Here is a 220,891-nt window from a genome sequence, read left to right on the forward strand (position 1 = left end):
AAGATCTGCATAAATAAGAAATGAATCTGTTCACATTTTTGCCTTCCTTCAACATAAGTTCGGGAAATGTAAATCAGATTGAAGAAAAGCAAATAATTCTTTCCAATTCGGACCATATTACTTTCGTGGCTACTAATAGACGTAAAAAAAGAGTGTTGTAGAAAAGTGGATCAAATCTGAATAAATAAATGGATAAATATGATGGATAAATAATAAATAAATATTATGATAGAAATAAATTAGAGATTCAAGCGAAAGCGTTCTCAATGGCAGTGTGGTTGTCGGCTATAAAAGACGAGAGATATCTGTTGTGTTTAGTGCCTCAGCAGATAAGCCATTGTTTTGCTGATTCTGTCACGATATGACGATGACCACGACTGGGCAGTAATGGAATCGACAACGAACGAAACGGACGTGGGCGCTGGACGATTCGATTTGACGTCTCCATCTCTGAGAAGGAACAAAAAACAACGATGGTTCTAAATTAAACTGAAGGCGGACGATGTGTTACGTCACGTGAATTTCATGCCAGAAATAATCAGGTTTGGGAATGGGAAACGGAGAAAATAGGGAATTCCAGGGTGGTGTTCTCCGAGCTAAGATGGACACCATCGGTGGAAGTGCTACAACTCGAACAAATTTGTGAGAAGAATCGTCAAGGCCACGCCCCATCGAGGAGAACCGGACCTGGTGAAGGTAACTAAATACTGCATCCTGTGAAATTACTAGTAATTTATGGCATTATTTATTGTGAAAAAATTGCAGGATTACTGTATTTGACATCAAAAATCAAAGTTATCCGATTTGGAAGGAGAATCATTGCAGAGTATAATTCAAAGTACCGGAGGAAGTCGGAAAAAGATAGGAAGAGAAGGAGGAAATCACGACGTTGTTGATGATGTTCGGGTCTCACTACGAAAAGATGGAGGCGAGGGTGTAATTTACGAGTATAAGCATCATTCGGCCATTTCTCCTTGGTAATCCTGAAAAAAGCTTTTGAAATCGCCCTCTGTGATCAAGTCTCCCCAATGTTGCTATTACGCGACAGAACTCAGGCAACTCCGTCGCCGTGCCGTCTCCCTGCCGTCCACCCAATATGACTCCGATGAGCAGCAGAAGCACCCCACCTGCACAGCCGACGACGTGACGGCGTCAAGCACATCCCTTAGAAAGTTATGGATGAACCCGTACAATCAATTTGACGATCTCCGACCTTTGAGAACGGGAAAAATCATTGACACTTTCGATGAAAGGAAGTCTTGCTGGGGAAAATTTACTGTCTCACATGTCCCATTTATTTCATCTGAATCGTCAGTGAAAACACCACAGCAGAACGTAAAAAAAAACAAGGAGAAGATGGAAAATGGGAGATCGTGAATAACAAAACAACGAAACGGTCACGCGTCGATAAACTTTTGATTTAAATTCCGAACTAACTTTAACTATTATAAAATTAAATTGAAATTTGAATTGATTAAGGGTGTCAGGCGTCAATCAATCCGCTTGGGATGCGCCCCCACGTTCACCTCAATTCAGAATCGTTTGAGGTTCACGAACGTGTAACTGGGCCACACAATGACTTGCGGTGGCTGGTCGATGTGTCAAGTCAGTGCTTTTATCCTCCCAGGCAAGTCTGGTACCAATTTATCGAGCCGTAGAGATGAAAGGCCTGGTGAGCACTAGGGCGGATTCGAACCTCCGATCGATAGGGTGTGCGGCGGAACCTCTTACCAACAGCGCTATCCGCCTCAAAACTAACTTTTAGCTTTTATCAATGTTCAAAATACATTAGAGTGGCGTAGTCTTTCAAAAATAGCACATATCCTGAAAAACTTCTGTCAAATCCCAGACCACCACCAGTAATCAAAACAAGTAATTTGTTGTTTTTATTAGTGACAGACGGATACAGTAATCGAATAACGATGAACGGCACAAACACTAATCGAATTAGAACGTGGTTGACAGTTATGCACTACAAGAACATCGGAAATTCACCGCAAATCAAAATTTTTTGTGTACCGTAACAAGATCATAAGATCAAAGATAACTTTTGCTATGATTCTACAGTACAAGCGAAAGAATCGTCCAGATATATTTTCGTCGATAGTGTATGATGCCGGATCTGAACTCTGAAGCAGAGCGATTAACGGTTAGTGAGATTCGAGCACCGTACCTGGATGGTGATGATCACGGGTTCATAAGTTTGGATTATGAAGGGGATTCTATCCAAAACACTTTAATTATCAAATAGCTTTTAAAGACAAAATTGAAATAAAATCACCGATGCGTACGACGGTTATAGTTGCGCCATCCAAGCATCGAATTAGAACGGTTCGGAAAAGTACGTGAGGGAATAAATAATAAACTGTTTCTGAGCTGCTATAGTCGAGTTAAAACGACATGAGGTTCGGTGCATGCCTGCGTTGCGCACGACGCGGCGCGCACCGCAGCGCATCCACTTACCAAGCAGCAGTGAGCTTCATGCCGTTCTAAACCGATAATAAAGCGTTCGAAATCAACCAGACAAAAGTTTGCGAGCACCAAAAATGTGAAGAGTGCAATTTCTCCATACCCGAAATTGGAATGCGTTCGAATAAGTGGGACATTCGAACAATCAAATCCTTTAAATTAAACAGTGTGTGGAATTATTGCAAACATAAATAATTACTCCTAATTGCCAAATTTCTATCATTCCACTAAGCTATTAGAAAGCACTGATATGGTCCAAGAATTAAAAAAACATGAGGTGAGGAGCGAGCGGTCGCTCGTCCCCGGTAGGTCAAAAAAGTGTTCGAGTCTGCATGGTGTTAGTGTTTTGTGGGATTCTGAGATACCTCCTCTACGACATCGTGCATGCCTTAACTAGCTTAAATTAGTTTCTTCAATCCGTCCCTGAATCATGTTCACCTTACCGTGTGTAAAGAGGTCTTTTAATTCTCTGGGACAAACGTCACTTTTATAACTTGTTATGTGCAGAGGTTACAGTAACGAGGAAAACCCTCACGAAATAGCGTAACTATCAAAATGAGAAGATGTTGAACACGAAAAGTGACATCATTGCTTGGCTCAGTCATCTCAGCGAAACAATGACACCAAAAATAGCTGCCGATCGATCGATTACGTTTGCTGCGCGAATCGGAAGCGTGAACCGTTCGAAGGATGATCTCATTCATTGATAATAACCACGATCAAAGTTCTATTATGATAGGCTGTGCTACTTATTGATTGATCCTAACGGAAACTAATCACGTGGTAATTGAAGCGACACTTTTTTGGTGGAACACGTAGATGTTGAGTGATTTTGGTAGATGGTCAAACATTCTCGAACATTCTTCAAATCATACCTTGCTAATTTTAGCGTTACTTCAATGGAGGAGACATTCACGAATCACTACAAAACATTCCAAAACGTATGTATTTGATAAATTATCGTCATATTTATTTACCTACTTATTTAGCTACTTATTCACATACATAAATGGTGCACCAAAAAAGGAAGAAAAATATTAGCTGGGAGTTCCTAATTCAAACAAATCTGAATACTTATGTGTCTATAGTCGGGTCAAAACGACATGAATCACGAGTGTAATTGTGGTGCATTTGCGTACGAGCTCGAAACGGCGCGGTGAAGGCAGCAGTTGAACCGAGGCGAGAAGGCAAGACCGTCGCAAACTGCAGCAACGGGTGGTGCCAGCAAGAGTTTCACCACGCTTCACCGAAGCGCCTCGAGAGAAGCCGCGTACGCAATTGCGTACGCGGCTTCATGCTGTTTTGACCCTACTATACTAGCCTATCAAAAAAGGAGTAGAGTTACAGACTTAATGTTGCTATCGTATCCTGGTGTGTAAAATATCTCGGTGCAGGGAATTAGTCAGATTTGTTAGTGATAATCACCTTTTAATTCTGAGTGCTGGTTCGGATTCGCATACAATTTTGGCGTTTGGTGCAATATTACGTATTCATTGTATATCATCATGTATTTTCTCTGGGGAAAATGTTCTCAGAAACCTGAGTTCAAAACTGACAATTCCCATTGTTTTTCAACCAGGAGAAAAAGATGTGAATTAGAAGAGATTCAGAAATTTCTTCAAAACAAGCGAACACAAAAAGAAGTATTATCAATAATATACGGTATGTGTAGTAGTGCACATCTCAGAAAATGACAATTCTCACTGTTTTCCAGCAATTTTCAGGAAATTTACTTATAGCAATTCATCATAGAAAACTGTAGTATGGGAGCTATTCGTGTTGTTTCCTTTATGCATCGTCCATGTTTACCTTCGTCAACACTCAATCATTTCATGCGTGAAGAAGCGAACGTGAAACCGGTTCCAACGCATGGAGATTTTTTTCTTGTATGTCAATGACTTACAGGGGTCCACTCAGGGGAATTTCTAAGAGACAAAGTGTCATAAATGTTTTTCTTTCTGTTATTGGGGGGAGGGAGGGACAAAAGTGTGCTGTTTTCACACTGGAATGTCAGACGGAGGTTGAAAAACTACCAACTGAGAAATTTGAAAGAAAAGTACGCTCTCCACAATTTTGACGTTTGCGAAGGATAATAGTGATGGATAAAGTTTTTGGGATTAGCCAATTCTTCTTGGGATGCACTAACGCAGTTAACGCACCGAGATGAATTCAGAATCGTTTGATGCTTATGGTCGCGCTTGTGCCCTATACGATGACTTGCTGGAGCCAAGGTTTATCAAGTCAGAGTTTTTACCCACACAAAAAGCTCCTGGCACCAATTCCTCGACTCTGAAGGGATCATGAGTTTGGTTGGCTTCAGGACGGCTCTGAATCTATCATCTATTAATCGCGGCACAAGCTTTTAGATCTGCTCTATAGGGGGCCCTTGACTTAAAGGCATCACCCCACGAATCTGGAATGGTACGGATTTCCGGTGGAGTATTCGTATACAGGGTTGTAGATTATGGAGAGTAGGGTGATTCCGTTTATTTCTTCCTAATTGAGGTAGAAAACGTCCCGAAAGATACGGCTTCGAGAGTTCCGGCGCACTATTTCCCACAAGGAGTTCGATTAGAGCGCGCCAGCCTTGTGCAGCGCCGCATCTTCCGGGCCGTTTTTTTTACGGAAATTAGGAAGAAATGGACGGAATCACCCCAGTCTCCATAATCTCCGCTCCGTATACGAATACTCCACCTGAAATCCGTACCACCTCAGATTCGTGGGGTGATGCCTGTAAATAATACATATAATACATATTCCAAGCTAGCATCAAAATATTATTTATTGTTATTAGTATTATCATTGTTTATTTATTATTATAATATTGTAGATATTTCATCGGAATAAACGAATAAACAATGAAAAGGGGAATTGCTCTTTGTTCAGTGAAGGAATAAAATACATCCTGCTTGGACTAAGCTGGGGATCGTACCCCGATTATTTGATGTGCGTTGTTTAGAATTGAGAACAAGGGAAAAATGTTTCAAACGCTTATAGGCATATTTGCTTAACGAAAGTGAGGAGACTTTCGAAATTCCTCATAGCTTTCACTAATGGACACTTTCTGAAGAATTTGTTTGATTATTACACGAAAAATGAATGAGAATGAATTTTGACAAATTTTTAAGAAATTATCGACTCTGCAAAACATTCCACTCATTATCCCCTCGAGCAGAAATGGATATATAGTATTCATGGTCAGCACCTCCAAGCAATTAATAATTAATAGATTTGTCAGAAGGCATTTTTTTTTAGGGTGGATGACCAAGTTCTTACTTTATTCCACGCAAGGTAGGGAGTTGGAGCTATAAATACCATGAAATATTGCATAGTTGCTCTTAGCAGAATTTTTTGGACAGAGTATAGGAAGTTGAGTCAAAACAGCAGAAGCCGGCGCAGTTGTGTAAGCGGCTGCGTTCGAAGCGGCTGTCCGACGGAGCGCAGGGATTGGAATCGAGGGGGACCCTTACCACTCATCGTTACAGTTTCCGAGAGTCCCACGTCGCTCTCAGCCACTCGATTCATCATGCCGCTCTGAGCGCATGCAACTGCACTGAGAATCCTGTCGTTCTGACCCGACCATAAACCCTCGCAGGCAAGATCCTGCTGTGCATGGACTTCAAGAATCCTTCATATGCATGATGTACAGCAATGAAATAACAGCGTGCATGTAAGATATGTGCGAGTGATACATTATCATCTAGAAGAAAGACAATTAAGAGGCATTGTAACGCGAAGTCTATACGGATTTATGCCCACATGATATCTCTCTGGTGTAGCCGTTTTTCCCTCTGTGCTCTGGATCCCTCAACCAATGAACCGATGAACTGGTTATCACTGACTTTTCTAAAGCTTTCCAAAATTCTTGTCACATTAACGCGCCTTCATTGGGTTATTGTCTATTACTATCTTCACTTAGAGGGCAGTTTGTGAGACGTTTCTTCGTAACTGCACGATCGATCGATAGTCCACCCTAGTGCCAATCAAGCCTTTCATTCAAAAACACTGATTTGATACATCGACTAGCTCCGGCAAGTTATATAGGCTAGACACACGGTTTCAAAAAAACAGTTCGCGGTTAAAGTGAACGCCCTTCTACACTTTTCCCTTTAATCCTTTATTTCAACTTCAATTGATTGCATCGCCATTTCTCCCTGAAATGTACTGAGCTGAGCACACCGAGTAAAACTAGTAACTGCCGCTGAGTTTCACTAACAGCTATGCATGCATCCTATTACAAATGCTGAGTCGGAGATCTGGGATCTTTAGCGGCTTTCACATACTTGATTGAATCGATAGTTACATAAATGACCTAATGGACGAACTTGTTCCATTTTTGGCTTATATCTAAATTTTTATACTTATTTACACATTATACTTATATTTACTTTTTCAATTTATTGGCCGAAATAATTAAAGGCAGCATACTACGAATCAGGTGGTGCGGATTTCAGGTGGAGTATCCGTATACGGGGTCGTGGATTATGTAGACGGGGGTAGTTCCGCTCATCTCTCGCTGCATCACTGCAAACAACCGCCTCCAGAATGCTGTTTTGTACGACGCCATCTACTGCAACGCTCCACCCCTTGCGCCGCCTCTGCCCTCCGATTTGTCGAAAATCAATTCGAACTGCCCCGTAGGCAGTAAGGGACGCTACGTGTGCAAGGGTGGCGCGCTGCTACAGAAGGCATCGTACAAAACAGCATTCAAGGGCCGGCTGCTTGCAGTGAGGGAGAGATGAGCGGAATCACCCCGGTCTCCATAATCTATGACTCCGTATACGGATACTTTACCTGAAATCTGTACCACCCCAGATTAGTGGTATGCTGCCTTTGAATTACAACCAAACCGATGTGTAGATATGTAGATCTCATTTGCGTAATCACTGTAGAGGAATATGAACGCGGTTGTAGCATAAAATGAGTTCTGGGTTCCCGACGATGCATTAGATGCATTTATCTTTCTAGAAAAGTACGGTATCAATTTAGCGACCTCGGAGGGATAAAATGTTAGGTATTCTGTAGTGCGTTTTTTTTCAGGCAATAAGGTGTGTTAATTCAGTCTAGTTGCTTTCGTTACCAGATTTGCTTTGTGTTACCAGTTTTATTAAATGAGCCTGGCCGATGTGTCGTTCTTTGAATTTATCTGTCGTTTGAATGCTTTCTGTAGGGTGATTACGTGCTTGAAAGGATAAGTCACTGTCTTTGATTTTTTGTGTGATGTTCCGTTTGCCGTGGAAGTGTTGGTTTTGTTAGTGTAACTGCGTTACGCGTATGAAGACTCTGAAGCTCTTCTGCTCATAATTTCTTAGACAGAACCACAATAAGCTGCTTATTTTTAGCAAAGTTAAACAGAAAGCAAAAACCTCAACAATCTAGTTTTCTCAACCAGCAGCGTCTGCATGTTAAGTTCACAAGAGAGAAACTGATAGACAACTAGTTGGCTTTTTTGAAAGTGCACATTTACTTCTGGAATGGGACATGGAAGACTAAGCTGCGCCGAAGACCCAGTAGTAAAAACATCTTAATCCACTATCTATCAGCGCATCCAAGCACAATGAAAAATCCATTATAGGACGGCGGTAAGAGTGGTAACAAGCAGCCAGGAGAAAGCATTCATTTTAAATGTGGCTCATAAAGTGGCAATATCCAATGGGTACCCAACCAGAGACTGTGTCCGATAAGCACGACATCCCTCTCGAAGATCCTACGCAGTAGATGGCCTAGAAAAGACTTTGTTGTGTCTACCTTACATATCTGATTATAAGCAGCTTTGTAGCGGAAAGAAGCAAGCATTATAGCAGCAAGAAGCTGTTTACGCCAAGCGGTTGTGCAGACTGACGTGAGTGTTGTGGAAATACTACTAGCAAACCTTAAAGGCATCACCCCACGAATCTGGGGTAGTGTGAGGTTCAGGTGGATTATGCCTAAATGAGATTATGAGAAGGAGGGTGATTTTATTTCTTTTTTTTCATTTTTCAATTTTCGATTTTCATTTCTTCCTAATTGCCGTGAAAAATCGCTCTGAAGATGCGGCTTCGAGCGTTCCGGGGTTCCATTTTCTCCAACGAGTTCGACTGGAGCGCGCCAGCCTTGTGCACGCGCTGCATATTCCGGGCCATTTTTCACGGCAATTGGGAAGAAACGGACGGAGTTGGCCTTCTTCCCATGATCTACGACCTCGTATAGGCAAAACTCACCTGAAACTCGCACCTCCCCAGATTCGTGGAGTGATGCCTTCAAGTCTTAGTTCGTACATAACCGTACATACGACCGACTCTGCCTGCAGAACTCCCAGCTGCGTGGTTCGCCCATATAGAATGTAGGACGATTGTATGGCATCAGCAGGGATGTATCGTCCAGGTTATCCAGGTCGTGTAGTGGCGATTATATAGGGAAAACGGGACGACCGCTATGTATTGGAGAGCTTCTAGATCGGCTCGCAATATATAAACTCTCCATCCCACTCGGACCAAACCGTAGAATACGTCATCAAAATGCCGAAATATAGGTAGAAGTTACTAGATCGTACACAGCGCGCGGGACACTAGAAGCATTTTGGATAATCGCCAAAAGCACAAAACCGAAAACCTTTGTGACTCATACTTGTGATCTGTTGTGTTACCAGATTCAGCAAATGAGGTAAGCACTAGCCGATGTGTTGTCCCTGAAGTTTGCCTATCATTCGAATGATTTCTGTAAGGTGGTAAGCGCTTGAGAGGATAAATCACCGGCCTTGATTTTCCAGCCTCTGACGAGGGCGATAAAGTCGAAATGTTAGCTGCCAACGAAGAAAGATCAACATCAATCTTGGTTACAGTTCAACTAAATCGAGAAAAAGCTACATATTCAACATGCCGAGACGGAAATGAGACTTCAAATGCGTCGTCTGTGGCCTGTCGCAGAGAGCCCGCGCTCGCCACTTCCCTATATTTCATCATACGACGAGATGCGGCAAAACTATGAAAACTGCTTGAGTCACCTATTTGTTATAAATCTGCAGCTCCCATGATGAACACTATTCTCATTTTGGCGAAAAGGTAGTTAGCGTGGTGCACTCCAAACTCCAAACTAATTGAACTCACCATAGAGAGCAGAAATCGTTATTAAAGCGTAGAGCTCGTTCTTTACTGTGAAATGGCTTTCACATTTGAAAAGGCGATATTTCATCAATGGAAAATTCATCACTGGAAGTGAATAGCTGAGTCAGTCAAAGCTGCTGAGAACCTAATCACTAGTCTTCGATCCATAACATGTAGGCTAAGGCTACTAAGTGAAAAGGGGAAGGTAAAGCTGGAACTACTACTTTCGAGCACTGTAGGGACGATTTTGTGCTCTGAGGGCAGTTCAGTTACAGCGGTCTTGACTGCCTCCCCCATTTACCTGTCCGCCCATTTAAATTCTGGCAAGAGATCTTCTTTTCGTGTAGTAAACAAACCGATGGGATATATACAAGCCTATATTCACTTTTTATTTTACGGAAATAATTAGCAGTTGAAGAATTACATTTGTTGAGAACTTAAAATAAAGCAAAGAGTGTAGTTGTTCCCTGAAATTTAGAGAGAAGAAGGGATGGATAACGAATTAAAGCGTAGCAAACGTTTTCTTTTTCTGCCATCGCAAATTATTGAGATAGTATTTCGTGGCAAAACGTCGGCGTTTGAAAACATTTGATGCGTTTCCGGTAATGAGATAGGAGAGCAGAAATGGAAAAAAATTTAAAAAAAAACAGTCAATTAGCTGCGTGAATTTCCACATTCTCATTCCTGAAAATTTTCCGCAAGAAACATTTACTGTTGCGTTAAAATCGCCTTCTCACAAATTCATGGACTCAACTAACTGTACATTAGGAGCAAATATTCTTCGCAGGAACTAATCAGAAACGACCATCGTCAACAAACAAAAGTGCGCATTTGACCAGCGTCTGGGAAACAATATCTGATTTGATTGGTGTGGGAATTAGAGAAGTACTGAGTTGATGCATAATTTCCTCGTCACGACTCTTTTCGAGGATATTTTGAAAATGAACCGTTCTGGAGATCTGACGTATGCGTCATCTCCGTCTATCACTCACGCTCGAGCAGCTTGTCGATTCCCTCCCCCAGAGAACCGCGAAAGTGATCAAAGATGTATGGGAAATTTTCTCACATTTTTAAAAAATTTTACTTTTGTTTCAAAATAATAACGCTGTGGTACAGATTTCGTGGCTTTCGGTCCGAGAAGAGCGTTCTTTGAATTCCCAGGATGGATTCCCGCAGCAGTGAGCGTCGAATGTTGTGGGCGTGGCCGGCCATCGTATGCGGTTCCTATCGAATCAAGTGCCAAAGGGATTTTTCAAACGAAATTCGATCGTTCGTTGTTCGTTTTTCTGCGTCCGAACAGGGTTCGTTCGCTGTCACGTGGTGGAGTGCATTGCGTGTGTGCGTTTGCGCATTGCCCTTCAATCGGTTTGGTAAACTTTCCAGAATTCCTTCATGTCTCTATGCTTTACGTTGTTAGATTTCCAGAAGACCCTCAGCTGAACAAATCGGACTTGGGGCATGTCATAGAGGTCATCCTAGCAATCCTTATGTGTTAGGGCACCGATCTTAGTGGTACCTTCACGCCATACCTCAATATTGCTTTAGCCCGTACTTTAGTATGTTCCGCATTTTTACAAAAGGGCTGATTCCCAAGCTCCCCCCACCCTCTCCCTAGGCGAACATTGCGCTCTCAGGAGATTTTTGCGCAAGAGCGTGGATTTTTTGCTGTAGTCATTCTTGACAACATGTTTCGTGAGTATAAATGCCCCACGTGATGGTGTGGGCGTGACCATTGCCCTTTACTCTTGTGTCCTTAAATATGCACACTTTCGTTTCGCCTCTTCAACATCAGCTGTTCTCTGAGTAAATTTCCGGATAAGGTATTTCGGTATGGATGAATGATGCATTAAATGACTTTCGTTTCATTTAAATGTTGTGGTGTGTTGTTTGTTGTTTGTTCAAATGGTCCAATTCCTCTCCCTTCTCCACTCTCTGCAGTATAAACAATGTATTTTAGGACCCGTCATTTTCAAGCACGTCGTTCTGTAGAGATTCGGTTTGTAAAAGTCGCTAGCATCGGAACAGTAAACATGAGCAGGATTTCCATACAGTTTTTCTTCCTGCTAGATATTTCCACGTTCACCGCTTTCCGGAATGTTTTCTGGAACTCGTGTGCGCGGCACTCACTTTTCTCTATCCATTAATTGCTTCACTGATGGCATTAGATTTTGCAACAGTAGCTGCTCTCGCTCGTTAAATGCACCATATCCGAGCTAGGATGGAAACTAGGATCATCTTTTTTCTCTGTCTAATTCTCGGAAATCTGCCGGAAACTGTGGGAGTTTGTTTTGGGATGACAAAGATCCGCTTAAGCTTTCCCAAATATATTTTCGTCAGGGGTTGTACGTATATTATGCATTTTCGTTTGCCAACGTGTTCTTTTCGTCCGTGATTTCTACGACATTTTTATATTTTTTTAATTTTCTATTTCCTATCTTCTCTCTTCTTTCCTAATCAACTCGTTTCTCTCCGAACTGTCCTTTGTTTTTCTTTCTGGATTCTACTGGCGCAAGGCTATCTGAGACTTCACATTCCATAATCATTCTTTTTGTTTTGTCGTTGGTTGTGCAAACGTTATGGTTGTTCAAAAAAAAAAAAAGAAGTAGGTCTTGCTTTACGCAAAAAGAACAATCGATCGGCAATCAATAACGGTCATTGCCACAGTCCGTACTGTGAAGAATAAAAGCGCTGTTTTAAGAGTAAAGGCAGCGATGGAATTGACGTAGTGGAAAAACCTGATGTAAAGCATAGAATTTGGGGTGTAGATTGCGAATATGAGCGTGGGGCTGCTCAATTGCCCTAATCTTCATGAAAAATGGAGTGGAAATGACGTTTGCCCCTATGAGTTATGTAAAAAACGCCCCACTCTTGTGCAAGCGCCGCGAGCGAGCGGTCGAGATTAATGATGCTCTTCATTCTCCTATTCAAGTAAATTCAATTAGTAAGCTACTGATGGGTCCGAAGCATGAGCAAAGGGTGCGTTCCAACGTACCTCGTAAGGACAAAACGCCGTTCCCACGCTGTTTTTAGGACGATTAAGGAGAATTGAGAGTGAGCACGCTCATAAGCGTAATCTACACACCGAACTCTATATCTTCCATCAGGTTTCCACACTACATGAATTTCGTGATACATTGCATTTAAGCCTGTGGAGAGAATTCCAAATGAATGATTGAGCTAGCGTCGTTTTTTTCTTTATCATCAGCTTCTATTCCATTTATACGATGCTATTCAACAGAAAATCAGATTCTTTGAAGCAGACCGGTACACGTTTGGGTTTTGGAAGCAACGGTTCCAGATTTATGGCCAGCGTAACTAATTTTTTTTTACTTGGAAGCATGGATTCGTTTCTGTTTCCACGCCATATTTCAGTATCCAAATCAAGAAAAAGTGCATCAACTGGGGAAAGAAAACATTCCCTGTCAGGCGCACATTAGTTGCGTGATGTGATATAAAAAGGCATTTTGAGTAAACATTGCCCTTTACAAAGGCGAATCTCTCATTTTTACACTTCGTTATTGATTAGACTCTAAATCTTGGATCTAGTTTTCCACATATTTGTTCTATGTTTTGAGCAGACCCTAATTGTACTGTAAATCACTTTTAGAAAAATTGCAACCAGGTTTTCACTTCGCCTAAATGGTTCAGCTCTACCCTAACACTTCATAATTAGAGATTTATTGGAGTGTTTTTGTTTGTTTACCGCACATTTGATCCTTTTTCATCTATCATAGGACTGCGAAACCGGTACGGATCGAACCGAACTAAGTGTTAGTGGTGTAAGAGGGTCGGTCAACAACAACGGTGTATCGTTCTAAATCGCCGAACAATGTCACAGAGGTAAATCCTTAGGAATTTTAACCTCTAGTTGTAGCTCTTTGCTTCACTATGTGCCTCCCAGTGCGATATTTCCAGCGCAGTTCGCGTAGCGACCGGCCTCCAGCAACATCTGACAAAGGAGTGTTTGCAAAAGGCAGCGGAATGCTTCAGACTTAAACCCAGACATTTGTTATTCTATCATCCGATCAAATTCGAAATTCGCCACACATTTCCGTCCTCGAAATTATCACTGTATTCAGAAGAGATCAACGGAACCACGTATTGGTTAGGGCATCTTCGGAACAAGCTCTCCAAGTGGGTCCTTGCCAAATTTTTAATGCTTGCCTAGTTTGTTCAGTAGCCTAGCGCAAGATTTTTCTGATACTAGGAATACCCGAATAGCACTTTACTTCAGCACAAATTAAATATTTTCTAATCGTGCGAGTCCTATTATCCTTATTATACCATACGTTATTATACTATTTGTAGTATTATATTCATTATTGTTATTCTTCTATTACATTTAACCAGTATATCAACAGCCTGAACAGATGCTAGAGTAGTTTTTTTCTTTTCCGTCATCAGAATTCTCACTATCTTTGAATAATTTTGCATTCGCGATGCAAATTATTACTTATTTATTCAATTAAAGCCGCTTATTTCATATCGAGTACAAAATAAGGCAATGAAAACTACACTCTCTCATTATTTATTCATAGGAAGAGATTAATCATATCCAAAATTCATTTTTAATATATTCGTACTGCCACGGCAAAGGTGACAAAATAAGATAAGCTACGATTCGAGTAAATCTACATGTTTGCTTTGCTCCCGAAACATTGTAAAAATATGTCGCATTCTAAGTTTTAATTCCTTCAGCTTTTTTACGTCCTTCACTTAAATCACTTTTTTACGCTGTTCAACAAATTTTCAGGGATTTTTAAAGACCCTGGTATTCACTCGTCAATTTTGGTTCCCCTATTAAGGAAAATTAAAATTCACAAGTGAATGTTGAAATGTTTGTTCACAAACGCAAAAAAAAATCTGGCGATATTCCAGGGACACGCCCATTTTCACATACGAAGGCACTTACAATGAAGCGGATTTTCTCAAAGCATTCGAAGAATTCGAGAACATTCACGATTTGTTCGCACGTTCTCGGTTACCTTTGATAGTGGCCGAAGAAAAGATCACCACGTCGGTAAGTCGCTAATTGGGTTCACCTTCACCCCCCTATGTCTCTGTAAAAAGTCAAAAGACAATAGAATTGTGTTCTTCTTTTATTACATTCAGAAAAAAATCAAAGTTTAAACAAAACCGTTCTCCATGGTAAGGGAACCGGTCAACAATAATCAAATCAAATCGGAAAGGACGGGATGTTTTCAGTGACAAACGTACGAAACCTCTCCTAAAGTGCACGCACATGACATGTGAGAATGTCGTAGGAAGATGTTGATCGATTGTTGGACAGTGTTTTCTTCTCAAAAACTGGAACCATGGAGACCTTTTTAAACAAAAGTAGAATTCCACGATCTTTCATAGCGTATCTAGTTCTCATACCACTATTGTTTTGAAAAACTACTTTCAATACTAGCTGAGGATCCATCTAAACTGAGTTAGCTATATCTATAACTCATTTCGGGTAGATAATCAATTGAATGAGTTTGAAGACTGATCACCTAGAAATTTTTATTTCGAAATATCACTATAACATTTCTCTTGCTATAGACATAGTTGAAGCGTAATTAAAAGAACAAAGCGATATCATAGAAGTAAAAGATCCTGTAGTTCGTAGAGCAAATTTATCCTTCCAGCAGAACAATCCATGTTTCAATGTGGATTTTAATTGAAGACTGAGAAGTTGGCCCAGTACAGGTGTACGAGTGGCCTTATATGGTCGGATCAAAACGACGTGAAACTCGGCGCCGTCGCGTAAGCTGCTGCGTCGGAGCGAAAGAGCGAGTGGTTGGGATGGAGGTGGGACCTTTGCTAGCACCACCCATCGCCGCATTTCGCGATGGTCCCACCTCGATCCCGAACACTTGCCCATCCGCGTGGCTCTGAGTTCAGCCGTTTACGGAGCTGCACCGATTTTAATGTTACTTTGATCCAACCATACCTACGTAGCAGTAATGACTTAAAGTATTCCAGTGTTTAGATCTTTTCTTATCTGTCGAGGATTGACAGCGAAATCGATAAACGTAACTATCCATGCTACCTTTTCTACATGACCGATGAGCAAATGAAAAATCTCATTCAAAAACGATTGCAGCTACCTGAAGGCTATACGATTGGTGAGTTTAAAGGCACCACCCCACGAATCTGGGATGCGACGATTGCACAAGGCTGGCGCACTCCAATCGAACTCGTTGTAGAAAATAGCGCACCGGAACGCTCGAAGTCGTGTCTTCCGGGCCGTTTTTTTACAGCAATTAGGAAGAAATAGACGAAATCACCCTTCTTTCCATAATCTACGACTCCGTATGGGCATAACCCACCTGTAACTCGCACCACCCCAGATTCGTGGGGTGATGCTTTTAAGGATATGTCAGACACGCAGAGTGCATTTTATGCTTCTCGCTCAGTTGCCTACGCTTTTCTTTAGGTACACCTAATTTGGAGGAGGAAGCACGTTGTATGACTGGCACGTGGAGATATGGCGCTGATGGTGGTCTCGAATTGACAAGGTTCTCTCTTTGAGCACGCATTTATTTCTAGTAGTACTTGGCGATAAGGAACGAGTACAAGCGTAAAGCGATAGCGGAGAGGAACGACAAGATTTGGGTGTAAGTGTCACCTATATACATATGAGCACAGTAATATGTCGTAAATGGACCTCACTTGCGCATTCGCTACGCATTACAATAGAAATAGTTCAAAGAAACTAAGCAGTACGCAATATACGCTCGCAATATCATTTCGCTAGTATTCGTCAGATTTTACTCCCTTGAATGGAACTTTCTCAATTCTCAAGTTCACAGTGCTGATTAAAAGGGGAACATAACTTATTGTGTGTTGTAAACGTACTTTTGCATACGGCTTACGATTAAAGGCATCACCCCACGAATCTGAGGTGGTACGGATTTCAGGTGGAGTATTCGTATACAGGATAGTAGATTATGGAGAGGGGGGTGATTCCGTCCATTTCTTCCTAATTGCCGTAAAAAACGGCCCGGAAGATACGGCTTCGGGCGTTCCGGCGCGCTATTTTCTACAACGAGTTCGATTGGAGCGCGCCAGTCTTGTGCACGCGCAGCATCTTCCGGGCCGTTTTTACGGCAATCAGGAAGAAATAGACGGAATCACCCTCCTTTCCATAATCTACCATTCTGTATAAGAATACTCCACCTGAAATCCGTACCACCTCAGATTCGTGGGGTGATGCCTTTAAAGAGATGAAAAAAAGTCTAAGCCCATTTTTCTACCTTGATTAAAACAACTTCAGCGATTTTTGGTCATTCATTCGTGAATTTTCGATTAAAGAACCCAGATATCCACTATGTAAAAAACAAAACATCCAAACCGCATAAATGGGCGAGTGAGAGTGACTTTTACAAAACATTGGCAGTAATTGGATGGAAGATCAATGTTTTAATGTGTAACTATGGTGAGTCAGCGACAACGGAAGAACTCTTCTCGTAAGACTGCGCGGATATCATATGAAGAAGAAACAGGATATAAGTGTTTGTGCAATGAAGCGTTTAATTTCTGCAAAGCAGGGATCTAAAAAGTAGGAATGTGGACGATATGAAGATTCAATGCCAGTAGCAAGTGCACAGATGCAAAAAGTGAGAGAAAAACTAGAAATGCCGATGAAATCAAACACACTCAGAAGGTGCAATGGAATTTGAACTTCGATAGAGACTATGAGTAATCTATAGGTGTTTTTCAACCAAATACCATAGTTATAGGGAAAAAATCCGCCGCTTTCCCTCCGTATGCGTTCGAAAAGATGGCCGAATGGTCGGTTTTTATATGTTGGAACCGCTCGGCTGGTTGAATCATCACTTTGTGTTCGAAGAGCACCGTGGAAAAGGCATTGGTACACTGCTGGAGTTAGCACACAGTCAAAATTGCATACGGTACGAAGTGATGCCTATAGTTTCAAAAAATTCAAAAATTTCCGTCGAATTTTGTGTCACCGATTTTCAGTGCCGGTATGAGAGTATGTAAACTTGTCGAACTATGTAATCAAACAGCCATTGAATCCACAAAACGTTCGAAATATTGGACACTGGCCAAAGGTGATAGCGGTGAAGAACTTGTTATTGATTACTTGGATATTTACAAATAAAATGTACATATCTTAAACATCAACATCACATTCCAATCAACATTAAGTGGGCTGTACGAGCGACTCTTTGAGGACAACGTTGGCGCAAAATGTCACTGAAAGATGTGCAGTAGGAGGAGAAAAAGTCGGTCCTCAGGCAAAATATCAACCAAACTTACTTGCTCACACAGGAATTACACGATCTACGGCAATTCTCCAACATCCATTTGTTCTTAAAACATTCACCTAATCGAGACCATTTGTAGCAATCGTTGTGATAATCAGCGCAATCTAAAAGTTGCAACTGCTGAACAGCTAGTACTGAGAAATTAATTGGATACAGTCAGCCACCTCCATAGCGGTAGTTCGGTTGGCACTGCTGACAACTGACGCGGCACTGACAAAGCATGAATCCAGGATTTGTTCTACAGTTACCCTAGAATAAGAATAAAGGTCAGACTCTCCTTGCGTGCTTCAGAACTGACAGCAAAACATCTCTTCTATTTACACAAAGGTATATGGAGAAAGTTCAATCAGAGGTTTTTGAGGAGAGATATACGGCACAAATAGTTGTTGTTATTACTCATTACATAACTTTCATTACATTACAATTATCATTAGAGTTCGAACGAAGAATCGAAATAAAAGGGGATCTTCAGAAGTTCACTAGTGACTGACGGTAAAACGAAAGGTAAAAAGAAGATGAAGAGTGAAAAAGACATTATTTTCTTTCAATTCTTTCGAAAACAAGTTCGAGTTATTCGAATTACTTCTGTAATATTGTCTTATTCAGCTTGTTTGGAATTCTCTGTCAATTCTGCACAGAATATGAGTTTAAGTTTATCTCTTCATATTCGCTTACCAGAAAAGCCCAATACGGACAACACTGATTCTCGTTGTAGCACATGGGAGAGTTGCAGTTCGATTGTGGACCTAATTCAGGAAAAAAACTATCATTACAAGAGTTAAATGTTAGTGACAGAAACAGAAATTGCAAACCCATAAATGTCCCTAACCAGTCCGTGGCAGAACAGCTTACTTTTTTTGCTATTAAGAAATATAGCAAGGCATAAAATGCTTCAAACTTACCACCCATATTTTGAAGTGGACGTTGTGTAGGTGCTTGAGTAGTTTGCACTAAAAGGAAAGAGAACAATTGAGAAAGAAACTTTTGGGATCACTGAACAAACCTTGTATCCCCTGATTCCCTCCGCCTCCCCCAGCACAAATCACAGATCTGGCTATCCCGCATTTGCCACAGGCACTTCGGCAGTTTTCTGACATCCAGAGCGGATTTTTGTTGCATTCGCCGCTTCTCGCCCAAGTGGCACAGTTAGCGTGACGATCTAAGCACTCTGAAGAAGTAAAGTGTTTTAGTTTTTTCGAGCGTGCCGACTGCGATGCGCTGTGGTGGCCTTTGTTGTTGAAAACCATTGTTTTTGGGAGAAAACACAGAATTGTGTGAAGTAAATGTTCAGCTTTGTTCACTCACCATTATTCAAGTCATAATTTGGCTGGCATACTTTACATGAGGCTTTGCACCATCCGCTCATGTAGATATAGTTCTTTGGACATTCTCCGATACTCGCCCAGTATGAACAGCATTCATGTTCATTGAAGCATGTTTGCTTGAAAGAAGTATTACGTAAAATGTCTTTGTGTCGATCTTGCTCATTCGATGAAAACTAATCTTTCTAGCATAACGCACACATCAACAACACATCGACATGCAAACTAATATTGTCAAAAAGTTTTTCAAAGACCAGTGCAAATTAACTGACGGTTCTGGACGAACCAACCTGAATGACTACCACCGGCTTCGAGGGAGTGATTGGTGGTGGAGGTGTGGCTTGATTGTCCCCGGCGACACAACGTTCACCTACACATTTCCCGTTGTAACACGCATTTTCCCCTGAGAATAAAATTTCTGATCATGTATATTAGTTCAGGACATTTATATCTGATTCCCACTGCAGAGGAAGAAGAGATTTTCACAAAAAGGTGAACATTTTAAGAAACCGTTAGTAAGTCCTGCGCAGCTGCCCCCTGGCCTGATTTTTGAAGCACATCTCGGCTGACCATGTGATCGATCGCAATACAAATATCTAGAAATATTTTGTACTGGTTCTATTTGTTATAAGGTAGTAGAAATCACGATGATCAACTTCGATCCACAGTCATTCCCCATCGAACAGCTAGGCCTTGGCGAGTACGAGTACATGTTGTCTGCAACGATGCGAATCCAACACAAAATCGCATCACGTGATTTTAAGTTCCTCACCTGTATACATATTCGACAATCCATCCGCATTTCTCATTGGTGGAAATGGACGCATGAAAGCGTTACTGAAGTGATGTTGACTAGAGCATTGCTCATTATCCACAGGCCATGCACGTTCACGATCCGCTCGAGACTGGAACCTCATCAATCAACGAACTCCATGAACTGCTAGTTATTTTCAAAAAATTTGGAAAGAGAAATAGTAATAAAGTCTTGAAAAGACAGTATTCACTGGTCGTATGAGTTATGCAAGAAAGTCAATAAATTATAGGACAATGTGACACAGTTTATCGGAACCTTTGGTTCTTTTTTGAACTTTTGGAACCTGTTTATTCTGCCTCCACATTTCCCAGATATAGTCGACGAACGAATGATGCATGTAGAAGATAGGATCGTTCCCAGCAGTTGCTTGATCGTACATTTCACCACCAACGTAGATATGTGGATTTCCATGAGTGTATTCAATAACATTGAAGTTTGGTTGAAACGGGCATGTCTTAAATAAATAAACATAAGAAACATCCATTGAATAAATGAGAAAGACGCAAAAAATTGATAAGGGAGCAAAACATTCCTGCAACTTGTTGCTTAGCCCGTTTTCAGAAAACTTTTATATAGCAGCTCCACGTGAATCGATGGCTACTTTTGCATCCGAACATTTCTTATTTCTCGAGAGAAACACGACAAATAATGACTGCGCTTAATAAGGAATCCTAAACTGTGCGCTCTAATCATGTAATAAATGCACTGTACGCTCGTTCTAAGTGGAAACCTATGAATATAGAACTCAAGGTAAGTAACAGTGAAGACTACGATTCTAGTATTTGGTGTTCTAAGAAATAAACTTTGCTGAGGAAGTAAAACCCTAACACATAAAACCAGAAGCCTATAGCTGGACCTGAAACTCAATGTTTTTTTAGCCGCGCTCGAAGCCCCGCAGTGAAGCTAACGGTTGGGACGGTGATGAGACCCTAGCTAGTTCCGCTCATCTATGCAGTCCGAATCGCCCACAACCGCGCTGCTTCAAACGCGGCCGCTTACGCAACTGCACCCAGCTTCAAGTCATCTTAAAGGCATCACCCCACGAATCTGAGGCGGTGCAGATTTCAGGTGGAGTATTCGTATAAAGGATGGGAGACTACGAAGAGGAGGGTGATTCCGTCCATTTCTTCCTAATTGCCGTAAAAATCGGCTCGGAAGATACGGCTTCATTCGTTTTGGCGCACCATTTTGTACAAGAGGTTCGATTGGAACGCGCCAGTCTTGTGCGGCGCCGCATCTTCCGGGCCGTTTTTTACGGCAATTAGCAATAAATGGACGGAATCACCTCCCTCTCCGTAGTCTCCCATCCCGTATACGAATACTCCACCTGAAATCTGCACCACCTCAGATTCGTGGGGTGATGCCTTTAACCCTACTATAGAAATCGATGGGCTGGTAAGTCAATCATTAGTGAAAGAAACATTACGTAATGGCTTTCTTACTCACATTTATTTTTGTTATGACAAAATTCCTCTGAATCAATAGGGTATGAGCCTTTTTACGATCATGAAGCTTCTTTGCTGTTGTAACCTCTACAGATTCTAAACAACAAAAGTAAACCTGTTTAGGTGACGTAAAGGAGAGTACTTGACTGATGTCTGTTTGACCCATCAGAAACTGAATCTCATCCTCCGAGAAACATTTCCCTTTCCCACCAACATCACGTCGAATTTCCGGACGACCCTAGAAGACGAACAGAAATTTATTACAAACAGTTCTCTGCAAATTCGTTTCACCTCCAACGTTCTCCAGTTTCTGAATGGTCCACCTGATACGCTTCCGCCTGCCGTTTCTCCCATAAATTCATTCGTCCAAATAACTGAATCTTTCGAATTCGGCATGTTCTCGTCCAGAGTAGAGTCCCAATACGGCAGCGCTAGTTCGGGGTCCACTTGACGCAGGGCTATTTCGACCCTAAAACTCGGGTTCGCCAGTAGAAAAAAGTATTTAGGATGGGACTCAGATGTGCATATAAGGAAGATCCACGCAGTCACAACGACTTTTAGTTCGAAATCAGTTCCCAAATCAATGCCACAAGAAGTGTTGACAGCTGCGTACCTTTTCATGTACTCTCTGTGCCATGGTAGAAACGCTGGTCCCGAATGAGCACCACCGCTGCTCGCGAACTGCGCGTGGATTGTGGCTAGTCGGTCGTATTCGCCACTAAAAAATCCATGTGTCAAATAACCTGAACCGGGAAAAATCTATAGTCGAGTGGGTTGACACTAGATAATCGCTGCTATTAACTGCCTGCCGTGGCTCATAGCATGACAGCAGCAAAGAAGGCAAAAAAAAAAGAAAGTTTCATAGAACCACAAGCATAGTCGGGTCAAAACGACATGAATCACGAGTTGCGGTGCATTTGCGTCCGCGCTCGAAACGCTGCGGTGGATGAAGCAGTTGGAACAGAGGTGGGACCGTAAACTGCAGCGATGGGCGGTGCCGGAGCAAGGGTCCCACCACGCTCTACCGAAGCGCCTTGAGAGACGCTGCGTACGCGATTGAAAGTACTCACGCAAACAGGGATAGCAAATGTTTGCTGCAAAGCACGGACAGCTGCGCATGCGGCTGCGCTCGAAGCGGTGCGGTGGAGACAGCGGTTGGAATCGGGGTGGCTGGACAGAGGTGGGACCGTAGCCAACTGCAGAGATGGGTGGCGGTAGCGAGGGTCCTTACACGACCCTAACCGCTACGCTCCACCGCGCCGCTTCAGCCGCTTATGCAACTGTCTCTGCTTCATGCCGTTTTGACCTAGCTATTTGAGAGAATGAAGTGAAATAGCGGGAAGCGGTGCCGACGCAGCGCCCCAGGACCGCCTTTCTCTCCACGTGGGTCGTGATTAACCTGCCATAAAGACTCATAAAAAAGAAGTGCAAAGAACCATTGTGATGCATAGCTGGACAGAGTGTTGGATCGCACCGACAACCACACGCGGCGATCATGCATCGCCCGGACCAAGCTGGCTTAGTTTAGTAGATTTAGTTGGCGCTGAATACCCTCAACTAGGTGACCGCGACGTGTCCGCCACAAAGCTTGCGCTTTCTCCGCATTCTCGTTCTCCCTTCTCTCTGGCTTAATCAGAGACGCATCGCCACCTTCTCCTCGATCATATTTGATGCCGACTATACTTGGAATCCACTTTATTTATAACATCATGCAAATTAAAGAATTCCAATAAAAAAACTATACATTGCTGAAATTTTGACCATTCAAGATAAATACCTGTTTTTGATGGCTCTGAAAGCAGCATTGACCCGGTTGCGTTCATCGTCGCTCAACTGTCGATACTCCTTGCGCAACGCTTTCCGTAGAGCACGACCTTGTACTGTGCAGGAATTACCGCCGGTACCTGAATCAGGGATCACTTTTTTGACACCTCTGAACAATGTTAATTCTTCGTTTACCTCTGAAAAACACGCATAAACAAGCGATATCCATGCATTGGTACATGTTACTGGCTATCGGCGCAAAATCGGCGGCAAGCTGAATTTTCCCGCCAATTGAGGGCGGTTTCACCGACGTCGGTGCTGGCGTTTTCTACAACGTTTCCAAACCCGTGATGATTTTTTGGGTAACTTTTAGAATTTACACGAGAAAATTCGTTCACCCTTGCCCCATCATCCCATCGTTGCAGCTGCTGACACACGGTACGTAACGCTTCACTTGGAGCTTTGCTGCAGTCAACGGATGTTACTACTGTAATCCAAGAGAGCACTGTAGTCGAAAAAAGAAGAAGGTTCGTTTTTGACACCATTAGGACACCGATGCCTTCTTCTGAGAGGCTTTTCCTGAAGCAACAAATGTTTCCGGACAGAAAAAAGTGCACAAGCATCTCATATGAAGCGTGATTGTTCAAAGAGTTCAGAGAGTTCTTGTAAACGCAGAAGTGTTGGATATTTGACCAAAGCAATCAATAACGAAATTTCTAACTATACACTACCAGGGAATTGTAAATGTTGACCAAGAGAAAGCAACTGTGCTGTTTTGAAACAAACAACACCCTGACTGGTTGTTATTGTAATGCTATTTAGTAGTTGTATAGGTCTATCATTAGTAGTGAAATATAAATGGCCAATCAGAGTTGATCAATAAATGTCAAGGAAAACAAATAACAAAATATAAAAATGAAATAAAAGCTAATGGATGACAAGTTTCTGACCTCCAACTCCAATGCCGAGAAAGTGGAAACAAAGAAGCGAAGAAATCTTCTTTCCTCTAAATAGCTGACATATCTCCGAAATATTCTTTAAAATATGCTTTAAAATATGGAGCGCTGACTTTTCTTATTCTTAGTGTTGTTTTGAAAATTTCAGCTCCGTTGCCAACTCTTATCATTTTTCCTATGTTCCTTAGCGGTTGAGTTACGGTAAGCAAGATAAAGGGGAAGTTTGAGGTTAGGTAATAATTACTTTAGCGCTGAGGGAAACAACTTTTTGACGTTCCGTTTCGGACAATTGTACAATCCGACAATTGGTTTCGAGGAACCAAAGGTTATGGCAGAAGCATCAACTAAATCTGATTATGCTTCGTACGTCCTAGTTAAAACATTAAAAAAATCGCGAGGATACCGAACTGGCTGGATTGAACATCGAAATAAATAAACAATAGAAATAAATATACCAAAAAGAGAATTGTTAGCAATCTTTCAGAAGCGTGAAAGTTCGACCTTCCTTCAATCTCGGGATAATGACTGCAACTTGTCGATTGTCAATCTGAAGCGTGAGCCAGAACTGTAAACAGTCTCTATTACGGCTAACATTGTTAGCAATCGTTGCTATCAATGGAAATCCTGGATTTCCATTTCCTGAATAGCTATCAAATTAAAAATTAAATTAAAAAATAAATTAAAAATTAAAATGATTTTGCACACAATTCCATCCAAGTTGTTCCTTACCATTTTTCTCTTCCTTTCTTTCGCTTCAACTGTTTATTTCTAAGTCGAGTTTCTCAACGTAAACATTTATTCCTTAAGGAATGGAAAAAAATCTCTTTGATCCAGCATAAACTGGAGGAGAATGGCTAGTTCGAGTTGTTACGGAAGTACAATTCTCCAATCCTAGGAAATTATGTCAAACTCTTCGCGTGATTTTCTATATAGTGCCTCAAAACTTCTTGATATAATCACCACAACTTTCAATGGATTTTTCCAATCACTGCAACAAACAAAATAATTTTCGGCCAAATAAACGATAAATCGTTAAATTCCATTGCAATGTAACAATATTCGTACATTATTATATTATAATTAATATCTGAAGATTCCAGAGAATCTTATTACATAACCTCGTTCATTCTTTCTCTTTTTTCTTTTCACTTTTGATTTCAGCTACTTTTTTCGCTTAAGAGGTAAATTTCTATTACGCAGAATTTCTCGTGTTCTGTAGATGACAAAACAGGTGAGTAGGAAGCGTGCGGTTGAAGAGACGCAGAGAAACACTTCCGGGTTTGCGGTTCTTTGGCATTAGATTTTTTTCTAGATTATTTCACTATAGATATCCACGTTGTATGTTCCATTTAACATTTTTATAGATGTTTTTCAACTTACAAAATATATTTTTTCAATCTACGACTGTATTCGGAAGCTTAACATTTTTTCCCGAATCTTGTCGCTAACAACTTTTCTCTCTGGAAAGGAAATCATGTGAAGGAATACTAGGAGGCACTCGTGAAAACATGAAAATAAGATTTTTGGCAGTAATTTCTTTCCAAGCCATGGCATTAAAATCATAAAGAGTCCGGTTGCTTCTTCTACTCTTTTTCCTGGCCATTGTTGCAACATTTCCCGACCAACGGCAACCGCAAACCACCGAGCAACCGACATGACACGACATTTGTTGTGAGTGTAATCGTTGGATCTGGAGGAGATACTACTAATCATTATGTCGGCAGTGGTTTTCTGTCACAAAACCGCTACGAGTATTGTTTTCCGCTTGTTTACGTAATGTGCACAGTTAGTGCCATGAAGGTTAACTTTTTAGACTTTACAATTACTATACTGTAGCGACCATAATGCCCTGCAAAGTGCTTAGTGAGGTCAAAGTGCTGTAATTTTTCGGCGGAGCATCAGTCAATGGAACTTCCGAAACATTCACATTGCCATTAAGAAGTGTGAGAGATCCCATTCTCGCCTGAGGACGAGCTGGTCCAGCTCCACACTTCGAGCTCTCATTCGGCGAAGATTAATGATCGGTTGTAACTACACAGCGTTGTTGCACATCTTATCCGCAACCGCCATCACCGCACTATCTGTCTCAGTTGTCCCAGCCAATCACCTGAGATCCACAGGAACCCACAAATTTTCCCGCTGAAATGAATGGTTCATCTATTTTCTCTTGATTCCCCACGATCCGTAAAGTTATTCGCGGGTAACGAGCACTTTCAGTTTTCCTCGCCTTCAATACAAAGACTCATTTATCAAAATGACAAGAACGCGTGTTTTACGAGACTATGACCATGTTCTTTCTGTGGATTTTTTGAATTTGTCCTTAGAGTGGGAGTTTGAGACAAAGAGAAGGGTCCTTTCCAAGTACATCCTCTTGTTTGTAAGCAGCTTTTTTTTTTTGTGAACGTTGAACTCTTATCCTAAGCATCCATGGGAATTTTTTTTTCACTGTCGCTAATTCGTTTCCTAACAGTTATTTATTGAGAACGGTTTGTTCACACCTTTCCTCCCATTCTTCTGTTTTTTAAATTAATTTTGTCGGACTGCTAATTGGTAACAGCTGTTCTCGATCTCTTGTGGTTGGTCGATACATGCTCTTTTATTTTTTTAGAGATTTTTTTCTCATCACTTTTTAATAATCAATTCAACAATTACATGAGTATATGTGCAACAATTATATGAGCTGCAAATTGGTATTACAGTATTTGCAAAAATTTTTGTGTTTATCCTGCGAGTAAGCTATTTTTTGCAGTTCTCTATGACCCAAACTATACAATATGGGAACGATGTTTACTTCAATATTATCGCCAACATTCTTTCTTTTTCTTGGGAAATATCTCGATCTCCGTGGAACCAGTTTCGGAAAGACAGATTTTTTCCAAATATTTCCTTTTATCATTGAATGCCTTCCATTTTCACGAAAAAAAAGTAAACATTTTGTTCTCACATTTTGCTTGCAATGTGCTTTCGTCACAGCTTACTTTTTCTATTTTTATTTATTACGGAAGAAAATTATTGAAGTGCTTTTCGTGTTTTTTTTTGACATTAGCGAAATTTTTTAAGTCTATACATTGTAATTCAATAATTTTATCCCGAACATCCGGTCTTTCATATTTGACTTGCGATTGGTTTTATCTTTCTTGCTTCAAATGCTAAATTCAATTCATAGTTCTATTTCCTATTGGCGACACTCCTATTACGGGCTTAGGATGTATGGAAGGAAAGCGCGCAACGCCTCATTGGCTCAGGGGCAGAGCGTCTGTCTAGTAAACAGAAGGTCGCTGGTTCGATTCCAGCATGAGGCATTCGTTTTCATGTTGTAGAAAATAATGTGGTTATTTCCTGTTGCTTTCAATTCGTAATGCAGTACTTTTCATTACGTCACCCTCTACAATACTAATCATCAGTGTTATTTCCGTCTATTCTTTTTCTCTTTACCTCTTTCTGGTTCTCAATTATTAGGATTCTATTTGATATTTTTCCCTTGAAAATGATATATTCTAGCCGACGATTTCAAACTAATTCACGGCTAACTTGAGAGTTACTGTAATTTTACTGTAAAAGTAATGCCCGTCTAGACATTATCCACTAAAGTAATAACTCTAAGGACAATCGCCGTCGGCGCAGCTTTGATTACTCATAAACTAAGCGCTATTGGTGGCAAAGTGTTTTTTACCCCTCCACACCACAAATTCTTCTCATAACTCGTGAAAGTAGAACTTTGACAGTAGAATAAAACCTCTAAATGAAAGATAAAGCTTGAGATAAAGTTTCAGTCTCTGGAAAACTTTGAAGTATGAAACTGTCTAGATTTTCGGATCGGAACAACAAGATCGGGTCACTCGTTTTTTACCCCTCTTTACTAACTGTTCACTGAAATCATTATGGGTCACCAAATTATGAAGGTGGTCAAGCTTTGTTCGCGACCGAGGTGATGATAAGACTGCTGATAAGAGGATTCGTCGCGCTTGCGCCCAACGGTCTCACTTTGCCGATGTTTGGATGTCACTCGCTTGACAAAGGTAAACATGCATAGGTCGCTAGACAAATATTTCAAATAATGTCAGCAAACTTGTGCCGTTTGATGTAGATCTCGGCTAGAGGAACCAGGATTTTGGGATTTACGAAAAATAAAAGAAGCCAAACGTTTCCCTTCACTAACTTTTTTTATTTTCTTTGATCAACCTGATCGAATTCACAATGGTAGAAAACTAAATGAAATTTTAGCACCGAAAAGATTTGCCTCATACTGGACTCGAACCAGTGGCCTTCTGTTTACAAGACAGACGCCCTGTCCCCTGGGCCAATGAGGCATCTGCACGTCGCTATAGCGAAAACTGCTCACAAGTGACTCATTCCCCCTCTCCTCCACTTCAAAAATTGAGCGTTTTAGTGAAATGGAGTCACTGAAGCCCTCTTTGCGACAATGCAGAGTCTCACCGCTCAGGAACGTCCTCTGTGGTAAAGTATACAACGCTTCTAACAGTGAGGACGTCACAGCGAAGCGCGAAGACGTGAGGACCGCACGCGACGTCTCCAAGCGGCGCGGCGACCAGCCTTGTCAAAACCCTTTCAGGTTTTAAAAATATTCTGGCTTCTTCCGCATATTCGTTTAGTGTAAAGTACGATTTATGTCACAGCAATGGCTGTTGTGTTTTATTTTTGAGAATATATCATTGTTCCCAGATCAGTGCATCCACATCATTTGCAGTTATGACTCAAGAATCGTTGAAAAGTCGCTGAACTGGGAAAAACACTCCACAGTCATTGGAAAATGTCCCTCGAGTGGTTGGGTGAAGTTGGTTCCGTTCCAAGAGAAAGAGAATAGTGAACAGAAAATAAGTAAATATTAACTTAATATTTTTGAAGTTTGAACTAGATGCCACTCACAAATCGCTAGATGCTCTCCACTTCCCGTTTCGTGATGATAAATAGTCTGTCGCCTCACTCCTAAAATCATTTGCAGTTATTACCCAAGGATCATTGAAAAGACGCTGAACTAGGCAAAACACTCCACACTCCACAGTGGAAAGTGCTGTCCTTCGAGTGGCTGGGTGAAGTTGGCTCTGTTTCGGGAGAAAAAGAACACTGAACAAAGCATTTCTGAGCGACATATCGGTCTCAATGACAAGTAACGTAAATGATGTGAACATAGTCACGATTAAATATGTACGGATGCTCACAGTAATCGATAATTGCATTAGTAACGTCTATCGTTGCTCACAAACGACCAATTTGGAGCGGTTTTTATTTATCTAGAATGATCTTCACAATATGGTGTTGAGCTCGTTTTGAGCTAGGCTCAGGCTTTCTAGCTATTTGGAAAAAAACCTGGTTGCTTTTTTTCCAAACGGCTAAGAAGTACCGCTGGTAATTCATACCACAATCCATAACAACCAATAACAATAACAAAAATAAGCAACCATAAATATTCAGTGAAGCAATCCTGAGATTCATAAGAAAAGTCTTGAGAAATGGAAGCGTTTACAGTCCATTGAAAATTATGTTCCGGATTGGTTTCGAAACGAAGAACACCGATAAACGTTTCTTTCTCTGTGCTAAATGCGTCGATAACGCAATTTTTTCCTGATCAAAGATCGCAGCTGATCGATAATTGGTGGGAACATGTTGATCGTGCAGATGTTCAGCATGTGCATCTTCCTACACGTTGTAGTTACTGAGAAAAGTACAGGAAACAAGCAAAGGTAACCTTTATCGATTTAGAATGTTTTGTTTTAGAAGAGAAACGAGCAGCGCTTCATAAGAGATCATAAAAAGAAAAAAGAAAAATGAAAAAGGAATATAATGTTTTATTTTAAAAAAAACACAGAAATATATCATAAAAAAGCTATTTTAATAAACAAACAACTTTTTCGTAGAACAGCAACACTCACTGATAAAAATTTTTGTTTTAAGGGTAGGAAATGAAGAAGTCGGCGCCTAACAATGCATTAATATTGCAGAAATATATCATAAAAAAGCTATTTTAATAAACAAACAACTTTTTCGTAGAACAGCTTATAATATTTTTATTATAATAATAGGCACTATAGAAAGTTTTAAGAAGTATAAATATAAATTGTAATAGTATATAGTATGAAAATTGTCGATAGCCGCGCGACTGTTTATATAGATCAATCCGTCTGCAATGCTACAGATCTAATTCTACAGATCTATCGATTGATTGACAGACATTTTAGAAGTGATCGATGTGCGGGTGGTTAGGGTGTTTTGGTGCGGGTTTCTCCAAAATCTCCGAACTTCAAATTTCTACGTTGCTCTACAGCAAATAAGTAAATAGTCCGATCCTTTATCTTTTTCAATGCTTAGCTAACTTATTTTTTTTAATGCAAAAACGAGGATGCATTCTCGGATGGGTTGAAGAGACAAGAAAAAAAAACGGAGACAAATTCAAAAGTTACATTCAACCGAGTCGGTACATCTCGGTTTTGGTTCTTTTTTTTTTATCAATTGAGCTTCCATGTATAAGTAGAAGATCGAAGGAGCCCTAAATTCGGTAGCAGCAGGTAGTGGTTTTTGTATTTTACGTTACAGTACTGTTACCATTTACGTAACGTGTTTACATTTCAGTCTGTGACTGGGCGGATCTCTTTGATTGCCTCAGGTTATCTACGGACAAGTGAATCATTTTCAGATTGTCTGATGGTGCATATTTCTTAGCCGGCCAGAATCGCATACAGTATTACGTCTTCTAACGCTTGCGATCCATCTTTTTCCGTTAAAAAGTAGCCGTTTCAAACCTATACTCCAGAAAAAAGAAACTGTTAGAAGCTCACTTCCTGGTCAGATAAAATATGACTACCCAAATGTCGTGACGTTGTCATCACCGAATATTGCCGTTGCGGCGAACTGCTTATCAGGAACTAAGCAGCACTCAAAGTGATCTGCGGAGCACCGATTTTTTTTATCGCCTCGTCTTTTACGACTGTTCCATGCACACACACCGGGCATGCACGGGCGCACTCGCGGTTACTAACTGCGTACACCGATCCAACGAACGTACACTTCGCTAATAGCAGAACATATTAATGAAGCGACCCGTGTTGATGGATTGAATGCGATCTTCATCTAGTGTGTTGAGCCGTTCAACATCGCCTGCGCGGACGATGGTTATCAAACCGCAGTCCTTGAGTCGGGTCCAGTCTTTTTTTAGGGGGTGACTGAAGGGATTTTTTGGATAGATCTGGGTTATAGGCGGATGATTCCTTAGCTGAGTATGAGGGTCCCCTATTCTCAGTGTTTGTGTGTGTGTTTTTTTTTCATCGCAAAGCTTCGGCGGTTTGCTTCCTAAACTTAAAGTGCATAAGTTCTGGATTATTTGTGAAGATGATATTCAACGCAAACCATGTCCGAGCAACCGCATCAATCCAGGAGATCCCTGCATATCTACGACTTCGCGGCGATGCGGTGAAGAAGATGATTATCTCAGCGGACGGGGTGGTGGTTGTAGTATGTACAATCAACACGACGTATCTCTAGCCGCCACTGTGTTCTACCGCATCGAACGCGCTCTGCGGTTGCTTTTGAGGTCGCCACCTAGGCATTCGTTTGTGGAGAAAGAAATTCGTTCAGAATAACTCTCGACGCTCTTTTCTGATATCCTTGCCAGATGTTTCTAGATTTTACAGCTTTCTTAGAGGTCTTCTCAAAATTTTCTTTTTTAGAGTTCTTCTCAGAATTTTTTGAAGACCACAACATTAATACATTAAAAACCACCAGAAGGGCATCAGACAGATCTATTTACAGCTAAGAATTCTACCGGAAATTTAGATACTCCAAATAGAAGTAGCTGAATTGGTTGTCCATAACTCATATCTGTATTATTTCCTTGATTACTGTACTGGATCACTGTGTGTTTTGAGTATTTAAACAGTAATCCCTTCGTAAGTCTTCCGCTTTTTTTTCCAGCTTACTCAAACTCACTATCAATGCAAAATCCACGCTTTTCGTCGTAACTTCCCACAAATTTTCATTTCACTCTGTGCAGCAGCGTTTGGAGAGTTCTAGTTTTGAAATTTGCTCGAGTTACTTCGCTTGATTGCTATTTCGAACCGCTACATCCCAGCAATGTTGGCTGTTTGATTTCTACCACATACTTACCGCAAATTTCAAGAGCATTCAAAACCAACAATTGGTAATTTTCCATTTCCTAGTCAAATAATGGCTGATTTTCCGTACACTTCCAATCAACATCCTCTTTCCCAAGCTTACATCTGTAAGCTGATCAGGACACTAACGCAACGCTCATTGATCGATATCGATTGTTTCAACGGTACGTGGTTGTGTCTCCATTTTCGCCTGTGGATGTTTGACTCGTTCCAGCACTCGTTACACCCAACCAATGCATGACATCATCACGAGGTTCTCCTCATCGTCGCTGACCGTTTAAATGCTGTCGTTACCGTAGTTTTGTGGCCGATCACATTGCAGGAGCAGACCTCATCGTCAATCAATGGTATTGATTCTATTAGGATCTCATTGAATTGACTTCAGCTCATTTGATCCCCTTTGCTTCCGAAGTCGTTTGAAAGATTTCGACATCGCCGCGATTGTTTTGTTCGCTGACGTCGTCAGCGAAGTAAGCGAACAACGCGATAACGCCGTTCAACAATCGGCGGCGGCTGCAAAACGCTTATTCGTGGTTTTTCTATCATCCAGCAATGAGCCCAACATTCAGATACGCTCGACCAACTGAGTCGTCGCTCTGCTGCCGAGCGTATTTACAGCCTAACCGCGATAAAGCGTCGCCGTGATACGGTAGGTAGGTGCCCGGACACGGCGACATGGTGTGGTGTGGTGGCGATAAGCCGAGCGGCACTTCTCCAAGCGGCCGCCGTTCCGAACGGTTTCTTGGAACAGCGCCTAACGTTTGTCTTGAATATTTTTGAGGAACTCTGAACCTCTTTCTCGGAACCTCCTCGAGCATCCATTGAGGTCAGTGAGGCGGTATCGCCCCGATATTTCTTCATATTCTTTCTGTTTTCCGGTCTCGTCTCATAAAAGATTGAGTAAAGCACAGCTCCGTCAATTTGAAGAAAACCCCTTAATTTTCTTCTCGTTAGAATTTACAAACCGCTCTAATTCTGGAGAATATGTTTGTGGATTTTGTCTACTGCTTTTCTTTTTCTCCTGATCTGCCATAAACGCCACAATTTTGTACTCCTAGCCCCTTTCTTCTTTTCTGTCATTCCTTATTTTTATATTATAGAACTCGTGCTGAAATTCGTCTCATACCTCCAAGAACAATTATTTATTTTCTCTGTAACCTCTGAGTTCAGAAATTACACACGTGAAAGATAAGCGAATTTTAAACCGAGTTTGAAATGTCGTGAACTGCTTGATCCAGTAGAATTCTCAATCCGTGTAGCTACACTCTTTTTATACTGGCTCTTCTCGAATAGCTCTGGTTTGCTTCAAAAGATCAGAATTTATATGAACATAAAATATAATAAAATAACATATGTATGTAGTTGCTCTCTTTTCCCCCGTTCTCAACTTTTCTTCTCAATACTTTGAGCAACTTATCAAGAATTATCTTGGCCATGCCATATAACCAATACTCACTACTTTTCCTTAAAATCAGAATCATAGTAGCTAACTTTTGATTCACCTCTGGTTAAAATAATACTGTGAATGAAGAGATTTTGCGGCTTTTCGTACAGCTTCCCTCCGTGCTAATCTCCTAAAATTTCTTGAGAAATTTGTGGAGTTTTTGTTTTTTTTCTTGCAGAAATTTCGATTACACAACCATTCTACTCACTCCTACAAGTCATTCTGTACAGCCACCGAGGGCTTCGTCGGAAATTTTCTGCGAGAAATGCGACTAATACCTATAGAAAAGTTCCATTTCCAGAAAGTGAGGCCGAAAACTGGCATGAGTGTGTACAATAACGTGCACACATTCCTACAATCCAACAAAACTCCTCTTATGGTACGTGCTCTCACTTTCACTTATTCGCACTAGATCTCCGATTACCGTAATCATCTCGGTCATCAACACCTTCACATGGGCGGAGCTCGTGCAATTACAGAAATCGAGCAGCCCGAACATTTTCTACACGAAACTCCCGGAACATCATCGCTCAAACAAGTCACTACCGTCACCGTTCACCGTGTTAATTACATCACCAGTACCGGATGGAACGATAGGTATCAGCGTTTATCGATTTATTGATCATTTTGTCGAGGCCGATTTTTGCACGTCTCCACCACGCCGTGACTGGATTCGCTCGCTTATCGTGGTGTTCATCAGAAATTCTCGTTATGTGTGTTTCGTGCTTGTCGGCTAAAAGTGCGGTAAGGGTATGTACAGAGTTGGTGCATTTTCCTATGGTTGATAATTTTGCATCTCTTAAAACGGGCATAGGTACCGGGACCCGGTGAATGGGGGTAGTCACTTTCTTGTCGTTTAAATATAACTTTTAATTTTTCTCCTAATTTTTTCTTATTTAAATGGGTGAAATTCCCGAAGTTGAGCAGCAAATGGTTATAGCAAGTGGTTGTTATTTGTTGCTTCATTGCCCATCATGCAGTCTCGCTATTAACTACGTTCTTTTTTTGTAGAGGAGCGATACGATTCGCTCACTCGATTTAAACCCCGTTTTCTGACTCCAAAAAGTCTTTTTGTCATGAGTCATGTGTTATCTTTCAAAACTTGAAGAAGTCTAGACAATTATATTAGCAATCAACAACTGGGTGGTAACACTTTTCGCTCCGCTATGACAATAGCGTCAACTTCAACGGAACCAATTGTGGGATTTGTTTGGGATTCCGAACGTTCGTTCTGTGTAGGGGGAGTGGAGCATATTCTGTGAGCCACCTTTTCGCCCGGTTCAGCTGCTAGCGATAGGTGCTCACCGACAAAAAGGTGATACATTGACTAATTGATTCTGTTTCCCTTTTGGTTTCTAGTTTTTTTTGTCAATTCGCTGTTCGAATCACAGTAGCAATTCTAGCGGTCCACGACAGATAGGATCTAGCTATAACCCGGGAACGAGTAGCACATTCTAGACAGCCGGCAGAGCACATTCGGAAGGCCATCACATTCGCGGCTGACGACCACTGTAAACCGCTTAACCGTGCACATCGACGTGTGGAGCTCATTCGACAAGATGTTCGACACGACACACCTGCAGCAGGTGGTCGCATTGCGGCTGGGCGGACCTTATCCGGACGACTATCTCAGTTGATCTGAACCGCTGCTGCTGCTGCTGCGTACGTACGCATGTCGTCATATGGTCTGTCCGCTAACACCAGTAGATCGTCCAGATTAGGGCACCACACGAATTATAACGATACGCCGACTGAGAAACCTGCTCCACAGCAAATGGCGATGTGATCACTTTAGGCGCATTAGCGGTGTTTTGTGGACACACTACGGTTACGGTAATGGGTACAAAGGAATTCTTGCTATTTTAGTAACGGTGGCAGCCGGAAACGATGAGACTCCATCTGGTGAGGTGCGACACGATACGGCAAAAGTGATCGGACAAGTAGCTCGTTTCAGTGATCTGCGATTCGTCGGAAAAAGTGGACGAGGTTGGTGACGACTTATTCATTTGTTTTTTAGACTCCGAAATGTGTAGCTTCGAGGTTTCTCTTTTCTGAAACTATTTCTTTTTCTTGCTTTATCTCTATGTTCCTACATATGGCGTTGTTTTAAGTCGCGCTGTAATTCTCTGCGCCCTCCACCGTGCGCACAGTCCTACGTTCCTTCTCCGTTACCGTAATCAGAGAAGTAAACAGCGTTTTTGCTTGTACGAATAATGTTCGCTGGTAATAGATAATGATCTCCGCGGCGTGTGCACGGCACAACCACCATCGCCACTGGCGGCCCCATATAGAGTTAGTTGGGATGTACGAGAATAGATAAGTTCGTTTCAGCCATTTTTTCGCTAATAGCGCAACAATTGAGAATGTCAAGAGTCTCTTTCGCTCTAATAATCCTCTAGACCAGAAATATAAGTTAAAATTTTGTTGGTGATGTTATCATAAGGTGCCATTTCAGAAAAATCCAGAAGTTTTTAAGACACTTCGACCCCGAGTAAAAAACTGCTCATGGTAATTCGATCATTTTCTTGCGTACAATGTTGATTTCAGAGAAATAATCACAAACCGCGATGAAATTTGCATCTATTGATTGTAAAAGACAGTAGCGTATGTAGTTTGACATTTTCATTACATGATGCATATCTAGAAACACTGTCGGGTATCCTCTACCTTGAACTTTCAACGTCACTTATGGCTTTCAGATTGCTTCGAACTTCGAAAGTAAAGAATAGTAGAACAGCGGCTTTTAACGCCTTCAAATAAGTAGCACGACTTTAACTGAATAAGTTCGACGCTTTGAGAATATGTAGGTCCTAAGGAGAATTCATATGACATTCAAAATTTTCCTTTCTATTCTCGACTTACACCAAGGATAGCACAGCCATTTTATCGATTGAACGCTAGAGTTTCCGCATGGGATTTCCAAAAGCTAATGTTAACTTTAACGATTGGTAGTAAATAGGAACAAAATGCTTCTCTATGTCCTTTCCGCCAAGAAAAACGTCATTTGTACAGGTAGTTCCAAAAAACGCGTCAGCCTCACATCTAGTATTAACCTTGTCATGACGACGATTCGAACAACATGTATGCGGCGATTTGTGGGCGACATGAAGAGATGAATGCGATCTTATCTACACTGGCCCGACTGTGTCGACACGCGGCGATGCCAATCTGTCCGCAGGCTATCCGCACACAGATGAGCGAGATAACTTCGCCAGCCGCCACCGAAAACCGCATCTTTACTGTCGAGGACTCGTGTGTTTGTGGAGTAGAGTGATCAGAACAGAAAAGCATAAACCACCTTAGAAAAGTATTTTGCGTTTTCATTTGTGAAACTCACCATGCCCGTTTTCTCAACCGCAGGATTTCAATCCATTTTTTCAGGCAAAAATTTCCATCTTACCATATGTGTACATACAAAACCGATGATGGTAGCGATGGTGGCGCGAGCGATCAAGGTAAGCTTCCTTTCCAGAGCTTCCTTCACTCAATCGTTGACTAGTAGTGCTTAACCCAACAAATAGTAGTGTTTCTTAAAAACTATTCCATTCAGCGTTTCATTTGTTTTAGTGTCATTCGGGATGTTGACTTCTGTTGTAGAAAATTTACATGCATACGCAGCTCTCCCTCTGCGTTCATTGGTCTTTTATCGTTCCTCTTGGAGGCGAATGTTTTCTTGATTCAGTGGATTTTTTTTCTCAACAGTACATAGCATCCACATATGAGCACGTTTATCAGCGTTTTTGGTGTCTGAGCAAGTACCAACTTTTCACGAGATCTGTGTATATGTGTCGTTGTATTCATAACGATAAAAATAACTTTTTATTATTTTCTAAATTTTTCCGAATCTATCCGGCTATCTTAAAATTTTCTTCATCTCTTACATCGTTAATGGACTGTGTATTTATAGGTTACCGTAGACGGTCCCCGTGAAGCTCGAACTCCAAACGCGGCACTAACACATCGGCGACGACCGTGTGCCACCTTTGCCAGCCCGGTGCCACCGTTTTTCCCAACTTATCCACCTCTGTTATGGTTCACTACACCGGAGTTAGTCAATCCTTATAGTCTTCTCTCTTTTAATGATTTATTAACACGTTTCCAGCTTCCGTACCATACCTGCGCTGCTCACTCGGCCTGCTCCAAACGACACGTCACCGGAAAGTGGTAGGAATGTCTGTCAACCGGTTAGCCAAGAACCACCTAGGAAACGAGCGCGAAAACAATCCTCATCCAATTCACCAACGTCATCACCGCCAGTTTGGCGGCCTTGTCCATTTGATTAACGATCTTTTCATGCTTTCATATAGATTCTTTGAGGAGAACGAGGTTGAACAGTGAATGCGCACTGTGCTGGTCAGTTACTGTATAGTCCTTTGTGTCAATAGTATACAACTGCCAAGCGCATGGGAAGAATTTCTTCGAGAGAAAGCTTCTCATAATAATTTTGACCTTACTGACCACAGAAGCTGGTTTCGCGATTACGATTTTGCATCAAACAGAAGGACTCCTGGGAACAAGCTTTGGCTGTCCTACAGTAATTTAGCGCTAGTAATTTCCCTTATTAAATTCCGTCCACCGAACTGCGTTTCTTCTTTTTTCAAAACCAATTCTTCCTAGTCTTGAGCATAAAAAATTTTTTAAGTTCCAGTTGAATGTTCAAGGGAACAGAAAGATTTCCAAACTCTGGAAGTTCTGTTCATTTTTAGAGAAACTTAGCTTATCTTTATTGATTTGAGAGATGCAAAACACCATTCGGTTCAGTGCAGTGAGCGGAGAATTGAATCAAGTTGACAGAATTTATGAATTCTTCTTCGAAAAGGGGGTTTTGTGACAGACAAAATTTTCAATTCTAGCAGACGATTAGGTGTAAAAGACCACCTATTCCCAATTCTCAACCTCTCAAACACCTAAACCACATTTCTGATCACTGAGCCTAGTATAACCAAGTTGTGCACCCTTTATAATACAACACCGGTCACATCAACCTCGTTCAGCCTCCTCCTCGTCTCATCCACAGAACAGTGGCATTCGCCGGTGACTTCCGGCGTTATACGGGTTGTGGCGGTAACATCTTAAGCTCGCCAGCGCTTCCTATCCGCCAATTGTACACACCTACTTTTATTGCCTTGCAATAAACTCGTTCGTTCAACAACTCTTTATCGCAAAAAACCATTTACAGATGGGTATTGCGCGCACGAGTCACACGTACACTTGAGGAAATGAGGGACATGTACTTTACGAGAGAAAAATCTAAACAAAATCTGAACTCAACAAGAGTTTCACCCATAGAAACAACACTTTCTACTCAACAACACTACAAGACAACTTCTATGCGATAACAAAAAATAAATCTATACTATCTTTTAAAGCAACTCCAAAAAATCAGAAAAAAAACGAGCTATTCACAGAGGAACAGAGCTTCGACTGAGAATGAGTTCTAATGTTTCAGTCATCTGTTCGAGATGTATTTGTGATACATTTGATCAAACGGCCAACTTGATAACTCAAAAGGAAGAAACTGATGCAAAAAAAACACAACATGCAGATCTAAAAAAAAAAGGGAAAAGAAAGAACAGGATAAAACCCTTCTACATTTAAAGCGGTAAATTCAAGGAATTTGCAGTTTGCTGTTCGCTGCCGTTCACCATAAAGTCTCAGAAAATCCACATATGCAAAGAGACCTCCCTTCTTAATGATGAATAGAGAAACAATATATGGATAGAAAAACATTCTGGAAATAGATGCAATTCGTGAAAATATATGATCGCTACATGTAAAACAAACGTGCAGAATTTCAGATTTTAATGAAAAACTAGCAACTTTTGCAATATGGCAAAACTATGTAAAACCATTCCAAAATGGAAATGTAACCCTTGCAAAAGATTTTGAAAAGACCGAAATGAAAGCTATGGCAAACTGTGGATGAGCTGCGTATGAGATTGTGATGAAAGAAGATCCGTAGAAAGGTTTGAATATGAAACAAACTTCTGAGAACTTAAGTTTTTCTAGTAAAGACGCTGCTGAACATAGGTCGAAGAAGTAGTTACTGACTGAGTGGAACTGAGCCCTGTTAGGAGAGGTGTTGGTCCCACATGTGAGGTTACTCGACAAGGTGACTGCATGGTCGCCGGTGTGTATATAGCCGTGTACGACGGCGCCATCTGCATATACTGATAGGCGTGATGCTGCTGACGCGGCACGGTGCCACGAGCCACCGCGGCTACTGCTGCCATACCGCCTAGTGGTTGCACGGGGGAACTGCACGATACAGGAAGGAAACGACGTTGAGCAACACCATATGCGTCCACATGAGCGCTGAAGTCGCCATTGCGAGGTATCGGAGAGCGTGAAGTATGGCGCATTAGAGGACGATGATTTGAATTCTTCCCTCCAAGAACATGACGAGCCTGACAGAGGTTAAGGAAATCATCGCTCCCAACTGAGTAAATTCTTTCCTTTTTATGAAAACATCAGATTTCATAATTTTCGTTCGTTTGCACCTTTTTTATGATTACGTCATGTACCTGCCAACATGGCCAACAGTAATAACGAAAGCAAGTGCGATCGCGACAGAAATATGGTCCTTGAGCTTCACAACACACCATACACCAAGAATCCTCCAGGAACGGATCGATTTGCACCTTCTTAGCTGAAAAACTCTATTTTTGAAGCAGAAACCATTTTGATGTAGAGAGACGTTTCAATCACATTACTCATTTTAAAACTTAAAGGTACGAGAAACTCACTGAATTTACTGGTTCGAATTTCAAGAAATGCTGACTCGATAGCACGAAAATAAGATGAATGAGATCGGAATGTGACACGACCGCTTCCTTAGGAACAGAAGTTTCGTTTAAAAAAAGACAAAATCGATGGTGAAACTGACTAACGTATTTGATATACAGTTACCTATTGGATACTTGTACTTATCTGTGTCGATTCCAACAAAAACTACATTTCCGTAAAGTTCATTCATGATAGAAAAGAGAACATGAGCAGTGAGCATTCCATGCAGAGCACCAACGAAAACCTGAACGATTTCTCACGAAAATATAGTCGGGTCAAAACGACATGGAGTTGAGTGCAGCTGCGAAAGCGGCTGCGCTCGAAGCTGCTTTGCACTACTGAACTGAAGCAGCTGAACAGTTAGGATATCAACGTAGGGCCATCGCGAACTGCACTGATGAGTAGTGCTAGCGAATGCCCCACTTAGACCTTTCTTAACCGCTACGCTTTACCGCCTCGATTCGAGCGCAGTCGCTTACGTAACTGCCTCGAACTCGATGTCGTCTTGACCCACTAGGATGACAATAAAATAGATGCAGTTTGAGAATAACATCCATCTGTGTGTTTCCCCCAGAATACTACGAAACAAAGCTAATAAAAAAAAACACACAGTTTTCTTAGGATCCAACGGACAACTCGGATCATCATTGTAGGATGAGTCGGACACGACCCATGGTATCACTTGCACCTAAAACATACGAAATTAGGGTAATGTTGAGAGCAAATGCACTAAATCACTCACTTGACGAATCTCAAAGCTCTGATTACGACGCGCTTTAATTTTGAAGTACCACTCTCCAGCAGAGCCAAACTCTTGTGAGCAATCTTGTAATAGTGATCTCACTGACTTCTCTGTCTCGAAAACCATATACACATATCCAGTAACCTAAAACGTGCTCCTCGAAATTGTGACGTGGTCCTCAAAGTTCCACTCGTTTGCTGCTACATCTTACCTTACCACGGGTCTTTGGATTTGAACGTGAAGAACGCACCTCCTTGCAAGGCCACTCCACTCTACAATTTCCGTACGGGGAAAACGCTTCGATGAGGGCAGATTCAGTTATGTCCCAAGGCACTAACAAAATCTCACTTTTATTAACAATATCGTTTTATCCCAGGAACGGGAATGTCTACAAGCAAACCTCCACCAACAAATATTTTGCTCGAAAACGTTGGGTTACTATAATTACGTGGTGGCAGCTCTCCGCTCCAGATATAACCAGCACAAGATCGATTTTCCGAAGTAGACGATCTCTGAGAGATAATATTATCTCTCAGGGGTGAAATTGTGTGAAGCTTAAGACATACTGCATAACGTCCGCGCCAATGCTCTTGGATATTATGATATGAGCCATAACGATCCTCATAAGCCACTTTCGACAGGCAAGGCAGCGTGCGAGGAGAGTGGAATTCTACCACTCGTTTTTTGCGTTCAGAAGTCGCTGCTGGCGGTGTCATTGGATCACCTGAGCTTCCGCATTCCTCTGAGGGAGTAGTGGTCTGCAAGCAAATTCATGCGAAAATCCTCAGTAAGTTTAAGGCTGCGATTAGTGGCACAAAGAAATTGAGATTAAGACGTCAGAGATCACCTCATGCAGCTCCTCGCATGGTCTAATAATTACTGTTCGCGGAGAACGTGAACCTCTTGCGGTCGGTTCGGACTTGGAACGAGTTCTTGTGGGATTGCTCGCAGCAACAACGTCCAGCTCGAATCGGCTCATTACAGCAGTAAGTTCTGGGAAAAAAGAATAAATATTATCATTTATTGTTTATCATTATTTGTTTCTCAGTCCACTCTTTCAGTTTGGAAGGAATTTCTTAATAGACTTTTAGGGGCGATAGAAAAGACTGACATGGTCATCACCAATAGTTTTGCGTATGTTAACACTAATACCTACCAGCCAACTTCTCCAGCGATGGTTTATCAGGTTTGCTGCTTTTCTCAGCAAATTCGATCCCATGTTCAGTAGAATTAGGCAAATCGTCCTAGAATACATTGAAGTTGGTCATTTTCTCACGGTGTTGTGCACGGGCAGACTTCGAAACCTTCTATGGAATCCGACCACATAAATGTTTCCACGTAGAACTCACTCTATCCTTATGGTCATTTTCAACAAATACTGCATCACTTGGCTCCTTCTGTTCTTCAGCTAATGAGTTGAAGTTCTCGTCCATAGTAATGTGATAATGTGAGAGACGTTAAAACCAGCGTGCTGTAAAAGTGATAGGGGGCAGTAGGCTTCAATAGAGGTCACCCGTTGAAATCCCATGGTTGAACCATGAAAAACGAGAAAAAGAACACAAGTCCCTAAAATCAGATGACGTGACTCCCACCACCTGGCACTCTGCCAGCAGCTCAAATTTTCGCGCACGACGCTGGTTTCTGACACGTCTGAACTCGTCCACAAGGTCTAAAGTCATGTGATATCGATTACTACTATGCACTACAGCGTCATTCACTTCCGGTTGCGCTACTGTATCTCGTTTTTGCAGATGTTTACTCGCATCTTTTGTTGTTCTATGTTGTGTAGGGATTTTCACTGTCCACTGAGTTGTGCCATAGATAATTCTTCAATTTGAGAACTGAGGATCCACAAAGAAGCTGCATAGTCGCGCCGGGACGACTTTTCCTGCGGCGCATTCGTGTGAGGTGCGCCTCAAGCGGCGCGGTTGGGCGTAACGGTTCGGATCGATGGGAGACCCTTCGTGGCACCACTAAGGCTGCCCGCAGAGTTCACAGCCTAGCCGCTGCAGTCCGACTGGAGCTAGCAACAGTCCTGCCTCGATCCTAACCGCTGCACTCCTCGCACTTCGAGCCCAGACGCTTACGTAGTCTGGTGTTTTTTGCTCTGCTATATATAGAGGGGTTGCGCTTGCGGACTACTGCCATCGCGCCGCTGAATTAAAACAGCGGATAACGGCTATTATGTGCCTGCGTTGTTTAGGAGGAATAGACTTGAAGAAGACTGTAATTGAGTGCAGCGTGATGGTTTATGAACCTTTAAAACATATCGAGAAAGTAAATGGTAAATATTATACCAGGGAAGAAGGAAAGTAAGATGTTTGGGCCTAAGGGAAAGTTGGCGGTGGTATTAGAGTTTGGGGTTTTGATCGAATATCTGAGCAACTCGTATTTCTAGGGACTCTCTAACTACAATTTTGCTGGTATCTTTGATCCTTTTCATAATAGTCTGCTCAGAAATCATATATCTTAGTACGGGGTTGGCACTCTTTTGAGCCCAATTGATATAAGAGGACACATGCGTGCGTTGGGCGGTAATTGTGCTCCTTACATCTGAATACCACCAGCATGAATTCGGCATTAGTACATTGCGATTCCGTTAGTCCTCAATCGGTCTTATTTCAGTATAATTGAGTTCATTGCCGTTCCGCTTGATTGCTACAAGATCAGTTATATTTTGGCGTTGTTTATTATAGAAACCGTACACGCATTTTTAACCCCGCTATTATCTCTGTCGGGAGACAGGAGAAGCATCTATTCTTCGGACAAAAGAGAAAAAAGAAGAAGAAAAAAAGGAGCCACTCCAAAACTGCTTTAATTGCTACCTAAGCAGGTTTCCAGAGGTCCGAGCCACTAGACAGGCTTGGTTCTGTCATTTCATCACCTTAATTAGCATAATTGTCCTAACTGATCGATTATCTTTAAAAAAAAAAAACTCAAAACTAGAGTTTTTTTTTTGCATGCAACAACTTGCTTAGAGGCCAAGTTTAACTTAAATTAACTTATTAACTTTAATTTAAATTGGGGATGTGGATGGTCGATATCCCGAAGGTTCCAAACTTTGTGTGGCCTATGTTGTTTATGTGTGAAACTTTTGAATAATGTTGGTACTTGTGAAACAGGTGAAGGAACAGGAACGGAGGAAAGTGATAGATCTGGTCCTGTTTATGGTAAATAGGTGCTTTAAAGGCATTCCGCAAACCCGAAGTGGTGTACATCCGAAATGTCCTTGATTTTCGACCGCTCGCGCTTGGCTGCGGCGCGTCCGCAAGAGTTGCGCGTTGCCACTGGAATCCTCGTAAAAAAACGATATAAATGGACGGTTAGGGATTGATGGGCCGAACCACAGCGGATCCACTTTTTGACAATTTTTTGTATATTTCTCTAGGAGTGGTTTTCTCGATTGACATGCAGAATAAAGAAGTAAACTTATAGTTTCGCAGCTTTAATAAGAGGATGCAAAACTAAGTATCCAGCAAGCTGTTTTCTATAGTTTTGCTTGCGTAAAGCGTTCGAATATTCCGTTGATTATAACACTGTTATTGTTTCACTGACATCACATATTCTTTGCTTTACCGTTGTTCTTTCTCCTTCAGATCATCGAACAACGCAAGCGTATACTCAACTCCACATGTGTACAGCCGGCTAAACAATAGGATTCTGTTGCAACACTCACTCATTCCCTGCTTAAAGGCAGCATATCACGAATCTTGGTTGGTACGGATTTCAGGTGGAGTATCCGTATACGGGGTCGTAGATTATGGAGACCGGGGTGGTTCCGCTCATCTCTCCCTGCATCATTGCAAACAGCAGCCTCCAGAATGCTGTTTTGTATGACGCCATCTATTGCAACCCTCCACCCCTTGCATCGTCCCGCCCTGCGATTCGTCGAAAATCAATTCGGACTGCCCGATAGGCAGTAAGGGACGCTACGCGAATCAATGAATTGATGAGGGGATCTATAATGGACAATATAGAATTCAGAATGTAGGTTACGAGTGTGAGCATGGGGGTGGGGGGGGGGGGGGGGTTACGAGTGTGAGCATGGGGGGGCATGGGGGGTTACGAGTGTGAGCATGGGGGGGGGGGGGAGATTGAACGTGAACAGTATCGTACTCGCAATCAACACCATGAACTCTTTGTTGTCCATGAGAGGAGATGCCAACATAGTCAACGTCGTGATATACTGCTTTTAAAGTGGGAGCGTGCTTCGCGGGCATGAGCATACTCATGCTCAGTTCTTCCAAGCAATCCAGAAAAAAAGGAGGCAGCATAGAAATTGACTCCACTCGATCGCAGACCTGAAGGTGACTCTCGCAGACTCATACAGTGGACCTTCCTTCGTGGCACGTTATGAGAGGCCTAATAAGAAGGTGTGGTGCGACAAAGCTGTTTCGCACTCCGTTTTTCTGGATAATGGGGAATTGAGGGTGATAGCGCTCATGGTCGTGAGCTACACTCTCAATTCATTCTATAGTAGGCCACCACCGATCGCTACAATTCGCTATGGCCCCACATCGATTCCAACCGCTGTCTCCACCGCACCACTTCGAACGCACCTGCTTACGCAACTGCATCGTGCTTCATGCCGTTTTGACCAGACTATATTTGTTGTACGCTGCCTTCAATACGCATTTCCTCTTCTCACTACCGTGCCCCACTCGAAAGGCGTCCTTCGGGCTTAGAAGATCAATCCCTATCTATATAAGAAGTACAGTAATACAGCATTTCTCAGCAAACAGTAAAGCTTTTGCTCTCGAAATGGTAGAAAGTTTTCCGAGAGGAGATTTGAACTACCGTAACATGGTACATATTTGTATCTTCGATGCCACTATTCAAGAATTCACTGACAAAGGAGTGGATCTCGTGAGTACTTTGGTAAGTGTTCCACTTGTTCGATAATATATTGTTCATTTGGAATGGCTGACGTTAATCCCGTTTTTAAACAGAAAGGACTTGGTTACGAAGCATTCGTCACCAATGTGCTCGTTCCTCCTCATAACGTTTCGAACTATGGTGATGTGTGTTCTATTTCTTATACTTCGTCGAGGCACACTCGTCTGGCCTCAAGGTGGTGATTGCAGGTTAACGATGAGATCTCTTCGGAGACCACATATCTTCACGGCACAGTTGCTCGATTGAAAAGGAGAAGCAGTAGGATAGCAATAAATAACGAAGAAAAAAGCATTAAGGTTTGTTGTGTGATAATGCAAGAGTTCCAGCTACATCTGATCTGAGTTTCCCATATATCATGTGGCGTGACATGTTTCTTCAAGCTTTAAAAAATTTCTGGAATGAAACGCAGATCGCAGGAAAGTGCTAAAATAAAAATTAAAAAAATACGTATATAAGCGTGTCAGTGGCTGCACGAATGAGAGATGCGACATAAAAAGGGAGACGGCAAATTTGGGCGGATAGCTGGAATTCTGAAACTACACATTTTTCTTTGGGCATCCCTAGTTATTTGAAAAAGGGCAGTGTCAGAGGTGGGACAACTATGTAGGTTCTAAAATCGTCCAACGTTGAGAGGGCTATCATCGTAACACTGTACTTTTTCTCGGAGCTGGGGATTATGGGTAGGGTCAAGCGTGATGATTGGACACGATCCCTTCGTGCTCATCAACACTGCTCCGACAGTTCTTCGTCAGTACCAATCAAAAATATCGGAAATTTCCGTCTTTCAGAAATGCAACCTATAAAAGTGGTAAGGAACGAATGGTAAAAGGGAAATTCGGTACATGATAGAAACACGAAGAAAAACCAAGTAATTTTAGGACGTGGGAATATTTCAACAACATTTCAGAAACAAATTTTCTGAAATGTTACTTAAATATTTCCATCTCCTAAAAGTTTAAAAATATTTTTAAAGACTGATTAAAGTACATAGTGCAACAAAATAGAGAAGGGTGAGGAACATATGTTGAATTATAGAGGAACAACGAAAAGTAAAAGTGAAGATCTAACACTTTGTTTTGACAATCTAATAATCGCTCAGGTGCGACATCTGGCTGAACCAAATTTTTGCAAAAAAAAAAGAACAAACTTCTACTACACCTAAGAAATGAAGATTTCGACATTATATCGTTTTCAACAGTTTAAACATGATTTTAATAATATTTAATAGCATAAAAGTGCAGATTCTGTGCATATTATTGGGTCTGAAAGATAGCAAATAACTTTGTGGTAAGAGCAGCTTGAGAAATACTTTTAGTAGTATTCATTAGAATATGGTTAACTCTACAAAATAATCAGACTAGTGTTTTGAAAATGTCATTTTTCCTCATCTTAAATTTGGAAAAAACTCCGAAGTCGCAAGATATAAGATTTAACAGACAAAATCCTCATCTACAAAATACCGAAAGGCAAACCGCTCAACTTCATGTATGCTCTGAGCAGTTAGACTTTATCCATGCTTATAGCGCACTTTTCCGTGCTCGAACAAAAACCGGAAATTTAGCCTTTTTTCCAGTTTCAGGGAAACGAAACGGCGTTTCCAAAAAAATGTATTTTATGTGTGGAGAGAGGGTCTGGAGGAACCTTCGTGTACAGAATTTCTTCTTTCCCAGATCGTCTGATTCTCCCAAGATCTAGACGGGAATAATCCAAAAGAAGACACAAACTTCTTAATTTTCCTCATCTAAATTCCAAAGAAAAGAAAGTCACATAAAACAGTAGTATGATTCTTTTGTAGTGCAATCATTCTTCTATGGAACACTATTCAAAGTATTTTTCAGGGTACTCTTCTCAGGAAGTTATTTTCCAGACCTAACACTGCTGGCAAAATTTGTGCTTTTTTGGCCACTAAATTTTATTAAAACCACGTTCAAATTGCTGAAAACGATATAGCATTGAAACCTTGATTTTTTAGGTGTAGTTTCAAGTTTCTACCTCTTTCGCGAAAATTTGGTTCACTGAGCGGTCCCATTTTTACATTTTCAAAAAAGAATGTTTTTTAGAACCTACAATTATTTCAACACCAGTTTTCCAACAATCTTTCCTGTAAATTTGCTTCTTTTGCTGCTAGGTGTCTCTTCTTGCTTCTATCACCTACCGAATTTCAAATTTGTCATTCGTTACTTAGTAGATTTTTGGTGTTAAGTTTTCCAAGGACGCAAATTTTCGATATGTTGAATTAACAGCAGCGGAGAACTATTACAGCAACATGGAAGCTATGAAAGAGATGACACTAGCCAATTATAGTCCGCTGGTGCTTGGTACCAAATCTCATTTGGTCGTATCCAACTTTTTTTTTCTTTTTCGTGAAATTCACTTTTTTATTTCATAGATTATTACATAATGTGGAATAAGATTGTGTACGAAGCGTTCTCCAATACAGTGAGAACACACTTGACTGTACTGCAAAATGACAATTTTTTACTTCCATCTTCGTGAACTTCTTCTGAATTTCTGAATCTTCAACAACATGGCCAGAAAAACGATCAATTCTAAGCGTTTTTTCCTGATCAGAAGTCAAGAAAATTGCTGGAATCAACTAGGAACCGAATTCATCATCTGCTTGACCTAAGACGGCACTCTAATTTCTCGACAAGGTTGACGGATTGACAGAGAGGAAAAGGAGTTTAGTGAAGAAGGTCAAGAATGGTCAGGCTGCTTTGCTCAAGGCTATGTGTTCTCCTCTTCAGACTTCTAGAGCGGGTGATGTGAGCTCTTTGACTGGTTTATACGACAACACATGATAATGCATGGGGTGAACCATCGACACAATACCGATTACATCAAACTCGCTTAGAGCAACACGACATTGAAAAATGTCAATCTTGGGATGGGGCCGGTTATCACACAAATCCAGCATTTTCTGGAGCGCTTTATACAAGTATTCTACGTGTTTGTTTCAGACATCACCTGTATCACCTGTACTCCCGTTGTTCATCTATTTGCTCGAGCGGGCACCAGCACTTCCTTGACTTCGTAAAGAGGTCTGACCATCGCGTCGGCGGTCTTCCTGCGGTGCGTGTGATGTCGCGTGGTACCCAGTTGCTTACGGCTCTGGTCCAACGATTGTCGTTGAAAAGCCTCACGTGTCCGGCCCACCTAATTTTGCTTTCCTTAGCAGATAGTCTCTGATCATCGATTGGTGACATAGGAGTGACCTTCGAATCCCGTCCTTCACTTGCGTCGAGCGCGTTACTCGTAGCATTTCTTTTTTCATTTTTCTTCCAGACTTATGCTATTAATATAAACTCACTTACTGATCTCCCATCTCCGGGCAAATCCTGAACCTCTTCAACAATGGTGGCATCTGGGAGAAGAAACTTCAGAAAGGTTCACTCTAATTTTCTACAACTGTATTAATTTAAACCTACTCAAAATTTTATATTCAGTCAGAAACACCGGGTGGAAGCATGCAGGATCTCCATGTTACCATCGTACACCTAAAATGTATTTCATTCTTTCCTCATCATTATGGTGTGGTGTCCTCAATTCACCTTCTGGCCCACTCCCCTTCTACGGTGCCTTGCCCCCCTCTTACCGCCCCCTCCCTCTCCACCTCCTTCTTTACGGGTCATCGTTAGGACCCCATGATTGGAAAATTCCATCACGTGGTAATAAGTGAGTGATAGCGTATGATACGCTCAGTTAAGGTGATTAGATGATGATGTACCAAAGCGAACGAAATTTCAGGTGGTTCAAGATTATCTGCAATCGCTGCCCAAGACCGTAGACCTTCTTGAAAGGAACAGAATATTTCGCGGAGATTTCAACTTAATGAAACCATTCGTAGCTTCAATGACAACCGATAATTGACGGAAGGGGTGGATTTCACTTCTTGAGCTCTGCTCTTTAGACTTGCTGCTTGAATCAAGTCTAGAATGAGAGCTGGGCGTTGCCCCGAAAACCCTGAAAGCGCGCTCAGATCGACCATAACGCAGTTATCGTTGGAAGGATACGGGCGTCACTTTGGTCCTGGCTGTGGAACGCGCAGCCAAGATAAGCACTTCCGACTCTTAAAGTCATATCGTAGCTTCACAGTCATGGAGAACACGGAGTTTCCAAGGTGGCCATTCCACCTGGTCAACCTCTACAGCTACACCATCAAGACGCGTTCAAATATTGTCCTCGCAAAACATGATCACACACGTGCAGGTTGTACCTTAAGCATTCTCAACCAGGTATCGTTCGACTATTCCCACAATGAAAATCACTAAACTCAAAGGCATCACCTCACGAATCTGAGATGGTGTGGGTTTCAGGTGGGTTATGCCTATACGGGATTGTAAATTATGGGGAGGAGGTTGAATCCGTCAATTTCTTCCTAATTGCCGTAAAAAAACGGCCCTGAAGATGCGGCGCGTGCACAAGGCTTGCGCGCTCCAATACAACTCGTTGCAGGAAATAGCGCCGGAACGCTCGAAGCCGTATCTTCCGGGCCGTTTTTTTTATGGCAATCAGTAAGAAATGGATGGAATCACCCTCCTCCCCATAATCTACGACCCCGCATAGGCATAACCCACCTGAAACCCGCACCGCCCCATATTCATGGGGTGATACCTTTAACTTCTAAAGATCCCATTTCGTGCGTTCATGTGCAGCAGCTCACGACACTCGAAGATGCTTGGTAGATCCGTACTTAGGATTGTGAGAATCAGCACTGACGGTCGTCTGCGTTTGACACATTCAAATATTTGGTTTCTGTGGTAGCATCGAGAAAAGAAAGTTCATTCTGGTTGGGCCGTCCCTCTACTGCGGCCGTGAAATACGACAAATTATAAATAGGATCTTCTCTAGAAGGTGAATATCATATGTCTACATGTCTAATCATCGCCTGCAAGACCACGGAGTTTTAGTTTATAAATGACAAGAATACTCGTATTCAAAGTATGTTAAAACCCTTTTGACAATTTTTTATTGATTAGAGTTCGGCGGTAGATACGTTTCACTCTGACATTGGAAAGGTTATTCAAGATCTACCCTTGATGGCAAGATAACATCTTTAGTGACCACTAGGGCGGACCCAAATGGAAAACTATCGAATGGAAACACATTTAAACATAAAAGTGGGTGCACAGTACAAAACATGTACTGGAATCTAATGATTAGAGGTAAATAGACCATCGAAGTGTGAGAAAACTGAATCCTGAAAGATTTCCTGATTAGTTGAGTTGCAGCCTCGCCGCTGCGCTTAATTGTCTTTAAATTTGCCTTTTCCTTAAGGAGTTGGTTTTTTTTTTTCACAGAAATACTTTTCGCAGGGTATTCTGCAGAAAATGGATGCAGCGAAACATAAGAAAGGAAGGCGGGGAATTCGTTCTGTGGGTTTTTTTTATTTTTCTACAGAAATTTGGAGTTGTTCATGGATCCTCATCTATCAAATCCTCATCTTTATAGATGTCTTTATTTTACTTTTGCTTAAGGGTAACCGGAAGCCATCGCACAATGGTCTGCATAAAAGAAAAGAAAAACTTGGGCGTAGTGTGAGTTTTTCTTCCCGTTACTTTCAAAACATTTAAAAATGTTGCTGTTACTACTACTAACACTTCACAAAGTCATTGTGTTGTTCTTCTATTTGACACTGTAAAAAATTTAGTAGTGCGGTACACTACCAGATTTCAGTCATCAGAACTTCTACAACAGCTGAGACTGTCACTACTAAAATAATTCCTCTTTTTCAATTTTCCTCTCGTAACACTTAAACTCTTTATGATAAAAGTAACTCTAGAATCATGTTGCAGCTACTTTAATTCCCTCCATACATTTTTAGTGGCAGCTATTTCATATGCAGTGCACTCAGACCAAGTATGCGGAAGGGTCACTCCCTTAACGAACTCGTCGCAAGTGCTCGAAGTACTAGATTAGTAAAGAAGCAAACACATGTTCTGTCCTATGGTTTAGTTCAATGTGTATCGATCAGTCTTACTGTCTGTTGGTAGAGCGGTTGAGATACGAAATTTGAAAGTCGGCCTTAATGCAGGTGTTTTAAGTCTTTCTATTGGAATTTGGTCAATCAATGACAGACTACAGCAGCGAAAATGAAAGGCCAACCCTTCTCTTCCCCAAAGTGATGGTTTCAGAAAAAGACGAGAATAGGGAAAGAATAACGTTCCAAGTGTTCCTTCGGCGACTCTCCGCTTAGCCATCGCGTGAGAGCACCACTCCTTGTCGACTTTTCGTCGGCTCACTTTCCGTCGGTTTAGTTGAAGTCGATTATGCAGCGTAACGCGCCTTGGAAATCTTTATAAAATTTCGGATTTAGAAACTTCTAAATTTTAGAGTAATGGATTCGAATTCGTCACGACGAGAGAAAACGTGCCTGTTCTACCTAACAGATACGATTGTGAAAGATAGCCATTCTAAGATTTCTGGGTTGAAGTAACAACATAGATGCAGTTGAGATCTCCACTGACGCCAGAAAGATTTCAGATCATGTTGCATTATTTTATCATGTGTATGCTTGTACAACTCTGCATCCGAACCGAACACATCTCATCAGAGCAGAAAGGTGGAATGTTGTCGATTTGAAGCCCAATTGGAGGATCTTTTTCAAAACTTTGCGAACAACGAGTAGCATTTCATCGAATAGAGAGCTTGAACAGTAGTTTCATGGGGAGGCAAAGATTGTTTGAACGGATATATGATGTTGAAATCAGAAGAAAACTTACGGGAAATTGGTGATGATTCAATAGAGAGACGTATTTTTTGGAGCGCACTTGATCAGTGATGAGAGCCGTTAAATTAGCTAAAGTGCCACCAACTTCATCATTGATTGCGTTCATCCATCGGCTCAAGGCTTCAGTGCGCGAAATGTGGTGCTAGGTCACCACTATTTCAAGAACGTTCTTCTCTGCTGACCATTTCTAGTTTGACATAACTGAGACACTTGAGAACTTTGAAAAGTGCATCTAATAGCTTTGATCTGCGGCAGGGCATCAATTTCGTCTTTGTAATTGTTCTAATGATCCTTTCTGAATAAAAGAGCCTGCCGGCTTAGTCCCATACATTGTTTTCACCTTTCTTTTTGTTCAAGAAGATAATTTAGCCGAATGACCGAAAACAAGCATACTTAGCATGATGTGCATTAGATCTACATATTAACGTCAATCTAAATTCGTTTTAGGAAAACGCTACTATCAAAGATGTTGCGAAGAGAAGATCGGTCCGTCACCCGACAACTACCATTGTATGCAATTTTCCTGTGAGTTCCGCACTTCACGTTTTTGCGTTTTATTAAAATACTTTGTGTCGAACTTTCATTTTTCCGAAGTAATCCTACAACTACAGGGTTGTAAGACCATCAGATTACGTTGGAGTGGTATCAGGGATCTTAAAGATCACGTTAGAGTGCACTGGGGAAAGAGTGTGCTGAAGTGTCAACATTGTGACACAGTGCTGTTGACAACCCAAAGGGTAGCGTTTACGCAACATCCTTTATCTGTGTGGTTTACATTGAGTTGTTCCGTTTTCAGTACTACAACCACTTTAGAAAGTACCATGAAGGAGAAAGAAAGAAGAAAATGGGGTTCCTGGAGTTAGTTTATGTCTAGTTTTTCTATTCTTGTTTCATTGTCGTCAACGATTAGCTTTGTGTCTTAAGAACGGAGCAAGATCGCAATGAGCTTCGAGGTGTTTGGGAGCAATGCTTTCCAGGTTTGTCTCACTTGAAATCTATAATGATCTTTATCATAAATAAATCATTCTACTAGTTCTCCAATTGCAGCTATTTTCTTACTTTCCTTCTTGTTGTTTCCAGTACATGTTTTTCAAACTGATTTCAGGAACTAGAATCTGATATGCGCACATTGGTAGATACATACATATTGTGTTAATTTGACTGTGACAAGCAGCTGGCATTCGTTTGCCATTGGAGGTTATCCATTCGCTTGAACACACTGATGATGTTATTCGGAAGACTGCTAGTCGTGCAGTGATTTTTGAAGGAACGCTTTTCTGCTGATTCGATCGAAGCTAGATAAAGATCATGATATACCAGTCTGAATGTCCGGCTAAAGCCGGACTTCAGACTTTCGGTGGTTTTAGCTTCGCTCCCCTTCACTGATAAGTAAAAGTTAATAGTAGTGGTATCTTTTCTGTAAAATTAGATTTGTGTTTTTTTTAACAACGCTTTCCTTCTCTTCTTCATATTATAAATTAAGGCGAAAGATTACGGAGTTTTCCTTCTAAACGCGTGAATTCTACATTTGGAGAATATTCGACTATCAGCTACAAACACTCCTTCGATGCCAGAATAATAAAGATACAATTTGAAAGCATTACTCGAAGTATGGATATTCCTCCTGATTTCCCCCAGTAGTTATCACAAAATGATGTTTTAACATAAAATGACGTGAACGACATGTTCCTAGTGATAAAGATAACGTTCCACATCATATCACATAAACATCCTGCTACTATTTAAACAGCCGTTTGCATGCATGTTTCCACTTTCTGAGAACGGCATGCTACAAACTTGAAGCGAAGGAAGAAGGAAATAGGCACGCGGGGGAGTCATAAAGCTGAAGAGCAAAGCGCCCAGTGGTCACGGCAATGAAACGGCTCCAACTATTTATCTTTTGCGTCATGTACACTAAGTTATTGCGCACCAATGACCGGGTCCACCGACGCCGGTGGATCCGTCACATATAGCAATCTGGCGCCGGCGCACCAATCCGACGCCGGTGGGCCCGTTGCACCCTCTTCTATACTTATCTGGCGCCGGTGGACCCGTCGCATCTCTTTTTCTGGATATCTGGCGCCGGCGCACCAATCCGACGATGGTGGGCCCGTCGCACCGCCTCCTATGGGTATCTGGCGCCGGCGCAGCAATCTGACGCCGGTGGACCCGTCGCATCCCCTTCTACAGGTATCTGGCGCCGGCGCACTAATGCAACGCCGTTGGACCCGTCCCACCCCTTTCTATAGGTATCTGGCGCTGGTGCACCCGTCCCACCCCTTTCTATAGGTATCTGGCGCTGGTGGACCCGTCCCACCCCTTTCTTTAGGTATCTGGCGCCGGTAGACCCGTCGCACCCCAAATTATAGCTATCTGGCGCCGGCGCACCAATCCGACGCCGGTGGGCTCGTCACATCCCCTTATATAGGTATCTGGCACCGGTGGACCCGTCGCTATAAAATGGGTTGCGACGGGTCCCGCGATGTCGGATTGGCGCGCCGGCGCCAGATACCTATAGAAGAGGTGCGACGGGTCCACCGGCGCCAGATACCTATAGAAGGGGGTGCGACGGATCCAGCGGCGCCAGATACCTATAGAAGGGGGTGCGACGGATCCAGCGGCGCCAGATACCTATAGAAGTGGGTGTGACGGGTCCAATTTCGTCGAATTGGTGCACCAACACCAGATAGCGTTGAAATGAGGTGTGATGGGTCCCACGGCGTCGGATCGGTGCGCAGTAACCTTGTGCAGATGTCGCGAAAGGTAAATTGGACGTTCCATATTTATGGCCACTGCGCGTGTTGCATTGCACCTCTATGAATCCTCCACGTATCTATTTCCTTGCACGGTCGCCTCAACTTGGTGCCATGCCTTCTTCAAAAAGTAGAAACACTCACACAAACGGCTGCTTAAATAGTACCCAACAGCTTACATGATCTGATGTGGAACTTATCTTTATCAGTACAATGATGCTGTTTACGTTATTTCATGTTAAAACATCATTCTTTGATAGGTGTTGGGGAAAACAGGAAGAACACCCATACTTCGAGTAATGCTTTAGAATTGTGTCTATATTATATAGAAACCGAAGGAGTGTTTGAAGCTAAAGTTCGAATATTCTCAAAGTGTTGCTGACGACTGACGCGTTAGAAGGAAGACTATGAAATCTTTTGCCTTTATTTGTAGTAAGAAAGAAGAAAACGTTGCTAGAAGAAGAGAATTCTGATCTTACAGAAAATGTCACTACTACGAACTTCCATTGATCACTGAAAGGGAGCAAAGCTAAGATCACAGAAAGTCTGAAGTCCGGCTTTAGCCGGACATTCAGACTGGTTACCAAATAAATTGCGCTGAACTAAGGATGACCATATCCGAAGCTTACATAAAATACCTTAGCTATTCATCTTAACTGCAGGCATAACGAAACTAACGCAGTTGGGAAAACTGTGAGGAAATATGGAGTTCGTGGTGTAGATTACGAGTATGAGCGTGGGTCCACTCAACTCCTTCTAATTGTTCTGAAAGATGGCGTTTGATCCTATCAGATACGTTAGTACACGCCTCCTTGTGTACGCTCCGATCCAATCAGCAGCCTACTCATTGGTTTTACTTGAGAAGGCTAGTGAGGAGATCCAATTGATATTCAACCACTCGCTCTCGGAGGCGGAACGTGCTCAAAGGTAGAGCGTTTTTCACGTACTCTACGGAAAAAAATCCAAGTTTTTTTTTTTAGGGCGACTACAGGGAGTCTTGCAAGAAACGCTCATACTCATAATCTTCACCCAGACCTCAATTTTTTCCCACAGATTTCCACAGACTGAATCAGTTTCATGAAACGCTGTCTTTAACATTTGCGACCAACTTATCGGCTGCTATAGCTATATGCAGAGTGCTACCAGCGCTGGTGAAACCCGTATACCCGAGTAAGAATCGTTGTGAGCGCTAAAAGTAAAGCAATACAATAATAATACATAATAATAATGATGCATTTGGAAAGTTCGACTTTCAATGAACCAGTTTCAAACAATGATGTAATAACCTTCATGTGATAAGCTAGGAGTACCAGAAAGGTCCCTATGTTCGCCAATTCCTGCTCCGCCGTCCTTCGTTACTGTATCTGTAGGCTGTGGGAAGCTGCAAAATCGTTCTTGCTTCTACCCCTAGCGTTTCACTCGCGCAGGTAAAACATGTGCGCGTGCATCCAGTGGATGATTATTGCCAGAGGAGCAATGGCTTGGCTCTTCATGGAAATCTTAACGGAGAACGATGGGGCAGTTACGAATGGAGCGACCTCTAATAGACTAGAAAGGTTAGCCTCCTTCAAACACAAGGCAACTGCATCCTTAAAAGATTTAATTGATGTGCGAAACAGATGATAGGTAGGCACTCACTCAGTGGGCTTACAAAACAGAAAACAACTTTGGACTTCCTTTATTGAAATCCGTTTCGATATTTTATTTTAGAAAATGGCTGAATAAAATCTTCTATTGATGCTAATATACAATGAGAGCATTACTGGAGCTACATACTTCCATTGGGCAGTTAACCTTTGGCTGCCTTACGGCAGTAAAGAGTCAACAACAAAAGGGCAAGTAAGTAACGCAAAATGTCCTACATTTTGAGCAAAATAGGAGATTCTTGCTCAAGATGTCCGCCCCCCGCGTGTTTTACCTGTGCTTGTAGAAATCTGCGAGCAGCTTATCCACTATTGATTAAGGGTCGAGGCGTAGTTTTTAAAGGTGCTGTTGAAGCACTTAACTACCTACAAATTCAAAGACCCCATGAGCATTCAAAGTTTCCGCTTACTCAGCATCGTATTTCTCTGCAGACATAGAATTGAGAAACTAAACTTTACAATGTAAATTAGCCGTGAAATTATACAATAAATTGATATTTTACATTGTGAGGGAAAAAGATCCCCTTTCCATTTTTTTTTTATAAATGTTTTGGGGGTAGATTTTTTTTATTAAAAAAATAAAACCATTTTTGGTTTTTTTTTTTTTTTTTTTTTGAAAAAAAAACGGGGGAGGGGTGGGGGGGTGGTGGGGGGGGGGCCCCCCCCCCCCCCCCCCCCCCCCCCCCCCCCCCCCCCCCCCCCCCAACCCCCTAACACTGGAAATTTTCCCGGTATTTTTCGTGTTTAAGTATGAATTTTTTTTTTCGTATGAAAGTGTTACAATTTTTTCAAAGAACTTTCTTTTTGCAGATGTAGCTTTCCGCTAGTTAGCCATGTGAAGGTTAGCACCAACGTCAGTAGAGATGTTTCCCTTTTCGTGAATTTCTTGGTAATTTGTCTTAGACTTCAAGTTTTTAAAAATACGTGTGCCTGTAGCTTTGATATGTATTGTTATGATTCCTAAGTTGGGAACAGTGGAATTGCTTTTTATTGTACTCTTATTTACTTTTATTTTACTGTACTGTATTCGTACTCGTAAAATCATTGGCATATGCAGATAGACACGAATGTCTTTGAAGATTCTCTTTGAGCTACAGCAGTGGTAGAAGCATAGATACTAAGGAGAAATTACCGCTAACAATCAAACAATTTATCTACATATTCAAATAGGGTGTAAGATTCGAGGATGTTATGGTAGGTGGGTTAGAAACACCTCGACAAAAATACTGGTACTGTATGGATATGGATTACTGTACGTAATCCTCAGCACAAGGAACCTGGATTATTCTCCTCAAATACCGCTTCTTTCCGCCCATCCTTTATTCTAGATATAGTATGCGACTGGATTCGAAAAATCATTGGTTTAAGCAGTTTGAAACGTTTGAAATTATGTGCCGTCTTCTTACAATCTTCTCGTCCCTTCCACGAGTTCATGGTTTTGAAATTACCTCCTTTTCTATGGTAAGAGCTCTTTCAAAATTGTGCTGAAGGAAACAGTCATACGTGTTAACAAACAAGAACAATAAAATGACAATTGACTCTCGTCTTATTGGACTAACTTGAATTACACTATTCCTCAGGGTGCATGGACTGTATGGTTGTTGTTTGTTTGGAAGGATTGTGTCTGTGTCTGTGTAATTGTAATTGGCTATCGACGACCATTGAGTTGTGTTCTATTACCCTTGCATTTTGAGAAGTTTTGTTAGCCAAAGATTTTACTAACAAACCGTTGCGATAATCCATTTCTCAAGTAACATTGAGTAATCCTAAATAATGTGGTTTTTTGTCTATCTTCTCTGAAGAGGTCACAGTGAGTTATACCCAGCTATATACTGTACGAGTGTATATTGAATTCATCCTGTGCTAGCTGATATAGAGTACGGGAAGCGCTGCTCGATTTTTGATGTTATTTTTTGGAGTGAGCGGATGTAGCGCAGTTGGTAAGAGGTTCCGTTGTGACAGCACGATCGATATTTGGTTCGAAACCTCCCTAGTGCCGGCAAAGCCTTTCATCCATGCGGGGTCGATATATTGGCACCACGCTTGCCTGGGAGAATTGAAAACTTAGGCTTGATACACTGGCTAGACACTGCAAGTTATTGTAAGGGGGCTGCGTGCATGTTCATAAACCTCAAACGATTCTTAGCTGAACGCGTTAAGCGCATCCCCATAGAGACTGACTAACGCCGTGCACTATATCCTTTACTTTTTTTCTCTTTTTTTGAAGTAAGTAGAAATGTCATGTATGCATATTCGTTTTTTTTTTTCATGTATGCATATTCGTTTTTTTTTTCAATAGAAGCAGCAAAACGATAGAAGACCAGGAAAGAAAAGATGTTCCACATCAAATGTGGCTTCGTCCGTCTTAATTTGCAGAGAATCATTGCAGAGACACGGTTTACCTGTATATGTATCGTACTCATAGTAATAATCACTAACACATTGGCAACATTTTCTTGACAGACTCATTCTCTTGCTTCCATGTGTGTGATTGCTGTTTTCTTAACATTTTTTTCTCTGTTCCATTTGTTTCCGTTATGGTTATAAGTTCGTTTTTTATGTCTTCACTTTTCGAGATATGCTATGAGCATGAATTAGTTTCTCACTTACCTTCTCACACCTTATTGTAAATGTGTAGATGTGCTTCAAATAAATTTGCTGAAGGTTTACTTTCATAACTTTGCTTGTTGTAGGATGCAAAACATCCACACTCACATGTTTGATTGCTCTTTCTCTTAGCGTTGCTCGCTATGAGCGTAAAACTCGATGTTTTTTCCAGGGATCTGCACCTATATTATTAGCACGGTAGCCATGAGAGCGCGAATATTTCCTCCCGTGAGCTCGTCCTTAGCGCGAAGCGTTTCCTCATACGTTCAGGTCAACATCTATGGAACAAATCTGAAGAAACTTCGAGCTCAAGGAGTGGATATTAAACACATCCTTGTCAGTTTGTTTGTTTGTTACCGTATCTGTCACACAATTTTCGATTGCTTTAGCAATTTGTCGGTTGTCGGTGCATCATCATGGATGTTCCTGTTTTTTCCAACGAGTTCAAAAAATCAGGAGGATGCGGTGGGAAACTGCTGAACAAAGCAATCGGAACCTCTGCACTAGGCGATCAATCTTCGTGTCCAGATGAGGTTCGGTTTCGTGTTAGATATGGTCTAACCCACAGTACTACGAATTACAATGTACACCTGCTACGAACGTGGGGTTCTCTAACCGAAGAAGTTGGCACGGTTATATTGTTTCAGTTCAACCTGAAGCCCTGTGCAGGCGGCTAGGCCGCTGGGATCGAGGTGAGACTCTTTAATTAGATTGCAACAAACTGTGGTCTCTCCTCGATCGCAACAGCGAAGCGTTGGCAAACGTTTCTGAAACAGCTAGTTGTCAGTGTTTTAGATGCCAACAGGAACCCTTATGCAGTGTTAAGTACGGAGATGTCATTTTATACTTATTTATTCCGTTCGAATGACGAGATAATTTTAAAGCTAATCAGTTGGACCGAAGAACAATGAGCGTACTTTCACCCCCTCTATCCATATCTTTAGCATTTTGACCTTATCGATACCGTTCAGTTCTGTTATGTCAAGTTTACGCATGTCTCTTATTGATGGAGTATATTTGCTGCTGAAAAGTTGTGTCGACACTGAGCGTTACGTCCTGGTCTGCAGCGGACACTACACGCTGCTCTTCTGCATTCACCGATCGATAGTTTGATAGTGCCGATGCTAACGATAAAAGCTGGTCCCCTGATCATGTAAAGATTCTATCTATGCACCTTTGCCGAGAAAAAAAAGAACGAGAAACATTTTAAAAAAAAAGCAGAAAAGACTTCCAGAAAGCCATTCTGTACCATCGCCTTAACCATTTTACAGCATAACGCATGTTGCCGACAAAATACGTTTGAGAGCAGCGGTACGTCTCTAATAATATTTTGATTTGGAACACACCTATCTGAAAAGACTTGGCCCTTTTTCTTTATCTAAAGGAATCAGGCACTTCCTAGGTAACTTCGATATTTTAGTCATGGAATAACTTTAGTCGCATTCAGTCATCTCATTTTATCGAGAATTCGAAGGGTAAAATCAAAGGAGGTTGAACATAACTCTCCATCGCAATTTTTTTTCAAACATTGAAGCCTGACTTATTATTTTATGAAGAATTTCCTTCTTTTATTTAGTTTTACACAGCCTCGTACATACAGTCTAGTCAAAGATTCGTTATCTGTGCTCCGTTGTATCGTGCTTCCGACGCATCTGCGGAAGACATGATAGAGTCAGGTCAAAAAGACATGAAGTGCAGTTGCATAAGCGGCTGCGCTGGGAGTGGTACGGAGAAGCTAGCTTCACTGCACCTCTTCGAGAGCAACCGCTTAGGCTGCCCGCAGAGTTCACAACCGCGCGAAGGCGCCGCCGGCGTACCGTTATGAACGCTCGATAAACATTGAGCGCGAAGCCGTGCGGGCGGCGCCGCCCGCACCGCTGTGAACTCCGCGGACAGTCTTACGCAACCGCAGAGAGCTTAATTTCTTTTTGACTCGACCATAGGGTCCTCTTTTCGTCCTGTGCAGTCATAAGCTGTCGCGGTCTTAGTGGAACCCTTGCCTGCTTCAACCGGGTTGCGGAGCTGAGAAAACCGCTCCACTTCGAGCGCAACCTCTTTCTCAATTCTACCAAAAATCAAGTAATTTCGACCAAAGTCAGCGTTCTCAGCGATAATAACACCGCAGCACTCAATGACACCGCTAATTGCCAACACCTGAAAACCGCGCTATCCTGTGCGCCAGCTCTTATGGGGCGTTGCACCGCAAATCAACGTTTTGATCGTATCATATTTGACGTGAGCAAGAAAGAAAATCGTTTGTTCTCTACCCTTCAAGTATTTTTAAAGTATAATGAATCTGAGTACATCATTGTCGGCCCTAATTCCACAGTGATTTACTCCGATTAAAACGACGTTAGCGTCGCTCCACTTGCGTCGCGGCTGCGCTTGAGCCGGCTCGGTGGAGGCAGCGGTTGGAATCGAAGTGAGATCACCGCGAACTGCAACGACGAGTGGTGTTATCAAGGTTTCTTCATCGATTCTAACCGCTATGCTCCGCCACATCGCTTTGAGCACAGTCGCTCATGCTGCTGTTTAGAGCTTCATGTCTTTTTTATCCGACTATATCAACACGAATTGATGAGTGAATTTAAAAGGCGGTTTTGTACATCAACTTTTGTACATCAACTAACATTAGAATGAACATATAACAGAGTCAGAAGCGGGCTGCAGATGTAATTTCAGATAGTAGGTTATTTGATTTAGCGGGTCACCACTTTGAGCATCACTGTTCTTCACAAGACAGTTACAGATGGATCCCTACTCAGAGAGCACTTCAGCTACTGTAACCGCACGAACTGCTCATGTGATTCCCTCAGAAAAACCTTGCGGTAATGAACTGCTTGAGGAGATACTTGCTGAGGTTGTTTCTAAGATGTTATACATGTATATCATATAGAACTGGCTATTTCACTTGCTCTAATGGGCTTATACCATTTTTAGGAGTTCATGGACTGCCAATCTGGGTTCAACACCACTGTGATTTCCGAGGAACACATTGGTTAGGTCATTGTTTATTAGCTACTTTAGTGGGATCGCTGGTTTTTAGTGAAGTGTAATGGAATGATTTTTTTTTGTATTTTCATTCCCTTTTCCAAGTTTCTGGTTCTGAGTGTGAATGACAAAATTTTCTCACATCGTTTAACGTATTTTCAGGTCCTCTCACTTCTACTCCTTTAGCTTTTAAAGATGTTAATTTCAGGACTAGCGTTATAATTGTAAGTCGTTTTCGAAGGAATACATATATGTATGTCGAGGTGTTATTTTAGGACGATAGTTATCTATGCCCAGGAAATGATCTGGAAGAAGCGATATCCAAAAACACGAGAAACTCGATCGGAATAGCCGAGTTCTGTCAGGAAGAATCTGTTAATGCAAGGAATGAAACATCTGAATATCACATTAATGAGGCTGGGTTGACAGAGTCGTCATTCGTGGCTTTTCGGTCTGCAGTTATGGAGGGGATGAGGGCTGATGATGACAGCAAGTGTCTATTTGCTGATATTGCTACGAAGTACGGTGACCCAGAAAAGCTGCCGAAGCCAAACATGTGTCCACCGCAGAACGACAGTCACTTAGAAATTTACCAGTCCGATAAGCAGTTCAGCGCTCTCCCAGAAGGAGTGGGTGAGACAGATGCTGCGTTTGAACCACAGAAAAAAGTAGCCGTTCACAAAAATCCTTTTCGAGCAAAGAAGGCCAAATTATCCATTCCTCAGATGAAGTTGACCCGAAAACTCAGCTCTTGCGAAGAAGTACTTGAATCTTCTTCTGAGACAGAAGAAGATACTATGAGGGATGAGCATTCAAGTTGTACAGCAAAGCAAATTGATCTAGGGCGACCACATTGTGAACGCATCAAAGAGACGGCAAGTGAGCTACTGCGAAATTGCATTCAACGTCCAACGGCTAAGCCAGAGTCACCAAAATCTAGTCGCAGCATTCAGAAGCGTCAACATGCGGGAATTTCTAAAAATCAGCAGAATTTCATAGGTGATGTTGCGGACGAGCAAAGCAACCAGGTTAGTTTATTACCAACTTCTTTGCTTGCTCCTTTTTTTCGAACTAGTTGTCCAGCGTAACTCGCCGTAATAGAGTTTAGAGAAAAAATTCGGAGCTCGAACGGTTAGATTTCAACTTAAAGGTATCACCCCACGAATCTGGGGCGGTACGGGTTTCAGCAGGGTAATGCCTATACGGTGTCGTAGATTGTGGGGAAGAGGGTGATTCCTTTCATCTCTCTCTGTATTAGTGTAAACGGACTACCCCGGAACTGTTTCCTACGACAGTTTCTGTTGCAGTGCGCAACCGTTGCGCTCGGCCCCTCCTGCGATTCGTCGGAAGCCAATTCGGACGAATCGCAAGAGGGGCGGGACCAGTTTTATTTGAGAGAAGACCTTGTCTTTTATCTCTAATTTGATAGCGTTCATTTTCATTATTGAAATCAAGTTTGTTCATGCTGTTTTTGTAAGTGAAAATTCTGTACTATCAGGTTGCTAATCAAGAGCGCACTATAAGACGTAAATCAACATCGAGGGCAAAATATAAAGGAGACGAAATAGTATTCCGATGTCATATCCCGGTTGGTTTTCCTAACTTATCCAGAATCCATGGCCTATGTCTTTTTTCTGTTGTATAGCTGTGTGAAAAAGAGTTGCTGTGGCGTCGACGCTACGGCAAAAATCGTCTGGTAGACCATGTTCGCACACACTGGGGAAAAGCAGTGAAACAGTGCAAATTGTGTGACTTTAAGGCTTCGAATTTCAGGAAGGTAATGCTACGTTGGTGACCTCATTGGGGTCCACGATTTCATTTGTCTGAATTTCATTTACTTTTTCAGGTTCATAATCATCACAGTATGGTGCACTCAGATCAGCCGTATTCAGGAGCATTATCTAATGAGTGAGTTTTGCAGCTTTATTTCATTTGTATTAACCCAGTAGTTGTTAATTTTGACTTTGGAGGACAAAGGAGGATTTGGACGAATTGCTCGAGTTATGGAAACGATGCTTCCCAGGTTCATATTTATTGTTTATATCTCTATTATATTTATTCTAACTTTGACATCCCCTCTAATGTGTGTGTTGAAAATCTTGCTGGATTTCACAGTCTGTGATGTGCCAACATTTAGGCACTTCAACTTGTGGCGTCTTTACATGGACGGTACCCTCATGCTAAGCAGGACCTAAAACCTGCTGAAATGACTAATCATAGTAAAATCCTTAACCCAGCCTTACTTAGCTTTGTGCAGATGATCGGTGCATTCTGAATTGGCTTACCAATCAACAACAGTTCAAAAGGTGAACATGATTATCAAGGTGGGAAGCGTTATTGTTGAACCTCAAAATGAGAGATGTTATTCGTGGTCAGAAAGTTGAATGTGGTTGTCTGCACATCTTCGAATGGCAATAAAAATCGCTCAACTTAGAGTTAAATTACTATTTAAAGGAGGAGACGGTTGTTGCTGTTCAAAAACCAGGGAGGGGAAAAAGCTCAGTGCCTCACTCGGTTTCCAATGAGGCTATTCAAATTCTACGTTGAAAAGAGCGTTTCACAATATCTCAAAAGCTCTGGATGTTATATAGCATTTCGTTACCGCCTAATAATTTCTTGCTTAGGTACAAACTATGTATACGAAATACTTTTGATCATGTCTCAGTTATATCTTGACAGTATGGAATGCATACAACATTGGCTAGTGGTTTTCCTTTCGTGTGGCTTTTTTTTTCTTGCATTACAACTTTCTACCTTTATACAGCCAATAGTATATACCAATACTATACAGTCGAGGATTGTTTACGGAAGGTCGCCGGCACGATCACACCTAGACTCTGCTATCTTGAAAATTTCTGACGTGATGTGTGGCAGAACGCTCACGCTTGGAATTCTTGGAAGCCGTCTCCCACTTTTCGGACCTATATGTTATTGGACTTTTTCGTAAATCTCCTATTTGAACACTTGACGCATAACTGGGTGCATAGATTATTTCAGACTGAGAAATAGCATTGTCAGTACGGTTTTCCATCAGAATCTCGGACATTCTGCGGAAGTTATGGAGCTAGGCTGAAGAGTGGTATACTACTCAAGAAATACCTCATAACTACTACTATCATCTCTTCTTGAGGCTATGCGTCGGCTGAAAATAAGGTCACTTGCCAGATATAATCCCGAAACAACAACTATCATAAGCTGTAATGCTGCAGCAGTGAAGCAATGGAAAGTAGTATTAGTTGCTGTATAGAAGCAGAATAATAAAATCAAAATTACGTTTTAATAAAGTAATAAGTTTTGCAAATGTTGCGGCATTGTCGCAGAACGTTCTTATCGAAATAACTATTAAAGATGTAATATTATCTAGATCTCAATTGGCCGCTGCAAGATGTTCAAAAGTGCGGAAAGCAGCGAATAGATCTAAGGTGAATTTTCTGTTCCTTTCCGTTGATTAGTAAATTGGATACTTTATTTCGCTAAGAGTTGTTTGCCATCACTACACCTTACGTTTGGTAATGCGATCAGCAGGAGTAACCTCAATATGATATTTTTTGCTGACTTTCAGAAGCAAACGTTCATGAGTTTCGCGATGCTCAGATTCTCGGGTGTGGTGACCCTCGTTCTCGGTACTAACCTTTCCGTGTGTTCCCCTTCGTCTTTTAATGGCGCATTTTCGACGAAATGGTTTTGTTTCTTCCGTTTTGTATTAGATGCTCCATATCAACCACATAATCTAAATGTTCATGCATTGCCTCACAGGTCTTTGGACACTTTTAAAACTGCTAAGTGATACCTTAATTTACAAAACTTAAATTTGTTCTTTCCACTGAATTGTGATCGTAACAGGTTTCCTTTCATTTGGGGGTTTATAGTGAGGGCATTCAAAGGCCTTGCTATCTTTATGTGCTGAATCCGCGAAACATTGTATTTTAGAAGTCGCCGAGAACAAGTGTCTTAGTGGTGCATTGCCAATTATAAATTGCCGTGCCTATTCCCGAAGGCGGGTTCGTTTAATCTGAAAAATGATAGCGCTGGTAAATGTACAGTTGGCTGCACGTTGATTAAAGCCAGATCGGCTAGCTAATATGTGGATTCTGTAATTGCTTGTTCTATTTTGTTACTACATTATTCCTTTAAGTCATACTGTTGACTGTTCCTGCTTCTTTTGAGCATTGTTTTTCGACAGTGTTGATTCAGAATGTTGATTGTTTTTCGACAGTATTGTTTCAGAATGTTGAGCAAATCTTTAGACTTCTAGTTTTTTTTTTACTGTAGCGTGATTATTTTCCTCTCACTTATTTCTTCTTTTTAGACTTGTAGTTCTCCACATTAGTTGGATTATTTTCTTCTGACCTGTTTCACTCGTTTTTTTCTGTTTTTGTTTGCTTTTTTATTTTGTGCTGTTGATCTCTGTGAATGTCTTTCTGTGCCATCTTGTCTCTGTTGAGATGTTCTTGTAAATACGCTGGGCATAAATGTGCAAAAATCTGCAAAATACATCTGTCTGCTGTTCTCTGCTCACTAGTATTTGCTTAATTATTGTTTTCTCATCGACATTTTAGCATCCTGCCAAACTCGGTCGACTTTGGTATGCATCATTAATTACGATAAGTGATGAGATGAGGACGTTGCCAATAGTAAGGGCTATCTACAATTGAAACTGACTGATTATACAGTTCAAGAAGATGTGTTGTGCAGTTCTTCTCATTGCTTTTTCTAATTTTTCTAAGACAATCCTATGACGCGTGTAATGTTCTGGATACGTTCGGGATAGGTTTCAGAAATAATTCTTATTTTTATGGCAATTCTTTGCTTTGATGTTGCACCCAGCTATAGTTGGTCTCTTTCAACCTTCTGGAAGCTTTCGTGTTATTTGTTTTATTGTGCTTTTATTGTGCTTTTTACTGCAAACTTTTCCTGTTGAATATATATGTCTTCTGTCACAGCTGTGTTAAATATCCGCTTTTTTCTTTTCATTTGCGCTCTTGAATGTTCTTATGTACTATTTGTATCTTCGTTTCTGTTTCGTTGGTTGTTTTGTCATTGTTACAAGAGATTATGACCATTGTAAACTCCAAGGGTTGGTCACTTGAGCAGTTTTTCACCACTGGTCCGCTATTTTTAGATTTTCTTTTATCTCACTGTGTGGATACCAAACTTTTGAAAAATCCATCAGTGAGAAGAGTTCCACAGATTTTTCAGGTGGTTTTCCTTAGATAAGCTATTAAATCAGTAATGCGGGGAAGGACTCTTCCATTGCTGAATAATACCATAAGGCAAAGCTCATCGTATGTGCAAGTGAACATCTACGACATAAGCATCAAAGGCCTTCGCAAAAAAGGGATTGACATTGAACAGTTTTTGGTAAGTGCCGTCACCTTTTGAGTTAATCCACGCTTTCATTGCAGCATCATTTTAGTTTATATTCATTGGTTACTTTGTTTTTAGCAACACGCGGGATGTCGGTCTGTAGTCATGGATGTTCCTTTCTTGGTTGGCAATTCATGGAAATGCACTAAATTAACAACTGAACGGCGGACAAAGTCGCTCGATTGTTGTGTCTCACAATCTAGTCCAGTTCAGCCTACCTATACTTAACTCAGCTTCAAGAACTCTCTATTAAGAAGAGCTCATGTTTGATCAATTTCCAGACCTTTAAGACCACTGGTGCCAAGAAAAATCTTGCTAGCATAGACGCACCATGCAGTAGTAGCGATATCCACGCGTTCGAGCAAGTTGCAGCTATAGAAGGTTTCTCCCAGGTGAGGGTGATCTCAAATGAAAACAAGTGATATTTATCTGTTGTACGCTTTCAAGGATCATGGTTCACAGGTGTCTAGTGCAGTAGACATCCTCAAATCTGAAGATTGTTCATTGCTGCCTGAATGTGATTCACTAGACATCGAAGCTATCTGTTCAGAAGAGCAATTTTCCGAATATTTTCGACATGTTGAGTGCACGGACATCAAGGAGGGTTGTATGTTTTCGGTGCTTATCTGTAATTTCTACTCGGGGAGATTCAGTTTTTTTCACCTTATTATGAGCTTCTGCAATGTGCATTTCAAATCGGTATATAGTCGAGTCAAAATGACATGAAGCATTGCATTTGCTTTGGTTAAACTGTGCCCCTAACCGCTGCGCTCCACCGCACTTTCTCGAGAGAAGCCGCGCAATTGCACCGTGCTTCATGTCGTTTTGACTCTACTAGATATAAGGAACTGTTAGCGTGTTTTTGATGCAGAGGGTTATAGTTACAGTCATCGCCAACATTGATTGTCTCCCATCATCGCCATACTTATGAATAGTCGCGTAAAACCGAACTGAGGCCAGATGCAGTTGTCCAAGCGGCTGCGCTCGAAGCGGCGCAGCGGAACAAGTATTGATATTGGGAGGAGACTTTCGCTACTTCCAGTCATCGGTGCAGTCGGAGTGAAGCTAACGATGGTCGTTTCGACTCTTCAATCCCACACTCTCCACTGCCTGCTTTGAGCGCAGCCGCTTACGCAACTGTATCGAGCTTCAAGTGTTTGGTCAGACCTTATTCACATAGATTATTCAAATCAGCATGTAAATCCAGTTTCCTTTTTTTGCGATACTCGACATTGGCTATGAAATGCCTAATGTAGTCGTTTTGAAAGGTTGCATATGTCGTTGTGTAGTTCTTATCTGCCTGCTTCATCCATTTTTGCAGCTACTAGTAGTTTTGTTGATATTCTTTCTTTTTAATTTCAGGGCTACCGCCATTATTATATTTGAACAGGTTGTTTCATTTCGACACAGTTATTGTTATCTATAGGACCTTTTAATAAGTTTCAGAAACGTTCTTGGAATGTATCCGACTATGTACTTGATTACTTCGAATATGTTCAAAATTAACATTCAAAGTTCTGGAAGTCGAATTGTTTGCTACGAAAAGAAATGGTCGTTCTTTTTGTTCAGGTACCGCAAATAAGCCGGAAGTTTTTTACGACTGCCCCGAAGAATTCGATGAAGATGATTTCATCGCACGTGATCTAGACTTTTCGAGAATGCCTATATCACAATCCGAATCTTCAAATGAACCTGTTGGGAGCACATCATCACTAAGCAGAGCAGGAATAACCTCTTCGTACCCATCAGTAGGTTGTTCAAAAACATCTGACGAGCCTCTGAATCCAGAGCATATCATTCCAATGTCAGAAGTTAGAAATGAATCGGAATCTTTGAAACAGGTCAAAAGATTTGACACCTCTGTTCAGACATCTGCAGATATGTATACTACAGTGTCAGCTACAAATGGGATTCGAGAAATCTCGAACGCGAACTACAGTGATTATGTAGAATTTGATACAAATGATACAAATGCAGAGACTGTTGAGAAACAGCCTACTCATTCGCAGAAGTTCAACAGTGCATCACTTAGGCCTTTATCCACTGTACTTGCACAAAGCTTGCAGTGTGTCATGCATGAGTATTCAACAACTTCTGATAACTCGATGCAAAGAGATTCCTGTGAGATTTCTAAAAGCGTCAATGCACAATTTTCTGAAACTGAAGAGTCGGATAATGATACTGCGATAGAATCAAACTTGTGTGAAGATGTCTTTGTCAATTCGTCATTTGCTCACCGAAGTGGTAGGTGCGGAACAGATATGAAAGAACTAAAGCCATTCCCTCACAACGCTCACATTCGAACCAGTTCTGGTGCAGATAACAATTCTAATGCAGAAAGATCTCCGACGCATTCAAGAAGGAAACGTGCTCGTAAATCATCCGCTTATTCTCAAGAGTCAATAGATGATGAGTGTAACAAAGTGCAGAAGGTTGGTATTTTATTCTCTGAGTATTGATGATCAGTCCTTGCTCAAAGGTTAATTTGTGAAAATCTCGCCCTTTTTCGAAGTAGTTGTCAGGAATTAATTTTCGTAACTTTCTTCGAATGATTAAAAAAAATATTAAGACCGTTAGTAAAATGGACGAAAACAGGAATCAGAAATCAACCGTCAGCCAACTGTTCCACTGCCAAATGCCGGTATGTGGGTTATTTGTTGTCTTGTTTTAAGGTTATTCGCTATTTCATGAGATAATTATCTGCAGTAGCTGATGTTTCTGGATTGGTGACAGGATTGCAAGCATACAATACTCTGCATGAACATTGAAAAACCGACGGTGAGTGACGGTGCGGCACCGTCGGCTACCGTCGCCCGTTCAGTACTTCCACAGAAGTGTAGATTTCTTTAAAATCAAATCCTCCTCGAAAACTGTTGTAATTGCCCCTAAATGGTTAAAATAGGTATGATTTTGGTGTTTTCAAGCATTATTCCGCATGTTTAATAGATTCGTTCTACATGGCATACATATTTGAATAGATCTCAACGAGTCGAATCCATCTGTGTAAAGATTTTAAAGAAATCTTCACTTCTGTGGAAGTACTGAACGGGCGACGGTAGCCGACGGTGCCGCACCGTCACTCACCGTCGGTTTTTCAATGTTCATGCAGAGTATTGTAGGTGCGATGGGAGGAGCTGGACCCTTTTCGGATGAAGAGGGTCTAACTCATCGGGTGCAGCTCAAATGATGAATGGGTCCCTTCGCCAACCGTGCATCAGTAAAGGGGTTCCTTTCGCCAACCGTCCAAAAGTGAAGAGTGTTGGAGCGCTGCTTCCGACTATCGGATCTATGATTTCAATTATTTTGCCAGAAGTTTATGTACTTCAACCTGGCGCACAGCTATTGGTATGCTAATTGAGTTCTTGCGACTTCATATGTGGCTAGTATTACAATTGGTGCAGAGCTCTGCTTCGATAGTTAGGGGCTCGACCGTATTCTGTTCTCAGTTACTGATGCATAGATCTAGAAAACAAGGCTCCTGCTAGCTATCTTTCTTCATAGTGTAAATTCATTACTCCGATCCTCTTTGCCTGTGAAAAGTGTGACTGTCTTGTTGGTAGTCGAATTTAAGCAACAGCCAAGATTGTTAACAAAATTTATTACGGCTAACGTTTCGGCGTTGTCGCCTTCGTCAGAGCCTGGAAAGTAAGAGCATTTGCAATATATCCTCTCAGATGCCTCATCCAGAACAAGTCATCATCCCCTAGGATATTACACCCGGAAACAAAAACCAAAAAAGCCCAAATCGTTGTGCCTACCTTAGTAGCCGCGTTGCCGTGGTGTTAGCGGATATCCGCGTGGTGCTATCGCTCCGCTGATACTAATTAGGATGCGACCCGCATATGACCCCGTAGATCAAACCCGCAAAGGTCTTGATACAGAGCCAGCTCGTTGGTCACGGCTAAGCACTCTTCCTTTCTATTCATTTTTGGACCTTTTGCATTTATCCAAAACGCTTCTAAAGTTCTGCGAGCTATAGTTTCGGGTTCGTACGATAGAATTGTGACAGCTACGCAGAAAGGAACGTTTTCATCACATTGTCTGCGGTGAACTCCGAGGGGAGTTGCTGCATTCGATTGTTTCATCCCCCTTAGATGTTCTTTAATGCGAATACAAAGGGGGCGCCCTGTTTCGCCAATGTATTGGTCCCCACATGTTTTGCACGAAATTAGATAGACTACACCAGAGACCATGCATTCCCCTTCCTTCCCGAATGGGCATATTACACAGTCTGGAGTGAGACAGAAGCGGTCGTACATTCTGTTTCGAACTAGTTGTTTTTTGAGATTTGTTGGGGGTATTTCCACAACTCTCACTTGGTCCTCGAGACCGCATTTCACCAGACTAGCCCGTATAGCTTTACTCAGGTCGTCGGTTATGAAGGGCAGGCAGAAATTGATCTTATTCGACTCAACCCGTGTGGCATATTCTTGTTGCGCACCAAGATCTGGCCTACGTGCTACATTACCAATGTAACCGTTAGAATTCGCGATGCGTTGCGCTAGGTTGATCGCATCGATCCGCTCCTGGACATCTGATGTCACCCTTACGGCTGTCCTAAACATGTTTTTAACCACAGATTTCTTAGTTTTCCAAGGGTGAGCGGAAAGACAATGAACTAAAATGTTTGTGTTTTTGTTAAAAACTAATTTCGACTACCAACAAGTTGCTATCTCTATGCCAAGATTCAAGGAAAGTCGAACTTTCGCACTTCTGGAAGGTGTGACTGTCTGCCTAGCTTTTCAGCTGCCATTGAACATTGGCTGCTCTCAGGAATTTTGAACTAGTATGCAAATAGCGGGTGTAGCGCAATCGGTCAGAGATTTGGCTGTAACTGTGCATGATCGATGGTTTGGAACTAGCAGAGCCAAACAAGTATTATTTCGTCCCTTTAAGGTCGACAAATTGGTCCCAAAGTTGTCTGAGAATTAGAAACAATTATTAGAAAATCCGGGTAGTCTCCGCAAGTGATTGTATAGACTGTGCACGCGTTCATAAACCTTGAACGATTTTGAATTAGAGTCGAACGCGCAGGCGCGTTAGCATTGATCTATGCTGCGCACTTTGTGCATTTAGTAGTGTACAAACTTGCAGAACTGCGGGAGAACTTTGTGCTATCGGAAGCATTACGGAAAGCAACGCCTGGTGAATCATGTTCGCACTCACTGGAAAAAACGTATGAAATTATGTCGATTGTGTGGTTTTAAAGATATTACCGTAAATAAGGTATGACGGTCGAAAAGATTAGCGGGCTGATCGGTATCCTGTCTCGTCTATTACAGATTTATCATCACCACCTGAAAATGCATAAAAATCAGAAATATCCAGGAGCGACTTCAACCGAGTGCGTATTTCCTTCTTTTTTTGTGATGACTGTAGTAGCTATTCATAATAGTTGAACACTCTTGTGAACGAAAAACGCAAAAGGATTTTTGTTTCTAGCACTAAGTTTAGATCAAAAGAAGACTTGAACGAACTTCTCCAGCTTTGGAACCAATGCTTTCCTGGTACGTTCTATTCGATCATCTTGTGATTCTTTCTGCTTGAATTTTTTACAGATGAAGATTTCCTATTAGATTCCCCTTATATGATTTGTGAATTACGTCTTAATATCTCTGTTTATTGCTTCCGCTGTTATTCAGAGCTCCCGCCTATCGGCATCGTAAAAGGAGTCTCCAGTACCCGATCTACTCTAAATGTTGAGTTTTATTAAAATGTACTGTCGAAAGCTGTGAAGAGGGGACTTTTAGTCCGACTGTATCCATTCTTTATTCACGTCATGATTGGTGTTGTGATGTTCTCATGTATGGGTGAAGTGGCAGGAGAGGTGAGGGTGATCAAATGTTTAGAGGAGTGTAGTGCTATTCGCGGGTTTACTGCCAGAAAGAGACGATCGCAGTCCTCTTTCTAGGGCTAGCAGCAGAGCCACCTGGGCGGTTTTTCTTGGCGATAGGGTTCCTACGAATTTGGTGACTATGGGTGGGCACTAGCCAGAAAGCGTAACCAATAGTCATCAATTCATAGAAACACTAGAAGAGACCGGCGCCGCCGCAAATTCTGTCTCCTGCTTATTTCTACAAAAGTGTGAGATATATGTAACTGATTGAACGAACTGTAATGGTGGTCCGTCTTTTGACTGAACGTACTACAGATGACAAAGATATCTAATGAAGAAGAATGCTGTAAAATACAAAGCTTATAATTTGCAGATTTGGATGCTGAAATCAAGACGATCCAGCTGTTCATCTGCACATAACAATATAATGTGAGATTCATTCCGATGAAGTAGTTTCAGTACCTATTTGTTTTTGTAAATGATAAGTGTGGATAGGTCATATCATTTTCGAAGTTGTTTCAATTTTGAACCTTTCTTCTTGTACAGTTTCATTTTAAGCGTTCTTTGTTGAGCTACTTAACTATAGTTTCGTTTTGTCGCCTACCTCATCTTCTCGCTATTTGAACTCGTTGCCTTCGAGTATTTAAAGAGTTGTTCTGTTAGGTACCTTTGTTTTTCTTTTGTTGCTCTTCTTATCAGTACCACATATGCTTCCGTGACCTTCCTTAAAGCGTCAATTTTCTTTAGTTTTTGCGACCCTATTTGTACCTTATTTGTTGTCTTGCAGATGTCGACAATTAAAAGAGAGCAGTATGAGAATTCCAAGATAGGATAGATAGTATCAATATTTCTATTGACACCTTTTAATAATAGAACTTTTTGTTGATAAGTTTGGAGAGATAGTCGCATTGTTTTTCTCTTTTACATTCTCTGAAGATATAGCATGTTTGTTATTTTAAATGATAGCTGGCAAAAGGATAATGTCGGTCATCTGTACCTTCTTGCTTTGAGGTATTTCACTTGCTTTTAGGCACTGCGCTTTCATAGTTGATGTTTGCAAAATGTATACACCTTGTGAATGAACGCATTATTTCCAATGTTTTATTAGTGATTTTAAGTGATCAGTGCGCAACTGACCATATATTTTCTGGTAGTGTGCGTGTAAAAAGGGTCCCGGCGGAATTTCGAGCCCCGTCTCGTCAGAGCAATTAGCGATGGTGCGTATCCTAAAGAGATTCACTTTTGTTGGCACCTAAATAGCTGACTCTACTTACCTACCGCTAATCATACGCTGCATCACCGGCTAGTATATGATTCACTATCTACTAAATTGTTTTGGAGAATCAGACAGATCTGCTGGAATTGTGAGATGTGAGGTAAACTTGTAATCGTACCAGAAGCAAGAGAAATCCTCACATGAAATATGAGGTAAGAATGTATCTAATAGCTTCAAATTACGTACGTAAAAATTTTAGTTAGGACGGAATATTCCAGCTTTCAAAAGTAACAGTAATGAGAATTATCGTTATCCTGTAACTCCCAAGCTCTCTTGTAGTCTACTCTATTTCCGGACACACCGACCTTCTGACTTCTGGAACTTACAAGAAGAAAAAGAGTTCAAATTTGATGAGATTTCTAGACATTCTGAAGGTAATATAAAGACAGACTAAGTCCCTTTCTTCATTAGAACATCATACAAAATCTCATGTACTACTATTTAATTCCGCTATTCTTTGACTTATTCGGTAATTTCGACAACTGACATCACTCCTCTTTGCATATTTCTTTGTAACTGCGCAAATCTTTGCGTCTCTGTGGCTAGAAGAACATATAAGACGGAACGACTGGAGCATGACCTCATCGAGGTATGTTCGAGTATCCGCCGGCATATCCACTGGGCACGTAAGGTCTCGGAGGCATTCGCGGAGAATCCGCCAGGAACCTCTTTATCGTTCTCCTTTCTGATAAAATACTGATAGTAATAAGTGCTTTTACTATCTCTGCTTAGATCACTTATCTGACTTGGTATTATTTTCCGTTTTGTACTCAATAATGCGAGGAAGAACAATTGCACCTCTAGACAACTGGGAAGATTATTATGTGCAAATCAACATCTACAACACCAATTTGAGGAAACTTCGCGAAGAAGGAGTTGACATTGAGGATATGCTTGTGAATAATTGATTTTGTTCTATATGTAACAAATTTTACTCAGGCTTTTCCAGTCGTTCTTTTTAGAATCATATTGGATACCGATCAGTAGTTATGAATGTTCCTATTATGCCAAACTTTTCGAAGGATCCAGTGATTAACACAAATTGTGCGGAATCATTCGTTGCTCCTGAAGAACAGCCGTATTGTTGTAGTTCAGTTAAGGTTAGTTTTTTGAGCATTCTTATCATCGTTTTGTAGCTTGATTATATGAGCAGAGACAAACTGCACACTTCAGCATTATAACATTACTAATCATCGATATACAGGCAGCACAATAGGTCCTGAAGCATTGGACTCATGGATGGGACTCTCGCTAACTCCAACTGGACTTACTTATCTGTGCAGTTGTAGCTAGCAAAGGTCCCACCTTGAGTGCAACCTCTTCGGTAATTGCGTTTGATAAGTGCGATCTGACTGCATTTACAACTACTTACCTACTGAAATATGAACCGATCCAAATACTTTGGTTTCTGCAATGCGCTTTCTAACTATTCATAGGTGACCACGCGAATACTATTAATGATCTACTAAAGTGATCTCAAACGTACAGGAAGCAAAACAGAAAGCAAGTAAGATTCCGGAGAGGAGTCAGTATTCAATCTAATTTACAATGCCTTGTCTTGTTTTGGACTCTCCAAAAAATTCGAATGCGACTTTCAACACAAAGTTTGTACTGTGGAGATTCTCAAGAAATGAAGTATGGATTTAGTGCGATAATGTTCATGTTGGGGCGGGTGTGGCGCAGTCGGATAAAGGCCCACACGGTCGATGGTTCGCAACCGCCCTAGAGCAAACCCTTTCATCCCTCCGGGATCGATAAATTGGTGCCAGGCTTGTCCGGGAGGATAAAAACACTGAATTGATCATCAGCTGGCCCCGCAAGTCATTGTATAGGCCCAACGCGTGTCCCCAAAATCTTAACGATTACAGAATGCAGTGAGACGCGTTGGCACATCCCAAGTAGATTGATGCGCCAGTGATCCCAGTGATCTGATCCTTTATCGTGTTCATGCTCTATTAAGCAAAACTGTAGTCCAGTTTAGAAGCCGATTGGTATTTCGGAATATATACAATTTGAAAGTTAAAAATAGTCAGTCGTCTGACAATTTTAAAAACAAGTCATTGTAGACTTGTTTGGAAAATTGTCCAACCACGGACTGCTTTTCGGAGAAATATGAAAAGTCCGAACGCAACACATTTAGGAAAATGCTGGCGCAATTTTACGCTCTGAGCCAAAGAGCTTGGCTGCAGACGATGCTTCTTTGCCTGGCGACAAGAACTGTGACGGTCTGCACATTTTATTATTGGTTATTGTGTTCTCTTAATTTACCCCAATCTTGAAAAATTTTCCTATGTTTCTTTTTAGTGCAATCGATTGATTGGACCATAGACAAAACATTGTTCACTGACTGTCTCGCTGACACAGACATTGAATCGATTCTTTCGCCGCCTCAAGAAAAACAGTCCGTAGAATTATCAGTGCTATGTTCTAGAGAAATTCATCAAAGGTCGTCAGTCGAGGAGTCTCTGAGAGTTGGTCTTTTTGAGCATATACGACAACCTCCTGAACATATTGATGATAGAAACGGATGTAATGCCTTTGATGACGAACAAAGCTTAATCGGATCTGACCCTCAACGCAACACCTCACTAGAACCTCTCGAACCGATACACATCATTTCTGCAGCACGTTCCTTGCAACAAAACAAGAATGTTTCCTCTCCTTCCAAAGATATTCGCCGCCCTGAACCAACAATTCTAAGACGACAGGATGCTGACATATGTGATAACATGCTCAACAGAGACGAATGTAATTCAAAGGAAGACAATGCTGGTGCAGTCGCGACTCCACCATCGAGCCGTGGATGTAAACGTCGAAGGCCGGCCAAATCTAAAGATTTATCCCCTGCTGAGGACGAGTTAAAAGAAGATGGATTGGTTCGTTCCTTCTCATGATATGTTTGAAAAATAAACCTTTAATATTAGGAGAAATAAGAAGAATATCTTGTTCTCATTATTTTTCCTTCAGCATCAGTGTTCTTCTGGCAAAACTCCAACACCGAAACAAACGTGTAAAGATCGATTTTTTGAGTGCCAAATTGCGGTAAGTGAGCATTCGAGGTTAAGGGAAGAAGGAAAACACTTTCTGCTGTCCTATCAGCAGCATTTTGTTGGATGAACTGTGTCACGCATTGCTTCTGTTCAAATCTTTTGACGTTACTTTTACAGCTAGCATCATGTCTTATTTCCAATTAATGAATAGAACATGGATTTCCTGGAATAACAAATAGCTGTTTTCTTGTTTCTAGCTATCTACCTTTCTTCAGGGGTGCGGAAGCAGGCTAGTGTTGCGAAAAGGCTATAGTAAAAATCGATTAATTGATCATGTGAGAATTCATTGGGGAAAGTTAGTGAAGAGATGTAAACTGTGTGACTATACAGCAACGCATGTTAGAAAGGTAGATTCACAATATAGCTGGAACCTGTATAAAAATACGGTATATTCAAATAAAAAATTTAGATATATTGTCACCACAAGTATTCCCATAAAGGAACTGCTTTCGAAGGAGCTATATCGATGGAGTTAGTTTTTTTTTTCATAGAGATTCTACATCTCATGAAACATTCATTTTATAAAACAAACTTTATTCAAGGACGATGGACGATCTGAAAGAGCTTCTCGATTTATGGAAATATTGCTTTCCTGGTTGGTTTGAGTGGGTAGTGATGTTCAGTTCCACTAGATTGTGTTTATGTTTCTGAAACATTCCTTGTTTTTTTATGCAACATCATTCGTTTTCATATGCCAGCATGGTGGAACTGCGCAATGGTGCAATGCCACGGAAGTCAAAACGGACCGTTCTATCGAGATTCCGCATGGTTCTGAATGAGAAACAATCACTTCACTCGTAAATAGTATATTCGCAGTTGATTTTTCATGTACTCACTTATGTGTTCTGTTCATGTATACATCATTACAGGGAAACTTTTTTTGAAGTTCCATTTGTAAACAACTTCCTGTGTTTTTTCTAGTTTGTTGCAAACTTCTTTGTTTGTTTTCTATAGCAACCTTACATTATCTGTACATATATAAAGGACTCCCCAAGGACTATTTTCATATAGTTGTGCGTTGTTGCCTAATCGTATTTGTTCATCTATTCAACTTCTGTTTGTTTTTCTGTTGCAGTGTGGAAGCATCTCCTCTTCCTGGCTTTGCTGTCATTGTTCTGTTGTTTTTGTTATCTGTAAATTTTTCATACAACGCGTAGGTTAAGCTTTCGAAAGAAGAAGTTACTTTCTTCGTGTATTTGGACCTTTTCTCAACTGTATCTCGACACGACGTATAGTTGGGCGGAGCGCATGGAGCTCTACGCTCCACTGCGCCGCTTCGAGCGCAGCTGTCCGTGCCTCATGTCGTTTTGATCCAACTATAAAGAGGTCTTAATAGACCTACATTGAGGCGACAAGTGCTATGTCATAGTAATGGATGTGGAGGAGAAAAGCTGCATATAGAGAGAGCTTTCTTTTATGACACTATCACGAGAACATACGCTGAAATCCTCTCTTAGCCGAAATCTACGTAAACCCATTCGAACTTATAATTTCCAGTTAGTTGTGCTGATGATTTTATTGGTCCCAACAGAAAAGTCCCACCTTGAACGTCAATCGCTCACGTCAAAATCTATCTGTATTCATTAAGCATAGTGAAGTATTCTACGTCCTGTAGTTGTTGCATTGTTGCAATTTCTGTTGCGTAGCCATGACACGACATGACTCGTACCGTTTAGTCATAATCCTGACATCAAACACGGAACAGGGGCAAACAAATTAATGTACTTTCGTTGCCTCTTAGAAATCTTGTTAAAGGCTCCGTATCAAAAAACTGACATAAGTGGGAAGCCTGTGGGAAAATACAGAGTTCGGGTAGTAGATTACGAGTATGGTCGTGATCTCACTCAATTCCCCGTAATCGTCCTGAAAAACGGTATGGGAAACCTTTGTTCCCCCGAGGCAGCGACGCTCATGTGAGCGACGCGTGCACAAAAATGGCGCATTTTCACATACCTCGAATAAACACCGTTACGCACGCTGTTTCCCAGGACATATTAGGGGGAATTGAGCATTGCCACGCTCATGCTTGTAATTTACTCCCCGAACTCTATTGTCCTACAGGTTTCCCAGCTTCCCAGCTAGTCGGATCAAAACGACATGAAGCTCGGTGCAGTTGTGTAAGCTGCGCGGTTGAGTTAATGGCTGGAATCGAGCTCGGAGCGGTACTGTGGAGCCATCGCGCATTGTCGTGACGATTGGTGCTGGCGAGTGTCCCCACTCGATCCTAACCACTACGCTCCACCGTACCGCTCCGAGCGCAGCCGCAACTGCAGCCTGCTTCATTTCGTTTTGATCTTACTATACGTCAATTACGATACAGGTTGCTTTTAAATCAAGATAAAGGGCGAAGTCTTGGCGCGTTCAATGTTATCTTGCTTAAGTCAACAGTGTTTAATTGTCGTTTGCTGGAAAGGAACATAATGAGAGTTTCTTGAAAACTAAGCAAAATATTATGTGAATGTTAATGTTTCCATTTTGGTGCGTTGGTTGAAGTTGTTGCATTAGGCCCAAAGTAAAAGGCATCACCCCACGAACCTGAGGTGGTACGGATTTCAGGTGGACTATTCGTATACGGGATCGTAGATTATGGAAAGGGGTGTGATTCCGTACATTTCTTCCTAATTGCCGTAAAAAAAACGGCCCGGAAGATGCGGCGCACGCGCAAGGCTGGGGCACTCCAGTCGAACTCCTTGTAGAAAATGGTGCGCCAGAACGCCCGAAGCCTATCTTCCGGGCCGTTTTTTACGGCAATTAGGAAGAAATGAACGGAATCACCCCCTCTCCATAATATACTATCCCGTATACGAATACTCCACCTGAAACCCGTACCACCTCAGATTCGTGGAGTGATGCCTTTAAAACAACGTCAGTAAAAAATGGGCGCTTTACGGGGTGGCAGAGTTGGCTGCTTGCCAGTTAAAGTGTTTGATCAATACGTTTGAAATGTACAAGTGAGTTCGACTTAAACATAAAACCGCTTGAGGTTTATGAAAGCGTACGCATACACAATAACTTGTAGGAACGCCAGCTACTGTTTATAGGTGGCTTAAAACTATCGACAATGCGGTCGCAGCGGAACTTCTTAAGACTGTATGGCACCCGTGCACGCTTACAAATTATGGTAGAAGAACATCCGATTTATAGTTGGGTCAAAACGACATGAATCACGAGTGTAGTTGCGATCCATTTGCGGACGAGCTCGAAACGGCGCCGTGGAGGGAGCAGTCAAAACAGAGGTGGGAGCTTCAGAAACTGCAGCGATGGGTGGTGCCGGCAAAGGTTCCACTACGCTCCTAACCGCTACGCTCCACTGCACCGCCTGGAGAGAAGCAGCGTACACAATTGGGTACTATATACTCCTATATACTATATAGATGAAGGAACGGAAAAATCTGAGCACTCACATACTGTAGGGACTACGGGAAACACTGCGAATAACTACTCTTGCAATATCCACGACTTTCTCTACTTACTTGTTCTGCACTACTTTGATTTCTCAAATGTAATATGATAGGAACGAAAATTAAGATATCACTCTTGCAAATTATCCTAACGATTACGGCATTGTTTACTTTTGGCTTTAAATCTTTGTGTTGTGACATGCTGTTGAGGAAGAAAAGGGAACTGATGTTTCTTCATCTTCTAATCGCGATTTCATGATCCAGCTTATGTCTCAACACTGTCGTTTATCCACTCTCCAATAACATGCTATAAAGTTTCGCTCAGTCGTACTTTTTTGAACTATGTTACGTCGCAATAGTTGCACCTAGCTGTTTGCAGTGGGATTAGTTGGAAACAATGAGGGGGCGAACGTTGGCGTCATTAAACGCATCGCCGTTATTGGACTGCTCGACATATGTGCAGATTAACATCTACGACACAAATATAAAAACCCTTCGAGAGATGGGCGTCGACATAGAGCATGTGCTTGTAAGTGGTTGTGTTAGTGTATATTGGAATTGTTTTTTGATTCGTCTTTTAAATTTTTTTGTTCAGAAACACACAGGATTCCGTTCTCTGGTTATGGATGTGCCTCTTCTTAGTCAGAAAGCATGTGAATTTTCGTCCACAGAAAAACAACATCATATGAATTCACTACGTTATTTTGGAGAACGTAGTCCCAGTTCAGCTGCTGTGTCTACTGCTGTGGGTTGTTTTCGAACACTTCCATTTAGGGGACGTTTGTTTTTGCACAACTTTCTCATTACTAATTGCACCTTCATACAGTGCCACGTGAACGCTTATTCCTCATAATTTGGTAAGAGGCTTCAGCTGATAAAAAGTCATTTTTCGCGAGTCTCTTCACATGTACCTAGTAGTTGAAAAGAATTGTTGGAAAAATTGATGATGTATTCGCTGCCTTCAATTTTTATGCATTCATGTTTCGACTGAGCTTATAAGTAGCCTTTATTCTGGCAATTGTTCTTCTCGTTTTCCACGCGCTCAAACCACTATCACATATTTTGCATCTAATTCTCTAAGAAACGTGATGATTTGAGTGAACCCCAAAAAATTTCTCAGCGCATTTTAAAAGTTATATACTGGAACTACTTAACTGGCGTATTCAATGTTTTATTTTTTTTATCTTCATTGACGCAACCTTTGAAACGAGATCAAATGTCCTTTAAACAGGATTGTTCTCGTGCATCATACGACACTTCCTCGCCTGAAGTTACAGTTGGTTCATGTTCACATCAGAATGAAGGCAAGACCAGACCATTTGATGGTGTGATAAAGGTATGGGAACTTGCCGAGTTGGCATATTCTAGTTCTGCTTACTTTTTTGGAAGGAAATCTCCGCATCGTTTCATCGTTAGCACACAGCACATCTTCACGCATGTCCTGAAAGCCATAACCATATGTTAAAGACAGTAAATCGCCAGTTTGATAGTATACGGGTCTCTCCACGACTGATTAGAAGTAGAGGTGTAGCTCACACCTTTAGGCGTGATCAAGTTTCATTCCTCTCAGGAAGCCAGAAAAAAAAAGTCTGAGATACAGCGTTGGTGGCACCGCAACCCATCTAATATAATTCAAATAACCAGCCTACTGTACAGTCGCAGACGCGCTGTGGATTACTATCGTTTTTGTGTATGTAATAAATTGCATAGTTCAGGGGGGTGCAACCGAGACTGTATCATACACATTTTTTCTGGATTACTGGAGGAATTAAGAGTGATCGTGTTCATATTCGTAAAGTACGCCCTTTCCCATTTGTCTAAATATCGCAGCTGTCAATTTCGCGATACAATGCCTCCGAGAGAAGCAAAATGCGTATTATAAATTATTTTTAAAATAAATTCATGGTACTGCGAGACAATGAACTTGTTCATCGTCTTCTAATAAACGGAAATTTGTTATAAATCGCCTCCACAGAGTTGCTGTAGTCAAGTGGAATGATCGGTAGAGTTTCGAAGCTTCGACCCAAGGTGCTTTTTCGTTTTTCTTACTGTTTGTCTAATGTTTTCTTGTATGATTGCTACTGTACCGAGCATTGATAAACTGTTTTAGAATGTTTCTGTTTGATGAGAGTCAGTAAGTTAATTGAAGGAAGAGAAGCATAGCGAACCAAATGGCGAAGTCGCTGAGTTGCTGGGACCACGTTCAGGACTGTTTACTGCCACGACTGGCCACGTATCATGTTCAGGTTGACCATTAATATTGATCAACTACTGGTTTTGTAAGATATGTAATACTATCCTGGGAAATTAATGTTGGCCCATATGAATTAAAAGCAGCGTATCACGAAATCAATGTCGTACGGAAACCCCAAAAATACTTGGTTAGATTCGGATTGTAGATTATGGAAACCAGAGTGGCTTTGTCCAACTTACCCTAATAGTCGTAAAAAAACAGCGTGGAAGACGGCGTTCTTTCTTACGAAGACAGTTGCAACGCGCCAGATATGTATGTGTACGTGCGGCGACCACGAGCGAGCGGACGAAGATAACTAAGGAATCCTCGCAAGCATCTTCAAGAAAAACAAACAAATAACCTGCCGGAGCGATACAGGTGGACGTGTTCTAACGTAAGTCATAGGAAAAACGCCGTTCCTACCTCGTTTTTTTACGACGATCAGAGTAGGTTAAACGTATCCACGCTGGTTCCCGTAGTCTAATACTTGAACTCTACGAGTTCGAGTGTTAGACTACGGAAAACCGAGTACTAGTCGATCAAGTTGAATTTGGGCAATTGCCAGCACAGGGTCGACTTTCAATTCGGAACAATTTTAGATGATGATACTTTCCAAGATTGCATCCAAGAACCGGAAAAGATTGCAGTTCATCACAAAGTTGCCGGATCCGAAGTACCTTCCAATGCTGCCTCATCTATTAGAGAGTTCTCGCGTGTAGACACTATGTCGTTGCTACCATTTAGCGAATATAATGTAGGAGAATCTCAACTGAATAGCATCACTCGAATGGAGCCGGATCGTTCATTTATAATTTCATCAGGACACGCTCCCAAAGTTCCATGTAGTGTTCCCGTAAATCCCTTGATGTCAACGGAAGCAATGCTTTCTGAATGTGACGATAGGAGAAAAGACGGAATATTTGATGATATTCTCTCCATAAAAAGCTCGAATGAATACCAAACAAGTGGAATTGTCGCTGAATCTGACGCTCCGTATACCCTGACAGATCTCACTCTCAGCACCAACACTGACATAATAAAGACAGCTGAGAGAATCCCTAACGAGCGCGAGAACGACACTAGTCCAAACGGGCAGTTAGATGATGACGTAATATTCCAAGATTGCATACAAAGATCTGATGAAGACGATGTTACTGACACTGGAGCGCCTATGACACAGCAACGGCGCAAGCGCGCTCGTCGCTCCTCGGGTACATTTCAGAACTCACACAGAAATCTGCAAAACAGTATGGAAGAGGTCAGTTATTTGTGAGGGTAAAGGCTTAACGGTAATTATAACTCGCGTTCAGAGTACACATGATACACATACTACAAAGCGGAACTGCTCCGTGTCGTCACGACCGCAAAATGAACGGATCTTTCAGTGCAAGTTCCCAGTATGCTTTTAGAATATGTGAAAGGCAACATATCACAAAATTGTCGATGTTGGGTTCCCTATGGGACATTATAGAGTTTGGGTTGTAGATTATGAGTATGACCGTTGCCACGCTCACTTCCGCCAATCGTCCTGACAAACGGCGTGGGAAGCAGCCTCAGTTCCTGCGAGACACGTTACCACCCTTGCGCACCCTCCTGTTCCTCCAGCAGCCTATTTGTTGTTTTACTTGAACAGACTGGTGGGAATCTCTCATTGATCTTCAGCCGCTCGCTCCTGGGCGTGCCGCATGCACAAGGGTGGAGCACTTTCACGTAGCTCGTAGCAACTAAGGCCGTTTCCCACGCCGTTTGTCAGGACGATTAGGGAGAACTGAGCGCGGTAACGCTCATGCTCGTAATCCAGAACACGAACTCTATATTGTCCTATTAAGACCCTAACTTCGTTCTTTTCATGATATTGCTGCCTAAGAAAGAAGAGCTTGGTCGCACTTGTTATATTACCTTATCTCCTTTTAAGTTTTGTCTGGTAAAGATTAGTTGGAGGCCAAGATACGGTAAAAATCGACTCGTGGATCATGTCAGATTACATTGGGGCAAGAAAGTCAAGAAATGCAATTTGTGTGATTACGCAGCTCCACACTGGCGAAAGGTATGATGTTGCAGTAGACTGCAACGAAAATATGTATTCTAATGTTTCATGTCAATTTAGGTGCAGCTTCACCATAAACGCTTTCACAGTGATGTTAAATTTACAGGAGTTCGTTCTCTCGAGTAGGTGTTACTTTATTCCATCTCTTGAATTGTTCTCTTGTCATCGTAATTTAAGAACAAGGGAGGATATGGAAGAGTTAATGGCTTTGTGGAAGCAGTGCTTTCCTGGTGAGTTGTGCATGGTGTATTACTAATAGTTTTTCATTTTAACTAATACATTTGCAAAGAGAGCAGTCGTAAATTTTCTTGAGTATTCAACCTTTTTAACACTGAAATTAGCTGTAATCGCGCAAATTCTTCATCTATTGCTGATATAAGATAGCTCGGCTGTCATGATTTTCTTGGGACTTATAGGTTCCACCTCAACTTGTATATCTTATTTGTCAAGTTCTATTTATACAGACTTTTTGCACAGAACTTGGTGATGAAATGGATTGGCAATACTGCATTACTTTCTCGTAAACAACTATATTGGAAAGCAAGGTGGAATACATTCAACACTAACCTTGGCTGTAGCTTCATTTTGCGTACAAAGGTACTGTTTTGATTGCTCTATGCACATACACATATGTATCTGATACTGATATCCGAAAAATCATTTGATCACTGTTGAGGTACAGAAACCGACTTGTAAACAGTACTAAGTTTAGAACACTAAATTCTGTGCATGGGCGTGATACCGTTTTTTTCGAATTGATTTGTATGACAAAAGGATAACAACTCAAGCAATTTAAGCACGATGCATCACATTGTCATTTGTCATCCGCATAGACCTGCATACCAGGATTCATTTTCTTTCTACGCTAGTGTTAAGATTACAACAAGTTTTGCGATTTCGTTTTCTCTGACACACCTTTATACACCAACTATCATTCAGGTGCTGTCATGGAAGAGTTCTGTGATACCATGCTGGCACGAGATAAACGCACTAGTCCGGGCTTGTTGTGTATAGCCTCACTAGAAGGCTTCAGTTGACTTTTCTTATTCTGTGTCTGTTTTTTTCTATCTCTCTCTTTCTTCTATCATTCTTCTACATACTTAAATAATCGAGTAGTTTTACTAATGGAGACTTCTGAATGAAATTACTGCAGCTGTAATGTCGTCGCGTTTTGAAGACAGTAACACGAGGGCAGCAAAGCAAGTGCGACGATCTGTCCACGTTAACCAATGAGTTTGTGCTTGAGTTCCTCGGCTGTTAAAATTTTTATCACAAAAGAAATTACTCATGTTATTATCATTCATCTTTGACGATTCGGTAGGTGTCCTACTGGGATGAACTTCTAGCAGAGACTAGGGGCAATGAATTAATAATTGAATTAATGAATTAACAAACAAGAATGTATACCTATGGACTTTAAAATAGTAGATCTTGATATCTCGAAGAAGAGTCCTTCGTGTTTTAGCCACTATTATAAATTTTTATAGATGGTAGGCTTGGTACCAGTGAAGCCCTGAAGGATCACCGGAGAATCAGTTCGTGTCAATGTATTAAAGTTGATTCAGAATTCGACCGCATCTAAATGTTTTAAATTTAACGCCCCACGTACGTCTTGGTTTACTATTTTTTTTATTTCCGATATTGATAGGTTTCGTTGTTTTTTTGTTGTTTTTTGTTGTTTTTTTTTGTGTTTTCTGTCAAATTAAGCTGTAAATACTGTCCACAAGAAATGTTTTCTGTTTATTTTTTATAATACCAGATGTTATTATTCATATGCTTGTGAAACTTTTAATTATTGAGAATGAATATTTTATGGAGGACTTTTATGTGAAATCCGGATGCGCGAGTACACGTAATGTATTGATGAAGTACTGAGATTCCGTTGACAGTTATCGTATTCTGTAACTATTGGAAAGAACACAACGATCTTATATTCTAACATGATTTTATGCTGTCTCATCGTGCTTTTTATTCTTTCTTTAATACTATAATCACATCACGAAATCCTCGCAAAGGAGCTTCTTAAGATCTTCTTAAGCATTTCAAACTAAAATTGCGAGATTTTGATCGGATCAATGGCTAAAGACGAAGAAGATATGACAGAAAAGTGTATTGTAGGAAAAATCTAGTGTTTTTTTTTTTTGGTTTTCTAGTTTGTGGAAGTTTTCTACTGCTGAGGTGTCCCTCGAGTACCTACCCTTGCCATGCAAGTCTGAAGAACTTAACCAGCAAGCAAGCGAAGTACAAATGACATTTCTTAGATGTTCTCGCTGGACTGTGGCGATGGATGAAATTGGCACTGGTTTCTCGTTACGGATCTGAATGTTTTTATTCTGTTCGAGAAAGTGTTACAGTACTTTCTGTTGCTCTTCTTGGGCTCTAGCGGTTTTGTTAGTCAGATTTCGAAGAAGTGGATTCATTGGGTTATTGCTGAAGTCCTGATATTCACCTTCTATCATTTTCTTATTTCATCCATCGGTTATTTTATTCCCCACAACAGTTTTCCATTAGCCAGATTCTAAAGTTCAGATAGAGGAAAAGAAAACTCGCCTGAGCCTCCGCTGAGATTGATGGGATATTCTTCAGATTTCGAGAGAAAATCGTTTGCAGACATGTCATCGCTTTATTACCTAGAATAAGAAAAAGCCAGCAAGGAAAGAAGATGCTAGTAATCCGACGCAGACAAGTACACCTATATAGAAATTAAAGGTTGCCTTATTCTGGACACGGGTATGTGAATCCGAACTCTCCAAATTCTTTGTTTCCTAGATGGTCAGATTTTCGTAAAGCAGTGTCCCCCTTAGCAACGCTCGTGACTTTGTATCTTTATCAATGCTAGCGCAGAGATAGTCCTGAGAGGAGTGGTGGCAGTATTTTGCGCGCTGCACTGTATTCTTCTTTATTCGACATGGTATAGAATAAAAGAAACACAACAAATCACGGTATGGTCATGTGTTTTCGCGGTGTGACGCGTTCATACCTGACGTTCAACATCCAAGTACGCCATACTACGACAAAACATGTACCCCGCATTAACCCCGCGTAGGATTTCTTCTACTAAAACTCATATTGCTATGTCTATAACATAGTGGTTCATTTCTTTTTATATGAAGTACACTTCTTTACTACTCATACATTCTTTATTGCTCATCTATAATAGTTAGCCGTTAAATAAACGCGTTTTTTCTCAGAATTTGCATCTGAAGCGCGGAGTTGTCGTCAATGAAGGAGATAACGAATTACAAAACGGCCTCCAAAGTTTTTTTTTAGGTAAGAACGTTTGCAGACATCTGTCATTTCTTTTCCTATGCAGACAGTCATTACCTAGCATTATTATTATAGCATGAACGGAGTGCGCATACTTTGTAGACATGGCACACCTATAGTTAGCTCAAAACGACATGAAGCACGGACAGTGGCGTAATCGGCTGCGCTCGATGCGGTGCAGTGGAGCGTAGCGGTTCGGATCGCTACGCCACCCATCTCTTCAGTTCGCCATGGTCCCTCCTCAATTCCAACCACTGTCTCCACCGCACCGCTTCGAGTGCTGCCGCTTACGCAACTATCCGTGCTTCATGTCGTTTTGACCCGACTTTAGCTCAAAGCTATTCTATCTTGTTTCTTCTAATTTCTGTGTTATTATATGCTCAGATTAATCTTGCTAAGCTTTAGCGCCTATAGGGAGGCCGCGATTATACTAACGATTAGTGACTGGAGAGATCTATATTTGGATTTCTCTCCATGAAAAAAATCGAGATCAGTACACTTAAAGGAAGTTACCTTTTAATGTTGGAATAAATTAAGGTCATAAAGCGAAAGTTCGATGACTAAACGTGTTAGTGTTACGCGTTCACATGTGAACGTATTTACGTGCTTTCCAGGCGCGACGAACGCATCCAAACAAGTTTGTGCCCAAAGCTACTGTTCGCAGCGCGGATGAGCGCGAACATGCATGGACATGTCAACTGGTAGTGCCTAACTTGTTAGCTGATGCCGATTCCACGTGGCGTAGCGAGCTAGTGTCTGTAGACGAACATCGTCAGTCATTCAACGTTCGCACATCAGGACAAGACGATGCAGACACGTTCGACCACCAACAACGTGAAGACAACACGTGATATTGCGGACAGAATACACAAACAAACGGTATGTGACTTATTCCCGAATGCTGAATGTCGTCCGCTGATCGGTAAAACAGTAGGATTTTCTCTTGTGAATTTTCCTTAGGTGGAGAAGAAATTACTAGAGCTGCTGGACCGCTATTCCTTCAAAAATAGGGAATTTCATTTTGCTCGAAGGATTTTATCTTCATTGAATCAAAAACACTTGATAATGGAGGTTGATCCGCTATTTACGTCACTGTTTGAGCATTAAACTGTCACTGCACTCCAAATTTATTAACGATGAACCTAGACAATTCATGTTCTCGCCTTTCATAGGTACATGGATAGATAGTAGGATCGTCGCGATCGTTGACTTCTTTTTTGTCGCTGTTGTCAAAATGCGTCGTCATTGCTAACGGAGTACAGAGGGAAATAAAACGTTCTTAGGTATACTGAGGATTCGCTGCATGCAATATTTACACTTTCACTTCTGCTTGTTCTGAATTTGGGAATAATTTTTTCTGCTGGAAGTGCAGAATTTGTAGTTTTATTCTTGAATTTTTCTTTATTCTATCATTTCTCTCAGTGGAAGATTCTCTTTCAAAAGAATTTTCTGCTCTCTTATTGTGGTGAGTTGTCCGCACCGCTTCAAGCGCAGCAGTTTGCGCAACTGCTCCAAATTGTAGGTCGTTATGACCCAACCATAATTAAGTGAATTCCGTGATAAAATAGAGGATACATCGATTGGCTGGAGTTGAAATGGTATTAGCAATTTTCTCCAAAAAGCGTAGTTGTTCATGGATGAGCTAGAATAGAGAATGTGATAGAATTTTCTTTCATTTCATTTAATCTCACCCATTTCATCATACCAGTACAAAAGATTTTGTCGAAAAGAGAGCGGGGCAGAAGAGGAAGTGCCCTGCATAAAAAGACGATTTAAGTGAAACATTAAAACTAAGGACGAAAAAGTGAATTAGAAGCGGAACCCTCGTCCCACTTACTTTCAAGGTCTACGAATTCCTTGTAGGTCGTGCGGTAACGGAACTCCTGCAACATGAATGTTTTTATCTTAGTAAAAGCATAAGAACATGTTGATGGTGATCCAAAAAAATATCGCCATACTTAAATAGAACTGCAAAATTGCATGAATGTGCACGCGGTGATAGTTATGTTTTCCGCGCGACGGCGATGACGGCTTGATTGTGGTAGGGCGGTGAGGAAAGGGATTATGTGTTAGACAGAGGAAATATCTGAGTTGCTAACGACGCATCGCAGCCAACCGGGTAAACACAAGTGCCAACAACTAACTATATTTCACCTCCAGCCAGTCCATAATTTTCCTGTTTGTTTTTAAGTTTATGTTGTAGCGAATGGGAACATGTATTCAGGTTACTGAAAGGTATCATTATCATCATCATATTTTCGTGGTCTAAGGAAAACAGAAGTGTGTAGTGATCGTAAACCTCTGTCAATGGAGTGCTCTAATAACTCAGCTTTTTCTTCGCGATTATATTCAGTTGGTCGAATAAACACGTTGGTGAGTTGGTATTGTTTTGAATCTATCAATTTCGAAATCGTTCCATTAATATATCAGAAGATGGGCGAGTGTAGTGGTGCGCTTCCTGCACGATCGATCGGAGGTTCGAATCTGCCCTAGTGCTCACCAAACCTTTCATCCCTCCGGGGTCGATGAATTGGTACCAGACTTGTCTGGGAGGATAAAAGCACTGACTTGACACATCGGCTAGCCACCGCAAGTCATTGTATAGGCCAATTACACGTTCATGAACCTCAAACGATTCTGAATTGATGTGAACGTGGGGGCGCATCCCAAGCGGATTGATTAACGCCAGAAACTTTACAAATACACTTTAATATATCAAAAGATAGGAGAAATTATCAGATACGGGCCACTATTCACAGGAAAATTATGGCGCCGTCTTCATTTTGCCTGAAAACGCTTAATTATGAAAGGGATTAGTTATCGCGAAACTGCAGTTTTCAGAAATCTGGATTTAGCACGGTATATACGGCGGTTGCGATCGAAGTGGGACCTGCGCTATCTTCACTAGAATTGCAAAGATGAGTGGAGCTAACGCCGGTCCTACTTTCGGTCTTTTTGGCCAGATATGATTGAATAGCGTTGCCGCTAGTATCACATCTCGATCCTGCACCTCCATGATTTGTATATGGAATCGTAGTGTCGTCATCATTGAATTTTCAATGGTTTTCATTGGGTTACGAATTTGGCAAGAAAATAAACTGCTTTCGACATTTACAACTTCCCAACTCTACGACTAACTTAGTGAGTCCCAATTTCTAGGAAGCATGGTTTTTCGCATATTAGTTCAAATAAATTTATATCTCAAGTCAAACACTGCATTTTTACTAATTTATATAAACATGTAAGTTCTAGAAATGTAGGAATTTGATGGAAAATAAGTAAATTTTGTTTCGAGGTGATGCTGCGACGTCCTTAAAAATGTAAGCCCTCAAATATGGAAATTTCCTTAAAGGCAGCATACCACGAATCTGATGTGGTGCGAATTTCAGGTGAAGTATTCGTATACGGGATCGTAGATTATGGAGAGGGGGTGATTTCGTCCATTTTTTTCCTGACTGTCGTAAAAAAAACGGCCCGGAAGATACGGCTTCGAGCGTTGCGGCGCGCTATTTTCTACAAAAAGTTCGATTGGAGCGCGCCAGCCTTGTGCACGCATCTGCCGGGCTGTTCTCTCCATAATCTACTATTCCGTATACAAATACTCCACCTGAAATCCGTACCACCTCAGATTCGTGGGGTGATGCCTTTAATACGAAAAACGTGTTGTTGGTAGAAAATGAGACAGGAACTCGTTATTCCGTTCACATGTGTTTATTAACAAGTAATCTGAATTAATAATAAATTCAGAACCTAATTTGAAGTGTTATTTACATTACAAGAAGTTGTGTTGCAAAGACAATGCAGTTTAGTCTTAAACAAAACGGTAAAATGGGGTAGCAGTGCATCACAGACATTGTCATTCTGAAATTTGTTGACGAAAATAAGTTCTTAAGAAAATGTGAAAAAGCAGTGAAATAAAAGTATATGTAGAGTTTTGGGGTAAGATATAATTGGGGGGACTCAGTGGGGCAGTTATTTCTCGAAGTAAGTAATTAAGTCAATCGGGGTCCTAGGGCCTAGGCATTAGTCTTAGAGGATTTATGACATTCAAGCTAAAGTTACTAGGAGAGAAAAGTAAGCTAGCGCCTCGAGAAATAAGGGCGCCTCTGAGTGCCCCCACCTACTATTTCCCCGAGTTTTGTAACAAGGCATGCTTCGAATGAAATATCCTATTAAAATAAATGGACATTGTATCACTGATATTCTCTTTGATATTCACCGAAAAGGTGGTCAGAAACATTGTTCACCAAGAATTACAGAAGTGGAGAGTATTTCATTCTTTCAATCAGTATCTCGTAGAGAATAACCAATTAGAACAAAATGCGTTATCAAGAAAACCTTACTTCTATATTATTCTCTGCTGGAAGAAACTGCTGTTTAGAGCTGAAATGCACGAATATGTAATATCTGCTTTCTTCGCCCTCTAACACCCATTTTCGGGAATATGTTCCAATGCTCGACTGTTCACGTCACCAAAAGACATCCATAGACTTCCATAACATCAATTCCACATTCTCCACCGTGAAAAATTATGTAGACCCTCAGCTAACAATGAGGTTTTAGACCGACATGGAAGATGTAATCATAGATCCATTCACATTCACGTTTTTGAGCGAGCAGCATCACAGTGTTCTCCCACCTCGGTACCCCGCGAGTAGAAATGGGTGGAGGTGCGAAAGTGGAGCAATGGTCTCGAAAAGAACTCCTGCGGCACGTAAAACCTGGACCACCTGGCACATGACTTGGTGGTATTGATCGCCTTTTAGTTCCCGCAGTACCGCACGAAAAGAACCAATAGAAAGACCACCTTTTGTCGGGGCGTTGGCAAATGGCGAGAACGCCATGTGCGCCGTCTGTCGCCTTTCTTCAGATTTTGTTCCAGCCTCGGTCTCAGTGTTTCCCTTTTTTCTCGCAGCTACTTGAGATGCATCTACTACGTATTCCTAATGTTTTTTTTTCATTCAGGTCAGCAACTCAAATCAAATAGCTCCACCACCAGAAGAAGTAGCTCAACAGTCATCAGAACAGGATCAGGATCCAGTTGTAATCGTGTCGAACCGTGACTCAACTACTTCACAACAGATTTTCGTACAAGTAAATTAGATCACTTTTCTACGCATACAAGCGAAGCCTGTGGATCGGAGCTTGTAAAGCAGCACTTGATCGATGAACGTGTCAGATTTTCTCATGAGATTATTCGTTGGTGGTTCTATTCATGCCCATAGAGCGAAAGCCAGTTTGTGTTTTTGCAATGAACGAATAAAAATGGATTGATAAGTAGCGGACGCACCTGGCCCGCTTACTGGTGACTTATTAGCAAATCGCCTCTGGAAGGGTAAGAATTGCATAGGAGGTAACTAACAGAGGCTCTCAGGATTACATGTAAATCACAGAAAAAGAGACCAAGATGTTCTTCCTTTGAATGTATGCTTTGAGTTATGATTGAAGTGTAGGCTAGGGGATCGCAACAGATTTCATTACTTCTGTAACTGCTGAACCTTATAATTTCCTCGATTTAGTAACGCGAATTTCTGAAGAACTGTAGCAAGCGTACTTCTTGCCATGAAATTTCCAAGTTTTTCCGACCGATTACTCAGATATGTTTTTTTTTCACGATCTGTAGTTGTAGTACTAGCAGTGACGTTTTTCGCGGCGTTTTCCTACTGTAGTTATTATTCGACTAAAAAGGAACTCTTACAAAGAAGAGGACAGCAAAGGACTAGAATAGAAATCCTTCACTCAAAGATAGGTTGCCTGTTTTTTTTTTTCTGGCATGGCCTATGTGCTTCTAGGACAACATCGGCCACGAGGAAGTAAAAATGGTACGTGCCTCGCAATCTGGTGGTTCACTTATGATGTCTACATCCCAACATAATATTCGCCAAGGACACAGGAATGAAGAGGCGTATGTTTGGAGGGTAGAGAACTTCTTAGTACGAGTGCTACTTACCTTCTTTCCAGAAGAGGCAGACTGTTCTGTGTGGGAATTTCCACTCAGACGAAATCATCCAAGAATCTGGACTACGTGGTAAGTGAAACTAAGGCTTTCTATACTTCTTTCTTCTTCTTTCTTTTCTATTTAGAACCTGCAGCATTTTAGCGCCTCAGTTCGGGGGAAGGTATTACATTGTACTGTAAAGCGGATACTTCTGTACCTTTCACTTTTCGCTTCGGTGACGAGTGTCACCCTAATATGCGTATTCGTGTACGTCCAGAGTACACTGAAGATAGATACTCGAACAAGACCGTTGAGAGGTGTCCAAATCATCTGGTCAAAGATAGTAGGTTTCCTAAAAGTCGTTTCAGGTTAAATATTTTGTGAAATTCCTATTCCTACTTGTAGACACTGAAACTCGCAATCACTTCTTGAGATGCGAACATCCTGACACTGAGTACCTTGGTTCCGAGGATGCATTTGCTGTACGCATTCCCATGTGCGAATCGACAGGCTTTTTCTTCACCTGTTTCAGTTCCTGCTCTGGAGGAATAAATCGCCGTCCAGTACAGCTCACATTTGTACTAGAAGACAAGTACGTGGTCTCTTATATATTTGCCTTAATAAAGAAAATGATTGAGTTCTTGCAGTGATGGAAGAGCAGTTGATACTTGCTTCGTTGCTCTGAAAGTATGTGCTAATCCGTTGCGGGATGCATCCAAGGAAAATGGAAGATTTGAGCCTCGTATCGTGGACTTCAATGGTGAGAGGGACGTCTACGGTAAGATAGTATGTGGTGTTGTCAGAGTCAATGTGTTGTCATTCCTGTAAGAACTTTTTTTCAAAGCCTGATTTCAGGGGCTGCACTGCATCGGAAGCGTGCTCAGAGGTTCACTGGCGAAATTATAAAACGGCCCCGTTATCGTGGCTATTCGGATGAGAATTGCCACGTGTACGAGATCCATGTAGGTGTATGTAACTTATAGGTGTTGAACCGTTAGACTTTTCAATTAGTTCTGCATCTCTTGGAATTGCTTCCAGCTGACTGACATTAGAAAGGTGCGTAAAGTGCTGTGGATGTTGATGAATGAAGAGAAATTTGATCAGCTGATGAGTTTGGAGAAAGAGGGTATTCCATATCGTGAAATCTGTGTACTCACGGCTGATACAACAATAAAAGCGTAAGTTTTCATTCCCTTTTTTCTCTAGCATCTGTCAGAGCGCGGTTTGAATTTGAATGGTGCTTCAGATGGCTCAGTCGGAGCGAAATAGGACTCGGCTCATTGGCAGTGGATTTTGAAAGGAATTCTATCTACACCCTCGGCGATCTATCCCGAGTTTATCGCCATGATGTAGGAGGAGTTATCTGTGGTGTTTCGGGATTTTCTTTAATTGGAAACTTTCAGTAATGGAATACTTTTTTTCAGACATTCAGTCGTTTTGGCTTCACAACTGAACAATGTGTTTTACTGAATAGAGTATTCCAAGAATGGAATCAATTAAACAGGTATTTTTTGTTATGTTCTTTAGGTTCGTAGGTTAGCAGTGGTGTTGAATTACAGAGCAATTGCTACGGGACAAATGAGCGTGAGCAATGGGCTCGGACATTACCCTCACATGTAATTTCTTAATTTGATCCTCTTAACTTTCCTGTTCTTTTTCTAGTGCTTTCTGTCTGAAAAAGTACTGTGTTTCGGATACATAGATCCAGTCAGACTTGCGTGTATGTTATGTTGATTTAAAATGACTTAAAATGTAATGTTTTTAGAGGTCAGTCAGGATTTCACATTAGTGTTTATATATTTCATTCGAATGTCTTTTTTAAAGATCTCTAGATTTCTTTCGCTTCTTTTTTTCAATTCTATTTCCTTCTACACTTTCTTTGGACTCACCGCTACCGTAATTGGTGGTCACTCTTTCATCACATTCGCTTGCATTTCAAATCGTCTACCTAATCATGTGAGTTTGTGTTCTTGATATTTGCATGAGATTATTTTGGTTTTGTTGTTCATTTATCTGTTTTATGTGGAATGTTTTCTATTGTTTTCCCTTCATTTAGCTATTTTACATGTAATGTGTTGTTTATATTCAATAAAGATATTTTACTATTATATATCTTTTGATAATTGTCAATTATTTAATGGAGACTCGTGCTCGGAAGCTCTGAGGCACTCAAGTCGAGTAGATGAGAGCTGGTGGCGGCGCTACTGTAGATGACTTGTGCTATAGTGCAGCTTGGATTATGTTTTTATGACAGGATACAAGAAAGCGGAGGGAACGAGGCCAGAATGGCATGTATAGTCTGTAGAACTATTATAGAACAGTACTTTGTTTTAACTTTGTAGTGGGACATTTTATCGTTGCTAAATTGATTAACTCGTAGAATGGTTGGGTCAAAACGACATGAAATACGGACAGTTGCAAGAGCGGCTGCGCGCTCGTAGCGGCGCGGTGGAGCGTAGCGGTTCGGATCGTGTAAGGATCATGGCTACCGTCACCAATCGCTGCAGTTCACCATGGTCCCACCTCAATTCCGATCGCTGTCTCCACCGCTTCGAGCGCAGCCGCTTACGGAACTGTCCGTGCTTCATGTCGTTTTGACCCAACCATAGCACTGTATTTCTGAAAAATTCTCAGACAACGACACGGCCCCTGTTAGGCCGTGCGGGCCGTTCCTGGAGCATGATATGAACGCACAAAATTCTGACTTGAGAGAACAGCAACCAACCAGTCAATAGATCAACGGTAAAAGGACTTCTTGTTTATGAATAACTTATGTTTTCACGTGAAATGAGCAGGAATTCTCGCCGTTATAACTCCCACTACCCAATCTTTTTTATTTCTGAAACAATGCAAATGTTATCAGATACAGATACAGGGAATTCATATCAAATTGCATAAATCTAGGAAGGTCGTATACAATCCGCACATCGCCGGGAAGCGTCTCGTTATCTCGGAATTGTTACACCATTCTCGACGACATTTGAGTATGTAAGTGGATTTATACTGACATTGGATTTTTGCACATCTTTTCCTACTCTTGGAAAGATTAGTACTTTTTGTCTTATTAGGGCAAATCAAAGATCAACAGTGTAATTACCATCATTGTCAGCAAAATCTAACCATTTAATGGGCAAGGTTTCCGTGCCCTTCTAAAGGGAGAGGGGCTGCTACGATAAAAAGTCATCGAGTTCGTAGTGTGTTGTTGAGATGATCGTGGTCTTTGTATTTTTCTTCACGCAGATGCTTCCGCAATGCTCGAAACAGGTAATAATCGATGTGGCAGGATCTGGGGTGCTTCTTCTAGAGGGAGAGGAGGTACTACGATAAAAAAGTCATTGAGTATTTAGTATATTTTTGCGGGCTACCGGGAAGGTGGGACACAGACCTCACGTCCAGAAATTTCCGCGTCGTCTTTGCCGTTTGGGGACCTGCGTTGTCACGGAGCAGTTCGACTTCAAGGCGACTTCTGGGAGTTGTTTCATGTAAAGATTGACGCTGATTGTTTGACATCCCATTAACCATTCCAGAGATTTCTCGAAACAAACTAGAATAAGAATTTAAAATCAAAAGTGGGAAAGAAGATATGCAAAGGCCAAGTCTTTTATGGAAATCAGGGGTGAAGAGACATTTGTTGTGTTTTGGTTCGTGATGTGATAGGATTATGATCTACGGTGATCCATTAAAAAACGGGAACGTGTGGCTGTGACGCGCTCCATGCGCACCTTTCAAAATCACCTTTCACCTTTCACCTTGCCTACGCTTTCTGTTTAATTTTTCTTCTAAAATGTCTTGTTGTCCTACCTGCAAATACTATAATGCATTACTTAAAATTCCTAGTTTAGTAAAAACTTTTCCTGACACTCACTGAAGTGCAGCATAGATGTGTCATTTATGTGCTAGCACTCGGTAGCTGCCCTTATGATGGTTTTACGATGCGCTGCGGAAGCTTTGTTCAAATAACTATCAAATGCCATCCATCTCTGAGTTAGGCGTACTATTTCAGTTCATGTTGACACTGTGACTTCTCATAAACAATGCTCTTTCGTCTTTTCTTTAACTTCCTCGTCACCCTCACATTACAAGTGATATGTGTTGAGTGTTCTTGTGCCCTCTTCAATACCAACATTCCATTAGGATGCAAAATATTTGCAAAGACTGTTCAGGTAGCGATATTAACATTTTTGGTGTTCTTTCATTATATTTTATTTTTGCAAATTTCTTCAAACTTTTTAAGTTTGATCTCCTGTCCTCTTTTTTTCCTGTTCCTCTCAATACTCTCACTTTCTCTCCGAGTCGTATTTTTAGAGAGAAATTTGCAGACTTGTTAAGCAGAAATTTTCTGGATATAGAAGTTTCTGAAGACTGTGGAACACCTTCACAACTATTCTGGCAGAAACGACTGAGACGACAATTCTTTCGTGAATCAGTCATCGGAGCACACATAGATAGAAGCTGAAATCGGCAGAGGTAAGTGAAAAACTGTCACTTTAATCTCCTTTCTAAAATTTCCGAAGTTTCCTTTGAATAGCTCAAGACTGTAAATAACTCTTTTTGTTTCACTGTTCACTTCTAAATTTCGACCATTTTTTGGTATTTAGTGGAGTCAAAACGAAATGAGGCACGGTGCAGTTGCAAAAGTGGCAGCGCTCGAAGCGGTGCGGTGGACTATCGGATATTATTTAAGGCACCACCCCACGAATCTGAATGGTACGGATTTAAGGTGGAGTATTCGTACGCGGGATCGTAGATTATTGAGAGAAGGGTGATTCCGTTCATTTCTTTCCTAATTGCCATAAAAAACGGCCCGGACAATACAGGCTTCGGGCGATCCTGCGCGTTACTTTCTACGACGAGTTCGATTGGAGCGCGCCAGCCTTGTGCACGCGCCCGATCTTGCAGACCGTTTTTTTACGGCAGTTAGGAAAAAAATGGACGGAATCACCCCCTCTCTATAATCTACTATCCCGTATAAGAATAAAAGGATAAAAGGACGTATCACTGACGTATCAATCCACTTGGGATGCGCCAACGCGTTTTACCGGAATTCGTAATCGTTGAGGTTTTGGAGCGCGTGTTGGCCTATACAATGACTTGCGGGGGCCAGCCGATGACCAAGTCAGTGTTTTTATCCTCCCAGACAAGTATGGTACCAATTTCTCGACTTCGGAGGGATGAAAGGCTTGGTTTGCACTAGGGCGTTTTCGAATCCTCGGCGGTGTGGCTACAACGGACCTCTAACCGACTGCGCCACACCTCGATTCCGACCGCTATTTTTCTCCGAGTCGCTTCGAGCGTAGCTGCAACTGCACCGTTTTGAAGTGCTTCACGTTGTTTTGACCCGACTAAACATTAATGTTCAATTGATTTTTTTTCTGGAATATTCGCAAGCAGTTTCAGGCACATTTGCTAGAAAGTGTTTGGAGTTGTTAATTCGCGTTTTTCATGTATCTTGCATAGTCAATATAACGTCATAGACATGTGCATGTAATCATAATTATTTGGAACTTCCATGAGAATTCTAAGCACGTTCCATTAATTAGGGTGGGTAATATGTGACTTTTTTTTCTTGAAGTCTATTTTTCGCTTTCATTCTTCCCTTTTGGTGACGTGAACTACACTTTCAGTGGAATTCGGCGCGCAAAACTTCCTTTGATCTTCAGTTGACTACAGTTTTTGTCTTATTCCCGGAAAAAAAGTTTCAACTCCACACGTTGAACACTGTTTTTCGTGCCCCTAAGGGTTAAGGAGAAAAAGCACGTCAAACTTCATTCCTTTGTTCGAGATTCTTTTCAGTTAAAAATTTTATTTCCAGTACAATATTACTAGTTTAGCTTTTGATTACCGTTTCAAACAGTTTTTGTCGATTTTATAATTAATTTGTTGTCAAATGATCTTTTCTAAAGTGTTCATTATGTAGCCACAACCACAGATGCAGATGTTTTTCCACACCTTTTTCCATTTGAAATCCGTTACTGTAATCGCTTGTTTTTCTATCGAACTCTTGATTATTTTACTGATACAGTCTGAGAACACATTGAAAAAAAAAACAACATGGCGCAAGCGGTTATCTACAACGTGTCAGGATTGCTAGCACGTGACAGATGGAGCGTATCATTTGGCTGGTTTCTAAGCCTGGGTATCACCTCATGTATACACATCTAGTACTATAGACACGTCATTGGGAAGGTCAAATGTGCCATCGATATCGCGAACACTTGCTAAGCTGCATTAAGAACGAATCATTATGAAATTAGGCTGATTTCTTCGAGGATGCGTAAACTTACGGAATATTAGAGAATAACAAAGTTTTGATTTTAAAAATTTGAGTGAAGTAGAAATTCCGAGCATCTGCGGTTCGATGAGCTCTTTGTAAAGTCCAGAAAATGAAATCACTTCTTTAATAAGTTGAATTAATTCGACATTAATATTATCGATTCCTTACGGTATTTTTTTACCTTAAAAAAGCGCCGATATCCAATTTTCAATCGCTGATTTTCTCCTTTTGCGAGCCATAGGTTTCCTTGAATCGCACTGGATCTAACCAGCCACATTGTTCAGATCTCTTAACCTTGTGGAATCCATTTATCCTAACCTTTGCTCCGTTAACTTTTGCATATCTACAACCTGGCTAGTCAAAAAATCATCGTCGTTCCGCTACTGTTACGACGTGGCCAGTTATACGGTCGGATTTATGTTGTTCCTCTCGTAGGCTACATCCTCATCTTGTAATTATAGCATTCCTAACCCGTACGGGATAGTTGTTATCTTCATGTTTTCTTTCCAAAACGTTCCATGATCTTCTTGGAGACTACTGATGAGAGGGTCTTGAAACTGTCGGGAGGTGAAGGAAGCCGCAAGTCTGGTCCGGTTCAAGATGTGAAACCGGTACTATGGAAATTACATAGTTCTGAAACATTCGAGTATCTATTTGAAACTAGTTGTCCGATCCGGCTCCAACGCTTTTGTTATTCTTGCGCTGTGTTTCACGATTTTATCGAAATGGCTCGTTTTTGCCGGTTTGCTTTGTTGCTTTATTGCTCGATACCGCTCTCAAGTTACGAGATCCAGTAATCCTGCAATCCTATCGCTTACTAGAAAACCTTTATAACTTCAAATTCCATAAGTTCTTGTTAGTAACGTAGCGGTGAAGATGTGAGTTAAATGATTTTTGCTGGATTCTGGACTTTAAGTCCTTGGAACTCTTTTAATCAATGACTTCGGACCGTAACCGTAAATCTTAAGTTTCTTGTTTTTTTTTTCGTACTGTGTCAATTCCAAGATTTAGTAGATGTTGTCAGCTGCCATTGTAACATTATGTGTAGCTCGTTAAACTGACGTATCGTCTGTCCTCCGACCGATTGGCGTTCGCTCGCCCTCGGTGAACCTCAAGCGATGTTGTAACGAAACGCATGATCTCTACTCTTCGAATTTGTTCGCGCCTCTCTTTTACGATTCGTATCTTTGAGATGATTCAGTTTTCACTTATACAACTGCTCTGAGACATATTTCGTATATAAATAGAAATATTTCAATGAATCTTTCAGGGATTTATTTTTTTTCGCGTTGTGAAACTTCTCATGAATTTTCATTTCAATTTTCTCCTAGATCCCTAGAATAACTTCAAAGCTATTAACTCGAACGCAGTGTTTTCTGATCAGTTCGTATCCGATCGAATCGAGTTGTGACAGTGTAAAGAACCTACATTTATTCGGTCACGAAATGTCATCCTCACGTCGGCGGTAACTACCTCATTCGACCTCCACGTATCCGTACTATACTAGTCACTTTCGCCTACGCGACGATCACGCAGCGTAACGAGAAGAAGTGCCGTGTGATTTTCGATTCCTTTCTTTTGCAACAGTGATTCCGTAAGTGTTTCTGGTTTGTTTAGGTAGTGGTAGTGAACGTGAGAAAGAATACGAGAGGAGGAGGAGAGGAGGGAGGGCGCGATCTTGTCATGTACGTTGTACGAGTCCAAGACGTCTCCTTAAGCTTTCGTTAGCGTTCTTGTGTTGCTGATTTTATGCGCTGATTCACTTGATTCTCGAATGTCGCAGATGTTTTGGTGAAGTCAGACTTTACAACATGTTTCACTTCTTTTATGTTATTCATCTGAGGAATTTTCAACATTTTTGTCGCATTTCTCTTTTAGTTGCTCAATTATTCTTCTGATACTCGCTATATTAGGTTTTCCCATAAGTTTGTTCCCTACTTTTTTGATATTTCTATTTTTTTCTTCAACAACAAGGATAATATAATCAACAATATAGTCAGGATGGTCACTAGCCTTCGTCTATTGTTATTATGGATTGTTAATTTTTTTAGCCTAAGATTCAATTTGCTGTAAGTTATAGTAATGACGATCATGGGAAGAAACTTATGGAACAACGTACTGCAAAAATCCTTATTTGATTCTTTTGCATGATGACGCTCAAATTTGATATTATTTTCTCAAATTCAACAATCTGTGGCTCTCATTATGTATTTGAACGATCCTTAGTACTTATTCACTCATTCGCTCGCGTATTGATTAACTTGGTCATCCGATTAATCACAAATCCATTCTTTTGATCTTCCATTCGATCATTGGGGTCCAGTGAACCGGACTTTCGCTATGCTTCACTGCGATTTTCAAACTTCACCTTTCGCTAACAGGATTTCAGCGATAAAATCGTAATTCGGTAACATCAAAAGTCATTTTTTTGCGTTTGAAATGTGTTGTTGTAGAGGGAGTAATACAGTAGTCCCATAAGGATTGATCACAGTACACATAGTACCGTGATCAATCCCTATGGGTCCAATACTCTGCTTAGGTATGGTTGAAAATACGAAAGTAGAAATTAGAGCATAAAAAGCACATTACTTCCGTACGTACATTCCGTACATTTAAATTTAAATTTCATGAAATTTGACAGTTGAATGGTTCTACAGATGCTGCTTGAACTATACTCACATGCTTTGAAATTTCACGGTGTTCGAGGTGGCATAAGCTTTTTTTGTGGATCATATGAAGAAATCACTAACAAAGTTAATTTGAACTCCTCCATATTTATCTGCAGAACTTTGGGGAAAATCAAACGCTTACGGCCACGCCACCCTGAAAGCAACCACCCGATTTGGCCAGTTAGGAGTGCTAGGCATGCGCCGACTTCGTTTTCAGAATCGTTCAAGGTTCATGGATGCGTGTTCAGCCTTACATTGACTTGCATGGGCGAACTGATGCGTTAATTCAGTGTTTTTATGCTCCCAGACAAATTTGGCGCCAATTTATCGATCCGAAGATATGAAAGGCTTGCTTAGCATTAAGGCGGTTTCGAACCATCGATAGTTCAGTCACAGCCGGCCCGCTTACCAACTGCGCTGCACCCACACCCCACTTCCTCCTTCCATAGGATGCTGTAAGAATAATTTTTAAGGGCAGAAATAGACTAGAGTTAGTCAGAGCAGCTGAGGAATGATTGTATTGAGAGAGGGACGAATTTCTACTCCCATCACCGTATGCCTACAGACGAAATCCTGCTGAAATCTTTTACTATTTCCAGAAAAAGTGGGAGCTGAAGTGTTTCTTTCCTCGTCAATTGAACTCCCATGTAATTAGAACAACTGGATCTATTAATTTTGCAGAAACCCAGTTTCATTTTCATTATTTGTTGCGACCGTAGTGTGGTGTGTGCCTGCTGGCCCAGCCTATATTTGATCTATGACTGATCGATTTATCTTCTGTGACAGTTCTGCTCATCCATGGATTCCACTCGTTCGATAAAAATCCACTAATTCGATCAAAAAAATTTTTGAAAATTGACTTAGAAAATCAATAGTAATAATAATAGTAATTATTAGTACTAGTAGGGAAAGACGAAAAAAGTTTGTTGAGCAATAGGTCTCTCACTGTATGGTTTAGAATGTAAAGATCCAACGTAGGATCTCATGAAGGAAAAAAATCGACAAATAAATAAACAAAACCAGAGTGCGGACTCGTCCAAATCTAAAAATTAAATCGGTGATTAAAGCTACTTGAACGCTTAGCGTTAGAATTAAAAGTGTTTTGTACACTCTAAAAAAATGCTGAAAAATCACTAATTCTTGGCCGACATTTTAGAACTCTTCTGTAGCGTGGGAGTTGTTAACGTTCAAAGTTTTGAATTTTGACGAAGGTGGAGTGTAGAGAATACGAATTGATCCTCTCGCAAGTCTCCGATCCTGGGTCAACCATGAGCTCTGTGTTGAGCATAGATGCGGGTAATTGCTAAATAAATGATCCATGCGTGTTTTTCTCCCGGAAATCCAGAAATATGTGATAGTTTCTCAAGGATCGTTGTTTGTTTACGTTTTTACCCTAGCGCAACAGCGCCACAAAAACATGACTAATCCTCGAGTTATCTCATCCTTTTCCTAACGATCAGCACCGATTCCTTGGTGATTTCTCAAACGGACTTTAAAAGTCATCTCTTATTTTTGCGCAAACCGATTTCTGTTATTACAGACGCGTCGAAAATAATAGGAATCCATAAAACTTCTTTTGAGAGGTTTAGGTACTAAGAGTGAATATAACTTCTCAGTTTTATGGCTACTTCAAATCGCTCCAATTTCTTAGGAATTAACTAAACCAATAACTGAGTATTGTTTGTGTCGAAAATTGTTGTTATGTGTTATAAGAAAGACATAAATTTAGCGGTGTTTTGACAAGAAGTCGACTACCGAAGTTTGCGAAGAGTTTATTATCCTGAAACATTGTTCTGAGCGTCTCCTCCGCTTGACTGAATTCACGGAACCAACGGATCCAGCTTACCACACTCATCACGCAGTCATTATTATGTTTTTCGGACGAGTTTGTTGTTTGCGCTACTGTAATTACTGCCACTGGTGGTCACGAATTCGTCGAGTGTTACCGGTACGCGGAGACGTGACGTCCGTGGTCGTATCCGAGGACCTGTTGCTCGTGTGTAGGATTGATTCTTCTTATGAAACACGTACATTGTTCGTGAATGCACGTGAGTCTGGCCGTTCATCCATTCTTCCGGGAATATTGAGGTCGACTCTCAACATTTGTTGTGTTCTTTCACGTCGTACAGAGCACGGTGACAAATAAGACCTCATTCGAGGTGAAATATGTTCGAGAGGATTTAATGTTCACTTTTCAAACGTCGGCAAGTCCTGCACGGATTTGTCGTTATAGTTCCTGGAAGTCTGAACACTTCATGGACATTTATGGATCATTTACAGAACCGAGTTAAACATAAATGCAGTCAATCTCCCATATTCTCCATTTATTTTTTATCCTGAGTCATTTTTAATTTTTCCACGATATCTCTTATTCACCATCTTTGCAATCCTACGCTCTTCACCTTTTTTCGCTCGAAAATACCCAAGAACACGAATATTTCTCAGTTTGTCGATGACAGCTTTTCTCTGAAGTGAAGGATTCATTGAAAGAGTGTTGCATGTGGAGAATTTGAAGTGCATCATCCTCTCGATGGGCTGGTTCCACCGCTGATAGCAGGATATCGAAGGAAATCAAGAAGAAAACGCGGAACTGAGGCGGCAGCGCTGTTCCACTCACCAGGCAGATCCGCTCAAGTACTCCTCGTCAGCGTTTAAAGATCTCATCATCACATCATCATTAAACCCTTGTTTAATCACTTTTTCAACGGTTCATTTCGACGGCTTTCCGGGATGCGCTAATCCAATCGAATCGCTCAACTTCTTCGTCCATGTGGTTGCGGTAGTTGTCCGGTGCCTAACAAATCACTTGCACTTCTTTTTCCTTCACACGAGAAATCTCCGAGATCCCACCTCACCATTGCTGTGCCCAGCGATTTCGTAGTGTCAATGTTGCAAGTGACTCTGCCATAAATTTCCCCATCGCTCCATTGTCTACTCATTTCCTCATCGTCTAGCCCGTCTGCGTTCTCTTCTCGTAGCGTTCTCTCATCTGATGCGAATGTCCTCATCCTTCACTACGACCCGTAGTAGTCACATTTTCTAACGGTGATTGATAGCTGAACGACACTCCCTCAGGTTAAGAAACGTTACGTGATATGTTCCTTGCAAAATCCTCTCGGAAGAATCGCACGATCTCGGATGTTCGTCTACAAGTGGCGATGAGGAAAACTTTTGTACCTGTTTACTCTTGAATAAAACACGCGGAAAAAAGCACAGAATATCTCACAGATGTGATTCTTTGGATAAAATGAGCTCTCATTCTGTTTTCTTCATGAATTCACGGAAATCCTTGAAATTCTATTGATCCAGGACACACAACAGAATTTTCGTGAAAGCTGAGAAACGAGATGATGGACTTGCACTCTCCATTGCAGACTTTTTCCATGCGACTTCACTCTCATGTGTTTCCGGATGCTCAAGAGGCTCGTTTCGTACTCGCACTTCAGAAAATGAAACGTTTAAAGGTATCACCCCACGAATCTGAGCTGTTGCAGATTTCAGGTGGAGTATTCGTATACAGGATGGGAGACTACGGAGAGGAGGGTGACTCCGTCCATTTCTTCCTAATTGCCGTAAAAAACGACCCGGAAGATGCGGCGCCGCACAAGACTGGCGCGCTCCAATCGAACCTCTTGTACAAAATGGTGCGCCAAAACGAATGAAGCCGTATCTTCCGGGCCGTTTTTTACGGCAGTTACGAAGAAATGGACGGAATCACCTCCCTCTCCGTAGTCTCCCATCTCGTAAACGAATACTCCACTTGAAATCTGCACCACCACAGATTCGTGGGATGATGCCTTTAAAAGTGTGGATTGCGTGGTGGAATCTGCTTTTACGTGTATCAAAGAGTATCAGAGAGGATTCAGGATAACTGCAAAGTTGGAATGATTTTAGTATCACGCTAGTGGACGCAGGCTATCCCGTTAGAATTTTCTACGATTTCCAGAAAATGCAGGAGAGTGCGGAAAAAAATCAGGTCTGCAGTTGCGTATCCATCCAAGTATGCTTCGTAATAGTTTCCAGATGCACTCCCTTTACTCCATTTGGTTCTAGGATTCTCGTTTTGGGGCTAGGTATAAAGGCCATCATGGAGTGGGAATAAATAGTTAATGACTAGAGAGTAACTGAAGTTATTCCTAGGGGTTAAGAAATAAAAGTTCAAATTTGTCATATCAGGAGCTCACATTATTCCACAAATTTCCAGCATCAATTCTGCTACCAAAAAACAAAACAGATCCAGCCATTTTTTGCACCGTTTACGAAAAGAGCATAGATGAAACAGTAGGAATCCTAGGATCTGAAAATCCAATCTCTCGAAGAAAGGTCATCCAGTAACATCTGAGCAGCAGTTTTAGGCCTTTATGTGCTAAGGATTATTTGTGTTTTTCTTTAATTTTTTTTTGGAATTTTTAAAGGTTCAGAAGCATCTTTTTTAGAAGTCGTAAACACAAGTTCTTTCAGTCCAGTGGTGTCGAAAAATCACTCCTCCTATCGTTCTCGTCGGTGTTTTTAGCTTGCTCTGTAGAGAGGCTGTACGGCTCAACTCGTCCCTCTTTAAAGGCATCACCCCAAATCTGAAGTGGTGCAGATTTCAGGTGGAGTATTCGTATACGGGATGGGAGACTATGGAGAGGGGGGTGATTCCGTCCATTTCTTCCTAATTGCCGTAAAAAACGGCCCGAAGATTAGGCGCCACAAAAGGCTGGCGCGCTCCAGTCGAACTCCTTGTGGAAAATAGTGCGCCAGAACGCCCGTAGCCGTATCCTCCGGGCCGTTTTTTACGGCAATTAGGAAGAAATGAACGGAATCACCCTCCTCTCCATAGTCTCCCATCCCGTATACGAATACTCCACCTGAAATCCGTACCACCTCAAATTCGTGGAGTGGTGTCTTTAAAGGATTTTCAAAAAAAAAAAATCCAGTTACGGCCGATTGAAATTTTCTGCCCAGATGGTACCGTGACGTGAGAAGTTGGAAGTGTATTCCCTGAGTATTCGAAGTAGGCCACCTGTGAGCTGGCGTTTACCGGCCATCAGATAAAAATCAGCGTAAGAAAGTTGTTGCGGTAATCGAGACTGTCAGATTCGTCCGAAGATAAAAGGGCTGCGCTGACCTTGCCGTGGACTCAAAGCGTTCCCGGTCGCTTTTTCCATCCCTATGGGCGTGACTTTTGGCGCAATTCACAAAAACCTAAAAGAGTGCATTTGCCGCCGAAACAATTGCCCTTAAAAAAGGCAAATTCAGCGGCGCTGAGCCTGAAGAGCTGTGTGAGGACGACGTCTCAAGTCCATGTGCACTTTTTCGTCGTTGTTTCACATTTGCTTAATTTTGGTGTGTTCTTAAGATACATTAGGAGTGCATTGTCGAGGACGTTTTTCTCCAAGTACCGCAAATACGGTCGAGGCTAATTTTTTTTCGCATACAATTACACAACAGAAAACCGAAACACTTTGTTCTTTTCGCTCTCTTTCTTCCTTCAGTAGACGGAATGTCCAGACGAATTTTGCCGCAGTCACATCAACAGATCACCGAATACTCTCTTCTTCCTCATTTTTTTCAAAGATGATTATTATGCTTAGTTTGCAGAAATTTCGTTTGCAACACTGGTATATCCGTTCCAGTTAAATTCATCAATTCCCGGAAGAGTTGCTGGATTTCATTGGAACATAAGATATTTTATCACTCATATTTGATTTTATTTGATTTACTCCTCTGTGTTGGTCTATTTTTATGTGAGAAAGAAATGAAATTTTCGAGAAAGTTGCAAGAAATATGCCAATGGGCTTCTCTTCGCTCCAGCTGCTGATCTAGTTTTGTTTTTCCTAAGAAACACTAATCCACGACCTCATAAGTACTAGTTTTGCGATTTAAAAGAATGAATAAGTAATATTTTATGCGAGCAAGTCGATGCTTTCTGCGTTGAATCTCTTGAACTTCTGTATCGAATTAGTTTCAGCGACTATGAGGATCTAGGTTCCGGCTGAAATATTAATTCTTGAGGTGATTAATGTTTCTTCAAAGGGTTCCATTACAAAAATCCCCATCTATGGACAACCAAATTATCTATAATGTTGCAAACAAAGATTTTTTTAATGAAAAAAAGTGGATTGAAGCTGGCAAAATATAACCAGCAAGATCTCCTTTTCACTCATAAACACCATCCTTTGGACAATCCCAGGCAATTTTTTTGTATAAGCTTACAATTACTATTATTATTACTGTTATTAAAGACTAGTATTTTTTTTCCTCTACATGTAATTTTTCTGCGTTTCTGTTCTCCGTGTATCATTTCTGAAAAATCCTTCAAGAAAGAGGATCGGTTGAGGGACAACACCTTTTTCTGGGTTTTTATTCGCGTAATAACCGTTCGTTGCACCGCGTGCAATTGTTCCAAGGATGTCCAATCTGAGGTACTCTTGAAATAGCACTTTTCACGTAATTTTAGTCAATTCTCCAAAAATTGCCATTGTTGTGTTGCTCTTATGAGCTTTATTGAGGTTACATAAGGGTTCATAGTGATTTTTTCACGTATTTTCAAAATTTATCGAGTTTCTCGGTACCAGGACAGTGGGGAAATATAAAATCCCTCATGAGATGGGAAAATTCAACTCCCTATTCTTCAAAGATGCGAAGACACATTTGTTACGAAGCTACGCCCACCTGTTTGAAGCCGATACGGTTGTACGAGCATCATTCATCACGTAAGGTCGTAAGAGTGATTTATGTGAAAGATTTTTCCGAGCGATAAAGCCATACCGATATCAGCCCCGCCTACGCATTCGGTTCCAGGAATATCTTGCCAACACGTTTCCTAATGGATAATCTTGCCTAGAATATTTTTTTTTCAGGGAGAATACATTGGAAATTCTACTGCATTCATAGAACATTAATCTTTTCTATTTATCTTATATGTATCTATGTATTTATCTGTGTATGTATTTATCTTAAATGGAAAAATAAATGAATGCGAATGAATAAAAATAATTAAATAGATCAAATAATTTTTGAGAAAATAAATGCAAAACGATCGTCTTCGCAGAGTTAATGAAACCTGATCTCTACACCCTGTCTGGGTCAGATTCCCGGCGAAAATAAACAAATTAGTGAATAAAAGTGCAGTTCAAAATTTAAAAAATGGCCTTTTTTCATTTTAATTTCATTTGAGCGTACTAATTTATTGAACAGTTTGGTTTTTTTTTTTTGCTGTAAGAGAAGAACAATGGCGTGAAAAATCTCTTCGGATTCTCTTTTTTTTTGCCGTTTAATCCTCTCTTCCATTATTTTTTACTCATTTTCTTATATCGTAGCTAGATCTTGTTATGTTGTTTGTCACAAATAAACTGAGAGAACTAGTCCCCTAGAAGTTTTTAGATCTCGAAGATGATTTGTGTTGATTTCAGTTTTCTTTATTTGTGAAGTTCTCCTTGCCTGAATGTTGAGTGAAAATTTGCAGAATTCATCTAACTAATATATAATAGGGATCTGCGCCACTTCCTGTTTCGGAACAGTTCTCGGTGAGGCTGTTTTTTTTTCTGAAGTAAATAAAACGTACTATGAGAGTTAGGAAAGTATAATGGTTACGCATCAGCTCAAATATACACGTTATATGGCTGCATTGTTATTTGCTTTCCAATTAGTAAATAAAAACATTTTCTACATATGTACTTTTCGCTCCTTGATTTTTTTTTCTTCTCTCTTGTCACATTTTATTCTCCTCTGTGCACGTTTTCTCAATCCTCATGTGCTTTTTATTTGTTTTTTTGCACTCTTTTCTTTTTGTAAACACATTTTCTGAGTGTTGTTAATGTTCTCCGGGAAGTTCTTCGTTCTTCTGAGAGGCAATCCATCTAATTGTGAAAAATCCACGAACGTGACTGTAACGGCTTTCGACTACTAAAGACCTGCCATCCAATTTATATCAGAAAAACATCACATCTGTCATCCATTTCATGCTGCTCGAAGATTTTTCCAGATCTTAAATTATCCTGACGAGAGTCAGCTGTTCGGAATAGTTGGGGCATCGAAGTGCTTTAGAAAAAAAAAACGGGGAAAAAAGAAGCTCACATGTTCTGCGTATCAGCTGACCGGTTTTTATAGAAATCTGTATTTTGAGGAGATTTAGGTGGGTTTCCTCTATATTACTGTACATTTATAATAGTGGGAATGATACTACCTTGCATCTTTTCTGAAAATTGAAACTTTCGACATTCGAACATCACACATCCGCCGTGAAAAGCACAGCGCATGGTTCCACTGGCAACAAACTGGATGCTGATTTTTGTAAAATTTTCTGACTCAAACAAAATGTGTTTTTTTTTTCCTTCCTTCTTTTCTTATACACCATTGGTGTGTGAGAATAAGTAAATAAATAGATAAATCCTCGAGGCTCACAAGGACGAATTGATTTCGGAGAAGTTAATTTATGTGAGGTACTTACAAATTTTTTGAATTAAAAAAAAAGACTTGCTTTTGTTGGAGATAAGTTCCCCACTATCCCATTTTCATTGAAACATCACTTATACTCGGCTGGATAGCAATCTTTGGACTCCGAAATTATTTTGTAGTTTCAGTTTTGGGACCTTGTTTATGTGGGTCCCGGGGTCTGAACCAATTCCCAACCAATTTCCCGCGATTTGTCACCACCTAATCAGCTCTTTAGTCAAATATTTGGTCATCGCTGCTGCGATCATCTGATTGCCGACAATGTTGACACATTTATAAACAAAATCTTTGTTTATTTTCGATTTCCTCCCCCATCGAAGAATAACTGAAGACAGAATCAGATGATGCTAATCGAAAACAACCGCGATTAGCAGTGCAGCACGTTTTTACGTATTTATTTCACTGAAATCGCTGCGCTAGTGCGCAAATTACGACATAAAAAGTCGTTTTATGATGCTCTTATCGAAATTTGATGTTTGTTTCGTAAGAAGCAAGCTGATGGATCAGGAAAAAAAGATTCTGATAGTTTAACAGGAACCTTAATCTCTTGAAGATTTTGAAAAGTTATGAATAAAACAAACATCGAAATCAGCAGTAGAAGATTCTTAGAAGATTTTATGAAGATTCCACTTCAAGAAGAATTAGAATCGCTTCTATTTTGCGGAGAAATGTTGGAAGTATTTCGAAAAATTACTGAAACCTTCCAAAAAAATTCCTTTAAGTTAGCTTTCAGCTTTTTCTAATACAATATTTCCAGATTAATTTTATTAAATGTTCCTTAATAACCTTTTTATTTTCTTAGCCTGCTGATAACCTAGAATTATGTTTGTAGCGAAGTACAGATGAGAAATGGCTGAAAAATGGAGATAAGGAAGAAATGAAGATGAAAATTAAATATTAAAGTCTCAGGAAAGTGAGAATGGTACAAAAATAGAATTTCGAACAAAATCATTTTAAAATGGTTGGAATGACTTTTCTTCAATTTTCTTTGTTCACGTATAAATGTCTTGTTGTTCGATTTGTTTGGATTTAGCACTTGTAACAAAATTGGTGAGGATTGTTTAATTCAACTTATGGTTTAATTTCAGTTAATGTTCCATTTAGTTTTAAGCTTTTTCGAAAGAAACTTCTTTCGATTTATTTTTTTTAGTTCTCAATTTTCTTATATTTTTTACAGTAATGAAAATAAGCAGATGTTATGAAATAAACAGATGTTAACAGCTTTCTCACCTTCTCTACATGTTTCTGTTTCTGGGTCCCTCTAACAATCTGATCTGCGATTTTTTTTTGCTTGAGGTCAAATTAAATGTTTCTCATGCCAGAGGTGTGAACACTGATTTACTGCCTGTTATTATTGTTTCAGGATATGTTTAAATTTGCGATTACACTGATTAGGTGACGATTTTCGCACTCTATTAGCACACTGTGTTTTTGTTGTCAATAGGGTTTATCAGTGAACGATTGGAATACGTTTTTATGGACAAAGAACACTATCAAGAAATCAGTCGGATCAATTTGCAGAACTGATGCAATCGAAATTCGGACAATTGAAAATTGGAGTGGGTAGTTCTTGAAATTTCCCTAACCACTAAGCAAGAAGTGTTTTTCCTCAAAGGAGACGATGAAGCAAAACTTAACTTCAACGAGTAACAGTTGTTTTTGTTTAGATTTATTTTTTTATCTTTTTCTGAATCTAGGGTGTTTTATTTTTTCAGAAGTACTTCAGAAACAATTTTGGAACAAAACACGACATCTTCACATCCGAATCGTTCGAAGAGTTTCCTAATTCTACAGAATGGATCATACCAGAATAGGTAGAATCTCTAGTGTTGGTCAGGTTGGGTGTTTTTAGTTGTATTCTGGTGAAGGTCGATGATTATTCTTCCAAATTTGTGGAAATAATCCATGATCAAGAACTTAATTGTTTCACAGTTCCAATTTCTAGGTATGATTTTTACCTTCAAATTTATTAAAATGCAATTTGCTCGCCAAATTTATAGAAATGTTTTACTAGAAACAATTTTCCTGGACGAGCATTTTTTTTTGCAGCCAACATGACTCAGCATATTTTGACCTCATGGTGAAATTTGAGAACCTGCACTCCGGGATAGTTTTCGCTGTGTAATGTTTAGATTTATGTGCACGTTCTCAATTTTCAAGGCTTTCCCACATGAAATTTACACTTTGTTTGTCGTTTAGCGAGATAGCACGCATCAAATCTTCTTTCGAACATAATTTGCTTAAAAGCAACGCATATAAACTAAGCGAATGAAAGCCGTAAGCACGTGGGAAAAATCGGAATCGAAGCGAATGCGTTGTAGCAATGCGGCAAAATTCCACTGTAGATCAGGAATCTACAGTGAAATCTCTGGAAAATAACAGTACGGTCAGATCGTTTAGGAAGTTATGAAAGGCTATGCATACTTTTCACACTATTCACAAACAAATACAAATACATGCAGTATACACACACACAATTATACAGTACAATCTGTGGCCAGCTAACACTGACACATTGCTTGGAAATATATGGTCCTGTGGAACGATGTACCACATTTTTGCTGATTGTTCAAAAAAGAAAAAGAAAAAACTGAGAGAAACACTGGAAAGACGAGGGAGAGATGTGTTAAGGAGCGTGTCATTGATTGATCAGCTTCTGATCTCAGCGAGATCCTTTGTCGATTTTCCAGAAAATCATGCGAATTTGAGAAGTTCTGCAATTGCGGACCCTCCCTGATAGCAGAATTCCTGTTATTTTGCATCTGTAGACTGTACTTCGAAAATTTTACGGAAAAGAATTTAGCGCTGAGCGTTATTTTGTTCCTTCACACTTTTTGTTTATTTATTTACTTTTCGTTCTTTTTCTCTTAGTTCTTTTTTGCTGTTATTTCCAATAATATTCCTTCTAGAAATAATTTGTCTATTCAGAATTAGGGTTTTGTATGTGAGCCTAACCTAGGCGAGCGATGTTGTAAATCCAACACCTCGTTGACTATAACACCGCGAAAAATCACCTTTGGTGACTGTAGAACACAGTGGTAATTGGTGAGGTTCACATAAGTAACACCTCGACAGGGATGGGATGCCTCCGGGCGCCGTCCCTATAGTGTTGACCAGCCAGTGACACTGGCCGTTCACTCGCTTCATTTCTCGAAATTACTGGATCGCATTCGTGACGTCGTCGTCATCAGCTGAGCAGCATCCGCTAAGCTGCTGTTCGCAACACGTTTCCCACCGATTTCATTTGCCAAATGTCAAGAAAATGTCAGCAAATGTTTGCCGCGCCCCGCCCCACCGAAATTTCGCGCTTAGCTCCCGCCCGCCCCTCGGATGCACCGACTATCTTCTTTAGTATTCCGCTTGTTCATCGCCTTGATGTGTATACTTTCAGTTCTGCTCCTAATGTGCGTTTGTGAACTCCTCTCTAGTGATAGTAGCGATTAGGTGTTGACGACGCACGTGCTGGTAATTTGAACGAGTTTTTCCGGTCGTTTGTCATCCTGGTCATGGCCGGTTCCATTGACGTTATTAGGTGTTCATCGACTGAATTACTATCGATTTCATTCGCAGGGTATTTTCCAGAGTATCGCTCAGTTTCAAGTATCATTTTCCAGCCTCGTGGGCGCATGGAGGCTGGAGTGGCTGTTCGCTACAGCAGTTAATTTCGAACAGAGGTGAAGAGATTTGAAATCCATGAGGTGATCGTTGAAATATGCGAATTTTCTATGACAGTTTTTTTTCTCGACAGGCAGATTCTGCTCTTCAGTCTCAGGCTCCTCAATGTTGCAAAACTCTCCGAAACCTTTAGAGAATCCTGGGAGGTTGTCCAGAATCCGATTTTTTCATTCACTTACGGTTTTTTTTTTTCAAACAGTCGCTGACTCTACGATATTGATAGGGCCACAATGAGTTCTAGCAATTTCTAAAGTTTAGTTTTTTCTTTAATGCTTTCCCACCATTGAAACGCCATCATTTCAATTCTCGCTCTGCATCGAATCGTACTCTCTCATTTTTGCAAAATGTGGTTTTGTACTCTTTAAGTATAATCAACAAAAAGTATCTTTTGCTTCCTGAATACGTACTTGAAATTAATTTCAACGATGAATGAAGTTGACAGCTGCAGCAGAAACTTTTCATTCAGTGAATCCATCAAATGATTGATTACTCGTAAGTGTCAATATTTGCGAAGAAATTTGAAAATAGTAGATAGAAGGTCATTTTTTTCTATGGAGCCACATTCCACCAAATCTCCCATTGATGAGATTATTTTAGCATTTAACTCTAATTTGTACATCGAATTTTCAATGTGTCCTACTTATTTCCTCGGAAATTTTAGGGATCAGTTCTAGAAAATCGTACGTTGCTGCGAAGAAATGCAGAATTTCTTATTTTCTTCTCCTCTACTCTTTTCATTGATCAATTTCAAAGTGTTCCCTTAATTGATGATCAAATAGATCATAACTGACCAGATTTACGATCGTTGCTTTGGTTCCACCTACTGATTAACCGTAGACAGTGAAGCGATGGGGAGAGCTGCTGTTTTTGTACTCTTTTCTTTCCCGTGATGGAGGGAGGTGGAGGGGAATGGTTAAAGAAGTGAGTTTTTGACCAATCCCCTCTCCCCCTGGACGTATTACCCTTTTTATGTATTTTTTACCCTGTACTTACGCACTAACCTATCTTTCATTTCCTAGTATTGAAAGCGAAGAGGACAGAATTAGGCTAAAAGTTAGTTCAGCTCACTTTTCTCGTTCACCGTTGGCTTTTCGCCTCTATTTGCATGCGCGGTCAGACGAGGTTCCCCACCTCGCACCGTATGCAAAAAGTACACAAATCGTACGCAAAAGTGCAACTTCTGCCCATAACTAACGTAGAGCAACGAAGGCAAAGAACGTCTGACTAAGAATGAAGTACATAAAACTATTCAGCTGGTCAGTTTGCATAGAAAGAGCGGCGAAACTCTTTGTGATCCGATCTACAGATGTGATGTCGGACGTGCCGCCACCCACGCATCCATCCATCCCCGTAAGGAACAGATTTCATTTGAACGAACAGGCGCCAAGTGATTTATGCGTTCCGATTCATCATCTATTCGACTGTCATCGCCCGTCGTCGTACTCGCCAGACGTTTTTGGCGGCGAAACTTTTACATTCCGATTTTTTTTCGTGTTGTTTTTTCTACGAAAGATTTATTCCTTCCATATGGTAGTGAACGGTGGACCAGTTTTTTTCTTCTTCGAATATCTGCCACTCATCAGCGATCGTAGCATTAGCGGAATGGGTTCGCTTTTCGTGGACGACTTGGCTGTGCTCTCGTTCTTTTGAGACGAGTTTAGGAGAGTGAGTAAATAAATGAAGTGTTTAGCGTTGATTAGGTCCTTTTAGGAAACGCCAACGTGTTCGGCTTAAATTCACAATTATTCGGGGTTTAATGAAGGAGTGTCTGGCTATACAACGGCTTTTTTAGGAGGGTAAGGAAGGTAGAGGGGGACAGGTGCCCCATCCTATGCACTAAAAGGGAGCGGAAGACAGGGGATGGGGAGAGGAAAAGGTGAGCGGATCTATCAAATCAGTATTCTATTTCATTCATACAAGTCCAGTGCGAATTTCTCCTGGAATCATGGAGGAAGAAATTGGTGGTTGGCCAGAAGCAGTTAGCCGCGTCAGATCATCGACCTTTCTGCTGCCGCTGCGGAACCTCTTACCATTCCGCTACATTGATGAATTGATGAATATTTATCATAAGCTCACCGATATACGGTAACTGTTTTCCATATTTCACCCAGGTGTTGGTGCACGATGTTCCCGTGGACGCTGCAGATCGAAATCGCGGCATCAAATCGTTAGTGGAGTGCACCGTAGGTTGCTGTTAATGCTCCCAAATCGTTGAAAATTAGTCGAACAGCGGTGGAGGTGGATTGGCCACGTTTCATTACGTACTTTGCCATCAATTCGGCAACCCGACGTGATATTCCAGATCCACCCTAAGATCCCATCCTTTCTCTATTATTTCTTATTTATTTCTTCTATTATTTTTCATATTTCTAATTTGCAGCATCACCGTCGTTAAATCAATGCATGTGGTACATCTTCTTAGATAATTCCATTAGTAACTTTATGTTTGTTTATTTGTTTATTCATAAATATGGTGTGCATATATCCAGAAATGTACTGTTTACATAACCACTTTCCTTCTCTTTCAGATTTCAACTGATGTCCTTCTATGTACCAAAACCACCAAAACAGACTCCTCAATAAGTATCGGGAAGATCTGAATGATACCCGAAGTGGGATCAAGTGCACCAGTTCTGAGAGACGAGGACGAGTTCACCGTGCTACCTTGTTTCTTAATTGTAAACATCAAGAAGGAGATGTCTTTCTCCTGTAGTGTTTTTAGCGCGCGACAAGAAAAAAAAAACGAAGAGAAATGGGATAGCACTTTCGAGAACCATGAAAATATTGAGCGTGGTTCCAATTTAGACAAATATATTTTTGAAAAGTATTGAAACAAAGTGAAAAATCGAGGATTAAAAACGACTCAATTCCAGTTTCTGGTCTCTTTTTCTTTTTTCCAGTAGGTTCGCGCCCATGTTTTGATGGATGACGATCAAAATGGGAAATATTTCGTGGAAATCCAAGCAACAGTGGATCTGAGAAGTACTCATGGCTTCAATTCATCAAACGAGGCAACTTTTTACACTTTTGTAGGATTGACAAAGTAGAATCATGTAACGAATAATGAGAACCAATGAGAGCTTTTCGCTGGGATTTATAAGTGTTCCGGGTTTTTGCTATAGATGTAGTTTCAAACTACGTCTCTAATATCATCTGCTACGTAGGTGTGGGGTAGGCAAAACTTCTCCCGATCGCTTTTTTCCGTCACTGACGCTCATTTTCCTTGTGTTATGTTTTTTTTTCCAGAACTACAATATTGACGTAACATTCACGTAACACAACATTATTGTATAACAGCTTCATCACTGTTTTGGTATAACATATATGTTATGTCATACAATTTGTCATAGTTCTGGAATGAAAAATCGGAATTTTTACATTCACGGGTAGCAATTAAGAAAATAAATACATGTCGAACTTTAACTTTCAGAGATCCATGTCCCAAAGGTAGTTCCCTTTAGAAAATTGCACAAGTTTCAAACAATTTCTAGGTCAAACTATATTAGTTGGACCGTCGTCGATGACTAAACGTGGTGGAAATGTGCCAAGAACTTGTGAACTACTTTCGTCGATTGTTCTCGCGAAACGAAAAAAAAACTTTGAACTAACACAATCCGGGCACCGGTTACTCACATCGCGTATGACTCACTGGAAACTTTGTTTGGCGATCATTCCATGTGTACATAGTTTGTTCCGCTTAGGAATTTCATTAGGTACGTTCACCTTCATTCCATTTTAGGCGGGGTTTTTTTTCTGGCTCCTTTTTTTCGTTCTGGTAGATGGTGAAAGGTTGCATTGCAGGTTCTCTTCACTGTGTTGATTCAGCTTGAGGGTGTGTAGATGGAAATAGATGGGTTTGTAAAAGAGGGAACCTCCGGCTGTGTAAACAGTTGCTTACACAATCCGAGGTTGCCCTTTTGATCTTTGTTGATCTATTTCTGGAAATATTGCAACCTGCATTTGCTTAGTTGCGCTATCAAAAACAGCAGGTGTTCATAATTATGCATCATGTAATGTTGTTTAAAATAGCAATACTTATATTTATTTATGACCCCTTCCCATTTTTCTTTCTTCCATTTTTACCCATTGAATCTTTTGTTCGATTAATTACTAGTTTGGTTAAATTTTGGAATCATGCGTGGAATTCTTTCAACGTAAATGGATAATAAAAACATAACATCACTGACTTTTCCAGAATTACAGAAGTTTCTGGCAGTATGACAAGTTAGTCTGGATGCACAAAAGCTTCCTCACTCGTCGGTGCCTGCCGCCTGATTTTTGTAACAAAATGACTCTTGCGCTGCTGCTATTTTTTAGTTGTCTGTAAAAAAAATCTGAAAACAGCAGCAGATGTTTTCCTTTCGGTGGACGTTCAAACGCTTTTCTCAACCTGTGAACTCATTTTTCGTCAACTAAGGCTCTTCTTCTTGTCGAGTACAGGCTAATTTTTCATCAACAACCTTCGAACAAAGCAAATGACGAGTTTTTACGTGGATGCACCCGCGCCGGACGCGGGACATTTCGCCAAAGCGATGCAGAGGAGAATTAATGGACAGTAATTGAAGCGAGTTAGTCGAAAAATCGTTCGATGACCACGAACTACAAGGACTCGGAGGTTACTCGCACTCGGCGCACCTCTTCATTACTTCGGAGGAACAAAACAGCGAAAGTACTACGAAAGTGCAGAGAAATAGGAGCTACCGTATACAGGCTATGTGCTGTCGGACTCACACATGGAGCTAGTGATAATGGCGGTTTTTCTTCGTTTTACAGCTCTATGCTTCTCCATCTTCCAGCGCATAACAATTAAGATATCACACATGTTCACACATGTAAAAATAAACATCAAATTTGTACGAAATGAATGTCTCGCAAAATGTTTCTATTTTTATCGAAATATTCCGTATTATACTTGGATATTTATAAAATAATTCTAACTTTTAAACTTGTAGTCGTTTCAGGTGGTGACCGTGAAATTTCAGACAGATTTAAACTAGCATTTTAATCCTAATCGGTTTGCCCATATCCTATTTTTCTTGATGATTCATTCACTGCATTCTGAAACAATTTCTTGTTTCTCTTTTTTCTCACGGTTTCATGGTCAATTCTGCCGCATCAAAGGAATACTAACTAAAGAATGAGCAAATAATTAATGGGACTTATATAAAATATTAGTAAAATTCAATCACCTTAGAATATCAGGTTTCCGATCGAAAATATTTGGTAAAAAAGTGACGATTCTTTTTAAGACAATTGTTATGTGGTTCCCTTTATGAGAAAGCAGAAGAAAGGAGAATATCAACTTTCCTGTCTTCAGAATGTATTTTTGTAACTTTTAGCATAATAGTAAACGATAATTAACTAATGTCTAATTAAATGTTATATATTTACTTATATTTGAATAAAATAGGAGAAGAAAAAAGTAATAAAACGTTAATAAAACCAGCATTAGCGTAGTAAGAACATTTAACGAAATGTTCGTTTTTATAAGAATGTTCCATTTCCACAAACCCTAATTTTAAATCCTCTCATTGGTGTTAGATTGATGGAACTTTTTTCTCTAAGAAAAGTTTTACAGTTACAGATTTCTGTATAAAACTATTGGATAAGCTTCTCCTGTATTTCGAAGGAGTTGCTGCTAGTCTTGAGGTTTTCGGAGAAGTTTTGTAATTTTCTGGCATGGATATCTTCTCTACAATTGTGGCATCTCGTTATTTTGTTTTATAACTGGTATTCGAGTTTTCTTTCATTTTTATTCGAAAACTAAAAAAAGGAAAAAGCAGAAAGGAGGGCAAAAAAAGAAAGAGAAAAAAAGTGATCCTCACTGAAGCCATTCGTCCATCGCTACACATGAGTCGATTACGGCAGTTTTTTGCTGCTTTCTCGATTGTTCCGAATACAGATCCTCATAATGATGTATGTAATGTCATAAATAATGTATTGTTCTGATTTTAATTCTCAGTTTCATGTATTCCTTGTACAATTTGAAGCGTATGGCGTAATTTGAAGCGTACCATTTGCGTAGCAGAATATCTAATGAATTCTGCTTGTCCTTTTTGCCACAGAGGATAACACTTGCGAAATATCGGACATATATTTGCAAAAATCGTAAAATAACAGCAAGCAGGTGCAATGAACGCTCGGGCGGGTAGTTTTCTATGTCTTTCACTACTAATAATTGGGTTATTTATCTTTTCCCCGCCATGACTACAGCGCCTCGCCGTCCCGCCCCCGTCCCACCCACGTCGTGCTGCTACCCGACAAGGTCATCACCGCATCGTTTGCTCTCTCCCGGTTATGTGGCCGTATTATTATTTCAGGCCTTATTAACTTCGGTTTGGTGTTTTCAGTTTTAAAAAAAACAAATAGAGATTGAGTAAAGACCTATTTTTTGTTTAGGAGAGTTTGAATTTTTTTCACCAAACAGGCGGTATCGTTTTTTTTTTCAGAAGCTTTATTTATATGATGTTTACCGCCTTCTACGTTATCAAATCTTCTTGAAATTGATTGTACACTTTTTTTTCTTGTGGTACTCGATTTGGTCTCAGAGAGGAATTCCAACGCTATTTTGATGCTTATAAGCTTATCAGCGATGAGAAGTTTCTGCCGGTTTCAAGTTTAAGTAAATAAAAATTCGAGTAAAAAAAATTGAATAGAACATACTGTGTTTCTCGTCCTAACTTATTTTGTCGTTTCGTTCTTTTTTTTTCAGTTCTCTCCACTGTAGCTACTTGAGTCTTTTAGACCTTGAAAAGTCTATGAGATTTCTAAGACTGAAGATTTTCCATTTTTTCACCATCCAGATTTTTATTTTTTGTGAACTTCGCGTTTTTCCCTTCACTATAGTTGAAACAATAGTAAACACTAAGTTTGTACCATGATAGACGCTCTCTTTTTGCATAAAACATTTTTGAAGGCTGCGTTTTTCTAAACAGATGTGATAATTTCTGAGATTTCAGAGGTAGCCATGGTTGCAATTGGCTTCTCTCCACTATTTTTCACCTGTTATTTCTTTTTCTTCGTTTCTCCACTCGAAAACAGTGAGGCGTTGAATTTTCTGATTTTATTATGCAATTCTTTAAGTAAAACGAAAAATTGGCCCTGATTTCAGAAGTTTTGGAGTTTTTTTTCCCAGAATGAGAAGCTTACCCAATCAAGTAGTAGATGGAATGTAGATACTTTTCGTGGATTTCTTTATCAAGGAAAGAATTCCGTTAATTTTTTTTTGTTTTTTTTTTTGCTCGAAGTTAGTCCAGTAGCTCACTCAAGGCCTACCTGTAACCCCGAGTACGGCGGCGCTCCTGATGACCTCCTTCTCTTCGACAAATGTAAATTACCTGTGAAGATTTACGGAAAAGTGCACAAAAGTGCAGAAATGTTTGGGTTCGCTAAATTTGGGCCAATTCGTTGGGAATTTCAACATTCCATTAGATTCTCATAGGAAATTCTTCGTTTCTGTAGAATTTCTCTGTAAGTTGGAATTTTGCATAATGGGATGGCGTCATTCTAATTCCTTTCTTTTCTCTCCTTTCCTGGGATCCGTCTTCCTCTTTGTCGTTGTTCCTCTTTGCAACTTCCCGATTTCCGTTCTTTTCGGCAACCAAAGTGATCTTAATCCTATTATGACCTTATCCTGGGGGGAGATTACGCTTAACTCCCTTAAGATCCAGGCCTAAGTGGGTACTCGTCTCCCGAACCACTTCCCCATGGCGAACTCAATGCTCCCGGCATAGTGCTGGTCTTTCGGCGAGTTGACCCCCGCGGTGCGGACGGGGGTTCGAGTTTAGTAGCTGTCAGAGCGACATTAGATTCGTCGACTCGGTTTGTTTACACAGTCTCGAAGTGATCCTTTCAACAGGGTACTGTCATGAGGTGGGCGTGGTCAGTGTGTCTTACATGGATTGTTGCTGGCCCCATATTGTGATGAGGTGAGTGTAGGATACGTAACCAGCATTTTTTTTTCCAAGCCTTTAAGAAATTCTAACGTTCTCCGCGTATTATTCCAGTCCTGCTCTTTTCTTCCAGATTGTTCCAAGAATTTTATCTGTTTTTTGCCACAAACTATTACTAAGCACTGTGTTCCCGGATGTTTCTTATCCACACTAACAGAAATAAGTCTAAAAAATAAGTTTTTCTCTTTTTCTAATCACCTCAGCATTGCATTGATATATGTACATTTGTATGTTCTTTTGACGTTCAGAAGAAGTGACAGCTCGTTCCGCGTTTTTCGCCCAAAACAATTATGTAATTACTAGTTATTGACAAGTGTCAGCAACGGAGGTGTTCCTTATTGCATGGTTAGTTTGTGTTCTAATTACTTGAACGATGCTACGCTGTTACAGTTTTAGTATTTCACCTGTTACTGCTGTTTACTGTGTTGTTATGGCGAATTTTTTGAATTGGAAAAATCTTGAACGGGAACTTTTGACTTTTTTTTTAAATATAAATCCCAACTTATTTCGTTTTTTTTTAAGTGTCCTATTGGACTTACTGGACATTTTGATTAGTTTTCCCTACGATTCTAGGAGTTTGTCAATTTTTTTTCTCGGAAAAATCCCAGTAAATAAACACTCTTTATTGTCTTTTTTCGTCTTCGTTAGGTTTTTTTTCCAATTTCCTTATTTTTGTTTCAGGAAATATCTCTAGAAATTCTCTTTCTCTATAATCCTACCGATTTCATGTCCATGATTTCAGCGATATCATTTACAGGATTCTCTCCTTCCTAAGATCTGTTTCTCAATTTTTTTTTCTCGATTTTTCGATGAAAAAAGAAAGGCGTTGGACAATTGGTGGTGGACCTCATATCACTGTCGTCCTATGTAGATGAGGTTGCTTTTTATATGCATTTCAAGGCCAACATGGACATTTCCTTAGTTTTATTCTTATTTTTTGTTGTTACTTATTAATATTTCGTATTTTATGACTAATTTTTCTCTTTCAAGCATATATTGTAAGAGTGTGGGTGTGCTTGGAATTCAGTGATGTTCGCTTTTTTTCCCAGTGAGTGAAATTGCATTGACATCATTGGTGGTCGTTAATCATCGTAGAGAACGCTACATTTTTTTCCCCCGGGAAAATGTCAGGTGCAAGCGTGACTTGCGGTTTGTTTGATGCCGCATACCATTAAATGCTTTTATTTCTCCTTAAGTGAAGTCATAAATTTAAACCTTTCGCCAACAGAACTCGCGTAACGTAATGAGCGCCATTCGTCACACATTTCTCCCTGTTACAACCTCGTTCCAATGTTCCAGAACGGTTACGGGTTCCGATGAAAACGTACGCAACGTGTAATCGTTGCTCAACGAGAAGCTTGTCGTATTCGTTTTCCGTTTTTTTCCCTGTCAAATGGTATGGTTTTCCCAGAAAGAGAAATGCCTTTGTACAAGTTTTCTACGAGTTAAATACGATCCGGTTTCCCGGAGAAGTGCGCTGAGTTTGAAACGAAACGAATACGGTACATGTATGTCTATATGTGTACTTGTGTGTGCGATTCACTTACGTGTTGTCCAAGTGATCTGCATCCGTAGATCACTTTCACAGTTCGTGCGGCCCGAATCTGGTTTATACGGCTAACAGCGCGTGCGTTGCGTGCGGTCCATTGCGTGCAATGAGTTTTTCGGCCATCTGCACCGTGAAGACAAGGACGTGGAAGTGAACTTGATCTCTTTTTTCGCCCGATTTCACATCTGGTTTCCACAAGATTCACCTTTATTTACGTTGGAAATCTGGGATTTTTTTTCCATTAGTTGAGAATTCTTGGAAGTTTTCTATTCTATTATTTATTCTGCTAATTTAGTTAACTATTCTATATGTATGTATATGTTCACAAGAATTAAGTGTAAATAATGTAAATGGAAGAATTACTGGCACCCGCTCGACCCAGCTTCGAAGATCAACGTGTGTCAAGGTAATCAAGGTAAATAATGTAAATATGTAAACATGTTAAATAAAGTAAATGTGTAAATATGTTGGAATAAATAGTTAATATGTACATGTTAACTAGATAATCTAATTTTATATGCGTTGGAAGCTTTATTTTATCTTAAAATTTCTTCTTTGAGTTTTGGATTTTATACTAGAATTTTTGGAATTCCAGTAGAGTTACCCGTAAATTCGACATCAAGAAAATTTCCTAAAAAAATTAAATATCATGCATTTCTTCACTCTGTGGTCTTTTGTGTCAGTCTTTCTTCTGATACATTTTTCCAAATAAAAATTCGTAGCATCATTTTAGTTTACATCTTTTCTTTCCAATCCTCTGTGAACTTTGTTGAGTTGTTGGAATTTGCATCAGTATTTTTTTTCCTGGGGAACAAATCTCAACTCAGGGAACATCAAGTGATTTCTGAATATGACTGTTGTTTTGAAGTTTCGGACAACAACAGAGACGTTTCAACGCAGCGCATTTTAGTTCTCAACTCACCACCTTTTCGTTTTCTCAGATTTCCTTCTAATTTTCCGATATTTATATTTTTGCCTTCCGTATCATTCATTATTCATTAACTAAATAAAATCGTTCTTCCATGCTCTGTCCAATTGTTGGTCTTATTGATCCCTTTTTCTAAAATTTCAAGTGTTTTTTACTCGTGTATTTCGGATGTTTTCTCTTAGTTTGTTCGGATTTTTTCACATTCAAAGTCTGCGGTGTCGAAAAAGGTCAGAAAAGAGGCTGAGTTGTCCTTCTATTACGTCCCTAATTTTCTCGGTGTTTTTTTTCTTGCTGATTCTTGTTCGTCTATTCTTTCTAGCGTTTTTTTTAAAAACTCCCTTCGTTTTCATGCTTTTCTGGCAACGAATTACAATTAGTTGCTATTCTAAGAATTAGCCGTCGTGAATATTCCGCCTTCATGCTGTTGACGTCAGTGAAATGAGAAATGAATTCGTCACGATGACTGTCCCCAGAATTTTTTCCCCATAAAATCACTGCTTCGCTAATTTCGCAACATTTTTTTTTCTTTCCCATCGCTTTAACGTTAACTCGGACGTCGTTTTTTTTCTTCTGCAACGATTCCCATTCTCCTTTGAAATTAATGCGAATCATTTCTTCAGGAAATGTTGAAGTACCAAGTGAGAACAAGCAATCGACCATCCGCATACGGTAGTCCATCATCGTCCACTCACGACACAACGCTAACCAGCCGAAGTAACTCGTTAGCATCACTGAACTCGGTGGACAGTGCTAATTCAGACGGTGACTGGGTAAGTATGGATTTTCGGCTTACGGTAGATGTGGTGAAGATGACAACTACTCGGCCTCGAGGTCAACTTACTCCGTCTTCATAAGAATATCGCATTATTCAAATGAACCGTGACAACTCGTTGACCCTGAATTTCAGGGCACGCTACGAGTTTATACGAGTAATGTGAAAGCGTGTACTGACTACAAGACGATTCGCGTTTCTACACAATGTACCGTACGTTCCGTGATTGATACCGTACTCAGCAAATTCAAGATTTCCTGTCGGGACACTAATTTGTTTGAATTGTGGATGGAGGTAAGGTTTTATAGGTGAAGTGAGTGTGATGAGGAAGCGACCAAAGATCGGTGCGTTTAGGTCACCACCAAGGCCAACGGTAAAGCGGTACGAACAATTTTGAGGTTAGACCACGCAGCGCGACCGCTTGAACTACAAAGGTGAGTGAACGGAAGTGAGGGCGGTGGGAGAGTAGGAGGAACTGCGGCGACTTCCTCGTCACAAACTCCGGTCCTTGTCAGGTGCCATCCGGCGAACATGTCACGGTTTATGCTTCACATGATGTCAGAAGGGACGCTCGTCCGAGTACATGATCACAATATTTCACCTCAGGTAAGCATTTTTGAGGCAGAACCCTTAGAAAATAAATAAATTTTGAGTAATAACCCATCCTGTTGGAGTCTTCATCCATAGAACCTTATTTGACCACTGAACGAGAGAGAAATATCGGGAAATTGAAAAAGGAGAGATAACAGAACATCTCAAATGACCTCTGAAGTAATGTTTGAATTCTTCTGATAGCTACATCTCAGGTCTATTGCTACGATGCTGCGGTTGTACCGAAGAGCTCGTGAGAAATTTCTGGGAAAGTTCCTTTTTCTTCTTTTGTAAAATCCAACTGCATTTTATGTCAATAATACTGCGATTTACATATGTGCATACACATTTGTATGTACATTTGCGTATGCAATGAATGAAGTCTTAGGGTGGGAAAAGGGGGACGGTGCTGAAGACCTTCCATTGGCTGTTGACCTCTATGAGTGCATTACTGTTCTCTAAAGGTCCCATCTCGCTCTACCCCATCCCCGCCTTTCATTGTAAAATATCGTGAATGGACGGCTACTCCACCTGCATTTTTAAATTCGCGCATCATTAAAGGATAAGGTGGTAGTCCTTTAATTAATCAACTATACTGTAGTAGATTTAAGCGGAACGGCGATTGACCAGCATACAGATCATATTTCAAAGTGGGAAGAGATGCGAGAGGATCATATCGCATTCCTCTGGAGGGAACAAATAGCGGCGACGATTAATCGACACGTTTTCGAAGGGGCGAAATCACTGGACAAGCGTAGCGTATCAATGTACGTTTATTTAAAGGGGAATCAGTTTTACAGTTCGCCGATGACCGCGTGCGCCGGCTGTTTGCAGCTCATAAAGGCGTGGTGGAGCCTTTTTCGATTTATCGAACATGTTTGTTCGTATTCGAGTCGATTCACGTCATCGTAATATGTGGATGGATTGGAACCAGCTGCATTAACCGCGGTTGTTCGTGATAATGGAGATTCCATGAATTTTTTTGGAGAGGATCCAAATGGATATGAAGGGTTAAAGTTGCGCCGCGAACATCGAATTCATGTGGTTAGGTCCGAAAAAAAATCCGATGACGGTCGATAAAATCACTAGGTAGGGAAAGTAGGGGGATCTTCTTCGTGGCAGCTTCAGCTAGTCTTCTTATCCCAACTAGTAGCACTTTTTTTGCGGAGTTTCTTATTAAGACGTCAAATTTCGTTTACCGGCTCCTATTTGTTTGTTAATAAACAAATATTTGTATATTTGAGAGAGAACTCGCCCTTTCTCCAATTTCCTTCTTCTCAGGGGGTGTGGAGCTCATTAGACTATACAGCTTCAAGTATTGCTTAGCTCTAGTTAGCTTTTACTCAAAATTACTGAATTATTCTTCAATGGATTAATTATTCTTATTCTTAATTATTCCTAATTACTCTTCTTAATTTCATAATTTATTCTCAAACTATTGTTAATTAATTATTCTTATCAACTGCTAGTCTGTGAACTTTTGTTTCCTACGAGTTTAGCAGAATTATCTTCTTTTTCACTTGAAAACACGATGATTTTGAATCGTTTGCGCGCTGCTAACGCTACGCTTTCCTTTCACCGTCAGCGCTTGTCAATCACGTAACGCAGCGCGACGTAATACGACGTAGTGGTGCATTGTCCAGCAGCTTTTTGAAGGAATAAACACGCGATTGCGTTGAACACTAGGAACAGAACGGATTTGCAACGGTGTGATATGGGTGTTGTGCTGGTTCTTGTGTTGGCGTCGGATATAGTGCGGATTGATCCTGGCTAATCTGATTACGGGCTGCGGTGTAGTTCCGTTTGTAGCTGTTTTCATCCGACAGGCGACTTGACACTGCCAGAAATATTTGGAAATCGAGGAGCTGAAAGAAGGGCAGGATCTCAACTCTTTTCTGAACTGCATCTTTCTCCTGAGATCTGATAGCTACTTGAATGATTTGAAGGAAAAAAAGCAGATTTTTATTAGAAACAAATGAAAGAAATTCGAAAAAGGAGGTCCCGACAATAACGTTGCCGATGTACACAACCAGCGCCCAAAATCCGATACGCTGCGCTACTCCTTGAATCATCAGAGGTCTATGGTCGTAGAATGATTGTAGAAATGTGATTTTCAAGACGTATATGGATGATCTTTCTGAAATTTATGCAGGCATTAGAGCAGAAATTTCCATGGATGGGGTTCGTCTGGAGCTTATCTGAATCGACACTGCAGCAGTGTCATAGCAGCGGTTTTCTGGAGATCGGTAGTTTTCAAGGAAAATCCTCCTCGCCTGCTTCACTACTTTACTGTAGAAGTTACATTGTTGATAGAGTAGTTCAAGGAGACAAGATTTTCTTATCCGTACAACCTCCAGAGAATTCCAAATAGTTGGGGAATCTGTACGTCTCCAATCTCCCTAATCGCTACACTGTCGAGACACCGAACGGAAGGAGCAGGTGTCTTAGCTGTCGGCACATTCGTAAGCGAGCGGATTTCCGGCGCCGGCCACATAAAAAGGCCGAATTCTAATGGGCTAGCGGATAGCGACGGTTCAGCTTTCATTACACCGTGCCGCCAACAGTCACCACCGCCGTCGAGGTGACCGGAAGACGACGTCGACATTCGTCGCCAACTCGACGAGATTTTGCACACAATAGCCGCCATCAAAGGACGCGAACGTCGATGATCGATGTGCGAATGGAGCGCCGTGTAGAGACGTTGACCATTTCCGCCGTATGTTTGTGTATGTCTTTTGCGACATTGAGCGCCACTTCAGCATGGAAAAACTCCGCTGAAAACCTGCCCACTTCGGTGTGCATGATAGGGACGGGAGCTGAGCAGGTGGCTAAGGGTTTACGGGGACACTATGTGGGTCGGTCGACGCTAAAGTTTTGTTAATCGGAAGAAATTTCAATTTTCTTTCCCGCTGTACAACAAGATGAGAAATATCGACAGCAAGGGAACGTTAACCGATTTATGAAGGTGATTTTTCAGTTGACATTATTATTCCAAACAGTGTTCCGTAAATTCCAATATTTTATTGGTATATTCCAGTTTTCTATTCGAATTCCAGATTTTAAAGGTTTTGAAGGTCATTTTAAAAGTTTAGCCTTTAAAATTTTATTAGCTTTTATTCATTTGTAGCCTCTCTACCCCGATGATTTTTTATTTTATTTTGTATAATATACTTATCGGTTATTATTATTGACAGTTCTCCATTTTATAGCTTAAGAACTTTTTTTTTATTTACGCAGCATTCGCCGCTAACTTTTCAGCGGAAATAGTTTTGGAAGGAAGGTTTTATTTTGAGACATTGTCTATGTTTACTTATCTGTTTTATTTTCTATTTGTCACACACTGATTTTTTCTTTACACGCCACAACAAAAGAAAAAGGAAAAGAAGAAAGGTGTAAAACAGGGCTAATGCTTTTCCTACAAACTGCAGTTAACTGACCATCTTTTTACTACTCATATACTTTTTATTTTTCAAAAGCAAAATTTGTTCATTCCACTTAATACCCTTACAAAGACACTATTCCTTCGCATTATTGATTTGTTTTGAGGTGGAAATGGCGAAATGAGGTTATTCTATGGCAAACAATCTTTTTCTTAATGAACAATCTCCCGCAGTCCTTTTTTTATGCTCTTCTTCTTCTTTTCCGTATTTTTCAACATTCATTTCCTTGTTTTCCCCAAGCACTCGCTGCTCTTGAAATCTGCGTCAGTTTACAAGGCTATTTTTTTAATGCTATTATGAAAAAAAAAATCGAATCGCGGGACTGGCTCCCTTTTTGAGTTTATCTCACGATGATCCGATGGGTAATCCCGGGCCAGAGGTTACGTACAAAGCCGATTTTCTCTCGTAAACCAAGAGATTTGCGATGGGTTGTCGTAAACGGAGCGAAAAAGAGAAAGAAATGAAAAAAGTGAATGAATGAAGAAAAGAATTGAGAAAAATGAAGCTTTTCAACGGTGATCGTCAATTGATCGTTATTTTTTCCAGTCAAACTACAAATCCCTATTGTTGGCGGAGGAGACAACTTGTCGCGAGGCGATCGATATTCTGCTAAGTATGAACCGGAAGGAACCGGAAGGCGATTACGCGTTGTTCCTAACTGCACCGGAGGGTGAGGCACAAATCCCATCTGAGGTTAGTCTAATATTTTCATATTCGACACGAGAACTGGTCCACACTTCCTTCTCCATGATCCATGTTTGCGCTTTTTATAGATACGATCAACTTTTTTTCTACGTTCCAGGTGTCCCTCGTGCCAATCGCAGTGATGTGCCAACCGTACCATAAGATTGTGATACGGCAAGTCGACTCGCTATAGATCTAGTACCTATCGATTGATCTTGCGATTGCATCCACGATATTTCTCCTAATTAGCTGAGACTACGGTTAGCGTTTCTGTATAGTGTGGGTCTACTTATAAATTTCCACGTTCACTTGGTGCGAAATTCAAATCCTTAACAGGGAAAGCACCGTTCCGCCGTTAACGCAGATGTATTGTTTGTATTGTTAACTTTGTTTCTTTCCTTCTTCCTCTTCTGGTGAATATTGATTTTTATGAGCTGTTCAAACGTATACTATCTTGTAAATTCTGTGATTGATACACATATCTAAGTTGTATTTCGTAATAAACATTTATAATAGTTTTTATCGATCGATATGGTGAAGATATTCGACACAAAATATTAATTTTTCAAACTAATTCAACGTTTTTCAAATAAGTGACCGTATTGATTTGATTAGGCGGTCATGATCGGAGTTATAGATGCGCCTCAAATATGCTTGTCGTTGAGGGGCAAATAGGATGGAGGTATGAAGCCATCGCCACCTTGTGTTTCCAACCTCATCGCTCAATGTTATTTTCTCATATTTATTTATTATTTATCTTCTGTTATGATGATATCGAGAAAATTTCCTCGGAAAATACTTCTCGACTCGGTGAGACCTGGCCGCTCCTCGTATAAATATATCCGGTACTTGTGCGGTGTATAATACCGCACTTGTTCACAGAAACTGCCTATCCAGGTGGATAAATCATCCGAGACCGGGGTTAGCGATGGGTGCCAATCAGTCTGCTCTTACTACCGAAATCTACCAAGATGCTATGATCAAAGAATGTTTCGTATGGAATAGAAATTTTTCAGAGTATAGAAGTTAGAATGAAATGGGCTTCCGATTCGGCTCTTTCTTTAGTCAGAAGAAAGATAATCACAATTATAATAAATCAATATTGATTCCCGATATTCATCTAAATACTCCCAGTACGTGATCCGAACAGTTGTGGTGTGATCAGAATACAGTACTGATCTCACCGCATTGATGACCTCTTCCGGTTCCTTTTAATAAACGGGTTTTATTTATTTATTTATTTCATCTGTTGACAAAGATCATATCCAGTATCAAGCAACGCACAGAGCAAAACCTCTGGGACGTGTCGACGAAATTTCCACGGTCATTCGGATGTTTCCAAAAACAGCTTAGTGCTAGATGCTCCTGAATTCTGTACTCGACAGGTGGTGTGTTCATGAGAATCGGTTGGTGTCCCATATAAGTCTCTCTTTTTAGAAATGTCTCAGACTCAAATAAATGATTCTCCAGAAATTTGATCGATTTGTTTGACGTTGAAGAGAACGTTAGTATTCTTTGTAAATGAGTATCGGAGTCCACTGTCTAGTTTACGGTCTATCAAGGAGCACGAGGTTGACGATGTTGTGATCTCACCACGAATAGGGAACACTGAGTAGGGGTGTGATTTAAATATCTTTAAAAAATGGCAAAAACGAGAGAGACGAATATGAGCGTGATCACTCTAAGTTCCCGCTAGTGGAATCTGGACATAGGCATGTGAAACAACATTGGTTGCACCTTTTTCCCAACGATGCATCCAGTTACGCAAATCAATCAAGGCAATCCGCAACGCATATGAAATTGTGCAGGTTGTGGAATTATTGCTGCTCATTTGAGTTACATTAGTTGGAGTGCAGAGATTGGCGAAAATGCTCGCATTCTATCTCGCAGCAGGTTTTATCGTAGGAGATACCGGTGCAATCAAGACTATCACTCCATTTGCTGGTTTACTAAGCGGAATTTGAATATTACCCAACCCACGAACACAATTTTGATCCTGCGTAAAAGGGAATACACTGACTTCTTATATCTTCCTACTCAGAAGGATTTCGATACAAAACATGCACTCAGTTCAAGTTGTTAATAGCGGAAAAAAGTTATTTGCGTGGAATTTCAAAAGAAAAGACTGCAATGGTAATACTCCAAAAAAAAAATCGTAACTACGTATATAGCCGGGTCAAAACGGCATGAAGCACGGCATGCAGTTGCGCAAGCGACTGCGCTCGGACCAGCGGCGCGGACCGCAATAGTTAGGATTCAGTGGGCTTCGTACTTCTTACAAAACGCTGTCGTTTTGACTCCACTATATTTTTCTTTGACTTAATGAATTAATTAAAATCACAAACGTTCAGCGTGTTTTGTATCCTACTTCCATTCAAGGGGTTGCTCCTGCACTTGCGGATCTGTGTTGATGTTTCTGTTTCATGCTTGTTTCAGTCCGGTCAAAGCCATGTGAAACTCGGTGCGAGGAGGGGACCCTTGCTAGCAGCACTTATCGCTGTAGTTCTCGATGGTTCCACCTCGATCATCATCATCAGCTACACTCCACCGCACCGCTTCGAGCACAGCTGCTTACTCAACTGCACCGTGCTTCATGTCGTTTTTCTTCTGTTTCCTTGTTCCTTATTTATGCTTTTTCTTTGTCAGACGCAATGTTTCGGCTTACCTCATCATTTTTAGAGCTTAGTTTGACAGAGTAAGTCCGATAAGTCGAAGCCGAAATGGTGTGTTTTCTTTCTTTTTTATCTTTGGAAAGTAGTCCTCGATTGACATTGGCTCGGATTTCATGACCGGGACCGTTTTTTCTTAAGACATACAGGGAAAAAACTGCGGCTTAGCGTGAGAAAAACTAGAACTCTCGAAAGGATCTTCATCCTGTAGTAAGTCCACTCGAGAGCACTTGTAGTCGAAAAATTCCTCCTCCACTCGTACGAAAATTGAAATGGGCAGTGAACTATCAACTAAATTCGTCGAGATTTTCAAAGTCTGTTAGGAAAAAAAAGTAGGGAAATGTAGAAGACGGGAAATTCTCATCGCAACTTGTGATGAGTTGAATTCTTGACTTCCTTTTTGATTTCATTTTATCGCTTACTCTTGGGATGTAGCCGCAAAGCTTCTTTTGATTACATACTGAAATTCGGTAAGGTTTCCTATTTTCTTCTCATTTTTCGCATCAATGGATTGAAGGATTCCAGCTCGTATTGTATTCAAGGTATCGTGTCCTTAATTATTAACGAGAAGAAGAAGAAAAGAATGCACATTTCAGAACTTTGCCTCACTCGTAGACTCAAATTTCTATGAGTAATTAATAGGGTGTGGAATAACAAAAAGAAAACAGGGCTAAACTCATTAGGACTGTTCACAGTTTATTTCTTATTAAGAGATTTATTCCTATGCAACGAGAGGAGTGCGGAGTCTCTCACTACTCTACTCCAGTCAAGATGGTTCTGGTTTCTTCCTCTTCCTTATCCATCGGATTACGAGCTGTGAGAGGATTTCTACGTAACTTCTCGGCACTTAAGTGAGAATCTGTGGAATGGAGATTTACCTGCGCAGAACAAGTCCTCCTTTAGCCGACAATTTCACGTGCTTAACTGGCTAATCGCTTGCTATTCATTCGCAAAGATGTTCGTCGATCGGCAACAAAAACTGCGGAAGAGACACGCGTATACGTTAGGGATAGACCGACACACCGAACCGCTGTCGTATGTTTTAACGAAAAACCGATTCGTTCGATTTGAAATAGAGATTATCGTTCGGAATGATTGAATAGTAGCACATTCCTGCGGCAGATGTTTCTCTAACCTAAGCCAGATGAGACCTTGAATTTTACCTGATCAAAGGTGAGCGGTTGCGTTTACCAACCGAAATCAGCGTCTGCGTTACGGCGACAGGTGAAGTCAATTACGATGGGCAGACAGGAACGTTTTTACAGGGATTTGGTAAGAATTCCTGCGCACGAATGTTCTATTTCCAGCAGTTGTAGAAGAATAAAAGGGCAACTATCTACGTAAAATGTGCATCGGGTGATGTTTACTAATAAATGCGTAATATGTATAAATGCGAAATCATGAAGACAAAAGTTTGAAATAAAAAGAAATGAATAAGAGAGGAACTGGTAATTATATAGTAATAGTAACTCGTCTCGGCCACCTCCTCTCTTGAAAGTTTTTTGTTGTCCTAGAACGACCAAGGTCAGCTAAAATGTCCGAAAAGTCGCAGAACTTGTTTTAGTCATGAATTCCGATAGACAAAGTCCATCCAGAAACTCCGAGGGAGTTAATGTAAACAACATCGCACACATACTAATTACTCTAGCTATTACTTGTCTGTGTTAATAGGAAGAATAGTGCTTATTGTGTACTAACAGGGAAAAATTTCAAAACATGGTATTCCTGCTCCGTAACTTTATCGATAACGTTATCGCCGGTTTCATTTTGAACGAAATAAGAGTGTTGTTCATTTCGACGATGACTGAGGAAAGTCACGACTCCACTGCTGCGAAACATACATCTTCTAGATCAGTTGGTGTCAGTGGTGGTGGTGGGGGTAAGGAATTCTTCACACCTCTCTCTTGTAATCGCCTAATTCAGGGCACATCTTCCTTCGCGTCGACTCCCACATCGTTTTTTGTTTTTTCTCACCTATATTCTCTTTTCTTCTTCCGATTTACCGTTTTCCCATTCACTCTTTCAGAATCTCTTTATGAATTTCAGTGTTCGCTCCGATTACTAGGAAACAAGAGGAACGTGAGGGTAGGTGTAGAATTTTCCTTACCTGCAAGGTTTCATTTATAGTCGGGTCAAAACGGTGTGAAGCTCGGTGCAGCTGCGTAAATGGCTGCGCTCGAAGCAGCGCGGTGGAGCGTAGCGGGTAGGTTCGAGCCCACTGTCACCACTCGTTGCTACAGTTTCCGATGGTCCCACTTGGATTCTAACAGCTACGCTCCACCGCGCCGCATCAAGCACAGCCAGTTACGCAGCTAAACCGAGCTTGACGCCGTTTTGTCTCGACAATACCTATATTACAATTCGGTCAAGAAATAGCGGTGTACTGCGTTATGTTTCCGGGTGTGTGTATTCATTGTATTGTAAGCAATCGTCCATCGTTCAAAAAGGCACCGCTCTTTTCCCAGTTGTTTGCGTCGTCTTGCGCAACTGATTGAAATTTCGAACCGGATTGTATCTCTAGAATCACTTTTTTGATCAATAGAATTTCACTGATTCAGAGTTGCTAAGGAATGTTAGAACTGCAGAGACGCATGGAAAACCCGAATCGAGTGACGACAAAAAAGGTTGTTTTTTAGTCTTTTTGCATGTTCTAGTCCAAATTTAAAAGTTTTCACTTCGATTACTTTCTTTCCGTAAAAAGTTCCGCTAGAGGCTTCAAAAGAAGAGTATAAGAAGACAATCAATCCCAATCACTACATCGAGCTCTAGATATTTTTGAACCGACCGTATAAGAATGAACATAGAAACAGCAGAAATAATCTGTGTCTTGAAACATAAGTTTGGACTCTTTTTTCACACATAATATTCATATTCTTGTTCTGATAATCTTCATGTTAACGCTGAGACGTTTAAAAGGAGCATATTACTAAATTGACTGTATTGGGGTCTTTGGAATTTGGGGACAATGTGGAGTTCGGGTGGAGCAAAGCGGTTGGGACCATGATGGGACCCTTTGTAGGACCACTCATCGCTCCAGTTTGCAATGCTCGCACTTCGATTCCAACTGCTATCTCGACCGCGCAGCTTCGAGCGCAGCGTTTTGATGCGACTATAAATGAAACTTACTAGCGCCATTCTCTTCTGCAGTTCGCGTCGGCCCCACCTCTCAAATCCAAGCGCTTTCTCCACCGCGCCGCTTCAAGCGTAGCGGCTTACGTAACTGCGCCGTCCTTCATATCGTTTTGGTGCTACTGTATACTAGCACGTGCGCGAAAGGGACTCGTTCTGTGTTGGAGGTATGCGCTGATCTCAAGTAAGTATTTACAAAGATTCTGGTCATCCTTTTCCAGCACCACCGTTTTAATGTTGATGCAAGCTATTAGGTAGAACGAAAAACACTGACTCCCTACTTTTAATGGTCACATCGACACGCACGCAGCGTAAGCGTGTGGTATGTGATCTCCTGAGAACTACTGTGATGTTAAATCAGTATTCATAAATCTCGGAGGTTAGCATAGATCTTTCCAGCGCATCACCTTCCTTGCATAACAAACTAAAAACGACTGAATCCTCCATCCCATCTAAATGCGTTTGCGTGCGTTAATGTCATTTAGCCTTCCGAGGAATATGACAACGCTGTCTTAGAGAACGTTCGAGGACATTTTCGATGTTAGGTACAAATCTGTTGTAGGTGGAATGCAACAAGTAAAAAACCCACATGCCTTCATCTCGTTACTCAGGTGTTAAGGGTGTCTCATTTTTGCTGAAACAGTTGGGAACTGCATCCGAAACCCTATATGCTGCAGAAGGGAACTCATCAACACTTTCCTCGAACGTTACCTTTCAATTTTACTGGTTAGAATTCGTAAAAAAAACGGTTATTCTTATTCATCTCAAGCTTTTAGATCCGTTATCAGATTACCCCAGAGCTCAGCATAAGCATAGAGATAGAGGTAGGTGCGATGTTTCTATCTGCGTAACAGGTCGTTACTTCGAGGATTCCTTTTACAGGAAAGCAAGATCCGAATAAAAGAAGAGCCGTAGTTTATCACGAAGACGAAGGTTTGTCCTCTATCATTTGTTATGCTTATGTTTAATCTCTAATACACTTTTCTTAGGTTATGCGGCTGCTGTTGCGGATGCAAAAAGAGGAGCCAGCGGGAACGCCGATGATTATGCTAGAGGTGGGTGCAATGGTTTGATGTAGTTATCGTATTAGCCATATCCGAATAGACGTTAAGGTTCAACTTCTGACGAATATAAACGTCGCTTATATGCATTGCGTGAAAAATATCATGAAGAGAAAGTTGTCGAAGAAGGCGAATCACAAAGGTGTGACCATTCTGTTTGTTTTTTTCTATACCTTGTTCCTCTTAATAGCAGTAATTCTCAGCCTCTATAAGGTGACAGCAATTATTTTAACATTCTTAATTTGTTTGATGATTATACTGTTATTCATTTTCGGAGGTACAGAAGAAGGCAAACAAGTTGTAAGTTTTTGTTTGTTGAAATACTGTCACAATATTGAGTTTAATTGAAGAAACTGGGCTTCTTTTAGATGTATCGGAAATATATACAATCCTTGGAGGTTTTACGATACAAATATGGGGTTATGACGGAGAATCTAGATTGTTCCATTCATATGAAGTGAGTAATCTTGTATTCAATTACGCCACAGCTATGCTGTTGGGCAGCTAATTGTTCAAATTGCACTGAAAGAAAAAGAAAGAAGTTATGGAATGCCCTGCTCGTGAAGTTGGCTAATCTGAGTAGTTTGGGCGGATACTGCTTCTCACAACAGCACGACAGCAAATAACATCCGACTTATCAGGCGACGATACATCCAAGGCGACACATTGCACGATATCATTCGACAGGGGCTCATGTGCTTGTATGCTCTTGCACCTCATACTGTGCATGCATATTCCTCGGTTCAAATGATACTCGCCTATGCTCAGACAGAGTTGGGCATGGTAAGCTCGTTCACGTTCACCAGAAACTAACAAATAGAATGTGCTTGAGGCGCAATACCACGAAAAGTCCCGTATGGCTTCGAAAGACCCAGTGACATGCAAAAAGAACGATACATCCCGATGTGGATTGAGGTGCGCACACGGAATTTTTACATGACATAATGTAAACATTCGTTCTGTGAACGCGTTTTGTTCGCACTCATGTGACCCTCGTGTGTAGTCATTTTATGACACCTTTATGTTTTAGCGGAGTGATGGCGTTAGTCAACGGGTTCAGCTACACTAGTGGGAGGCTCCGCGAATCCCGATTGAACAGTGTTTGGTACGAGGGAGATGTAAACGATCAGTATCACGAAGCTATTTGGTCGCGTTCTTTCTGGGTAGGACGCTTTTCATTGTTCGAGATTTTCATGATAAGCGTAGTAGAAGAGCCGCTTACACGAATACAGGTGTGGGAGTCGTTCCGGGGGTTCTAGACAGCCTGAATCTAGCCTGAATCTTTCGTCTTTATCTGTCTTAAGTTCAATTGCAATAGTTAACCAAAGTGTAATAGTGTCGAATGTGTTTGACATATACTTATATATCTTTCAGTTTCATCTTCATCTAGCTCATACGCAGCGTCAAGCGTGTAGTCGGAAAATGACCTCCCTCTTCAGAAATGACGGCCTACTCTCTCTTCCTCCTTCCACTCTAGTATAATCTCCAAGTATAGTCGCTTATGTAACAATTAAAAATTGAGTATAACAAATAATGCGGTGTAGCGCAGTCGATAACAGGTTCCGCCGTGGCTAAAATCGATCGGAGGTTCGATTCGGCCGTAGTGCAAACCAAGCCTTCCACCTCTTCGGGGTCGATAAGTTGGGGGTCAGACTTGTCTATGAGGATAAAAACACTGACCAGACACATCGGCTAACGCCCGCAAGTCATTGTAAGGCTGGACGCGCCTTCATAAAACTCAAACAAAGTCAGAGAGGAATTCGGACGCGTACGCGCATCCCCATATCTGTTCAATGCTGTTTCTTTGCATCTATCTAATACTTTACCCTTTTTAAAAAATAGTTTAGTTTCATGAATGATCAAAACGTTCTCCTCCAACATTGCAACACCCTTCAAACCTCTCCAGAACACAATGATAAGCAGCTGAAACCAAAACTGAGGGGAATAGCTTAATAATATAAATATATGTGCAAAGTACCATAGTAAACAATATAAAAATCGAAGAATAGCGGCTGAGATGAGGTGTAAACACCTGTCGTTCATGGTTTTTGCGGAGATTTTCCTGCCATTTCTGCTTCAGTTAACAGGGAAATACCAGAGACGGTGAAGGCAGAGTAGTAAGGACTAAGAATAAACCATCAAAAAAAAACTATATTTCAGATCGTTGTACGATAAAACACCGTAACTTTGTAAAAGGATAGAGTTCTGGTTCCACTCTAAATTCTTCACCGTAGCCTTTGGTAGGAAAATGGATTCCAGAGCTTTTAACTGCAATAAACAAATGAATATTTGAATTTGAAAGTTTGACGTTTGCCTCCAGAGCACGGTCTCAACAGGGCAGATTTTCGCATTCTAATGCCGAAAATCCGTCCTCTTGATGTCGGGCTATGGAGCTTCAATCAATAATTGTCATTGTAGGTGGCCTGAGCAATTTTAGAACAAAATTACTATTTATTACTTATTACTCGGACTTGGGGTAATAATTATAAAAGAGGTCCGTTGTTATTTGGGTTTTTTACGCAAACGTACAACGATTTTGCTCATGATTGGTCACTAGAGGTTAATTTGTCTCCGGAAGAAAGATTTCTGCTTGTACAATAGTGTCACCTCCGAAAGAGATTCTACTTGGCCGAGGTTGGAGCTGTGGTTTTTGCCGTTTTCTTACATTTTTTCTTGCAGAAGAACACTACGTATGGCTTCAGAAATCGGAGCATAAGTCACAGAACGTTCAGAATACCTCAACTTCTTGTTAAGCTTGTTAAAAATACACCTAAGGCTAAAGAACTATTAGTTCAATGGCACAAACGTTTCCCACACTTGTGAGCTTTCGGGAGTTTCTTCTTTTTTTAAGGAACTCCTTGATTGTTCTATTTTAGGGATCTGAAGAATTTGTCAGTAAAAGATTCCATCACTATTTCGAATAGCGAAGCGAGAAGGGCAGCATTTTTATTTGGAGCGAGTAGCGCTAAAAGAGTGTGTGAGTGTCTATACCTCCGAGGAATGATTACTACGAATACTTTGATTGCATTAATCCGTTATTATTATAAATATTTAAGCGGTGAGTGATGAACTAATCCACTACGGCCTGTACACTTCAAGAACAAGGAAAGAAAAAGTGGAGATCGTTTTCCCAAAAAAAAGCAAAAAAAATGTTCAGACGTTATCGTTTATGGCAGCTTTTATAATTAAAGTCGTCTTCAGTAAGTTCCTAAATAAAAAATAATGCTTGCAGTAAGCTAGTAAGTAAGCAAGTTAGTAAGCTTGCACTTTCTTTGGTTTTTTGTTTCTTATTCGTACATTCGACTGAAAAAGATTTACCTTTCTAGCGGGCAAAACGAGATTGTCGGTAATTTTCTAGTGCTTTTTTCCATGAGATGCCAGAAATAAACTTACTGCAACAGTGGTAGTAGGTGAGCTAAAGCTAAACATCGTCTCTCAGCGATTTTCTCTCAAAAGTAGCAATTACCCTGAAATTGATGATTGTGGGATCGCTCTTCGACAATATGAGGTTCCGGAAGTGGATTACAAGTCCGAGCATGTTCGCGTCCATTCCCCCTTGTCGTCCGGAAAAATGGGACATGTGATAGCTCACATTGCGTCACCCTCGCACACGCGCTGCGCCTGTCAGCCGTTTCCCGTGTGCTTTTCCAGGGGCATTAGGGGAATTACGTGTGAGTACGCTTATGTTCCTAATCTACACCTCGAACCCTACATTGTTTGTGAGAGATCCAACGGCGTGAATTTCGTGTGGTGTGCTGCCTTCAACATCGCCAGCCATTTAACAACTGACGCGGGATGGGCCTAACCGGGTGGATGGACGTGATGCGAATTTGACTGTGGATGAACATAGGCAGGATGTATGTCCTAGCCCAAGAAAGAGCAGCAGGTGTGTTGCGCTCACTAGGCTTCGTGACACGTTTTCTTAAATCTGGTCTAGGATTTTGTGTCTTAGTACTTGGGGATTTTCCTTGTGGGCACCAACATCGTCACCGCCTGGTTCTTTTGTTCACAGTCGCCATCGGAAGCATGGTAAACTGCATATGGTGCTGTCTTCGCGATATGCAATGCTTGTCGTTACCGGGCAATCGGGGCGGTGTAGCGCAACCGGTAAGAGGTTCCGCTGTGACTACAATCAGTAGGCGGTTCGAATCCGCCCCAGTGCAAATCAATCCTTTCATCCCTCCGGAGTCGATAAATTTGTACCAGACTTAGCTGGGCGGATTAAAACATTGACTTGGCACATCCCCTAGCTAGGCTTGTAATGATTGCAACGCGTGCACGCGGGCTAGCCCTCGGATATCATTGTAAGGTTGCACGCGCGTGTATAAACCTCAAACAAAGTCTGAGCTGAAGTCGAACGCGTAGGCTCATCCCCAAAGGGGTTCATTAACGCGCAGATTTTATCCTATACAAGGTGACCATTCAGTTGACTACCTCACTGTGCACGTCAACCGATTAATGTTCTTCATTTCTTCCTCCTTGGATGTTCCAGCATCTTTCTTTCCGTGGTTTTCTAGAATTCGACGAACTGTTTTATGCACCAGTAGTAAGTTGGAAAATATTGTCCAGTCAAATCGTGTATGGTGTGTGCGAGCTACGATGTAACGACGACACTTAGGAAGAGAACGAAACTATCTCTATTCGTCAGTTGCTTTCTGAGGTTTTTTTTCTAAAATCAGATCATGTCGACGTCTTCCATTTGTTGTTTAGTCCTATTTCTTTTTTCGAGATTTTGAGTTTTTTCCTCGCTTGGTTCAACTTTAAACAGTTGATACAAAATGGCCTAATTTGTGGTGTAATTGCGGAAGAGTTTATGCGCAGAGTGACGCAGTGGAATGCTTTCTCCACTTCTCTGGAGTGAAACATGCGCACGTATGTCTTCCAGTGCAAACAAGGATCAGCGAGTAATGCAACCTTTAGTAGATTCGACGGCTGCATCACGTTACTTAGGAAGGTCCCTCCATTCGTAAATTTTCGTCACTTCCTGCCTCCTCGTCCTCCGTTACGGTATCCATGAACAGCTGCAAAATCATCATTTTGCAATTGTTTGCGTGTTACTACCTCTGGCCGATATTCATCAACTGGACGTTTGTTTTAAACGTGCTGGTTGGACTCTCCGGCGATCGTCAGCGTATTGGCTCTAGTGAAAGTCCCGCCGCGAGTACATCCGCCTACGCAATTGTACCACAAATCAGGCCATTTTGGCCCGGCCGACCGCATCGTATGTGATTTTTCGTTTGTCTTCAACAAGAGAGCAATGTGCTTCTAGAAGATAATTTCCAAGCAATTTTATACTGACACATACATACGCTGCTTCCACCTACCTTTCATGCCATAGTTATACGTCGATGACAGCGAATGAATTCCTACATTGCAGTCGGTTACGGTGATGGGACGGTTTTTTCTATACTCTCGAACGCGCCTAACAATTGTTCCTCGATCGCAACCTTCGAGCGTAGCCGCTTACGCAGCTGAAACAAACCTGGTTTTCATTGTTCGAATTTTCTTATCAACGCATTTTAATGGCTACACCTAAAAGTATTGTGCAGCATTGAGATAGCGGAGTTGTATTTCTGGATGCGAATTAGTTGTACAATCCATATGTAGATTATTCGTTCACTGGGAATTCTTCGTTCTATGCAGGGGCGTTCAAGAAGGCGAAGCCTAGGGAGAAAGAAGCTTCTATTGCGATGATGTCTTTGAATGCTCAAACCATAGCCTTGCAAATTCTTCCTAAAACACGAGAGTGGACTGGAGATGAACAGGTACTGTCGTAGTTTTGTTATTACTAGCAAAATTTACCCAATTAACTCATGCTTTAATTGTTTTTGAGGACCCTTCACTGCTGCAATTCTACACAAACGCTATAAAACAAATAATTAGGCAGACTTATGATAAGGGCCCTGTGAGAATTAAAAGGGTAAGGTTATAAGTTTTGTAATTGATGTCGTAGTAGATATAATTTTTCTATGATAACTTTCCTTTTTGAGAATGCCACTGATCGAGTGACCTCAATTATGATGGGCCAAACAAATAAACTCTCTGATGCAGTATTGATGATGGAATTATCGTTACCACATATGTGAGTACTTCGTATGTGTAACTTGTATCTCATGCTTTTCTGTTATGCACAATATTAGGTTAGTCTCCTACCACAACACGTACAGTGGAAGCGTTGTCCACTAGCTTAAAGACACCATACCACGAATCTGACGTAGTGCTGGACAAGCTAGAGATGGAGTTGTAAATTGCGGGATCAGGTCCGCTCATCTCTCTCTAGTCGCTGTAAAAAAAACGTCAAAGACTTCGCTTTTCACGACGATTTCAGGTGCAACGCTCCACCCTTGTCCAGGCGCCGCATCCAGCTCCGCCGTGGTCGAGAGCCAATGGGTTCTCCTCGACTGCCTATTCAAGTGAAAACAATGAATAGGTTGCTGAGGGGACCAGAACGTGTACATAGAAGAGCGTTCTAACATCCCTCGTAGAAACTAAAGCGGTTCCTGCGCCGCTTTTTAGGACGAGGGAGATGTGAACAGAATCGCTCCTGATCCTGCAGTCTACAGCTTCATCCCCAACTCTCCTCGCTGATTCCCTCAGACAGATTCGCGGTATGCTGCCTTTAAAGTGTCAGTTTTAGATGGAACTGCTGCGAGGCGACGAGCCACTAGAACTTTTCGTTAAGGAAAAGCTGCAGTCATTATGCGTTATATTCATCCTTTATATTCATCATTTCCTTATTCAAAATGTCTTCCCATTTTCGTTCGCAATGTCTGAGCGAAAAAAGCGATGCGCAGCTTTGAAATGTCGAAGGATAATATTGAAATGCAATTAGTTTAAAGGCATCATCCAACGAATGAGGTGGTACGGATTTTAGGTGGAGTATTCTTATACGGGATAATAGATTATGGAGAAGGGGGTGATTCTGTTCATTTCTTCCCAATTGCCTAAAAAACGGTCGGGAAGATGCGGCGCCACACAAGGCTGGCACGCTCCAATAGAACTAGTTGTAGAAAATAGCATGCCAGATCGCTCGAAGCCGTATCGTCTGGGCCGTTTTTTACGGTAATTAGGAAGAAATGGATGGAATCACCCTTCTCTCCATAATCTACGATCCCGTATACGAATACCGGCCCCATCCAAAGCGAAGAGACTCATCTCTGTTTGTTTAGACAGCGGTTGGAATCGAGGTGAGACCATCGCAAACTGTAGCAATGGGTGATGCTAGCAATGGTTTCGCCACAGTTCTAACCGCTACGGTACACTGTACGCTTCGAGCGTAGCAGCATGCGCAACTACACCGCGCTTCATGCTCTTTTGACCTTACTATGCAGTAAGAAAATAACATAATTACGCAGTTTCGACCCAAGCGGAGGTAGCGAGAAACAGCTTGAATATGCACCGTTTGTTCATGAAAATGGGAAACGTTCGCTTCCATTTACATCATCCGCAGGTGTTATGGTTATCAAAAAATCGGGAGGAACAACTAAGGTAGGTTCTCGGTTTTGAATGATTGTACAACTTTGTTGGGCAGCGTCATGTATTTCAGGGATTCCTTGTTGCAACTGCATCAGGTAGCGAGAGGACGGTGGAAGGTGTGGCAAATGCTATTTTGTGGATGTTGTTACTGAAATCAGGAGCTGGAACAGCTGTAAAAACAAAGGATGCTTATCTCGATACCACTGATGGTCTCACTCACTGCACTCCCTCCGTTAGTTTGTGCTTCAGTCATTCTAGCAAATAATTACTTTTTCCGAATTTTTGTTTTTTTTTATATTTTGTAACCTAATTCGCCAGTTTTCGCAAAAATACTTATCAGTTTCTGACATTTCTGATGTTTAGAAACTTATAGCAAGAGTTTTCTTTTGTTTATAAAATGTGTAACTCTGGTTGGTGCAAAATATGAAGATGTGCAATGTCGAAAAAATTGCAACTTGGTATAAGCTATTCATTTCGTTCCCGCCGAAATGATTTTATTTCCAGCATGCTCCAAAATTTTTTCTGGTAGTTTTCGAAGATTGGTGGGAAGTCAGGCTATCCCTGCAATGTGTTAACGGTTTTCTTAGTACATTTTCTGTATTCGCACGATTTTCTTTTTGTTTAGATGAACAAAAAGCTGAAATCTCTCTTCAACTTTGCGTGTGATTCACTTGTTCATAAGGAACCGAATCGAACTGTTATGGCTTGGGAAAGACGCGATGCCCAGGCCTTTACGTTAGCGTTGAGCCAGAAATATGGCGGTTACAATTATGCAGCTGGTATTTAGGACATATGAATTTTCGTTTTCTTGTTTAGTACATAAAGGATAAATAAAGTTTCTGGCGTTAATCAATCCGCATGGATGCGCCCCCACGTTCACTTCAATTCAGCATGGTTTGAGGCTCACGGACGCGTAACTGGCTTATACAATGATTTGCTGTGGCTTGCCGACGTGTCAAGTCAGTGTTTCTATCCTCTCAGACAAGTTTGGTACCAATTAATCGACCCCTGAGGGAAGAAAGGCTTGGTGAGCACTAGGACGGATTTGAACCTCCGGTCGATCGTGCAGACAGCGGAACCTCTAACCGCTACACTATACCCGCCTGTTTTTTAGATGTCGACAGTCAAATAGGCGACAAGAAAACACTTTAGCATATGTACAAGATATGCTTAGTATTAGTTGTTTTTCCTCTAGTTAGAAAAAAAAATGCAGAAATTGAATGAAACGAATTGAATGAATGAAACGTTTTTCCCCGGCTTGACTCATTAGCTTCTTTGTCTAGATATACATTCCGGTGATCTCCCTACTTGACTACTGACAGTATTTGTATACAACTTCATGTGCTAACTTAATAACCGTAACTATTCTCAAGTTTAATTCAGTGTTATACGCACCACTTCTTGTATTAGTCTGCTCTATTTGCATAGTGTTTCAAAACTTTGAATCTACTGAGTAGTGATTGGTTGTATAGAGAGAGATTAGAGATAATGTATATGATTCTCTTGCTGCCAATTGCCAAGCCATACTTGTCGCACTACTGCTAACTAATCACAGTTAGCAGTAGTGCGACAAGTAAGAGTTGACAGCAAAAGGAACACTTCAAGCGATATAAGAGAAGGTGTTGTTTATGATATTTCTATTTTATCTTTTGAGAGTTATTCTTGTCTTTTTTCAGTGATCTAGATCCTTTCCTGGTGATATCTGTAAATTTTCTGCGATGTTTCTGTTGAAGATGTGTACCACAATTTTTTCATTAATATCATCTCCACGAATCTGAAAATGTCTGCAGCAAGTGCAGTAGGATCTTGCAGGTGCTGAAATGCACCTCCTCTTGGCGTCTCGGTGAAAGAAGTAATTTTGAGGAAACGATGTCGGCATATCGATTGCGAGCTATACCACGGGGTTTGTGGTGATTGGAGAATGGCAACAGGGGTAAACACTTGACGCCTGAAATACAGTATTCTCATAATATGTACGAAGGTTAACGGCACAATAAAGTTTGCACGGAAATGATGGAAGTTGTCTCACCTCTGACTAGGTATATCATAAACGAAACTGTTCATGATTCGTAATGCGTGTGGTGTTGTCTGAGTGAGGTAATACAAGTAGGACACAGTAGCGAGTTCATCAAAAGTGTAGAGATCATTGAGTAGCACAGATGGATCACGTGTGGACAGAAGAGACCAGGCAGACATCAAGTAGGATGCAGTCCCTAATGGAGACGTAGATAGGGCGTCTTCTGAACGAAAATAACAGGTTTAGAACGTTGGAAAGGAAAGGCACCGAAGTAGAGTCGTTGTGATTTTATAATTTAAATGTTTTTCTGACTAGTAAATCGTCCAGTTTTCACGCATAAATTAAAAGAATCACAGATATTGTTATAGTCGGGTGGAACGACCTGACGCCTGCAGTTGTGTAAACGGCGGCGCCGGCAGTTGCATCGACCTTTTTGTCGTTTTGACCTTATATAGTGTCCTTATCGTGCCGAACAAATCCCGAAAAAACCGCTCGGAGATGGAAACTAAGTGGCATGATGAAGTAGAACTAACGTCTGCGAAAGAGGTGGGACACTTACTTATAGTAGGGTGAAAACGTACGCAATTGCGTACGCAGCTTCTCTCGAGGCGCTTCGGTGGAGCGTAGCGGCTATGAGCGTGGTGTCATCATCCATTGCTGCAGTTTGCGACGGTCCCAACTCGGTTCCAACTGCTCCCTCCACCGGGCCGCTTCGAGCGCGTACGCAAATGCACCGCAACTACATCCGTGGTTCATGTCGCTTTGACCCGACTATAGCTCATCTTCCGATTGCAGCAACCAGGAGTCCCACCCCATATTGCGGCAGTTTCCTCCACCGCGCCATTTTCAGTGAATACGCAATGAAACCTGACTTCAGGTCGTTTTATCCCAACTAAACCCCCTTCGAAATTGTCATGTTATTAGTAGGATTAATGTGTTTCACTGAACCAATCAATCATGAAAACACTATCCGTTCATCACGTAATGATGCAACTCGTACGATCAAACTCAGACAAAAGAGGTACTTTTTGGGCGAGGTTTTCTTTATTATGGATATGAAGCTCACCGACTGCATCACTACTTGGTAAGATTCTGGGTATATTGTCCAGAAAATCGCCAGTTTTCCCAAAGAGCCCCATAATTGGTAGAGTGAAGGACTCCATTAAATATTTTACAGTAACCTGAATGCATAATACTGACTTGTTAAAGAGGGACAGACAGTAGTGCCGTACCTGCCATGAAAACGTTTTGGGATGAACCAGAGGGTTGCTGACGTGTAATCCTTGTACTCGGTTTTGATACATTGATGCTAGAGAAATAGCTACTTCACTGCCAAGCCCTGAAAAGTCCCGGGAAAACATTGACTCTCTTAAGGATTTTTGTGAATGAACGCATAAAATTGGGAACTTTCACAGTAGACATTCGTCGTTGATCTGATTTGCATGATTACTACAATGAAAAGTAATATGGGTTTTGAGAACCTACATTCTGAACCGTGTACGAAGTAACTGTTGACATCTAGGCGTTCCATCAATTTTGCAGCAATTCTTGCAATATCCGTTACAGAAATACCTAGACACAAATAATGAGGTTATTGATTGATCACAAATATATGGCATCTCTTATTACGTCGAACCGATAACCACAGTACGGTCAAAACTACATGAAGAGCACGGTGCAGTTGCGTAAGCGGCCGCGGTCGGAGGGGTACGGTGGAGCGAACCTGTTAATATCGAGGGGGATCCTCACCAGCACCATTTTTGCTCCAGTTCGCGATGGTCCCACCTCGATTCCAACCGCTTTTTATACTGCATCGCTTCGAGCGCAACCGCATACGCAGGAACGCAGTGCTTCTTGTCGTTTTGACTCTACTGTACACTTCGCTATTTGTTCAATAAAAGAAAGTGTCGGAAATTGACTTAAACACTACTAAGATAACGAACCTTTTCTCGCAGGTTTTGTGGAGAATAAAAATCCTGGCAGACTAGGTACGATCACCTCGAATTGAATTGGCTTCTTCAGACCAAAATCAAATCCAAATCGAGTGGGATTCGTGAGAATTGGTATCACCTGTAACCAATCAACAAATTTGTATAAGCGTTCTCATTAGGTAGAGGAAACCCCTCCTAGTCACATTTTGATCAAATCGGAACAATTTAAATACTCATTCGGATTTTCAGAAATCTGCTTCTCTGTAGGCTTGAGAAAAGTTCATCTCTTAAAAATTCGGAGAGATTTCGAAAGTAGTACTTTTACTGACCTTAAAAAAATCCCAATAACTTCCTGGATATCCATGAAGAAGTAGAATAGGGACAGTATCTCTGCCTTTCTCCTTTGGAATCGAAATACGTAGAAAGTGAATTAGAATCCCTTCAACTTCAGTTCTGTAGCAATTTCTGTTCTTATCATTTATCGGTGTCATTGGCCATTTCTCGCAATGACTTACCTGTATTGTTTAAAAGTGTTCAGAAAATGTTGGTGTTGTTTCCAGTCAAATGACATCATAACTGTTGAGAGATTTCGCATGAAAGAATCCCTGGCTATGGACTGTAGACAGTCCTCGTAAGGAGGCACCAGACGCTCTGTCTCTAGGCGAGACTTTGTTTGGCTGATCCTATAAGGAATTGTTTATTTGGTAAGAGATTTATTTTATTTACTAGTTTACACTTACTGCTCATCTGAGAAGTCCACCTTGAATACCTCGATTCTGCTGTCATCTTTGGATGTCTCACCAGCTCCCCAGAATGAGTCCTGAATTGATAACACTTCAGAGAGAAAATTATTTGGTAATAGGCTTTTCGTCTACACTGCTCCTTTAATCTAAACAGAATGTTGAAGACAATATACGTCATGCTCTGTTTGATGATACTAACATTTGCAACCATGCTGTAGTCGAGTCAAAATGACATGGAGCTCGATGCAGTCGCAAAAGCTGCTGCGCTCGAAGCGCTGCAGTGCAGCGTGAAGATCAAAGGGGACCCTTCCTAGCATCACCTATCGCCGCACTTTGTCATGGTCCCACCTCGATCCCAACCGCTGCGCTCCACCGCGTCGCTTCAATCGCAGCAGCTTACGCAGCTGTACCGAGTTTGATGTCGTTTTGACCCGACCACACTTCTCCCCTTCAAAATCCTTTCGAATCATTTCTCATGGACGCAAAGTGTTCCCACCCTTCTGACACTCCTTCAGCTATATCCACTCCAAACGTCCTCAACACTTAGCACCCTCGAATGTCGAAGAATTACAGTATGACTGGAAGTTGGTCATTAGATCAACGAGTTTTGACCACCGCAAATCAATTTGGCGAGAACTGGACGATTCGTCATTGCTGGAGTACATCTGGACTGGTTGATCGATACAATTCTGGGGACTTCCAACTTCTCCCCTTTAAGATGCAAAGCGTCTTTAAGTCAAATCCTATCGATGAGAAGGATTCTCATATCGTTGTTCTCTCTGTCCCTTTGGTCTATCTACTTCTACAAACATCTGAGCCTCTCCACTATAGTCTCAAGTCACAAAAATCCCGTAACCTACACAACTTCGTCGTTACACGGAATATGTTCCCAACAGAGCTCCTATCGCCGCTCTTCAACATTTTATGTGCTCATTTACGTCTACACTAACGGGACTGCCCCTTCCTGAGTTTATCTGCTCTGCGCTCCGGCCAACCTCTTTCCGCAGCTGCGGAACAAACGTAGTGGGCTAGGAGAGTGTCCACAAGAGTAAACATAAGGGTATTTTACCACCCATTATCTTTATTCCAGGTCGAACATGGTTTTCAATTCAATCAATTTCCCTCTCATCCTAGTGTAATCTCAGGTATAGTTATTATGGTATAGGTTACGTACGTTCTTTTTTCTTTTTTCTTTTTCTTTTTGAATAGGTTCAAGGTTTACATATGCAAACGTTGTAGTTTCGCTAACAGAAAGCAACTTTAATTTAAGAAACACGGAACGTCGGACACAGGATTGTTCTTTCTTCTCTTCCACGCTGATTCGAAGAACAACAATGCAGACTCCAGATATAGTGTGGACTCACCTTCGGAACTGGTGGTACCTCATGCAAGGGGACATAATCCAGCCACACAGAAAAAAATACAGGAACAGCAGCAAGAAAGCAGACCACAATAATGAAAGTCAACCGTGCTTGCATGAAATGGATGGGAAGACAGTTGGGTCGACCGGCCAGGATTGACCTCGTCCGCTAAGCAAACACTGGCATCGACGAAAAGTACGGAAACGAAGGTTTGAGATGTGAGCACTTGTGTTTAGAGGAAAATGTTAGATATCGACTGTTTAATCGTTTTTCTCCTCTATGTTCTTCGTAGGTAGGAAGATCAAAGTCAACTTAGACTGCCACCAGTGTTTGCGAGCGGCACTTTCTTTCCTCCACCTCTACAAATTGATTACGGTTGGTCTCGCTTCGTAACTGGCATCACTGCAAACTTTGCCTGTAACTTTACTCGGCTTAATCGGTGGTCTGACATCACTTCGTGAAGGACGCGTTACCTTCGACGATATGTCATCCTTTAACGTAGCTGCCTGCCCAACCTGCTCAATTTCCACCGAGAGCTCGCACAAAATCATTCGTCGTTGTCCCATATCCTGCGAAACCTGATGCCTGGCCTGAACTGCTTATCGACGCCTTATGTCCCCACACCTTTTTTTCACCTTTTACAAAACGGAATTTCTGCTTTTAGTCGGACGACCTTTTCCAATTCGGCTATCCTTCCCAAGTGTCCAAGTTGAGTTTGTTGCCAGGAAAGTAAAAGGTGTTGTCAACTCGTCTGATCAGATGTCATGAGAGGTCGAACAGAGCCGAACAGTTTCAGTGCATCTTTGCTGGATATCCCTCTGGTAGTTGCTAGTTTTTAAGCATAGAATAAGAATACAATAACAGATCTCATGTGTGAATTCGCCCTGATTAGCGTCGAAGGTCTCCAAGAGATCCATCGCTCGCACTTACCTAGTCGGAGACGTAGTTCGTAGACGCTGCGACAGGCTTTGAAACAAGATTATCAGCATTTTGCAGTTCATTGCCGAGATATCGCGACTGCTCCAGGACTGTTCTTCGCATGATAAGGCTAAAGAGATGTTATACATACAAACATAAAATAAATTAAAGTATAAGGAAATTGAAAAGAAAGGAATCTGTCAATTCCTTTTGTATTTCTCCAGTCACCACTTCAAACAATGAAATACATCCGGCTGGTGTTGGAAGCACAGAAGTTTATTTTGTTGATTTGTGTCCTCGGGCCCTCGAACTTCCTTGGATTGCATGCGCGCGAAGATAATGGCGAAGACTTTCTCGGTGAAGCAAGTCGAAAGCGAGTTGGAAATACAGGAAAAGTATAGTAGCGTCAAAACGACATGAAGCGCGGTGCAGCTGCGTAAGCGGCTGCGCTCGAAGCAGTGCGGTAGAAGCTAGCGTTGAATCGATGTGGGACCACCGCGAACTGCAGCAAAGAATGGTGCTAGTAAGGGCCTCCTTCGATCCCAACCGCTACGCTACACCGCACCGCTTCGAGCGCAACCGCTTACGCAACTGCACCGTGCTTCAAGTTGTTTTGACCATACTATAACTGAATTGGTTTCGAGTACCGCCTCAAGATTCAATCATTCTTCTCCCAATTGAAAACTTTTAGATTCTATATTGGAAATGCGATTATCGTCAGTTCAATAATTCCAGACGGAGGAAAAGATCTTAGCATCCCAGCACCAGACTTTCATGGGTATTGGTCCGAACCTCTGATTCGGTTGGTGGGTACCGATGTACTGTGCATATCGACATCCTTAGGTTCAGGAAGCGACGGTTTGTGCGATTTTAGCAAGCTGCTGAGGTCCACCCTCCTTTTTTTCCAATATTCAGGAAACATGGGGCACGTAACACTACAACAGAGGGGTCAAAATGACCTGAATCCCAGTGCAATTGCGACCGCGACGCCTGCGCTCGAGATGAGACTCTTAACCCCGCTAAATTCAGTCGGACTTGCACCAAGTCTTAGTTTGTTCTTATTGGACCATTTATTGCTCGAACATTTCAGAGTGAACAGTCGAATCCCTGATTGCATTAAGCAGGATCACCACGTGCAATCAAACTCGTGTACGCAGCGCCAATAGCACATATAATTTCATGGTACCATTGACATTTTGCTGACAGATTGCAAAAGTGGTTCAACCTTCCTTTGTCAACGAGACACTCGTGAGGACTCGTATTGGATGAGCTTCCACGTTCAATGATGTTAGGATAGTTGACAGCAGCTACGATTTCTGATTTTCCTATAGCGCCCGCCCGCGCGGTTGGTGGCAAAAAAAAACGACCAGACCTTTCATTTCTCGAGATTCGATAATTTGGTACCACATTTGTTCGGAAAGATGAGGACACTGAACTCACCGTTTACAAGTCCTTTACAGGCTACCTGCACATTAATAAATCTCCGCGATTCTTTTCGAATCGAACACGGTGCCCAATAGTAAGAAGATTGAGAACGCTAAGCAGTTTAACTTCTTGCCACGTCTTTTTTTTTTTGAACTTTTGCAGCCTCGTTAACTGATCGATCGTCAGAAGACGTAAACGATTTCTAGTCCAGTATTATTTAGAAAGTGTGAAGGAGACCTGAGCGTGTCAATAATCAATTCACAGGCGAAAAGTAGTGGTTTTATCTTTCAACCAATATTTATTTGTTTGTCTTCTCAATTTCTGTACTTTTATCCCAGAAAAGTATGCAGATGCACGTTACTCCTCCATCTCCCTTTGAACGGTTGAAGTCTCTTTCTTCGTTGCTTTTCTGTCTACTATATTTTCATCTCACACTTCAAACTAAGTGAGAGCATTTACCTTCGCAGTGGCTCATACACCACCCTAGAAAGACCCCTATTAAAGTGTGCAATTTTTGAAAAAAGGAGCTCAAGCAACCTCTTATACCTACTGTCCGCTGTTTAACCCTTGTTGTTTGGAATGTTGTACTGGAGATTTGCTTATCTCTCTGCTTTCACTTGCCGTGAGTTTTGGACCCATTTAAACCATTCGGGAATATTTGCTTTTCAAGATAGTACTTCAACTCGCTCTTTTGCATTCCTATCAATAAGTTTACTACTTTGGAGGTGACAACTGCCGAACAGTTCCATAAGCCTTTGGAATCGTACATATTTTTTTCCTTTTTCTTGTGTTTTCTTTGCTTCATCGCAGTTACAAGTAAATATCCCTCTTTTTTACGTTGTTAATGGAGATATGTGTAGATGGTTGTTATAAGCAATGGACGTTGAACGCGATAAATCGCGGGATGCGAATGCTCGCGCAGCAGCTGGGGCATTCCTAGCCGGCTTGAAGACGAAGAACGACGAGAAACGGGTGAAAACTGCTAAGGAGTTGTTCAAGTAGGTATTATTACGTTATAATGCTTTGGATAAGCCCCTCTTTTTCAACGAGAAAGCTCCATATATAGCATTACAAAGTTTTGTTATGCGTTCTGTTTTTGTTTGTTCTGCAGATTCTAGTACAAATAATAGACTCACAAATGGAAGAACTAGAGCCGTTTCTTTTTCTAGGTTTGTAGCCGGCGAGCTCAAAGATGAGGCTCCTGAGTACATGCAAGAGTTCATCTCATTCCTTGACACTAAAAGTGATCAGGTGAGCTGATTTTCCCAGTCATTTCAACACATTCGACAACTGGAAGAATTTAAGTTCGAAACTTAATCGCTCCCGCTTGGTTTTTTTTCAGTTCAATCTGAAATTTCGGAATGTCATACTTTTGCCTTTCAGAGCGCCGTTCATGAATGTATATATAGCCCGGATTTGGACGAGAAAAAAGCTGGAATTTTCTTGATTGGTGAGCGGCTATTATTTAAATGACATTCAGTGTTACATTTTTCAGTTTTTTTAAATGTTAACATCTGGTGTTTTTCATATTTCAAACTATTTGTTTGTTTTCTTGAGTTCATTTAAGTCACTGCTACACTTCATCGATTGTTTTGAACTTCTCTCCAAATGACGAGTTGCAGAGCGAACAAAAACAACTGTTGTGAATATCCTTGTTTCTCCACTCTATGTAGTGATATGGAGTATGGGAAGGGAAGAGGAAGTTTTTTTGCTTTCATGGACGCAGCTTGTTGGAGTGTTTCTGGATGTAATACTTATGGAGGCAGGACTCATAAGAATCGATATCATAAAGAGATATACTCTGCAAATGACTAATTTGTTGATGTCCAGGAATTGTTCTCTTAGGTCCGAAAGCCGATCAAGTTGAAAAGGGTTCCATTAGAATTTCTTTTTTTTTTTGAACAATTAACCTTTCAAACATGGTAATCCACCTTCACCTTCAGTCACTTAATAGTTATAACATTAAGGATGGATAGCGATAATAACATTAAAACGATGACATTGATCTGGAAGTCAACAAAGCAACAGTATGGCTTGTTTTAGTGTGCTTGGCAGAAACGTCAATCGATGGTGAATCGAATCGAGTGGTCCGTTTTGCTAACTTCCTTCTAAAAGTCCTCACCATGCCAAATATGGATGAGGCCGGAATGGAGTTAGCCACCAGAGCACTAGCATTCCTGATTCAGGTAAGATTGTCGTGTCCTTTTAATGGTGTCTTCCAACTGTTGTTTTTTCAATGTCTGATTGCTATAACAGAGGTAAAATACTCACTCGACTTCGTTGTAGTAATCAAGTAATGGATGAAAGTTAAAATTTTCTTTCGTTTTGGTGAATTGGAAAAAAACAACTCTTCAAGACTTTGCGGAGCGACATATTTTCGTGTTAGGAGCGTACGTGGCTATTCCTAATTTAACTTCTCCCGCGACGTGACTTACACTAAATGAGCACACAAAAATGTCTATTTGTTTAGTTATTTTATTTCATGAGAAACTGAACAAACTGAAAAACTGAATAAAACAAACTGAAATTGAACGATTTTGAAACGCTAAAATGGTAGAAGTAAAAGTCGTCATGGGCTTTGTTTATCACAGTTTGGAATGTACTAGATAATCGTTACTTAAAATTCTCTGTTTTTTTGCAATCACCACTCTTACGCTTATTTTCCCGGCATTTAATGAAAAAAATGAAAACTTCTTTTGAAAAACATTTTAAACGAGGATTTTATTTTCTGCAAAATGGGAATATGGCCCACTTCTACTGGACTGTATTTCTTTCTTTCTTGATGCTTCAAAGCTATTTATTTCCGAATTCGAATAGATCTAGTCGGATTCTATTCATTGCTATTTTTTTTATCATTCAAAGGATTCTCGAAAACTTAGTTTGTCAAGTTTTCGTTGTCAGTTGTATAATCTGCAAGTGCAAGTGAAGTGATAAAACGTGGGTTGGTTTATTTTGCTCCCAGATCTCTTAAAATGAACTGATTTGTTTTCAACAAAAGTGTTTCATTGGACCAGTTTAAAACACAATTTTGAGTGGATCCAATTGACATAAGTGAACTGACAGATTTTTTGATCTTGCGGATGTTTTAATTAGAGGATTATCTGTTTGATTTAATTGAAGACACCAACTCCTGTGAACTGTGAACATTCTTCTTTCAGACTTCCAAGTCTTATGCTGCAGAACTTGTGGAAAAGTGTCTTGATCAGTGTTTGGAATGGCTTGAGGTTTGAATATCATGTGCAGCAGCTTATGATCTAATTAACTTACGTTTCACTCCTAAGGAGCCTACAAGAAATGAGCAACGACGATTGGCTTCAGTACTGTTGGCTCGGGAACTCGCTATGTTTACCGCTACTTCGTTTTTCCTACGAGCTAATGTGTTTTTCAAGAGTATTTTCACTGTGATTAGAGATCCAAAGGTAAGGCGTGCCCTCGCTCTGCTATATCCCCGATCATTAAAATGTACATTTCAAGCCGCAAATTCGGATTGCATCCATAAACGCCCTTCACGCAGCCCTTACCATTACCTCGCAGAGAGAGGCGAAGTTGAAAACGGAGTGGTACACGGTAGGATGCAGAGTCCCATTATTAAATGTTGTCGTGAAAAGAAGAGGAATTGCAGAAATGCTATGCGGAGGCGCTAAATACTATGAAGATCAACGATCTTCCGAAGGATGATCGGACGCATTCGATGCTCTTGGTGCGTTATGGTGTAGTTTCACTGTTTCATTACAGAACCTGCGCTTTAAAATAAAAATTATCGATGTGCGACATATAGATGCGCTTGTTTTCGATTTTTCCATCAACTTTACATGTTTAAGGTTCTCAATGAGTTAGTTCGTATAGCAGACGCCACCTATGAAAGGACTCGTCTTGAAGCACTTGGTATCCGTCAAACAGAAACTTCAATAGCCACGCCCATCGAATGGTTAACACAACCAAGGTGCAGTTTTCGAAGTTGGATCATTTTTTTTTAATTAGATAGAAGACATTTTCACCAGGTTAGGGAAGCATAAAAGGTCTCAGACAGATTAGAGACAGCATGCTACGAATCTGACTTGGTAAAGGAACCAGCGTGAAAAACTAGAGGTGGGGTTGTAGATTGCGGGCTCCGGGGTATTTCCGCTCTCCTAATCGTCGTAGAAAACGGCGGTGAAACCGCTTTTGTTCCTAGGAGGGATGTTAGAACGCTTCTCTATGTACACGTTCCGGTCACCTCAGCAGCCTATTCTTTGGTTTTACTTGAGTAGGCTGGTGTGAAGACCTTTTCAATCTTCGACCGCTCATTCGTAAACGCGGTGCGTGCATATGGGTAGCGCGTTGCAACTCGTATTAAACCACGTCTCCCATGCCGTTTTTTTTTTTACGACGATTAGGGAGAGATGAACTGAACCGCCCCGGATGCTGCAATCTACAATTCCATCTCTAGCTTTTCCCACCGGTTCCCTCACAACGTCAGATTCGCGGCACGACGGACTGGTGCTGATAAAAGAAGACAGATTTGATTCATTTCCAGGGTAGCCAATACTGTGGAAAGTAGCACCGCACGCGCGTTGGTAATGACCAACTTTGCTGAGGTTTGTTCAAATTATTTTACTGCTAAATCATCATATAAATGAAGTGTCTGAAAAGGCATGACTTCGTTTCTTACCTTGAGCTTTGTAATTCCTCTGAATATGTTTATTAGCCCTTTTATTTTTTTGTGCTCTAGATCTGCGGTCATGCGAAAGCAGCGGCATTCAGCTGCGGTCGTTCGGTTCCCGTTCATCAAACGCTTTTGGAACTTTTCCCTCGGCTTTCAGCATGGGATCAATGTGATCCATCTCTGTGCAAAGTTATGTTTGAGCATGCAAAGAATATGTAAGCGACTGGCGTTTCACTCGTTATTTCTTTATTCTTTGAGATGTTTATGTTCACGGAGAAGTCAATAATAAGAATTCTAGAGTACAAAAGAACGGTAATGCTTTGGTAGCGCTGGGGTTGTTGATGCTTCAAAATCCAGAGCGATATCGAGGTAGTATAGGACAGATGATGATGGTCGTGACGGAAATGTTGAATACAGCAGTGTCGAAGTTGGTTTTATTCTTGCTTTGCTAGTCTCCATCTTGAATGCTTCGCTAATAACCATCCTTTTACTCGTCTTCTTCAATGTTTGTCCATTTTCAAGTCAGTTCGATGCAGTCTGACATGAGAACATTTTTTTTTCAGGAAAAGAACTCCTGAGCCAGCAGTTTTCATCTTTTTAACGTTGTTTGTAAAGGCATACAAGGCCACAGTAATGAATGAAATCAAGCAACTTCTGAGTCTGCTCTTCAAAACAGGTTTAACAAAAGGTGAGGTGGTGTCCAAAGTAGGTTTTGGCGTTATTCTGTAGCATACGTGTCGTTTAAGGCTCCTTTCTGTCACAGTCATTTCTACTTTTTTATTGTCTTGTGTGTATGGCAGCTAGTTTGGCTCCCTTAAAATGAATTTTCCGGAGATTTTGGATGATTTAGGGCTCATTTAGGTCTTACTTCTGTGATGCATGAAGTAGTAAGATACATCCCAGTCTTGCAAATGGATGTGCAGGATGGCCTTATGAAAGAATTGTACATGATTTTGACAGGTAGGTTAGAGAAATTTAATTTTCACCAGCAATTTAATCGTGGATTTCTAGGATGTGTTTTACCAAGCAAACTTGATCCACCGAAGAAACCAGTCCTACCAACTCAAACCTTGCAGGTGGGGCATTCTATCTTAGCTGTGCCACTTTCTTGTAGCTATTTTGATAGTTCATTTAGGTTTCAAATGTGGCGCTGACAGTGCTTGCATTGGATACCCTCGGAGAGTTTGAGTTTCAAAGACATTACCTCGAAATGTTTATGCAGTACATCTCCGAGGTAAAAACGGATAGATTACGCTGCTTGATATTCACTTGATAAGAATAACATCAGGGATACCTACTTTGCGACTCTGTCGCTGTGCGCCTTGCTGCTGTGAGATGTTGCACTGCCATATCAAAGCCATTTGTGAAGGTACAGTGTTACGCTCTCATATGAGTTGTGTTCCTTTTTATATCGGAGCTCATCGTTCAGGTATATGAGAAAGTGCATAGGGAACATCGTCAGTGGGTTTTGGCTCTGATCCATGGCGTGCTAAGGAGTCTAGTAAGTGCAGGAGTGGTTGATCCTCGTAAGTTTGGACTTACTTTTACACGTGGGGCTATTTTGTCCTTACCCTACCTTTTATATCTTCAATCCAACCTTACTTCTTTTTTTTTTGATTTGGTATTTTTTTCCACAAGAAAAGTTCAAAGAAGTATTCGTTTATAAAATTTAACCAAATTTATCCGCTCCTTTTGTCTCGCCTGGCCAAGGAAGCAACTGTGAACGCAGCTTTTTTTTTGAACTATAGTTCGCAATCCAGAAATGTATGCACATGTGTGCGATTTTAGAACTGGAAGTTCGGCTATGCGTGCTGGAATGCTTCTGCGAGGCAGATCGTGCCTTTCTTTCCCATCTAGCGCAACCTGAAATGCTTCAGTTACAGTTTATGAGCTTGCATGATGAGAAGCTAGAAATGCAAGAGGTATTTCCGATTTTCTTCAAATATTTGTCACTATAGTTAAAACTGCTACCATTTAAATGTCCAAAACCTATGTTTTCCCAGGCAGCCGTATGTCTCCTCGGTCGTTTGTCTGAACTGAACCCTGCTTTGGTCCTACCAAGAATGAGGCGTGTGCTTCTAGAGACACTCAGTCAGTTGACCAACAGCGGTCAAGCTAAGTAAGGCACTTTCAGTTTCATACAAAATAAGCACACTTCCATGCTAATTCTACAATTTTTAGACTAGAACAACACAGCGCTCGACTTTTAACTCAGTTAGCTCGACAAAGCCCGAAATTCATGCGTCCTTACCTTGGTCCTCTCCTTCAAGCCTTGCTTCCGAAGTTGAGGAATGAAATGAAAGTAATAGATTAAGAATTCTCATCTCATAGCTGTTCCTCTGTGAGAAACTCATAACTTGCAGCACGTCGATGTGACTGTTCATGTTCTGCATGCGATTTCGGAGTTATGTGTCGTAGGAGGAGCTGAAATTGTCCGAAACATTGACCCGCTCTTCCAGAAACTTACGCAGTTGATTAATGACTCGAGTAGTTTGCAAAGAAGAGAGGTTGGTTTTTATATAAGTGTTACTTATGGCGTTCAAAACTGCAAAAAATCTCTTTGGATGATATGTGTGATGTATTGGGCCCAGCTCTGTAATTCTCCATCTAACATGGATCCTTATGAATGTGTTTCAAAGAATTAACTATCGACTTTTAGGCTGCTTTACGTACCATAGGTAGAATAGCTCGTTCCACTGCTTATGTTGTTGATCCTTATAAGGATTATCCAAATCTCCTAGACGATCTTCTGAGGTGAGGGTTACAAGAGAGTGCGAATGAGGATGTAAATTCAACATCGCATTTCAGACTACTAAAAACCGAAATGTCCTCCAAGATGCGACGACAAGCAATCAGCACACTTGGCATCTTAGGTGCTTTGGATCCGTACACTCATAAGGTAAGTTGCTCGTGCTCATTAAAAAAGTTGGATATTATACAATAATATTACTTTTGTTTATGTGTTTCATTGATAGGGTGTATTTTGAAGTGTTTTTATGCGTTTGTACAGCGTATGAAGGAATCCTGTGTTATGGTTGTTGCAAATTATCCCCTCACCTATCCCTTTTGTCTAATCAATTGTAGTTCATTCAGTTACACGCAAATCAATATCTCAGACTTTTGAATGTGATAATTAATTTACAGCGTAGTATAAACATAATCATTTGTACTCAAGTGCTCCTATAAACGATCTTGCTCAGGTGTTTACTGGAGCCGTGCAGTCAGCTACTTCAATTAGTACAGCTTTATCGTTACCGATGGCTAGAGACGCCGCTGATCCTCGTCAGGGTATGCCCGTGTTTTTGCTAACCGTGGTGTTGTGATAAATGTTTCAAATGTCATAGTTTTTTTCTTATCCTGTGATTTTCAGATATTATCCAGTGGTACAATTATGAGAGATGCACATTAGAAGAATTTTATCCCGCTATAACCATTGCTAATTTAATGGTTATGGTAAGCTTTGCTGCTTTTTTTTGATTCTCGTATAGCCTGAGAGGTTTCTTGCAGGTTCAAGATGAAGCATTCACACAATCCTACAAAGAAATTGCTCAGGCCCTGTTAACGATATTTCGAAGTTTGGGCGATTCGTTCCCGCAGTATGTGCAACAGGTAGACGGATGCTTCAAATGTCCAACGTTTTTTGATATTAGCTATATTTTTGTTAACCTCTCTATGGTGAAATACACAGCGGCTAGGAGCCTGATGAAACCCTTGCTGGCACCACCCACCGCTGCAGGTTGCGGCGGTCCCACCTTGGTTCCAACTACTGCCTCCACCGCGCCGTTTCGAGCGCATACGCAAGTGCACCGCAACTACACTCGTGATTCATGTCGTTTTGATCCGACTATATGTCGACCTTAAAGAGAGTGTCGTACGATTACTTCAACCTTTTTAATATTAATTTCAGGTAGTACCCCGGCTCATAGAAGTAACTCGAGCATACCGTGGAAGACCATCGCACCGCGAATTTTTCCTTCGACAGGTTGCCAGTCTTGTAGCTATTATAAAAGTGCATGCGAAACCGTACATGAAGCAAATCTTCAGTCTAATTGCAGTAGGTTTCTTTACAAGTTTGGCTTCCCAAGATAAAACTTCGGACGAGTGAACCATTTCAGGACGCATGGAGTGAGGATCATGGAGTAAAAGTTACTGTAGTCAGCGTGTTGGAGCAGATCGGAACTGCCTTGGGACAAGAATTCGCACCTCACATTCCCGAACTCATACCGTATTTGTTACGGGTTGTACAAACTGATAGAAGTGAGGAGAGGAAACTAACCGCTCAGGTTCGTTCAAAATTATAACTAAATGTAATGTTTTTTTTTTGTCATTGCCAGAACTTGCTTTTTTTCAAGGTTCTATCCTGTGTGCGATCGTTGTCCGGATGTTTAACCCCTCATTTGCACTTAGTGCTCCCGCCAGTGCTGTCGATATTAGATGATTCAGCAGTTCCTATGGGTGTTAGACAGTCAGCCTTAGGTACTTAATTAGTTAATTGGTACTTAAATTATACTTTAAATCTCGTGATAATTCTTCATCTATTACCTGCAACGTTAGGCATCGAAGCACTTTGTTCTGTTGTGAAACGCCGCTTAAATCGGATACTCCAACACAATCTTTTAGATACGGTTCTCCACCTAACACGCAGCGACGATCTATCTGATTATGCTCCTCGTTTGATGCAAACTTGGCAAAGGGGAATCTCGGTTCAGCCGCTTCAACCACAGTTGCTTGAATTACTTGTTGAAATTGTTAACCAGGTTAGTTGTTTATTTGTGCAGCTTTGCATGATATCAACCTTTTTTTTGTATTCCTTTATTCTGATAAGATGAAACGGATATTCTCAGATGTGGAAACACTTCGAGGTATTCCGAAGAAGCGTCGATGCAAATTTACGGAGGTATAATCTGAACTCTGGAGAGGCCTACGAAAAGTACATAAGTGAGTTTTTTGTTTCGAAAGTGACAAGAAACTTGAGGGGAATTCAAATCTTGTTTTTAGAAACTGCACAGCAGGCGATGCTGCATCCAGCTGAACGACCAGGGAAACGACGCGGTACTGGTGCTGTTCCTCCCGAAAGGATCAACGTACCACATACATTTACACCGTCAGCAGCGAAAAATATGGATCAGATCTTAAGCTGGACGGTTAATAAGCAACGGTTGAATACTGATGTGAGAGGACTTTGCATTCGTTTGATAAATATCCTTGCAAGACTTTCGAAAATGTGTAGGCCGTGGTGCGTGCGTGGGCGGTGGAGTCATTGGTGTCAAAGGAGGAATGGGCTCAGTGGTTGGTGAAATTGCGCGTTGCTTTCATCAAGGTAAGTTTCTTGTGTGTTTACTGGTATAGTGAGGTCGAAACGACACGAAGCTCGGTGCAGCTCCGTAAGCGGATGCGTTCGACGCGGCGCGATGGAGCTGGTGGTGGGATCGAGGTGAGGCCACGGCGGACTACAGCGGTGATTGGTGCTAAAAGGGCTCCCTCGATCGTAACCGCTATGTTCCACCGCATCGCTTCAATCGCAGCCATTTACGTAACTGCACCGAGTTTCATACTGTTTTGATCCGATTGTACATATTTATTATTATTTATTTGTTATTATTTATTACATATTTGATCGTCGATAAATTTCAGTCGGGAAGCTCGGCAGCGATTCGAGCAGCAGCCTCCTTAAGCGATCAGCATCAACATCTGGCGAAGTTTGTAGCGCAACAAATGTTATTTCAAGTCTTTTTTACTTCCTATTTGTTTTCAGAGATCTGTTCAATGCGGCATTCATGTCCGTGTGGACAGAATTAACTGAAGAGTTACAAGATCGGCTGACAGGGTCACTGTTAACTGTAAGTAGCACTCTATTGCTGTAGCTTTCCTAGATCTGATATGTGCAATGGGTACACTCATTTTATATTCCTTCTAGAAATACGATCATGTTCTTTCAGGCTCTGGAAACCAGCAACCATCCGGACGTCATACAAACTATTTTGAATCTGGCTGAGTTTATGGATCACTCTGAAAGAGTATATCTTTGACACAAGACATTGCTACTCCGAATTCTATTTCCACACAATTTTGCTGGATCTCTAGGCGAATTCTAGTCTGGATTGTTTATAGGGACCTCTGCCAATCGCCTACGATAGATTGGGTAAGAGTGCTGAGGAAACCAAGGCGTACGCAAAAGCTTTGAGATACAAGGAGCTGCAGATCCATAAACATCTGAACAGAGGCGATGGTGGTCTGACGACCGAGGATTGTCAGGCATTAATAACGTGAGTTAGAGGTTAGGAAAATTATAATGAACAAGTTGTGGTCTAATTTTGAAGAAATTGACGTTGAAGTTTCGAAGTACTTTATTTTTGTAAAATTCAATTTATATTTGTTCATTGTTCATCATTTTGTGGACTATTGCGGAAATATTGTAATGCATGCTTATTTTTAGGTATGCGAATAAACTTAATGTGCAAGAAGAGGCTGCTGGGGTCGTACGTTACGCTGAACAACATGAAATGGTTATACCTGTAAGTAAAATTCTCACTGTATCCGCCCTTGTACTTTTATAGGTGTTAAGTTTCTGTTCTTTGGGTGAAATTGTTGAGCATGCCTGATCCTTTGCGCGGGTGCAGAATTTAACTATATTCAAGTATCTTATGACAGGTCAATATTCTTTGTTAGAAGTTCTGTGAATCTAATGAATTTCAAGCTTTAATACTATCATTGGGAAAAATGAGCGTGTGGTTGCACGTCTCATTTGTTGACCTGCTTTTATATATTCTCCTAAAAAATACTGTAAGAGGTACCGGTGGGCTGTAGCTAACATTCACTGGATTCTTTTGTGAACTAATTCTTTTGATTGAAAAAGTTTTTTTTTGAAGTCCGGATTTGGGTTTTGTTCATAGTTATGAGTGATAATAATTTAGTAATAGTCTCTTATAAACACTTGGTCTCTTCAGATGCTCGGGAGATGGTACGAAAAACTGAATGAATGGGAGAAAGCACTCGAGGCATATATGGTGAGATACTATGTGAAGCTTCCTAGTTCACTTTAGGGATGTCTTATCTTCGGAAGATTTTTTTTTTTTTGAATCTAACATTTCACAACAAATGGTGCTATCAGAAATGACTCTCTATAGTAGTTTTGTTCAAGACCGACCCAGAGCCATTGTCTGATGAGATGGTCAGCCATCAAATGAGGTGCCTCGAAGCTCTGGGACGATGGGGTGAGTTAAATGAGCGGGCGAGGACAATTGAGAAGAAGGACCAGAAGGTTGCGGTGATGGCTGCGCGAGGGGCGTGGGCCGTTGGTAAGTGTCATTTACGAATATCGCTGTTAAAGCTGCTTAGAAGTTGCCAGTATGTCTCTATCTACCAAATTATTAGGAGAATGGCAGGCCATGGAAGATTACGTGGCTCAGGTTAACGAAAACACTCAAGACGGAGCAATGCTGAGGGCGGTTCTAGCTGTTAAGAGAGACGAATATGATGTGGCGATGAATTACATTGAAAAAGTAGGCGGAACTCTATAATCAGTATAGTAGGGTCAAAACGACATGAAGCACGTACGCAATTGCGCACGCGGCTTCTTTCGAGGCGCTTCGGCGGAGCGTAGCGGCTAGGAGAGTGGTGAAAGCCTTGCTGGCACCCGTCGCTGCATTTTGCGACGGTCCCACCCCGGTTGCAACTGCTGCCTACGCCGCGCCGTTTCGAGCGCGCGCGCTAATGCACCGTAACTACACTCGTGATTCATGTCGTTTTCACCCGACTGTATCTCAGATATCTTTCCTTTTCTTAGGTGCGCGACATGTATGATGGAGAATTGACAGCGATGGCCAGTGAGAGCTATGAGAGAGCCTATGGAGCGATGGTGTGTGTTCAACAACTTGCTGAGCTAGAAGAAGCTATGGAGTTCAAGGTCCTACAATTTTTTTATGTCACCTCTGGGCGAGATTTAAGGGAAGAGTTGTTTCAGCTGAGACCTGAGCGACAAGCACGAATTGCTTTATTGTGGAGTAGGCGTCTTCAAGGATGTAGGCAGAATATCGAACATTGGCAGAGGCTGCTTATGATTAGGTTAGCAGCGAAGTGTAGCAATCTTATGGCTTCATTCAAAGATTGATCAGTTGCAGATCTCTTGTGCTAACTCCTCAAGAGATGCACCCGCTAAGAGTGAAATTCTCTTCATTATGCCGTAAACAGGGAAAGCACGTGATGTGCAGAGATGTTCTCCGGGAGCTGCTTGGACTAGAGCCCGGAGCACCTCTGCACAAAGCGCCTGTAGCGCCGAGCGACAAACCCCAACTGGCAAGATTACGCTAGTACCTGATGCGTCGACAACTATGATTGTGTTTGTTTTTAGGTATTGGCGTTGTGCAAACAGTTGTGGATGGATGATTATCGTAACGAAGCCGTTAGAACATTAGAGGCACTTGTGAATCATTTGGATCGCTTACCTCCGAATCACACACCGGAAGCAGCACGACTGTGTGCCAAGGTGGGCGCTTCTCTAGCTTTGAACGAGTTTTCGCTTGACAGGGGTAGATTGGGCCACCTGCGCAGTGGTGTCGTCATTTCTTTTATGTATTTCGTATTTTGAGTAGATTCTACAAGCACCGTTCTTTCGTTTTAGTACATATTATATTCCTTTCAGGCTTGCCTTAAACTGGGAGAATGGACTGAGATTCTGGTTGAAAGCGCGCCTTCCACAAATGGGAGCACATCCTTACCTAGTCCTCATCGGTCGGTTTTCGCTTCGTCAATGACCGATGATAAGACGACAACGGAGCAGGTGATACGTCACTACGCACGATCCACAGAATACGACAAAGACTGGCATAAGGTGGGTGCTCTTAAAGAGCAGAAATGTATGGAATTACTTCCAATAATTGATTTTTTAGGCATGGCACAAACTGGCTTCTGCCTATTTTTCTGCTTTGTCGCGTGAGAAAGAACTTTCCCAAGCGGTAGCAGCAGCTGTTCGGTCACCTCATACTCGTCTTATGCATCCAACTCCTCCACCTCTAATTCCACAGCCTGCCATGGGCCTGATGCCTCCAGTTGGTCCACCGATACAGCAGACTCCAATTCCTCCGCAACCGATGCCACCGCAGCCTATGCTGCCAGTCACAGTGAACACCACAGGTATTCGCGTCTTCAGATCCCTGTTTATCCCGTTTCGCACCGCTTGTGGCAGTTTTCAGGAGTTCCACTGATGCCCGTCGGTCCACCTCCACCTCCTGGTGCTCCACCAGGACCAATAATGCAGATGATTCCTCCTCAGCTTAGTCCAATGCCTATGCACAATACCCCAATGGCAACGCCTCCGCCTCCAACAGTGCCTGTAAATATTGCATATGCCGTTTCAGCAGTAAAATGCTTCACAAGGGCTCTGCAGCTCGCTCCAGGTGGACTAAGTTAATGCGTCTACTACTACAGCGACATTACGTTCGGTACTTCAGGGTCACGTCTGGAAGATACGTTACGGCTTCTCCAGCTTTGGTTTGATTATGGGGAATACAACGAAGTGTACAAACAGTTGAGCGAAAATATCAAAGGACTCCCAATAGAAACATGGCTGGAGGTGAACAGGTTGTGCTAGTTGTCTGCTGCACGTTATGCTTGGTCTTTAGGCGGTTCCACAGCTCATGGCGAGGTTGGATTCCAGAGATAAGATGGCATCGCTAATCAAGCAAGTGATTCTCGAGATATCAAAAATGAAACCTCAAGTGCGCGCTCTTTTAATGCTTGTTTTCAATCTTCCAGATGTTAGTCCTTTTAAGGCCCTTGTATATGCGCTAACAGTGGCAGCAAAGTCATCGAATGTGGATCGCCAAAAGAATGCTCAAGAAATGCTGGGAGTAATGGCAGAAATGCATCCGAAGCTTGTTGAAGAGGTAAATCAGCAATTGCCTTGTAAGACTTTCCAAAGTGACTTTTTGGATATAGGCTAGCATGGTGTCAGAAGAGCTGGTACGATGTGCAATTTTGTGGCATGAGCAATGGCACGACGCTCTGGATGAAGCAAGTCGGCAATATTTCCAAGTAAGCTGTTCCTCCGTTTTTTTTTTTTTTGAGATTTTCTAGTTTATTTTGTGAATTGTCAAGGAGAAAAATACCGTAGCGATGATGGAAACTTTGGAACCGGTTCACAAAATGATAGAGAAGGGTCCGACAACGCTGAAAGAGCAATCGTTCAACCAGGTATGCGAATTCATCTGAACGTTCTTCCCCCTTTTAAGCATTCACAGCCTTTCAGACTTACTACTGCGAACTTTCCGATGCGTATAAATTCTGTCAAGCTTTTAAACGGACCGAGAATGTAAAAGAGTTGACGCAAGCGTGGGAGATTTACTGCCAGGTTTGCTTGTGAAGGAGGAAGAAATTCCTTTGTTTAAATTATGCCTAAGTTCAGGTCTTCAAAAAGATCACCGCTCAATTACGGCAGCTCACATCACTTGATCTGAACTATATTAGTCCGATGTTGATGAGAGCGAAGGTGAGGTTGTTACGCTATTCAAGCGTTATTATCAGAGAATTTTTTGGACAAAAATATGTGGATGTTCAATCTTTGTTTTTGTGCTCCATATTTTGCTATTGGTTGACGTACTGTGGTTATAAACGACGAATTTTCCTGTTCGCTTCAGGATTTGGAACTAGCAGTGCCCGGGACCTATGATCCATCACAGCCAGTGGTGGGCATTGCGTCAATTGGCACTCATCTGCAAGTGATTAGTAGTAAACAACGACCGAGGAAGATGACTATAAGAGGTGAGCCTAAGCTGTGTTGGTCTGTAATTTAGTCTCCTCATAGCAATAATATTCCTGCAATTTAGGGAGCAACGGACGGGAATACGCGTTCTTGCTCAAAGGTCATGAGGATCCGCGACAAGACGAACGAGTTATGCAGTTGTTTGGCCTGATCAACACCCTACTAGTTAACAATGCTGAAACTTGCAGAAGAAATCTCACCATTCAAGTAAGTTCCAATTGTCCACACCCATTTTCTTTGCGTTTATACTCGAATCGCTCGTGTACGTCACGTCTTTATTTTTGTTGATCGTTTGTAATTGCAACAGTTGTTAAGTGTGTCCTTGGAAGTTGTCATTTATTATGCGTCAAAGTTTCCCCCATGGAATTTTTTAAACAAAGGTTAAATTAAAGAGGTACTCCATCGTTGCGCTCAGTCACAACTCTGGTCTTATTGGGTGGGTGCCAGACTGCGATACATTACATTCGCTGGTGCGGGATTACCGAGATAAAAAGAAGGTTGTTTCCATGTGCTTTAGTTGCTTTTTCCTCTTCTCTTTCCTATATTTCATCTTATTCTTATATTTTGTTCTAGATGTCTCTTTCGCTCGAGCATAAAGTGATGCAGTCACTAGCGCAAGATACTGAGCAAGTAACTCTTATGCAGAAGGTACTTTTTAAAACGATATCGTAGTTGTTGATGGACTTTGTGGGTTTGGAAGCCACAGTAATTACAATAAAAGACATGGAAACTGATTGCAAATTATTCCTCGGAGAAACTCTCAAACTTAAGGTCAAACTTTGTGCTGCAAATTGTACAGTTGTTAATACACTAACTTTAGGTGCAACTTTTCGAAAGAGCACTTGCGTCAACAACTGGAGACGATCTTCAGCAGATTCTTTGGCTTAAAAGCCCCAGGTACATCAAATTTTCGAATAAATCAATTTTTCTGTTTGTTCTACCAGTGTTTTCCAGTTCTGAAGTATGGTTTGATCGGCGTACGAACTACACGAGATCAATGGCGTGTATGTCAATGGTTGGGTATATTTTGGGACTAGGTGACCGGTATGTTACGAGATGCTAGAATATCTAAAATACGTCAAACGATCCGAACCTCGTTTTAACACGACTATAACAGCTATTTCCAGACATCCGTCGAATCTTATGCTGGATCGGTTAACGGGTAAAATAGTGCACATTGATTTTGGCGATTGTTTCGATGTGGCTATGACAAGAGAAAAATTCCCAGAAAAGATTCCATTCCGACTGACTCGAATGCTTGTGAAGGTGAAAAATCTTCCACCTTTGCAACTCATTTACTTATTCGTTCACATGTGTAGGCTATGGAAGTTACGGGAATCGAAGGAAATTATCGATTCACTTGTGAACGAGTGCTGCGATTGCTACGAGCCAACCGCGAAAGTTTACTGGCTGTTCTGGAAGCCTTTGTATACGATCCTGTGATCAGCTGGCGATTACTCGAAGGTTTACATGTTTGCCTAATTTATTGTAGTTTATAAAGATACGCTGCTTATTTCTAGTTTCGTTTTGTTAAGGAACAAAACGTGTGCCCGGTGAGAAGCATGACGTCACCAGAAGAAAGACGTTACAGGAAGCACCTCGTATTGTTAGAGAACGTGTTATTGATCGAATCAAGCACAAGTTAGCAGGTGGGTTTTTCTGTTTTACTAACAGAAAACGGAAACGTGCTTAAGTATGAGCGAAAGTGAGGAGTGCCAGGTTCGTACAGTCTTATGTCGTAACAACTCTTCTGTCACTAAATCCCCATTGGAATTCGTCTCTTGGTACGTGTCACTGATGCAGTATGTATTTATTTCTACACATAATGAATACCATATAAAACAGAATCTTCCGTTCCGGAAGTTCGTGTTCTGCTCTTATCAAGGTGTTACCTCTGAATCTCGGATTGTGTTGGTTGATGAACACCGTTCTCCTTTGCATCATCTTCGATTTGTTCGAGAGACACAATACTGTTATATTTGTGCGTCTCATGTGTACTACTCGATAAGCCAGTACGAATGCTGTCGCAGCGATAGACTTCAATTTCGATTTCGTACTGGGAGACTTTAAAAGGTTTCACGAAGAAATTTGAGTATTGTGTCGACTAGCTGTTAATTTCTTGCGAAAGCCAACCGATCGTTGCCCTTGTGTTCTGTCATCGTCGTCGTTAATATTATACCAAGTGTCACGACTATCTAGTTTTACCTTTCTTGGCAAGTGCCCTAATCTTCGGTCACTTATCTTTCTTCTGCGCGAAACGAAAAACTCTGTGCATCGTCTTTTCAGTAGTGTGTCTGGAGACAGTGGGGGCATACTACTTCTGTAGGCCAGTCGCCCAGCTTTCTTTCTTAGAATCTCAGAATTTCTCTCTTAGAATAGGCAAAACGGTGATGTTGAAGATGTGATTGCAGGGGTTCTTGCGCCTTTTCACGATATTACAGACTCAAAACAGAGCAAGACAAAAACCGTGGGTTGAGTAGCAAATACAAATGCAATCTGCATTTGTATTTCCTACTCAACCCACGGTTTTTGTCTTGCTCTGTTTTGAGGTCCCTAAATAACGGATCTCTGCGTGCGAATATATTCACGCTGTTCCTTACCCGTGGTTAGGACATGAAAGATCACCAATCTGGTCTAGAGCTCTCATTCGTAGTTGTTGTGTCGACTGGTCAACGCGACGCTTTTGATTCATCTGAGATCTGGGATGATCATCTGAGATGAGATTTATGAGGTTGTTCAGCGTTTTTGTATTCCTCCAATACAAAAATACAAAAACGCCAAAAAAAACCCAATGAGCTAGACCTTTAACTCCATTTACTAGAGGAGAGAACCCAAAGGCAGAGTTCGGTGAGAACAAGCTGGATAGAAAGATCGATAGAAAGTTTTTCAATCTCCCATTATAAGAATTCCATTTTCTGTTTATATTACTATTTTCTAAGGTTTGTCCATTTTTTTTCGTCATTCGTTAATCCACCAGGTTTTTAGGTAGTGAGTTTGGCACCGGCGAAGTAGATGTACAGGAACAAATCGATCGATTGGTCGAACAAGCAACATTACATGAGAATCTTTGCCAATGTTATATAGGATGGTGCCCGTTCTGGTAATGTTTTATATTTTAGAGCTTGGGACAATGTCATTTTTTTTGTAGAACGTCTTAGAACAGAACGATTAGTACCTAAGTCTTGCCATTTAAGTTTGTGACATTTGTGTGCAATAGCCTCCATTACAGTGATAATTATCAATTAGCTGTTCAAAAGCTAGCTTATTTGTTGAGTAGCTCAAATGTTGACATTTTTCAGTTTTGCTTATCGAGTCACGAGTGATTTAGCACATTCCTTTTGTGATGTTGTGCAGTACTCTTAATAAGATTTCTATGATTTTCTTAGAATTTAGATTTTTTACGCAGTGTAAGCTGACTCATCACGAGTGAAGCAAAAGAGTGAAAAATGGAACAACCATCACCGCAGGTCTCAAGTCTCTGCTCTTCCGCTCGTGAAGGAACGGATCATCTCATGTAGCCATCGGCCCTGTATTGCCTGTACTCAGGTTATTGGTAGTGAATGGATTCTCAAAACAGCTGAAGAAAACTTTAGGATCACGAGAGGGGTGGATCCTGATGTCCCTGCTTTGAAAGTGGACCGGTTGTTCCCTTGCGCTACTCACCCTCTTTGGCCCATTCAGTCTTCCTACCACCGCAGTTCTCCAGCCAACACTCTTTCGTTCTGTAAGCGAACTCGTTATCCGTCCAGCCACTGGGCCACTGTTTTGGTCTGTGCTTAGGTTCTTTACGATGGATAAGATCCAAAATCACAGAATCCATCATTGGTAACCTGATGTGAGTACAAACCTACCATAAAGGGGCCGAATGGTTGAATGGATAACGAGTTCGCTCACGGAGCGGAAGAGTGGACCTATAGAGATCCGCTGTTGTAGAAAGTTATCGGATGGGCCAAAAAAAGACGAAAGGAAAAGAAAAAGTACCACCGCTAGTAGTATACTGTCTCAACTCAGGTTTTGTTTTTTCAAAATAAAATCTGATAAGGATTGCGTCAGCACTTGAACCTGCTCGACTTGAACCTGAACCACCATATTTCGGAAGCATAGTGGTTGTTACCTCGCCTCAGTCACCTTCTTTAACCCATCCTTACAGGGCGCTTCTTTCCACCAGGGGGTTCGAGACATCACTTGTCCGTTCTATAACCGAACACGTTATCCATTCATCCATCCGGCCATAGTTTAGTCTGTGATCGGGTTCCCTATGATAGATGAGATCTTAAACTAAATCATTCATCAGAGATAAACTGAGTGCAGACCAACCATATAGGGGCCGAATGGCTCAGTGGATAACACGTTCGCCCACGGAATGGGAGAGTGGAGGCTCGAGAACCGTGGTGTAGGAGGTTACCAGATGGGCCAAAGAGGCCGCGTAAGGCAAAGGGACAATGCTTGCGGAGCTGGAAATGTCGGGTTTGAACATTATCCTGATAGTGGAATTTTGATACTTAATTCGAGATCTCATCCCTCATAAATAACATAAATACAAACCATGTATGAGCCGAATGGCTGAGTGGTTTATGTGTCTGCACACGGAACAAAAAGGTGCAGGCTTGAAGTCTGCGCCTTTGATATTTCCTGGCCACGTGAAGAAAGGGAACGATTCTGCGAACGGTCTACAATAAACCAGAGGATTTACTTAGCAATCCTCCGCTGTCGAATTGATGAGTGACTATAAACGCGAAATGTATTCATAACGTACGTTATTATCAATCTACGTTTCCACCTATCGAAAACTTGCAAATATTTTTCCTTGATGTTCAAACTTGTGGTTGTCTACATTAATAAACCAATTTCTACGGAATGGCTTAGATTGAAACCTTATGATTTGAAGGAGAATAAGTTTGTTGAAACAAAATTCTACTTCTAACAATAAAATTACAGTTTAGTTCGATAGAGAATGAAAAATGGGCAGCAAACTTGTCAGAGAAGCGGTTAGATTTTTTCAGATTTTTTTTTTCAGAATTTCGCACTCTACATTCGCTGACCCGAGCCTTATGTTGGGGGTGTCATCACTTTTTCGGTGCACCTTTTGTGTTTGAGATCTTTTACTTTGGTTTAACATTGTTCACATCAAATCATCTACACAAATCCTATACTCTATACATGGTTAGCATTAATCCACAATAAGTTGTGTTACGCCCACATAGATGAAAATTTGGAAGAAGCGAGGATTGGAATGAAATATAGAAAATCCAGAATCGTAGCAACACGGAAGTTTGAAATTTTGCACTTTTCGCTATACGTTTACATTTGTCTAGGTAAAAACCATTCCGAATGCTTCACTAGTCAAAGAAATAAACTATCCTTTACGAAACACTGAGGCAAATGTCCACTTTTTTCCCGGAATTTTAGAAAATAACTAAGGCAATGGTTTTAGCGGAAATGTTGAGGTTCTCTACTTCTTTATGTTTGTGAATTTAAGGCATCACCCCACGAATCTGGAGTGGTACGGATTCCCGGTGGAGTATTCGTGTACGAGATCGTAGATTATGGAGAGGAAGGTGATTCCGTACATTTCTTCCTAATTGCCGTAGAAAACGGTCCGGAAGATACGGCTTCGAGCGTTCCGGCGCACTATTTTCCACAAGGAGTTCGATTGGAGCGCGCCAGCCTTGTGCACGCGCCACATCTTCCGGGCCATTTTTTACGACAATTGGGAAGAAATGGACGGAATCTCCATAATCTACGATCCCGCATACGAATACTCCACCTGAAATCCGTACCACCTCAGATTCGTGGTATGTTGCCTTTAAAAAAAGTAATATGTATGTATATTTTAAATAAAGTGGATTAGATACTTTCGCGATACTCAGAAGAAACTAACTAGTATGTGATATTTCCGATAATTTCGTTGATACCTCTGTTTCACTTACGTTCTCTTGATCTCATAATTATAGTATTGTTTTGAAAGGAATAGGCTTTTTTCTAAGAGGCTGGTGGCATCTGAGGCTTTGTTGAAAACCACGAACAGAAGGGCGGATTGCGAGTATTCTGAAGATGTCAAAATTTAACGGCCTCCTCTATTATCCTGGAGCGAATGTGTAAAACGAATCAAAATGTTTTGAAACCTCTGCAAATCACACTCTTTGAGAAACTTATTTTCTACTTAATCCTTGGACATTTTGTGAGGGAACTTGAGGTAAATCTAGCCTTCTGCCAAAACTTTCTGAGAACGTTACTTTGAGCCGAATACTTCGAATCTGAGCCGCAAGTTATGAAACTATGCTTCTTAAAACTTACATAATAGTGGTAAATCACATATTCATTTTTCTTCTCCTATTGGAGAAGGAGACCATCTCTGTCGGAATAACTTACTTCACTCCTCGCGAAATTTGATTGGAACGTTTCCATCCCATCATTTTTTCTAAATACTTTTTCTTTATTCTTCAAAAATATTAGGTTATTTGGATAGAAATGCGACTTTTGACGCCAATTTTAAAATTTCACACAGTTCTTGAGCAGCAGAAAGAACTGGAAATAATACGGAATTTTTCAAATGTATTTGGTAAGGTATGAAATCGTGCTTAACCACTTTGCATTTAGGAAATCTTTACGCTCATTCCGCCTCTCGTTGAAAACTTACAACTTACTATAATATAACTAACAACCAAATATCGAAAACTTTTCCGTGTTTTGCAAACCTTGCTTAGAATATAATTAGCATGGTTTCATGACTTTCACTTAAACGAGATAATAACATAATTCTAGTGCTATCATGGCTTTGAAGCGGGTTCCAGGGAGAAAAAGAATCCAAAAACATTTTTGACGTAAAAGACATTCGATAAATGTTGAGAAGTTGTTCACTTATAGAGCAGAAACTGCATAACTTTCAGGCTTGCAACAAACAATATACTAAAAAGAGTCTAATGGTGGAAAATCTGTGATAAACACGTCAAGAAAATTGGCTTCTTGAAAATTTTGCTCACAAAGGAACATCGCTACTAAGATCCGATGATTGACAGAAGCCGCTTCCTCCTTTCCTGCATCCAACATCCTGCTCTTCTTTTGGATTTGAAGGCAGCGCATCATGAAATTGAAGTGGTACGGAATCCTCAGAAGAGCGGCATGGAAGACGGCATTCTTTCCTACAAAATCAGTTGCAGTGCACCACTCTACTCCCATGAAATCTGCGCACGCACCGCGTCAACGAGCGGGCGGTGGAAGATTATTGAGGTCTCCTCGCCAACCTGTCCGAGTAAAAACAATGAATAGGCTGCTGAGGGCATGAACAGAGCATGTACGAAGTTGCGTGTTCTAACGTACCTCGTAGGAACTAAAGTGGCTCCCAATCAGTCTTTTAGAACGACTGGGGGGAATTGGGCGGGGCCGGGCTCGTTTCCGTAATCTGCAACCCGTTCTCCCTGGGATTTTCATACCACCTCAATTTTGTGGTACGCTGCCTCTAATGAAGTACGATACCCACCTAAGATCATGATGCCACTTCGTTTATAAATTAATAAATGAACACAGTCACAGAAATTAATATTTACAAAGTATACCTGATGTAATATGATATACGGCGAGAAAGGTGAAGGCGATTGGCAGTCAGGCTGAGGATCCAAGAAAACTGAGCTTCAGTTTTCCGCCAATCCCAAAATCCTCCTCCCTCGGTAGTATCGACGTTGTTTGATGGTGAGTGGTGGTCGGTCCTCTCATGATTCTGTGATCACCTACAACTAATAAAATGAAATAAAATAGCTAATCAAGTACAGCGAATAGCGCACCGATGTTGCTGTTGTTGGGTTATGTTGCTGCCATCGACTTGCCAGCTGAAAAAAAAGAAAAGAAAAAACTAGCGGCGAAGATTTTATGGAGAGTTCAGGAGCGAAAGGGACAAGGAAATGTGTGTGGTTAGTAGTCGTGAGACACGGGGCACGGAAAAAAACGTGGATAAGTTAAGGGTGTCGACACCATCGACTTCTGTTTAGTGTTACCAAATTCACCCCAAATCATCATTTCAGAATAAAAGCTAAGGATCGCATTTGTAAGTAGTGAGCATAAAAAAGTCAAGAATTAAAAATTGTTGAGAGTACCCGAAATATTATGCACAATTCTACAAGAAAAGGAAAACGACCGTTACAGCGGAGAATTGCGAATGGATAAGACGTGAGTTTTATTTAAAATTCAGATTAAAACTGATAGTAAAGAAAAAGAATCAATAAAGGAGGACTACGTTTGCTTCTCCATGATCCTTTGCAGTCGCGTGGCGTAAAGTCCACGCATCAATTTGATCTGTGGATCATCGCAGTGTAAACTATTGCTAGACATTTTTACAAGTCGTAAAAAAAACTTACTAGATAGAACAAACTACAGTTGATACCAGTAGCCAGTGCACAATCTACCAAAAAAAAAAGACGGATTTCATACATCAGAAAATAAAAGTATCAAGGACTGCATCGCGTTAGTATAAATCCAATTTGAAAAAGAACTAAAAAAAATGTGACTTAAAAAAAAGAAACGAAAGATCAGAAAAAGGTAATTTTTAATTCAAAAATATCTAGTTGTAATCTGAAAAAAAGAAATCTGGCCTGAGAAGAAAACCTTTTCATTTTAGAATATCTAAAGCACGAAATTGGTGTTTAATTTTACTTTTGGATATTACCGTATAACTGAAGTTGACATACCACCCTGAATACATTTCCTTTTTCGTGCATTTGAATCAGAACTAAACGGTAAAAAACGAGTCTGCTGGTCTGAAAAATCTTGTTTTGCTGTCGGAACAGATTCTATCTTGGAAATCTTAATGGGAACTTATTGCTTCATATTTTCAACGCTTAAAATGAATACCAGTGCCGTTGCTGAAGAAAAAAACTATGCGGTGGCTGGGAAGAAAATGACGTAACACTGCCTTACAAGAACTTGAGCGTTTCTTCCTTACTGCATACTTGACCCCATAAAAGTCGTCTCAACAGTTCACCGCCGTTAGCTCTCCAATTTTGTGTTAGGTGCACGCACGAAGACGTTTAGGTAAACAAACACAGTGTTCATTGCAAAGAGAAGCCATTGTTGGCGTTTGCACCGTGTCTGACTCGAATGTAGTGCTTAACTACACCCACATTCATTGTACAGTTTCATTGTTGGAGAAGCCCAATTTCCTTCTCGTAGCTGATTGATTCATCGGGTGATTTTAAGCCGTTCGGATTGTCTTTGATAATCGGCTAATTCAAATAGTCCCCTCGGGGAGAAGCTGCTTCCCGTTGGCGCTACGGTCCAGTTTCGACTCTTCCGGCGTCAATTTGGCGTTTCTAAAAAATGTTCCCTGTTTTCCCTGATCAGCGTCGCATTTTTGCATTTCCTTAGGTAAATCCTCTACCGTACCGATACTTTTTCATGGGTATGGCTGAGTCAGAATTAAGTGCTCTACAGAAGTTGCGTCGGCACCCAAAAGAACCGGATGTCTACTGTATGACACAAATAAAACTCTTGATATCGTTTCTTCGCCAGAAGTGTTTATCCCTAAGTCCCCTTTGTTCCTCTACGTTACCTAAGCTCACCTTTTTCACAACAGAACATGTTTGCATAGGATTTTTGATTTCGTTCAAGAGCAGAGGAAACATTGGCACCTGCCATGGAACAATATGAAGAATGATTCCATTTCTTTTTCTTCACCATACACAGCTCCGTGTACGAATCACACTTTTTTTCAAGATTCAAGTGGTTTACAAACCTTCAGATGGAGGTTTCAATTCTTCTGCTTCGTTCCTTATCTCACATCTTCTAACTATTCCACTGAAAATCCCAGAGCAGCAACACAGTGCCTCGTTACGTTTTCATAGCCGAGATTCCAGATTCCATGACTGTCATCTTGAAAATTCAACGTGGATCGAGGACGCGGTAGAGTTCTTCCTCCTTAAGCTCGAAAGATCTTAGGCAACTTCAGTAAAATCAAAATCCTTCCAGCTGAACCTCTTGCCCGAGTAGGATTTCTCTCATAAGCTTCTCCTTCAACAGAAGACAATGTTCTTTTTGGTTGGTTCGAAGATAAGTTAAAGGCATCACCCCACGATTCTGAGATGGTACGGATTTCAGATGGAGTATTTGTATACGGGATCGTAGATTATGGAGAGAAGGGTGATTCCATAGATTTCTTCGCATAATTGCCGTAAAAACGATAGAAAGATACGGCTTAGAGCGTTCCGGCGCGCTACTTCCTACATTTACTTCGACTGGAGCGCGCCAGCCTTGTGCACGTGCCGCATCTTCCGGGCCGTTTTTTTACGGCAATTAGGAAGAAATGGACGGAATCACTTCCTTGTCCATAATCTACTATGCCGTATGCGAATACTCCACCCGAAATCCGTGTTACCTCAGATTCGTGGGGTGATGCCTTTAAGGAAACGCTAGCCTTTCTTCCACTTTTCTTTTTCCAGATTATATTACTGTATAAGTCTCAGAAATAATTGGATAGTTAATTTGTAAGTAGTTGTAGCCAGAAGATGTCCGATATCTTCAACTCTAAACCAAAAATGTTGCGAAAAGATCCAGAAGCTCTAGAAAAATGAAAACCTTAAGGTTTCATGTTACTAGACGGGATCCAGCTCAAAGAAATCGGTTAACATTCATTCAAACATACGCTGGGAATGGTGACCGCACGTGTTTCTGTTCTTTACATTTCATGCGAATTTTTAGTATAGGAGGTTCCTTTCTACAGCAAAGCAAAAATCAAGAGGAAAAAAAACATGCTGGTTTTTCAAGCGAGCTTGGGAGAACCCAGCAAATCGTCTTTTTTGTTTAAAAAAATTCAGATTTAAAATTTTCATTGATTGCCTATTGTTGTGATGTCATCGTTCTTTGTTTTTTACTCGCGCTCACACATACTTAAGGAAGTAAACAGATAGGAGACGGAATTAACACCTTCTCACGAACAAATAATAACGTGGTGTTCTTAGTGGAACTTTTTTTGGTGAAATATATGAAATCCACACCCATCCAGTACATAAGTTGATCTGGAATTTCGGAAAGTTAGCTTTATTAGACATCACCTTTATAAACAATGATAAATAAACTATAAATAAAAAAAAACTATAAAATAAATAAACTATAAACTATAAACTATGTGAGATTTAATAGCTTCGATTACTTTAAATCGAGAAATCACAAAACAATCACGAAATTTTCTTTTTTTTTAAATATTCTCTTCGCTTGCGTCTGAGGTCATAGCAGGACTTCCATTAACAAATGAGAACGGAGTGTGCCCGGTACTATTACTTTTTGGTGAAAGATATGAAATCCACAACACTCATCCATTCAATTCCTTTCCTCCCAAACGGGCAAAGAACCGACCGCCCTCATGTGACAGGTTGTGCGGTGACTGGAAAAGAAATCGGAAAAGGTGATGCCTGCACGAGTTTTCCGTGCCCCACCGTGCTTGTATTTGGCAACCATCTTCGTTTCCGATTACTGAATGATTACTGGTTCTTTGTCGCTCTCATAACGCGATTGTTTTGATGATTTGCGGATAATTTCTCGTCTACTGGAGTAGAACAGAGTTAATGAATTAAAAACGTAGAACACAATTAATGTCACTTTTTATTGGAGTTAGTTTCTTATACACAGGTATCATCAATATCTACATCATTTCCCATCTAAAATACCGCACCACTGTAAAAAGTGTGACATTACGAATCTCTCCTTTCTGGAAGTGTTTCTTCTCTATTCCTCTCTTTATTGCTATAAGAAATTGATAGAATTTCACCTTCTCTTTCTCTTTCTTCCATTTTCTCTTTTTTGCGCGCATCTCTCTCTCCTTGCAAAATCCATCTACAAAACATTATTGAGTAGAACACGAAAACAAACGATTCCTGCATGGATTCAAACAAATTTGATGTTAGGAGTCAAAATCTCTCCAATTCTCTCTACTGATTATTATATGACTATTCTGATTTATTTATTTATTATCTATTTAATCCATTTCTCATTCTTCCCAATTGTTCTTTTTTTTTCCAGAGCAATTTATGCAGTAAACAATTTGAACTCTACGACTTCAAGTAATAAAAAGTTACCCAGTCCAAAATATAATTGTAAAATTTGGATATTGATATTCCTAGGAAGGTCAGTGAATTTGATGAGGCACACGTATGCTAAAAAAGAATAAATATATCGCTCAGGGTGTGAAGTCATAAAATACCGTCTTCGGTACGTGCTATTTACTGTCGCAGCGGTGTGTTCAACAAAACAAACACACCAAGACCGGGGGGACAGTGAGAAGGAGGGAACTGCATTCCATACTCACAACCAGAACCTTATTTGACAAACTACCTATGGCTAAGCTCAAAGAAATTTGTCCTTACTGACGGACATTCACTCGACTTTTTTTCTTTTCTTAAGCGTCACGTGAAAAACGTGTCCGGAGATAAACCGCTCTGTTAGAAGGTCCCGTTGGATTCATGCCATCATCCTGCACGAGTTCATCATAAAATTGTTGCTATCTAATACAGTGGTTCTCCTACTTAGTATTTCTTTCATCTCATCACATTTTTAGTTTTTGTCCCCTGGAAATAGAGCCTTTGTAGCTAAAAATTCAAAGTAGCTCTGTCATTAAGTTCTCTACTAGTGTGTCTACGAATTTTTTTACATGAAAGCTTTATAACCCTGACGTTTCATGTTTTTCGCCCTCTTCAGAGGTCTGAATAGGGGTCCACTGGAAAAATCCGTTTGTTTCGTTAAGTGCCACACCACTCTGGATCACTGTTTCGATAATCGTTCAAAATAGTGAAAGCGGAGGCCATAAACTATCCTGGGGCTAATTTCAATGTGTATGGCTTCTGCTTTCACTACATTAAACGGTTATAGAAACACCAACCCAGCATAGCGTGGCACTGCACGGAGCAGACGTAGGATTGTTCCAGTCAACCTCTGTTCGGGCCTACGAAGGCGGCGAAAACGCCAAAACGTCAGGCTAATAAAGGTCTCATCAAGAAACCTCGTAATGACAGTAGTAGAAAACATAGAAGTATGCCGAAGTCCCGAGACACTAAAGAGTTTGGAATTTTACATCGCTGCAGGAATAAATTTGATCTTTCAGCCTGTGTCTATACGGATTTTTCAAATATCTACTCATCTGTCTACTTATCAAATGCAACACTTGTTTTCATATTTTGGTGGCGGAAGTATTTATTTATATCCATTCTCAAACTTAACAATCACGTGCCGGAGTCGTCTCCAATGGCTGAGTATGAATTCTCCCCCAATCGATCCTTTCTTCTTCAGTCTTCTCTTACACGGCTTAAAAATGGGACTGAGAGCCGCACGATCAATGATCGATTGGTCACGTTCAGAACAGCGTTTAAACGTCAGTCGAGATCAGCTGCAAGCGACAGGCAGAGCGAATTCAATAAGTGCTTGCAGACATACTTGAGGCATACTGTAGCAGCGTGCACGTATTTCGTGTAGGAGCAGAACCAGTGGGAACTCTTCGCTTAGCGAAATAATGAGCTCGAACTTCTTTAAAGAGCCCACTAACGTTCTAAGGCGGTAGTGCTCTGTTGCCTCACTATAACTTAGCACAATAGGAATAGGCTTAGCAACAAACTCGAGCTCCATGAATGGATAGACAATGACCATTTGAACTAGTTCAGGACTTGTTGCCTGATAGAGGGCCTTTCTGGCTACTACTTGCCTTAGGAGAGGGCAGGTGTAGCTGAGTCAGTAAGAGGTACCGCTGTGTCTGCACTTACGATCGGGAAGTTTGGGTCCGCCCTAGCACCCACCAATCCTTTCATCTCTTCGGGGTCGATAAATTGGTACCAGACTTGGCTAGGAGGATAAACACCTGGTTCACACATCGGCTAGCCCCAGCAAGCCACTGTATAGACCAGTTACACGTTCTTAGACCTCAAACGATTCTGAATTGAAGTGAACATGGTATCCCAAGCGGATGGATTGTCAGGCGCTTCGTCTACTTTATCCCTTCACTTGGCTTAGCTGGCCTATGGGGGCCTAAACTACTGAAATTGTTTGACTACCACAACAAAAGTATAGAAAATTCGTGAAGGTAGTCACATGTAAAGATTAGAAGATTTCGTTTAAAAGTCAGACCAGATACACTCGGTTTGAATTTAAAGGATGTTGTTGATGATGATGCAGATGTTTGAGATATTCAAGATGAAACAACAAACGCCACTGGTGCTTCTGCAGCACGACATACAAAAACTAGTTCAAATCCATTGCGATTTGTTTCTACGTCACCTTTCCACTGGTTTTCTCGGAAAGTTCTACGGGAAGTTTCGGCGGCAGTGGTTGCAATTATATGCAAGAAACGGCAGGAAATTTATGAGAAAATTCTGGGAATTTGGAACAACCTGAAATGGCCCAAGAACTAACCTCTTGTCCTGTGTTTTTCGTCCTCTCTCGCTCGCTCTATTCTTTTCTATTTTGCGTATCTTACTGGCTATCACGTTCAACTTTTTCGATGTTCTACCTCTGAAAATTGTCTTATGAATCGTTGAAATTTTGTGTCAGTTATGTATTTATTTATCTAATTATGTAAAATTTTTATGCTAATTAATTTTTTGATTATTCATTTACTTAATCACAACTAATTAATTCTTTACTCAACTCAACTTATTCACAATTATTTATTAATATTCATCTACTATTTATAATTTTTATCCTTTATTTCATTAAATTTTTATGCGTTTATACTTCCAAATAGCATCTTTCGACGCATTCAGTTTTATGTAAAGAGGAAAGCATGGAGGAAAACATGTTGATCTCATGATCCGGAAACGTCCGAGTAGGTTCTCAGCAGCTTGAACCAGCCAAAAATACACATGTTATCAGCGCGTCATTAACCGCTCACCCGTTTATATGACCGGTCGCGCCGTCACCGTCGGCCCGTAAACTCATAAATGTCTAACATGGTTTCGTGAACTTATATGTAATTGCTTGGATGTCGCGTGTAAGTTCACGAAATGTTCGTAAGCGCTTTTATGAGTTCGCGGACAGCTACTTTTCGATCGCGAGCTAATTATCGGATCCAGAGGCGTAGAAAACCGCAGAAGTTACATTCAAACTCGTCTACTTGAATGTACTGGTAACTAACATGCACATATGGGGAAAAATTCTAAAATCTAAAATAAAAAAATCATTAATATGCAAAAGCTCCCGGAACACAAATTCTTACAGGATCTTAGTCAATTATTGCAATTCAGCAAACTCAATAGCTTCTAATTACCAGCTTAATTTCCAGCACTTTTCAAATTATATGATTTACAACTACAACTATTGGTATAATTAACATTTTAATTAAATTATAATTATTATTAATAAGGTTTAAAGCTTCTACAGTTGCTTCCACTGAAAAGGATATTTTTTTTCGATGACATCTCAAAAAAAAAACAAACAAACAAAACAAAGAGGTTCTCGTAACTTGAAAAAGATGTACTTATCTAATTCGAATTAAAGTCTACATAAGCTTCTTCATGAGCCCTGGCTATATTTTTGCGATCTTAGAGGTAAATCCACAAAAATATGCTCGTATGAACTTTCTCCTCGAAGAAAATCTGACCATGAAAGTTGTCGTGGTTTTGAGTCTAAAGAGGAGGCACTTTTGATACTTGGAACGGCATTTAATTATGGCGGAAATCTTCAAAGAATGTTTGATGAGAGTGAGGTAATTTCACTTCTTGCGGTGTTTTTTTTTTTGGCTTTTAGAAGCTATGCAGTCCCTTTTTACTGCGAAAGGTCAGTAGGGACAGTTACAACGCTGTAGCACAATTTTGACGAAAAGGATAAAGCACGTAGGTACAGCATGGCCCACAAAAAAGTAGAAGGCCACCTCGGGTCGAGAAAGCAAATTCTTTTTATTCGCTTAAGTAAAACTCAAAAGAAAGTGAACTTATTTGAAAGAAATTGTAACCGATCAGGAGGTGAATAGTAATGTTTATTCATCTATTGACGGGTTACCGTTCCGTTCAAAAAGTGTGCAGCAGCAGCAGAGACAGGTTCTTTTTTTTCTGGATCACCTTGTACCTGTATGCTATGGAAGGATCGAGCGTTTGCATCTGTGATTCAGTGATAAATTTGTTTATTTCCATTAAATGTCACAATAATTTGCTGTCATGTTGCTTTTAAAAGGACAAGTGAGTGATGAGGTTCGGCTCTGACTGCTCGGTCCATGGTTCTAAAGCGCCGTTGAGCCAACCAGGGTTTTCATCCTTCCAGTTTCGATAAATTGGTGCCACACTTCAGTCTATTATCAATGTGAAGCAAAGGCAAAGATTGCTCAGCAGAGTTTAGCGACTCTATCACGTAGGGGTCCGCTAACATCACGGCAACGCGGATACTTCGGCTCTGACGAAGGTGACGACGCCGAAACGTTGACCACAATAAAGTATGGTAGCAATCTTGGCTCTGGTTTCACATTTATAATTGAAAAGTTGCAGTCGTTAAGCCAAGATTCAAGGAAGGTTAACGATTCACGCCTCCGAAAAAAGTCTCAGACTTGTCTGGGAGGGTCAAACACTGACTTGACATGTGGGCTCGTCCCCGCAAGTCATCGTACGACTGCACACGCGTTCAGAAACCTCAGACAATCGGTCAGGTAGGCACAACGATTTGGGCTCTTTTGTTTTTGTTTCCGGGTGTAGCATCCTAGGGGATGATGACTTATTCTGCTTGAGGCATTTGAGAGGATATATTGCAAAAGTTCTTACTCTCCAGGCACTGACGAAGACGACAACGCCGAAACGTTAGCCGTAATAAAGTTTGTTAACAATCTTGGCTGTTGCTTAAATTTGACTATCGACAAGTTGCAACCTCTGGAAATACCTTAACCTCTATACTTCGAAGCAGCAAAAGATATTCAAAGGACAAAAGGATAAAGTGGCGTTAATCAATCCGCTTCGAATGCGCCACCACGTCCACTTCAATTCGGAATCGTTTGAAGGTTACGAATGCGCGTTAATAAATGACTTGTGCGAGCCAGCCGATGTATCAAGTCAGTGCTTTTATCCTCCCAGACAAGTCTGGTACCAATTTATCGACCCCGGAGGGATGAAATGCACCAAGTCCCAAACAAGCCTTTCATCCTTTCAGGTTCGATAATACTCGAACCTCCGATCGATTTGCAGAACACAGCGGAACCTCTTACCTACTGCGCTACACCCGCTTACAAGATGGAAATATTTATCGGACTTTATTCCGTAGGTGATTTCAACGAGACAAAGTAAGAATTCTAAGCGGTGTCGCCCACTGATACCCATACCACTTCTATCATTCACGTGCTTTCTAGAGAAAAAATTGCAATAGTAAGAGTTTGTGGAGGACTGTGCTCTTCGAGGAGGCTCTGCTCCTGCTGCAACGGACTTCTCTGCTTTACCACCCACATGTGGAACTAAAAGCGGAGCCAGAAATTTCTTACATAGTAAACGTTAAAAAATGGGTCTATAGCCTGGCCTTGGTCTACGACCACTTTCCTCTTTCTCTCCAATAAACTCACGTTTTTCCGTTCTAGACAGATGTTTGATGCGGATACCACGACATTGATGACCGCAGCAGCGAGGAAGGGTCCGACAAATTCTGTCTTCTTAGGACGTTGATATGATTTCCGCGGAAAGTTCACCCTCGCACGTGCTGAGAATTGAACAACGGCCATATTTTGCGGAAATAATTCGCATCTCAGAAAGGCTCACTGATCGGTCGCTTATCATGGATGGTATTTGTAGTAGGGACGGCAAACAAGTATTATTTATTCGAAAAGGAAAGTATTTGTGATTCATTTCATGTTAGCAGTGGTGCTGGTGCATTTTTATCGTTGCCACTGCATTCTCTCAGGCAATTTTGATGAGACAAAAAAAAAAAAGACTGAATAAACTAAATTTCCGCTGACAACAAATGGGTGCCGATTTCTTCTTTAGAAATGTTCTGACTCAAACGAAGTGTGTTTTCTTTTTTATACCGCACCATTGGTACTTGTGAATAAATAAATGATTAAATAAATAAATAAATAAGTAGTTCAAATGGCTTTAGTAATAAAATTAAAGTAAATAATTTTGGTGGTGGGGGAGAACAAAACATTTCCACCATCCTTGAATTCAATTACACCTTCTCAAAGAAGAATAAAGAAAAGAAGAATAAGAAGAAATTAAACTAAGAATTAAAAGAGGCAACATAAATTTCCTGCTAGGAAATATTCTTTCGCACCAACGACCCACAGCCCAACTCAAATATGTTCAAGTTGTATTTTCAAGTTGAAGAATACCAATCCATTATTTTTAGGAAGCATGGTCGATGTTCGAAGGCAATTTGCTAGTAATTAGAACCATTTCAACTATTTAGCCCAAATACACAAACAAATTCCCCGCATTTTTGATTATTCATTGAATTCATTCAGTGTTGACAAGTTGTTCAGAACCGTTATTGCACTTTACTAACAACAAAGTTGATACCATTCCAAACATCGGAGCAATCTTTTCTTGAACAACAACCTAAATCAGTTTTTGTAACATCAGGAATTACATCGAATGATGAAACACTTCTAAATGACGCTGAAATTTTTTCGTTACAGTGAAAAATCGAACAGTTTCGTTCGTCCGAAGCCTAGCGAATTGAATGTTGTATTTGGTGTTCTAATATGCGGATTTTTAATTTCCATGAAATTTCAATCTTCAAATTGATTAGAAGAACCTAACAAAATTCGCACAGAACGAATATCACTCTTGAGTGTGAGTGAAAAAAATCAAATTCTCCTCATGTCGTATATTTCTAGTTGTTCGATGTTTTTCTTAGAAAGCTAAGGGGGTGAACAGATATACATGGATAACTTTGACCACAGTGGTTTGACAGCTCTCCGACCATATTTCTGAGTGCCTTAATCCGTTCCTTTTTTCTCTCTATCTTTTTTTTTGCACCGCTGAACTCCTTCCCATCATTGAGAGCTAACACATTTTAGGCCCCTCCACATTATTTTGCAGAATTCACACTAAAATCGTGAAACCACTTCTCTCATCACTTGGTCACCTATAGATAAAAATCCGGAACATTGTAAGACTTTTTTGCTCGCCCGTTTATCCCACCAAGCCTGTATATTCCACAAAAGTATAGTTTATAGGATCTGAGTTGTCAACAGAGCCATCCACAACACTTGTGTAAAAGTTTGAGGGAATGCCTCTTAAAATGTGGAGCCGAAGAAAAGGAAATAATTGCATAAATCATCCGAGAAAATAAGGAAAACTTACGAAACCGATGGTCAAAACAAAACAAACAAAACCGATAATGGAAGCATATATTTGGGATAATTGCTGAATCTTTACAGAATTTTTTCTTAACCATCTTCACTTCTCGAACAGTCTTCTCTGCTATACAATAAAGTAACTGAAATAGAACATTTAAATCACTTAATCACTGTTTATCAAGTTTGAATTCTTTCCTGAGCTTTTCGCAGGAGTTTCGAAAACAAGTTTACGAAGTCTAATCCCTTTTTTAAATAAACAAATAAATAAAATAATTTTTCAAAGGGTGAAGGGAAAGGATGCGGCAAAGGATGGAGGTTTTAGTAAAATCATACCTCCAACAGATCCAGTTTCGAACTGCTACAGCATCAAAATAAACCATATTGATCAATTTTGAAGGACCCCACCCACAAGACGCAAGGCCATTAAAGTTTGATTTTTTCGGATCATTAAAAAATCACTGAAATACAGCAGGGCAACCCAAGCAGTTAAGCACTCCAAACACTTAGTAGAGGTAACAGTTCCGCTTGGTGCCTAAGGTGCATTCCGTTCGAAATTCAACACATCGGAGACTAGTGGAGCCGGATACAGTCTAGAGTGTGGATGAGAAAAAAAATTCAAATTCTCTTCAAGACGAATATTTCTAGACGGTTGTAAAAACAAGTGCAGTGCGGGACGTACATTCGCAGTGAATCGTGGAGCTAAAATTAGTGCGCGCAGAGCATCATTACCAGGAAGTTATTTCATGATAAGGCCATACATATTTCATTATTTCAGAACCGGCTTGCTTATCTCCGAACCAATTAAACCAGGTGCTATGAACTAACCCTGCCCGTCACCCGTTTCCACCTCACCGACTGTACCGTGTAATGTTTGGGTCTCATAGCTCGTACATACGTAGAACATTTTCTGTTACCCCGCCCCCGATCCCGCAATCGGTATCGCAATCCGTGGTTGCTGGTTGGCCTTAGATCGCAAAATCAGGTAACATCAGCTCAGTTTCTCTGGCAAGGAGTTCGTTGTAGTTACAAATGATATCATTTATATTTATTTGTATTTATTTGTTTATTATTGTAATATTTGTCTTTATTTTCGAATATACAAATCAAGCGAATGTTTCTGGTTTTCGTCGAGCATATTTTCTCTAGTTCCCACCTCCACGGAACTTTTCTGTGACTTCCATCTCTAATTAGTCGTACTTCTGAAAAGAAGTACTAGAGGGAGAAGCCAGAAACCGCACGTTATCGATGTTCTTAAATTTTTTCAATTGGCTTGAGTATTTGTAAAGTAAAGTAAGATCCAGCACCGCTTCTCTATGCTCAAACTCTAGATCCAGAAAAAAGAAATGTTCCAAAAAACGGGATACTTAGGGTGTAGCGCAGTCGGTACGAGGTCCGCTTTTATCGCACAGTCGATGGTTCGGAACCGCCTAAGTGTCAACCAACTATCGACCTTAGGTTTTCTCTCTGATGTTCATAAATTGGCACAGACATGCATGGGGGAGAGTTAAAACGCTGACTTGATGATGATGGTCTGCTGGCCTCCGGATGCGATTATATAGCCTAGCACAGGTTCCAAAACCTCAAAGCCCTCTTTTACCGCCAGAAACGTCGGAGGCGCCAGAGATTTTATCCTTTTTATCGTTTATCCTAACCGCGAACAAGCAAGCTAATAGTAAGAAAAAAGCGCGATGCATCACATCTGAGAGCTATGATCGACAGAAACAAGAAGAAGACTTTAGCCCTCGGATGTTATAGATCCTTCAGGTCAGATATGAATGGAATAAAGACCTCCGAGACGGAGGTCTTTGGATGCTTTCCGTTATTTTCACTTTTTCTATATTTTTTCTATTTGGATTTTTTGTAATTTCCTCTTCCTGCTACTGGTTTGTTTTTCCAAACATGCTCTATAATTGCAGAGGTTTCCTGCGCTTGAGACATGGATTCGATCCCATGACCATGTTGACAATAAAATCATTTGGTTCTGCTATGCTTCACAAGCTAATCAGAGAGTTATGCGAAATATTTCGATGATGACTTCGTCACCAGTCAAAACGATGCATGGAGCTGTTCAAAGTAACCCTGAAATCATTTCTGAAACCTAATTACACCCAAAACCCTAGCGATAACATTCAATAAACTAACTGAGACTCTGTTCTTATTAGTCGAGAAAAACCTTCGAAAGTTATAAAACCTAAACTTATTCCCCGTTTATTGACGTCTTTGTTTTCGTGATTATTTGAGCAGCACTAATATAATAATTCATTCGATAAAGCACAAAGATTTCCAACGCCCATGTATGAGTGGGCGGAAGAAATCAGCGTTCTCGAATGTTGATGTGATTCTCCTTCTCATTCATGTACGGATTGCAGTGTTTGTTTATGGAAAACCTCTATAAGATTCGATGATGAAGTGAATTCAGTCGAATCGAGGCTCAGAGGATTGCTGGCTTTCCATTTCCGATTTCCGATTATGCCCAAACATCATCTGTACTTTCGTTGTAATGAATCCTTCATTTTCTCAAGCCCTTATGGATTGTTCTGTATTCAAACACTCTGTGTTTCGTTTTTATTAGGTTCCGCATGACAATAGATTCATAAAAGTTGTGTGAACATTTCTTGATAGGATAAACGAACCTTATCCCTTCTACTCCACTTTAAATCTACATTTTTCTGTCAATGAAGATCAAGCACGTTGATCTTGAACCATTGAATAACTCGATTGTCATGTGGAACTGTACAAAAACAAAACAGAGTATAAATTCCTGAGGTGAATACAAAAAATTTCATACATAACTGGCTAGAATATTCCAGCTAGCATGACCTTTTACAATTTTTTCCGTTTCGTTTCTCTTTGTAGCAGTCGTCTTTGGCAATTAACCATTTTTTTTTCGTTGTCATCCAGGTGGATGGGGGATGAAATGCTTCTCATTTCCATAACTAAAGTTTTTGAATATTTCTGAACAAATTTAGAAATACAGCAGCCAACATAGGACTCGCTTGCCGAGTAGGAAGCTCTCGAATGCAGAAAATTCTTTTATGGTTGCTTCCACCCGTTTGACAGTACTTTGAATACAGTTCCTCCTCTTCTTGTGTGTGAATTTCTTGCGAAATTCGACATTTTTCGCGTATCGGTCGCAACGCTGAAATAAGCAGGAAGGTCCTCAGAGAAAGCACGTTCACTCCAAACTCCTCCGGTTCCTTGTCATCTATTGTCTTCATGATATTCAAAGGATCTACATCACTCAAATTGAATTGATTTGCCAAATTTTTGTTGTTCCTCTTTTTTATTCTGGTTGGTATAACCTAAATAAATTATCTTAACCTTCCACGCTAGGATTCATTTAGGTAATACCAAACTAGTGGTGATTCAGAAATGATAAACTTGGGAAGTTTTTCTAAAAATATGTGAGAGTTGCTTGTCTGAATGTTGTTCTCAGTTTGACTTGTTTGCTTTCTGATATGCTTGGTATTTCCGTTGAACGCTCACATAAAAACAGCGTATGGTTTACGGTAGTGTCACTATACATAGATATGTATCATTGCTCACAATTCGGTATTATTATTTTCACACTTGTGAAAAATATCACAATATTTTCATACTTGCGAAAAATATTGCTACACCACAAAGTGCAAGGACAAATTCCAAGGCTTGACCACCTTTAGTTTGACTAAACTTGTTCTAGAGGCCAAGATTGCTATCGATCTTTGTGAAGATTGAGAACATGTCCTGGAGCTCAAAGTTCCAAGGTGCCCGGATTCAGGGGCAGTCGAACATGTATAGTACCTCCAGTTTAGTCAAAAGATAAAGGATAAAGTGTCGGTGGTTAATGAGTCCGTTTGGGTTCTCCCATCTCGTTCACTCGAATTCAGAACCATTCGAGGTTTACGAACGCGTTTCTAGCCTATAGAATGGCTTACGGAGACCAATGCATGATGCATCAACTCAGTGTTTTCATCCTCCCAGACAACTCTGGCACCAAGTTATTGACTCCGAATAAATTAAAGGCTTTGCTGGCACCGAGGCAGTCTCGAACTATTATGGATCGATCGTTCAGTCGCAGCGGAACCTGTTACCGACTGCGCTACGCTACACTCACCCCTCTAGTTTGGTTACTGCGTTCAATCACTCCTGATCAACAAAACCATAACGACTAAGCCAAGTATGACAGCAGGAGTCGAGAATAGAATAAATTCTGTCTCTTCGAAGAACCGAACGCTGGACCACATCTCTCATGGGCAGACGTCTCATACACTACTTTTCCTTCGCAGTTATGGCTGACTGGCGTTGAGTTTGAAGAAGCGCATTCAGTGATTCTAGGAGAGAAAGGAAAGGGTTCAAGTCGTTGATATCCAGGCGAATCGAAGATACGGCTGAATGACGGTTGATCGAACGTGTCCATTTCGCTAATTCAGCCATAATTGTGCTACTTCCGGAGAAGTATTTTTAAGCGTGATCTCTTAAGAAACGACTTCACACAGCCACAACAAAACTCGTCATTAACTGTGAGGGAGGTGACGATGTAGACGTTGTTGTTGAAGAAAAACACTAAATGTCGGTCCCCAGATCCTAAAAGCCGACTAGCACCATTAATAACGACTTTTAGATCGAAAATATATGAATTTTAATCTAATGTGAAAGTGAGTACAGAAATAAAGCGCACTACTTCATTCCAACATGGGTGAACGTAATCCGCTCCCAAACATTCTGGCACAAACCGTAGATAGAAGTGCTCAAGCACCCAAACTACACCTTCCACGACAGATAAAATGTCAAAACACTCCGTTCCGATCAGACTTTCTCACCTCATCCGCATTCTGATCCTGTTATTTGGTTTCCGTAAGCACTTTTTATCAACGTGTCCAGACTGCCCAATCAAAATGTGATAGGTTTTTCATAGCTCATCTTTCGTTTCAATCAGCGACCACGTCTACAAGTACTAAGCATGCAGGACCAACTTCTGGGCAAAAAGAGACCATTCTCTCTTGGAATGAAAATAAATTCGAAAAAAAAACCTTTTCCTGTTTTCTGTGATCTTCTTCGATTTTAATGCAGAAACAACTGTACCATTTTCATACCAACACTCTATAACTATTTCAGATGTTCTATCTTGCTTCAAAAACGGAACGTTATGCTCCCGATGGAGACGGTTTCTGCCGGTCAGTGTTACAGTATTCGGTATACAACAAAGTGAATAAAGTTTTAATAGAGTTCGCTATAGAATACCCTCGTATAAGCTTCCCATCTAATTTGATGCAGAAATTTGCTCAAAACCTTCAATTCAAAATTTTTTCCCGTGACAGAAGTGAGATTTGAGAGGAAAAAAGGGATTTTTTTAAGCCCATCTTCTTCAACGGACCTATCTTCAGAGAGTTCCTCAGGCGGTCATCTTCCCCGCTCTGTGAGTTTTTTTTTTTTTTTGAGAGAGAGAGTTCAACTTCAATCAATTCGTAGGTGTTGTCAGGATTCTTCACAGACCAATTTTAGGTAACATTCACAGCATGCAATGAATACTTCGAGAAAGATCCGTAAGTGTTAACCTTGTTTAATTTTAATTAGTTTTGAATTTAATTTAACTAGTCAATCCGGCTTTAACTAAGATTCCGCTACCACCTTAATAAAAAAAGCTACAACGAGGTTTTCGTTAAGCGGAATGCAACAGCGACGGATTGGATTTAAACAACGTGCTTCACAGATTATTCTACAAGTGCCGGTAGATCAAATACGACGGATAAAAGAAACGGAAGGGATCGGTTCGATTAGTCGTGAAACTCAACATTTTTCACGTGGGTATACTATGCTAATAATCGTTCCTACTTCATAGATTCGTTAGAATACAAATAACGCGTGAGTTCGACTACCGTTTCACTCAAAAAATGATGGGATCCCGAATAGAAAAGAATTTTATTAATTCAAACCAATTTTTTCCTTATTTTACTGTCATACTGTTGCCATTTCGACTATTTGCAAGTGCAGCCATTCCATTTTTTTCTCATGAACACATCTACCAGAAAAATGTGAGGAGTCATTCCGGCACAAGTCTGTATTCTTAGGTAGATCCCATGTTTCTGAGATCTTCCACCGAATGCAGATTTCTATCAATCCGTAATAGTCCCAGCAGTAAATCTGAACGTTCCCTGAACTATTACGTATTGATACCAAACGTACTAATAAATAACGAAGTACAAAATTCACGTCATTATTTATTTCTAGAATTGTATTAGAAAATATCATTGTGTCTTGCACAGCAAAAATTGAAGGATAAAATGTACTGCATTAGTCAGTCCGCTTGGGATAGCGCGTTTCAAAGTCTATCGAGTATTCGGGTGTAAGCAAGCATCCACATACTCCTCAACCTCTTCTATAGTTCATATCTTTCCCAAATCCGTGACAAATCAGTTAACTATAGTGAGATTTTTTTTCTCTTAAGCAGGAGAAGTGCTCTAAATCCTCACATTTATTTTAACTCATCTTTCTTTTTCGATCTCATACACTTAGAAGATCGCACTACTTTGGCATGGCCATCATAACTTGAACATCGTACCCACAATCAGCTATCAGTAGGTCAAATATGATTTCAACACCAACATAGCCATGAAGAAAAATAGGAGAAATTCCAGTTTTTCTCTTCCCCTTCTATTTGGTTTCACCCTAAAGAATTCTATGAAAAACCTCAAGCTCAACGCTCAAGTAGTGCAGATTGTGTTTGAATGAGGTTCTTCCCCTCCCCCAAGAAACTTCTAACACGTATTTTTATATAGTTACTCCTAGTAAATATTAGGGACTAAGGGACCTTTCCTACTGATGCTCGAGTAGATGATTGTATGCTTCCCACAACTCGAACAAAAGGAGCATTAAATTGAATTAGAAGTTAAATTTAACGTCCAAAATTAACTTCTAAGCACGCGCCAGATCCTGTACTTTAATGGATCGAGCGGAATTTGAAATATGTGTACTATGCAGACGATGATGGCGCGATTCGCATCTGCTCGTGTACGCTATGTATTGACCCTTAGAAGTAACACATACACTTTCACCCTAAAAGAAAGAACAAGAGTACAACTGATGCGAAAAGTTCTTTAAGTCCCAGGTTTTTTTCAGTTCAATTATCTAAGTAACGCCTAACAAAAACCTAAATCTAATCTAAGTAAAGTAAGTTCAGTGACGTGATGGATCAAAAGAAAGAAAGGATAATGATCGCTGCCTTCAACTGCTCTACTTATTCTCAAGACTTCCGTTACCGTAGCATATTTCTATAGTGTTTCATCAAGATAGTAGGGAAAAAATTTGCTTTTTGTAGCCCTATGGTGATAAACTGTACCAAGATGCTGCAAAAGTTCTCATAGTGACAAAATTATGAGCAGAAGTCCTGTGGCCTATGGAACATGAAGATAAGAAGTCAGACGTACTAATTGCTTTGTAATGATACTGATCGCTGGCTTCAAACCGTCCATCTTTCTACTCGCTAGTACTCTTTGAATTTCATTACTATTAGAATGTTTCAAGAAAACAATCGAAAAAATCTGTTTTCTATGAGAAAATTTGCAATCGTTTTATTTCGATGGGTAGACGCGTAGGTAACTCGTAGGACTTCTTTTTTGAGAAAAAAATTTGAATTGTTCTTTAAAGTCAACTATTTCATCAACAAATGTTCATTGTCAAGGAACGAACAGAACGTAACTTTAACAGTAATTGTCCCTATCTAACGTTAGCACAAGTTCCACATATCTCTAACCATTAGTGCGACAGCGGAGAGCCGGAGCCTCCTCAGGTGAGCGGGTCTACTTCATGGGATGCAGCTCAAGCGATGAAGACTCCTCACCAACCGTTCAAAAGTGAAGGGGTCCCTTCGCCAACAGTCCAGAAGTGAAGGGGTCGGAGCAGCGACTCCGACAATCGCATGTATGTCACTAACCCTCATTTCAAACAATTTTAACAAATTTGAGACATGAGAAACTCGTTACAACCCTAATAAATAGGATGTTAGAAGGAGTAGTGAACTCTGCTCATTTTTTTGCTTGTTCACGTTTTTTTTTCTACGGTGCTTTCAAAGAAATAGATGAATATTGGAGACTCATGGATAGATTAGCTCCTCCTGATAATGTTGAATTTTAGAAACCACAACTATGCATGGTCCAAAACGGATCTACCAGGGAAAACGTTTCTCAACATATTTTTGGATGCTGATGATGATGGGATCAGGAATTCTTCTAATTTATCAAGTCGCAACACTTATTACTATGTATGTCAGCAATCCCATTGTTTCACAGGTAAGCATTAGATTATCTCAATTTTCCAGTAAGGAAGCATCTGTTCAGGACTGAACCCCTATATTACAATATTTCTTGAAATACGTGGTTTTATTAGAACTTGTTAGTGATATGTTATGTGACTTGTGTTAAGAAAATCCTGGACAGCAACGTAAACAAAAATTTTTCTAGGTGTCTTTCCTTATCAGCGAGAACGGAATGGACTTTCCTATGGTCACTATGTGTAATTTTAATCCAATCAAAAAATCGTATATCCGAAGTAAGAACGATGTTCGGCAGACTATTGTGCAGCCCACAAGAAATTACTTCTAATGGTTCAGAACTAAACGCAACCGGTGACTTCTCGGACGAACTGCTCGATTACCTTATGGAATCGCTAATGGACACCAAAGCACTGTACAGTAATGCTGATCGAGCAGAGCTACATGTAGGTAGGCCTGAACCCCTTGTCTCTGATATATCGCAATACTAAAGTGTACAACCGTCTTCAAGGCGATCGAGCGCTTCAAATCTATCAAGAACAACACCCCAACTTCACCATCAATGGATTCTTCTCCGAAGCTGGGTATGTAATGCTTGGATTCTCGCAGTAATTCAGCGTTTAGTAGTGAATTACGAAAATATAAACAAACTTTTTCCACTTATTTTGGAAAACAGTTCTAGTTTCCGTTGTTTTCGCAGCGATATGAACAATGTGAGATAAGAGGATTACAGCCGATTAGATAGAAAAGCAACAGAACTGTAGCGTGATTGATCACGGACCAGAAAAACTATGATCATGTCCCATAAATGATGTTAGGACTGGGGAAAAACAAGTGAAGGGAGCGTTCCTCCTCGGTGAAGGAAAATAGTTTAACTTCAAAAACACTACCGAATTTGGGTGGCATCGAAATGAATTGCGATGCCACCCAAATTCGGAGAGCGGAGATGTCGGCTACAGTGAGATCGGCTACAGAAGCTGGGAAGTCCAGCATCTCCGTCTCAAAACCGGAAACCTAGGTAAACAGTCCCAAGATTCCTCACCGTCTTAGAAAAAGGTCGCAGTGTGGTCCCCTAATCCATATCGGTTGGCGGCGACCTGTGGTGAAAGCTAAACACGTCATGATAGGACTGAAAAAAAGTCTTCGTGCCCATCCAGCATACACATTGCCTTAGTATGCTGTACACTTGGCCCTCTCGTCTCAGACGTCGGGACCGTTGAGAGGCGATCAAATCAGGTTACTCAGGACATCTTTAATTGGGGACGACAAGGCGACACGTGCACGACTCGCCATGGAGACTGTCTCAGACTTTGTTCTTACAACGAGAGAACAATATCTACACACGTTGTCCTACCTGCGCTTTTCGGAGCCCATCAAACTTCGACACGACTGCTCTGCAAAAGACCAAGGACAACAGGTCCGAAGTGAAGCAGATGAATGACGGTACACTTTTCATTTGCGGAAAAATGGTTCTGTCGCGGAATGTAAGGGTTGTTAGTTTTCACGCATTTACCGTCCATCTCATCGATTCTCACAAAATCTTGTTATTTCGTACTGACCATTCCTGGTCCCCATCATCTGTCCCAAAAATTCTTAACTATCATTAACTGCTACTCACCAACATCTGCAACTGATGAATCCGAATTGGACGCGTTTTATGAGTAGCTGACGAAAGTGGTCCGCAACGAGAAGCAGTTCTACAAGTTCGTTATCGGACATTTCAATGTAAAACTAGGAAAGGCCACAGAAGAGGAACACAGGATCGGAAGATTTAAATTACGATACCGTAATGAAAACGTCAATCGTCTCTCCAGCCTGATCTCTGCTGCTCACCTTCTTATTTCTTCTCTTTTCATGAAGTCAGTCGACGGAAGAGGACGGCACGACTCGTGCGTAGGTCAACCACATACTCACCAACCGAAGGTGACGTCTACTTGACTTCTCGATAATACCATTCCTTTGTGGTGGTTCTGATCTCTGTCTTCTTTGAACGAAGATAACGACTTAGCCACAAGATGGAAAAGAACATCTGTTATTGCTCCAGTGACACCCTCGCTAAAGGAAGACATAATTCGTGCCGTGATATGGAAACGATCGCGAGGATGTGCCATATAAGCCTTCTCCGTTCGTTAACGCTTGTGTCGAACTCGATCATCTCCCGTGCTAATTTTCCTAAATTCTCCCTTCGGAAGTGCAAGTTGCAATCAAGAACTTGAAAAATGGCACAGCCTCCGGACTGATTTTATATCAGCACACATTCTTCGGGCTGGTGGGCATCCTCTTTCTCCAATTCTAGCGGCGCATATGACATCCCATCTCTAAAAACAAAGAATAATATACCAGTGGAAGAAGTTGTCAACTGTTCTTATCCATGAAAAAAGTGGTCGATAGGAGTTTTGAAATTACCAACCGATATGCATGCGGATCGTCCTATACAAAGTGTTATCCAAGATCATACTAATGCACATTTCAAAGACGCTGGACCAAGGCCAACCTCAAAAGCACGCTCGATTCCATCTCAGGTCCAGCTGCGTGGACCACATCCAGACGTCTAGGCTCACAGAGGTTTGCCAAACCGCCTGTTCCTTGTCCTAACCTTCGTCGACTAAAAGAAAGCTTTCGACATCGTAGGAACGAACACATTTCTGTCAGCGCTGGAAGGTCAAGTTGTGGACGCGTCATGTAAAGACATTAGCCTAATTCTACGATTGATCCAGCATAGTGGTACAGCTCTTCCACCGCCCCCTCACCATGCCCATTGGAAAGGTGGTAGTACAAGGTGGTATTACATGGCTATTCACACTGCATTATAATGAATAATGAAATCACCTGCTTGGGAAGAAAGGAACTCCTGATTGAAAGAAAATTCCCTTCGAACCTTCGTTTTGCGGACGAAATCGCTCCCTTTTCGAGAAGTATAAAAGGAGCGAAGCTCAATGAATCAAAGGGAACATGAAAGGAAGAGGATTACGAACAAATAGAAAGCGGCTCAAACACCTCGGCACCATCACTTATGCGAATTGGGAACATCTTGGATGTCGAATGCGAGGGAAAGGAGCTACTAGGTAAGATAGTGGCCCCCGTAAGTCCATTGAAGACGGGCCATCTAAGTAATGACTTATATCATCACTGTGGGTAGCGTAGTTCCTACTGGATTCATTGCACTGCAAATCAATCAAGTCATATAGATCGGCGCAGTCGAATCGTAGCACCACGATCCCCAATTTTGGTGGTAGAAACAAAGCGACACGCTTCCCAGTCGTGACCCAACTGACATCGTTAATCCCGACCAAAGGCACATAAATAAAAGGTTGGGCCAGAATGTCCGGCTGAAGAGATGGAAAAACAAAGTAGACATTTTTTAACCGTACCAAGCCCTCTTAACGTAAAAACCTTTCACATTATTCCTCGCGAATCTGCGAACCTAAGTGAACCAAAGTACCATTTGGGAGATGTTTTGTCACAATTCTACTGTGACAAAACAAATCACGGCTCGAGAATCACCAAGAGTTCGTCTACTCACCTCCCCACTCCATGAATAAACATTGTGGAAAGTCCACTCTACTGAGAACAGCAATAAAGTCAGATATCAGTGTTAGCATAAATTTTGACATAATTTGGACACTTGACTAGTATCCAGCAGCAATTTTGACCTTTTTAGACTTAAGATAGCAGCAAAACGATGCAATGTATAATTACAATAATGTTCAAAAATAAACAACACAAAACAAACAACAACAAAAATGCTTACATGCATCGTTTCAAACATTCCCAAACTTTCTGCACAGCTTGAAATGTGACCAAAAACTGAACATACTTGTAGTATTCTTGTTTTTTACCACGACCTTGCTTTTGTGAATTTCTAAAAGTTCTTAAAATTTCTGATTGAACGTAATGAGCACCGAACAGTCAGTCAATCAGCTTCCCCAAATCCCAAAAAATTATTTCGTCTCTTTTCTTGTTCAAAGGCGATAATCTTTCACTAAACATATTATTTTCGACGGCACTTATATAAGCTACACATCTTCAAAATTAAAAGTGACAAAAGTTAGTTATAATAAGGAAATGGTCATTAGATGACCTATGTTTTCATGAAATTGACACGGACAGTTTAAATTCCTCTTTTTAGCTTCAACTGCTCGGAAACCATGAAACTATGCACATTTGGTGGACGTCAGTTCGATTGTTGTAAATACATAGAACCGAAAATAACGAACCTCGGCAAATGTCACTCCCTGGATATGCGAGGAGCTCGAGAATGGATGCAAAAGCAGACGGTCGCTGGCGTGAATTCGGGGTGAGATATTGATTGAATCGAGAAGATTCCAGTATTTTCTGATGCCATAACATCTGCAATAGTGGTGCAGTGCTCATTTCAAACAAACATATTTCGCAAATAATTGATAACACGTAATTGAAAACTGTGTTTCTTATTTGTCTTTCGACAGGAAGCAGAGGAAAGGCGTTTGGTAGAAAAGTTTTGCAGAAATCTCCCGCGAAGGAACAAAAGCTTTAGAGCTTGGATTAATCTAATTCATCTCAGAGAGAGAGAGAGGGAGAGAGAGAGAGAGAGAGAGAGAGAGAGAGAGAGAGAGAGAGAGAGAGGATGCAGGGTTTCAGTTCCAAAGATCTGACAAGAATTCAAGCGTAACTAAAGATAACAGAAATTAAGACAAGATTTTCTGGTATCGCAAGAAGGAAAATACTTGAAAAATCATGTATGCTATTGCTAAAATTAATGCATTTAGACTTCAAATAATCCTCGATGCACATATGGAGGAGCAATTCGACGGCACAGGAGGTGATTAATTTAGAAACATAACGAAAAAAAGAAATCGATCCGGACTCACAAACTGTTCGTTCAGACGATGCCGATCCAATCTTCTCGAATGCGTTCGAAAACGGTTTTCGCTACTATGTTCACGCACCAGATACAATACCTTATCTGGTCTCAGAGGGAATAAGTGTTTCGCCTGGAACGAGAGTGTACTCGGCGATCTCTACAAATACGGTGCGTTTTAGAGACGACTCATGCTCAGTTGTTTATATGGCTAACATAAGGACTTTACGAACTCTTTCTTCACTGAAAATCTATGAGAAAAGAGAAAGTCATGAAAAAAGCCAAGCACCATGGGTGGTAGGCGCGATCTCTCTTGCGCTTAAATCTGCTTCAAGCTCTCAACACTACAAAAAAAAAAGAAGAAATAAGGCTCAAGAACATTCCTAACCAAGTGCAAAGCACAACGTTTTCCAGTTCAACAATCTCATTTCCAGTACGTGCTACTTTCGTCCGAAAACTGGGGAAACTGTAGTGAAATCTGGCCAACAACCTACTCCACCAAACTTCCTTATTCATCGGTGAATTGCGAGTCGTTATGTAAGGTACGATGACATGATGATGAAAAAAAGAAAAAAGAGGAGATGAAGAGGAAATGTTGAGGAACACATAAAATATTTAGGCCAAGTACTTCTATGATCGTTGCGGATGCAGTCCTTTCACGTACAATATCGATGTTTGTGAGTGAAAGTGTTTACGGTAGTAATAATTGGGGAAAACCTTCAAGAAATTCCCCTCCTATTCCAGCGCTTCCAATGTGCACGCCGTATCAAACCTTCCAATGTATCGATCAACATATTCGAACGCAGATCAATGGTAAGTCATACGAAATGATCATTCGATACTCTGAAAAAAACACGATTTCAAAGGGACCTGCAATGATTTTGGGATACACTGAGACATTGAACCGCGCTCTTATTTCCGGAACTAATTCAGTTGGGGCCCTAAAACCTAAGCATTAGTCTTAGATGGAAGGTGGGCTAAAGCTGCTAAGAGAAAAAAGGATAGAGCTTCCAGAAGAGCGCGGCTGATTGTTCCATCCCCCCAGCTACACTTTTCCCCCGATTCTGTTCTTTTCCAAAGAAAACAAACAGAAGTCAGTATCTGCGTGCGAATTAAATATCTACAAGATCTTTTCCCTTATTTGTAACTCCTATACAGCAAATGGTCAGGAAATGAGCCTCTTCGAAAATTTCCGCGTGCCCTCTCTCATTCCTCTCATCCAAGCATGATCCTTCCATAATTATGTAACAATTAAAAACTAAATAAAATGAATAATATTTTGAAAAATTACATCGAAAACCAAGAAATAAATTGAAATAAGAATAAAATGATATGATAAACAGTAAGTAATAAAAAATAAATATAGATGGTATACTTCTGTCAGGGATTGGTTCTTGACAAAGGTAAGACTTGATGAAACTGGAGCTACACCGCCACTCACCTAAACCAGACGATCACTTCTCACCACAGCTAATTTAATAGAGGTGCATAATTGTACTACTTAGCTTTGATAGTTAAGATAGTAAGTTAAATTTTTAAAAGGATCAAAATTCTTGGATATTTGTTTGCATTCTGAACTTCTTTTACATTTACTGCCTTCACACTTTTATTAAGTCATTTAAAATACATCCAGTCTATTTAAAAACTTGACTGTTTGAACTCGCATTGGCAGCCGACTGTAAATATCCCATACTCAAAAAAATTACTATTCTTGGTACTCAAAAATGCGCTCGATTACGTCACTGCCTACGAAATGACCCCGACGTAATCGAGCGCATTTTTGAGTACCAAGAAAATGCCAACTCGTCCATCATCAAGACTGGCTCGAGGAACACACCAGTTATATTGCCAGAAGTGTAGTTGGGTCAAAACGACATGAAGCACGGCTCGAAGCGGCGCGGTCGAGCGGAGCGGTAAGGATCCTCGCCAGCGCCACCCATCTCTGCAGTTCCCCATGGTCCCAGCCCGACTGTAACCGCTGTCTCCACCGTGCCGCTTTGAGCGCAGCCGCTAACGCAACAGCACCCTGCCTCATGTCGTCTTGACTCTACTAGATAGAAAATATCCCGTCTTTCATATCATTTTGTGGCTTCTGTGCTATCATCATTGCTAAAATATTTTCATTGTACAAGTTTCGAGCACTGAAATGTTACAAGATTTTATTTCAAAGACAAGCATTGAATATGACACCTTACGATCTTTTGTTGGGAGAGTCTCGACGAACACTTCACCCTGCAGATTGGTGTGATTTGAAATTTGGTGAAACGTCTTCGACAGCACCTGTGCAGATCGCGCCAAATTTCCCATGGTTGCTGTCGGTCTCGTAAAAATTTAATGCGATTAAATGTCAAAATCCTCCCCCACCCATAGCTGACTGCGTCACTAGGTGATCAAGGCCGCAAGGAGTCTCGAGAAGCCGCTCACGTCAACGTTGTCCAGAACCTTTTCGTTATAATCCACAACACCGTCAGTTCAAAACGATTTGAAGCATGGTGCAACTGCGTAACCAGTCATAGCTCGTAGTGATACGCTTGTTAAGCTGCCCGCAGAGCTGCGATCCGACTGCAGCAACTGCAGAGGTGGATAAAAGGTCCCGCCGCGAAAATTCGACCGCAACCGTCTCCGCAACTTCACCAAGCTTCAAGTCGTTTTGACCCAAAACTTCACTGTAGTGAGGTCACTGGTTAACGTAGCTGTACGAAGATCATTATGTATTTGTACCTGCACAGGAACAATTAGGAAATACGACAAAGAGGATTTGAAAATTTGGGAAAGAAACTCACTGTAGTTGATTTTAGGATTTTTCAGTTTCAGTTGTTTTTTTTTTTAGTTTTTCAACTTTAGAAGTTTCAGAACGGCACAAGAATCAAGAACTATCACATGTTTATTCAGGAACTGATTATTTTCACATGCCACAGTGTCAAGAATGTAAAATCGAATGCAACAGTTTGGTCTATCATGCTTACAACTCTTATGGACATGGATTTAGTCACGGCGCTTTGAAATGGCTTACTCGCAAGAATTCTGCATGGACGAAAGCTCACATGAGGTGAAGGTTTCCCCTCCGTAACGCTTTATCCAACTATATATATCTCTACATATATAACGAAATCGAAGATTTTCTTACTCATAATCAAGAACTCATAACAACCCTTTTGGAAAAAAAAACAAAAGAATTAAAAAAAACAGTTTACACTTCATCTCAGAAGGAGGGAAAAAAATTATAAGAACACTTGCTTCAAAAAGGATGTTTGTGCACTCGATAATAAATTAGAACTAGAATTAGACTACGGTAGTAATGTAGAAAACGAAATTTCCGCATAGTTTTTAGTAATATAATTCTTCAGATCTAATTTCCTCACGCTGAACGTGTTCTTCCGCGACATGGCCCATACTGAATATCGACAAGTCCAAGCGACATCACTTACAGAGATTCTTAGTAAGCCAAACACTTTATTCTCTACATCTAGAATCTCTGAATCTCCTCTTTTCCTCGATCAACGATAAATTACAGGTGACATCGGCGGTAACATGGGGATGTTCCTCGGCATGTCACTGATTACGGTGACTGAGATTAGTCTGTTCATGTCGAAAATTGGTTGGATTGCATTCTCAAAGAAGCGTAGAGATTATCTGTATAACAAGAAGAAGCGGGAGCAGGTAAGCAAAGCATTGGTGGATGGGGAAATTTCGAAAATGAGCTTGTTAATATTTTGAGCTTGACGTTACGAAACGACTATCATTTAAAACATTTAAATGCATTGAATTCAATTAACTTAAAACACAGCAGTTAAATTTTGAGATGTGATTAGACGAAAATGAAACTTCCACTTTCTCTGGCTGATAATTTTCACCAAACAGTTCAAGAAAAAGAGAATTGTCATTCAATAAAAAGGGTTATGATCAGTAAACGGCATTCAATGAGAACCTTTGAGGAAAAAATTGTCGAAGGTCGTAGATTTGAAAAAAAAAACACATGGAAAACAAAAGTAGGATCAGCTGAAAGATATTAGATATCCAGAAATAAAATCTCAACATTCCTAATCAAAGTCGTCTACTGTCCATGTAGTGGTCGTTTCACTAATAAGTAGCACCGGTATATGGGAGGGTCTGATAAGGAACCGATAATAAGACTGATCACATCAGGAGCGTGAGAAGCAACTCGAGGAGACGGTGTCCACCTTCAATATGTTCCGGGTACGAAAAGATGGCAGTGTCAGTGATTCGTTCCGAGTGACACGTAACCGGCTGCGTACGCTCGGTCAACAAATACGCAACAGTTTTCGTGACACGACACCTCGAAAAACTTCATCTATTATGGTAGGTACACATTCAGAGAACTGCTAACAATATCACTTTGGAATAAACCAAGAAATGTTTAGGAAAAAGTTGAAACGGGGACATGTACCGATTTGCCAGAAAAAGAGGAGCAAAAAAATCCACAAAATAGCATTCCTATCATTAAGGTCAGTGATTTATAAGTAAATTGTTAAGATTTACTTATGTAGAACCTTTCGGAATGATCTCTTCCAGCCTCATCACGGTAACGGCGCCCTGAACAAACCGGAAAGTATGGTAAGTCCATTGGAATTCGTCGTGTAGAATGGCACACATGTGTAGATCACATGCATCCATCGAATCAAGATGGATCCTATGCTTAAAATATACATTTAGATCGAACTCAAGATTGATTTACGTGACGTGAAAAAGCAAATGGATCGTGGTTTACCAATTAGTATTAAAAGAAGAGGTCGTTCGAGCACAGCACCACCGGCTCCACGAACTGTTCGGATAGCGCCATGGCGTGCGAAGCTCAGCACATGCGTGCCGTTCTACACAACGAATTCCAGTGATCTGCGAGTCGGTGGCGACATCTTGTAAATATCACTTTTTCTCAATAGATCTAATGTATGTATAATATATCGCATAACGAAATAAAGCATTCAAGGGTTCTGTATAGTATTTTGAGGTTCCAAATCTAAAAATTTCAAAAATTTTATACAAACAAATTCTAGCGATTCGCACACCTATACGGATTTCATAAAATCACTCCAAAACAAACATATATTACTGCTACTACAAAAATGAGCAGCAATTGTGAAACAAAGAATCAAAGAGAAAAAAAAACGACGTGACAAAACAATGTGTCCCTATTAACATTGCCCGAAGCTTATAAAATGGATAATGAGAAGGAAACACGCATCAGATTAGTCATATTAAATGGACTAGCATTGGTTGAATTGAAATTCGACAGGAATTTAACGATCGACGACGAATCACTAAGTCATTCCAACAGTGGTGTACCGATGGAACACAAGGATGGGTCTAGCTTTGTACACTAGCTTCAAACAAGGTCAACAAGAACATCTATGGTGAAAAAGTGGCGAGTATGACTCGGAAACGTGGAAGAAGAACACCAGAGATATTTATCTATAATGGCTCCTTCAAAACAAAACCTGAATTGGTCGAGGTTTATGCGCCTCATTAATACGAATCACACAAATTCGAACAGCTTAACCAAAAGCAGCAAAAATAGTGTGTTCATCATAAAATACAATAGAAGCTGACTGGAACAATTAGCTGATATCGGATATGCTATTAATCGAATACTCATTGCTACCCGAACAATGAACGCAATAAGTACGTACAGATAGGAAAAAAAAACCAGAATAATGAAATAACAATCAAGACGAAACCTTTTCCGTATCTGGAGGAATGTGGAAATTGAGAAGGTCGGAAGAAAACGCTGAGTAGAGATGAAAATTCAAATCGAATCCTTGAAACTGTTCTTAAGGAAGTCATCCGGCCATGAACCAAAATCAACGATATGGAGGACGTCGTGCAGTTGAAAGTTGTCGCTGGCCATGTACACCAAATTCTGCAATGATAAGTCACATTCATTCTTGTTTTCTTCTTTGCAACTGCACAAAGTGAAAGATAATTCGATTGCAATTTTTCTAACCCAGGCAGTAAAAATCATCCAGTAATATGAGCGTGATCAAAACTTGTGTGGTGACCACGGTCGCCTAATACGGTTATAAAACTTATTATCAAAGATTAAAGGCGGGGAATAACGAAACTGTCGCGGCGTTGAAAGCGCATGCAAAGTATGATATATAAACATAGAGTTCATAGGGTTAGGGGTGTAGACTGCTAATATGACGACGACCCCATTCATTTTCCCCTAATCGTTGTGAAAAAAGGCGCGGAAACAGCGTTTGTTCCAACGAGTTTCGTTAGAACGCGTCACCTCTGCACTAGGTCTGGACCTCTCAGGAGTCTTTTTACTGGTTTTACTAGAACAGACTGGTGAGGAAACGTAATTGATTTTCGACCGCTCGCACGGTGACGCGGTGCGTGCGCAAGAGTAGTGCGTTCAAATCCACCGCCTGGGAATGGACGGCTTTTCTCAATGCAATTTTTATGACGATGAGAAGAAAAGCGTTATCCTCGTATTCTATATTTGAACTCTATATTTTCAATGAGGTTTCTATACCACGTCAAATTCGTGATAAGATGCCTTCAAAGCAAATTTTCAAGTGTAGAATAGCAGTGAAAAATGCCTCTTTCTGCCTTTCTCATTGTTAATTGAACTCATTTAGTTTCGCATACGAATCTTAGCAGCGCTTTGGTATTATGTACATATTTTTATAACATGCAAACAAAATTGCCAACCAAGTTGCCTGACACGCAAAACCTATAGCGAGATCACCCCTACAATTCCTCAGAACACAAGTTTAGTAGGAGCAGGTAAGATTTGTTGATTAAGCCGATTAGTAATAGGAATTTTTTTGAGGAATAAAGAAATGGAAAGAAACAAGGAATATAAATAAAATGAACACAAATATCAGTGAGATTTTCCGACCTTGCCTGCTGTTTTTGAAGTGCGGAAAGATTTTCGATAGCGACGGAAGGAATTAAAAATCAGTGCAAGCATACACAGCAATTACATGTAAAATGTATCATAACATGATTGGTTTTGAAAAAAAATTTCCATAAAAAAATTTACACAAATGTAGACCCTCACATCTTTAAATCATTAGCAGTTCCACTAGTGATACAATTGCTACGAAAGAGTGGAAAAATGAAGTGCACTTTAACATCAAAAAGCCAGAACCAAAACGAAATATTCAAAAAAGAGTTGAATGTTGAATGTACTATTGGCTTGGTAAAGAATAATATTAAGATTAATACTACGCATATGATCAGAATAATGCATGTTTCGTTCATGCACCTATTCAGTGTCCGACAAAAAGTGAAAATTGAGACACGATTCAAAAAAAAGTAGAAAAAACATAAACAGAACCATCACAAGTTTGGTTTGAGCGCCTACCGTTGTTGCTGTCAGAAGAATCATGATTTTAGCGATGCGGAGGGCGATAGCTGCGTTCGACAGGCTTGGTTCACGACTACGGATGTGATGGTGCAGCATCCGCACAAAACGATGACCCATACTTCGTACATGTTCCTTCCCAGACACTGACAATTCGAGCGGTTCTAAATGCTCATTCTTGGATTACCATTGCTTTTTCTTCAGAAGTTTCCAAGAACAAACCATCACTGAACACAATGACCGCAAGCATTAGTGACTTTTCCGTCTCGTCCAGCTGTAACTCTTTCAAAGGCTCTGACAGTGTCACAACCATGCGTTCACTGCAGCCTCTGCAAATTACAAGTATTGAAAGAAGAAAAGAAAAGAAGAAAGAATGAAAAGCTCTTCAAAGACCTCTAAGACAGAAATGAATCATACCGGACGTCAGGGAAACACTGCAGCGCCTCCGTTCTTGGAAAGTACGTGCCGTTAGCGTAACAAACCCCATCGCAATTTGCTTCATTTGTCCAATTCGCACACATCCACCAGTAAAATGGACCAAATCGACTTTTTGCTATAAGAATCTGGAAGAAAGAGGTTGAAGCAGTCTTTTTTTTTCGTCATCCTCCAGAAAACAAGAACAAAAACCTGATCATCAACGCTTAACGAAGCAAACTCCGGTAAGGCATGCAACCAATCAGCAAACAGAACAAAATTCCGTCGCCAGTCCTGCATTACGTCCTTCATTGTCGCCACCCGTTCTGCGGTAATGACCAGCTGGAACATTACCGATTTAATTGCTGCAGTATGAAGGAACAGTTTTAAATTCCGTTACGAAAACAGAAAATCATGTAAATAAAAGCATACAGGAGTCCTAGATGAAATCATGTTCGGATTGTAAAACGCATTGATAAACGACACACTAGCTGACGATAAACCTGAAAAGGTCTGGTGAAACTTTTCAAAACAGAGAAAGACCGTGATAAATTTTAAAAAAACCAAAAATGTTGCATAGAAATTTAGTTCTTATTACCCAAAGATTTGATTGGAACTTTTGAGGAAATTTGAAGGGATGAACTTTCAACGTATAAAATTTCATGTAATACTTCTTTTACACAGATACAGAAATGGACGAGAATCAGTAAGCTCGAGAATTCACGTATCAGTCAATTCAATAACAACTTAAAATTGGCCTCATTTCTACAGAAAAAGATCGTAAAGACAAGAAAACGCACCATCTGAACGTGCGTATCCCGAAACTGTAGGAGGATCTACTCTGTTGCAGACTTGTCGATGCATGGCCAGCAAGGTGTCAGCTGCTCTTAATCAGAACTACTTCTATAGCAGAAACGACTTTTAAACTTTTGAAAGGAATGCATTAAGTCACCTGTTTAATTCTGCATCGGGACTTGGCAGTGCATCTGCTTTGACGGAGACCTGATCGGTTTGAACTTCAACTGAACACCTGAAACATTGTGTGAAGTTGGAATTAGTGCGAATAACCTTTAAGAGTGACATCTATGCAACCTCACCGAAAAATCTTTAATTTATTTTCCAATAACGCATGAAAAACCATGAAAAAAACTTTTAATCGCTAGCAAATGAGTGCGAGTCTTGAGGGTTCACGAATGAGCTGGTTTAGAGCAAAACGACAGAGTTGAATGTGTCTTACGATGGACCTAATAAATTTATCGTCTACGGAAAAGCAGCAACAAAATGCAACGTAGCAATCGCAGATTTCTTGCCGGTCTTTCCAAATTTATTGAAAAAGGAACATTACGCTGACGTATAAAACAAAATATATATCAACTAGTAGAAATCGACTCTGAAGACATTACATGAGTGGAGAAAGAAAATAAAATAAAATCAAAAAAGAACGTTCAATAGGGCGACATGTGATAAGGTAAAAATCAACATTCAAAGATTTATTTGAGAGATGTGTATCAGGATGTTATAAAAAATTCTTTACGGGACCCACCTATCCGGCGAATTCTCTCGATAATCGTCATCACCATCTTCCATGTCATGCAGCGGATCACTGCGTTCTCGTTCTGATTGTACCGCTGCAACAGACAAGTATCCATGAGACCATCGTTAAAAAATTTCGTTTTCAAATTGGCAAACCACACATTTCTCAAGAAAAACGTTCGAACGATGCAAGTGCGATTTCTCTGCGGTTAAACCACTGTTAGTGAACGATTCCAAACTGAAAAGAAGACTGCTCTCACCTCGCGGGTTCATTCCTGCAATGAAGCACTGTTTCAGCCGACATGCTCGACAAACGTTACGATGTTCTGGAATGAAAATTTTGTGACACTGGCGTAAAATCGATCAGGTGTTAAATAACCAAATCAGGGGTGTATATAGCAATTTTTCATCCTTCTCCAAAACACTCTTCAGAGTAAATAATCATGAAAGCTATTGAAAGGGAAACCTATCCATTCTCATATGCGACCACCGATCGGTAGGTCTCTTTCGGATGCGCCTATGCGCCTATTCGAGTTCAATCCAGAATAGTTTAAGGTTTATGTTCAATGCTTCTTCGAATGTTTTTGTTTAAGTTTGAACGTTGTGTGGCCTACACAATGACTTGCCAGGGCCAGGTGATGTATCAAGTCAGTGTTTTTATCATCCTAGAAAGATCTGCTACCAATTTATCGACCCCAGAGGAATGAGAGGACGGTTGACTCTAGTATAATTTTCCTCCCTAACCTATTACCGACTGTGCATTACTTAGCCCTTCCTTTTGATTATAACAGGGCATTCATTTATTGGGACTTTTACAATTTTGAAACACATAATTGAGCTCGATTCCATCGAAACACAACTAACAACTAGTATTTTGAATGCTTCCACAATTATCAAATTTTAGCAAGTGTAGATGAATTGATACCTATCTCTGTTCATATCACAACAGTTTGAAAATGTTAAAGTTATTGACGCCTTTCGATTTCAAAAATTTAATAGCTGCGCCCGAAATTTATAGGCGGTGTCTGTCTTGGTCCACGAGGTTCCACCTGGTTGGCGCAGATGAAGAAGGTAAGCCAAAACGAATAGGAATTTGAAAGGAAATTACTCCAATAAAAGTAATTTTTAGCTCGATTCCTCCTGTTGTTTCATTTCGTTTAGTCATAAAAATAAAATTAAGTATCAAGCAGACGAATATTTTCCCACATGAGTGCGGCGTTTAAGGATGCGCCCCAAAGCCATGAAAATCCTATAATCAGAAGTAAAATTTGAAAAAAAAAAACAAAGAAATCTTTTATCTCGCACTAATTCGCACTAACAAAACTTTAGAAACTGAAATAAAGGCTGGAAGAAAAACTCAAGTTTTACAGCTTTCTATGAACATAGTTAAATATAGTAATATAATAGCAAACAGTTAAATATTTTAATATAATAGTTAGTTATAATAAATATAGTTTTTTTCTATAAATAGCTGTGGAAACCAAATGTCAACAGCTTATACGAGCCTACCTTTCGCTATAGCACACTGTCCATCGAAACGGCACATATATTGGCGATTGTTCCAAACGCTAAAAATAAACAAATAACGCAGAAAACAACAAGTTGAACACAAACAAGGGTAAATCTGTAAAAGATACAAATATAGATTATTTTGTTTTGTCATTTCTCACCAGAAAATACATGCAACTTTTGAGAAGAAGACTCGCACAGCTTTATTCGTCTAATATCCTTTTACATGCAAAAATAGTTATTAAGTATAATACAAAAATAGTATTTAAATAGTATAAAAGTAGTATTATTATATAATAGTGAATTATTATATTATATAAAAAAATAGTTAGAAATAGTTAGTTGGTTAACTACAAATTATTCAAATTCTTAATCAATTCAATTACTAATCAATACTACAGTTATTCAAATTAATTTGCATAATATCAGAATTGACACTTATTATAGCCTGTTTATTTTCATATTTAATTATTTATATTATAGAATTGAGCATGGACACTGCCAAAGTAGAGACATGGTAAGTTTTTTAAATCTTGTATTTTATTGCTTATTTCCACTATGTATGGAAGAGAGATAACACCCAAACCTCTCACTTTCTGTAAAAATTCAAAAAATTGAAACCGAAATAAGTGAAAAATAAAATTTAAAAACCATGGTTTTGACATTATGATCCACACTTTCTCTGTGTCCTGGGTTTAAATAAGTCTTTCAAAAACTACCGAGTGGAACTCTACGTTGTGTGGTTTCTGGTGAAATTTTCCAGTGGAAATTCCTGGACAGAATAGCCACAGAGATAGGTCCCATGCGATCTCCAATCGCAGTAACAAAAGAATCCACTGAATCTGTTGACGTAAATACGGTAATCTAGCTATACATGCAATTCCACTGTGATTTTCTGTCATTTTCAGATCCTTCATTTGTCGTCCTATCTTTGTAGCATTCTTGAGACTAAGCGGACTGTTCTGATAGAACTACCTTGAAATGGAATGAACATTACAAAACTATTTCCATTTCATTCGCCCACTGAGGTCAGCTCAGGTCCATTAGCGCCGTGCTAACTCCGATGAGATCGCATCTGTGACTTCTCTTCGTCAGTACCACCGAACTGACGAAGATTGTCTCCAAAGTGTTCTTGTAGGTGGCCTGTTCTATCTCTTAACGGACGCAATCAACATTGTAAAGAAACATTGCAAATGGAGGAATGAGATGAAACCAATGATCGAATGCATTCCTCAGCAACCAGAAGAATGTGGTTCATGGAGAAAAATTACCGAAATTCTGTCATAACCAACGAACCGGTCTTCTCTGATTCAGTACCGATTTCTATTTATCAACACCTTTTGTTGTGACCCATTGGAATAAAGAGCCTTCTGCGAATGAAAGAATTCTTCAGTGAATTGCAATACCATTTTAATGTTGAGTCATCTGATTTTTCTAAAACAGGTTTTCTTCGTGTAGTTCCGTTTTATACTGTAATTGAAAGATTTGGAACCGTAGTTCACCAGGTACTGTATCTTGCGTAGACGTATCCAAAAAAAAATCTGTCTACTACGTCAGTAACTTACATCTATTTGTAGAGCATCTCTTATATCCTAATGCAAAGGCAAATAAACAAGAATGGATTTTAAGCAGTAGAACACTGTACGAAGGAACATCGAACCATATTTTTCTTTTCTCTTTTCCTTTTTACGTCAAAATTTTTCTCCCTATTTCTTTCCTGCTGTGATCTGTCAACTCCAAATTACGATAATTGCATATAATTGCAAATGGCTTTATAGTAGCTCGGGGCAGTTGCGTAAGCAGCTGCGCTCAAAGTGGTGCAGTTAAGATCGTGGTGGGACCTCTGCTAACACCACCCACCGCTGCAGTTCGCGATGGTCCCACCTCGATTCCAACCACTATTTCCGCCGCTCGCATCGAGCGCAGCCGCTTACGCAACTGCTCCGTGCTTCACGTCGTTCCGACCCGACCATACACAAGAAGCAGTGTGGATGGATGTGAAATGTCGCTACGAGTACAGTACCACGGTAACACCAAAATAAATTTTAAAAATAGCATCTGAAACTGCATTCAGCACAAGGGAAAGAGAAGGTTTACGGACGAAAGGTGCTGTTTTACAGAGGCATATCAAATATCTTGAGAGTTATCAGAAAGTGTGGAAAGACCCTAAAATCGTTTTCATTCTTTTAATTCCTGCCAAGATTTAACTGTAACGATAACTCGTACTGTTTTCGTGTGTAAAATAACGCAAATACAGAGCAATGTGCTGTAGATCTACGTCAAAGCGAGAAAAGTTCCAGCTAAGAGCTTAAGCGAACGAGTGAGCCAATCACAGCACCTCCGCCACGCCCCCTCAACATCTTGCGATGCTCTACAATCCATAGCTGATGTTCAGCGGTATGACGTTGTCATGCCCGTGTGCACGTTTTTTTTTTTTTTTGAGGGGGGAGGGGGGCGAGCACATAGTTTCGATATCGTAACAGAACGGCGGCAATAACAGGCCAAGGACTGTATTCAATTTTCGATACCTCTATCATTACTGTAAACCCCTTTCCTTTTGATTCGCTCATGTTTTACCCCCAACTGCAGTGACACGTAAAAGGACACGACGTACTAATTTGCTTTTGTCAATTTATTTCTTTTGTTTATTTATTCTCTTTTTCTTATTGTCACGTATCACACGAAAACTGCAAGGAAATATGAGTGGTCTTTTCTCAACAGCAGCGCTTTTCATCATATAATTCCTATTCTCTTAATGACATTGATATGTGGCGACGCGTGGTTCTTTCAAAGACCATTGAAGATGTTACGTGAAAGGAATGGACACCACACATCACCGGAGTGGAGTTTGAACTCAGGATTCAGTTTGAAGCAACTAACATATCAATGCTGTTTTGAGCAGTTTGAATTAAACCACCACATTACTAATTTATATTACTAATTTATATTTATAATTTATAACGCTATTCCACCGCATTTTTACATTTGAAGGGATCAAAGAACTGACGTTATTCGGAAGCCTATGGGAAAATATAGTGTTCGGACTGCAAATTACGAAAATGAGCGTGGCCCCGCTGAATACCCCTTAATCATCCTGGAAAACGGCGAGGGAACGACATTTGTTCCTACGAGATACGTCACAACTCTTCTTCCTCTTCTCTCCTCTTTGTGCATGGGCCGAACCTCTTAGAAGCCTATTCATTCATTTATTACTTGAACAGGCTGGCTAGGAGACCTCATTGATCTTGGACTGCTCGCCCGTGGATGCATAGCGTTCTCACGTGCCTCGTAGGAACAAACGGACTTTCCCGCGCTATCTCTCAGCACGATAATGAGGAATTGACCAGGAACACACTCATACTCGTAATCTACACCCCAAGCTCCATATTTTCAACAAATTTCTCAACGGCGTCAATTTCGTTGTACACAGCGTTTACACGGGATCATTCTTCAACACTTGACTCATCATGACGAATAATTATAATTTTGCGAGGATAGAATTTGTCTACAGGCCTACTTCTGCGTAATAATCCCAGACGATAGCAAAGCATAGAATAACAAAAGTACAAACGTACCTCCTTCTAAAGAAACCTTTACATCCATTACATGCATTAACACCATAATGTTTCCCAAACGCCTAGAGAAACACAAGTACAAATCTCAAATAGAAGAAAATTAACAAGAACCGTACCTGATCACCACATACGACGCATACAAGATTTATAGTAGAGTTCTTTTTGCGCCCGCGGCTGGGAGCTTCTTGGGAGTTCGACAAATTACCAGATTGGCCAAATTGGTTGCTATTTAAGCTTGCCATTGGCTGAATGCCAGACAGACTCGTGTGACCGCCGATAGCGGCGGCTGAATTGCGAATCAGCTCATCGAGCGCCGTCGACGCGACGTCACCGAAGACGTCTGAGTGATCGAGAGACGCTAGTGTGTTGAACATCTAAAGCGCAGAGAATTAGACGCTCCGCTAGGGTTAGCTACGAAATGAAACAGTCGGCGAAGAGAAAGTGTACTCGTGAACCTTTGATTTTGAAGTACGATCTGCTGCGAAAGGAGAGCGCATGACGGTGGCGAATGCCGTCGTCATACGAGGAGCAAAGCGTGCAAAACGAGAGCAGCAGACATCGGAACAAAGAGGCAATGGTCATCAGTCGCACTGTCACGTGGTATGGAACTACTCAAAGTTGCCGCCGGGAACCGTTGCTCGTGGCGGTGGCGGTTTCCAGCTCTTTTCGCCAACATTCAATAATTTATGCACATAGATAGAAAAAAGAACTGAGGGCGAGAAAGTGAGATACTGAGCATAGCGCATGTATTCTAACAATGAAATAATGATCTGAAAATGTTGCTAGAACATAGAAGAATTGAGTCCTTTAAAGATTGCATTATAATTTTGCAGGTCGAAGACTCAAGGAGCATATCTCTGTAGAAATTGTTCGATATTTTCACTCTGAGACATTTATGTTATTAACATCTCGACAAGCTTATTTATGATTATGAATTTTCTTTGAATAGAGAGAAAGAGAAGGATTAAATTTTCTGGTTCTAAAGACTCCTGCGAACTTTATGGCTTGCCCCTCATCGGCTCCTCTCTGCATTCGACTCTAATCAAGTAATAAACTATCAATTACGTGTAATCAAAGTCAGAACGTCAGCTAATTCGTTTTCTACGAAAACGAGAAGTCAGTGGATAATAAGGATATGAGATCAACATAAGATCATATCACCATAAGTGATCTTAGCATTTTCTTAAAATCGAATAAATCGATTGAGAGCAAAAGATTTTACAATTCAAATTTTAGATGTAAGTTTGTACTGTATGAGGAGGTGCCAAGATTAGCCTCATTTTATTTCAAGATCTTCGTAGCGCCGCTGAGCAACACTAGAAACCTCATCTGATAAATAAGTGTTTCAAAATAGCAATCAATAACCTGTAGTGAAACTTTTGAGGGGAAAGGCAGAAATTGCGTTACGTCTTTTGCTTTGAACTCGTCCAGAACATGACAGAGACAACTCGGATAAAAATTGTAGTAAACCGAGTAAATAAAGACGAAAAGGAAAAACGGAGTGCAAGGAGACATCAGTAATCAACCTGCGACTAACCTGAATACAACTTTAGTCCTGCATAGTACTACTACGGTAGTCAAAGAATTAAAGTGCTTTAGGGAGTTTGCTGTAGTATCAGATTCGCACTTACTGCACTTATTCGTAGGCTATTGAAACGTTTTCAAAAAATCGCAAGAAAAAAAATTAGAAAAGAAACAAAAAAATTGGAAGGATCATCTGAATGCCCTTTTCAACGCAAATCTCTGACACGCACAATATTAAGAATTGGATGTATTTTCGTATGGCTAGGAAAATCGGTAGCGCCATCAAGTGAAGAAGAAATCGAATATCGATCGTTCCACACATAGATACTTATATACTCATGCAATTTGCAACTAAACTAATTCGTTTCCGTTATTTACATGAATTTGTCGATCTTCAAACATAAACCCTGGTTCTTTTCTTTTTGTCTAGTCAAATTAAACGTACTCTTTAAATAAAACACTAATAACTATGTACTTCCGCGTCAACGGTAGCACCATTTAAAGGCATCTCCCCCCCCCCCTGGTACGGATTTCAGGTGGAGTATTCGTATGCGGGATGGGAGACTATAGAGAGGGGGGAGATTCCGTCCATTTCTTCCTAATTGCCGTAAAAAACGGTCCGGAAGATGCGGCGCTTGCACAAGGCTGGCGCGCTCCAATCAAACTCCTTGTAGGAAATAGTGCGCCAGAACGCCCGAAGCCGTATCTTCCGGGCCATTTTTTTACGGCAATTAGAAAGAAATGGACGGAATCACCCCCTCTCTTAAATCCACGATCCCGTATACGAATACTCCACCTGAAATACGTGCCACCTCAGATTCGTGGAGTGAAGCCTTTAAACCTCTTTTTTCGAGAACCCATCCGGACAAGACCGCTTTGAAAATAGCGGTCATGATCTTGGCACGCGAGCCAGACATTCTGGCGCGACAAGCATTGGCAGTTTTATATAACACCTGTATAAACCACAGTATGCTGTAAACGTATAAACGTCCGTTTAAGAATAGTAGTAAAGAACAATCCATAAGCCAATTCCAAACCAAGCAACGAGTTGGCGCAGTATCAAGGGATCTGCGGGATTTGACCTACTTGGGAGTCAGATGCAAAGCGCATCTTGATTGGTTACTATTAGTGGTGCAGCTCTAACCCGATGGTTCGCTAACATCATGGTTTTATGGCTTTTAAAAACGTCACCAAGGAAAAGGATAAAGGCGAAAATTGAAAAGGGTGGATCGTTCCGCCTCTACCCAAACGGGATCTAATTTAGAGAAGAGCTCTATTGTGGTCTGCTTCAGTGACATTGTCTTTGAATGTAATCTGTTTGCTAAATCACATATTTCAGGGTGACGACACGTATGAGAGGAGAAATCACATGTGTATTTGATTATTCCGCGCTCTACAGAAAGTGAAAACGCCGAAACGTCAGCCAGAAAAAAGATCGATAACAATTTTAGTTCTGTTCGGAGAAGAAGCGCATTATCCGAACATCTTTAACTGCACAGATCTCAACGGAGAATAATCCCCCATGGCAATGTTCCTTTACTCATTATCCTTTGTTGGGAGTTTGCTGGCTAGCAAATAATTAACGGATATACTCCATGGATACGCAGGTTTCAACGTTATGGACATTATAAAATGACATGCACAAACAAAAAATACGATGCAATTATTAATGGTAATAAAAAACTAATAGTTGTAATAATAATAATAATAATAATAATAACAATAATAATAACTAATAGTTGTATTAACAATAATAATAAGAATAACAACTATAATAAAATAAGGTGCACAGGAATCAAAGAACGCAAGAAAAACATGCCGACACTTCCATGGCGCTCCTGCGAACTTTACGATCAGCTGCACTCGTCGAGAGAGGTGCGCCTGCAGGTGGAGCTCGCACCTTTCAATTCCCACTGATTGCAGTAATCACTAATAAAATACGGCGTACACGCTCCGTATTCTGAGTAGATCTAATTGCACAGCGCAGAGATATTTGATGTTTGTCACATGATCGGAAATCGTAGCGCGGAATTGTTAAGAACACAATATTGCACAAAGACTCGTTCCAGCGAAACTATAGCACCTGAACTGAACCATTAATAACGAGGAGAATGTCCTCGCGCATACATACGGCGGAAATCCGTTAAGTGAAGGCAAATATGCCAATCCAAGAAGATACTTTATGACTACTCCCGTTAAGGAGGATTAGGAAAAGAAATTATGCGAACTGGGCTTTAATACATGCAAAAATTAATGCGTAAAAATATATGCGGGAAGGATTTATTTTCACTAGAAGTACAAAAAAAAACA

General features: G+C 40.8%; 22 protein-coding genes across 42 annotated transcripts; 13 read left to right on the top strand and 9 right to left on the bottom strand.

Annotated features, from left to right (window-relative positions):
- Positions 1-13,380: 13,380 nt before the first annotated feature.
- Positions 13,381-17,664, top strand: RB195_005138 (uncharacterized protein; the record flags this gene model as incomplete). Its single annotated transcript, XM_064177453.1, has 7 exons — positions 13,381-13,391; positions 13,467-13,685; positions 14,430-14,571; positions 15,529-15,664; positions 15,976-16,057; positions 17,282-17,452; positions 17,523-17,664. 7 exons carry the CDS (start codon positions 13,381-13,383, stop codon positions 17,662-17,664), a joined length of 903 nt encoding a protein of 300 aa, XP_064034578.1.
- Positions 17,665-17,689: 25 nt separating this feature from the next.
- RB195_005139 (uncharacterized protein) lies at positions 17,690-26,088 on the bottom strand (the record flags this gene model as incomplete). The annotated part of the gene is made up of 18 exons (XM_064177454.1): positions 17,690-17,759; positions 17,823-17,934; positions 17,995-18,079; positions 18,506-18,576; positions 18,733-18,780; positions 18,834-18,998; positions 19,136-19,271; positions 19,443-19,555; positions 19,663-19,748; positions 19,809-19,869; positions 19,925-20,057; positions 20,250-20,420; positions 21,527-21,649; positions 21,703-21,880; positions 22,025-22,129; positions 23,189-23,315; positions 23,371-23,503; positions 23,574-23,720. The coding sequence occupies 18 exons, from the start codon at positions 23,718-23,720 to the stop codon at positions 17,690-17,692; spliced, it is 2,064 nt and encodes a 687-aa protein (XP_064034579.1).
- Positions 26,089-28,062: 1,974 nt separating this feature from the next.
- On the top strand, positions 28,063-37,984 carry RB195_005140 (uncharacterized protein; the record flags this gene model as incomplete). Of its 2 annotated transcripts, XM_064177455.1 has the most annotated exons (8): positions 28,063-28,150; positions 32,827-32,910; positions 33,932-34,080; positions 34,181-34,298; positions 35,568-35,687; positions 37,083-37,156; positions 37,609-37,748; positions 37,804-37,984. In XM_064177455.1, 8 exons carry the CDS (start codon positions 28,063-28,065, stop codon positions 37,982-37,984), a joined length of 954 nt encoding a protein of 317 aa, XP_064034580.1. The 2 variants fall into 2 exon arrangements, with proteins under 2 accessions (XP_064034580.1, XP_064034582.1); XM_064177456.1 differs by lacking the exons at positions 28,063-28,150; positions 32,827-32,910 and having other exon boundaries at positions 33,967-34,080.
- Positions 32,800-33,075, bottom strand: RB195_005141 (uncharacterized protein; the record flags this gene model as incomplete). The annotated part of the gene is made up of 1 exon (XM_064177457.1): positions 32,800-33,075. One exon carries the CDS (start codon positions 33,073-33,075, stop codon positions 32,800-32,802), a length of 276 nt encoding a protein of 91 aa, XP_064034581.1.
- A 1,722-nt stretch (positions 37,985-39,706) lies between the features above and the next one.
- RB195_005142 (uncharacterized protein) lies at positions 39,707-42,662 on the bottom strand (the record flags this gene model as incomplete). 2 transcript variants are annotated; one of them, XM_064177459.1, is made up of 12 exons in its annotated part: positions 39,707-40,108; positions 40,226-40,350; positions 40,448-40,534; positions 40,611-40,731; positions 41,098-41,175; positions 41,230-41,373; positions 41,480-41,562; positions 41,630-41,741; positions 41,796-41,987; positions 42,077-42,222; positions 42,386-42,473; positions 42,579-42,662. In XM_064177459.1, 12 exons carry the CDS (start codon positions 42,660-42,662, stop codon positions 39,707-39,709), a joined length of 1,662 nt encoding a protein of 553 aa, XP_064034583.1. The 2 variants fall into 2 exon arrangements, with proteins under 2 accessions (XP_064034583.1, XP_064034584.1); XM_064177458.1 differs by having other exon boundaries at positions 41,441-41,562.
- Positions 42,663-45,990: 3,328 nt separating this feature from the next.
- Positions 45,991-58,078, top strand: RB195_005143 (uncharacterized protein; the record flags this gene model as incomplete). 2 transcript variants are annotated; one of them, XM_064177460.1, is made up of 10 exons in its annotated part: positions 45,991-46,107; positions 46,179-46,250; positions 46,314-46,421; positions 51,441-51,500; positions 51,603-51,662; positions 53,303-53,380; positions 53,467-53,592; positions 53,652-53,713; positions 53,780-53,832; positions 58,062-58,078. In XM_064177460.1, the coding sequence occupies 10 exons, from the start codon at positions 45,991-45,993 to the stop codon at positions 58,076-58,078; spliced, it is 753 nt and encodes a 250-aa protein (XP_064034585.1). The 2 variants fall into 2 exon arrangements, with proteins under 2 accessions (XP_064034585.1, XP_013305105.2); XM_013449651.2 differs by having other exon boundaries at positions 46,033-46,107.
- A 1,984-nt stretch (positions 58,079-60,062) lies between these two features.
- On the top strand, positions 60,063-66,804 carry RB195_005144 (uncharacterized protein; the record flags this gene model as incomplete). Of its 2 annotated transcripts, XM_064177461.1 has the most annotated exons (13): positions 60,063-60,194; positions 60,248-60,391; positions 62,608-62,718; positions 62,799-62,856; positions 63,012-63,073; positions 63,125-63,877; positions 64,348-64,437; positions 64,495-64,626; positions 64,696-64,757; positions 64,820-64,872; positions 65,156-65,173; positions 66,214-66,271; positions 66,780-66,804. In XM_064177461.1, the coding sequence occupies 13 exons, from the start codon at positions 60,063-60,065 to the stop codon at positions 66,802-66,804; spliced, it is 1,698 nt and encodes a 565-aa protein (XP_064034586.1). The 2 variants fall into 2 exon arrangements, with proteins under 2 accessions (XP_064034586.1, XP_013305106.2); XM_013449652.2 differs by lacking the exon at positions 65,156-65,173.
- A 1,277-nt stretch (positions 66,805-68,081) lies between these two features.
- RB195_005145 (uncharacterized protein) lies at positions 68,082-73,929 on the top strand (the record flags this gene model as incomplete). Of its 2 annotated transcripts, XM_064177463.1 has the most annotated exons (11): positions 68,082-68,210; positions 68,295-68,423; positions 68,498-68,608; positions 68,664-68,823; positions 69,786-69,964; positions 70,085-70,648; positions 70,786-70,857; positions 73,311-73,442; positions 73,499-73,560; positions 73,671-73,723; positions 73,859-73,929. In XM_064177463.1, the coding sequence occupies 11 exons, from the start codon at positions 68,082-68,084 to the stop codon at positions 73,927-73,929; spliced, it is 1,662 nt and encodes a 553-aa protein (XP_064034588.1). The 2 variants fall into 2 exon arrangements, with proteins under 2 accessions (XP_064034588.1, XP_064034587.1); XM_064177462.1 differs by having other exon boundaries at positions 69,786-70,648.
- A 2,175-nt stretch (positions 73,930-76,104) lies between these two features.
- RB195_005146 (uncharacterized protein) lies at positions 76,105-79,157 on the top strand (the record flags this gene model as incomplete). 2 transcript variants are annotated; one of them, XM_064177465.1, is made up of 9 exons in its annotated part: positions 76,105-76,224; positions 76,291-76,428; positions 77,469-77,553; positions 77,633-78,204; positions 78,296-78,370; positions 78,594-78,725; positions 78,788-78,849; positions 78,921-78,990; positions 79,077-79,157. In XM_064177465.1, the coding sequence occupies 9 exons, from the start codon at positions 76,105-76,107 to the stop codon at positions 79,155-79,157; spliced, it is 1,335 nt and encodes a 444-aa protein (XP_064034589.1). The 2 variants fall into 2 exon arrangements, with proteins under 2 accessions (XP_064034589.1, XP_064034590.1); XM_064177464.1 differs by having other exon boundaries at positions 78,921-78,973; positions 79,077-79,153.
- A 3,019-nt stretch (positions 79,158-82,176) lies between these two features.
- On the top strand, positions 82,177-87,641 carry RB195_005147 (uncharacterized protein; the record flags this gene model as incomplete). Of its 3 annotated transcripts, none has more annotated exons than XM_064177468.1 (10): positions 82,177-82,308; positions 82,375-82,524; positions 83,011-83,115; positions 83,929-84,025; positions 84,612-85,270; positions 85,323-85,409; positions 85,928-86,059; positions 86,120-86,181; positions 86,237-86,289; positions 87,547-87,641. In XM_064177468.1, the coding sequence occupies 10 exons, from the start codon at positions 82,177-82,179 to the stop codon at positions 87,639-87,641; spliced, it is 1,572 nt and encodes a 523-aa protein (XP_064034591.1). The 3 variants fall into 3 exon arrangements, with proteins under 3 accessions (XP_064034591.1, XP_064034592.1, XP_064034593.1); XM_064177466.1 differs by lacking the exon at positions 87,547-87,641 and adding an exon at positions 86,999-87,096; XM_064177467.1 differs by lacking the exon at positions 87,547-87,641 and adding an exon at positions 86,537-86,583.
- Positions 87,642-88,106: 465 nt separating this feature from the next.
- Positions 88,107-89,542, bottom strand: RB195_005148 (uncharacterized protein; the record flags this gene model as incomplete). Of its 2 annotated transcripts, XM_064177469.1 has the most annotated exons (4): positions 88,107-88,138; positions 88,257-88,377; positions 88,610-88,689; positions 89,440-89,542. In XM_064177469.1, 4 exons carry the CDS (start codon positions 89,540-89,542, stop codon positions 88,107-88,109), a joined length of 336 nt encoding a protein of 111 aa, XP_064034594.1. The 2 variants fall into 2 exon arrangements, with proteins under 2 accessions (XP_064034594.1, XP_064034595.1); XM_064177470.1 differs by lacking the exon at positions 89,440-89,542 and having other exon boundaries at positions 88,610-88,678.
- A 340-nt stretch (positions 89,543-89,882) lies between these two features.
- RB195_005149 (uncharacterized protein) lies at positions 89,883-99,623 on the top strand (the record flags this gene model as incomplete). 2 transcript variants are annotated; one of them, XM_064177472.1, is made up of 16 exons in its annotated part: positions 89,883-89,894; positions 89,941-90,027; positions 90,089-90,205; positions 94,292-94,420; positions 95,119-95,231; positions 95,288-95,354; positions 95,427-95,607; positions 95,670-95,856; positions 95,912-96,042; positions 96,120-96,226; positions 96,303-96,442; positions 96,511-96,613; positions 96,689-96,768; positions 96,824-96,880; positions 98,169-98,252; positions 99,584-99,623. In XM_064177472.1, 16 exons carry the CDS (start codon positions 89,883-89,885, stop codon positions 99,621-99,623), a joined length of 1,635 nt encoding a protein of 544 aa, XP_064034596.1. The 2 variants fall into 2 exon arrangements, with proteins under 2 accessions (XP_064034596.1, XP_064034597.1); XM_064177471.1 differs by lacking the exons at positions 89,883-89,894; positions 89,941-90,027; positions 98,169-98,252; positions 99,584-99,623 and having other exon boundaries at positions 90,134-90,205; positions 96,824-96,884.
- RB195_005150 (uncharacterized protein) lies at positions 98,432-107,215 on the bottom strand (the record flags this gene model as incomplete). 2 transcript variants are annotated; one of them, XM_064177473.1, is made up of 3 exons in its annotated part: positions 98,432-98,582; positions 98,650-98,808; positions 107,058-107,215. In XM_064177473.1, the coding sequence occupies 3 exons, from the start codon at positions 107,213-107,215 to the stop codon at positions 98,432-98,434; spliced, it is 468 nt and encodes a 155-aa protein (XP_064034598.1). The 2 variants fall into 2 exon arrangements, with proteins under 2 accessions (XP_064034598.1, XP_064034599.1); XM_064177474.1 differs by lacking the exons at positions 98,432-98,582; positions 98,650-98,808 and adding an exon at positions 106,909-107,001 and having other exon boundaries at positions 107,063-107,215.
- Positions 107,216-124,618: 17,403 nt separating this feature from the next.
- Positions 124,619-132,433, top strand: RB195_005151 (uncharacterized protein; the record flags this gene model as incomplete). Of its 3 annotated transcripts, none has more annotated exons than XM_064177477.1 (9): positions 124,619-124,621; positions 125,034-125,113; positions 126,162-126,240; positions 127,374-127,523; positions 127,661-127,819; positions 127,880-127,959; positions 128,041-128,131; positions 132,103-132,249; positions 132,359-132,433. In XM_064177477.1, 9 exons carry the CDS (start codon positions 124,619-124,621, stop codon positions 132,431-132,433), a joined length of 864 nt encoding a protein of 287 aa, XP_064034600.1. The 3 variants fall into 3 exon arrangements, with proteins under 3 accessions (XP_064034600.1, XP_064034601.1, XP_064034602.1); XM_064177476.1 differs by having other exon boundaries at positions 126,162-126,231; XM_064177475.1 differs by lacking the exons at positions 124,619-124,621; positions 125,034-125,113; positions 126,162-126,240 and having other exon boundaries at positions 127,377-127,523.
- Positions 132,434-136,625: 4,192 nt separating this feature from the next.
- Positions 136,626-148,259, top strand: RB195_005152 (uncharacterized protein; the record flags this gene model as incomplete). Of its 3 annotated transcripts, XM_064177480.1 has the most annotated exons (24): positions 136,626-136,788; positions 136,956-136,994; positions 137,468-137,533; positions 138,815-138,862; positions 138,921-138,971; positions 139,028-139,093; positions 139,151-139,241; positions 139,303-139,399; positions 139,468-139,556; positions 139,741-139,882; positions 139,932-140,014; positions 140,130-140,262; positions 141,779-141,918; positions 141,976-142,076; positions 142,156-142,299; positions 144,743-144,864; positions 144,933-145,019; positions 145,090-145,181; positions 146,455-146,587; positions 146,646-146,807; positions 147,080-147,124; positions 147,201-147,354; positions 147,466-147,534; positions 148,252-148,259. In XM_064177480.1, the coding sequence occupies 24 exons, from the start codon at positions 136,626-136,628 to the stop codon at positions 148,257-148,259; spliced, it is 2,325 nt and encodes a 774-aa protein (XP_064034603.1). The 3 variants fall into 3 exon arrangements, with proteins under 3 accessions (XP_064034603.1, XP_064034604.1, XP_064034605.1); XM_064177479.1 differs by lacking the exon at positions 147,080-147,124; XM_064177478.1 differs by lacking the exons at positions 136,956-136,994; positions 137,468-137,533; positions 147,080-147,124; positions 147,466-147,534; positions 148,252-148,259 and having other exon boundaries at positions 147,201-147,362.
- Positions 148,256-152,744, bottom strand: RB195_005153 (uncharacterized protein; the record flags this gene model as incomplete). 2 transcript variants are annotated; one of them, XM_064177482.1, is made up of 11 exons in its annotated part: positions 148,336-148,349; positions 148,402-148,523; positions 148,605-148,815; positions 149,659-149,773; positions 149,825-149,931; positions 150,078-150,164; positions 150,536-150,662; positions 150,853-150,976; positions 151,039-151,206; positions 151,264-151,343; positions 152,631-152,744. In XM_064177482.1, 11 exons carry the CDS (start codon positions 152,742-152,744, stop codon positions 148,336-148,338), a joined length of 1,269 nt encoding a protein of 422 aa, XP_064034607.1. The 2 variants fall into 2 exon arrangements, with proteins under 2 accessions (XP_064034606.1, XP_064034607.1); XM_064177481.1 differs by having other exon boundaries at positions 148,256-148,523.
- A 242-nt stretch (positions 152,745-152,986) lies between these two features.
- Positions 152,987-153,193, bottom strand: RB195_005154 (uncharacterized protein; the record flags this gene model as incomplete). The annotated part of the gene is made up of 1 exon (XM_064177483.1): positions 152,987-153,193. The coding sequence occupies one exon, from the start codon at positions 153,191-153,193 to the stop codon at positions 152,987-152,989; it is 207 nt and encodes a 68-aa protein (XP_064034608.1).
- A 2,653-nt stretch (positions 153,194-155,846) lies between these two features.
- RB195_005155 (uncharacterized protein) lies at positions 155,847-173,478 on the top strand (the record flags this gene model as incomplete). The annotated part of the gene is made up of 66 exons (XM_064177484.1): positions 155,847-155,968; positions 156,140-156,221; positions 156,354-156,420; positions 157,014-157,156; positions 158,129-158,194; positions 158,252-158,389; positions 158,445-158,537; positions 158,593-158,670; positions 158,792-158,913; positions 159,487-159,547; positions 159,682-159,830; positions 159,914-160,042; positions 160,179-160,303; positions 160,477-160,575; positions 160,627-160,691; positions 160,751-160,849; positions 160,904-160,984; positions 161,045-161,141; positions 161,404-161,537; positions 161,619-161,734; positions 161,797-161,917; positions 161,979-162,122; positions 162,275-162,369; positions 162,424-162,514; positions 162,816-162,903; positions 162,986-163,068; positions 163,123-163,224; positions 163,523-163,669; positions 163,731-163,898; positions 163,968-164,091; positions 164,236-164,372; positions 164,460-164,553; positions 164,614-164,786; positions 164,846-164,935; positions 165,250-165,314; positions 165,371-165,455; positions 165,555-165,632; positions 165,727-165,881; positions 166,052-166,130; positions 166,563-166,622; positions 166,757-166,913; positions 166,990-167,117; positions 167,402-167,521; positions 167,579-167,679; positions 167,736-167,910; positions 167,966-168,100; positions 168,257-168,445; positions 168,504-168,747; positions 168,807-169,010; positions 169,065-169,186; positions 169,236-169,331; positions 169,386-169,499; positions 169,552-169,647; positions 169,711-169,806; positions 169,862-169,963; positions 170,018-170,101; positions 170,250-170,373; positions 170,439-170,581; positions 170,767-170,871; positions 170,948-171,022; positions 171,195-171,271; positions 171,329-171,418; positions 171,502-171,640; positions 171,694-171,838; positions 171,910-172,023; positions 173,360-173,478. 66 exons carry the CDS (start codon positions 155,847-155,849, stop codon positions 173,476-173,478), a joined length of 7,539 nt encoding a protein of 2,512 aa, XP_064034609.1.
- Positions 173,479-194,702: 21,224 nt separating this feature from the next.
- On the top strand, positions 194,703-199,294 carry RB195_005156 (uncharacterized protein; the record flags this gene model as incomplete). Of its 2 annotated transcripts, XM_064177485.1 has the most annotated exons (9): positions 194,703-194,761; positions 194,943-195,003; positions 195,090-195,130; positions 195,252-195,388; positions 197,718-197,872; positions 198,044-198,131; positions 198,193-198,303; positions 198,365-198,437; positions 199,099-199,294. In XM_064177485.1, the coding sequence occupies 9 exons, from the start codon at positions 194,703-194,705 to the stop codon at positions 199,292-199,294; spliced, it is 921 nt and encodes a 306-aa protein (XP_064034610.1). The 2 variants fall into 2 exon arrangements, with proteins under 2 accessions (XP_064034610.1, XP_013298633.1); XM_013443179.1 differs by lacking the exons at positions 194,703-194,761; positions 194,943-195,003; positions 195,090-195,130; positions 199,099-199,294 and having other exon boundaries at positions 195,256-195,388; positions 198,365-198,465.
- Positions 199,295-199,763: 469 nt separating this feature from the next.
- On the bottom strand, positions 199,764-202,203 carry RB195_005157 (uncharacterized protein; the record flags this gene model as incomplete). The annotated part of the gene is made up of 4 exons (XM_064177486.1): positions 199,764-199,908; positions 200,348-200,458; positions 201,605-201,715; positions 202,016-202,203. The coding sequence occupies 4 exons, from the start codon at positions 202,201-202,203 to the stop codon at positions 199,764-199,766; spliced, it is 555 nt and encodes a 184-aa protein (XP_064034611.1).
- Positions 200,806-207,574, top strand: RB195_005158 (uncharacterized protein; the record flags this gene model as incomplete). Of its 3 annotated transcripts, XM_064177489.1 has the most annotated exons (14): positions 200,806-200,918; positions 201,983-202,150; positions 202,602-202,654; positions 202,719-202,864; positions 203,128-203,235; positions 203,313-203,370; positions 203,438-203,506; positions 205,586-205,742; positions 206,041-206,132; positions 206,208-206,353; positions 206,840-207,013; positions 207,076-207,159; positions 207,227-207,268; positions 207,368-207,574. In XM_064177489.1, the coding sequence occupies 14 exons, from the start codon at positions 200,806-200,808 to the stop codon at positions 207,572-207,574; spliced, it is 1,617 nt and encodes a 538-aa protein (XP_064034612.1). The 3 variants fall into 3 exon arrangements, with proteins under 3 accessions (XP_064034612.1, XP_064034613.1, XP_064034614.1); XM_064177488.1 differs by lacking the exon at positions 207,368-207,574 and having other exon boundaries at positions 207,227-207,295; XM_064177487.1 differs by lacking the exons at positions 200,806-200,918; positions 201,983-202,150 and having other exon boundaries at positions 202,627-202,654.
- RB195_005159 (uncharacterized protein) lies at positions 207,345-217,578 on the bottom strand (the record flags this gene model as incomplete). Of its 2 annotated transcripts, XM_064177491.1 has the most annotated exons (16): positions 207,345-207,349; positions 207,423-207,525; positions 208,518-208,571; positions 210,027-210,190; positions 210,249-210,355; positions 210,444-210,589; positions 210,654-210,782; positions 210,873-210,943; positions 211,241-211,326; positions 211,393-211,470; positions 211,984-212,068; positions 212,234-212,299; positions 213,483-213,541; positions 217,058-217,119; positions 217,174-217,431; positions 217,513-217,578. In XM_064177491.1, 16 exons carry the CDS (start codon positions 217,576-217,578, stop codon positions 207,345-207,347), a joined length of 1,539 nt encoding a protein of 512 aa, XP_064034615.1. The 2 variants fall into 2 exon arrangements, with proteins under 2 accessions (XP_064034615.1, XP_064034616.1); XM_064177490.1 differs by lacking the exons at positions 207,345-207,349; positions 207,423-207,525; positions 217,513-217,578 and having other exon boundaries at positions 208,458-208,571.
- Positions 217,579-220,891: the final 3,313 nt, after the last annotated feature.

The sequence above is a fragment of the Necator americanus genome, chromosome I, assembly GCF_031761385.1.
Source record: "Necator americanus strain Aroian chromosome I, whole genome shotgun sequence".
Lineage (NCBI taxonomy): Eukaryota > Metazoa > Nematoda > Chromadorea > Rhabditida > Ancylostomatidae > Necator > Necator americanus.